Source organism: Grus americana, chromosome 18 (assembly GCF_028858705.1).
Source record: "Grus americana isolate bGruAme1 chromosome 18, bGruAme1.mat, whole genome shotgun sequence".
Taxonomy (NCBI): Eukaryota; Metazoa; Chordata; class Aves; order Gruiformes; family Gruidae; genus Grus; species Grus americana.
The window spans coordinates 3,900,407-4,110,312 of NC_072869.1; the positions used below are offsets into that span (position 1 = coordinate 3,900,407).

General features: G+C 38.3%; 6 protein-coding genes and 1 non-coding gene across 23 annotated transcripts; 4 read left to right on the forward strand and 3 right to left on the reverse strand.

Moving 5' to 3' along the window:
* Positions 1-5,906: 5,906 nt before the first annotated feature.
* On the reverse strand, positions 5,907-15,308 carry PSMD12 (proteasome 26S subunit, non-ATPase 12). Its single transcript, XM_054846720.1, has 11 exons — positions 15,125-15,308; positions 13,338-13,397; positions 12,971-13,099; positions 11,489-11,596; positions 10,383-10,487; positions 9,786-9,935; positions 9,482-9,616; positions 8,813-8,925; positions 8,260-8,434; positions 7,676-7,753; positions 5,907-6,348 (listed from the first exon to the last, which is right to left on the reverse strand). Exons 1-11 carry the CDS (start codon positions 15,230-15,232, stop codon positions 6,139-6,141), a joined length of 1,371 nt encoding a protein of 456 aa, XP_054702695.1. The 5' UTR covers positions 15,233-15,308; the 3' UTR covers positions 5,907-6,138.
* An 18,451-nt stretch (positions 15,309-33,759) lies between these two features.
* Positions 33,760-102,410, forward strand: PITPNC1 (phosphatidylinositol transfer protein cytoplasmic 1). Its single transcript, XM_054846470.1, has 10 exons — positions 33,760-33,874; positions 57,776-57,924; positions 61,622-61,710; positions 62,151-62,158; positions 74,101-74,172; positions 85,058-85,153; positions 94,659-94,814; positions 95,558-95,621; positions 99,175-99,293; positions 102,270-102,410. Exons 1-10 carry the CDS (start codon positions 33,821-33,823, stop codon positions 102,273-102,275), a joined length of 813 nt encoding a protein of 270 aa, XP_054702445.1. The 5' UTR covers positions 33,760-33,820; the 3' UTR covers positions 102,276-102,410.
* A 6,058-nt stretch (positions 102,411-108,468) lies between these two features.
* Positions 108,469-121,260, forward strand: NOL11 (nucleolar protein 11). 2 transcript variants are annotated; one of them, XM_054846730.1, is made up of 18 exons: positions 108,469-108,639; positions 109,785-109,898; positions 110,770-110,826; positions 111,464-111,609; positions 111,880-111,937; positions 112,486-112,624; positions 113,008-113,205; positions 113,928-114,004; positions 114,745-114,868; positions 115,546-115,649; positions 115,917-115,994; positions 116,800-116,984; positions 117,233-117,358; positions 118,274-118,495; positions 119,009-119,087; positions 120,159-120,251; positions 120,556-120,663; positions 120,964-121,260. In XM_054846730.1, exons 1-18 carry the CDS (start codon positions 108,490-108,492, stop codon positions 121,075-121,077), a joined length of 2,172 nt encoding a protein of 723 aa, XP_054702705.1. In that variant the 5' UTR covers positions 108,469-108,489; the 3' UTR covers positions 121,078-121,260. The 2 variants fall into 2 exon arrangements, with proteins under 2 accessions (XP_054702705.1, XP_054702706.1); XM_054846731.1 differs by lacking the exon at positions 115,917-115,994 and having other exon boundaries at positions 108,473-108,639.
* Positions 121,261-125,554: 4,294 nt separating this feature from the next.
* Positions 125,555-184,381, forward strand: BPTF (bromodomain PHD finger transcription factor). Of its 16 annotated transcripts, XR_008579706.1 has the most exons (33): positions 125,555-126,418; positions 138,639-139,461; positions 146,628-146,851; positions 147,587-147,787; positions 148,326-148,514; positions 151,349-151,522; positions 151,645-151,820; positions 153,022-153,377; positions 153,673-153,804; positions 154,356-154,485; positions 155,264-155,399; positions 156,579-156,797; positions 157,099-159,499; positions 159,728-159,852; positions 160,099-160,227; positions 160,513-160,663; positions 161,423-161,546; positions 163,015-163,267; positions 163,699-163,860; positions 164,832-164,980; positions 165,343-165,466; positions 165,997-166,220; positions 167,485-167,707; positions 167,941-168,827; positions 169,562-169,644; positions 171,458-171,683; positions 172,116-172,462; positions 175,814-175,987; positions 176,887-177,079; positions 178,083-178,167; positions 180,009-180,195; positions 181,616-182,262; positions 182,364-184,381. XR_008579706.1 is itself a non-coding variant. In XM_054846161.1 (32 exons), exons 1-32 carry the CDS (start codon positions 125,779-125,781, stop codon positions 181,620-181,622), a joined length of 9,654 nt encoding a protein of 3,217 aa, XP_054702136.1. In that variant the 5' UTR covers positions 125,555-125,778; the 3' UTR covers positions 181,623-184,381. The 16 variants fall into 16 exon arrangements, 15 of the variants coding, with proteins under 15 accessions (XP_054702136.1, XP_054702134.1, XP_054702143.1 ...); XM_054846161.1 differs by having other exon boundaries at positions 181,616-184,381; XM_054846159.1 differs by lacking the exon at positions 181,616-182,262.
* Positions 184,382-186,458: 2,077 nt separating this feature from the next.
* Positions 186,459-192,679, reverse strand: C18H17orf58 (chromosome 18 C17orf58 homolog). The gene is made up of 5 exons (XM_054846176.1): positions 192,530-192,679; positions 189,991-190,617; positions 189,789-189,869; positions 188,091-188,282; positions 186,459-187,499 (listed from the first exon to the last, which is right to left on the reverse strand). The coding sequence occupies exons 1-5, from the start codon at positions 192,657-192,659 to the stop codon at positions 187,312-187,314; spliced, it is 1,218 nt and encodes a 405-aa protein (XP_054702151.1). The 5' UTR covers positions 192,660-192,679; the 3' UTR covers positions 186,459-187,311.
* A 2,827-nt stretch (positions 192,680-195,506) lies between these two features.
* On the reverse strand, positions 195,507-195,579 carry TRNAR-CCG (transfer RNA arginine (anticodon CCG)). Its single transcript has one exon. It is a non-coding gene; the product is annotated as a tRNA-Arg (tRNA).
* Positions 195,580-197,644: 2,065 nt separating this feature from the next.
* Positions 197,645-204,081, forward strand: KPNA2 (karyopherin subunit alpha 2). Its single transcript, XM_054846175.1, has 11 exons — positions 197,645-197,728; positions 198,539-198,651; positions 198,749-198,886; positions 199,312-199,400; positions 200,221-200,489; positions 201,641-201,735; positions 201,832-202,095; positions 202,711-202,944; positions 203,032-203,214; positions 203,319-203,468; positions 203,570-204,081. Exons 2-11 carry the CDS (start codon positions 198,577-198,579, stop codon positions 203,660-203,662), a joined length of 1,590 nt encoding a protein of 529 aa, XP_054702150.1. The 5' UTR covers positions 197,645-197,728; positions 198,539-198,576; the 3' UTR covers positions 203,663-204,081.
* The last annotated feature ends 5,825 nt before the right edge of the window (positions 204,082-209,906 follow it).

A 209,906-nucleotide genomic window follows, 5' to 3' on the forward strand; every position in this document is an offset into this window, starting at 1 on the left:
CAATTCTTAATACCTACGCTGTTTTGCAAGCTGGCTTTTTCAAGGCGTTACTGGCTCAGCTGTGCGTGGATGGGTGCCCCTCGCTGTGCTGTAGGGAAATGTTGACAAGAATTTGGGGAAAAGCAGCTTACTGCAAGATCTTAATAAAGTTTATCAACAAAACAGGATTCCAGTGTTTTTTAAAAAGTTTTCCTTCTACTTTAATTAAAATAATTATAAGATCCAGGTCATTTTAGTATTGGATTTTCCTAAATACATTTAAATTTAAATTTACTTTTAACGCCTCCTAACTCTTTGAAGAATAACCACCAGCTACGCCTCTGATGCATTGCCACTGCAAGAAGGTACTTGTGCCCAAGAGTATTTTCAATATTCATCAGTAACGCATTTATAAAGAGAGAGCTCCTTGCAAAAATGTAAATGCAGAAGGAAGTAAATTTAAAGAAATCCTTTGCATTTGCAGCCCCAGACTTAAATCAGTCCACTTTTTAAGCAAGCTGTGACTCCAAAGTATTTTCCAGGGGCACTCTGCAAGGAACGGGGCAGTTACAGTGTTTAGGTTGTAATAACTTCGTGTCTCATTCAGTCCAGGTTGTTGAAGTGGAATTAGGCCTTTTATTTTGGAAGTTGGTTGTGTTTGGTTCCTAGTGAGCTTTTGTATTACTGATAATTTTTTCTGTTACAAAATGCAAGGAAGAAATGGTAATTTAAAAAAAAGCAGTGGAAAATAGAATGAGTTTTGTATGTGTATATATCTAAAAATAGGCATATATCCTGTGGAGTTCAGTTTGGGGTGAGCACAAATTTGCTGGGTTTATTTTTCACATAAACTGTCACTAACTTTTGAGTCCATTTGTTCTGATGGTATTTCTTTATACTGTGTTAGCAAAAAAATTGTGTAGCTAGTAACTGACTTACACGGGGAAGGATTTTTTCAATGACAGACACCATTTTTATTGCTATCTGTCTCCGCTGTTTTAAAGTTCCTAGATTGAAAGTACTGAAGGCAAAGACCGCTGTAAAAAGATGGCAACTCTGCACTGTAGAAACATCCCAGAGAGGGGCTGGGGAACGACTACGGCAGCAGGGAAATCCCCCGTCTTGGAAAAAGTGGTGTGTATAAAACACACTATGGAGCCTGTGCCCTTACACCCACTGCTTTTTATGAACTTCTGACGTAAATTAAACTTCTTAGCCCCCGTAGGAAGTAGGTTTTACTGTATTTTGCAGACTGGTTAATTGTATTGCATAAACCCTAAGTGGACATGCCAGAGGCTGCAGAGAGCGCCAACAGCTCTGAGATGGGGTCGGCTGCCAAGCCCTATTTTGTTCAAGTGCTGCCACTGAGCCTGCAAGATTGGAATTGTTTCCACGTGGAGCCCCCTACAAGCTCTTTCATAGTCATTTTTACCACATAGAAAGATGAGGACTGCTGGTCCAAAACAAATTTGGGCTCCAAGCATGCATTAACCTTGGAAATTCTGCTCAAAGTGCAAATCATACAAGAACTGGCCTCAAGGATGAGATCCCAAAGCCAAAGGTCCTTAATGTAACTAAACGTTAGTTTCAGAGCCACTTCTGTTTTAACAGCATAGAAGGCAGAGTATGCCACTAGCAACCAGTTATACACTACATGGGAAGAAAGAAGTAAAATCCTATGGATTTTACTGACATGTTTCAATACAGTATTAAGGATAATTCAAGGAAATAAGCTTATAATATTAGCTGCTACTGTGGGAGGGACTCCACAAGATGTCTCTTTCTCTCTCCTTGATGTGTATTACCCCAGTGGAAGTTGCAATTTTGCCTTCCAACCTCTGCAATCAAACACATCATTCACAACTCTCCAGGCTGAGTTGACAAGCCAGGTCTTCACTTGGCATTGAGCTAGGCACAGAAACAGATGGGATATGTGCTGACTACTAGCTTACATTTCCAGAATTGTCCAGACTTCCAAAGTTCCTGGAATCCCCATGTGCTGTGCTTATTAATGGGATTTCATGACAAGAGGAGAGCTCACAGTACTAGGTTTCTGCTGAGGAATGTGGGGTTTTGCACTGGTTCCAGCACAGTCTCTTTCTTCTGCCCAAGGAGATCAGGAACAGCTGGTCACATGGAGTTTGGGAGCAGAAGAAAAGCAACAGTGTATGTTGCAAATGTAAGAAATGCTAGAGGCACAATGGGGAAACGTGAGATAGGAACAAAACCAATGACTCGCTGCTCAGCATCATGAGACTTGACTGGACTCAGATCCTCAAAAGCCTAACAGTGGTATTTCTAGGGACTCAGGATAACGCTAAGATTAAAACCAAAAAAACCAAACCAAACCAAAAAACCTCCAACAAATACAGCAATACTAAATTCAGTTCTAGTTTTATATATTTTCAATAAGATTTCAAAATATCTTCAGATCTGAAAATTGCAGTTTCCTGATGGAAACTTGGAAAGCCCAACCTCCCAGGGACCATAACTGCAAGGAAGCACTAACGCATCCAGTCTCCCTACCCTTAAGTCAGGATTCTGTAAATCATGACTGTTCACAGGGCTTCTCCCTATTCTGTGAAGCTAGGAGCCATGCCCAGGTCCTTGGAGAATCTAGGCCCCTTGCCAAAAAACAGGAGTTTGAAAACCTGGGGCCACTCATGGCTGCTAGGCTCCCTGCCATGAAGCTAAGATCTGAGCAGAGGTGTGGCACAGATTCTGGAAGAGTTGGGAACTCAGAAACCCTCACTTGCTTCGGGGCTAACGGAGAGCTGGTAGCCAAAAAGCCCTGGAGTCCTGGCTTGCCCATGAGCTGCACACTTGGAATCACAACTATTGCTTGGTTTCTACATTTTTAAAACAAAACTATTTTAATTATTTCAAACTTACACTGCTGCTTTTTTTCTTTCTCCTCAGACTTTTGCTTTCACAGGCAATTCAGAAAATCCATTTCCATTCTGTGATAAAGTTCACTCCTGTTTCTGGGAACTAGCATTTCTTGAATTCCAGTACAGAAAACCTGATTTTCAATCAGCTTCACTCATGATGTCTTAACTTCAGAATAGAGGAAAAAACAAGTAACATGTAAAAGTAATAAGCACATAGTAGAATACATTCAGCACCGAATTTCCTCCCTGACCCTGCAGCCTAACGTCCCAGCAGGCATCTTGAGCAGTTTCCACCTCTGAGACACAAACCAGCAGGCCTTTCTCAATAGAAGTTCCAGACTGATTGCTGTAAGAGAAGCGATGTTTTTATTGTCTTAGCATACTGGACCTTCATAAATTTTTGAACTCCCTCAGAAGCAGCAATCATGGGAAACTATCAGAAGTTAAGTGGTTTACTCTCTGCCACAAACAAGTCAGTGGCAGACTTGAGGTTAGATAGCAACAGTAAGTCTTACTAAACCATAAAGCAAACTGGTTTTAGGCAGTCATTAATGTCTGATTATGAGGCTGAAAAGTAGCAAGTTTTGATTTTCCAGCATGAAAATTCCCCTGGAATTCCTGCAGAATCCTCTAATGAACAGATGATCTCAACTATAATCTTACTTCACAATTATCCAAGGATAACATTTCTTCAACATGGACTCTTTAAACACATACTATTTCTAGAGCAAGTAATATTCAAACTAATTCAAAATTGTTGAGAAGCCAACAGCGATAAGGGGATGTGGAGGGTACATTAAGGAGACGGGCACTACAAAGGTCAGATTAATGCGATGGTTTGATCCCACATTGTCAAGATCAAAGATCTTCAATCTCAGTGCATTTTTTTAAGAAGCCAGCAGGCCTTTATACTGACCTGTAAATTGCTTGTGGAGTAGTTAGATCTGACATATATCTGCATTCTGGAGATGAACTAGCACCAAAAGTGTACAGCTCATCTTTTTTCCTAGCAACCTGAATGTGGCAACCTTTACCAGAGACTCAAGATACACTCTTTTCTTTTTCATTAATAGTAGTCTGCCCAAAAAAAAAAAAATCTCAACAGTCAATGAATAGATAGATTCTTTCCCACTCACTTGGGTTTACTGTACAGCCTAATAATTCTACAATTTTGTTTTAAAATGCCTCTTTTAACTTTGTGACGTGTGGGGAGGCAAACCTGAGGGATTCTTGCTTCTGGCACCAGGTACTAGGTACTCAACAGGCATACCTCACTCAGAGGACAGAGTTGAGGGAGTTTGCCTTGGGCAGTATGTCGTCAAACCAAGATGAAGGTGTTGTAAGTGAACTCAGTGAAGACAAAAATCTATTTCAGAACAAAAGGCAAAAAGCTTGATCATTGTGAATCTTTGGTGTGAATACAGACCATGAAAGTGAACCTTCATAATCCTTCTGAATTGAGTTTTAAGGAGATACTTGGACTGTTGAAAGAGTGCTTCCATGTTCTTTCCAATGCTGACAGCAAAAGGTAGTTTCAAGGGGAGAGAAACCACCTCCTCTCTCCAACAACTCACGTTCTAAATGCAAACAAAGGCAGCAGACAGGAATATAGCTAGGCCAGAGAGGGAGTAGGATCTGCAAGAACCCCAGAAAGTAGGGCCAGGGAACCACTGAACCATTCCACTCTGGCTGGGGAAACTGGTCCAGTATCTCTCATCTGGCAGAAGTGTCACAGAGTCCATAAGCTTAAATGCTTGGGGTTGAAGATTCCAGACCAGATTTGCAAATGGAGTAAAAGTTTTACGATAAGACGACCAGGGAGAGGCAAGTTCCCACTTCCCCTGATGACCCATTGTTCCCCTTTTGGATACCTCTTGCCTCAGTTTCCGGAAGACTATTTTTTCAATTGACAAGGTCAAAACTGAAGTAAGTTACTTTGTTCATTATCCTAGCAGCAGCCGGTTTTATTTATGCTACTAAGGCTAGCCTCGCAAAAGCGTTCTATGCATTCTGAACAGTCTGCTCCTCTTTCTCCCTTCCCTCACTGCCAGTTCGGCTCTTTTTCTGCTGAGGTGGGCTAGATTAGTGTGGCTTGATAACAGTTACTTGCCTCCAAAATGACATTCCCAAGTTTCCCTTAAGCTATGTCCAAAGCCTACATTTCAAATGCAAATCACTGCTTTGAAGCTTCCATCTTTTCCTGTCCCTTCACCGACTTCCCTCACTCAAAATCACTGTCTAAAGTTTCCTGACTTAGGGTGTATTCATATGATAATTACCTGTGCTAAGAGTGTTAGTTTGAATGAAGTTTGGTGTGCTTTTAAGGAGATAGGATTTATATACATCTCAATACATCACTTGCAATTATAGTCTCTACCTAATTAATTACAAACAGAATAGTTACTTATGGCTAGCATTAAAAATCATTAAAAAACAGAGCAAATTCAATAAAAGTTCCATTGATTCTTACTATACTATTTGTGCTACTATTTTACTTTCTAAAAAAAAAAACAGAACAGGGACATGGCGAAAAATCTACTGCTTCCCTCCATTACAAGTAGGTTAAAGCAAATAATAGGACGGTATCTTGTCTGAATATAACACGTTCAATTATGAGAAGCAGCAGCATTGAAGTACTGTCTTAGTTAATTGCATAATTGCTATTGTAGCGATTTTGTAGAACTACAAAACAGTGAAAATTAGTGACTTGTACCAAGCAGACAAGATTCAGGGAAATTTCTCAGTCAGCACAGAATTAATTAATAAAGCCTATCTGTAGTCCCAAACCACAAGAAATAACATTATTCTTAAGCATGAACATCCATAATTTTGTTCAAACAGTATCTTGACATAATGTTAAAATATTATCATTATAAGTTACCTCAATGCATGCTACTGTAAAACCCTAGGGTTTTATTATTTATAGTATATCGTCTCAATCACAGCCTCAAAAACAGTCCTGTAATGAAATAACCACAGAATTATATGCTAGATAAAGGTATACATGGAAAACGAGAAATCACAAGACTACTGTTATACAGGCAATACGGTTTTATTATGTTCTTTCACCAACTGTAGCAAAAACATTTAACAACTGAATGAATAATCAAGGGAACTTAATTGTCAACAGGAATTTCAGAATTATGTTCTAAATTTTAGACCAGGAAGGCTTGACAAGGAGAAAACAAACCATATACACACTGCAATAATAGTCTCTATTATGAAGATTTAATGCCTTCTTTAAAAGCACTGAGATTACTGAGGCACCTTACTGCAGGTTATGTATCATCTCCTCTTTGGCAATGAGATGTGTGGTTTTGTTAACTAGGGCCATTAGTGAGTTGAGCTTGTGAGACCAGTCATTGAGTATATTGTTTGGGTCCTTAGGCCTCTGAAAATTGATAATTCCTGCCAGCCTGTCTACTTTAGCAAAGATGGTCTTATTAACTACTAGGTTAGACAGAAACTCCTCCGATTCCTGCAAAGACAAACAACACTAAGTCAAGAAAACAGCATCAGTATTCCTCCCAAACAGCATTCAAGCACAGGGAACAAGATTTTCTTTATACTTAACAGAAATACAGCTGTAGTAATATCGTACTTAAAAAAATGCACAATACTTCAACACCACACGTTAGCATTAGAAACTACTAGCACCATCTATTCAAAAACACTTCTTTTTTTCATTTGATCTGTAACTGATTATCTTTCATGAAATTAAAAGTTTAATATACTACACCAACTTACATACTGGAGTACTTGACTACAGAGATACCAGAACAAGCCTTCTGACAAGCAAGGCATAGGAAAATCCATGTAAACTACTGAACACTGTCAAAGAAGGTTTATTCTGAGTTTGTGGAAAAGAGCAGATTTAATTAAAAGACAGTAGGGTAAAGCTTTTCATTAGCACTTGAAATACCAATATGCCATGATGTATGAATTTTTTTGGAAAGCTGTTGAAAACACAAAGGGGTATGACAGGAAGACTACTCCACCCCATGTTCCCAAAGTACAACCACCCATAAACAGGGACATTTAAAGGTGAGAAACCCTGTATCTTCAGTCAATTTTAATCACCCTTTGACAAGAGCTTTTTAACACTGAAACACAAGACAAGAAGCTCCAGCATTAAAAAATTCATTTATATTCAAGGTCTCATTTAAGGGCAGCTTTTGCTTTATGGGCACATGCATCATGACATTGAGTTCTGCCTGAATTACAAAACAGTTTTCTACCTCCCAAAAGGCATGAAAATACACTCAAGTCTTTGTATTGACTAGTAAAGTGACACACACTCAGATTAATACTATTAAACCCAACAGACTTTTACACTACTTCTCATAAAAAGGACCCAATGAAGTAAAGTGCACTTAATGCTCCCTGCCTATCTCTATAGCACACTTTGTTCTTCCTGATAAGAGCTGAAACGCACTGGTAGCACAAACAGGGGAATTACACTAAGGATGAAGCTAGGAGAGCTGCAAGGATAATACAAAGGCAGATATACAGAGATACAGCAACAGATACTATATCCCTGAATATTCATAAACACACAAGTGTAAACTCTGAGAATTTTGTACCAAGCAGTGTATTTCTACAATGCTACATCTTTCTGTATTGTCTGTAAAACAATGCAATGATAATCTATGGCATCACTTACAGAGCTTTTTAAGCTAAAAAGAGAGCTCAAATTCAAATTACAAGACGTTACTCTGCTGAATACTTACATTTTTGCCACAAACACATGCACACATACGCTTCCATGCCCTTTATGAAAAAAGCATAGGCAAAGCAACACTTACATCAACGGACAGATCCAGGAGCTGTGCCATTCTCTTCATTGTAATTCTGGTATAATATTTAGCCATTATTCTAATATTCTGGAATAAAAGTGTTCAGAGTAGAGGGTTATGGGCAAAAAATAATTGAAGCAGGCTGCAAAAATATAAAAGTCAGTGTTAAAAGCAGATTAGGAGCTGTAGTGCTCTAACGGCAGTCCAGCATAAGGTACATGAGAATGTGAACAAACAATTCTTTTCCTTGTAAAAGTCTCTACATGACAAATTATGAAGTAATGAAATCAACTAATTATGAATTTAATACAAAGCAAGACTTTCAAGTTTCTGCTCTATTGAAATGTGAATGCTACATCTCACAATTAGAGCGCAATGTGCTCTTTTTTTCTGGCAACTGTGCCAAATACTTACCTATAATAAAGATATATGAGCAAATAAAATGTTGAAAATGTAACACAATGGAAACGACAACTTACCTGCTCCTTTACTACATACTTTTTTTGTTTCTCTTTGTAACTAAAACATGGCAAGCGAAAAGCATGTTTAGTTGCGGCACTGAATACATAGCTAATGCTTAGAGCCATACTTACATGTTCCACAACTCTATTCTTTAAATCTTTCCATCTCTTTTCACCTTCCTCTGTACAGCCAAAAACATCTGTTGCAGGACTGTCAAGGGACCCTTCTCTCAATTCTTTCCCATATTCCTCAACTAGGGCAGTCCATCGCATCAATTCCATGGTGGTAAATAGTTTTAGGAGGTCTCTAAATGGTTTAGTAAAGTTGATTTACAATCCAGTATTAGTGAGGATCATTTCATACTTAAATAGATCAAAGAAATAATTAAGCATTTTAATTTTATTATCATTAATATTCATTGTTCTTCATGAATATACTCTAATACTTCATGCTATCAGGGGGCAGCTCAACTCAGACTGTGTTTCTGATAAAGACCTTTCTCTTTATAAGACATCTGTTTTAATGTAGAACTTGTACAATCATGAAAATGTTGCAGTATTTTTCATACAGCATTAAATTCTGAGATGCTTACAGCAGACTCAGCGTAAACAGATTTCACTTGGACAGCTAGTTTGAGAGAGACTTTTTTTAACCTAAGAATTGTTTCTTAGAAAGAATACTTACTTATACTTCGGGATTTCTTCTAGCTTTTTGTCACTACTAATTCTGTGTACCAAATCAGATTGTTCATTGTCATAAGGTGAAAGAATAACATAAAGAACAACGCTCTTCAGTGCCTGTTTAAGAGGAAAGAGTGTGGGGTTTTTTCCATAATTAAACAGAGGAATTGAAAATACTGCTCACAGAGCTTAGAGTTTAACATGTAAAAGGCTTAAACCCAGCATACTAAGAAGTTAAGATGAAACTACTATCACCTTGCAGAAATGAATCCTCATTCACAGCAATACATTTAAATTGATTCAGATTAACTAGAATTCTAGTACTTAAAATAAATACATGAAAAAAATCTTTATGTAACATCTGTTCTGCACAGACAACAGTATCATTTAGACCATACTTGCACAGCTGTTTCTACTTCCTGCATTTGTACAAAACAGACAAGACATTCCCAAGATATCAAAGACAATATAATGAAAATGTAAGTTATAACTATTCATTTGAAATCAACTTAATTATATCTATTTTCAACTAACCAATTTGTTAATATAACCATTAAAAAAAAATAAGAACAACAGACCGATCAGCTATTTAATCTGCTGTAAATTGATCTGGTAATGAAATGGGTATTTGCCTCATGAAAATACAGACATTTTGTACGTAATATTTTTCTACCTGCTGCCACTTTTCACTTTCAGCCTGGATACACGGAGTATCATAAATGGCTCTGTAGTGCTTACAGATGGAGAGGTAGGAGCCTTCATGTTGATCCAGCTGGATCATTAAGTTGTAGTATTTCAACTTTAGTTTCTGAAACAGTATCAAACAGTAAAATTAATACAGCTCCATGAATTGTGTAAATGAAATCCACTTGGATCCCAGAAAACAGAGGGATTCAAATACACTGGGACCTGAAGAGAGGCATGCCAGATTAAAATTGGGAAGGGAGGGAAGAGAGAGAAATCCTCCAATGACTTACTTCTGTGTTTTCTTCTTGAAAAAATTTCGTATTAATTTTTTTGCTGATAATTTGAGTCCGAATATAGTCTTTTACAGCTAGACAGAGTCTCATCTGCTCCAAGATAAATTCTACACGTTCTTTCTTTTCCATTGAACCATAGGTTTCCACCTAAAATGAAAATGCAACTATTTAACACTGTCAAAGTCAAATCAAGTAAAGTCTTAACTGTGCAAGAAGAGCGGGAGGTTGTCAGGAGGAGGAAACAAAACAAAACAAAACAGAAAAAAACAGCTATTCCAGAGCAAGTGAAAATGGAGAAAAGGTTATTCAATTTTAAATTATAGCCCCCCCTTACACCAGAAGAACCCACTAACACTGAACTAAATGCACTACCTAGAGAACTGAAATTTGCTTTCCAAATGGGAAATAGTCTATGTAACCTAACCATGAGGCTAACAAAAGCAGTTAAAACTAAATTACATTTTCACTAATAACAATTAATCTCATTCCAGGCATTTCTGCAGATGTACCTGATTAAATTTCTAAACAATAATCTAAGAGCAGTCAGAATTAATTTTTATTGCTGACGCAATTTTGAGTTACAAGGCGTGTTACCTGCAATTCTTGCAGAATAGAGGCAGCCTCTTTCACTTCGCCATTCTGTTCTTTTATTGTTGCAAGTGTCTTTGTCAGGCGGGCACGTTCAATTTCCACATATATCTGAAACCAGAAGTAGCAGTTTAAACACTGGAATTTTCTAAAGAGTAGTGCAAACTCTAAGATCACAACCCCACTAAGACATGTATTTGATGTTTTCATACCACCAATTAATTCCTTGTGTACTCATACACTATACTGACACTATCCACAATATACACAGATAAAATATGATGGACAGTTGACACGCTGGAAGTATTTGGACCAAATTAATCTAAAAATAATGTCTAAATTCATCTACCATTCTTTAAGCAAACATACAAGAATGTGCACTGTGAATAAAATATTAGATATTTTTTCTGCTAAAATATATTGAAACAGATATGAAGTTAAGACTTGGTTAATGTGTACTAAGTACTACCATTTGCAGCATTTCACTCACTCCTAACCATCCAGAAATCAACAATACTTGATTACTAATAATTTAGACTAACTTTGAACAGACAAAAGCCGTAACATTAATATAAATTTGCCTTAATCCAGAATTGTTTATTTTCTTAAAGCAAAAGGAATATCATGTAAATAATTAACTTGGTATAATGCTTTGATATCACCTTCTGGTTACCGTAACTGTACATAACGCCTTGCTAAGTGCTGGAGAAATTAAACTAAACCTGCCCATTTCTATAACAAATTCAAATATGTAACATTTTAAAAAGTGAAAAATAAATGCCATTTTAGAACTCTGAAATGTATTATTAATTATAATTATTATAATGTATTATAATGCATTAATAATATTAATTATATTAATAATACATCCAAATATCTATGTCGTGGAAATATGACCAGTGTTTCAGCAAATTACTTAAATATGAAATCTGGAAAATATTTGCAGTCTTTTGGAAAGAAATACACTACTTGGCTTCTCAGGTTAATTTAAAAATATACTTTTGCTCTTATTTGAACAAGATTAAGTAATAATGTTAAGAAGCTATGCTTTTAAAGAAGGTGAAGATTTTTATTCTACCTTTTAGACATTCAGTCTTAAAACAAAATCTTACTTTTCCTTCTGTAACCATACGCAACGTGTCAATTAAGCGCAGTTTGACTGGTAAGTCTGTGATGTCTTCAACATAAGTGCAGCACTGCTGGACCATTTTAGCAACTGCCTAGTACAACAACAGAAAAGAAAAACATACTGTGGGTTTAGATTTCTCAAATGCATTCGAACTATAACACTCAGAGGTAAGGACTAAATAGTTTCATATCAAACTAGAGAGATTCATTTCAACAAAAAGCATACAAGAAACATCTCAGCACTTTGATTCATAAAAATGGGTAAAATGTTGCTGGCGACTGACACTAGAAGTCAAATATGATGCTGTTCTGTCATTTCTTTCATCCATTTTTCCAATGGTATTCAAAATAATTCATCCCATGAGGTTCTCTCTTAAAAAATAGTACTCCTCTTCCGCCAAATCCACACAACTCTCACATGGACTGACAAAACTTATCTGTTTGCCCTAAGACCTGCATGGCTGAAGGAAGGAACATCTTCTTTCAAGTGTGTGCCCTTCTCTTTAGGACATCTGTAGATTTTTGAGGAAGGGAAGGAGGGGTAATTATTTCTAACTGATATTTTCCATCTCAGTATATTCCCAAGTAGGCACTAATAAGCGAGCATCCTTCAGTGGCAAGGACAGATACTGGAGTATGTTCTTCTGGTAACAACGATGACAAAACTGTTACAATTACTATTAAAATACCTACTTAAAAAAAAAAAAAACCAAAACCAGAATGAAACTTCTAGAATCTTCTTCCTCAAGAAGAAATTCAGCTGAAATTGTTCAAGTCTTACATTAGGAGTTTGTATAAAAATAGAGTACAGTTTAGTTCTCTAAAACTTTACTTTTATACAAACTCCTAATGTTTCTGCACATTAAAAAGTAGGTAGCCTTTTTCTTCCTCAAGCAATGATGCCACTAAAATTACCTGTTGCTGACTTCTAATTAAGTCAAACTAAACAGAGTACAATCAACTTAGTATCTTCTTGAAATGCAAGTGCTTTCAGCTAACCTGATAGCTGATTTCCCAGACAGAACTGAGTTCCAGAGTTTGACAGTTTCAAAAGCAATCATGTAAACCTTATTTGATCACAATAAATTGCAGAAACTGTTTAATATAAACCCCATGTGAACATGAAAAATTAAGAATATGTCTACAATACAGACTGTAAAAAAGTGTAAAGATGAACTACCACCTAAAATCACTGGTATTCATGAAAGCAGTAAAGTCACAGCTGTGTTGCAAAGAATGGCAAGCTGGACCACATGGAGCTCAGGTACAAGGTGAAGACAGACTAATTCCAGACATCAGTTTCATTATTGGCTTTCTTATGTCTACCAAAAAAGTCAGCAGGAGCTAATAATATATTCAGGCAGGTACTACAAAGTCAGGAAAGTCCATACACACAAGGGGGATTCAGATACATAATAAAGCTCCAAATATAATTTTATTTTTTTGCATCAAAGGATAAAATTCACCTGTTTTAACTGACTTCTTCTCTTTGACAGAAGAATAATATTTTCATTAAGAGCATCCCAGTCTTTAGCTTCGTAACACATTTTCACTATAGCAACTAAGATACGGGATGTGGAGACCATGTCAGATGCCTGTAACAAAACAAACAACATATTAGTGATGGGATAAACAAGCTGCAGACCTCTATCGCTTGCACTTCTTTTACATGAAGGGAAAAAAACTGATTATATCTCGCCTCACTGATTTTCTTTTTAAAGAAAAGAACAACAAAAGACTGATACTCCAATTCCCTTCACAACTTTAATGCAGTGGAACCAGGGGGGGTGTAGGACAACCCAGCATAAATGTTGCACACTGTATGCTACTTACTGTTCGTGTTTGTTTTTCCAAGGAGAGAAGGTTTTCAATTACTTCTTGCAATCTTCCTTCCTAATGCAAAAGGCAAAGAATTATCACCATGAGTGAAGAACACAATTCAGTTTGAATTGAGAGTAGCTCATGTAAGTAAAAAACAGACTAGCCTGTACACTCATTTTTTTTTTCCTTAAAAAAGAAACATACATAGCCCTAACTTTAAATTTATGGTTCTACACACAGATTAAACTGGAAAAGTTCCATTTTTGCCCAATACATGCTATAAGTTGTCTGTCTTGAGTGAGAAACCCAGCAAGTTTCAGACAGGTTTAGTTAGCTCATGTTCACTGAGCTAGATGGAAGACTGATTTCTTTCCTAGCCAAAACAAAGCTTTAAGTGAGAACAGATATGCAATTAGATACCTTGGCCAAAAAATTGTTTTACTATTACTTTCATCCACATTCATCATACATTAATAACAATGTTTTATAGACAACATTAACCACATGCTTTACAGTCTAAGCATAGAATTACAATAGTCCTGCTTTTTGGATGCTGAGAACTATATTTGCCTTTGTTTAGAGGAGTTAAAAATACCACAGTGTACTTTTAGTCCTAAGTTTTAATTCCTGGGAAGCAGGAAAAAAATGTTAAAATGGGAAAATTTGTAACAGCCTGTGGCAATTGTGGCGCTGCAAGAAAAGGTTAGAAACCAGGAAATTAATAACAAAAAAATAAAAAAAAAGAAAATTAAATTTGTTTCTAAAACATACCTACCCTACCAAAATCTTTCAAACTATATACAATGGTTTGTCAAAGATGTGCTCTTACTGATGCAAAACGTAGATGTTATGTGGCAATGAAACGTGGTCACAGTGTCCATACCTACACAGAACTGTGCCCATGGGATAAAACACCTCTCCATGCAATACAGTCTTAAGATAGTGTAAGATGCAATTTACTTATCTTAAGGCTACTGCCTTCAGAATCCTACAATATGCTATAGAGTACAACGTGTCTATCACCAGACACAGGGATCGAACAGAGCATTTGCAGCATGTAAAGAATCAGATGCCATCCTACTGGGAAAGAACATAACAGCAAATGCAGTCTATCTGTTCTGAGGTCTGAGATGCGTAACAAGTCCATAAAAGAAACCTTAAGATACACCATACACATGATGACCTCTATGATCCCATCAGCAAGACATCCTGTGGTCGCCTATGGCTGGGTGCATGTACGTGTTTGCTCAGCAGATGCCAGGCACCCATCAGCCTGCCATGGCTCTGGCCCTCCACTCCACTCTTCTGGGGCACGTACCTAACCGAGTTGGAAGGATGCAAAGCGCTGCCTGTCTAATCTGACCCAGGATCAATTACAGGAAGGCGGCTTTAGCGCACAGCACTCCTGGGATGAACAAGCACCTACGTGTCTGCCCAGCCGCGGCAAGTGGCAGCAGGGAAAAGCCACGTCCCTCCTGGTGGACTCGGGCCTTGCTATCCCCCTACCCGCGGGCTGCACCCTGACATCTCCTCTCGTCTCCCTCCCGCCCACCGCCCTCCTGCCCACCCTTCCACACACCGCCCGTGAAATGGCAGAGCAGTCCCCGCTTCTCCCCTTCCCCGACGCGGAACGGGAGGGCCCGAGCCCCGGACCCCTCAGCACCGAATGCGGTGACAAGAAGCGGCCGCACGCCGCGCCGCACGTCCCCCCGCTACCGGGCCGCCTCCCCGAACGCGGCCTAGCGCGCCCCACGCCATGACTCAGCCCATCCGCATCGCCGGCCTTCCTCCCCCTTCACCTGCGCCAGCCGCTCGCACTCGGGCAGCCGCTGATCCACCGTCGCGCTGTAATCCACCTCCATTTTCACGATACGGCCATCGGCCCGCTCCGCGCCGCCCTCCGCCATCTCCCCGGCTCCGCTCCGCGTCCCCCCGCGAACACACACCGGAAGCAGCCAGGCCCTGCGCGCAGGCACTGCCGGGGCAGCCCCGCCGAAGGTCCCCGCACTGCGCCAAACAGGCGCCGCTGGGGCACCCCCGGTCGCCTCAGGACCCCGGGCGGGCCGTGCCGTGAGGGGAGGTGCCATGGCTGAGGGGACCGGCCCCTTCCGCGCTCATCGGGAGCGCCACGGTCCGGTGGCCCTGGGCCTGCGGGTGGGATGTCCCGCCGCCGCTAAGCTCCGGCCTGGCTCGCTCGAAGCCGTGCCCAGGGCTGAGGGGACCTCCCTAGCACCCAGGAAGGAGGAGGGTGGCGCTAGGCGTGGGGCAGTGACTTCCCCATGGAGTGCCGTCACGGCCCTCAGCTGCCTCAGCAGGGCCATGGGGCTTTTGGCACAGGTGCTGGCAGCCACGGTGTTGCTCGCAGCTTGTGTGTCAAGAGCTTGAGACCTTGATACGGCCGTAGGGTGGGGGGTGGTGAGTCAGTAGGATTGTGGTTTTATGCCGTTTCCCCACATTTTGAGAACCGTGCCATGTTGAGATGCCAGGGTGCACCATGCTATGGCCTCAGTGGAGGACTCCACATACAGTAGCTGGTGATTTCACTGTGGTGATGTCAATGTATATCATGTTCCAGCCTTGAGTTAGTCATCCTGCATTGCTGGAGTGGTGGGGAAAAGGTAGGAAACACAATCATTCTGATGTTTAAGAACATAAGGATCTTGATTTTAGGCAGCATTGCACCATCAGCGTGTTTGATGAGTTGTGAGATGGTGCAACACCTGTGGTAGTTGTAGATTGCCATCATCTCCCATTCCAAAGCAGAATTTCATATGCTACAGAAGTTTCATTCACTGGGGAAATTGAAACTCATTCATGTTTGCAAGTAAACAACTTGGAAGGAAATAGTGATCAGGGAATGCCCTATATCTTTGAATGTAATTTAAGAAAAATCCCAGAAAAAATGAGTTACCATGAAATCATATTTTGTGTTGTGTTACTTCATGACTTATGCTGCATACGTAACAACATCTTTCATGTGGTAAAGGGGTATTTGAGATAAGTTTTAAATAATTTACAGAATTAAGACTGAGTTACTACACCTGCTACGCTGGTGTAAATTAAGAGTAATTCAATTAAGTGAATTCGGAGCTATAATGCTGTATTTTGCAATTGTGTCTGGTATCTGCTTTCCAGTCAGCACAGCACAGACCATGGACTTTGAGTTGCTTTCTGTTTGAATTCAAACTTGATTTAAAAGTCCAATAACAGAATTTGTCCATTATCCTTAATCATTTTTAGTTATTAATTGACCTAAGTACTGAAAATAGATGCCGTATCACAGAGTGTATGAGTTGTTTTTTCCTAACTCTGGAAATCTACAAATTTTTACAGAGCTTTGACTATTTATTTTGCATTGTAAAACCTTATTCTTTTACCTTGTTGTAATATTAGTGTGATTTTACAGTCGATGGATGGGGAGTGATGGCTTTCAGGGAAGTTAAAAGTCACATACTAAACTAATTGAACGTATTCCCATACACAGTAATTTTGGTTTAGACAGTGGGTGAAAGCGGAAGAAAATTAATGTATGCTGCAACTATTATCTTCCTTTACCTGCATGGGTATGCTAGGAGACGAGGAGGCAGCTTTTGCTTCCTGAATGGCTCAAAAAATCCTAAACTCTTATTCAAAAGTTCTTAGTAAAATACCTGAAGAAATAGCTTGACTTTTACTGTCTCTTATTAGGAAGCGACATTTTGCTGACACAAGTCCATCTAGAGTTAATGTTCAGCATGATTTAACATATGGGTTTTTTTCCTCCAGGTCAAAAATGAAAGATGAGTGAAAAATGTCTTACTTTTACAACTGATCATAGAGAGCATGTTGCAGAGGTAAGACTAATAGTTTCTGACAATTCACAGAAAACACAGGACCAAAGTTCAGACACACACGCTTGGCAGAAACTTCCTGGCTAGCTGGAGCTGGAAGTTTTCCTTCTCCCAGCATGTCCCCTAGAAAGCATTTTGTGAGCATGCTTTGTAGAGTAGTCCTAGGAGGGAGACACGAGTATTGCTATGATCACGAGGGTTTTTTCCTCCGTGTGTAGGTGCAGACAGCACAACACTGAACTGTGCCTGTGGCAATAAGTATAGAGTGACTGGAGAATGTTTTGCTGTAGGTATGGGAAGTGATTTTGGTTTCCATTTTAAGTAGCTACTGGGTTTGACGCATTAGTTTCCACAGATCTGCATGCTTTGTTTAAACAGAGCTATAAGGTATGGTTTATGTTGAAAGCACATAATAGGTGATAAACTAGTTTAGATTTTTCTTCTGGTTTTATTGAAATCAATGTCTCTGCCTATAATTGAGTAGCATCAAGGCCCTGTGCAAAGTATTTCAATTTTTTTACACTGCTTTTCAGCAGAAATCCAGAGATACTGGTCCTAGTGCATGAAACAACTAGTAAATCACTTAAAATTGAAATAGATGCTTTAGGTGTGAATTTGGATATCTCACTTATATAGGTAATATCACAGGTATTGCCTTGTTCTGTCTATTTTGCATAGAAGTTTCAGGAACATACACTACCAACATTATGAATTATAGCTACAGTTCAGATAAAAGTAACTGTTGTCAGATTTGAGATAGAAGTCTCACTAACCGCATTGTTCATACCTCAGCTGAAAATCTAGACTGTTAACAGAGCTCCCAGATTTTCTATTTCTTTGTGTAGGTGTTTGCACTTCACTGGAAATGCAGGGTGCATGAAATATTGTGCCATTATTGCAGTGGATTGGAAAAGTTATGTTGTTAGCTCCAGGAGATGGCACTGTGTCCTCTCCAGGCTAAAAATTATACACATAGCTTTGAAATGTACATTCAGAACCAATGAAAATCTGAGGGGTTTTTTTCTCTTTCATTATGAAACATACGTTTCATTGTAGATCTAAATTAATCTTTAACTGTCCCAAATCTGATATTTCATCACTTTTGGTTTTGCAAATAATTTATATTTAAATGCAGGTGTATATTTTACTATTATCTGTACAGTGCCTTGTGTTCTCATATTACTGTCACAGTGCTTCTCTGCAATACAGGCTTTATAGCCATTCGGAAGACAGGAGAAACGGTAATGTGAACACTTTATGTTTACCTGAGGTTGTGTAACAGTTCGGGTTTCCTGGCTAGTTTCAAAATTGGGTTTCTGCGCATATCAAGTTGTTATTAATAATGTGTAAATTCCTCGGAAAAACACCGACCCAAGCATATTAAAAAACTATTTAATTAATAAGTTGCCTACTAAGTAGAAAAAAAAAAAAAAAAAAAGCCTCCTAAAACGGTTCTGGCTTCATTGTTCAAGTAGGAAGGAGGCGCTTTTTCACGGAACTTTCTGTGTGGCATTTGAAAGTAAATAGCTGATAGAAAAAAGAGTTTTATTTGTGTTGCAAAATTCGCTGGCTGATAACGAAGGGCTGACCAAAAGGGAAATGGGTGAGGCCTTCGCATCCTGTGTTCTGTCTCCCGTGCACGCTGCCTGCAGCGAGCGTTGCCTGTCGCGGCTCTTGTACTGAGAGACGGGTGAGCAGCCCTGGAGTTGGCTCTCCGGTGGTCTCAGGAGGCTCTCATCTCTTACACCGGGTTGTAAATGTTTTCCAAGGTGCGTTCTCACACCTAGGGCAATAAACTTCCCAAAAATGGAGAAGTCTTCGCAGCAGAATTCAGTTAAACTGCGGTTTCTCCTGCCTCAGTGCTGCCGGCGCCCCCTTCCTGGGAAGCAACGCCGGGCCAAACCCGCCGGGGTCCCCGAGCCGCCGCCTCCGCGGGCCGGCCACGCCGTTCTGTTTAAGCCCGCCCGAGCGGCGGCGGCTGCCCGCCCTCCCTCCTTCCCTCCCTCCCTCCTTCCTGCCGCCCCGCTGATGTCAGCCGCGCCCCCGCCGGGGCCGCCGCTCCGCGCCCGCGGCTACAGCCCGCCCGCCCGCGGCTGCGCCGGGGAACCCGCGGCCGCCGGATCGCCGCGCTGCCCGCCCCCGAGCACAGCGGGAGCCGCGGCGGCCGCAGCCGCGTTGCGGTGGGGAGGTGGGAGCCGTGTTTGGCAGCCGGGGAAGGAAACGTTATAAAAAGCCTTTGTCTTGGAAATCAGCATCTCATCTTTCCTGCCGCCCGACGTGCTGCAGGCGGTGGTGAAAGCCACATTTTCGGCTCATTTGTTCTTTTCGCCGCCCCAGGCATGTCTTGACATAGCTGGGAGAGACTGCCGTTTTCGTACACTTCCGACGGATGTCTTTGGCTGTAGCGATAGCGTTTGGGGTTTCAGACTTGGTAGCGCATATCGGTGCGAGCGTGTGTGAAGTTCCCATGATCGCAGGCTGAAGGAGGAAGAACTGGAAGAAAGGAGCAGTTGTGTTGGTTTTTCTTCTTGCTGGGTCAGCCTTCCTGGATGGTTGCACTACTCTTTTGTGGACACATTGTCAAGCGCGTACAGGGAAAGAGGCTTGCTTGTTTTTTCCCGTGATTGGTTTTCGTCGTGATCATCGTGCAGAAATAACCACTTTTCTCCCAGTTTGCTGGTCCGCACTGAGGCAGCAGGAATATGCTCATGAAGGAGTACCGGATCTGTATGCCTTTGACAGTTGAAGAGGTAAGCTCCGCCACTGCTAATGGTTAGGCTGCTCCTTACCAAGGCTTTTCTTTCAAGGCGAGTTGAGGTTCTGTTTGTTTTACTATTTTTTCTTCGTGTAATAAACTTAGTCGGGGATGGCTGGTAGAGAGGAATGTTTTACTGGAAAATAAGGGAATCCTACAGGAACGAAGGTAACTTAAGTGTATCAAAAGCATTGTGTCGTCAAAGTAGGGGTTATAAAGATTTTCAACCAGGCTTTTAAGAAGAATCTTGTGCATATTTGCAAGGGAATCCTTTGTGCTGAAATCCTCTACCTGATAAAGCATTTGTCCAAAACCCAGATTCTAAATATATCTTCACCTTTGCTGAAAATACCCTTGCAGATGACGGTGGCCTGAAACTCTAGCACAGGTAGGGTAGATAGGTGATAATTTATTAGTAAAACTTTTTTGTCATTTAAAGAAATGATTGAAAGTCGAACTCCTCTTTGTCGATGTTCTAAACTCCGTGTTGGAAACATTTTGTCTTTATTTATCTGCAAACAATCCTGCCTGTTTGTTGTTTTAGGTAAGATAGTAATACCTACGTGTAATACACGTGCTATAGGGTTACTTGTGCGTATAAATAGTGCTCGTTTGTAGGTGCAATAGATACCTGAAGGTCTGATGGCATATGTAAATGAGATGGTGCTCGCTGGTTTATAGACTCTCGCACGTACAGAAAAGGTAGATGTTGTGTTAGCTAGCCAGTTATGCTATAGAAGTGGACACTGCAGAGGGGGAACGAGCGCATGCCCTACGCGCGCCGGCTCCGCCGGGCGTCTGAACCCGCGGACCGGACCGCGCATCTTGCGCCGGGCGCGGCTCAAAGTTTCTCTTCTCCTGCGGGCGGCGCCGCGGCCGCCAGGGGGCGCCCTCGCTGCGGCCGCCAGGGGGCGCGCTGCCCGATGCCGCGCGCTGCCCGATGCCGCTCGCTGCCCCGCGGGGCGGCCGTGGGCAGAGGGTCCGGTCTGAGGGGCCGTGGCGGGGGTTTGTCCGCCCGGCCCGGCCCGGGGCCTCTCCTGCAGCTGTGATACACCGCGGACTGCCTGCAGCCGGTGGTCGTAGAGGGACTCGTGCTCCAAGGCAGAGCCCTCTCCCCCAGGGTTGTGACAAAATGCATTTACTTTGCAAATTAATGTTCGCGGGTTTTTGTTTAAATACATCCAGGTGAGTGTTTTGCTACGCGATTTTTTGCAGTACATGTAGAGCAGTCCTCACGAGTATGATAGAGTAGTCATTTCAATAGTCTTTTTGTCTGTACTGTCAGATTTGGCAAATTAACAGCGTTCGAAAACTGAGAATTCAAACTGCCAAACATTTACTGCTCAGGAAATTCCTTCTTCTGGGAGCAGGACCTAAAACCACCACATACGTGTAGGTAAATAGGCATAGTTTTGAATTCTAGGTTTTTTCCAACCAAGTTATGTAGTATGCTGTGCTATTGGATGGCATTATTCTTTTAATACATAATTTTATTTGTTTATTGTATTATCCTAATGTAGACAACGTTTTATCCAAGCCAGTTCCTGATGTCCTCAGACTACCACACTTAGTTAATAACAGTTCATTATGTCATCAGAGGGGAGCCGATCTAATTTCTTTTTAAAAATATTGTTAAACAAGATTTCCAGATACAGAAAACTTCAAAAATCTCCCAAACCAGGAATGGTTGATGCATGATGAGGCAACAGACAATGTTGGAAGTCTTTTGTTCTCTAGAATGTTAACAGAATTAGTAAAGATGCTCGTGCGTCTTGTAGTTTCTCTTACGTTGAATCATCCATTATTTAATCCAAGAGCTGCAGCTGAGATGCGTTAATGAAGAACCTAGAACATGTCTGATATTTAGCATGAATTTCATTATTTATTATAAAATGAACTAGGACAAAATTGTGAAATTAGCAGATACCTTATTTTTGTTACAGTATTTACATACAAAAAAAAAAAGTCCGACATTGTATCTCTCATAGTGGTTCATCTTTGTGATGTTTCCTACAGTCTATGAAGGTGTTACTATCTTATTTTACCCTTAGTTGCACATTAACTACCAATAACACATGATATTTTTGGCATCTGTGTAGAATAAGGTGATGCGTTATGCAGTCATTAGGAGAACCTCATGGGGCAATGCTCACCCTTCAAAAACCAAGAGCATTTTGGTTCTAGGAGGCCCAAACTGTCTTCTGCAAGGTGCTAACTCACCATGAAATTCAGCGGGCTTTGGCGGAAATGCAGTTTCCAAACAACATGCAATTTCTCCCAGGACTGGGATGTTGGGCCCTGATCTACAATGGCACTTAGGTACCTAACTTGCAATGATGTTACTGGGAGTTAAGCACCTAAGTATTTCTGAGGTTGTAGGTTTCAACAGGTATGTGAAAAATGCAGTTCTTTCTTACTTGTTTTCCTTACTTGGACTTTACAACTCTTTTTTCTGCTGTTTGAAAGTTCTGGCTTTTGGCCTGTACACTTTATGCATACATTCAAAAGATTTTCTTGAGCAATTTTCTTTTTTAGCACTGACTGGCCAGTTATCCCTACATAACAGTCTCACAACACAAATGAGAAAGAATTCCATCTTTAGTCTGTGGTGTTGTGTTGTCACCAGAACCAGAGTGGCTTCCCATGTCATTCCTGTGAAAATAATCAGCCACACAAGGCCAAATGGAGTGTTAACTATGTCAGCCAAGCACCTGGACTCAGTCTTCTGTAGTCAGATTTTGTGTGTAATGTGAAAAAATGTGCGTTAAAATGTTGCATAATGTCCAGTCTCGTAACTAGAAGTCATTACTTCTGTATGTAGATAAAAATGCATACAGCAATATAGTAATTAATACTACACTGCCTGACTATTAGAACCTAAATTAATCTCTGGAGAAGAGTAAAAAATTGATAGATGTCCCCATAACAGCAACGCTATCTCCAGGTTTGAAGAGTTTCTGGCATTGTTGTGGACAGGAGGTTCTGCATAGCTGGTCTTCATTAGCTACTGCAAATCGTGCTCTTGAGGCATTCTTTCATTGATTCCCTTCTTAGATAAGAGACCCAAATATTTATGGGAGTTTTGTTTGTATACCTGTCAGCTTGAAGGCCAAATGCTTTCTTGTAAATAAAACATTTCCTAAGAAATGCTGATTGCTACAGACTTAACTGTTTCTGTGTATTTTGAGCTAGGATACAGGAGTCAGAGGTGCATCTTTGTTCCTTGTCGATAAGCACCAGGGAAGACAGGTTGTTCAAGAGATGCTGTGGCACCACGCTACCGTTCTTATTCAAGGCTAAGGCTAACTCATTAAACTGAGGTTTTATTGACAGTTTTTTAGGACTGTTCATATATATTGTTGAAAGCTGCCCGATCAGCTTTAAAATAATTTGAGAAAGGAAATACCATGTTAACTTCTAAGCAAAATAGTAACAACTGCTGTAAGAACTTTGCAAATTAGGTCAGAATACAGCTGTTGGTGGATGCCAATGCGATTGCCAATTAGAAGTCATTCTGTACCTCATTTGTGGTACTTTTGGGAGGCATGCATGCAAATTCAGTCCTTTTGTTAACACTAAGACTTTATAAATTAGAAAAAGCCATTTCTTTTTGTTAATACATAAAGCAAGTAAAATCCGTTGCAGTAATTGCTTAGGATATGTTACCCCTCTTCATCCCAGCTGCAATTAATAAACAAGCCTGCCTCTTGGTTGTTTTCCCCCTTGCATTTTCATGTGTTAGTTCATTCTTACAAATAGTTTGTTACATCATATGAGAGAGTATTATAATAGGCTGCATTGTGGTTTTTTAAATGTCATCAGTTAAAAAAACACATTCCTAAGCAAGTGAAAAGAACGGAGATGCTAAAAAATTCTCAAACTTAGGTCTCATTGGAAATCATAATTCCACAATTCTTCACAGGAAGGATTACCTGGTTTTGTGCTTTTGAGACGCCTTTATCTGAAAATGTAAAACAAATCCGATAGATTAGCATGTTACTGAACTTTTATTTTGGAAGAGGCAAAGTACAGTGAAGTTTATGATTTGTGTGGTAAGTGAATATTCTTAAAGGGAATAGGTGGAAAGACATTTTTGCTGGATCCTGTTGAAAATGGAATTGTTATTGCTGTAAAATGCTAATAAAGATGTGAAGCTAGGTTGTATATATTTAAAAGCTGAACATCGAATAAAATACAGTAGTCATCATAGGTTTTTTTCCTTGGAAACAGGGATGACCATTAACATTTCTATTAGTTCTGAACTTTATGCGTATGGCCAGTACCTAAAGTCCGAATAGGATTTTCTTTCCTTTGTTCTTTATTTCAACCAAGATTATCTCTGCTGAAGTTGGTGGAATTGCTCCCATTCTATGCTTTAAATAAAAGCTGAGTTTGATCTGTGGGGAGCACTGCCCGCATGAGGTGTGTAGGAACAGCTGTACTGTCATGAATATAAACAAGCAGAGACCTGCAAAATGTCCGTAAATGTAGATCATGATTTTCAACAAAAAATCCTTTCAACATTAACAAATTCAGATTTTAGAGGTGTTGTGCTTGGTCCTTTAGAAAAACATCCAGTGTTTAGCTCTTGTTTCAAATGTTATGAATTCTCACAGTGTGGATTATTTACATAAAATTATTTCAACATATGTGTAAACAGTATTTGTATTCTCTGAGTCTTGTGTACATTTCTTCTTTAAAACATTTCATAGTCTACTGTTTTGTGTACATGGGGTACTTGTTATAACATGTTTTATTCAGACAGATTTAAAGCTCAGTGAAAGCATTTGAGAAAGTGTTTTTATGCCCTGAGAGTTAGCAGGTGTTATGATATTTAGACATTACTATGTGCATGTAGAACAGAAAAGCCTTTAGTAGGGTATAAAGTGTAAAAGACATTTTCTCTAAATTATAGTTATGTACTGCTGGACAAACTACATATACTTGTCCTGCAGTTAATACAGATAGATTATCTGGTCTAGATAATGGTCAGTTATGTATGCTTTTTTAATTTCCCAGCTATAACCACAGAACACATTTTCAGGAATATGTAAATGTATGGAACGTTTGAAAAAGCAGTGTGTTGGCTGTAAGCAAGAGAACTATAAGCAAGCATAAGGTGAAGTCAGCTTTTCAAATTTAATTCAATGCAATTACTTCTAAATAAAATAATAGTTGGACCACGTCATGACCATGATCTCTGCAGAAAAAGTTTATCTGGCAGTTTTGAGCTGAAACTGTCCAGCAAAAATGAAGGTTTATTGTGCAATTTTAATTTAAACTATCAACAGCTATAATGCATCTATAGCCTTACACTGATTCCTTTACAAGATACTGAAGTGCTATGAGAAGTAAAGGACTTGTTACTCTTGTTAATCATTCTTTCTGGATATGCCTTACGAGAATCACCAGCCTTACCTTCTTTTTGCAATTAATACTGTGGAGGCACTGATACATTTGTCTGAGGGGTACTCAGAGTTAATTATTGATCTAGAAAAGATCCTTACACCATTATGAACATCTTTTTACCCTTCAGAAGAACTCATTGTGTAAGACTCTTGTTAGCAAACAGATCCGATCTGGTCTTTTGTGGGCGGTCATGTCTACTCACATCAGAAGTCCTTTGCTACGTACGATGTGACCTTACATTGACCTTAAAGCTTAGGATTGGGAAGAATCATTGTAATGATATAACAGATAAAATAGCTGAGAGAAAGCACCAGAAGTTAACTTTAGTGCCAAATAAGAACAGCTATTTAATTTTCTTTTGATGCACGGTCTAATTGTAAGAATGAACAGATGAAAGTGGGAGCTGTGTTTTACCACGAGAAGAAAATAAGTACCTTGCTTTAACTTCACCTTCCTGTACTGGTTGTAGTCACCTAGAGAGCTATAAAAGCAAAGCAACACAGAGCAGGTGTTAAATCTTTATTGAACTCCACTGCAAATACAAGACCAAAAATACCCAGTTTTCTCCTTTACTCCTGTTTGGACATTTCAATACAACTCTATGAAAGAAACGAGACAACCTTTGTTCTTGAAGTTTCAGTGTAAATCATTAAAAAAATCTTTCAGTGGAGAGGATTAGATATTACCCAAGGAACTCCAGACTCTGACATACATCTCTCTTCATCTCTTTTGCTCTGCATCTCCTTGTCAACACTTGTTTTCTCCAGGGTATATATATAGCAAATAATACTGCACACTTGATTTGAAGTCTTTGTTGGCAAAATATAGGGCCCAGTTTTGCATTTCCCATAAAAGAAAATGCAGCTTGTCAGTGGTTTAGGACATTTACTAGTTAAAGCACTCTAACAGAGCTTTGATGCTATCAAGAACTTACTTAACAAAGTGTGTTTGTCTTTGAAGCATAATGTAGGTTCGGAAACAAAAGAACAAGGAGAGAAAGACCCAGAATATCAATACTGGCTTTTAAAACTTAGTGTTTTCTGTTTTTTTTGTTTTTTAGGATGAACTTTGAGTTGCTCAGAACATGAACCTTTTGTAAGAGTTGATGTGAACACTGAATGATTGGCACTTTTGAAGTTGTGGCCACTTTTGTTTATGTACCCAATGAGTGTAGATGCTTGTATTAGCACCTTGAAGTTTGGTAACTCTGATATGTCAAATACATTTTCCCTTAGTCCAGTCTGTTTAATTTCCTCATCTGTCTAATTGTAAGGTTAGAAATAATATAATTATACCGATTGTCATGTGCTTTTTGCCTGACTGCACCTGTTAAAAATGTAAGGTGATTTATAGCCCTTGAAGTATATAAAGCCCTTCAGATTATGGGAAGAGGAAGATTTCTGCAATAACTAGGAAAGATTAGAAATTATATTTTTCTTCATGAGTATTCAGTTTAGTCTAATAGGCATTTGTATTGTTAAAATCTGTTAGAGATCATGTTCTTTTGTACAAAAGACCACCTAGTCAGGTAATGGAAAACTCATAGTATATAGCAATGTTTCGTTCACGATATTCTTCTTTGTGACTGGTGAGCTGACAGATATGTTCCCCAGGCTGTCCTTACAGAACAGAGTCAGTCGTGGTTGCTGAAATACATGCAGACTTTCCATCCTGACTGTCTAACCTCTAACACACAAGCAACCATTACATACTATAAGGATGGAGATAGATAATATACACATGCAAATTGTTGAAATATACTCAATAACAGTAGGCGAGGGATAATTCTTTGTATCCTTGCCCATGGAAAACTTGTCTTTTAAAATTAATATTTTCAAATAATTATATTTCTCTTTATATTTTATCCTTATCTTCTTTGGTTCATAGAGAATCTATCATGACCAGCAGTGTATTTTATAAGAGTTGATACCAAAATAAAGCAAATAGTGACATTTGATGCAAATTTACTATGATAACCCTTCAGTGCAGCCTGAAGAACTTTGTGTAGGCATATTGTGCACATATTTAAGTGAAATTACCCATGTCTGCATGTGTCAAAAAAGCAAGGAGAAAGGTGCTCCGCAGGATTATTGACTAGGTTGAAAAAGGAGTGAAGAAAAGGTAATTTAGGTTTCAAATTGGGTTAACAGATGGGTTTACAGTCTGTAGGTGGGGGAAACTAGACTTGAACTTAACCTGTGTTTATATATAATGCTTTTAGTCTAGCCTTAGTCTTGTTTATCTCCTTCTCAGTTCATCATTTCTTTCCAATTTTGGTTATAAGTGATCAGTCAATTTTGAATCCTTGGATATGTATTGAAATACTATTTTTATTTTTATAAAGTATAATGCAGGGTGCTAAATTGTAGGAATGACATTTTAATGGCTTTTCTTGGAAAAAAATATGTATCTTCCATATTTTTCCTGCTTGTGGTCAGAAAATGCTGAAGCAGTTTTGGATTCTATTAGTTTTGTACTTTTACAGTTCTAAAGCTGGTTTTACAACGCACACTCCTAGCTTTTGCATATACTTAACTTGCACGCATCCTTAACTTAAAGCACAAGTAGTCACATGTCATGAGTCACATGCATAGATGTTTGTAGACTGGGTTTAGTAAAAGACTTGTTCATACACTGTCCAGAAAAATCATGGTCTTTATTTAGGAGTTTTTACGTGTCTGTTCTAAGATTAGTCTTGCCTAAGTGATTTAGGAATACTTAAGCTCTGTGGGAATTGTTTTCTGTGAGCATGCTGAGTATGCCTTATTTTTCATTTCATCACACTAAATGTCATATTAGGTTTAATGTGTTGCCCAATTAATGACCATGTTTATTTTTTTCCAGTAAAAATATTACTACAATGCATGGCAAAATAATTATGTGATAATGACACTCCAGTATAACACATACTGTTGCTCAATTGCTTGATTAACAATCAGTCACTGATGACAGTCAGAAACACAACTCATTGTTGAATATATTTTCAGCTTTTTGCTCTCATTTTATATAAAAGTTATTAAAAAGTATAAAAATAACCTTTTGTGCTAGCATCACCATGTTACTTGAAAGGTTACCAAAATACTGAAGTCCACTGAACCAAAAAATTGTATATATCATAAAGATAAAGATGATGATAATTCTATTAATAAGCATGAAGTTCTTACGCATGCCAAGCTTGTATTTCTCCTGGTCATACATAGATGTTTTTTTAACTAGTCTCACTTGTTAGGCCCATTGAATATACTGGTCCTAGTGTGTATAATCTTATTTTCTGAAAGATGCTTGACAAATTTATCCAGCTATTTATCTGATTTTGTCAGGTTTTTTTTGAAATTGCAAATGAGCTCACCTTTAAGTAATATTTTCATTGGATAAATTAATTGCATAGCGGCTTGAATTAAGCCAAATGAAACATATGAAACGTACACATGATTACAGTCTTAAGTAACCTGCCCACTTCTTTTACCACATAGACTTGATATAAAATTTATTTAAGTCTTACTTCAGTGGATTAGCTTTTGTTTTCCTTCACTCTGTGTGAAAGGAAAATAATTCAGTGGAATTTAGACCATAGCAATACCAATGAGTTCTGTTGCTGATGTCAGAGAGGCCAAGATTTCACCAAATATGTATGACAAAACACAGCATATTTTTAGAATAGAACTGTTGAGAATTTAAATTCCATTTTAGTTGGATGGTATAAATCTGAAATAATGCTATTGATCTCAGTAGATCCATTCCAGATTTCTATCACTCCAATCAAAAGTAGACTTTAACCAATGGATGTAAACTAAAAGAAAATGTAAATTTCTCAAATCTGTTGTTCTTAATGAGAAAGAAACCAAGCTGACGTCTCTAAATCTTTAGCATTCTTGCCTAACCTAAAAGACGTTTTCACACGGTTAGACTAAGGCCCTGGATTTGTGTCAAACCTATGATAGTGTCTTTGAGCCTACACAGAATTAAATGATTGCTGTCCTCACACCGCAAACCTTGGCAGTAACCTCTTCGCTCTCAATTTTTAGTCCTAACTTTGCAGAAACTCCTGATTCTCTTTTCTTTCTCCCATTTTTGAGCCCTTGGTCATACTCCCAAATAAGGAAGCCTAGCCAACCACAGCAGGCGTCCAGCCAGCTGGCAAAAATCTGCTGCTCAGAACAACAGCCTGCTGCTCTTGCTCTGCCTCAGTCTTGCAGAGAATAAGGAACTATACAGCAGACTAAAACAATTGATAATTCAGCTCCCCTCAGAGTACTAAGCTCAGGCTTGAATCTCGGTATTCCGTCAGTTACCATGGATCTTTGCACCCAGATTGAAGCTAGAGAGAGCACTGAGTTCCGAAATCTCTCAAATGATTTAGAGGGTTGCTAAGTTTATTTGCATTTCCAAAGCGTTTGCTACTCAGTTAAGCCCAAGTTTTTTGGTTTATTTTGCTTCCTCCCCCCAGGAATGATTTAGTACAAAAACATATTTCCATATATTAAGGGGACTGTTATGCATTTGGGATAGATTTTTTTTTTTTTCTTCCCCCTATTAACTTCAATGGAAGCAGAATAAAGCCTACTATGGGGGGTGGTGGTGGTGGTGGTGTTAATTCATTTTCCACTGTTCTGCTATAGTTTATTCTCTCCACTATCTCTGCTTTTTTCATGTCTGAACATGAACTCACTCAGAGTCAAGTGATGTCTAAATCTGTTCTGAGTGGGTTTGAGATAAGGCAAACAACACTTTAGTGGAAATGTTATGTCATAGTAACAAATGCCTATGGATTAGTTAGTTTATTTCCAGGACCTCATGGGCTATACATTGCTATTTATAATTTAACTTTCTCAAGCAGCCACGACTGTGTTTATGTTACCATGGTGTTACTTGCCATACTTGAGGGTGGATAGTAAATGCTATAATTGAAAATAGATACTCCCACTGAAATAAGTGTAACAGGTGGTTATGTTTTTATTTAATCATGCTGCAAGCATAATACAAGTTAAATGCGGATACCTCTAACCCTGCCTTTTTGCTAAGACTTTTTCAGACATGCCAATTTGTCTTTAGTGGCCAGAACTAGAGTAAACAACATGACTGATTTGTCTTGTGACAGTCCAAGGAATGTCACTGGCAATCAATGAGTATCTTCCACTTCTGACAGAGCAAGTGTTCTTCTGCGGGAGGAAAGGAGATGCTCTGGTGCAGGGAGAAGGTCTGTATCTCATCCTTCTTCTGGGGACCATAGTCTGGATAAATCTCTACTTCCTTAAGAGCATTTGAGGAACAGTGATTGCTGTTTCCTTGTGATTTCCTCATATTAGCCCTCTCACCTCGTCTCATTTCCTAATATCCTTCAGTTGTCCACTGTAAGGAACTGCATATTTGTTTTGAGGTCTGCCCTAGATTAACATTATGTGGCTTAGTTTGATGGCAGCTTACACCCACCTTCCTGGTGTTGGCAACACACATCCTATTGGCAAAACTGTTCAAACCATCCCCCCCTCACAAATGTAAGAATAGCTTTTGATTAAATTTTGTCAACTCCCATAAAATCAGTTAAATATTCTATACATAATGTATAAAAATATATAATGCATAGACCATATAATATATTAATATGTATTTATATGTGACTACTTTTTTCATTTTCAGGTAAAAGGACAGAAACGTATGGATATTATCCTAAATTCTCCTAAATACTTAGGCAGGGAAAAAAAAGGACTGTAGATTTTTCTCTCAGAAATATTCTAAGATGTGAAAATTAAATAATTCAAAATAGCAGTATTGTTTCACACTCTCTACTTACTGTGAAAAGTCATATGCCCAAGAGTATTAAGTAACCAAGTATGAACACTTCAGTCAGGATAGTATGGTTATTATCAAAGGCATCTGTAAAATACATTTTAATAGAACCATATAAAAGATACCTAATTGGTGTGATTGTATGAACAGTAAAGTGCAGAGTAGAGATTCTTGCATGAGTTCTGCACAGCAGTCTCCTGTTGAGGATTTTTGTAATTTTTTTAGAAGTAGCTGTCAGACTTCTGTCTTTTCTCAAGTTTTGTATCAACCAAAGGCTAATTGGGTCCTCCAATTTTTCATATAGCTGTAGGATATAAAATTAATTTTCATCAGCAGGACATGTGTGCATACATAGATTTTCTCTTGAACTCAGTTCAAGGTTGTTCCTCAGTTTTTCTTTTGCATTTTGCCCAAAGAATAAAGCAAAGCAAAAAAAAAAAAAATGGTTCAGAAGGCGGTATGATTTGTCATATTTTGGTTTTAAGTTGGTTTACATTGGCTTGAAATGTTGTTATTTAAACCAGTATCACTTCCCGTATACACAAGACCAACAGTCAGTTTACGTCTTAAAGCTTTGCAAGGAGGTCCTTAAAGCCTTTTACAAGCTTCTAGCAATTGCATTCCTTTCCACAGGTTGTTATACTTACCATCTTTGTAGGTCTTTTCCACATGTAAACAATTTTGGAAGTTAGACTTGCAAATTAAGTGAGCTACTTTAGCTTTCTAGGCTTACCTTATAGGTAGGAGTTGATTGACTTTATTGTTACAGAAAAGCTGAGGACATTCCCTAGGGCCACTAACGAACTGCCATGTAACAGTAAGTATGCAGTAAAGCATTAGTCTTTGAAGTATTCATGCATATTTAATGGTAAGGAAAGAAGAAAACTCAGCTAGCCAATCCAAACTTTTGACAAGAATGGTGAGTTCAGAAAAAAAAAGCATTGAGTTTGCAAGATGTTTTTGATCAAATGAAATAAAAAATGCAGTACTGAAGGCAATTAATATAGATTAGTAGATCATGTCTGTTAAGAATTGTGTCATAGATCCTCGCATCCAAACAGAATTTCCCTGTCAAGCTTGGGTTTTTACTGGTCCTGCTGAGTTATCCTTGGCTCTTCGCCTGGTCTTTTTGTAGAGGTAGGACCTCTGCTTTCTTTTGGTGCTGGGACGGAGTCTGAAAGTCACGGAATCCTCGTTAAAACCTGTGGTGCCCTGGAGCTGCCTAAATCTCATCTAAAATAGACTGTTGACTTGGGAAATAACTAGCATTTCTAAGTGTCTTGTGTCAGAATGGTATTTTAACAAAGTCTTCATCAGCTACAGATCAAAATTTTGTCTTGATGTTTATGAAAGATTTGCTATTGTGCTCTACCAGCCTTCATTTTGTTGAGTTTATATCTGGTTATTCCATGCTTTTCTTAAACAGTTATCTATTAATATTCATTCTTAACAGTCACAATTCTCTGCGTGCAATTGTAGCATGAATTTTGATGTGAGCGTTGATAGGTGGTTCCTGATATCCTCTCCCTCCCACCCCAAGTATTCATTTCTCCGGTATCTTGCTGCTTAACTCCAGGTTAGTGCAGTGCAAATGCTCTGTGACTCTTGGTCTAAAACAAGATTTTAACCCATTTTGTCAGCTAAAAGAAAATAAGTGAAAAAGGAACAAGCATGTTTACAGGAGGCATTTTTCAGAGAAAGGAATTTAATAAATAATAAGGTGGTATAGCAATAGACAGAATTCACTTGCTCCATCAGGTGACTGTTAAAAGTATTTTCCATTTTTTTTTCATCTGGAAATATGAGAAAGCTATGTAGGAAAAGAAATAGACTTGCTGCTTAATGAAAGCTTTGCCATTCTTTAAATATTTTGTCCTGTAGTCACTGACATAAAAATAATTACAGAGGTGTTGGGGTACATTTTTGCCTTTCTTATTTTGCAAACTCTTATTGTTCTTTTGCATTTCTGACACCTTCCAATCAAGAGTTTCAAAGAAAAAGGAGTTTCACTCAATTCCGTCTACATAACAGTTCATCACCTTGCTGATTTATGTGTGCAAATTATTTGCATATGTCAGATGTAAACATATACAGTTTTGGAGGCACAGTAAACTTTGCAAGTTGACATGTCAAGTTATCCTCAGTAAGTCAGCTGAAGGTTTGATCCCTTGTGTCCTTTCCATAGCGAATTAGCGTACTTTATCTGCTCATGATATTCTAGAAAACAGGGAAAGAAAAATTATATTATCAAAGTTTTGGAGCATCAGTAGACTTTTTTTTTTTTTTTACCATTTCCTATACCTGCATATTGATACTAGTTTAAAACTATTTTTCTTAGGTTTCAAATATCAAATATTTCTTCATATTTTGCATTTGTACTGATGAGATGAAAGGTTCATAACTGATGAAGTGAAGAGTTACTTGGTTTGTTTCTGTTAAACCTTTAGCATTTTTTTATAAACTCCAAAAATATATAAGCTCTTCTGTGAATCATTTCTTGATGAAAACCAGTGTTTCAGTTTGTCTGTCTAATGGAGTTGCTGAGGAGGCTCACACTGGGGAGTCATGAAAATGCAAAGACTTGTGTGTGACATAAAGCCATTCTAACATACTAAGTATGGGATCCCTTTCAGAGAGACTGTAAACAACTTTACAAATTAATCATTACCTTAAGGTAAGATGGCATTTTCATAAGAATGAGAAATAACTAGCCCATGATTGAAGGCTCATATACTGAATTCCTAAGGAACCATGCACTGGTAATATGGGTAGGTCTTGTTTCCTCTCAGTAGATCTTTTGAGATGTTTCTTTGTAATTTCACACTGTTAAGTCTTGTGTCCCTAGTACATTTACATGTTTTTGTAAGTAGAAGCAGTAACAGTAGCTGCATGATATGGACTAACTAGTGGTAAACTGGGGGCTGTTTGGTTCCTCTGTCTGTAGAAGACCATGGTGAAGCCTAAATTTTCATGCCTGAATTCTTCCATCTGTCATGCGCTGAGGGTGACCCCGTGGCTAAAGAATTCTAAGCTGGTGTTCCAGATGTTCATTGCCACTAAGGTCAAGGAGATAAAGTTACTCAGCTTTTCAGCAAATCAAGAGTTGCTCTGTAAGTGTTACAGGCTACAAGTGCTCATTGTAACTCTGTATCCCCTCTGCTCTATGTTCTCTCCTTTTTTTCTCTTCGTACTCTCTATAATATGCCTCCCACTCCCTCTTTTAAATCCTTTTTGTAGGAGGTTAATTACAAAAATGTAGCTTTCCATCCTTGTTGGGTTCAAGTTATCACTTGTTCTTTTTATATATTGTTCATTGGGGATTTTTTTTTAATAAGTTGTGGATGAGTATGCTACAATCGCTAATGAGTATGTTGAACACTGTAAGACCTGGCACAAATTCCTCTGGGACTTCATTGGTGTCCTCTCGAGTGATAAAAATTACTTGTCTATTTATTTTACTTTTAAAATGTATCTTTTAAACAATTATTTATCCATGTAAGGACCTTTCTTCTTATCTCATGGCAAAGTCATTTCTTTTAGAGCATCTGGGGTGTGACCTTGGCAAAATGGGCTTTTGATATTGAATTGGCCCATATCAGCTAGGTCTCCTTTGTCTGCATACTTGTTGACCCCTGCAGAGACAAAGACACGACTTCTCTTCACTAAAGCTGTGTTAACTTTTCCATCTATATTTATGCATCCAAGCTGTGCTAGTCATGGGTTTTTTTTTTCTAGAGTAATAGGAATCACTCTCCTACACTCTTTGTTTTCTGTTCAATACTTTGAATTGACGACAGCAAATGAAATGCATAAGAAAAGCAAGTTAATACAGCTCCTGTCCTACTTGGTGAAAGTATAGAATTTTAATTTAATGCCAGCACGATATATTGAATTAATTTTAAGTGCAAAGAGACAGAATTCCAATTAGAGTACCAGCTGATTTTTTTGATTTTTTTTTTATTTTTATTTAGCATGGCTGCCTTCTTTACTGCATTTAAGCACAAAACTTTGGTAGAGCATTTTTGATGACCTTTTTTTAATATTTAGTGAAATCATTGACTATCTGGTGACTGCTTCTTAAAGAGAATCAGAGAGGTAGCAATAATGCTAACAATTGGGATTTCAGGGAGTTTATTAATATTTTTGGCAAGAAATATTTGTTAGTGGTGTGCAACAGTATTTCCATATTATATTATAAGTTGTTTTGCCAAGTGCTGGTTGGCAGCATGCCATGTTCCTTAGTTTCCATTTGGAGCCGAGTATTCTTCTGATCGTTTTATCTCTGAAAGGAATTAACATTTGCTTTATTTTAGATACTACCTCTTGTAGGATGCATATCATTTAAACTAATAGGATACTGTGTTATGAGGCATGGTTCTTTTGTTTATCCAGGCTTTGTCATTGCCAGTAGCAAACATTGTTCTGCTGTCTTTTCATCACCACAGTCCTAGTTCATGCCCAATGCACACAGAATTGGCAGTCTTGAAAACAGAGATAAATTTCCATGTCCATGTTTAACTTTGATTTGTTCTTACACTTTTGCTATAACCTCCTCCCACTGACTGTAAATCAGTAAGTGAAAAGCACACCATGTACGCTCTCTGCAGCCAAGCATTTGATATGGTTGTAATTAATTGACAGCATTCCTATAGTATGCTGATAAGCAAGATTAGTGCCCTTCTCAGGTCCACTTCTACTCACAGTGAAGTCAGTGGGAGTTTCCCTTCTTTGACATTAAGAATGCAAAAATACAATCCTAAGAGAGAATTCATTGAATGAAGAGCTGTGTATGAAATACAAGCCAAATTCTGTGCTGAACTGCACTCTGTAGAACTCCATTGGCTTTAGGTAAAGTGGAAGAAAATCTAGTAATTTATCTATCGGTGGGAAATAAGGATATGTCTGCAGGCTTGTGAATTTTGAATTAAAGATTTACCTCAGTTGTGGTGTCTTTGCATTGTAACAATACAATAAATCAGTTTGCAATGTAATCAATGGACAAAGTTAATACCAACTATATTGAAATTGATAATTAAGACAGGTAGTTTTGTAGTAAGAAGATACTAACCTGAAAATAATTTTTCTAAGGTAAGATCTAAAGTAAAAAATGAAGTAGTATTTCTGTGGACTACCAACTGCTGTCATGGCAAGATCTTTTGCCCTTGGAACAGCAAATACATCACTGCAAAACTTTCTCTGACCTATTTCCATCTTTCACACTTGCATAGGAGGTACATCAGTTGGGTATAATGCTCAGAAAGGCAGCAGGATCAGGAAAAATTAAAGCACGTGATCAAATGCTGATGGCAGCATAACAGCTGACCAGCATTTGAACAGAGCATAAGGTTTGCATTAAGAAGGTATACGTTTAGGTTGCATATACTTATATTTTCTTCCCTGTTACTATTTGTGTAACACAATGCCAGAAGAAAATCACACCTGGTTTCATGATTCAATCAAGTGCTCTTTGTCCTACACTCCCACAAAGTACTACAAGTCATTTTTGCATATGTATATGACATTCACATTTATGTGTTCTTTAACTCTGTTCCGTCAAAGGACCAAACTATGTTAGAATTTTCAATCTGTTTCCTAGGGACTTTTAATAAAATTGTGGAACAGATGACTTGATAAATGATATATAATATGGGCAGAATGGCACAAGATGAAGCAAAGTTTTGTCTGCTCAGTAGATTTCTAAGACAGATGAGCCTGGCTTGGTAAGCGCTAATACATTTTTCTTCCCTGGCACTTGTTACTTTACTGCCTCATCTTCTTTAACAAGTGAGTTAATAGTAAAAAAAATTCTTCATGTGGACCTCTGTTCTGGAACTTGGGCGCTTTCATTGTGTTCTGTTGATACAACATCTTAAAACCTGTCCTTTTCAGACGAAAACCTGTTTTCCTCATAAGAAGATTAAAGCATCCCATGACCAGAAGTGCAGGAATCCTAGCAGTCTCAGTTGTGCTCCACATTCAAATAGGAATGACAACAGTAGATGTTGGGACCTTTTTGTTTTGCTGATCATGCTCTCTTGTTGTGGCTGTAGTCCTGAAACTGGTGACCCGTGGAAGCCTTCACTGTCAGTAATGGGGAAAATATGCAAATGTAATAATCTTCTGAATCATCTTTTATAAGGTGTTACTGTAGTCTGAGACAGAATTGCAAGCCACCAAAACATGCAAATCACGTTTGTGTGAGTGACAGAGTGAGGGTGTCCCTGTGTTTAAATAGGGCATTACTCAAAATAGTACTATTGCAGCTTTCCATGGGAAAGTACTTTCTGTTCAGTGAGATGTTTTCTTTCTCTACCTACTCATCAAAAACACCATCAATCCCATTTCCAGTGAGGCAAGCTTCTGTGGAATGTGACGTTTGTTATTTCCCCTACCTGATAAGAGCTGTATACCTAGATTTGTACACAATATAACACATACTTTTTTTTTTTTTTTAATTTCTAATGTGTGAAAAAAGGCTTGTTCAGGAGAACTTAGCCTCCAAAAAATTATTTTTTGGCTAGATAAAGGAAAGGTAAATGCACTTTTTCTATTGTTTTCAAGCACCTTAATGCAGGGAAGGAAACAGAATTGAGTTTGTTGGAGTCATGAAATAGAGTATATGGTTGGAAATAACTCAAAGGTAACCTCCTGATGGTATTTTGCATGTTTTGAAAAAAAAGAACAGTATTACAGCGCACAACTCACAGGTGAAATTTCAGAATTTATATATTACAATAATAGAATATACTATGCATATTATAATAATGCTACAAATTTATTGAACGTTTTTGGTGGTATTAACAACATAAAATTAAAATCTATATAGGCTATAAACATATTCAACCAGCTACCCTCCAGGATCTTCAGGCTTGATCTTCGTTTCTGTGCATGCATGGAATTTGTACAGGCATCAAGAATTTCATACTAATATATAGAACTGACTGTCAAACAAGATCCAGTGAACAGAGGTGATCAAAACTTCCCTCCCCACCTCCAATATTCAAAAGTGTAATTGCATCACAGATAAATCATTGCATATTCAGCTATAAAAAGAAGCTCTAGAATGGTATAGAACACGGGAACTAATGTGTCATTTTTATGTTAATTTACCTGGCTTCAGTTTGTCCTGTAAAATAAAATGTTTTTATTCTTTTTTTTTCTTTTCAGTTTTTATTAGCTTAGACATTTAGGATGATCCACCAATTCAGTTTGAAGTACTAAAGAGGATGTATTCATTGCAAGCATTAGTTTAGTACCAGTGTATATGTCCTTCTGAACATCAAATTAATAGTTTGAGTCATGGAGGTTAAAAGGAATTTTAAGTGCTGCTTTAATGAGGACAGACACGAACATCTTTTGATACCTTGTATCGAATTTAAGTACTATGCCTATCTGATATACTATTATAGTGGTGCCCGCTACTGCTTCCATAATTATGGGCCTGTCAGCATTTCCATTACAAACCCCTATATTACAGCTGAAAATATCACTCCGGGATGAAGTTCTGTACAAAGGCTTTCAGCCTTGAATGAAGAAGCTTTCAAAATGAATTTTGCTGCTTCTCCAGTTTAAAAAATGAAGTTTTGCTGTTGCTTCCTCTGTATTAATGTCTTGTTTTCAGGAAAAAAACCCAGACTCAAAATGCTGATGTTTGTTTCCTGTAGCATGAATATAACACATCCAAAAGATAAGAATTGAAAGTTGGACACTTTTATTTAACCACAAAAAAGAAAAAAATAAAGCTGCACAAGCAGGAAAAAGTACATCTGCAAGTTGCCACTCTTGAGTTCAAATCCACTTTGTCTGCAACCTGTCTACAAAGATTTCAGTAGCCTATACCCTTTTTCATAGATTCCATAACAGCAATGAAATTATAATTTTGCTTTTTATCAACATAGGCTGGCTTAAAAATCATTATTTAAGGGTTCAAGGACAAGCACTTAGAATTAGGAGGTGCCAGAATTAACATTGCCCGTACAGTTTTGGTTTGCCTGGTTTTTGAATATATTTTCCATAAAACTGGTTCCTGGAAAGGCTGGGTGGTGCTCAAGTGAACGTCACTTCTTCATTATATAATTTTTTGTCGTCTTTTTCAGTAACTTATCACCCATCTCCAAAGTTGGAACCAGTATCTATCATGGTTTTAAGTGATGTTTATCATTAAAATGTCTGAATGTTTTACTAAACATTAATCAATTTATTTTCATTACACTTTTGTAAAATGAACAAATTTTTTAATTTTACAGATGACGGACATCTGTATTAGACATGATAGTTGAAAATATTCACTCATTTTGAGTATTAACATTTGGAACCTTATTTTTCAGAATGGAATTATATAGCCCATTTAAAACACAGTACTCATTGACTTTAGCTATCTGGTAAATATTCAGCATTTCTTTGAAGCAGATCTCGTGTTAAGTAGGGTATGTAGATGATGAGGAACAAGGAAATAGCAATTGATTGTGAAGAGTTTGGGTTTAAGCGATTTGCCTTGTGTTACCTAGATTTTTTAATTTCTGTCATTTCTCATCCTTGTGCATCACAACTGAGTACTGTTGTGCTGGTGATGCCCAGAGGATATGAGCTGATGTGGATTCTTCAATTCGTATGACCTTGAGCTGGCACAGTTTTCCTTTCCCAGTATGTTTTTCAGCTCTTCAGCAAATGGAGCTGAAGCCCTATGTACATTAAACCCTATCTACATTAGTATGCGACTACCTTGAATAGGGAGAAAAAATGGCACATGATTATTTAATTGTGCCATAGTGTTTATGTACACAAGTGCATTAATATCCAATAAGCCATCCGTCACTTTTCCATAACTCGTGAGTGCCTGGCTTTACAAGCTTGAGAAGATTTCCTTAAGCATAGCTTTTGTTTGTAATTATTTTGGGGGCTTTTAAAAGGTTCTGAGGAAAAAAAAAAAGCTTGACTATATGGCCTCATGTGAGCAGCTGTCTCTATCTTCAGTGTTGGAACTTTGAGATGCACTGCACAGATTTCCAAGATAATAGAGGGTAATGGATAAAGTAATCATTTAAAATGTACATGATGACATGTGATAGAAGGGAATAAGCAAAGGACAATAAGCAATAGAAGAATATGGGATAATATACAAGGAAGACATATATCCTATATATAGTAGGATCTGAGAGGCTTGAGAGTATGCAGTAATCACATAATATTTTGATAATTCATCTGGAAAGCTCTATAAAGCTTCTGTTGAGAATATGGAACTGTATTTGCAAAGGCTTAAATTTGAAGGTTTATATTTAGCCAAGGTGCTAAATATGAATAGATTTTCATGTGAACAGCATAAGACAGGTATTTTATGCAAATACTATGTCTGTTGAATTTCAAGTCCCTTTCCTAGACCACTCAAGGCATGAGAACCATCCAAAGGAAAAAAATTATGACATTTATTTTTAATACATTGAATCTTTTTTATTTAAGAATTACTATTATTCTTACCAGCAACTGAAACATTCCTGAGCCATTTTGATTGCAGCTTTCTGAGCCTAAACTAGACACAGTAAAACATCCATGCAACTAAAATGTAGCAGTTGTTAGAAACCAGAGAACAATCTCTTTTAATGGGAGTTGTGAGCAAGCTTAATGATAGGTAACCTGTTACTTTCTCTGCTTATACTTTTAGGTATCTCTTCAATATAAGTGGTTCATTTTCATAGTACTATTACTGATGGCATACATTTTAAATACAATTCTGTTAACAGAAAAATACTGCTACTTATTTCCACAATATGCTGCCTATGCCAATGTTAAAATAAATAGTTGATGGTAACATAAACTTGTGTTTTACTTAACTGGCAATGACCTGCTACAGTATCAACATCGTTGCTAGCAGTATAAACAGTACAGCTAGTAAATACACAGCACATTCATTGAAATTATTGTCAGAGCAGTGAAACCGCTAGCTGCTTATGATATTTTAGGCCAAATTCATCAAGACAGTGGCTGTCTTCAAGTCAAATGCAGATCAGTAGGAGCTGAGAATGGTTACTTGGCTTCAGTTATATTTGGCTTTATATTTTGTTCTAAAAAATAATAAAACAAAAGTCAAAGCAAAAGTTAAGAAGGAGCTAAGAGTGTAGGTACACTTCTGAGTGCAATATTTCAGTCCGTTATCTACACCTGGATTAGCTGCAAGTGTTAGCCTGGGGGTGGGAAACAATCGAGCCATGGTAGCACAGTGCACCTCAGCCAAACAAATTAGCCCACACTGAGCTCACACTGCAGTAAATGTCTATATTATTTTTTATTTTCATGTTGTTTCATAGATGAATTATTTCCTAGCCCTTAAATCTCATCTTCTTTCAGCATCCTTTTCATATAACCTCCTAAAAAGACATCTAATCTTTCACTTCAAGAAAATGTAAGGTTGTTCCACTTCTTTGAACTTCTTGCTTAATAGCTATTCATACAGATCTTTAAGCTAATGGTGGTCTCTGAGACGCTAAGAGTAATTTCTTCTATGTTTTAGTGTATTTCTGAAAGGATACAATATAACATTTTTGTTCATGGTTTTGTATTCTTGCAGGGGCAATTGCAATTTTAGGAATTTCTACGAGGTTGTTGTGACATCTAGAAAATTATTTTGAAGCCAATATCCAACAGTAACCTGAGAATTCATTTACTGTCACTTTTTCTTTTTGATGTCACTGGAAGGAGAAAAGTCAGTCAGATGGCTTTAATGAAACATTTGATCTACGGATGAGTGGAGAGGCAAGCACATCTCTGCAAGTTTTCCTTTGGGATTGCTGGCAATTCTATACTTGAGAGAGTGCGTATTGTACTCTGTTGTTGCCTTGAATGCATGTCTTCACGAAGACGAAATAGTAATGCCGCAGTGACATCTTCCAGTTAATCACGTGGTAAATGTACTATGATGTAGAAAACTTTCACATCATACTGACTTCACAAACACCTTAGCTGCAAAGATAAAAGCATCCATTTTGTAAAGGTTGATAGTTTTGTGATATAAATCTTACCAATAGATAGAAAGGGAAAGAAGATAATCTAAAAATAGAATGGCAAAGAATAGTATAGTATTTCAGCCCTGCACAATTACCTTTAATAGTAAGTGGAAAACCAATGCTGGTTTTATCTTCCTGATGTAATGAAATTCTGAATTATCCTTTCATTTCCACAAGTAAAAAAAAAAATAAAATTAGGAAACTTGATTCTTCATAGGCCTTTATTCACATGAATGAATCTTTAATCGTTCTGGCTCTTTTTGTGACAGGGAAGTCATTTGTCAAATAGTTGGGGTTGTCAGGGCTTTGTGGCAGAGTTAAAGGACTGGAATAACAGTGTAAGTAGCAAACCTCAAATTCAAACCTTCTGCTATAGAAGAGTACATCGTGTCTCTTTCTGTAGCGTATGTTATGACTTATAGGAAAAACATAAGGTCTTTTTAAGAAAACAGCCTTACCAAATTAAACCAGTGTACAGAAAGCTTGGTTCCCCAATTTGTGTCAGCTCTGGCACAGAAAATGAAGTGATCTTCAGGGAGTCAGCCGCAATTGGTGGATTCTGAACCTAGTCCTGTTGCCAGTGCAGCTCAGGAATTTTCCTAGATTTTCTTTAGGAGACCACCAAGAGGCCATCAGATCTATAATACTGTGTAGTCATCCTTTTTCTCTCAACCATATTTGGTATGTAAAGAAGTCAAGGAAGGTGGAAGACTGATATGAGAGCTGGATCTGCCAGATTTGTACCAACGGGAGGGAACTGTGTGCCACACATTTACTATATGCAGAATTCTCTGGTGTTCGTTAAGGCAGTATAGCCAGGTAATACAGGAAAAACTAGCAAAGAGGAATCCAAGGCTGAAACTCTGGCTTCATTTCCTCTCTTCCACACATTGTAATTCAGGTGCTGTAGTACAAATCTTCTATTTGTTCTCAGTAAGTCAGAAAGAACTAGGCGATGGGAATCCTCTGAGTTGTAAAAGAGCTCTGACCCTTCACTAAATTAAATTAAGCACACTGCCCTTTTGGCAGGCTTATTTGGTTGTCAGATCTAAGCTTTTGTATTCTATGTTGATGGTCATTACGCATTTGTATGTTAGAAATTATTGAAAGAACAAGAAAATAAAGCAATAATCAGTCATGTTTCCCAGACTCTGTAGTTTTAATATCACTAAGTGCCATGGGAAAATTACATGGAAACACTGTATTGTCATCCAGCAGTCTTGAATGCAGTCTTGCATCTTTCCTTTCCCTAAATGAACTTTGTTTTGCAACACTAACTCCTCTTCTGTGTTCAGGCTTCACTTTAAACGTCTTAAATATTTTTTTAAACAGTATTTACTGATCGTGCAATTTAAAGAAATAAGTCGTGATCAAATTTTTTTTATTTAAAGTTTTCCCCTTTTGGCATTAAATATTATTTTCAAGACACTGCACTATCTATCCTATTTTATTGTAATACCTGGGGTACTTTTTCTTTATAAAGTAACTTCATTTATGGATATTAGCTGTTCATTTAAAGAAGTGAGTTGTTTGGACGTCCAGATTATATCAGGTAGCTATTGAGCTATTCAGAATCATGATAAGAGAACAGGCACATGACAGGTTTAGTATAGTCAACCAGAGCATACGCTTTCAGTATATAAAGCCATAACTGCTTGTACGCATGCATGCATCCCACTGGAAATGCCAGATTTCTTCCCACATATTGCCCTACTTGTCAGCATTTGTGCTCACAGCAAGACGACCATTTGGCTCCAACAGAAGTAACACTGCAAGCTTCCCACAGAGCCAAACTGATAGCTGACTCTCACTGACAGTTGTGACCACTTAAGACAGCGAATTTCTCATTACCAGCCTTTCAATCAGAGAGTAGAATTTTATGCATTAATTTATTTGTTTTTAACTAATTGTATGCAGCCTGGGTAGAAGAAAAGATTCAAGAAGTGCTGTTTAGCCTGGTTGTCTGCGGTGGCAGGGACTGGCTTTGATAATCCAAGATTGGGAAGCAGGTATATCAGATCCTGATGATCAGGGAAGATGCGGCCTGAAGAACCCTGCTGTGACACTGTGTATCTTTAATTTGTCTGTCTGAAGTGCTGGATAGCAGTTCAGCCATGGCAGTGAGGAATTCAGAGTGCGCTGCCTGCCCAGATGGTTATCTGCTTCTCAGGAGGTTTGTGCAGTCCACACCGAGCACAAGGCAAAACAACAACAACAAAAAAAGACAAATAGAGAATTTAGGTTTCAAAGTTGGATAATTAACCATTAACGTTCCTTGTATGTATTCATTCTATGCAGTGAACGTGAGAGAGGGAAGAATGGGATATTATAAAGATTAACGAGTGGCTGGAAAGTGACAGCGTGGATCCTGCAGCAACAGTTTGCCATGAGCTCCCATTAAACCTGTGCTCTGAACTACCTACCTAAAATATTCCTAGACAAGCTCCAGGCCCTGCTTAAAATACCACATTCCAGAGTTTTCCCTGTTTTGGGAACAGCTAGTAGGTAGTTTGACATCCCCTCCCTTCCCACCCCAAAAGTTTTTAAACATGGAAGAGAGTTATGTGAAAACAAATCTGAGAAACGGTGCGCTAGAGCACTTACATTTCTTAGATAGGAAATTGTTCACTATGGTTTTGCCTAGCCTTTGAGCTGTAGAATAAAGCACTGAGTATGCACGTTAAAGTTTAGCATTATCTGGTTAACATAACTGATAGTTCATAAAATGTTTAGAATAAAAAATTCTTTCATAAAAATGCCTCACTGTCACATGCCTGTAGAAATAGTAGAAACCATCTAAAACAGTATAAAAGCAATGTTTGAACTTAACAGTAATACTGTTATGTACTGTTATGAATGTTTGTCTGAACCACATGCATTTAAAAGTATGTTAGACTAAAATTTGATTACTGACCGACCTGTGAGACCAGTTTGGGCATGGACATTTTTAGTGAGATTCATTCATGTTTTAATCTTTTCTTCCATCCTTTTCCTTAATTATACCTTTTTGTGTTTCTTGAGGAATAATTTACAGCCACATAGCATATGTCAAAGAATTCTATAAACTTTTCTGAATTCTTTATTTTTATGAAAAGTACTAAGTTTATCAAACAAGCAGATGACGAACTAGAGGAAGGTCAAGCTATGTTGGCGTGCAACAAGTTTGTGTTCTTGCTGTCTGATCTTTCTGCATGCTATAAAAAATAAAAAATGTATTAGACAAAGAGCGTTCATTGGGTTGCCATTGCTACAGCAACCACTTCCTCCCTGTCAGTTTGAACCAATGACTTGTTGAGAGTTTGTTGTGTGGGTAGTAGAAGGCTGTGGGGTAGCGGGAAAGGAGGCAATGATATCTTTTTAACTGTATTTTTAGACTGTGGTGAGGGTTTTTTTGTTTAGCTTTTGTGAGTGTGTGGTTTTGTTTGTTTTTCCAATTATTGAGGTCTACAGCAGAATGCTCCAGATTAATTCTCTGACTTTTGCACAAAACCAGCTTTTTCTAATGGGTATGCATTTAAAGTCTTTGAGCTCTATGTTTTCCGTTTTAAACGTGTATTTGATAGCAGATTACAGCCCAGAGGACTTGCATAATCTGTAATCGCATGACTTTTGCAGAGCACTGTGCTGTGGTCTGAGGGACCGGCGGAAGAAAACCAGGTTCTCTATAAAGAGATCTTATCTATTTATATATTTTGTTGTTATGGTTTTCAACTTTATTCCCTGGTGCTACTGTACACCATGAACTCTTATACCCAAAGGATACGTTTCAAATGACGCAGCTGGCTCCAACTAATGAGGAAGTGGTTAACTTTGGAGTAGAAAGTGCAGAAAAGCTCTTTGTTCACTTACGTACAAAGCTCTCTGGAGTCAACAGGAGAGTCTTTCCATTGGACTCAACAGGATCTGTTCCAGTCTAAGTGGTCTTTTGGAAATTTCTCTGTAGCAGAAAGATTGAACACCAAAGAAAATTCTTTGTGGTGGAAAGAAAGATATTCCCACTTATAAGTATTGAGAAATTGTTTTATCTGTTACTCATAGTGTGCAAGCTACTTCAGAAGAGTGCACAGCCCGGCACAGAACCAGCAGCCGCTCATTTTTTTGCTGTCACTGGTAGGGCAGGAATATCTGTCCTAGAAGAGTTTTTTAGTTCTCTGGTATGTTGTCAGGGTTCCATTTGTAGCACTGGATTCTCTTACATGCTGCATATTTTCACTTCCACATTGCCAGCTATGACTTACAACTCCTCTATAGCAAGACTGTAGGTATCTCTATGGAATATAGAGATATTTATTTGCTATATAAGCTTGAGAAATTCCATCTCATCTAACCCAAGCATTATCACTTTAACTCTGTTAGTGCAGGTAACTTCCTTAGAGAAAGGTAATTACCTTTCTGTATGTATGCTTATAGTGATGTATTTTGACCACGTGAAATTTTGAGGGATTATGTTTGAACTCTTACAAATGTTTGAGTTTTTCATGAAATTGTTGTAAGTTGGTTTGCAGTCCTTCAATTTACTGGATTCATCAGAATAATTATGTGTTATTATTTATAATATATTATGGCAAACAGTATTCATTATTTTGATATCAGCTTTAAAACTTTCACTGGCATTTTGTAGATATGATAAATGAAAGTGCATGTGAAAGAATATTGCATTTGAGATTTCAGTAGCAGGATTTTTAAAATTCATGCACTATAAAGATACAACATGTTTTAAAAGGTTTTATTTCTCTAATCTTCATAAACAGGATGAACCTGTGTAGTTCTTCTGTATTGGTTAAAATATGCAGTTTTGTTGTTGTAGTTTTCTGTACCTCCCTCTGTACCGTTTCCAAGTTCTGTTCCAGAGGAGATGCTGGTTGTGTTTGTAATGTTCTAGACTTTCCTTACAGGATTTGTTTGGCATCTGACACTGGTCACTAGAAGCAGATAAGCACTGGTAGAATGCTTAATGCTGTGACACCATCTGTCAAAAACATCTGGAAACCATATAGCTTCGCATTTCTGGATTATGATAAAATTGAATTTAGCCTATAGAGTCCCTTGGCAGTAATTCTTTGCCTTCATCCTCCCTTTATTCTGCATGTGGTATTGAAAGAATGTCTGATCGGGAAGCTTTGGAGTCTGTCAGTTAGTCAGGAATGTGGTCCTTCCTGGAAATTTTATTTATGCTTATATAAGAGCTTCCCTTCTCTGTTGTGCTGGAAAGCAGCAATTCTACTCATCTGTATATTGTAAAAGAACTTGCACCTTCAAGGTGGAAAAGTTTTAAATCAAAGGCTGTGTGTTCTGTAATTAGTCTAGACAAAGACATTAGATGGCAGGCACATACTGTCCCCAGCATCCTCGCTTCTCCAGCATGTGCGCTCCACAGATGTCACAGTTGCATTGCGTTCTGCAGCAAACTTCAGGTTTCATGCCCAAGAGTTTATTTGGCTGCAGTTTTGATTTTCCATAAGTCAATAGCAAGCAAACAGATTTCTCCCCTAAATGTACTTACTACATTATTAGAGACTTCATGCATGTAAAAAAGGCATCAGTGCAAAAGTAGTAAGTTGCTACGGTAATGACTTATTTCAACATTGCAGGGGGGGGAGGTCACTTGCAGATTTATAGAGTAGGTACTTAGTTTGCAAATGTTTATTCTAATGAACTGAAATGGAAATATTGTATCTTCTTTTGGTTTTAGTTTTGAGATTTCAGTGTATCTTATAAATCTGGGAACGAGGAGGAAAGTATGTCTTCATTTCCTACTTGTATAATTCAAGACTTGGTTTTATGTACTTCCTTTCATCAGATAACGTCAGATAACCTTAATATCTTCATCACCCTAATCTCTAGGTTAGATGCAGAGATGCAGGAGTGACCTCGACTATTTGCAGACACAGAATTGCATCTATCATTATTTTTATCTTTAGAATGTAAGCATAAAATGAGTGCATTTTAAAAATCAAATTGAAGCCAGTTTTATTTTAGAAGATCAGAAAGTCAGATGAAGTATTTGTGATAACCAAATGAAATATTCTGGACTGTGACTATGTTTTTGTTTCATTGGAAGTAGCAAACAAAATTTCATTTTCTTCTAAATAAGATATCAGAAGGCAGGTTGGATTTGTCTTGTTCAGCTTGTAAATACTAAGCACTAAATTCTGATGCTAATTCTTTTTCATTTTATATTGTGTATCCTAAGAAAGTTCTCCTTTTTTTCATATTTATAAGCAGAATTCTATTGCCTAAAACGCATCATAAGGAACTTGCGAAAAAAATGTATTTGTAGAATTATTCACTTCTGTGATTCTGATAAAGTTTATGGAATCCTTTGTAGTCTCTTCGGTGCTTCTAAACGCAAAGATACAGGCAAAATTTTTTTCTGAAAGCATCAAATTCTCTGTACATGAAAGTTGATGGTTTTGGTATGAGAAAGATTTTTATAAGTCACAAAAATGAGTAATTACTGAAGAAGAGTAATTAGAAAAAAGTAGCCTTAGGGGAAAGAAGTTCTACTTAAACATTAAGCAAATACCATTAGCCATGCAAAAAGAGAAAAATAATTTCTAAAAGTATGAATAGATGCACACGTGTTTGGTCCATGTATAAAGATAAACCTGCCAAGTTCTTTTCTGCACTCTATTGAGTTTTGAAGGGTCAAAGGATGTATGCCACTCTGAATACTCCCAGCTTAAACTGAGCTGAATTAAAATAAATATTTTATTTTAAAATCCTGCACTTCAGAGAAGTTAATCTTTATGTTGAAACTCAGCTTTGTGGCTCAAGCCCTGTGATGCATTGCATTGTCTGGCTGCCCATAGCATTTCCTTTCTCTAGCCAACAACAATGTGTTTGATATGCATGGCACACAAGTTTAGTTTCTTCTCGTCTTTTTGCCCCCCACATCTTGTTTATTTTAATGGAAAAACACATAAGAAGTTTTTTCTGTCTGGTTTAACAAAGCAAGTTTCTCAATCACCATCACTAATCAATGGAGAATGTTACTTTTGACTGCAAGCAGAATAGATCCATGTGTCAGCCTGCACGCAGGACTAGTGCACACTGCTGGAAAGAGATCAGTGACAGTGATCAAGAAGGAAGCCTATGCTTTTCCATTCTGACTTTTCTTGGAATATCTGAAATGGAAATAGTTTTTTCCTAGAATATCAGAAAAAGACTTTGGGTTACTAAAAAAACTTTAGTAACCTCTACAAAAATTATGTTGAAGTTTTACTTCATTTTACTGCCTTCTAAGTTAAAATTTTAAGAGATTTACTAAACAGCTCTTTGAGCTTCAGCCTTCAAGTGAACCACAATCTCATGAATGAACTGTGGTTAACAAATAAAATAGGCTTTTGTATTGACTTAGAAAAAACATCAATAGTATTTGATAGTTATCAAACCAGTTTTGCTCTGTAAGGCAAAGTGAATTGTGCCTGGAAAACAATAAGCTGCAATTAAGGCATGACATATTTGTGGCTTAATCGGAGACAGGTACTTATAAACAGGGAACAGTAGATGTGAAGAGTGTTTCAGTCCGCATTACTGACAGACTGGCTATAAGTGGTTAAGCAACAGAATAAGTCCCTTTTAGCTGTTGTTTCTGGTTTTGTGAACAGATGACATTTTAGACAGCCTCCTGAAAATTTATGTGCATCCTTTGTAGGAAATGTATGTATCTTCATAAATCTAAATAATAGAATATTATGGGTATTTATGTAAAAAGTACATAGTGTAAACAGTTGAAAAATCTAACCAGATGACTCACTGTAAAATATTGTTAATAAAAACTGATTCTTAAAAATTGTATGAGCTTGTACACTCAGGATAAACAGCTGGCTTTTTTCAATAGCACAGCTGGTGTAGAAACATGAAATTACTACCATTTGAACAGGACATGAGCTATATTTGGGAAAACATTTGCATGAATGCTGAAAATTTGCAACTTAATTTTCATTTATTTTAATTTTCATTGTACACCTATTAACCACAGATCTGGACACTGCAAATTTGGAGTAGGCCATGTTTCTTTAGCTGAAAATACTAGAGGAGGATACTGTCTTTCTGAATATCCAATATGTTGTTGCTGAACTGTCATTCATAGGAATTGAAACAGATAAAGTATCTTAAAGATGTAATTTCTCCCTTGAAAAGGCAAAGCAAACATGAAAGCAGTAAGAATTGCATTTCACAGCGTGCAGAAGTCAGCTGATCCTGCTGCAACTGTTTGTTTGTGAGGCTACAAAAGCATGTTCCCATGAATTCGAGCAATGCTAAAGAACACTGCTGATGCAAGCCAGCAGATGTGTAGTGCATTGTGAATCACAGATGCATGCAGGAACTACTTGAAAGAAAAATTTCAAGTTCAACTCTAAACTTTAGCTGGTCAGATTCTTTATATATTACTAGGGTAAATAACATTTATACCACTAAATTAATTGTACGGTTTTCAAGGCCCTCAAATCAAAACAGTGCATCACATTTACATTCAAATTTTAGGTCTTAGATGTTTATAGTTGTTATTATAGCCTTCCTGCTAAAGCTTTCTATAGACCTTGTTTATCTGGCTGGTTTTTTAAATGAAATGACTTTAAACCATTCATTGTACTCTAGTTCAGAAAGTATTGTTGCCTTCCTGACAGCTCATTCTGTGTTTTCCTACTACATTAGCTTTAATGTAGTCTAAGGACTATGAGACAGGCAAATTACTACACAGGCAAGATCGGTTCCCTCGGTTCTGCTGTGATGAAGCAATGGGCATCCTGTAATATGGACAACATTTTTTCAGAAGTTTAATCTTTACTATTCAATTGGTGTAAGAAGTTTGACACAGATTACTGTCCTGAGCAGCGATGGCATTAATCACATAAAATAATCTATAGACAAAATAACCCTTTGACATATTTAATATTAATTGTCTTTCATCTATTATTTCTTCCACTAGTCGTTAGTGAATGCCATCTTGATTTCTCATATGGCTTCTCATTCTTCTGTGCACATTTTCCTTATTGCTGGGTTTTCCTGTGTTGTTCGATTCAGATGCTTCCTACAACTGATTTTCAAGATAAACTATACCTCTAATACGGTTCAGCCCAAACATAATGCTTGGAAATATGGCACTCACTTAGCTGTGGCACCTCACTAATAATCTCTAATTAGATAAGGTCGGTTGTGTAGATTTTTGGTGGTATTCCTTCTTGTAACAAGTCTCCCAGCAGTCAAAACCAGCAGTGTTCTTTTCGTGTGACCCTAGCCCACAATGTAGTTCTTTTACCAGGAAAATCCCTATTTTAGAAATATAAACTGCTACCTTCACACTGCTAAGTTATGCCATGTAAGAGAGACTTCCAAGTTCAAATTTACAGTGAGTTTAGTTTCTTCCTGCACATGGCTATCTAGGCAAAGAGAATGATTATTTCAGTGGCAAAAAGTTTTCTAACTCTGCAATAATTACAAGCCTGACTACTTTTCCCTCTTGCAGTAAAACCTTGAGGTTAATGTATACGATCAGGCAGGAGCGATATTCACTTCTAATATTTGCAAAGTAGTAGTTCTGAAAGCCAGAAGTCAGACTGAAACCAAGCCAAACCAAAAACCTAATTCAAAAGGCAAGCCAAGTAGGGGCCAATGCAAATCCACCAGTACATGAAACTTCAAACACCAGCACATTGTACATTCCTCTATGCTAGTTAAAACCAATCTAGGAATGTTAATAACAAGGAAAACAAATGACCTTGTCAGAACCTGGAGCTCGTGGCATGGAAAAGATCTTCTTAAATTATTCCTAACAGCTATGAACCTGCACGAGTATGGGGACGATCATGGTGCTCTGCCCACCAGTTGCCACATGTGAGGGCTCTGCTTTAACCTCCAGGTGAGCGTGAGGATGCATTAGGCTTCGCCCACCTCAGAAGGCAGACAGAATGATGGCTAATAACAATAATAACATGAAGGATTTGTAGTCAGTGAGTGAGATAAGAGAAACCACTTCTGTTCGAGTAATTACTGTTTAGAATTTTAAAAAAATTACAGGTGTGTCTTGTGGTAAAAGCACTGAGCTGGAAATCGCTAGATTGAGGTTAAATTCCCTGTTCTAGCACAGACATCTTTTTTAAGGTTGAGGTATTAATTTAATTTCTGTTTCAATTAATCAGATATAAAGGAAGGATAATGCTTTCTTTGCCTGTCTTCAATATCTAACTGTAAACTTTTCAAATTTATGGCAGTGTGGGGCTTAGGTCTTGATCAAGATCCGAAAACAATGCTTTCTAACATCAAAACAAAACACACAATAGGAAACTTCAGTGTATCTTCATAAACAAAGATAGTTACTCAAGCAAGTGCATTTTCAAACAAGTTATTCCAGACATAAAATATCTCTGTAAACTTGCTGTTAAGAGATTGCTTGGAGTGACAGGCTATGCATGTTTGGACAAGTAACTTACCTGGGGATGACCATACTTGTCTTGTGGAGGTACTTTGAGGAATAATCAGAACTTGTTTTAAATAATTCTAAACATGTAAAATATTATACAAGTGCTGAATAATATTCCTATTAATCTTGATAGTAAAAAAAATTGATCTGAAATGAACTCTTGTGACACATTCACCAAGGAGCACACAAACAGTCTTCTGAAGACTATGACCTGAAAATAAATCAGAAACATATCTGTCAGTTTTAAGATTGTTTTGTATTAATGAGCATTCTATAAATCAGAATTCCTTAATCAAATTGCTACTGTTTTGCCATAATCAATGTTCTTGGATTCAGTGTAGCTAGGCAGATACAACTGATGATGAAGCTGATTCATTACATTTTCTTGCTAGAAGTAAATCTTTACTAAAATGAGGTCAATGACGTAACATCTATTGCTATCGATGGATTTTGCCCTTGATAGCTGCCTCTGCAAAGGAGCACGTTTGTGCACAAGTACAGATCTGTTTCACTTTGGTTTTCTTCTTTTTTTCTGTTTTACAGGACTAGACCCACTGGCATGTTTTAGTATGAATCACTATGTGAGAAATACTTTCCATTGTCAAAATGCAGTATGCTGAACAACCATTACCTTTAATAGGTATAAAAGACATTCAGCATCTTCTGGATTCCAGCTTCTAACTGCAGGGAGGGATCTCACTACTTAGAACAATAAGTTGCATAAATTGAAATGGCAGCACCATCCCTGATGTCTAGCTATAGAAAAGTAAATGTAGATGAAAGGGTTCAACAACTCTTTTGAATATGACAATTGCCATACAAGATGAAACCAATGATAAATCTGTTACATTTCTGTGAGCATTTGGTTAAGAACTTCAAGGAATGGTATAAAAATTTCAGATTATGGATAGCTTTGGCATAATTTCTGCTTTGAAAGAATGTTACTTTTTGCATTCCACATGAAGTTTGAAAGGTTGTACTCTAAGACTACTATTAGGTCAAAAACTGAGCAATAGTCAGTCAGGCTGAAAAAAAATTCAGACATATTTGTACAAGGATTTCTTGTTCAGCTTCTGCTGAAGACAATGGGAGTTCTATGAGTGGAAGATGCGTAGGGTGGGCTCCCCACCCCGCTTTTTTTCCTCCTGTCTCAAGAACACCAAAAAAGTGATTCGGGTCTCACTTATAATTTTAAACAAAATTAGATTGACCATCATTATGCTGTTGCTAGCGTAAACCTTGTTTCTTGTATGACTAAACTCCCAATAGGCAAACACCATCTGCCTGTGGAAGGAAAAGAGAAGTCACCACTGAGACAATGTCTAACTCATTAGGAGCTGAGAAACGTCAAGTCTACTACAAAAGCTACGTAGCAATATCTTTAGAAATCTCTAACTCCACATTCAGTGCATTTGTTTGTTGAGGTTTTTCCTTTAATACTGAAGACATTTCCCCCATTAAACTGAAGAGTTTTCAAACAAACAGCTTTTTTCCAGAGCCAAATTCGCATCAGGTGCCGGTGCATGACATTTTACTGACTTCCTTGAAACAGTATATGATCTTGGAAAATTGTCTTACAGCTATGAACATGGACATTCAGATTGTGATAGAGCAACATAAATAATAGTGGCACATCCATTTACCCTTGCAGGAATAATGAGTATTTTTACTGCTGTAAAACGTTTTTGATATTTCTCCACAACATCGATAGGAATCTAGAAAAAGCTGTGACACTTTTTTCAGGCATTTAAATTTCAGGAAGTTCTAGAAGACACATCTTTGCTTTGGATTTTATTCATGTAAATATAAACATAAACTTTAAAAAAAGTTGTTTTAGCTGAAATAATAGTTGTGTACTCTCTGCTTTAGTAGAGTACTATAATTTTGGAAGTTAACTTTTTTTTTCTTCCTGCTCTAAAATGATATTAAAATTTTATAAACCAGATAAAAACAAATGAATAGCACACAAAGGACCGAAGTTAGCTACTTAACAGTGTGTATAAAAGTATGTTTCTTTTGCAGAATACAGCTGCTTTCTAGCAGGACTACACAGTCATCTCAATAGTTCTGAAAGGTGGATATTTCCAGTTGACTGATGTCAGATCCGTAGGTATGAAAGAGTTGTTGCATGGGGAGAGGCGAGTAGCAGTAGGATTCCTACAGAAGAGCTGTCCAGCACCAGCTGTGGTGCCTTCTGTTTTCTTCAGCATCTCCCAAGTGAGAAGTGCCGCGCTGAGCTGCCTTGGATACCTTCTGTGAGATCTTAGGTAGAATTGCAGTGTCTGATTTTGAGTCTCATCAGAGAAGTAGAACCTTTCTTTAAGCACTGACTGTGCAACTTCTGTAAAGCAATTTCTACTTGATAACACTGATCATAATCTGAAGAGTGCAGCGGGTATGCAGCTTAGCCGCTCTTAACCATGTACTCAAATTGATGCACGGTCTTTGTCATTTGATATTTTGCTAGCATTTTATGGTAGTATGGGTCCATGAAAGAACAACAATCTTTGTTAGCAAAACGTGGTGTTATTCTAGGTGGATATCTCTGATTCATGATGCTGGAGCAAATGAATGCTTTAGTACAACCCCATTGTTAGGTGTCAGTGTGAATGTACATTCATCTTGATGTTTCTGAGCCAATATTTCCAGCAGAAACCGAGAGGTCTGTATTTAACCATTAAAACTGAGAGCAAAATTGCAAAGGACTACATGGAAGTAGGTCATCAAAGCATGCAATGATATGTGCAATCATGAAACACTTTCCAGAGATGTCCATTGCAACTAAAAGTCATAACTTTATGGGATAACAAAAATGTCAATAGAGATCTCAATAGAAATTGGCTTTATGGCAAATTGTAATTCCTGTCTCCTCTCCTCACTTAGCCTTCTCATGTTCCACAGGCTATAAATTACTGCTCTCTTTCTTTCCATTAGAAGATAAGCACCTTATCACCTCTCCTCTTTTCTAACATCCTTATCACTCCACAGGCAGTAAGCATCTTTACTCCTAGGTGGTCTAATTGATGCATATCTAATTAAAGGCAAAGCATTTTTTCTCAACTTGCATTCAGCTTTGAAGTATGTTGCTTTGATTTCAGACCTGAGGTACAGCTTCATGTACTGGTAATTTCTCCTTTTTCCAACTGTACTAGTTGATCAAATAAAATATGCTACCCCTCTGTCCACAAACTTTGCCTTGCCTGTGTACCAATGCATTCATTTATTGTTAGTGAAAAAGAAAAGACAATTTTTCGTGGGACTAGTTAAAAGGTATATGTGAGGACTGCAGCTCTTTAGAGCCTTAAATATTAGGACAGAATGTTTAAATATGATGAGACAGAGAAGAAGAGACTAAGGTAGATAACTGGATTAGCAAGAAAAATAATTTTAGATTTTATCTCTTAAAAGGGGGCATTTTGTGTGAAAGAGGTACCAGAGATGAGAAAGCTAAATGTATAGACAGGAGATAGCGCCATCATCAAATTGTCTAAAGAGCATTATTCTACTTATCATTGTAGTGAATGTCTTAGAAACATTTGCATATAGTGAGACAGTTGATACTCCAAAGTTATATAGGATATAAAGAGAAAGAATGATCATTCTAATTCAAAAAAAAAAAAAAAGGCCATGAATTCTCGCCAGTTAAGAGGAGAAAGGAGAGGGAGAACCATTATATGTGTAACACTGAAATTTCCAGGCACCTTTCAGTTGCATAGCCAGCCTTTATGCAGAGATTTACTGTTGGTTGTTTTTTAGGGGGTTGGTTTGTTTGGGTTTTTTTTTCCCCCCAAATATTACAAGGGTTCATTTCAAATGTTAGGAGGTGTCCTTCCAGCGCTGGGAGAAGGAACTCACTGTCCCCTAAGCAAATGATCCTGCAAGATGCAAGTTCTAAATTTCTTACCTTCTTGTGGCCTGCCTGCTGCAGGGGAATGAAATGGGGATGTGTGGAATTTAAGAGCTTTCGTAGGGAGCCCTCCAAGATCCTATTCCTTATCATTTTGTTTAGTAAAACTATCTTATTGGCAGTTGTTAATAAGGTCTGTAATGGTTTGGGTTTGGGGGTTTTTTCCCCAGCTAATTGCTCTTTTGATTTGGGCTTTGGGGGCTTTTAAAAGTATGTGATAGGATTGCTGTTTATAATATGTAATAACCACAAGAATCTCACAGAGTTTTTTGAGGTCAGACTGTCACTATGCTTTTGTTTGCTTATGCTGAGCTAGTACTTGGCAGCTTGTGTAGTAGCTCAGCCATTCTCCAAATTAACAGGTTGTTCTTTGTATTTGAAGTGATTGAAGTGATTAGCATGTATATGCCTAAATAAATTACTTTGGGGGAGAGAGGGATCCAAATGGAGAAAACTGGATAGATGCAAAGACAGTTTGTTGTAAGAACCACAATATGTTCAGGAAAGGACTTAAGTGAGAATAAAATCTCTGGCCCAAAACTGTATGGGAAAGTACAAGTTTACTCTAAAATCTTTGCTAGTGAAGGTTCAGGGATGTATATTTTGTCAATATTTCTCTGGAGGCAAAAGCCCTGTTGAGAAATATTCCCACGTTGAGAAAAAAAACCAGTTGCCGGTACAACAATTTATTTTTCTGTGATAGCAACGTTGGGTCAACCCTTCTCGGTTTTGGCTTCCTAAGTAACTCAAGAGCCTATAGGAAAAGGATCATTTAAGTGCTTAATTTTAATAATATTGCCAAGTCACTTGTCTCAAACTTCTTTTTCAAAGGACTTAGAGTCTACATGGGTATTTCTTTAAGAGCTGGCATTCCTATTTCTGTGAATCAGCAATAGTTCTCCTGAATCTTTTTGCAGGGCTTCATTATTTGGCATCGTGTTGTCATGACAAGAGAATCCCGTGTCCCATAGAAATTTTAAGAGTTCACCTGCCTGTTAAGATCCCCTTGAATGTCAGCATGTGGAAGCAGCAGAGCAATTTTTATTTATTCTTAACTTACATACTTACAAAAACAGTCTAAAAATAAAGGACTGGCCTGATTCTTTACATCTCTATACACACGGGTTTTGTTATTTTTTACACAAGTGACACCCTGGACTTAATAAAAGATAATGGGAGGACCCCAACTCATAGGTCTAAATGAAGCTGCAAAATACTGTTTTTCACCCTTGAACTACCTTTTATTTGCACATACCACTATACCGTTGTATGATATTGGCTTTTGAATATACATGTGTTACATAAAGCTAATACATTGCTCTTGATTTTTGCTTTGCAGTACAGAATTGGACAACTGTACATGATAAGCAAGCACAGCCATGAGCAGAGTGACCGAGGTGAAGGTGTGGAAGTGGTGCAGAATGAACCCTATGAAGATCCAAACCATGGCAATGGTCAGCTGACAGAAAAACGGGTCTATCTTAACAGGCAAGTGCAATAAAACTGTTTCTCTCAGCATGGAGAATAAAATAAGTAATAAAAATTTGCAAGGAATATCCCTTCCAGGCAATAGCCTTTCTGTTTTAAGTAGAACATGTTCCCATGAATACATGCTGCTTTGTGGTAGCTGCAGGAAGAGGGAAGGTGGGAAAGATCAGTGGCTTGAAATAAAGGGATTAGTTGTCATTTCTTCTAAAGTATCTTTTCCAAGAGAAAGAATTATAACTTGAAGTTTAGAATGTACTGAAAATCAGAACTTTTGTTTTCTTTTACACCTGTTCATAATTTTGTATTCCAAAATTGGGGGAGGAAGCCAAAGAACTAAAAACCAAACCCAACAAGCACCCCACCCCCAAAAAACCCCCAAACAAACCACTAAAAATGTTTAAGGGCTTCTCACCTCATAATAATGTCACAAGGCCAGTATCCCATTTTTGGTGACAAGAGATTTGCTTCAACAAATTTAAGTGATACTGTGAATGACCATTAGGCTTGTACAGTGATGACTCTGTACCAAAACAATAGGCTTAAAGACATGATGGAAAAAATAGCTTTTGTTTCCCCAAAGTTCCATCATTTCTTAAATGTGTCTCTTCCTATGGTGAAATTATACTGCTGAGGGTCAATGCCTCCACACTCAAAGGCTGGAGATGTTTTAATTTTTGTGTGTGTGTGTCCTATGAAATATATTGCTCAATCTGTTCCCAGTTTTACTACTGCTGATGTAATTGAATATTGCTACTTTTGTTGTGTTCTTCTATTCCCCTGAGCCTGTTTCGTTTTATTAAACTTACGCTCTGCAGCATTTCGTAGCTGGGGCATAGAAACACTATAGCTATTGCTTCTACATTGCAAGTTACTCCTCCGCTGCAATCCTGACATATCTAACCTTCACTCAGGCTAAACTGAATCACCAGCAATGTTGCGCGCACACACACACACGAGTCCAATAATATATATCTTGCTAACATTTAATATTATTGCGATTGTAACTCTGTTCTCTCACAGGCTAGATATAGAACTTGGGAAAAATCAATGTGTTCCTGTTGTAGAGCTCCCAGAAGTTTGGGGTTTTTATGTTTCTGGATATTTCTTTCCTTCACGTTAAAAAGAAATAAGGCTTTAAGCACTGACGAGCGTATTCAGAATTACCACTTCAGGGTAATGGCAATGGAACGTTGACAAAGAATATCTGTGCCTACAAGAAGTTGGGAAGTTTACCTAACGCTGTGGTGGATGTTTGAAGTCAGGCTCATTGCGTATAATGATTATGAATGCACCTTGATAATCACCACCAGATTTGCTCTTTGAATCTGCTTTTGGTGTTACAATACCACCAGATATTGCAGTACTGTTAAAGCTTTGTGGAAAGGATCAGCAGGTTTTCAGGCAACTATGGATTTTGCTGGGAGGCCAGGATCTTCCATGGTCCACCACCCTAATAAGCTTGCTAGCTTTGCTTCACTTTATTTTGCTCTGGAGTGATCTCTCTCCTGAAGAAATTTGAGCTTATAAATTCGGTGATGATTCCTTGGAAAGATTTGTGCATTATTTTCATTTATCTTTTCTTGCCTGATAATAGTTTAATTCTTGCAGAGGATCTTCTTGCTTGCCAGTGGTTTCAGCTGGAATGCCTTTAAGAAATGCTTCCTCCCTATGTGTTGAAAGACTGAGCTTCGTCTCAGGAAGGAAGGAATTTAAAAAAAAAAAGAGAGGGAATGTGTTCCACAGATACCTGTGCTGCTAAAATATAAATATTATTTTTTCTTTCTCTGAATGAACCCTTGGAACAATTCATGTGTCACTATTATTGTAACCTGCTGGAAACTCTGAGGATAATGTGTGTTTTGCTCATAAAATTATTTGTTTTGGAGATGTACTGTACTGGTGAAGATAGGTAGAAAAATACGCTAAAAATAACAATAACCAAAAAAAAGTACAAAATGAGCAGCTGTATGTTAACAAAGACATTACTAATAAAATTTTCTAGTGTCAGTGTAAGCCTTAGTTATATTCAGAATTGCTTACTGCCTCTCCTGCTGGAGCAGTGTTTCAGAAGCTGAAAGTCTGCATCCTCTGGTATTTATTATTTAGGCATTAGAATAAAGTTTAGCAGGGGTAAGGGAGGGAGCAGAGAGAGAGTCATAAAAAGAGACTGGCAGAGGCTGACAAAATAAACAAAAGATCTGATACAGTGAAGTCTATTACGCAGTATGTCAAATGCTGCTTAAAACTGTACACAAGCAAGGTTTATGTAAAGAAAAGAATCTGGTTTTGAGCAACGTCATCAAAGAGCAAAAGTCAATGCACTTGACTTTGAATCTTTAGATAATGTACTGACATCTGCATTTTGCCTCTGGACAAACACAATATTTATGCGTAGCTAGATGATGGTTAAATAAGCCTTAATGATCCAAACTGTATTTTCTTCAGAAATTTGCTAATAGAGAAAGTTAATTTACTTTCTGCACACAGTTATCTAAACATGACTTTTTCAAACATTTACACTTGGAAAATTGAGGTTTGAAAGCTTCTACTTTAGTTCAGTAAAGATTCAGTCTTAGGCTGGATGATCTACTCGAAGCATCACCAGACTAACACGATTTTAACTGAGTCTCTGAAGTACGGTGATATTTGTGGTCTCCAAAGGTCTGCCTACCTTTGAGTGACTTTATTGCATCTTTGGTACCAGCAGCTTCGGTGCTTATAATTGGTGTCATTAAGAAAGGGTTGAAAGATGAATTCTCATGAACTTGACTTCTTTTTAAAATGTGTGTTTGTTCATCACTTCTTTGGTACCCTGAGTGACCAGAGTTCTGGAAATGAGACACCCAAGATCCATGGTAAAGAAAATGCTCCCTTTCTTCCGTACTATTATTTAATTACTCTTTAATGACCTTTCCATGTGCTATATCCGTGTTTTTCATTTCTTATTCTACTGCTGTTGTACCACTGCATTGGTAAGTTCTCTTGACAGATTGAGCTCTGAGCTATGACATCCGTTCCATTAATTCTCTTAACTTTTGTGATTTACTTTTCCCATCAGCTAAATGGGACTAATACTGCCTACCAGCCTTGCAGAGGTGTTTTGAGTGATTTGTTAATTTTAATATAAAAGCTTCCTACTCAAGAGTTGGTTGGTAGCATAGGAAAAACTGTGCACTAGATGAGTTGAACGTAAGGGTTTGTGTGCTGGCAAAGAATATGGAGGAAGAAGAAATAGCCTCTAAGAAGAAGTAATGGCTTCAGGATCGAAGTGGACTGAAATCACGTATTTACTCGTGACCTCTTGTTAGAGAGTGCCTCCCTGTGGTTAAGGATACTGGGACACAGGTACACCTTGTATGGTCTAACCTGCTGAGTTCATCCATGACCAAAGGTCTGAGGCCAAAAATTCTTGAAATCTGCATTGAAACCTCAATTGAAATCTGATCAGAGGTTATTGCAGTGGCACCACGTTGCTCACTTTGAGTGGGGAACAAACAGACTTGGTTTCACATATGCTTGTGTAGAAAGCTGAGACAGAATGCATACTCATGAGGTGAAAATACTGTTGTGAAGTCAAGGTATTGCTGTATCCTGTGAAATCCCTGTCAAATTATGAGCACATTTGGAAGTATCTTCTTTTCCACAATACTCAGAAGTCATAACATATTCTAATTTTATATTTTCTTTTTATTTTCAGCAAACTGCCTAGCTGGGCTAGAGCAGTTGTTCCCAAAATATTTTATGTTACAGAGAAGGCTTGGAATTATTATCCTTACACAATCACAGGTAAGGAATAAAGCAGAAATGATTACTGACTTGTATTTTTTGGATAGTTTAGCTTATTTCCAGAAGCTCCAAGTTACATATTGAGCCACAGATGCCAAGTTACTTTAATAGCTCCTGTTGAACTGCATATATTTCTCCATTGGCTGATAGCAGGAAATAAAGTTTATAGAGTATTGATAGGTAAAAACAGAGTGTTGTATCTATGCAATTTCTTCCTTGCAAAGAAAACATCAGGTGCTTAGATTCTGTGCTTACTTGTAGCTTTTATTGTCCCATAGACTTGAGTAAAATATAGATCAGCAGATTATCTAACACAATTTTTTTTTATTATTAATGTATGTTTACTGTAAGGATCTTGCATCATTGTTTTATTTCACATTTCTTTTTTTTTCTTTTCCCTCATCATTCTTTTTTTTTACAAATGGACAATTGGAAATCAGAATACACAGTAAGTTTTTCTTCCTCTTTTTATTCTAAAAATAGAATAATTATGTGAAATACAGTAGTGGAATCCAAACTCATTCCTTCTTTATATTACTAACACATAATGCATTCAACAGTGGAACTTTATTTTATCTATTTGTTTAAGAAATTTAAGGTTAAACTTGAAGTGTTTCTGTGGGGATCCTATAAATTATTTACCTTATTTTTATCACTTCAAAATAATTTGATATATTTTTAGTCACTGACTGTAACAAAGAGAAGCTTCTATAAAACAGGGCAAGGCTTTTAAGGTTCCAGTTATTACGTGGAGACATGAGAACAGATTTTATTTTATTTATTGTTTTATTAACTTATAAAATGCTCATCTCTGGTATAGTATCTGGGAAACTGTACAATCTGTAGACAAAATTAAACATAATCTGGGCACTGTGCCCAGAAAAATCAACTATTCCCTCTAGTAGAGCTAAGGCAAAATATAGCACATAAATCATGAGAAAAATTGTTTTAAATGTGCTGGCCTCAATAATATACAGTAAGTTTTCAGCAGACTTTGGAAGATGAGGAGGAGACAGTGAGGAAGTTCCAGGTGAAGGGACCTTTCAGAAACTCCTGCCTTGATTTAGTTTGAACTTCTGACTGTAGATAAAACATAATCCACTTGGTTTTCTTAACTCTGTAGAGCTCAAAATGCTAGTGCATTTTTTTTAAAATAGTAGAGAATACAGAGAGGAAAAAGTTTTTAATGTGATAAATGTGAAAGATAAAAAATAAAGGGATGTACAGGCTCAGATCTGAAAGCTGGAGTCTTAGAGTTGAAACTGTGATGACCAGGTTTGAAAATCCAAAGTACCAACCTGTGCTTTTCAATATACACTGTAGATACTTATTACATATTCCGCTTTGTTTCATATTTAAAACTCACTTGATTGTCAGAGGAAACCGAAATGTCCCATAATGGACAGCGGTAAGGAGGATTCTTGCTATTTTTGTCCAAAGGTATCTTCAGTAGGGCCTATCACAGTTTACATTAATTAAGGGTTTACCCTTTGATAGCAGGTTTAATCTTAGGCTGGGAAGATGACGTGCTATGTTGCATTGATGTCTCTTACTTACACTCTGCTGTATATTTTTTCTTTCACTTAAAGTAAATTTGAATTTTTCCATGTGATTTTTTTTTCTTTAACTGAAAGAGACAAGTAGGAATGATTAAAAGGGTGGTAGCAGACAGAAATATATGTCTGCATTTGAAATGCAATACATTATCAAAACCAAATAGCAATGCTGTACTCGGAATTTGATTAGGAGTTGATCGTTATCTAATCTGATGAGACAACACCTGGAACACATTTCATTGAAGGTCTGGAGAATGTATACAGCTACAGACATGTGCAAGAGCATCAGCAAAAATGATTGCAGGGTTGAAGAGACTTGTAAAGAAAAATTAAATCAGTCTATAAATGTAGAAGGTAGGCAAAACAGTCACTAAGTGACAGTAAAATGCCTATGGGAGTTGGGGACTAATTACTCTCCATGGTGCAAGGAAACAGAACTAGAAATATTGGGATGAGATTAAGGAGACAGTACTTCAGACAAAAATCTAAAATATATTTTAATAGAGCTGATAGACTACGAAATTATTGTCAAGGGAAACAGAGAAAGTGCCTTTGCCTCAAAGTGTTGAATCTAGAACAAAAATGTTAAATATACCACTGGGAATGATTCCTATCCTTGTATGGAATATTTCTCTAAATTTTGATCTTCTATATTCATTAGAGAATTCTGAAAGAAAGAATAAACCCACAGACATTGCCCAAAATATGTAAAATAACTTGGAAACTCTTTTCTTAAAGATAGTAAATTCTCTCCAAAGGGTCTGCAGGACATCCTAAGAATTAAGTTGAGCCTCACTTGAAGGAAAACTGATTCTAAAGGCACGCCAATAATTGGATAAAGAAAGCATAATCTTATCGAGTCAAGTACATACTGCTATGTAGTATGTTCACACCTTACTTAAGCTCCTAAATTCCACTCTAATGAAAGAGCAAGGACCTTAAAAGCTCAGTGGTGTTATTTCAGTGTATGTTAGTGATTTGGAAGATGATATGAACAGCAGACTGAATCTTGGTGATAGTCTTAAGGTTTTTCAGTTGTAAAATATGAAGGCTGTTGAGAAATTGAATGCCAGTGTATGTGCTTGAATGCAGAGATTCAATGCACAATAATTTCATCAATCTGTTTTTCCTGTGAAATATTATTAATTTCATAAATATGACCTTCCTAGGACCTGAAATTAGGACATCTTCTAAGGAAAAAAGCTCAGCAGGTGTTGAAGATAATTTCCAGAATATCGTTCTCTGCAATGGTAGTATAAAAAGCCAAGAGTGATTGGATACATGAAATCGGGAATGGAAATTGGAGTGTCATGATGTTATCTGTAATCTGGGTCCAGTTATTATGGCATCTGCTTTAAGGAATGATATTTGTTACACAGCAAACCCCTAAATCTGACAGCAAACAGCAGAAGGTGACTGCTTGGTCTACTACCAAGTCTCGACAACCATATTAATAATATGTAAAGCAAATGACACACTTAAGATAATGAGCTTAAAACAGAACTATTGCACTAGTGATGCTGTTGTGGTGTGTAATATGTGATGTCAGGAGAGCATTTTAAAATGTACACTATGCTGTTTGTGGAGGAGGACCTCATTAAAACTGCAGTACAAAAGACTTCCTGTCAGGAAGATGAGACATGGGTAATGTCCCAAGAAATGCTGTATCAAAGCCTGAGCTAATCCTCTCAAGCTTCCTCCTGACATTGAGAGGGAGAAGGAAGTGGAAAAAATACTTTCAAAGTTGAAGCCAAAGGAAGTCATCCAGATTTGGGGGTACTATTTAGAGAATAAGATATTCCTAGGAAGTTCAAACCCTTCTTTTAGTGGCTGGGGCATTACTTAAGAGCTGTATGTGAGAGAGTCCCTTAAACTTAAAACAGGAGGTGCTTTGGTTTTGATCTTGTAATTAGAAACCTGACAAGATATCTTGCTAACATAAATGTTTAACTTTATCTATAAGTTCATTTAATGTTGTGATTAGGTTGGTGTTAAGCTCATAACTTTGGGATAGTGTATTTGGGATACAGCTGAAAGGGAGCCCTATAGAAGGAACTCCTAGGGACCTGCTCTCTGAGCCATTACAGGACTTGCGTACTGGCGAGTGCCTCCTGTCAAGCTGCACATGCTGTTGGGGAATGGGTGTTGCTAGCTCCTGGCTTTTAGAAAGAGTTCCTCTGCTAGTTACAGGCCTTTTTCATTTGGGGGATGAAGGAAGGATGTCTTGCAGCTCTCAACAAACCATCATGTGCCAGCCTATCACTGCATTTGCAAATATGTATCTTTAGTGTAAAATATTTATGCTATTCTTAGATATGTGGACAAGAATGACTGACCTTCAGAAGGCTTTCTTATTTTTCTTTCTGAGGTTGTCCAGCTAGATTAGAAATAATTAACTAGAAAGCAAACCTGTCTCTATTGCAAACCAAAGGAAAGAAGAATGCGTAGAACTAAATTTCTTTACCTGCATTGGGATATTGTTAGACCATAAGCAGCACAAAGCAAATGTCCATTTCATAGAATCATAGAATCATAGAATGGTTTGGGTTGGAAGGGACCTTAAAGATCATCTAGTTCCAACCCCCCTGGTGCGGGCAGGGACACCCTCCACTAGACCACATTGCCCAAAGCCTCATCCAACCTGGTCTTAAACACTTCCAGGGATGGGGCATCCACAACCTCTCTGGGCAACCTGTTCCAGTACCTCACCACTCTAACAGTAAAGAATTTCTTTCTAACCCGTTCAAGTGACAGTTGAGATTCTGGACAAAAAGACAGGAGCCTCAAGCAAACAAATAATCAGATGATGAACATATGGTGACTCAACCACGATACAAAAAATTCATATGATCAAAGTACACTGAAAATGAGCCTAACAAAGTTTAGCTATCAAGTTTGAGTACAAAGAGGTTAGGAAAAGTACAAACAGAATTTAAGCAAACTCTTCTGACTTTGAAGGTGCAGTTCAGGTGTTTACCAGGGATAATTTCAAATAGTTTTGCTGTATGATCTGAACAGCCCCAGTGTTGTTAGTAATATTTTGATTCTGGGGCTGCAGTTTAAAAGCAGCTGGATAATTTTTTTGATGCGTAATGTATGGCCAATTGTTAGTTTCACAATTATAAGTATCTAAAGCAAAATAAAGATTAAAAATGGCATGTTGTACTCTCTGCAAGGAGGAAGAGCATTCTTTCAACCTGCCAATGTCTCAAATTAACTTAGGAATAGGATATAAATTCAGAATATTTATGAAAAACAGTTACGGAATAGAAAGCAGGAGACAACAATTCCTTTGATGATATATCACAATGACACTAATTCTTCTACAGCAAATGACTGAGGCAAATATAATTATTTCATCTGGTATGTGTCAAGGCCCAGAGTGATAGTTGCTAAGTGTTCCATTATTGACCTGCTGGTTTCTGATTACTTTTGAGAACAGGCATGCTATGTGCTTCACTTAGTCAGCTGCCAGTTTGTCCATGAAGTAAATTATCTGGAAGGAATGTTTTTGTAATTGTTATTTTTATAATCAGATGACTTGAGAAGAAAAAAACCAACTTGTTTCAGATAAACATTGCAAGGCATCTGTAGAGGTTTTTTCCTGTGTTCTCTTTATCTGAGTACCAGTGCTTGAAATTTGGATGTAACCCATCAGTCTGCAGTGCACAAACGTTTCTCCAGCTTGCCTATATGGAGAGTCTGCATCAAAAATGCAACAGAATCTGTACTGCAGGATTAGAGCCTAAAACAAAGTTACTACCGAAATTCCTCCCCTCTCACCCCCAACTTAGAAGACAGGCTAACTGGTGACATTACTCTAGTAAAACACAGATTTGGTTCCATTAGATATTCCAGCAAAAGGAAGGACCTCTAGATTTACAAGAAACAAATAATATATTTTTAGAAAGCTGCAAACCTGTACTCTCATTTAATAGCTTAATCCCTTTGAAACAAGTAAATCAAACAGCTTGGGAGAATTCCCTTTTTCCACCGCTGGCTTATTATAAAGCAATCCAAACCCATCTCTGATTCATGGGATTGTCATTTTCAGTTCTGCACGCCGCTTCTTGCTTCCGTTCTTGCTCACTAAACAGGTTACTGTTCCCGTGTATCAGGGAAGGAGATCCTAAGGGAAGGCAAAACCAGAGATAAGTGCTGAGTTTCATAGTGGTTGGAGGCAACTTGTTAGTTGACGGTTTCATCTTCAAGTTACTGTATGTAATACAAACAAATAGTCATTTTCTTCCTGAGCTTGTTTTTGAGAGTTTAACTCCCTTGCTTATTTTCAATCTCTTTTTTTTTTGCATTGTTCCTGCTCTTTCCGCTCAACAGTGCTTTTTCTGCTCTTTGCCACCTTCCTGTGCTTATCTTGCTTTCCAAATTCTCCTCCCTCTCACTGAGTCACATCTTCCAAGTTCTGCCATCACCCTGCCCAGCCCTTTCCGTCTATTCTCTTCTGACTTTGTCATCCTGATTGACGCTAGCTTGTGTAGTAGCCAACCTGTATCACGTAGCAGCTCTGTGTGCTCACATGCAGTGCTGCCTGGGGTATTCTGAAGGTAGTCAATGAAGTAGTGGCCATTTTCCAAAATAGTTTGAATATTCAATTAAAGAAAAAAACTATCTTAATTCTTTCTGTAAATAGCTGAAGGAAATACTGCAATTTGAAATCTGCTGTAGAGACCTCGCTACATTTTCTTCACATACCTTCTTGCATATAAACTGTAGAGACAGCATATTGTTTGTCCATACTCATGTGTGATTTTGATTTTTCTCCCACATCCAGTCTCTCCATTCTGTCCTCGCCATTGTGCAGAGGCATTGGCAATCTCCCATGTTACATCCCTCCTCCCTTCCATCCATCCTGCTTGATTATAAATGCTCCGGGGCTGGTGTGTGTCTGCCCGTTTTCCCTCCCTGCCCCGTGCTGTTCCGGGCATTCCCTCCTGCCTCACTAAGTCTGGGGACCTTCCCCTACCCTGTAGTCCCCGCTTGCCCTTTGCCTATTAACAAGAAGTCAGAACTCCATTTGTCTCTCCCAGGTTTTTGATCTTCAATAAAGAAATGTTGTTACCCGCTGACTACCCAAACAGCACCCAAACATTCTGAATTCAAAGGATGTGGTATCTAGAAGTTACCCTATTAAAAAAACCTAGTTTTGCTTGGCCAGTCTCACCTCATTGTAGCAGTTACCATGTTCTTTAGCTCTAGGCTCCAGGGAGATTGCTCCGTAAAGGATCCAGTTCCACCTGTGTTGCCAAAATAATGTATGTGACCACATTAAAAAAAAAAAATCAGCCTGAAAAGTGGCGGGAGATCAGGGAGAACACTTACATGAAATGTCTGCCTCTCCAGGCTTTTATGTTAAGATTTAGGGGGATATGCTTCTGCTGCTTAGGAAAAAAAGTGGGATTAATTTTTACCGTACAAAAATAACTCCCAAGGATTGTGGATTAATATTCACGAGGAGCAGGAGAAGTGAAGTGCAATGATGAGGTCTCTAGCAGTTCTTTGAACATATTCTGCAGAAAGAAACCAAACGGAAAATAAAACCAGCTAAAATGGTATTGATGAAATAGCACTCGCTCATACAAAGCAGGTTACGGAAGGTAAAGAAACCTTTCTCAGTTACCTTCTGTCCAACGTATTTACTGGCAATTGTAGTAATTCCTTCGGCCACCTCAAGTGTAACTGCTATGCAAAGGTTATTTGTACAGTCCTCCCCATAAAATGACTGTAAAACACCATATGTGTTTGACTGTCTCTTTAAGACTTTGGCAAGTGTTTTGGCATACTTAAGTTCTACCCTGTTCTTGTAAGTGTTCCTTATTGCTATGGCAACACTAATCAATCATCATGCTAAAAATAGGCCTTTCATTTTTCAAGAGGTTATCTGTAGTGAATTGAAAATGCAACTGCAGTCTGTGTTTTCCGTATGCTGCTCTCATTTAACTTTATTTTAATCTGGAAATACCCATGCTTATGTGTGGTAATTACTATTGCAGACTCTGGTTATTTCGCTGGTTACTCTCCTGAGCTTTAAACCTCTCCCGGTTCCTCCAAAAGGGGTGCCAAATATAGAAAGTTTAAACAAACAAACCCCCCAGAATATTCTCCCTGTTTGTTTTTGAGTCTCATAAGTGTACCGGATTATAACAAATTTTTAAGGAGTTTATAACACATCTAAAAAAATCTGGAGGTGACAATATAAAAGATGCCTCCCTTGAGAGCTTCACACAAAGAAACCTTATCATTGAAGACACTGGGACTCTGAAGGTTTTATCCTATTATGTAGAATTTAAGTCTAATTTTAAGTTAAAGATTCAATTTGCCACTATTTTTTTCAAAGAGGAACCTTGCAAGCTGTAGAGATAGTGAACTGGAAAATTGGAAACAGTGCCCTGTGCATTCCTGTGTGTGCTCAGTGTATGGATGCTGCCAGGTTTGTGCTGGAAGAACACACACCCCGGGGGAGGCAGAGCAGAAAGGGAGTGGTGCTTTGAGAAAAAAAAAAAAAAAAATCTACTAAGAGGTTTATTACCTACCATTCACTCCCAAGCTTGATTCTGACTGTTGCATAACACTCTTAATCTCTGGCTAAGTAAATATGCAGCCACTTTAAGGAGGGGGAAAAAAACCAACAACTTTTTCATGATGAATAATAGTCTTTTGAATGATGCATAAACAGTTTTCTGGTTCTGCCAGAGCCCTCTGCCAATTAGTCAGAGTGCAGCTGATGAATCATGAGACACATTCTGTGAAATGTTCAAAAATTTGGACCCCACTAAGTGTTCCTGAAAGCCAGTGAGACCCCCCACAGCTGCTAGAGCAGTGGTTGCCAGTTGGTTGCGTTCTGGACAGATATATTTGCAATGGAGTACTTTTTGGTAATTTTTAGTTTTCATTTGGGGTAAATTCATGTTACCATTTATAACCTCAAATTAGATTGTTATGGTCCTCTCCTTTATACTAAATACAGGTTGACTTTTGTTAGCTTTGTGCAGAAAATTACTTTCTGCTCTCTAATAAGGTGGCTTGAGGTAAATGGCACTTATAATTATTCTTCTATAATACTCTGAAAATCCTTAGTCTTTTCTTAATATTTCTTTTTTTTTTTTAAATACAAGACTAGAAGTTCTGTTTTTTAAATTAGAGTTTATATTCCGGGTCACAGAAAACAACAACTAGATTCAAGCAATGGCTTGCTGAACTGTTACAGGCAGCTTAGTGCAGCCTCAAGTTCAATACATGAAATGGCTGCATTTCAAAGTATCGTGATCTGACTCATTGCTGGCAGACTCTAGACAGTGGTTGAAAATAGTAGATATTTTCTGATAGCAAGGTAAAAGGGAAATCTGGCATTTGGCTTTATTAAAAATTTCCTCTCAAACTGTAGCTGTGCTTCAGATCAACAGCGCAAAGGTTTTTCATATTTTGGATTTTTATCGTCCGCTGTATCTGGAACTGTGACCTGAAAGGAACTATTTTGGTGAAGAAAAATGTTTTTGAGTATTGAAAACTGTACTCCATCCAACAACTCCTGAATTTTGATACTTAGATCACAAGCAAAGATACTTCAATCAGAACCAGGTATGAAGAACTGCTTTGTTAAGGGTGTTTGCTTTGTATTAGCTGTAAATGTGAACGATGCTGTACTGAAGCTCCGTCAATGGAGTTTTCTGACAATGGGATCACGAGAGCAGCACCAAGTCCTGTGGTGGATCCTGCTACTTCTTAAAAGAGCTGAGAGAACTGCACTGCCCAGAGCTGTTAAGGTCAGCGTAGTCAGAGCAGCTTCCATACCCATTGAGGTTTCCAGTAAACCCCTAGACTTGGACTGTATAACTCAAAAGTTTGCAAAGTCACAAAGCTCTGGCCTAGATACTCAATCTGCTCAAGCATCATAGTCTTGATGACCCTTCCAGTAGTGATAGATCATTGAAGTCATTCTGGTTTTTATCAATTACTAGATTTTATTTCAGGGGTGTTGATTGTGTTTAATTGTGTAGCAAAGAGAATTAAATTTTGGTCCTCAAATCAAGAGGGCAGATACTTAACACACACACGCTAACGTGTAAGTAAAACACGACCTAGAGCAGTAACCTTGAAGTACACAGACAGGATGCTAGTAAACTCTGTTTTCCTAATAACTGTTCTAAACAATTAGTAGATCATAAATAATATGGGATACATCTCTACCATTTTCAGTGACAATGTTTCCAAAAGCTGTTATTCAGACCTAAGTCTTGAGTCTTCAGTAGTGCAGTACCAGTTACTGCATTCACTGAGCAGTACCAGCAACTGCTGATAAAACAAAATAGTCATTGGCAGTCTCCTCTCATTTCCTCCAGGATGCTTTCCCACAGGATGCCCATAGGCAGAGGTCTAGGTTGTTGGCAGCAAGAGCTCTGTACACCTGGACTGTGACCCCTGTAGTTATATACCTTTGTAAAATACACAGCAGCCATATATTACATTTTTGAGATCAATAACCCATGTTTTTACCACCCTAGCACCAATGTAGTTATTTTCCAAATGCTCTAAAAACTGTGCAGTAGAAGATGCCTATCGTTAGGTTATACTTTTTTTTTTTTAAATCTGCTTTTCATAATCCACCTCCAGTAGCAATTTACTTTTCAACCATCCATGTTCTCCTACAAACACGGAGAACAACTAGAATGTTGGTTTATGCCATTTGAAAACAAATCCTCTGAGTGACATCAAACATTGTTTTCGGACAGGCAGGCATCCCTGTGTCTCCTGGGTCATTCCCTGTTTTTTGTAACATCACATTTATAACTTTTCTTACTCTAGAAACATTTGATTATAGAATTCTTTTAATCAAGGCCTTTTATTCACCTCTTCTTCCAGTTAATATAGTTCAAGGATGTTCATTCCACCTTTTGGTTTATTTGGGGATACAAATTAGAACCTTATGACAAACCTTGGCTTTTTTTTTTTTTAAACTTCTTTCCCTGCAGTGCCTGCTGTTGGCTAACACTTTTGTTTGCCTTTGGATGTCTGCCAGAATAGAAGCAACATACTGAGATATATGGTGAAACCTCAATTGGGAGAATATCTGGATTTTTTTGGTGTTAATTTGCGTTACAAGATCCCCAGTTCTGACAGACTGCTTATAAATATTGTATATTTTCAACTGGCACTTCCTGAGATGTATACATAGGAAACGTTTAATTGCCCACAAAATATGGGTAATAGGAGCTAGCAGACTTGTCATGGAACTTGCCCCATCCTGCACTCCACATACGGTGGATTTTTTTTTTTTTTTTTTTTTTGCCTCCCACATATTCACTCAATGACCAAGTTACGTAGCTGAGAGCTAGTCACAGTTCAGATTGGATTGAAACTCGTAAATGTGCTACTCCACAGAAATCTTTAATAAAAGGCAAAACATTTATAAGATGAGAAGAGAAGCCTGTGCAGTCTGGGCATCTGCAGCACCAACATGTTACAGGGCAGTATTTTACTATGTTAAGAAGACAGTTTGACCAGAAGCCTTCCATGGCACCAGAACCTCGTTCTGGCAAAACTCTCTCACTCTTTTTTCAACAAGGATTGATTCTAGATGTGCTCATTGAATACTAGATATCCTGTGATCACAAGAAGATTGAACAGTGACTTGTTGGGTGATATCTGTGGAATCAGGAATATCTTTTCTGTAGTCTCAAAGGACCTGGCTTCTCATGGCAATTTTGTTGTACTACAACTGGCCTTCTGAATCACCTCTTTTCTTAGTCATCAGCCTCTCCCTTAGAAGAACTCTTAAATTTTATCAAGTCCAAACTTGGACCCACAGCAATGTGAACACTGAGGCATCATAATGTCCTCGTTGTATAATCTGTATGTACAGCACATGAGCTAGTCTTTACAAAGACATTTTGCCATCGGGTATTAGTGATGCATCATACAAGGAACTGGCACTTCGGTTTCAGTGGCAGTTAGTGCAAGACCAGACTTGATAACTAATAGTAAAGGTGCTGAACTAGTATCCTTCAGAGGTTGCTAGACATCTACTCTGCCTATCTGAAAAGCTGATTTGAAAGAACAACTGTGAAATGCTAAAGAAAAGATATTTGAAATATTTTTTTCCACTGGAATTAGGTTGCCAAGTATTATAAATTCTAGTCTTGATTAGCCAACTAAACTAACAATCCACAGAAAAATAAATTTATTCCCATGTAAAATACAGAAATATTATCTTTAATAGAAAAACATTTGTGCATTTCTAATTTTCTTGCATTATTATCTAAAGATTGATTTGGGTTTAGTATAAAGGAATTTCCATGGCAGCTCATAATCCATCTTGATTTCGTTAATAGGAAATTGTAATAAGATTCATTTCTCACTGAAAATTAAAAAAAGCGCTCACACATCTAAGTATTGTTGTCTGTTTGGTTAGCACCTGCAGCTAGTGAAGTGTCCTTGGATTATTTTATATGGGGGATAGACTAATCTATGATGATGAGTATCTAGTTGCTCTTGAGATCTTAGTGAAATGAATTTAGAACAAGACATTCAGGACATTTGTACTGTTATGCATAGTTAGCATGAAAACTACTGTATCTAATTATTCCACAGTACTTATCCTAATTTATTCATACCTTCATTAAAGTATTCAGCTTTTAGACAGTATCTCTACATCCCTCCAGAATCATAAAAACCTTTGCTCTTATATTCTGTGTACATTTACTCTTTTTCTTGAAGTAATCTGAAAAAAATAAGAAAGCTAATACCAAGCAGGATGTATTGAACGTCAGCTGATGAAGCAAGGCATGTTTTTTATGTCAAACATATTTTTCTTTTGTTGCAGTGTTCATTTTTGCCTAAATTCTCCATTCATATAGAGACAAAATACGAGGACAACAAAGGAAGCAATGACAGTGTAAGTATGATGGCTTTTGCAAAATTTGATGTAATCCTTTTAGTTAATTGTGTTCTGTATCTGGGGGTTGTAGGTCTTTCAGCCTGGGAAAAAGGCTTCATCAGTCTTGTGTCTGCACCTGCCTGGGTGTCCTGTTCATTAGCAGCTTGTCAGCTTGCAGAGGAGTTACCAGCAAAGCACCATGAGACACAAGATTCATGTACACAACTTCCCTTCTGCATCTCACATCCTACTTGTTACTTCTCTAAACACGGCATAATTTACGTATGTGAATTAGTCCTGATGATCATTGATGGAGAGTAAAGAAAAGATTACTCTTTTTATGTTGGTATAATTGTATTCCACTTTATCTGTTTCACGTTACTCTCTCTGAGTAAAGGAGGTTGAACTCCAAGGAGCTGTTAGGAAGAGCAAACAGGAAACTAAACAATGGTCAGAGATGAGATCTCAGTAAACAAGGGAACAATGGCTGGACTATCGAGGTGATGCTTTTGGCAATCACTTACCAAAAGTTAAAAAGGTCGCAGAGTTAGAGCTTAGAGATGAAAAGGATAATTATGCAAAATCCTCTCTAGGGGAAGGGTGGGAGTGATTAGCCAGCAGCTGCTGGTTGGGAGATGCTCAGGAATAGAAGGGAGAGGGTCAGTGGGACCTGACGGGGAGCAAAGCAGTCATATAACTTGCAAGAAAAGAATAACGTTCGATAAAACCAGGCATGTAAAGATTCAGCCCTTGGATTAATACACAAATATGTTTCTATATGTTTCATTTTGGTATGCTTTAAACAGTCATTTGTTGCAGACTTAAGGGAAGAAGTTTCTCATAGGCGTGAAATGCAGGTTAAAATGGCTGGAAAATATAGAGACCTAATGAAGGAGTGTTTAAACTCATTCTTGAGAAAGAAGACGACAGTAAAACAGATTTTAAAGGGCTCTGAGACACAGAGCCTTTCAGTTTCCAGGGGTGTCCCTCTACCAGCCGTATTAAGGTTAAAGCGTTCTGTTCTCCAGATGGGAGGTACGGTTCCCCAACCGCCTTGGGCCTGCGTGTTAATAAGGCTGACAGCTGTTGCACTGCTTTGGGCAGAATAATTACATGTAAAAGAACAAGGTATAATTTTGAATAATGATTTTGGCATACAGACACTTTCCCAATGGGAACATGACAGAGATCATGTATTAGCCACCAGATACCAACAACTTTCAGTCACTGCTAGTCTAAGCCAGATCCAGATCAGTAAGAGAGGCAAAAAAAGAAGTGTATTTCATTACCAACTATATGAGCACTATGTAATTTATGCACTTTTTAATGTTCACTTCTGCTTTTTGGCAGCAATTCAATTCAGAGCAAGCCCACACCTTTGGTTTGGGAGGGTGCAGACTAGTTTTCTGGTACATTATAATGTCAGCAGTGAGAAGACACTTTCTGTACTGATGCCTAACAGGGGGGAGGAAGAACTGAAGCTATTTAATCTGTGAATTTTCAGTTTTTTTCTATGTGTCAGCTTTGTGGCTAAAATATTGTGAATCAAGCCCTGAATAGTACCCAACCAGTGAATTTAAGATGAAAGTACCACAGAAGTAGGATACTCAGATGATGTAAATCAAAGAAATCTCTACTCTGCTTGAATCCAGCTCTTCAAATGTAATTTTTACCAGAGTGCCAGTGTGGTGATATTATATTACCTTTCTACTGAGGTACCTGAGTCACAGACTAGGCAAGTATTTACCAAGATTAACAGATTTAGTTGACCCTTACTTGAACTGAGGAGGAGAAAGAGGGCTGCATTCCAGCCCTAATTTCCATGATTTTGTAATTCTGAGAGCTATGTTATTCACTAGTGCGAACACAGTAAACCAATGGAAAATCTACATTTTTTTGCTGTTGATCCAGTGACACTGATCTGGTGACACAGATGCCTGGTACAGTGCTGAAATGCTGGTTAGTAAATACAGAGAGACCTCACTGAGCCTGTGAACCAAACACCTCAGAACTAGGACTAAGAGTTGGTCTTGTTTCTATTACTCAACGAGTAGGTTTAAGCCTCACTTAAGAAAACACGAAGCGTATTTCTCCCTTGTATCAGACAAGTTTAGATTAAATGTCACTACATTTGCCCAGTCAGAAAACAACAGGAAACATAGCATCCATTTCTATAGATTTCCACAGACACACTATATTTTCCTTCATTACAGCTAACAACCTTGGCTCGTGAAGAAATAATTAATCCAAAAAATACTTCTGTAAATTTTGCAGTAGTAATGCAAAATATACTGAATGAATATTAATATTACAGTAATGAGGGTAATAATGCACGGCCAATTTTAACTCAACTATTTCTAGATATATTTTTGAAGACCGTACAGGTTTTTTGAAATCTTTGAACTCTGCTCTATTCTTCATTTCCATGCTATCTAATAAAGTAGATATTGATTGTAAAAAGCAATAATTAGATAGAAGGATACTAAAGCTAATTCCATTGATTAGTGGAAGAAAGCAGTATGAATGCTCTTGGGTTCCTGTTGTCATTTAGCAGGCTAGTATATAATTAAAATTATTTTAATTAACGTGCTGCATTGCCTGGTAAAATTCTACCTAATTACTGCAATATATCTTAATGCAAAAATCCTGCTGATTTTTCTTCCCAATTGTCATGATAGAAGAAACGAGTGAAAGATAATGATATCTGCTTTGGAACTTGATTTTTCTATGTCTTAGATTTTGTCATAATTTTAACCTATTTTAAATGTGCTTAAAGCACTACTGTTCCAACCTGCTAAGGTTTGTGCTTGATTTGCACAAACATTGCCAGAAAGATCAATGGACAACAAACCCCTTTATTTAGATAAAACACTACGTAGATGGTAGTAGTGCAGCACCATAAATCCATCCAGTTGTGATTTCTAGTGCTGCAGCGCAGCTGCTTTTGCTGTATCGCATCTACACGTTCGCATGGCAACTCTCTCCTTAGAAAAACAGAATCAGTGTTGGATGAACATGTTAGTACATCAAATATTGTCACTGCTACCTTGCGCTTTATAGCTTCATTAATAGTGTTAGGAACTAGACCAGTGAGTCAGGCCTCTCAGTGTTTCCTCTTATGAGTCTTTTAAAAAGTAAACTTCTTAGTTTAAAGAGAAATGTTATTTTTATTTTACTTTTATTTTAAATTGCAAAATGTAAATGACGCCGTAGGTGGTATCTGTAGAGTACGTGAAAATATTGCTTCCCTATTGCATCTTTAGCTGCTTATGTAAGTCAGGGTTGCAGTGAGAAGTGCAGGTGCCTACAACAGACAGAGTCAGCAAACACAGGCAAGCTATAAACGTGTGTATCAGTCGCTCAGTGCACACATTTTTTTTCCCATAAGAAAAATTAGTAATTAGGGAATTTGAATATAGATACACAAAGTCTCTATTTTGAATATAAAAACCATAAGTTGAATACAAGAGAATTCTTAAGGTTATCTAATTAATGACATGGTCAGCAATCACAGGCAGGAGCGGTATAAGTTACTGCTTGTTTGTGAATAAATTAGTCTGTGGTTTTCAGGAGCAGACTATATTAGCCTCTTTTTTTATTTGGGCAGATATTATTTTCTATTGATTGGTCAGTATTTATGTCACATAAGGCTAATTTTATTCTAAATGGTATATTGCTCTCACTTTCCTCCCATCTCTATCCTTGCTATTTCAGTGTACACTACAGACACACATTCTGTTTATTTTTAATTTTAGTGGGGAAGGCACCAACTCAGACTTTCTGTTGCTTACAAAGAATCCACCACATGGCTCTAGTAGATATTGTAACCAATACATGACGATCTCACGCACGGCAGCGCCGTGCCTGTTCTTGCATGCCACAGTCTAGTCCTGGTGAAAATTTCTAAAACGCTGAAGGTAGAGGAAAGGTAAAGTGAAGGCAGACACTCTTCAGGCAAATCACTGAATCACAGACACATTTCAATTTTCCTATTTGTTGTAGACAGATCATTATGCTTGACTGTTTTTTGTAGTTTTGGTTTGGCTTTTAGTCACAAAATTAATTTCTGCTGATATTTGGGCTGTGAATTTTTACCTTCTGATAGTGTCTGGGGAAAGTAAAAAAGTACAGCTTGTAAAAATAATCCTGTAGTTGTCAATAATGGAAATTAACTGTATTTAAAATTACAGTGCCTTGCTCTTTGTAGCATAACGTTTTGCTCTGGAAAACTCAATGGCTGGATCTTGATTATTAAAGAATAACATGCAAGATCTTAAAATAGCGTAGCCTTTCTTTTTGTTAAAGGGCCATGATATTTGTTAGCAAGAATAACATTATTCTAAAGAGTAATGAAGGTGTGGAGTAAAGATTTTAAGGTAGAATTATGTTTCAGGATGACAAAGTATGGGTATCATTGGGCATGTTTTTGTAAACGTATGTCTCAGTAATGCTGATAAAGTCATCAGAGCTACAGCGCTAATTCTTTGTCAATCAAGATAAAAATATATTATTGACGTGTTTCTTGCCCTTCAAAGATAATACAGCATCGAAAATGCTTGTCTCAGAATGACCATTTGCCAAATGAAAACAAGAGGTAGTTCTGTATTCCATATAGTTGTAAATTAACACCAGTATCATCTGACACGTTAATAGCTTGAGCACACTAAAACCAGCCAGCTAATAGCAGATATTATTTGATAGGCAACCTATGTAAGTTGCAGCGCCATCATTTAAAGTTAGAAAATCCTTACTTGACAGTGAGTTCAAATTCTGCAGCCCTACAAGTGACAGAGTATACAGTATTGGGTCATTCATCATACCTCATCCTTAATGTGTATTTCTGAAGTGTTGCTGTGAAACATTTGGCTAAAGTAAAATAAATTTTAGGTATGGCCAGCTAAGAGGAAAAGCTGTTTCTAGTTTTGCTTTTTTAGGGAGGAGTTTTTTTTTCCCTATTTTTGTCTCCTATCTTAGTAACATGGAACTAGGTTGTAACAAACTTCAATATAGCACATGTAAATTAAATGTAAATTCACTATTTAAGGAAACTGCCATGAAATACTGATTTTAGCTAAAACGGATTCAGCTGTGCCCTGGCTTAGCCTCATTGCGCTACAGGATATCATTCAGTAAATGTCTAAAGGATTGCTAGGCACCACTGCAAAGTATGTCAAAATCAAAGCTAGGTCACTTTTATGGACGATTTTAGTTGCACCTGGACTTTTGCTGTATGATGGTATTGAGTATCTGTCTCCTGTGTAATTTGCAATGGAAAACCTTGATTTTGTGAAGCTTTCCCCCTCAAATAAGTCTCAAAAATACAGGGAAACAAGCGGAGAGGTTGTCCTAAAATGCCTTCTGTGTGAAGAGCTCTCTTTTTGTTGAACATAACTACAAATAGTACGTCCCCAGCACATATGGCTATCGCAGAACATAAGATAAGGCCAATACTGACAGAGAGTGTGAACGAGTAATAACAGTTGTGCCTCTACTTTTTTGATTTCTCTAAATGAACTACTGAAGTTAATTAGTAAATCTAGCATTTGAAATAGATGTGACTTTAAAAAAAACTAATCCCAGTAAATATTATTGATAGTGTATTATGGTCTTGGAAACATGGCTACTTTGACATAATTACACAAAAATACATTTCTCTGTTCAGAAAGTACAAAGCTAAATGAAATATTGTGTAAGAGATGGACTAATAGAGGAGTCGTGACATGAAGATAAAGAGGAGGGAGCAAGGCTGCTGATAAATATGTAACTGCCTTTGTGAGTTCCGCTTTGACAGACAGGGATATTCCCATGCCGTTCAGTGAGCCAAACTTACTGCTCTCAGGGACACATTCAATCTTTTTCCACAGAAGAATTGCTCCCGATTATGTGTGTCCATATAAATAGTTTTAGCCAGTGAACATGTTGAAATTGGTCAATTCCTGTAATCTTTGCCCCAGTAAGTCTCAAAAGCAAATTAACGGACTTTGTGGGTAACTGAGGTTGGAACATGACTTACGGAAAAGTTACGCACTGAATAAAACTCCATAGATCAAGTTCTGAGTAGATTTTTTTTTTAATTTTAGACCAAATTTTCCTTCAGAAAAATGAGAATTAAAGTGGACCAGATGACACAACCTGTGAAAGGATGCTGTGAGAATAAATTGGAGACTAGCCAGTAGTTCTGACGATGGAAATCTAAGGAGATTAGAATTTCAAGTTGGAGAGATGGTTTTGTGCCAGATTTTCCCTTTTTTAATAGGCATAAAAAAAGAGCTTATTCTTGCAGTCCTTACTGCAGTTATACCTCTAACTTTCACATACAATGAAATCTAGATTTAAACCATCCTACAATGATGTATACTTATGTATTCTACTCACAGAAAGTGCTTCTTGTTGTACAAATTGCTCAGTACCTGCAAGTTGCATAGTTAGACTACATTTCAGGGATGAGAGAAAATACAGAGAGAACCTAAAAGCTTCAGTGCAATATCAATATTTGAATTAAAAAGGAGCATATATGTTGCATATATTCATCTAAGCCTGGGACTCTTCTAGCTGCATACCATATTTTTTCCATTTTCTTGATGCTCAATGACAATGAATGAATCACTATAATAGCGAGAAAGGCAGAGATTAAATTTAATTTAATTTCAAATTCTAATATTTCAAGATATTTTTGTCATGCCATGAATGTCATAGCCTGCCTATCCCACTAAGATGTCCTCTTGTGATGTCCAGCTACGGCAAAGCCAAGATTTAAGTTTGTTGAGATGCCTGTTGGCTTTGTTGGCAGGGCAAATGGGAAGGCAGAGAGGAAAGAACAACACTTTCAGGCACAGATATTAACTCAAAGAGGATTTACTAGAAGAGGAAATTTGATTTGTAGTAGAAATTCTCATCTCAATAAATTCCATTTACATGTTGTACATTGAACAATGTAGTCGTTTTGGCTTAAGTTTGTAGATAGGCACAGGTGTCTGATTACTTAGCACATGGGATAATAATCACATTTGCTACAATATTACCTGCCTGTAATTAGGAGTTAATTAAGTTAATTAATTTAGGAGTGCTCTCCTTTTTTGGAAAAAAATCTTTTAGCTCTTTTCTCTTTCATTTCTCTGCCTTAGCTGCATTTCTCACCGATGGCTGACTATCTGGATCTGGTATAACAAGTAAGAAAAACATGGAGATCTTCTCTCCCCCAAAGCCTCAGGGACAGAAAAAATAGCTTCCAGAAACAACTACATCACTTTTCAAACTTGTTTGTTTGTAGTATAGAAATCTCTGTATAGGTTGTCTTATCACTTTCATCTCTAACAACTTGTCTTTATTTCTAAGTTGACCTGTTATTTAACTGTTTCCACAGGAAATTTTATGTCCTGTATATACTAGTGTTTAAAATATGAATTAGCTGCCTTATTACAGCCTTGTGACCTCAGACTCCTTGTATCTAGGTTGGTAAAAAAAAATATTTTGCACTAAAGACAGAGACTTTGCAGCTGGTAATCCCTTGAATACATTCTTTGCTCTTGATGATAGAAAAAAAAAAAAAGAGAATCATATTATGGAACCTAGCCAAGCCAAACAAGCCCAGATCTGACCCTTGGAGTCCTTGCAGTGGAGATGAGAGAGGAGTTTGTGGATGTAATCAATGGATTCAGTAGAGTCTGGCTTTGTCCTGTTTATATCCAAACCAGGTTAGCTGTGGTGACTGGCCATAAAAGTTAAATTTTGGATTAGCTACATCTGAATGAGGCTGAAGCCAGCGACTTAGCCTGGAGATAGAAACAGAAGAAAAATGGGAAAGGAGCTTGTAGAAAAAAGATACCAAATTTGTTGTTGACATACCATCAGCTCATAACCTGACTTTCTGTTCTGGCTTTGGCTACAGGGAAGAGAGGAATCACCAGCAAAGCATGTGCTAGGGCATGTCAGTAGGGCACAAGGAAAAGGAAGGAAAGAAATGTAAATACGGCAGCACATAGATTGTTGCAGTATCCTCTATGAGCTTTCTTTCCTGAGGTACCAGAATCATCTGCCAGGGTTTCTTTTGAAAATTTTCCCCAAAAGAAACTACTGACGATTGTAGAAATGACCCAATTAAAACCTTTCTTCCACTTTTTGTCATTTTGTGGGTGAATTAGTCTAAGTAATGATGAGTTTTAATTCCTCTTAGAAAGTGGAAGTGTATAAGTGTTTCTGTTGTACAAAAACTGTCAACACCCACCCCTCCACCCAAAAAAACCCGAAACCCAAAACCACGACAAAAAGGACACTTCAGCCTGAATATTACTCTCTGTTTTCCATTTGATTGTGTATTTCAATTCAATTAATTACTTGGCTTCCAAATGTAAAGCCTGTCCAGTTCTTTCCAATATAATATTTAATATTCTGCCTTTCTACATCATCTTCTTAAGGATACAGATTGTTCTCACCATTCATTTTCTGCACATTTGCAAATACAGTTGCACAGATTGGGAGCCTTATGCTTCTTTTCGTGGCCTTTAATCTCTTCCTTTAAAACTTTTAAATTTCTCTAGTCTCTTTGATCACAAATGCAATAAACCCATCCTCCCTACAGGTTTTAAGACAATCCCAGATTATGTGGCTAGGAGAGGCAATAAGAGAATTAGAGCTAAGAAAGAAATCAGTCTTGTTCTCTAATGACTTCTTATTTTCTACTGCTGATAGAATGAAAAGATTAAATCTCTATCTGCAAATCTTTTGAGGACAATCTAAGGAGGAGAGGAGCATAAATGATTAGACAACAACTTCTGCCAGCAAAGGGAAGTGAGAATGTCACTCAGCAAACTTTTGGAATGGAGGGCATGGTCGGAGACAGCCTAAGCAGCAAATAAGGCGTAGTTGAAATGGTTGAAAAATTCCTCCTGGTTTTGACAGATTGGCAAAGGCATCTGTCATCCCCACTTCTATCAAAGCATTTTAAAGAGAGAAAAAGAATTTAAAACTCTGTTACTTAGAGGTGCAATATGTGGATCAAGCCTGTGATAGAGCAGGGCACATTTCTTCAGATGAGATATTGGGTAACAGTCCCAATTTAGGTCCTTGCAAACATGCAGAGATAGGCATGTGCTTAAAATTATTAGGCTTGTACTTAAACCATATAGTGATTCAGAGCCTCAGCTGACCTGGTAATGTCCATTTAAGAGAAATCTCCATTATTTTATTTAAAGCTCAGAGATTACGGTGAAATGCATCTTGTTCCAGAAATAGTTCAACTGATTTCATCAAGGGACTGCTCTGGATATCTGAATTTGTTTAGACAAAAAGCGAATGAGGAAGCTTATAAAAAGCGACCTATATTATATACATAAAACATAAGTTACTTAAAAAAATGTACCCAATTCTGAGAAAGAACACTACAGGGGAAGGACCTCAGCTCAAATTAGTTCAAATAATCAACATAATTTTTTGCGAAACAAGGATTAGAGAAGGAAAATAAGCACACAAATAAAAACAGACTGGAGTTTCCCTTTGTTCTGTTCTTCTGCAGTTTCAGACACATTAACATTTTATATCCAGTTCAGTAAGCATTCCGTGTTGCCTATTTTATTCCAGTACTGTTAACTACCAGGACAAGTTAAAATTGTAGAGTCAAACTTCAGCTTTTCATTTATTTGAATTATGATTTCCTGAGCAATGTTGTTCTTACCAGCTGGTGTACTTGTTCACTGTAGTCCACTGCTCACTTTGAATGCTTTAAATGGGCATCCACATTTCTTTCCAAAATAATAAAGTAGCATTCTTGTTACTGAATAGTTACTGGCATTTTGTATTTTTAACTGTTGCTCTAGGATGAAATGAAATTAAATCAACAGAGCGTTCACTACATTTATTTAAAAAAAAAAAAAAAAAGAAAATGAAAATATTGATGCTTCCTGGAAACGTTAGCTATAGAACATTGTGCCCCAAAGGAAAAAACACATCGTTAGCTTGTTACTGATCTTGACACTGTATGCACAACTTCCCTGAATTTTGTGGCACTAATTCATGATAGCCTTTTAACTAGTCACTGTTTCCAAGTCCCAGAATCATGAGTAGAAATTTATTGCAGACATAGCATAAGTCACATGGATCACTAAGATGCCTAAATAATTAAATTATGGGCACAGGCACAGAAGTATACTACGCTGCAGATGCAAATGACCTGCATTTTCAGAATATACCCATCGTTTGCCTTGCATAGAACAAGATTTGCCAGATCCTAAGGGATTAAATGAAAATAAGCTTTGTGTGTGCACAAATGGAGAGTGGAGGTTTCCAGCTTCCACTGAGGGCAGCTCAACCCAAATTTTGATTCTCAGTATAACAGCAGCTTAGCCTGGCTGGTTCACACGACACACCTGCATGTGTCATGCTTGTCCCTAGAGTGAAAAGGTTAGAAACATCCAGAGTCCAGAAAGTCAGGTTTGTTGGACAGTGATGGAATCTAGTTCAAAGATTAGAGAACATGATAAAACCAATCCTAGTTGTTGACTTTACTATTTCTGACCAAAGTCTCCATTCCAAAAAGCACAAGGAAGAACAGTGGTGTGAGCGGTATGTGCCGAACACGATGTGTTATATTCAACAGTCCACTGTCTCTCGATCTGATATAGTGGATTGTTCCCAAAAAGTCTGTGGCATAATTCATTCAAACTGCTGTTAACCTTGCTTAGGAACACCTTACTTATACGTGACCTTGAGAACACCCATTTTCTTCCCTTTGATGTCTGCAGTAGGGGAGAGAATGTGACTGTGTCTCTGCAAAAACTTCAGCATCTTATGTCAGAAGCCTAAAGTGCATTATGTTGAACAAGTCATTGAAATCACTTGTAACTATTATTCCAGGTGGATTGTGTAAGGGTGCTGTTCTGTTACAGTGTTGAATTTCTTTAACTTGCAGATTTTTGACAAAGAAGCTAAAGATCTGGAGCGAGAAGTCTGCTTTATTGATATTGCCAGCGATGAAATTCCTGAGCGCTATTACAAAGAATCAGAGGTAAGAGACAGCTTGATTGTGAAATGGTGAAGAAGAGAATGTAAGAGGCTGCAGGAAAGCCCTGATAGGCATCGAAACAATTTTATTTTTGTATGAAATCTTGCTGGTCAGCAGTATTTAAAAAGCTTTCGATTAGAGGGAAAGCAGATAGCAACCTCTAGATTGCCTGGCATGTTCTTTTGCAGATGATTCCTCCAACCTTTTGAGATGCTTTCATACTCTTATCAGAACATATCCTGTACCAGTCCTTGGATAGCTGAATTAATTCAAAATAGAAAAGGACTATTTCTTTGAATCAGAAGGCTCAGTTAAGTGTTTGCAGGTCCGAGCAGTTTTAAACATTACTGTTGTCCTTATTTGCATCCTGTCCCAACTGAGAAGTCATGCGAAGCGTGTAAGCCCAGGCAAAGGACAGGTATGCTGCAGTGAGAATAGGGTTGATGCGCAGTTGCTCAGGGGCAACCGTGAGACAAGATCAAGAGGGACTGAAGCATTGTGTACTGCAGTGAATCTGCCAAAAAGCATCAATGGCAGCAGACACATTCACTCTCTTAAAATTCCCTTGAAAATTGCTCCCATGTATATTTGATAGTGCATTTCTCTGAAGGGCGTGTTTCTTTTAGGTCAATGCAATTTACTGTTTTGAAATCAGAGCCACCATGCAAATGAAGATGAGGTCTCAATGTTTTAACCTCAGACTTGAAAACTGCTGGTTCACAACGAGTAGCTGGAGAGGAATGATCAGATCTATGCTTGCATTTAATTCTGGAGATACGATTTGCCTCTGGAGCCAAGTATATATTCATAGCTGGCAATGAGTATGGCAGCTGTTTGACTATACAAAACGAGACTACATCATCATTTTTAGCATAGAAAATGAAGACTTGCCAAGGAATATATTTCTATTCCATAGGAGACATGATTTTCAGACTAAAAAAGTCAGGTACTTGTTATCTTCCATTTATAGATCCCATTTCAAATTTTACGTATGGGTCATAAAGCAAAATTGGGTCTACAGTAGAAAGAAAAGTAACTTTATTAGTTTCCTTAAATAATGAAACCCATCTGTTATATACCAAAAATTACATAACACTTCATGAAGCCACTTGTCAGTCCCATCATCTTATCTGAACTCTGTGGTCTTCTGGTTCCCTGGATGACTGCTGCTATTGAACGGGTCAGCATTTGACTGTGTTTTAAAGAAATCATGTAAGATTTTTCATCTCAGTGTGTGCACTTCCAGAAATTGTAAACAGGAAGGTAACATCTAGCTTTTCAGCTTTCCTACCCATTTTTAATAGCCAACTATTAAGTATAATTTCCATATGATTAATCTTGTGATATAGAAAACCAGCCTTATGTTAAGTGACAAAAGAATTTCAGAGTCTTTGTGTTGTTATTTCAAAGACAAATCTAGAGACCTGATTCCAAGCAAAATGGATTTTTATATGGGTTTAAACAACAAAAATAGCCCAGCATCTGTTGTTTTTTCTGTACTGATGGATGATTCGTATGTTGGCTACCAAATTCTGTTTTAGAATTCATACAAAATAGTAAGAATACCTTAGCATTTAACTGTGCACATACTGTAATTGATACTGAATTAATAATATTTGAATTCAGTATCTTCCAGAGTTTACAAACCATGGGGGTTTTATGGTGCCATGTGATGAACGTGAAGCCAAATTCCCATTTCTGACGAGGCCTCTTACATAATTTAGGGACTATAAAAAGATTTTTACATGTTTGTAAATGTAATTTCCGTCTGTTTTCAATCAGAACAGCATAAAAAAGTAACTCAAGTAAATGGGAAACGGTTTGTGTTTTCCAATAAATAACGGTTTCAGAGATAACTAAAAACCATTTACTGTAAGCTTTTGAATGGTATTTTAGTTACACTAATAACAACAATTTGGCTGCTTTTAGATCATTTAATCTGAATTGATACTAAATTTAAAGATTCAAAGTGAAGTACAATCCTCAGGATTTTAGAATTAGATCCCACAGGATAAGTGTTCTGACTCCCATCCAGAAAGACCAATGAGAATGATTTTAACTTCAGGCATGGTAGTAATCTCTTCGTTTCAATGCATCTTTTACATGCTTAAAATTAAGCAAGTTCTGTACCAAGGTCAGCATACTTAGCAGCTGCTAGAAATGAGCTTTAAATTTCTGTTATATCCTGACCGAAGTGCATCCCTATTCAATTAAAAATATACTTCAGTTTTCAACAGCAAATTTCATTATTTAGTCGTATTCCTGTATATTAGAGAGGTAGCTTAAATAATTTAAACCTTTCACACACTACTTCAATTGCTTGCTCTTTGTTAGTTCTTAGGAGTCTGCTTGTAGACGCTGACTTCTGATATGATCAGACAGCACTAATTACTTTGTTGCTATTAAGCTAGTATTTGTGATTGCCGTTATTTATAGCTTTAAAGTGCTCAGTTCTCCTTCAGAAGCCGTTTGGGTCAATATCATAAGTTTTTCAGAGTCCTCTGTATGAAAAGCCCCTTTCTACAATTTGACTGTGACCTTTCTTTGAGTTAGTGCATCAAATAACTCATTGATTATAGCAGAATGAACCCACAGGAGCTTTAGTGTTGTTTTTCTCAGTTATATAAACACAAGGTGAAGGTATGGTTGTGTATGTTGTGCAGTTACCCCAGGAGGGTGCAGGAGATATCCAAGGGACCCACAGCATCAGGCTCAGTACAAACAAATAAAGCAGCCGTTCTCTGCTTCCTAGCACCTACAATCTAAAAAACTGGTTTTCAGTTGCCCTGACGTGAATCTTATAAACAGATCTATGTTCTTCCTTCCATTGTAACTTACATAACCATGATTCAGACATAAAAAGACAAAATGTGTAGAACATCTTCATATGTATAATATTCCATTTGAATTGCATAGCTCGTTTTGACTTGAGCTGGTAGTGACGAGAAAGGAAAAGTGTTCCATGAAAATGTCATGACGGGTGACGGAAAAATTGTCAAATTCAACTTTGTACATATCTGCTTTTTCTCTCCTCCTGTGTATTAACTAGAATTAAAAAAATTAAAAAATACGGTTAGCTGGAGGCTTAAGGAGAGTTGTTGTTTCACTGAGGAACACTTTAAAGGAACCTCTGCCAATAATACTGAGTGATCTCTTGACCAGAACCACCCAAGTGATTTGATTTGAATTCCCTTAAGAATGGAGGCCTTATCTGTCAGTGTATTCACAAAAGGACTCAAATCACCAAGTAAATAGTGAAATCAGAAGACAGTTTTGTTAGCTTTTACAAATGCATATGCAGAGTCCAATTCTATCTTCTGTGGAGGGATACTGATTTCTGCTGTCAAAAGAGTTGCCCTTGCAGAAGACTGGAGGACGTATCACTGCAGCAATTCTGGGTATCTCAAAGCAGATGACTTAATTTTAACTTAATGACCATCTACAAACTTCACTGTGAAGTACCCACCAGAATACTTAGCAGTGCTGCCACATCTTAAAGCTTTTTTTTACAAGCATGGACCTAAAAATCCTTAAACTTTTCAGAAGTTTAAATGTGAGGTTCCAAATTGAGAAAGCTTGAATCTGGATCCAAGCTAGCAGGTTTGCCTCTTTTTCTGTAAGGAGTCACATATGTTTCCAAATCTGAATGTACATGTTACACTGAATACAGAATTTTGTATTTCTGTATACAGAATGTACAAGCCTACAGGTAAGAGTAGTTGTACATTTTGTAAAGTCATTTCCTTGTGACTTTACCATCAATGAATATGTATCACCAGCCATCGTGTATTCCCCATATAGACATATATATTTATCTGAATTACAGAAAAGAATAAAACTGCGCTATGCTGAAGAGCGAGGCCCTCGAGTGAATCATTCACTGAAATGAAACATTTACTGTAGATGTGAGCTACTGAGCAAAATGTTCTTTGCCACCATATTCAAGTTCTCAGAATTAACAGTGTTTCATTTCCTGTTTATAAGAAAGCAGTTGAGAGTTGGACAAATGGAATAAACTTTTTTAAGTTACCTCCAAGCAGAAGGATTTCATGCAGCTGCTGCAGCATTCCTCTTCAATTGCTGGCTTTTTTGACTTTCCCACAGCTGCACTGTAATAAGTCCAGCTTACTACTGTCCAGGTGCTTTCAGAATAACAAAACCTCTGTCACATTACAGAGCCAGAAAATTATGGTCATTGAAATAATACAGCTGCCTCAGCCCCCGTAGTGAATGTGTGCAGCCTGTCAGTACAGCAGTTCAGTACAGGGCAGAGCAAAACCAGATGAAAATTTCCTTTTCCTTACTAGCTTCAGTTGTGAGCTTACATAAAGGCTGGCTGGATTATCATACTGTAACACCTCAGAACTGTCCCAGTATTTACAGTTCTTAAGTATTGAGCTGGCTCTTCCAGAAAATACATTTTAATGGGAAGTCAAAAAGAAGAAAAAAAGTCTTTAAAAAATGACTCCACATAAATGTCTACAGTAGCATCTTTATATCAACAAATCTTTCTAGAGCCCTAGCTATATAAGCTGAAATCCAAAACTGAGCAACTACAGCTGATGGTGAAATGCCAGATCACATGTATTAAAACCATGAAGGATTGGTTCTGAAATTCAAGATCAAACAAAATGGTCTTCAGCTTAAAGGGTAAAAAAAAAATTGACTGCACTTCAAAAGCACGGTGGTGGGATATATTGCAATAGGAGTCTGAAAAACTGAATCCACACATTACGAGGAAGGAAGGAAGGATGGATCTGTTTCTGGGACATCTGAGTACCTTCCAGTAAAAGAGAGGACGTATGGCATAAGCACAATGCACTTTTACCTCTGGAGAGCGTATTTAGCTTGGGGATCTTTTTCCAGGCTAAAATGGCCACACAACCAGCAAGTAATTTTCAAGACAGAATAGTGATGAGGTGAGCAAGATGTTCCCTGCAGGCTTCCAGCATGCAGACAAAGGAGGTGTTGCCAGCTGCAGAATAGTGTGGCATCTTAAAATCATGCCTGATACCATGGCAAAGCTAAGGGAAAGCATGCCCATTCCAATTTTGAAGTTTTCTGTAAATATTATGTAAAATATTTCATTATTTAAGTAAAAAATAACATTTCAGAATTAAATCAGAAAGCGCATCGCAACAACCCAGTGCTATACTGTCGACATGTTGGTGTTTGCCTTCTGGAAAGGAGGTTGCAATTCCACATCCGATGCCCATGACGTCTGCAGTCCACAAGGAAGGTTAAGTAAATAAATGCTAAATGCTAAATAATGGAATCTCCAACAATAAGTGTGTTAAGGCAGTACCTGCCAGACGTGGCCTAAGAAAGAAGCACTGGGAGAGTGCTATGTTTGAAACCACTGTGGGTCTTCTTTTATTTTACTGTAATTTTATATTTTATTCTCAAATAAGCCCAGCTCCTGGGTAATGATGTTTCTGCTATGTTAGCAGAAGTGCTATTTTTAAATCACTCTGCACCTGGCAATAATGTATTGCAAATACAGAGTAGGTTTTGCTCCTCTGTAGCAAAAGGATTTGCCAGATGGGCTTTCCTAATAAATTGTGTCTGATAAAAGGACGATAAGGTTATTTAAACAAAAAGATTTTAGCTATGCCATTACATTTAAAACAGATTGAGGACTTTGCCAGTAGATAAATTAAGGGGAAAATAGTGAATAGACACAGTATTCTTTGGACGATGACTTCTCTAGAAAGGAAGGCATGGGTGGCTAAAAGCAAAAATAAGGCATACATAAAATTAATGATCTAAATAATAACATAAACATGGGGTCAGACCAAAGATCAGCTTGCCCAGTTTCCAGTCACTGACAGAAGTGTTTCAAACTCAGATGTGCCACAATTCCTGCCCAGAGAGCGTGCTGCTTTGCTCTAGCCTGGTGCATCTGGTATATATTTTGCAAATTGCCATACTGTTCACAGGAAGAGCAAAGAACAGCCATGATCCAGTACAGGTGCTCAGCACTTCCTCCTGGGACCTGGAGGGATGTGAGCATGGCACGTGAGTCTGATTTGTTCTGTGTGACTAACCTAACCAGTGAGCTACAGCGTGAAAGTCAGGAGGAGAAACAGTCCTGTGTACCAATATTATTTCTACTTGCAATTAATAGAAAATTATCATCCCTGCTTCTTTTTGGTTTAGAAGGACCTTATGTGCTTAACTGCAGAGAGGTTTCTAGGCTGTGAATCTCAATCTGGCAATTTGAAGCCATGGGTTAGGCACATAAAATTATTCTGGGTTGTGGCTTCCATGTCAAAGGTCTCATTGATTTCAGTGGGTTTTGGATCAAACATTGAAGACAAAAGATTAGCAGTGCTGATCACACCAAAGGAAGGTCCTCCTGGCATGATATGCTCCCTATGGCTGTGGCCAGTAGCTGAGGCCTAGGAAAGGTGTAAATATATGCAAAATATCGAGATAAATATAGTGATTCTTCCCCTAAGTACTTCCTCATGTGAACCATAGCACAAGCAATTGCTGAGCCAGAATTTGTGTCTTTCTAAAATAGTCCAAGACTTTTTTAAACACCTGATATTTTAGCATCCCAGTAAAAAGCCCAGTGACATTAGCTTTACTGATAACCACTCACCTCTGTAAAACACTCACGGCCTTTGAACTGATGGCCCAGAGATTAAACTCTCAAGTTTGCTTTGCTTAATGTTGCTGTGTATCTTACACTCCACTACTCTGCTTATACACAATCTTTACATGCAGGTCCCAGTGAATTGAATCATAGAATCATAGAATACCAGGTTGGAGGGGACCTCAAGGACCATCTGGTCCAACCTTTCTTGGCAGAAGCACAGTCTAGACAAGGTGACCCATCACCCTGTCTGGCCGCATCTTGAAAGTGTCCAACGTTGAGGAATCCACCGCTTCCCTGGGGAGATTATTCCAATGGCTGATTGTTCTCACTGTGAAAAATTTTCCTCGTGTCCAATCGGAATCTCCCCAGGAGTAATTTGCACCCGTTAGCCCCCGTCTTTTCCATGTGACTCCTTGTAAAATGGGAGTCTCCGTCTTCTTTGTTGCCACCCTTTAAATATTGGAACATGGCGATAAGGTTGAGTTTTAGCTTACCTGAGCAAGCACTCAGTAAAATCTTTAATACCTTGATCTTTCATAGAGCAGTGTGGGAATCTATTCCTCTGAATTCTTTCTTCTTCCTGGCTTCATTCATCAGTCTACAGTTTTATAGTACCAATACGTTAATGTTTTCAGAAAGGCAGGAATTTCCATAAAAGCGATTGGATATACGTTGCCCAAACTGTCCATCATTGCCTGGCTCTTTGCTTGAAACTCTCCAGCCAATTTGTGACTCAATGTCATGTCCTTCAAGACAAATGGACACGATTAAGGGAAGCAAAGGTGCCATCTCTGGGTGCTATTAAAGGAATTAGCAACTAGGAGTGATGTCATGGATGAATTGCATTGCAGTAGGGGCATTATTTGTGGGCCACTGATTTAGGAACAATTTCCACTATGGATCCCCTTGTCTGATGGGTTAACTTCACAAAAACTAAAGAAAACAAAGTAAAACAGTGCTTTCACAGCATCCAGAGGGTTCTTGCAGTTTGAATGAGACACAAGTTTTATGCATGACTGGGCAGGGTAGCTGTTCTATTATTTAATTTTTATTTATAAATTCTGAATACTTGATACTGGCTCAAATTCATTACATTAAATCCCTTTGGACTGCATTGAAGTTATTCCATTATAGGTCTGGTTATCACCGAAGGGATATTAAGTATCTCTGCATAATGCTCATTATTATTAAAGCGCATATCTGAAATGCTTAATCAAGACAACGGCTCTATCACGCTAGCACTGTAGGTGTGTGTAAGACATAGCAGACCCTTCCCTACATTAAACTATTTCCCTTTGATTTTCCTTTTTTTCCCTTTCTGAATATTATATCTTAGTTCTTCCTTTTTTAAAATTTATTATTATTATTATTATTATTATTATTATTATTATTATTATTATATTGATTACTTCAGGCAATAATCAGTTATAAACCAACACTTTCAACCACAAAATATCTAGATCAATCTAAGGTCAAGCTTTATTGAGTGAGAAGATTGGCAACAGCATGTGACTATGAGTTGTGATATACAGTGCTATGTTGCTCTGATATATGATGGCTCTAAATAGTTTTTTATGGTGATTTAACATTGAAACCTTATTATACTGAGAGCTTAAAGTTTCTATTTAGAAAAGAATATGTCAGCAATAAAAGCAATGACTTTCACAGAGGAGGAAGGCTGTCACCTCATTAGATCTTTGTAAAGAAGCTTTAATGACAGAGCTTCAGTTTATGGATAAAATCAGAAGCCAAGTCCGGAGATAACGATAAGGATTAGAAAAAAGGAATGCTGAATGATCTATAAGCTCACAATGAATGCAAGAAAATTTCAACCAGAGTAGTCTTATCAATTTGTTAGTTTTTCTCCTGATTGATTGTCTTCCATTTAGCACGTAATTGAAGCACATACTTAAATACATGTTTAAGTGCTTTTATAACAAAGGATGGATATAAGAGATCTTGCCAGATCTCAGCTTTAGGGAAGGCAACACAGATGAGCACTGGTGGATATTCTTGAAGACAGATTTTAGAAGTTCCACTATGAATTTACTGAAACTACATTATTTTCAAATTTTGAAAATCAGTGTTTAACCCTAAATTATTTCTATTTACAAGATGTAATTAGCAGGATTGGATGTAAAGTGAGATGGAATTATACCAATATGGAAAATAACACCTTCATAGATAAAACTGTATCTTTTATGGATAAAAATAAACCTTAAAGATGAACTAATGCCCTTATTGGTTTTTTGGTCTTGCTGTTGAAATTTCAACAACAATTTATTTTATTTTTCCAGTTAGTAAGTTAGTCATTCCATGTTTTGCCCTAAAGGTACCATAACTGAGTTGTAACCAGAGATGGCTGAATTGGAGGAGTTTCATACTTAGCTGCCCACCTGGATATACAAGTTCATTTAAAATGAAAATGGCATTGTCAAGGTGACATCAGTGTTGATGTGTCAAAGCTCATATTGGACATGATTTCAGGAAGACAGGCATGGGTAGAAGGTCTTTGTAAGCACACTGAGGGAGCAGTGGAAAAGCAAGCTCTGAAGAAGCATCTTTCCCCCCCCCGCAAAGGCCATAAATAACACTTGGAGTGCATTGTATTGTAATGACTTGCAATAACATCTTTTCCTATAGCAGAAAATGTCCTACATGATATGATTGTCAAAGCATCTCCAAGAATATGCTGCCATTGATTCACTGGCTGTTGGATAAAAGACAGGATTTGATTTTAGTATATCCTAGTGCTTTTTTAAAGTCAATTTCATATTACTTTTTCATAATGTTTATTAGCATGTTTTCATACTTTATGTTTTATCAAAACAACATTTACTTTAGCAAGCTGACAAACAGAACTTACTCTCCCGCATTTCTCAGTACATTTTCTTTCTTTTGCAGGATCCTAAATATTTCAAGTCACAGAAGACTGGGAGAGGCCAACTAAAAGAAGGCTGGAGAGAGACCCATCAGCCAATTATGTGTTCCTACAAACTTGTGACTGTGAAATTTGAAGTCTGGGGACTTCAAACCAGAGTAGAGCAATTTGTACACAAGGTCAGTGAAACAGGAGCTGTTTCTTATCCTTCACATAAGCAGAACTTGAGTACTACCCTGCACAGGAAGGTAACTATGGCTGTGTAGGAGCTAGGGAGCTCAGCTGAATCTGCTTTCAGACCTCCTTCAAGGTCTGAAAGTTCTGGAGCTGAGCCGAAGAGTTCATCTCAGGGTATAAACTTGACAGAGCCTGGAGCTGCTCCGGTCTAAGGTTGAGAAAAACTATCAATCAGTAACATTTTCAGAACTGTGATAAACAGATGATCTGACATATTTATGAGTATACATGAGTACCGTACACATAGCAATGATGTGAGGAATTTCTTACAAACACGTAGTGGGAAAGTTGTCCCATCAGTCTGCTAAAAAGTTAATTAATGAATGGCATAACAGCCAAATGATAATATTTTTCAGAGTATTGACCTTCCACCTGTTTAAAAAACTAAAAAGCGTTCTAGTCTAATTTCCCAAAGATTAATGGATTCTGTACACATCCCCAGTGGCTTCCCATGCCAGTCAAAGCCACGCTAACGTGATCCAGCATTGGCAATAGCTCCACTTCAAGTGGGAGGTTGGACTACAAGACCTTCAGAGCCAGTACGTCCCACTCTCTAGGGCATGCCTTTTTTGAGATAAAACTATCAGAATATTTTACACTTTAAATCATGTTGAAAGACAACAGTGTTACTTTCCCAAAATGTTTTGTTGCTGCAGAGGTATTTAACCTTTTCCTTGTTTCGCAGGTGGTCAGAGATATACTATTGATTGGTCATCGGCAGGCTTTTGCCTGGGTTGATGAGTGGTACGGTAAGTATTCTCCAAATTTAGCCCATTTAAAAGGGTTGATGGAAAGCTTATGACAATTAACAACAGATTTCTATTTGCTTTCATAGACCATCAGTTCCTGGTGTAAGTTGTTCATGAAAGAGATGGAACTATGTTCTGTTTCTCTGGAACATACGGAGCTCACTTACAGCAGGTTCTTTGTAACAAGAGTAGGCTGTATTTTAGGCAGCCAGTAGGCAGCATACAGGGACGCCTTTACATCCCGTGCATCTCAGAATATATGCATCAGTCCCGTCACCCTGCATTGTAGGCAGATAGGAGCTGCCGCTGCCAAGAGTCATCTATATGGAGAACCGCATGCAGCTTTGAATAAAGCTGCTTATTAAGACTGCATTAACATGCAGTCATTTCCATACTGCAAACTCCTAAGGCCTCTGATCCAACGCTATTTTAGCTATTTAGGAAAGTTTGAAACTGCTAATATGGATTGCAATAAAGAAAAGATGGAGCTCTAATATCCTTTCTGAAAAATGGATATAAATGTAAAACCCACTGGGTCTGATTCAACGGCAGCTGCGTGCAAACACTGTTCTGAATCCATGAACCAGCTGTAGGAATGGGCACTTTCCATAGCACAGAGTAATCCTGAATATCAAAACAGCCACTTATATTTTATAAAATTAGCTCACAGGGTTTGTGCTTTTTACGTATATTTTCAGTAAGATGTATCCGTAATTATAGATACTTGTAGAACAGTTTCTAAGACATAACATATAATAGGAATTTGGGAATATATTTAGAATGTTTATTTAGACCCTATTTAAGCTTCAGGAAACACCGTTTGGTGCATTTCACAGATCAGAATGACACCTGTCTTTGTCAAAACTCAGAAACATTCTCCATTGCTTAAAAATAGTCAATTAGCCCAGCTGGTGCAAACACAGACATGTCCAGTGACTCCATAAACCTGCATAATTTTACACTAGAATCTAACAAGAAACTCGTTGTGCTGATTTTTTTTAAAATATAGAAAAATTTGCTTTTGAAATCACAATGTTTTTATAAATTTAATAGCGCATGAAAATCTCGTGCTGTAATGATCATAAAAATACTGAGATCCAGTAAAAGTATCTATTATTTTGAGATAGCCATAAACTAGTAAGAGAATTTTGTATCCAATGAGAAAGAGTTCTTAAGAGGGTGGTTTTTTTTTCATTTTTCTCCTGAAATATAGTGATCTGTTATTTTCCCTGTACAAAGTCAGGGAAATTGATGACTTTAAATAAAGAAGCCTGACTTCATGCAAAAATTGAGCCCGTAAGTTTACCCCAATTCTACCCAGGATATCTATTACAGCAAGACATAAAGAAATCTTACTGGGAAGCAAAGAGTCATCTGCACTTTAGCAGAGTTATTGATAATGATAACAAGTGAGTAATCATGAAGTTAAATGTATGGAATAGGCTTAGCCCAAAAACATTTACCCACAGATTTTCCCATTTAACTCTGAATGCACCTGTCAAAAATACTCTTTCCACAAATAAAATACTGTGACACATAATCACCTTGTGGATTTTTACTGTCATGGTGAGTCTTTTTACTAAATAATATAGTGTACTTTTAGAATTTAATTGTCAGGCTAAGTACAAAACCTAAAAAAATGTGGGCTTACTAAAATAGATACGAATAAAGGCTAAGTATATAGCAAGATTTAGAAAAGATAAAAAAAAGAAAGTGCAGAAAGTTAGTTTAGGCAACTCTGTGCTGTCTGCAGCCCTTATACCACTGCATTGTCCTGAAGTAGAACAGCCGGTAAGACTTGCTGACTAAAAACCAAGTATTTCATTATCCAAAATGAGAGAGATCCAATTTGTATACATCCAGTTCAATTTAAGATGTATGATCTGTGGTACATACATTGTGGTACTGCTCTTGACGTATTGATGTGTGTAGGGAGAGTTTTTATTTTTAAAGCGTCCGTGTGCCTCCAATGTGTCTGTTACCATCCTTTAAAATAAAAGTTTGAGAAAGGCTTGGAGATGATCAGCTAAGTCAGCTGAGCTGAGTCAAATAATCAGTGTGATAAAATCAATTATTAAACAACATGTTATGTTACGGATATTCCTGACTGATTACTGTTACTGATACTGTAAGTATGAATGTGTCTTGTCATTAAATTTGCTAAACTGTATTTAGCTTTATTATTACTAAAATCTATTTTTACAGTGTTATTTACTAATAAAGAGCATGTTCTCTGCTTGGCAAAATGCATCCTGAGCATGTTACTGACATGGCTTATGAGCTTGTTTTTCATTCCAGATAACAGTAAAAGACTAAAAGACTATGAGTTAGTGGTATTCCATGTTTCCTTTTGATCAAAATTTTAGACTGCATTTCATTTTCACTGATGAAGTATTACCTTGTGCTACTGATATAACAGCTAATGTTATATCTTTCCTTAAAAGCTGTCTCATAAAATGCATCAAGAGCCTCATATCACATAAGGAGTGGTACGATATCAGAATTCGCAAATCCAAGTGGCACATAGTAAACCTGTGAAAAATGATAGCCTCGAGAACAAAAAACCAGTGTACATTACCAAAGGTGGTACACATTTCCAAGTGTATTGTGCTAATAAAATGCTATTTAAGTTTTATGAGTAACAAGTTGATGGCTGTTTTCAGGCAGCTCTCAAGTTATCAAACTGTTGTAAAGAACAGACCAAAATTCCGACAGCCTTCGTGTTCACTTACACCTTACTCTCAAGTAGATTTATTGAAAGCATGGGAATACTCAGAAGAGTAAGGTCACAAGTCAATTAATTGTATTCTTTATGTTTTCATGGGAAGTATGGTTTATGACAAGTGTTTTTAAAATCTGTAATAATTGCTTTGAGTTACATAGCAAGCACCTAACAGATTATGCACTAGTTTGACAACACGCCTAGACAGTGATAAACGATCCTACTGGTAGAATCAACCCAATTTGTAGAATATTTCTAATTCTTACAATTCATTAAATTGCTTGAGGCTACAAAACTGTTAACAAATTCACAATTAATTCACTTACCAGTATAATTAAGTGTTAGTTTCTGGAATCTAAGCTGATATGTGCTCTAACAGCAAGAATGTTTGCTGGTTATGAGGTGTACTATGCAAAGATAACATAAAATCTTTTTGAAAGTTCCTGGAAAGGTAAGTAAATATTTATAATATTTCTGTATCTATCCTTTATTCCAAGGGATCTTCTAAAATCTTTTTAGAAGATCTTGGCCTTTGCCAAGGCCTGCACTTAATACTTTTGACCTACCTTATGTTACACAGATACTCCTAAACAATTTCCACTCCTTCCTGTTCTCTGACTCCCTTTGACTTAACCTTCTTACACCTTCCTTGGCTGATATAACTACCTTTATGAGTGAATTTTCATAAAGCTAGTTGCTCCATGCTTTTTTTTTAAATCCTTTGTTGGCTTCTGCTGAAAGACTATATGTTCCTAGAACCTTCTCCTTAAAAAAAAAATTAAGTTTGCAGTGAATCAATGGAAAATGCCAACAATTTTGAACTTTTTACAGATATGACTATGGATGATGTTCGAGAATATGAGAAAAATATGCATGAAAAAACCAACATTAAAGTTTGCAACCAACATTCATCTACTGTGGATGAAATAGAGAGCCATGCCAAAGCAAGAGTATGTCAATTTTTAAAACATATTGCCCATCCTCAGCTAATACACCTGCACAGATCAGAGAAGAGCAACCGACTGATCTTGCTGACCAGTCAGTGGAATTTTGGGGAGGTTTTGCTTCAGTAGGAACGGAATCCTTCTCCATGAAGTGCAATCCTGCCTTTTGTTTGCACTGTAAACTGCCACTGATGTAAGGAAGGGTGGGGTTGGGCTCATATATACAACTCCTTGTCTTCCAGGAAAACACAGTTCTCAAATTTCACTTGGATGCATAAAGGGGAAGTTAAATATCAGTTTTACCTTCTATTATTTAAATAGTTAAAAAATGTAAGAATTCAGAGTGCTTCAGTCAAAAAGCCAGGAACATGGGGAGTGGAAAATTTCTGTGGGACTGATAAAATTGTTTGCTTCACCTATAAAAAAAAAGCTAATGAATTATTCACTCTTTTCAAACTGATTTTAATGTTGTCCTTGATTAGCTACCAACAGGGTGAGAAGTATTTTCAGAAGTATATAACAGCAGTTTGGGGAGAACGGCAGGTTTCTGTGTAGGTTCCTTGATTCAGATTCTGGAAACTTCATAAAGTATTTAAGTTCCAAATTTGGGCACCTCAAGTAAAGGCCTAAAATTAGAAATTACTACTGTCTGCAAAGAGAAAAGATGCAGTGATATTTGCTTTCAAAGTGTTATTATTGCTTTATTTCTACTAACTGCGCTGTAGAACCCGGTGGTGATTTTACTCATGTAACGTGTGTGGGGCAAGGCCTGAAGGTCTACGTCTTTCCTTTGTTCCTACTCGGTAAAAATTGTCACCAGCCTGAGGTGATGTTGTCTAAGTAATAACCAGGAAGGCGATTCTTGTGTTTGTCATGCTGCAGCTCCATTGACATCACGGTTACTCCGTAGCTGAGCGGTAAATTGAGAATCAGCTCTGACTTTGGCTCTACACTTCCGGATTTGGCTTTGCATGAAGTCTTAGTTTGTTCCCATGTGGCAAAATTGCCATTGAGGTCAGCACAGAACTTGTCATTAATGAAAATAAAAGAGTCTGAGCCATCTTAGCTCAGGGTAAGGACTGGTTTTACTTGAGTGTATATCAGAACAGAAGTTAATTTAAAGCGAGTGTAAGCTAAAAAGCAAAGTCCACTGAACGGACAATAAGTGTTTCATGTCTGAATTTAAAATGGACAGTCTTGGAGGATACCATTAAGAAAGACTTTAATCAGTCTTCACTTAAACAGCCAGTAAATTGAGAAATCTTCCTGTCCTCTTTCACTTTCATTTATCCAAGACAACTTTTGTTTCATGTTGTACAGAAGTTCTCAATCGAAAATAGCTGAAATGAATGCACGAGCTCCCTTTGATGTCGGGGTGCTTTTAAACTCTTTGAGTTCAGAAACACTACACACACTGTTACAGGGTGAAACAAAATGTAAATCAGCAAAACATGTTCAAATGTATTTCCACCACAAGTAGGTACAGTTCCTCTGAGACCATCTGTTTATTTATTTCCACCACTTATCTCTGATTTGAAAATAGCTTGGTCTTCGTTCCTAATAACTGGCACAGCAGCACAGGCTGAAAAGGTGCCTGGCATGTCGTCTGCAGGGAAGAGAGAAGGCAGCTGGCAACATGCCTGCTTTTGTTTATTTCATAAGATGTTGTAATACAACATAAAGATTCTTCAACATTACATTTACAGCCAAGGCTACAGATGCATACAGCTGGGTAATATTATATTAAAAAGTATCAATGTACTGAAAGTATAGGATTTTGTCGGACATATGGTAAGCACCATTGCCAGTCCTGTGTCTCAGATGCCCAAATGTGCAAGAATTTTGAATTGATTAAAATGCTAGTGGTTTTATTTCTGGGGTTTTTTTGAGCTTTCAGAGCTCAAACAATCTAGAAAATGGTTTAATGAAATATTTCAAATTTACAAATTTAACATGATGTTCAGTGAAAACTATAAAATTTATTTCAGTTGGCTCAGTGGACATCTTGCAGGCAATGTAGACATGAAGCAGCTGGTTTCAGAAGAGTCTTGCTGAGTTTTTTTTGCTCAAATTACCAGTTTGTAGCAGATGTCATTTGTTTGGGATTTAATTGAAAAGTTTCGCCTGGCTCAGCTCAGAGCACATTTATGCTGGGATCGCTGTGCCCTCTTGTGGGTTTCTGCAGCACTGTGACACATTTGTCACCTGCCTGAGGAGACTTTTGCTGCTTTAAAAGCTTTCTGTGGACCAAATTTTCCATTGTAAAGTGGCTTTAACCTCTCATCTCGTTTTGCAAGGAATTAAGCAGTGGATTTGTCAGTTGGCCATAAATGTTTATGTACAGATTCTGGATGGAAAAGTTGGAAAGCGTGTTGTGGCTTTATCAAGCGGGAGGGAATTCTTTAGGCTTTATTAGTAGAAAAGCAAAACAGCTTCAGTTATGTGCATGCAGCTGCAACTAGAAGTCAATAGAAGCTGTGCATGAGGGGAGAAAGAATTTTTCATCCCTTGATAATTACAGTAGAGGAACAAACCGGTGACAACCACTTTACCCGTTCATGCTCATAATCTAGATGCAAAAAAACCCCCAACCCCAACCTATCAGTTTGGTTTTAAGTTCTGAAAAATTCTACTTGCTGAGTGTGTGTCTAAATGTATTCTTTAATTGCCTGTGAAATAGCTTGATTTTTCCAGCAATTACAGAGGTAGCAGTCTTTATTCAGTTCAGACCCAGGTAGAATAGGAACCATTAGTATGTGATTAATGTACTTAACTTTGTTTCCTGTACATTGGCTGCTTATTGTACTCCAATCAATGCATTACAATAGGAAGGCATTCATGTGGAGAATCACTTAATGATACACATGATAAGCAATCATTCCTTGATTTAGAAGTTGGATGGAAGTAGTTTAACTCAGTAAATGAAATTATAATTTCAAATTATTCTAATGTGCCTTTATCTTTCTTTCCTTCTCGTTGAAGACATGACAATGGATGAAGTCCGAGAGTTTGAACGAGCAACTCAGGAAGCTACCAACAAGAAGATTGGGATTTTCCCACCTGCAATATCTATCTCTAACATTTCCATGCCTTCTTCAACCCGCAGTGCTCCATCTAGTGCTCCATCAACTCCTCTCTCCACAGATGCTCCTGAATTCCTGACAGTTCCCAAAGACCGGCCTCGGAAAAAGTCTGCTCCAGAAACTCTCACTCTTCCAGATCCAGCAAAAAAACCCCTTTAAATTAACCCAGCATGTTTCCTCCTGATAAGCCATGTCTACCACAGCAAGAGTGACGTAACTCAATTTCTACAAAGGTCATGGTGGTTTGTTGGTTGTTTTTTTGCTTAAAATAATCTTACTGGTGTGGAAAGATTACTTCTTTCCTCAGACTTGATCCTTAAAACCTTCAGAGAAGTGCATGCAAGAGAACATAGTTTATATATTCCTAAAGTAGTGTTTCAAGCCATATGGTGCATCTTACTGACATGCAATGAAATAGTCTGAGGGGAACCCTGTAAAAGAAAACAAATCTTTCTGTAGCAGTATTCTACCTATAAACCCTCATTTAGGTCATAGCATTTATAATTAGGCGTAGGTATTTAGTAAAGCTGCCAAGGACGTCTGAGGCAAATTAGCGCCAAGTAGAATGCAGGGTTAACAGGAAAAAAACCCCTCCCATTTTCTTCTTCTATAGCTGATTTTAAAATCCTTCCGACTCTCAGGCTTCTCCTGTGTATTCATAAACCTTTGACCTGTAACTCATTGCACTCGAACACCAACAGCAATCACTCGGATTCACATTCTGCTAAATATGACTCAGGATTTGGGGCCTAGCTATCAAACACAAAACTTTTCAAACCTAAAGTATCACTGTATTGGTGCCCCAACTGTAATTAATTATACTGACTTTGAGGCCATTGAACTATTTCTATCTTGCACAGAATTTGTAAAAGAAACCACCTATTTCTTGTAGATAATGTATTTTAATAGCTCTCCCCTGTCCTTTTGTGATCTCTAAGTCCATATTGGTGTTCATCAATGGTGTTCCATGTGTAAGATTGAAAAAAAGCAGCTAAATTGAGCCAGTTGAGAAGCAAAACCAATGAATTCTGTCTTGTCCTCACTGGAAGAAGAGTGGTAGTTACGCTGTAAGACCTTGAATGTAAAGGAAAGAAAACATGAGACTCCTTTTTCTTTCCTGCCTCACATCTTTCCTAAACAGCACAATCTCTACTAACAGAAATCTGGTTCCAGGCTTTACCATTGTCTCTAGGGAAGGGGTGAACAAAATCAGTCACTGTAAAAGCAAATGAAACAATCGTGGGGCTACTCAGTCCCATGTAAGGTGACATTAAGGAAACAGAAGTGCTCTTCCTGGTCTGCATGTGAAATCACTCTTCAATCTCAGGAATTAAAATGTAGAAAAGGATGTTTCCCGCTAGGGAAGTGTAGATTGTGGAAGGAGGAGAAAAATAAATGGCAGAAGTGGTCTCTTCCTTCCTTTTCAAAATGTAAGCTCAGTGAGAAACTTTCCCCACTGACCCCTATTTGGGGTACTTTGTTCTCTTTCGTACAAATTGCTACTTCATGAATGCTGTCAGTATCTGTCTCTATTGGTAGCTGTAGTAGACCTTAAATAAGGCACTGCTCAATTCCCAGTGAATGATAGCTATTACCTGAATCATATGATCAAAGTGGGCGATATTTTGTACATGGATAAAGAGAGTCCTCCAGAGCTGAACTATCACTGAATATTGAACAATCGGTTTGCGGATGGCCTTTCACCTGGACGGGACGTTTTTGCCATCGTCTCAGCACAATGCTGTGCTTGGACTGGCTTAAATGCACTGAACTTCTCAATGGCTGTAGATCCAGTAGAAGTTATGTTGAATGTGTGGTATTTATAGGGTAGTTTTAGTAGCAGGAGAGGTAATTCCACTGCCAACCTGCACTGAAAAGAAGTATATATTTGTTTGATAGTTAAAATCCTGTAGCTAGCAAAATCTGGGAGCTCTTTGTAGGTTAGCTGTGGTCTGACTTCATGCATTCTCCCACTTACTGTCCATGTTTTGCTTTGCTGTTCTTCTCAGAGCTAGTAATTCTGTGTGATTAGTAAACTAATGAGTGATGATTTTTTTGTTTAAAAAGAAGCCGCTGTAATGATGCAAACACAACTTTCCTACATTAGTTTATGATCTTAAAGGTCTTTTCCAACCTAAATGATTCTATGATTTAATCTTAAAAGGTGTGCAGATTAAGTATTCATGATTATAACTGGTCTAGTCTTCTTATTATTTATTTAGTAGCAACTTTGGAACAGTGGCAGAGAAGGGAAACCCTTGAAAACATAAAGCATTGTTTGGTTGTGTATTCATTTCCTGAATTTGACCTATACAGAAATGGTTTAGGTCTGCTCCACTTGAAAAATCTATTCTTCAATGAATTTTTTCCTTGTCAAAGAAAAATTTGCTCAGCTGTAGTCATAATGCCCTTGTGCTTACATATTACCATTTCTATATACGTTTTGGCATGTGGGTTTGACGCAGATTATTAGACCAAAGCAGTCATACCATCACTCATGTTCAACTGATTGATTTCCAATGCCATGCGGATACATTGATTATCATATTAAGTAGGTTTGGGGATAAAGCATATATGAAAATTATTAACATACCTGAATAGGACACATCTTAATAACTGCGTGACAGAGAGGTAGGAGAAAGATGCTGATGATGTCATGGAAAAAATGACAGACTGCTTAATGCTGTGTCTCCATCTGCGTGTGTTGCTGCTGCAGTGCCTCCACCCAGCAGTGCTCTTCTCGAGATTACCAGATTTATTGACCGAACAGCCTGAATTCACTGTTGGCCACCACAAGGATCACGATCAGCCCCACTGCCTCCATGTTGCTTCCTAATGAAGGCAAAGAAAAAAAATCTGTAGTGTTTCATTGCTTTGGGTAAGAAATACCCGAGGCTTTTAATTGCCTGTGCCATGTTCTGCTTTGCTTTCCCCACCAGTCATTACCCATTTGGTCAATATGATCTTTAAATATCTTCTTCTGTTTGCTTGGGGTTTGTTTGTTTGTTTGTTTAAGGTAGGATAACTTTTTCTAGGATATTCCCAGCAAACACACAAACCCACACAAAATTAAATGCAAAGGAAGGTCTGAATACTTTGGTTTAACAACCTGAGGCAAAGGGCTTTTCATTACTGATTTTTTAACAGTGCTTTCTGTTGTATTTTCAAATGTGTTTATTGGGAGAAAAATGGAGAGCATTTTCCAAGTGTTCATCACTTCTTTTGCAAAAATAAAAGATGTGATTATTTAGTGAGCACATCTTTAGAGTGTGGTGCCACACAGCAAAGCTGAACAGGCACAACAGCCGCTGTCCTCTTCTCTGCCACGGTGACTGAAAAATTACATGATCCAGCTCTGCTAGGGCTTGACAAGGAATTTCTCATCAAGGGGAATACAGTTCAGAGCAAATAAGGCGATTAGTTTGTTTGGGTTTCTATTAAAACCTCCTCCCAGCTTTGCTCGTACTTTTATGTATTTCATATAGAACAATCATTACAAAGTAACTGGCAAATCACTGCAGTCTTTAGAAGGGTAGATCTCCTAATAAATTAAAAAAGGGAGGTATCCATAAAGACAATGAGGAGCAGCACATTCCTGAAACACCTACTTAATGGGATTTCTTATGAATGTAATGGTTAATTTTGTAAATGACTGGATAAATCCTATGAAAAGAAACTATTTGACCTTCTTCTTTGGCTTTTTTCATTATTCTGGAAGGTGATTTTTGTGACATCTAGTAGCCAATTTGCATTAATTGCTGCTGTAGAGATTTTGAAATGGAAATATTTGTTCCTTGACTTTTAGTTTGTAACAAGACCGCTACATTTTGTTAAAACTGCTTTGAAGCTTGCTGCACTGTAACTTCAAAACAATGTGCTGTCATTTGAAATAGGCCAAATGTCTATGCTTTTTATGAATTAGTGAGTGCAGTAAGAGAGAATTCCTGATCTTGTCAATAGGAGCTTTTCTGTTTCCATTGTTTGGACTTGGGTTTATACGTGTAGGTTAAAATTGCTAAATAAGTCTAACAATGTTTTGCTTTAAATGAATAGCATGGTCATTGAATTACAATCTCCTGTAGTTTTGTGGTGTCACTAAAACAGGTTTCATTGTTTTATTTCATTTCTCTGATAATTCCACGTGACTCTGAATGTCCAGTAATTCATTTATTTTATTTAGAGCAATGATGGCTACATTAGGAAATACATCACCACCATCAAAGAAGGACCAAGTTTTGAAATGCTCTGCACGTTAATGCAAGGCTCAGCAGGAGAATTTGTCATATTTGTCATTCATATCACTTAGTTTCTGATTTTTCCAAGTTATTTATTATTTTAATATTGTATTTTTCCTTGCATTTTGTTGTAAATAAACTACCAACAATTATTCTTTACAATTGTTGCTATTTTCTTTTACTAGGTGTCCTCTAGCAAGGAACATAGCCATTAGCATTTCTGTGCCCAGCTCTGCAAGTCATTTCCTCAGAATTACAAAGCGCAAAGAATTGGCTTTGTAAGGAAAATTTAAACCACTTACAACATCTCCTAGGTTTTGGTGTGCCTCAGCTTTTTAAAGATTTTATCAGGGTGGGTGCCCGTCAGTCTGGTATCAGCCCATTCATTTGTAAATGACCATTTGGGTGACAAGGACTTTTTCAGTGGGGATTCTAATTCTCGATGCAGGGTTTCGCAACCTGATGTTGTAATAAATACCGGAAAAGAAACCTCTCAAAACCTCTCAGAAAGTAAGAATCCTGCAACGCTTGTCTACAAGTCAGTTCATTTTAGTCAACAGAAATTTCACGTGTATGCTGATTCTTTAAGCTTTTAAGCAGAGGCTTACTCAACAGAAATAAAGCGTCCTCTGCACCAGAAGAATGGTCTTCGCTTATTCAGTATAGAAATGCAATGTAGGACAGGACACAAGGAACAAACGTAGGCCCTGAAAATACTTGGTTTTGTTAGTGGGTTGTTTTTTTTTTTTTAATTTAAGGCCTGCGTGGCCTTGGGTCTGTGGTAATGACATCTCGGTGGCTTCAGTGCATAACGACCCTGTTGGGGTAAGTGTGCCGGGGCTGTGCCCTGCTCTCAGCCAAGACTCCGGCTGAGTCTCTGCCACCAAAGTGAGGTTGTGACTGTCCTCTACGAGGTGAAATTACGGCTGGGTTCTCCTGTGAGCAGATATGCCAGCGGCAAGACCCCGAAATTACAGTGCTGGCAACACGCGTTCCCCAACACCAGACAACAGCTGGCATGGTAACGCATCTAATGGTTGGGCCTGACCGGTTTTGTCGCTGGTTTGACTTTATGTTTTTTACAGTTTGGGCTTGTATTGCTAGGGCTTCCTTAAAATTTGCACACAAACAAAATGCTAACACATGAAAATGCATTACAGATTGGTTAAAAACCTGCACCTGATCCTACAGCTACTAAAATTGGTGGAGTTGGGTTGTGCTCTTGCAGAGGGAAAAAATTCCACCCTTTATTCTTTACAAAAATGAGATATCTCATAGGGCAGAAATACATTTAATTAAAGTAGTCTTAAAACCAGCAATGTTTTATTGTGTAGATGCAAAACCACAGAGCCTTTTATTGAATGTCCTGCTGCTAATCTGCATATTAAGGACACCTCCTCCGAGTAGGACCAACTGTGTGAACGGCGGTGGAATGATCTGATTAACGCCATGCACGAAATACATTGGGAACAACTGAATAAAGGGAATTCTGGATGCCCTCGGTTGTCCCGCTTCGTAACGGTGCTCTGAAAAATCAACGGCTCTTCTCGGATTTTGTAATATTGAAGATACTCAGAACGCGTCGTATTTGTATGCCCTTTGCAAACGCCAGGCGGCAAAGCCTCCCCCCAGCCGAGGGGAAGAGGCAGGACCGGCAGTCCCGACTCAGAGCACGCCCACGCGACAGCAGCGCACAAGTCGCGATACGAAGTTCCCTCTCGCGGGTGCCGGAAACTCCCGAACGGCCTCGGCTGTTTCCGTCATCCCCCGCCGCCTCGGGTAGCAGCGCATGCGCGGTGTGCCGCCCCAGCGAGTATGTGTGTGTCCCCCCACGGGGTCACGCTACGCCGTGCCAAGTCTCGCGAGAGGGGGACGCTCGCGAAGATGGCGGCGCTGTGCGAGAGCTTCACGCTGTGCGGGTTGGGTCCCAGCGGCGGCGTCGGGCTCGGCGGTGGCCTCTTGGCGCTGGAACCGGGCCCCGACCCCGACCACGTCCTGCTCACCGACCGCGGCAGGACGGCCACGCTCTTTAAGGTAACCACCCGGCCTAGCTCCGGCCGCTCGGCCTCGGTGCTGCCGCCGGGCAGCCCCGGCCTGTGGGAGGGTCCCCGGACACGGCCTCGGCGGCGCCTCGGGACCGCTTTGCCCCCTGCCCTGTCCGGCCTGTCCGGAGGGCGGCTAGGCCCGGCTGTCACTGCCTTCCCCCCCCCCCCCCCCCCCCCGCCCCCGCCAGCCTTGTCCGCGTGTGGCCGCAGACGGCCCTCCCAGGGCTGCCGCCCTGCCCTGCTCACCTGTCCCTTCCGCTGTCCCCTGGCCTGTCTGCCCGTGGAGCCGGTGTCGGCTTGGTCGGTTGCTTGCGTATTTCTTCTTTTGCTGCTGTTGTCCCTCCATTCCAAGAAGAACTTCCATCCCGAGGTGCACAGCACGTAACGTTTCCTTACAGTAGCCGGGGTGACATGCATTTTGTCCGGCTGTCGGTTTTGTGTCAGCTGCCTTCCTGTGGGCTGGAGGATGAAAGGTTTTAGTTTGCAGCACTTGAAACTAGAGCATGTTCCGGTGTCTTTTGATGTATGCGTATATTTCAGTACACCATAATAAGTAACTATAGGGAAATATTTGGGGCTTTATCTTTAAATGGCTTTCACATTCATGGTGCTAGGGATTGTATATTAGTGGATGCATGATATGACCTCCTGCAGGCTGTTTAGTCCCGCTGCTAAGACTGTGCACGAGAACATAAATATGTTGGTAAACGTGCCCAATGTAGATCTAGACTGAGGAGGGGGGGTGAGTACCCTCAGAGCAGCCAGATATAAATCATAGGTAATGTGAGTTTAGAGAGTAGAATTCATTGCTCTTGATCTCAACGACTTACATTGAAATAGTAAAAGCGTGGTTCTGTGCATGATTGTGTTAGTGAGTAAAAGTAACTTACACTAGTGGTTAAAAGGAGTATCTTTGCTTTGGAAAAGCCATGCCTCATACCTGTGCTTTATGGCATAAGCCCATCTGACTGTTACAGGTCAAAGTTATTTCTTATGTGAGAAGAAGTAATTCTAATTAATATTCTCATTCAAATCAGATGTGGCTACCTTGCATTTCCTTTCTGTCATGAGAAAAATCCCCAAAATGTACCACCTTATATTTTAATTACAATGTCTTTGTTCTGACTCCTCTAGGTTTCAGATCAGAAGCCGCTGGGTTGTTGGTCAGTTAAACATGGACAGATTATCACATGTCCAGTTGTATGCAACTTTGAAACTCACGAATACATAGCTGTTCATGATGACAAGGTGAGATCCTTTATCTTTTCTTACGGGGGGAAAAAAAAGATGTAGTGAGTCTGCTGAGTGAATGTAGATAGGGAAGACATCAGCGATGCTCTGGTTTTGGCTAAATGTAAATGCACAGAGCTCTCAATGCCCTGTTGCATTTCAGGTCATCTCTGCTCTTTGAGAGGACAGGGATGTGCAGTCCTACAGCTACGCAGTGTATTCTTTTTGTAGTGGCATAGTGACATGAAGATCATCTGTGCTGACCGCCAGTTACACAGTGGCCTCTTGAAAACTGAAGCATTGTCAGTGAAAAATGTCTCATGCGTATATGCTCCAAGTATAAGTTACTTCTCTTGTTGCAGACTGGTTGACAGTTAGAACTGCGTGATTATTGTACCAAAATGGTTAAAATAGTTCATATCTGCACCCTTGGTTTTCAGCTCATATTTTGCAGTTAAACATTTCCTGTTTGTGTACACAAAGTGTTTGCTCAGCAAATGCTGAACCTTTGGCTTTTTGTTATTGATGAAATATCTGTCCTGACCTTTCACTATTCTCCTTGAAACATTCTCTTCCAGATAAGGTAATCTGTATCTTAATCTGTCTCCATCACTTTGAGCTATTTTCATTTAGAATCCTACTGTATCTTTTTCCTTAACCTTACTCTTTCCTATCCTTCCTTTCCAATTCAAGATTCCTCAGCTTGGTTTGTATTCCTGGTGTCTCTGCTTCAGCTTCTTCCCGTGCAAACTCACCCTGAGTCAGTTTCCACTACGATTACTGTGAATAATTTCTGTATTTTCCTCCTTTGTTTCAGTGAGATGCAATTGTTAGTATTTTACATGCTGAAAACTCTGTGTGTTACTGTTTTGCTTTGCTTCTCTTGAAGGTTTTAAGAATATGGAAGAACAAAGATATTAACTTGGACAAAGTATTTAAAGCAACAGTAAGTCTCCTATGTATGTTGACTTTTATGTTAATGTTTTGAATGCTGGTGGAGGGAAGATATGCTAATTTTCATGGTACTAGTAATATTACATTTTAGCTGACTGTTGTCTTAATTTGTGCTTCATGATGTTCTGGAATATTACAAGGAATCCACTTGGACTGAGAGACTTGATCATCAAAGTAATACTCTTGAAATTATTCATATCCCAAGTCCAAAATTTCAGAGGACTTTCTTTAAAGGTGGTGAATTATGTTCAAATATAGATTTTCCTGTTCTGGTGGATGTGTTAAACAATGCTGTGGGCCCCTGCTACAAAAACCTTGCCATGCAAACCCAATACAGCTGTATAACAGTTGTTTGAACTCCTTGCCCTCAATTACGGGGTTTTTTAATGTGATTCAGAAATGTGATGCTCATTGGGATGCTTTCCTGGCTTTTTGTTGGGTAGTGATTTGCATTATTCATAGCATTTCAGAAAATCGTCAACTGCTAGGTCTCCATTATTAAGAATCTCACAAGTTCATTGTTCTTCTGTTACTGATTTATTAAAAGAACTTAAAAAAAATAATGGATAAAACACTTGGCATTCAAGGTAATGTATTGAAGAACATAGAAATGTTATTTTTCTGTATAGCTTTCAGCTGATGTATACAGAATACATTCCCTACCCAATGGAGGGCCAGTGGTGCTATTCAAAGGAGGTGGCGTTCGAACTTTAGATGTCCTTTTAGAAGCCCCACAACAAGAAATCGAAAACATCATCACAGATGAAGTCATCAAGTAAGTGATACCACTTTATGAAGCTTGCTTCTTGCCCAGAGGAATTGATGATGATGATGATGATTAAAGCTGTTTGCTTTTCTGAGGGGGTAGGAGAGAAATCTGGAGACCAAGATGTTGGGATTGGGTGTTTTTTTCCAACACATTGCTTTTAAAATCTTAAAGTATATACAGATATTCTAAAAATAAGAGGCTGCGTAAGGAATAGTGATATGACTTTGGGTATGGTCCTAGAATTTACAAGATGTTCATGCAGCTTTCTGGTTTTAGGTGGAGTGAAGCTTTTATGGAAGGTCAACAACCTGTCTTAATTTTCACTACTGAGAAGGTGAGTTGAATACTTTTTAAAAACCTTTCATAGCAGCAAATCTAAGTGCTTTTTCTAAAATCCATCACCTGTTTAATTGGATTTTAAGAGCTTTTAGTGAAATCATTATCCTGATTTAATCAATATCCTGTATATGTATTGTTTCTGATACAACAGTTAAATTGAAGTTGTATTGCTTTAGGGGCTGAGGAGTCTGACTCTTAACTTCAGAGAACAGTTAAGATTAAGTACAGTAGATGATTGTGTGACTCTTCTTTGCCCTCAAATACTTGCTTATTGTGTAGAACTTATTAAATAGGATGTGTGTTTTTTTTTAAAAAAGAATTATATGTGACTCTGTATTTATTCAGATGCTTCTTCCTGTGAATCCATTTGTTGCATCAAATTAGAATTTCCTTTACATGCTTGAGTCTGCAAACGTTTCTGAATGTCCTGTAGAAAACACAAATTCCTAATTTTGCTTACAAAATTAAGGAGTACTAATATCTGAATTACTGTTATCTCTTTGTGTAAATGAAAGGAAAATTTTATTTTCTTTTTTGTTTTAGGATGGGGAGTTTTTTGTCTACGTACGGAAACTTAAGATGAATGGTCTACACAAATATAAGCTTGAACAGCAGGAATTATCTAAGCCACTGAATTTCACAGCACATATAAAGAATCAAACCATCACCCTTCTGTGCTTGTGTAAGTTATATTTTTCTAACAGGATGTGATAATAAAGCAAAGGACATAAAGTTTAGGTAGTTATGAATTACTATTAAATATTTTTAGCTCTCTAAACTTTCTAAAACAGCCAGTGGTAGAAGTAGTAATTAAATCTTCCTGATATCTTAATGGCTGTAAAGACTGACTGTTCCTAAATGTTACGACTTGTACCTTGCGGATCTTGTGCTAGCTACGCTTTTATTTTGCTGCTTTGCATCACAATGTGTCCTTTAAATATCCTGTATTATTTCTTCTTTCAGCACTCGCTGGATTTTGTTCTCTTTGGATGTCCTTTTGCTATATCTTATCAAATAATTTTTCCACAATAACAGATCATAAGTGTCATCGCTTTTCTTTGACAGATTCCAATGACTCTGTGTACAAGTTTCTGATACCTCTGCAGCAAAATACTGAAGAAGAGGAGCAAATTTTATCCAAGTCGCTACTACTAAATCTTTCGGTATCTGGAAGTGTTCTAAAAGGAACTTCTTTCGTTGTTCTTGATAAAGACCACATCGCGGTATTGGGAAGTCTAGCTGCATCTGGTGAAGAATCCAAAGGTAACTTGAAAAATAAGATTAAGATGTTGTAAGGTCCAAAATTTTCTTAGGCAAAGCACTAAGCAGGAAATAGTGTGAATAAAATGTTAGTTGGTGTTTGAAGCTAATACATAGTTGAGCTGTGCCGTTCAGAACACTAGCAAAAAGATAACTTTTACCAGTAAACTGTATACTGGGTAGCAGGATTATACTCGCTGTTGGGTTTCGGTATTTGCTTTCATGCTGTTTGTGAAATAGGTGAGAAGATGCAGCAAGAGGACTTGTGGCTGGAGGGGAATTAAAAGGAGAACTTGGACACTTTTAGAGGGACCTGTGTGGGGAAACAGACCTAATGTCCTATAAGAAATGAGTGTATAAAATAAGTGAAACAAACACTTGAGTCTCATGCCTAAACTCCTGAAGTGTGAGATCAGTTAAATTGAAGCTGCTGAACATAGCATTTTAGAACAAAATGTTGTTCCTGACTGGAAGCCACACTAGCTGCTGTCCCTCTTGCCACAGCTTCTCGTTTAAAGCTCTTCACTGGAAAAGTAACTCATCTTTAAATATTTTTCTTGAGATCTAACCGGATGACTTCATTCCTAATGTTGACTACGTTACTCACTGAGCTATTTTGAAACAGTTATTTTTATTTCCTCAAGTGTTGTTAACTGAAAGCAGCAAAGGCAAAGGTAGCATTTATGTCGCTTTTTGGGGTTGTAACATCTATCTTATTTTCCCAGAGTGCCTAACAATATGGAACACAAAATTTCAGACATTGCAAACTTCAAAGGAGCTGCCCCTGGGAACCAGTGGACAAGTGAGCTCAATCTTTAGTTTGTGGTCCTAAGCATTGTGCGTTTGGCATGATAGCAGCAAAGAGACTGGTGGGCTTCAGATTCTGCTTCTGGCTGGAAGAGCAGTGAATGCCAACTTCTGAAACAAAATGAATATTGATCAGTTGATGAGCTATTTCTGTCAGAATATTTTAATGGGAGGATGGTGGCCTATGGCAATTTCTTTGATAATTCAGTACCTTCTTGCTTCTGATGGTGTTGATTATATGATGAGAATTAAATAGCTAATTAAACAGAAAACTCAGCCAATATCTATTCTGTTCAGAAAACTTGCAATTGATGGCCTAAGTGATCCCTGTGTCTCCCTAAATAGTATTTCAAGATGTTCAAGTGTCAATGATAAGTAAACTGACACCTAAGTAATAAATGCACTAGTGAAATAGAACAGCTGACTGGTTTTTTTGTCATAAAATTGCACAAGAGGGAATTTTAAAAAATAGAATTAGCAAGTGGACTTAAGAGCAGCTGCTGTACTTTAAGACATCCTTGGAAGATACTCGACAGAAGGCTTCTTATTTCTGTATTTAAAATCAGCAGTTAATGAAGGTCTGCTAATAAGTGTTAAACCTACAAAAAATAATTTAAAATAATCTGATTGCTGACTTTTAGTTGAATTTTGTAGTAAGGAGCTAAACATCAGTTTGTGCAGGAACACTCTTCTCTGCTCATCTCCTCATTAACAATATGTTTTAATATTTTGTAGTTGTGGTGTTATGAGGAAAAATTTTTTTTTACTCATGGGAAGGTGCTAACAGTAATTATGTACAAGTGTGAAACGTCATCCTTGGCAGCTGCTGTGGGAAAGCTCAAGGACAGTCAAGCTCCTGGTAAGAATTTTTATAATTACAGTGAAAAGATGTCATAAAAGGAAAACTTCTGAAATGGTACAAAAATTATTTAATGAAGTCATATAAAATCCATTTAATATAAACAACTTGAAGTAACCTAACACTGTATTCTGTTCTTAGCTGTTAAATTTACTGTTGCTGAAAACACCAAAGCACGCAAATGTCTAAATTTATTGTGGCTTCACTTAAACTGGATTGTCATTCAAATACAGGAATTACCGAAAGTACTGGAATGTTGGCTATGAATACTGACAACAAAATGAAGTGCTGCCTGCTATAAGTTGTTTTGAAAGAGTTTATGATTAGATGGGACAATGTCAAACCTTAGTTTGTAAATTTTAGTTTAAAATTGTACTGTCCTGGCATCTTTAATTTTAGCATTGCACTGGTAAAATGTTCTTGCAAGTAACACTCACAATAAATTGTGTAATAGCTTCTGGGAGGAAGAGAAAAAAAGTTAAATGGAAAAACAGTATGTAAAAAAGGGTCATAAAACTACCTACTGCTGAGATAAAACTGGAAACTTTCTTGGCAGAAAATTACTTGGATTATAGTTTAGAAAGTACCTATTAGTATAAAAAGTTCATGTAATATTCATACTCTAATAAATGTGCTTTAAGTGTTACCTTCATATAGTTTCATTTTTGTGTTCACAGAAGTGTCTTCATTTGTAAACTGGAATACCCTTGGAGATGAAGAGCTGGTGGTTTCCTTTCAGTCACAGCAGTCTGTAGCTCTAAAATTTGAATCCAAAATGACTGTAAGTTAGCATCAGGAGCATGTGATGTTTTTGTTGTTTCTCTTGTCCCTTCCCCATGCTGCTACTTTCAGGTGGTGTAGCAGAAGGGAATTTCATTTTGTATTTGTCACTCATTGTTTCTAACACTGTTTCTGGAATTGGACTACCCAGTTACTAATTGTAATCTGTGCAGCAAGTTGACGCATGAAATTCCTAGTTATCTTGATTGAAATCGTTAAATATATACCATCTTTTTGGAGCTGAATAATAACTTTTTCTTTATAATAGTTACGATCAAAAAGGACCACTGTTGCTAAAGCACAGCCAGATACCTTATCAGTTGGGCAGCTCTTACTAAATCTAAAAGTAAGTAAACCAAATATCCTAAAACAGTGTTTTAGACATTCTCGGAATATTCTAGTTGTCTCTTAAGCTGTTACCTTTTTCCATGTCCTCATGCACACATCAAGTTGATGAAGCTGTCTTAAACAGTTGACTTGGAGGATATTATTATTATTACTGTGCTAGAATAGTATTTGGACATGACGAAATTAAAGTTTTGTTATAGGACAAAAGTTCTAGAATTCTACAATACAGGGCTTATAATAGCTGAGTTCTGAAAACTTGCACAAATTTGTTCACTTTTAATGAAAATCTTCTCTTACAGTAAATAAGGTGGGAGGATATTTCACCTGAACTCTGCTTTTTCAAGCTCTTTTAGATTCTTATTTATGGCTTTAATTTTGCTGAAGACATTTTAAATTTATAGGGATGCTAGGAATTCCACTGCAAATATAGCAATAAGCTGTTTAGTTCCTTTCCAAAACTTGCAAGAGTTCTGATACTTCAAGTTGCATCCCTTCCTGTGTGAACGTACCTATAGTTTAGCTATGGCTGGACATCTTGGTAACATTACTGAAGTAACAGGCAAATAATCCCTGAGCAATTATTGAAAGCTACTGCTTACTTGAGTCCAGAGTGAGTAATTACACTCATTTGGCTCTTTCATGATTGAGAGTGACTTACAAAACCGTGGTGAGGGGTTTTTTGTAACTTTTTTTTTAGCTTGCATTCCCAAATAAGTCTTTTTCTACTTGGTCTAATTAGTAACAGTACAGTTCTCAAACCTATGCCCTGGACTTCTGAGTTGCACAGTATTTGTCATTTTCAGGATGCTTCTACAACTGCATTTGAAGATGAATTGAGACAATTGATGTCAAAAGCACAGATGCCAGATTTCCAAGCCACCATTGGATGTGTAATAACTGCCCTTATAAACAGATGTAAAACAAATCCAAAGTACTACCCTCGAAATTTCCTGCTACAGATAGTTCAAACACGAGACTTGTCTTACAGGTGATGATTCTGCTTTTATTTTTTAATTGTAAGGAATAGTCGTTAAAAAAGTAGAAATCCAGTTCTTTATAAAGCACTCTTGAATTATCAAAATTTACTATCAAAGATGCTTATGTTTATTTTCTGATGAAGCTGATGCTTCCCAGATAGATTTTTGTGTAAAATGAGATTAATGCTTCTGCATTAGTCATCAATGTAGTCTTCAGTGGGTGTGAACTATGCAGCCTGTTCTTTTCACGTTCTTACAGTTTGTGTCCAGATTTAATGGCTGTTGCTTTGGAGAAAAAAGATGTGCATCTCTTACAAATCTGCTTACAACGGTTTCCAGATATTCCTGAAGAAATTACTTATGCTTGCTTAAAAGTATTTTTAAGGTAAGTTGGAATCACTCTTTTTTTCCTTCACCAAACCAACCCCCTTAATAAAAGGCTGTGTGTTGTCAAGAATGGCTTTAATTTTATAGATGAGCAATTAATACTGTGCATGAAGCTCTTAATTCTGAGTACAGTATATGTTGCAGTCTTGCAGACTGACAAACTTTTTACAAGGTACCTGTTGCACATGTTAATTCTAAAAACTATGTAAATGGTAATTAAACGAACATGCCTTTTGGTAACACTGCTGGCTTGAATGGTACTCGTGTCCTTCTACATGTGTTGTTACAGCTATCTGCTTACTGTGCAACAGACTTAATTGGGAACTTACTTGGGGTAAGAGGCCCACAAAGAAAGATCAACTCTTGTATGTTCACGACAAAAATGGTTTTCATATCCAAAAAAGGATAAAGTTTTAGGTGGGCACTGTAACCAAAAGAAAAGATTTGTAACTGTTCCTCTTGGCTTCCAGAGCAAAAAGGATTCTTTTTTTAATTAGAAACATCAGATCTTATTAATTTTCATACCTTAGGATTATCAAATACTTTATTTAATAATAGGAAAATCATAACTGTCTTATGGGTTGTAGCAGTCCCACTAATGTCAGAATACAACAACAGTCTTGAATAGGGTATAACCTTTACATTAGCCCATGACAGAATGTCTGATAATACAGTAACTTACACTGTTGGAATAAAAGAGCAGTACATGTATTGTTCAAGGTTAATAATTACAAAATATTAACTGTTCTCTTATGGTCTTTATTCATTCTGCAAGACTCTATTTTAGTATACGTTTTTACTTTTATAGTAAGCTTCAAAGACTTCATAGTGTGTACTGCTGTTGGGTTGGTGGCATTGCTGATTTTAAAGCTAATAATTAAAAGTATTAAATGTCTGGAACTTTCTTCTACAGCATTAGTGAAGCCTATCTTCAAAGAATAGATGTGAATCTAGAATCTGTAATCTGTTACATTGATATTGAATTCAACAATAAAGAAGTTAAGACAGAAATTGTAGAAAATGGTTTCAATGCAGAGCTGGAACAAGACATCTGGGATACTAATACCACAAAAGAAACCCATCTGACGGCTGATGGTGAATTCTGCCCTGTTGGACCGCAGAAGGCAGCATTATTGTATCCTCTGTGCATTTTAATGTAGGAAAGTCAGTGTGTAACATGTGATGTGAATGTTTATATTTAGTATTGCTAATAGACATTTCTTCTGTTATTGTTGAAAATTTCAGTGAAGTTTGGATAAGAGAAGTTTCCTACTCAGTAGAAAGATTGTTTAGAATATAAATAGAAACAATTAACTTTTAGAAAGCATCTACACCAATTTAGACTTATTGCATAAGTGTAATAAAATTTTGTCTATTTAACAGAAAATAGCATCGATCATTTTGATATTTGCCTGTTGAAACACATTAGCCAATTACATACTTGCAGTAAACAGAACTGTTCAAGCTAACTATATTGCGATATTTCAGTTGCTGTATATATTTCATTATAGAAGTAGGAGAGATTCAAAAAGCTGAAATAGGCTCTTTGAGAGAGGTTCTAGAGAAATACTTTAATTGGAATTCACTTCAGTCTGTAGAAACTCGTATTTTTTTCCTGCAATTTTATTTCCTTAATAGTCCTGCACAGAAATGCTGTTCTCCATTCGGCTTACAGTGAAACATTTCTTTTGCCTCATCTGAAAAACCTTCCAGCTCAGCAAGCTGTTGTAAGTATGTTAAAATTAAAAAGTTTAAAAACCCTTATTATTTTGGGGAGAGGGAAAGGGAAAAGAGTTTTCTAATTGTACATCATAAACTTGCCACTCTTACTGGAGCTCAATCACAAAGTAATGCATGAAAATGAAATTAAGATGCCTAATAAGATTTATTGTTAACAAATGTCACGTTTTTCCACATACATATGGAACTTCTACTAATTTTTGCAGTCCTTGCTTATTTTAGAAAATGTAAGAAAGAAACCGTCTTTATGACCCAGTCTACTTGGAAAATGTTGTTCATGTTTTGATAGCAAGTATAGTATCTTTTCTTGATTTGGATGCTTTTTAAGAAAGAAACGAGACATGCTAATTTAGTGAGTTTCATCAGAAAAACAAGTTTAGAAAATATGAGAAACAAACTGTACACTGTAAAATACCAAGTGTAATACAAATCAGACTCAAGTATTCAATCTCAGAACTTCTCAGTTTAGGAAAAAAATAAAACTCCCATGTCCCTCAAAACCTGAAATACAGTACCATAGTGCCTGAGCATGTATGTGGCTTTACAGTGATTGGGAAAAAAACCAACAAAACACACATCAGAACAAAGCTTAGCACTGACCCATCTCCTTGATTTCTTTTTTTGGAGAAAGAGAGAAAGAAATCTTTGACTTGTGCTCAGCACAAGATGGTGTTGACCTGATTCTGACCATTAGCAATTTATTGTTGGCTACTGAAAATGAAACTGGGACTAAAATTTTTAATGTTGATATAGTGTTAGGAAATTTCCTAGAAAAGTCTGTGTCTGAATTAAATTGCACTGACACAATCACAGGAAGAATGATTACCCCTGAATGTAACTTAACAGTGAACATTGCTGAGAATTTTCAAACATTTAGCTATAGATGGTATAGGTGAACCATAAAACTTGTTTTTAATGCAAAGTATACAGGCATCTATGTTGCTTTAAAAAAGAAATTTGAAAAAAAAAATCTTATGAGTATTACTGTGTGCAGGACAAAACTCCTCGGTCTATTTAATGTTTGTTCTTTAAAAGTATTCTGACTTTTCTACTTTTAGCTGTTTCTCAGGTATTTATACTACCTGTATGTGAAATGCAGTGAAAAAATTAATACTACTCTTCCTGGAATATGCTCTCCAACTATAAATCAGGTGAGAAGGTAGTTCTAAGAGTTGTACTTCCTTCGATTTCTGTAGTATGTAATGTAGTGAGTAGTTGTGAATATCTAAAATCAACTTAGATCTAAATTCATTCTGTAAAGTATTGTCTATTAATATAACCTGTATGAAGTCAGATGTAACAGTACTTTTTACTGTCAGAAAATACACTGCCTGAAATTATGAAACCACGCATTTTGCATTAGAAGTTAATGTTTCAGAGTTCAGCTTTTAAAGCAAAATCTCTTATCATTCGCATATCATAAAGTGTAGGTGTACTTTTCTTGTTTGTCTTCAGGTTATGGATTGGATGTGCCTATTACTTGATGCTCACTTCACAGTTATGGTGATGCTACCTGAAGCAAAAGAGTTGCTTTCAAACCTGCATAAGTTTGTGAGAGCTCAAGTAAGTTGCATCTTCTGGGATAATTATTTCATTTTAGTATGGATTTAGAATCTAGGTGTTAAGAATGGGAGGGAGGGCAGACCATAACAAATTATATAGTAAACCAATGTCTGTTCTCCTCTGTATGCTCCTTCCTGAGCAAGTAATGGCAGTTGCCTCTCTTTCTCGTTGTGACTTCAAATGCTGCTGTATTTGTTTGGTTTAAATATCCAAAACTGTAGAACCATAGCTAGTTCCACAGTATAATGATGTATGAAAAGAATTCAAATTTACTGTAAATACCTGTTTTCTTGTTTTTAGGTACGATTTTACTCTGAACTCAACAAGATTGAAGGAAGTTTGCGAGAATTACAAAGACTGCACCACCAGAAAGACTCTCAGACATATTCTATTGAAGTGCTGGAACTTATTTGAATTTGAAATGAATTATAAACAAATTTATTTTTTATTGATTCCTTTTATGACGAGGATGTATTAGCACTCCATATTGGGGATGTGAAAAGTTGTTTTCTACATAGGAGGAGCACGGTTACTCTGTAGCTACATGGGAGTTGTAAGTTTGAAGCTCGTGTATTAAAAGCTCTCTTTTTGACTGGATAAGAAGCTGGATGCTTCCTTATGTTTTCATGTGTAATTTTGATATGCAATCATAAGAACATCTTAAAATGCCACGTGATTCTTGGCAAAGAATTAGGCGAATATTGGCAGTACGGCTTCAATAGATGTTTCATCAAATTAATTAACGTTTATATTCTACTTGCTTCTTTTTACTTAATAGTTGAAATCTCTCTAACTAGATTCTTCAGAGTTCTCTTGTCTACACTCAGGTTATGAACTCTAGATGAACTCATTTGAGTTTTGCTTCTTTGATTTTCTATTTTTAAGTTGTTTTTACTTTGTCCAACTATGCCTTTGACATTTACAGATTTAGCTTAAACAGGGAAGGGAGCTGAAGTGTAGGTATAGGGTTGTTGCCTAACTCGCACTGCTTTCTCTCTGTGTCATGGTATGACAACTTACTAGTGCACCCTTTCATGCTTTCCTTTCCAGTCCAACCAGGTCCTCTATGCTGCTTTTAAAAAAAAAATATAGAAGGGAGGGGGTTGTGTGGTGGTCAGTAGTTAAAATCTTGAATGATAATAATCTAAAGCTGTTTTGGTGCATCTCCTGTCTGATAAGACCACTCGCATCCAGAAACTGCCTACAGCTAGGGAGAAGGAAGAGGTATACTGCAGGAACTAGATTCCTTCCTCAAATGAAGAAGCAAAGAGCGGTTATTTAATAGGATGTCTTGTTACAATCTTTATCTCGGAGATTGCCATCAGCTGAAGACAACTTGTTTTCTCAAGCAGAGTGAGTGCTCCTCTGGAGCATGCTGTCCTGCACAGACTTGCAGAATGGAGTTCCTGGATTTCAGCATAAGTAGCTGTACTCCAGGACTCTTGCTCTAGAAATTTCTGAAGCTTTCTGATGTTGAGAGATTGTATTCAAGACAGTTTCTGCTTTTTAAGTACTCATCTCTTGAAATCTTGCCTATATACATTTGAAGCTTTGAGGTAAGAGGATTGGGGCATAAAACAACATTCAGGTAAAATTTAATGCTGTGGACTTTGGAGTGAGTTTGACATGTTAAGCTGACCATGCAACGGATAACTGCCAGCAATCTTGGAGCAAGAATGGTATCTTGCCTGTTAGATTGGAGCAAAGAACTGACGTAGTTAAAAATAACTTATCTTTTTGGTTAGTGATTTTTCTCTGATAGTGCTGGCTTAAGCATATGTCAGTGGACACAAGAGACATCCAGTTTGATTTGGAGCAGAATGTTGGAAATCATTGTTTGAATAAAAGGCTCCTTAACCTTTGTCAGGTTAAACTTGCCTGAGAATGAACAACAGCATTTTCTTCCTTTCTCTGACTAGAGCTAGAACACAAGGTGGTTATGGCTGAAGTGTGAGGTGCAAAACTTACTGGACTTTGACTGTATAACTTTGAAACAGCTGCATAGAGTTAGAAGCCTTAAGACTCTTTGGCTCTCTGGAAGTTGACATGTTCTAGTTGTATATGCTGTTATCGGAGGTCAGTACCAAATGGATGTAAAGTAAAATTAAAAAAAACCTACACTGGGCAGCTGAAGAATCACATAGAGGGGTACTTCATGGCATGGGAAATAGTTGTTTTTAATTTTCTGAACAAGAAAACTCATCTCCAATTTTAAATAACATTCTTACCTACATCAGTGTCTGTTTTCTCCAAGTACTTTCTCAGAGTGAACACCTCAGCTTAAGTTAACCTCATCTATGCTGCTTAAATACTTAAATTCAATGCCTCATACATGTTATAAAATAATTTGGAGGGAAGTACTGGACAAAAGCAGCTCAATAATTTAAGCAAAAGCATATGCTCACTTTTTAATAATGCCATCCAGCTGTAGGTTCTTAAGTTCTTTCCCTTACCCTTGGAGAAAGGAACCCATGCAGATAACAGCTTGGAACAACTAGGCTATTCATCTTCTCCAAAGTGCCTTTTGAAAGGAGCCTTTCTCTCCATCTGTCTTGAGTATGGAGGCAGTGTAGGGCCTCCTACCTAAAATTCCTCTTCCTGCTGTATTCAATTCACTTATAAATATGCTCATTTAACTATACCAGCAGCCTCAAAATAGGAATTTCAACTTCCTAGTGGAGATACATTTTGTCCTTGGGAGTGGACAGGGTTAGGCGAGTAGGTGAAGGGGTTACGGTTTATTTCTCTGTACTGAGCTAAGCTGCGTGTTGGAAAGAACTAATTTATAGTCCTGACTCTGAAAGTTAATGTACCTCTCTATGCATCCATTTCTTCACCTATAAAATTAAAATTCTTTATGTCCTATTCAGTAAGCACTTCCAAGTCAACAACTGATAAATAAGAGATGGGATTAAGAGACAAGGTATTCTTGTTCACAGCAGTCAAAAGCAAATGATTCTTAGCACCTTTGATCTACTACAGGTACATAAAATCTACAGTATTTTAGAGATGTTAATGCTCTCATAATTAGTGCAGTAGATAGACTAGACCTTTGCTAGATTCTCAGTGTATAGATAGCAGAATTCACAGGGGTCTTTCTAAGATCACAAAGGGAGATGGTGAAATAACCTACCTCAAAACATGTATCAGTATATTCATGTATTTAAAGAGTTACCATAATCCTTTGCAACCTTGTAAGAGGTTGCAAAAATTAGCCTGACAGAAGCAATCTAAAGGTAACTTTGAAAGACTCAGAATACAAATTGATTATAAAGGTGTAACTGGGGTTAGGCAATACTGCTACTGCTGTGTCTAGAACGTGGCTCTGAGCCTGTGCAGCTGCAACACTGAATAGAAAAGAGTGCAACTGAATATAAAAGAGATGCAGATAAAAAGCTGGATATAAGAGTGCAAATTGGGCTAAACCCTGCTGCCTGGTGACATTGTTGCACACTTGACACTGCAGCAGGTTTGTGGGTTTAATGAGGTTCTCAGCCTGAGCAACAAGTTAATGAACAAAAGGCACTTCAAAAATGACTATAGAAGAATGCAAATGAAATTACCCATTGGACATATAGCTGGCATGCTTATGGCATGACCAGTATTGGATTTTGCATCGCACAAAAGCATAAGCAAGGTACTGGAGAGAAAATGAAAATGTGAACGCACTTATTTGATAACAATAAGACTTAACGCTCTCTGGGATCCCAAAGCTGTGTAGATTAGCAATGAAAAGAAGGCTGGTTGTGAGAAATGCAAGATGTTTGTGTGCCTTGGTCTGGCTTTCAATTTGTACTGCTTTTGCTCAGGAAACTGTTACCCTGAATTCAAGTGGTGGCATAGAAACCTAACACTGCAATTGGTTTATGTAGATTTTTAGCCCTTTTGGGGGGCTCTGGCAAATGGGAAAACAAGAGGGAATATAAAATAGATTAAGCCTATCTCTGTTTCATAGTTCTCCAGTGAACTGCAGACACAGCAGTTCAGAGAGAGTAGATGGACAAAAATGCAAATGGCGGGGCTCTATGTGATCTCAGTCTATTTTGCTTTCAACTGACTCTGGCTAGGTAACGGTGAGCTGTAAGAGGGTTTTAATTTCTTTATAATGGGTGAAGATTTAAAGAACGACAAGAGATGAATATGGCAGTGGTCAAGGGGGCCTGCCCGATGCCGGGGCAGGGCAGCCGCTGCCTCAGCGCAGTGAAGGAGGGAAACCTCTCCTGAGGGGAGGGAGACCTGGAGCCTCTGGTTTTGGCGGGCGCTCCGGGGGGATCTGTGCCCCGTGATGAGCCCCTGCCCCGGCAGAGCGGGGGGCAGAGCCCGTCGCCTACCTGCGCTCACAGCCGTCCCCCGCAGCGGTGCGCGGCCGGCTGAAGCCGTGGGACTTGGAGCTGAGGGGTGGCCGCCCGGGGGGCTCCCTTCAGGGCGCGGGTCGAGGACTGGTAACAGGCGTCGTCTCTTCGGGTGTGGGGAGACGGTGAGTCCCAAGGGGGCGTGAGGGGTGGGGGGGTGGCGGTGGCGGCCGCGGGGCAACTTCAGCCGTCGGCAGGGGGGCGCGGCGGGGGGGCGCGGCGAGGCGCCCCGGGAGCGCCCAGTGCCGAGGCTGAGGGGAGCCTCGTGGTGGGCGGCAGTGGTGGGGCAGCGCCTCCTTACAGGTGGCGGTGAGCTGCGGACACACACACCGTGTGCTGGTGGGGGAAGGCGGCAAAGGGTGAGCGGAGGAAGCGGTGGTGGGGCGGGCGGGGGGCGCGGAGCCGCCCCAGCGCGCCGGCTCCAACATGGCTCTCGCGGCCAGGCGGCGGCGCCCCCTGGCGGCGGCTGACGGGCGCGGCAGGTCACGTGAGGCTCTCGGGGCCTGCTGCTGCCGCCGCTTCCCCCAGTCAGAGCGGAGCGAGCCGAGGCAGAGACGAAGAAACAAGATGGCGGCCGGTGGCGATCCGGAGCGGGACGCCGGCAATTCGGATTGAGCCCTCGGCCCTCACAGCTCGGCGGCCCCCCTCCCCGGCCCGGATCCCTCGCAGGGCGGGGAGCTTCCCCGTAGCCGCCTGTCCGGACTCCGAGCGCCCTCCCGAGCCTTCCTTCCCCCTCCCTTCCCCCCTCGGCCAGCGCCCAGAGATGCGGGGCCGGCGAGGCAGGCCGCCCAAGCAGCAGCAGCCGGCGGCGGCCACCGCTCAGGCGAGCTCCCCGGCTCCGCCCGCCCCGGCGGGCCCCATCGGGGGGCTGAGGTCCCGGCAGCGGGGCAGCAGCCGCGGCAGGTGGGCGACCTCGGCCCAGGCGGAGACGGCGGGGCCCAAGCAGAAGGGAGCCGGGGCTGCCCAGGCCTCTTCCCCCGCCACCGCCTCCCCCAGGGGGGGCAGCAAGAGGAAGGGAGGCAGCGGCAGCAGCAGCACCCCTGGTGGGGGAGGCAGCAGCGGTAAGGGTAGGGGCAGGGCTGGGGCTGGAGGAGCAGGGGGAGGAGGCGGAGGAGGCAGCTGCAACAGCCAAGGCAGGGCTGCCTCGTCCAGGAGGAGCATCAGCAAAGTGGTGTACGATGATCATGAGAGTGAAGAGGAGGAGGAGAGCATGGTGTCCGAGGAGGAAGAGGAGGGAGACCCCGAGGATAACCAGGACTCCGAGGAGGAAGAGGAGGAGGAGATAATGGAGGAGGAGGACGACGACGACTCTGACTACCCCGAAGAGATGGAGGATGAAGACGATGCCAGTTATTGCACTGAGAGCAGCTTCAGGAGCCACAGCACCTACAGCAGCACCCCAGGTAGAGAGTCAGTGGGATGAACTAAAACAAGTCGAGGGCACCCCACATGCTCCCTCTAGGTTTGCAAATACAGTCTGCACGCATTCTTCCTCCCGTGTGTGTGTAAGGGATGCCTGCAAACACTCACAGGGAGAGAGGGGTATGCAAATTAACGACTGGCAACCCCACGGATGCTGGGAACATTAGAAGATGCTTACAAACACATGCACTGAGAGGAGGGAGGGAGGGCAGTACATGCTGTAACAAGGGGATGCTTTGCAAATATGCATGGAGATTCTGGTGACTGCAGAAATGCATGATACACCAGAACATTTTAAAAACAATGTCAAAAGTGTATGGAGCATTCACTTAATATTTAAAAACAAGGGAAACGAGATGCATGCCTTGCAAAGAGGTCCTTTCAAATATATACAGGAAAGGATGGCTTGTGCTTGCAAATCTAACTTGATGCTTAAAGGAAAGGAAGCACATGCAACTTGAAGTAGCCTAAAATAAACCCAAAGCATAACCACTGAAAATTTTCAGGCTCTTGAAATCAGAAGTATAACTGGATCCAGCATTTACTGGCTTTAAGACAAAACTAGCTTTCCAGGGAGGGAAATGAGGTTCATTGTTCAAAATGGAGATTGCATTGTTATAGTTTGGGGAAAAGTGCACAGGGCCTCATTGCAAGGGTGTAAACCTACTTTTAGTTAAACACAAAGATTAAAAGGTGGAGGTTGAGTCAAAAGTCTTGGTTTTAAATACGGCATTTATCTTAAGATATGGTAACCTTTAAAACTCATGCTGGGGTTAAAACTCGTTAAACATCATTGTGATCATCATTTTTTTTAACCTCTAGTGGCAAATTTGGGCTTAAATTTTTAAGGCCTACACTTCTGTTTGCCCTTAATTAGTTCATTAACCATGTGGGTTTCAAGCTTCAACAATTCTTTATCTAAACTTAAGCACTTTGGATTTATTTGAATTCATTCTAGAATGGAGTTCAAGCTTAGATTTGGTTTGTTGGGGTTTTTTTAAAGTCTCTGGACCAGGAGAGTAGTTAAACTTAGAGATAACCCAGGAGTGTTTCTGAATTGGGCTACAGGATAACAAACACTGCTGTTGTACAAGTATTTGTCCAGTTTGGAAGGGGGGAGGAACAGGTTGTTGGTGTAAATGCATTGCATCTTAATTAAAAAAAGAGTGTAGTTTTGAGTAGTTAGCTGACTTTTTAAAAGGGGGAAGTACTGGCTACTAAATGTGTAATTTTTTTTATTTTGGTGGGTTAATGGTATCAGCTCATTATGTGACTTCATAATAGTCCTTTAAAAACTCTGTATGTCTGTATTTTTTTTCTTTAAATCTATATCCATATGCTCAGGAACCTAAATGAATCAAAATAAGTACATACATTACCAAATTAATTTAACTTAGAGATTTTAAGATGTGTGTTTACCTGTTGCAGGGATGTCCCGCAAATTGAAATTTTTGAATATTTATTACTTTAAAGATTGAGGTCTGGCTTCACAGAAGGAAAAAACTCTCTAAACTACTCTCTTGACTTTTAACTCTTCATTTTCTGTTTAGCTGTGGTAACTTTAATTTTTATTACTTTTGGGGGGGGTGCTTTTTTCAGGGAAAGAAAATTTTTATTATTTTAATTGGCTAGGTCAAGAAAATATTTTTTACATGAGCATCCAGGTTTAAAATGAGTTCTACAGAGTATGGGTGTATTCAATTTGTGAAATGTACTTAAGTGTTTTGGCAAATAACAAGATACCTCTGTGTGCATTGTTGTGCAAGCGTAGACAGGTTTTATGTGGTATTTAGGTGTATCAGAAACCATTTTGATAATTTATATGTTTATTTCTCACTTGGTCAGGATAACTTCAGTTAACTTTAAGATAAGTTTAAGTGTAAGCGTTTTCATCCTTATGCGCTTTTTTTATATACTGTTTGATAGTTAAAACATCTATGTTGTTATTTTGCAATTTACTGGCAGTTCTCATTAGTTCAGTATTTGCCTAAAGGTCTCCCTCCCTCCTCCTCTCTCTCCCAGACATGCTGTTGCCCTTTTGCAAAGAAAGTGTGAACTTTTTTCATTCGATCAGCTAGGTCTGTGTCTTGTTTTTGCTGAACAAATGTCTACGTTGTGACCACTGCTGTACTGTGGTGGCACTAATTGAACTGGTAGTCTTATCATAATCCAGAAAGAGATACTTGACGTTAGAACAGCATTAATAGGCAAGGAAAAGATTCACCTAACCTCAATATGTCTTTATCTGACAGCGGTCAGTGCTGAGAAGGGTGTTAAGAATAGGGCAAGCACACAGTGATATGTCTTCAGAGTTCCTTCACGGGCTTCAGTGCTCTTTGACTCAGGTGCATGCTGAGCCAGAATTGGTCTTTGGCTATGTTTAGGTACATTTGTGGGGTTTTTCTTTCGCGTATTTCATATATTTCTATTACATACATTATAATATACAGTGACAAAGTTCCTGTGGTTAACTGGAGAGCTTGAAGGAGCGTCTCCTCCATTGTTTTAAACTGGCCCCTGACAGAACTGTGTGGTGCCTGCTAGGGTTTTTTTTGCTAGAAGAGATGATGAACGATCATTCTCTACTTATCTTCCCTCAGTCACGTGCAGCCCGAATTACTACTGCTTTTAGGATGTAGTCTTGGGGGCTGAAGAGTTTATTTTTTAAGAGCAGGGTATTGAAAAATTGCAATCCCAATCAAACTATCCTGCCAAACAAGACTTTACACATAAATCACATCCCACTTAAATGGGTGACAGACTTTTTACAGTTTTTTCAAACTTACATGGAACAATGACTTAAAAGATCACAGTGCAATGTCTCTAGCCAAGAAAGCTCAATTTTTGTGCTCTACTGGGGAGTTTATGATGTATCTTGAACTTGGATGTATGAGTAGTGTTTTACTATATTGTTACTCAAGTATTTAAAGAAGCGAAATCTTAGGAATGGTAAAATGCCTTTGATATAACGCTTAAAAATGGTACAGTGAATGCATATGACACTTATCATTGCTTTTTCTTCTGTTGGAGGGACTTTTGGTAGAGGGATTTGGGGGGTGTGTCCCTTCTCTCTTATCCCTTTGTATCCGCAGAAGGTAGATGTACTTTTAGGATAGGTATCCTATATATCTTATCACTAAACATTTTTGCCATTACCCGTCTACTGTAAGTTCTACTTTAGGTTTGTCACAATTACATTATAGATATCAAGTACTTTCCATATGTTGCAGAATTTTAAAAGAAGGACTTAATCAAGATGCCTAGAAGTCCTTCATTTTTTCTGTTTCTTGTTTGTCAAAAACTTGGAAAACTAGCTTTAGGAAGAGCTATACATTTAGATTTTGGCTGAGATAATAATCATCAGTCTGTCTAACATGCAAATGCACAACAGTGGAGTTGTGAGCCAAAAGATTTGTCTTAAAATACATTAAATAAATTTTTAGGTGGATTTTGCTAGTCTGTGCGCATTTACAGTGATTAACCATCACTTCTGTTAACCAGTTACTTCACCAATGTGCTTTTATTTTCAGAGTGGAAGAATTTAGCTGGAAACAAGGTTCTGCATTTTATGTGTCTATAGTAATTTTATATCTTAACACATTTTCATGCTCTTGAAGAATTGTTGGAGACATTCAGATATGACATTAAGATATGCAGCCTCTTTTGTCTGTCATGTGAGAAGATTTACTAGTCTCCCAAACATCTTACCTAGGGTACTCTGTTCTCTAAATTAAATCTGGCTTGGTCTTATTTTACCATTTAGTAATCTGAACTTTGATTTGTACTCCAGAGGAACTATGGCTAGGTCATCGTGCCAGTCATGAAAAATGTAGAAGATAAGTCCTAGCAAAAAAAATTGTGTAGAAGGCCAAACGAATAAATCTGTGGCTGATTCTGTTGTATTGACTTGCAAATTTGCAGTTTATCTGAAGAGAGCATGTCACTTCAGTCTTCTAAGAAGCTCTGTGCAGCAAATATTGTACCATTATCAAAGTATGTGTGTTGTAAAAGGTAGAACAATTTGATGTACTGCGGATGAGTTTATTGTGCAAATCTTTTTGTAGGTCTGCAGTAGAATTCCATAGCTGACCATTGTATTGCAAAGAACAGGTATAAGGTGAATAAATGTGGATTTTAGTAGATTGGGGCTGACTCTCAGGGCTCACTAACTTATGAAATTAGTTACAACTTATCCTGGGTTCGTCCCAACCAAGAAATTGTCAGAATGTTCCTGAAAATTGTTATATTAGTGCTACTTTTTTCTTTGGCCTGGGTTCTAGGCACAAAAGGGCTGTTACTCTTGAGTAATTCTCAGAATGACAATGTGGGATCTCATCTGCCACTTGTCTTGCATTAGTTATCCAAATGTTAAAATGATGCCTTGGAATATAGGGGGTTTGTATTCCTGGCTCCTACTGAGAGTGCGCTGATGGCCATAATGTTGAGAAATTAAATTCTTAATGTAAAATCAGCAGAGAACCCTAGTTTGATTTAGAAGCATACTACTAACAGATGTACAAACTGAAAAAATAAACACCCAAAAGTTTTAAAGTCCTAAAGTTTTTAAGATCATAAAGATCTAGTTTTGTACAACACAAGGCAGTAGGCAGACTTAAAAGAGCACGTGTTGAGAATTTTTGCAATATGAGCGGTCTCAGGATCTAGTCTAGTAACTGGTTATTTTTTCATTTGTGCTTCAACTTCCAAAGCTTTTGCGGTGCTTGGAATGTCTCATTTTTAGTGTCGGCTTAGATTTTAAGTTTAATCTGGTTTGTGGTTGGGTTGTTTTTTTTTTCTTTTTCAAGGCAAAATAAATAAATTTAGGTTAGGTACGATTATTGCAGAGTGATAGTCAAATTAAGACTGCACTTACAAGTAGTTACATATGCATCTTAGTCTTTTAGAAAATTTTTCTGGAAGAGATTGTTTGACTTGTGAATATTAGAAGCACGTTGATTGTCATGTTGGCATTTTAAAAGGTAAAAAAGTGTTTCATATAAGTCAAAGCCTTTAATTTTGGCCCATCCCAAGAAAAAGATTTAGATTTTTCTATTTTGGTACTGCTTTTCATAATATATCCTTATTTTATGTTAAACTGATTCATTTTACTGCTTTTTCTTCTTTGGTGTAAGCTGAGCAAATGTTCTCCCAAGAGGTTGACTTTTAATTAAGGAACCAGTTTGGATATTGCTGTGACAAACATGTAGCTGTATCCAGTTTATGCATTCTGCTGGCAGGGGGGAGCAAAAGAAAAGGAAAAAAACCCCCCAAAAAATGTTTTCTTACACATTTTCATCAAATGTTTTCAGTTTTTTCAGTGATACCTAACAAGAATTTGTGTGTTGCTGTACATTCTTATTTGAAGCTTGCCTGCTGCAAAGTAGTAATATTAAAACCAAACAAAAATAGAACAGTCTTAGTGAGTTGAGCAGGGTAGTCAAAAGCCAGAATTTCCAGGAGTAATGAAAACATAGGAGAGGGCATCTTCTCTAAGGAGTACTCATGATTCCAGGACATCATATAACTGCCAATTGGTCTTTATGTTGAGAAGTTTCTGTAGTGACTCATGATCTGGAAAACAAAACCAACCCAGTTCTATTTTACTAAAGATGGACTTTTATGTAAGAGTAGTGTCATTTGACTTGACTTGTGGAACTTGAGGCCAAAAATTAATCTCTTATTGGGGGAAAATTGAAAGTATTTTCATTTGCTGGGGGTCAGTTTTGTGGAGAGTGCCTAGGGGAGGGAGGTTATTCTATATTTTTTTCCCTCTCCTGTGACAGATTACTGAAGTATTTGAAACTCCTTGGTCTGTCTTTTCTCTCCCCTATACTCTATCAAGTTTATCCTCTCCACTGCAGCTGTGAACAGGAACTCTTAAGCTGGAGCCTTAGTGCACAAGTGCTGAGAAATTATGAGGAAGGGAATGTTTTTAGAGAAGAGAAATGAGACCGGTTGTGAACTTTCTAATCAAGAAATGTTGGAACCAGTGTTTATGTGTTAGGTCATGCCAGTGTAGCTACCACTCTTTCTGTTTAAACAAGACAGTGGCAGAATATTTGTTATGTGAGACCTCCATCCACCAGCCTAGTACTTGAAATATGTTGGGCTGAAAGGCTATGTTTACTAGTACTGTACATCTGGAGTGAAGGGATAGGTAGCATAAGCTGGACAAGGCAAAACTGGACTTCTGTGATTTTTGTTAGTCTGCATGTGTATGGTAATTGGAATACAGCTAAAGCACAAAGAGCATGAAAGTCATATTTAGTCATGGTACAAGCTTTCTCTATTCTGGACACTTAAGTAAATAGTTCATTCAGATACTCTGTTTTAAAACTGTCTCCATAAACCAGAAGATGTATTAAAGATGGTTAAAGTATTTTTAAGTTCCATATTTTCCTGTGGTGAAGAGTTAAAGAATAGATGCGACTTTCCCTTTTCTTTCAGTCTGTGAACGAAAATGGAGACAAGGTTTTTGGTCCTTTTAAACTCCACTTCTAAATTTTGAAAGGGTCAGCATTTGAATGAAATAGGTTGAATAGATAGAAATTTAAAAAAAAAAAAAAAAAGGCAAGGCTTTGGGTTTTTTAAGTGTTTTCAGTAAATTCTGGTTTTGGGTGCTCAGCCTGTAAACCACTGTTCAGTAACTTCATTTTATTTCAAATATCATTAGTGTGTTTGCTTAAATATTTGTAATATAAATTATTTTAATAGATTATGATAAGTGTAGAGTATAATTATCAATATCTATAATTAAATGTACCATGTAAATGAAATTGTTTACTCTTTAATCTTAATTACAGGCAGCTCTTCAACTAGAGAATTCAAAATAGGGAGAGGCAACCATTGCAGACTACTTCATCACTTTTGGAGACAACTAGTGAAGGAATGCGATTTAAAAGAAGTTTATGCTAGATAGAAGTATAATGCTGAGACATTCAAGATGATCTGGATCCTGTAAATAGTCCAGTCATGGCAGCAGGAGGCTATTGGCAGATCAATTTATCCTTCCAAATAAAACTATGGAATTTGAATGGCATAGAAGCGGACATTTTCTCTCTTTGTACTGGCTCAAACTTGAAGGTGGAATTTGATTCAGAGTTTTGAGTAATATGTAGAAATGATCTTAGAAGTATACAATTTATGTGTAATAAAACTTGAGTCCATTTTGGGAAACTTCAGTGTGAGTAAATTGACTTTCTTTAATTGAGAGTAGATACACGTAGATTCAGTTTGAAGTCTCATCAGTCAGGTGGCGGTGCTTAAGAGAGAAGTAACTTCTGCTAGTACATCTGCTCTGGGATCCTCATGATGTTTTTTGTTTTAGACCAAGTAGTACAGCTTGCATTTTCTACTTAAACCCCTACTGCTATGAGATTTCCACAAATAGGAAATTATTCAGGGCAAATTATAAAAAATATTTATGCAAAGTTATTTAAACTATACCAAGAGAAATTGAAAAATATTAATGGCAGTAAGTGATGTAGTAATACAAAGTTAAGAAAAGAGAGCAACAGTGTAATTCTGTTGCCTGCTCAGTGTGGTCATTGCACTGAATTTGTTATACTGTTTCACTTTCATATGTATTTAAAATAATATATGGATGTAGTACACATATGTAGTTTCTCAAATCAAAATAAATGTTTGTTATTGTGTAATCATAAATTGTATAGTCTACACAAGCTTGCACTTCTCAAATATTTAAATCGAGGTCATTAAATTGATTATTTTAATCAATTTAATTAAACTTCAATTAACACTTTCTGTCACAGATAGTACACAAAATTTCCAGTGGAAGGCAAAATCTGTGACAAATGACAAGTAAAAAAAAAAAAGTTTTTGTCAAATCCTAGAATCTCTAAGGTAATTAAAAGTAAAATAAAATAAACTGAACATACAAATGTTTGAAGAGACCAAAGATATTTTTTTTTTTTTGGGGGGTGGCTTTTTGTTTTGGTTTTTTTTGCCTGCCAGTGAATGTCAAAGTCGAGCATTAGACAGTTTGCCTTGTGGAAAACAGAAGATTTTCCTTGAAAGTGAAGAGCTTGAAAAGTTGGATATGTTTATTGTAGGAAAACTTTTTTTCTAAATTTGAGAGGTTTTTTTGTTTATATGAAGAACAGTTGAGTAAACAAGAACTGTGATCTTCAACAACCTTCACAGAGGTTGCAATTGCTTCTATATGTAGTGTGAGCTGTATGGGTTGTCAGCACACTGCAAATAATTAGCAATGAAGAAATTGTTATCAGAATTGCAAACAAGCCTACAGTCCTTATTTGGAGTTCCAAACTGCCTTTCTTCAGCTGTCTGAGCTCGTGGCAAGGGAGGGGGGCATCCACCCAACCAGTAGAATACAAAAATTTCAGCTCAAAGCAGAGACAAGCACTTTGACATCATTATATCATATTCCATTGGCCTACACTTTTAATTTACGTTCAACAGCCACTTAGAATGCCGCAAGATTTATGAGCACCTTGTCAGAGAATGTCCATCTTTTTCACTGGAGATTAGAATGCTTGTGTTTGGTGGTTTGGGTTTTTTGGTTTTTAAAGGTGTCTGGAGTGTTTCTTGAGATTGCAGATGATACATTGAACAGCAGTACATTTAAACACAAATTCCTTGGAAATTCTGACAAATCACACTTTGTGATTCTCTTCTCGACTTCAAGTTCTGTTCAACCCAGGTACAGCAAATATAACAAAATGAAATCGAAAAGAAAAACAACATAGAAAAATTTGAAATACTATGCCACCAAGCCATTCAAGAAAAGTATGTCTGGGTACCATTTCTTTCTAAAATATTCTGCATCTTTGAATACTTTCCTTTTTTTAGCTCTGGAACCAGATTACGTTCAGTGCAGAACTGTTCAAAGCAGTTCGGTGTCCAAAAAGAGGAATGATTTAAGCTCTTGGTGTATGGTTTACAGTATGGATTGGGAGTGTTGAGTGGTACGATATAGTAACTGTGCTGCCTACTGTGAGGCAGAACACCAACTAGTGGACAAATGAAGTGTGCATTTTATAATGCAGTATGTTTTTTCTTATTGTCTAAACTATTGGGTTTACAATTACTTTTGAAAATTCTGTGCTTTATACGGAAGCAAACATGAAAATATGTAAATTGATTCAAATAGATGATGTAGAGTGGTGTAAATAATGCAACCACGTGGTTACATTGTACTTGCACCAAAGTACAATTCTTTATTATGGTATTGTGACATACTTTGTGTCCTGATAACACATTTATTCTAGACCTCTAATTGTACCAATATGCTTCCTTTGTAAGAGGAAGTGTTGGAGAACTTTTTTAACTTTTTCAGAAAATATTAGGAATGCCTTGTTTTAAGGTTCTTTTTCTGCTTCTCCTGTTAATTTGATGTGACAAACATACCAGTGTTTCTCCTGTGAAAGAGAGGTCAACAAAAATAGTATATGGGGAGTCAGGTTTTTTTCAGTGAAGGATAAAAACAATGCATAGGACAATTGTAATTTTGTTCTCAGAGCAGAAAAATCTCAACAAATGTGAGGAAATAAGGAGTCTTTGCTTCTTTCAGCAGTGTTTCTTCATTCTAGTTTATTTTTGCCTGAAACTATTGGGAGGGATTTGTCACTTCTGATTAATTTAGGTAAACCAGGGTTATCATTCTTGCTGCTTGCTTTCTTGAAGGGCTCTTTCTTTTATGGCTTTACTGTGTGACAGACATGTTTTTCTGCTACAGTTGCAGACACTGAAAAGAATCCTAGTGCATAGCTCTGCCAACTTTCAGTGATATTTGGACTCTGTGAAGACCATTAGTGATTTTAGAATATCTGTTCTGCATTGTTGTTCTCTTGCATGACCACCTACTAGGACTGGTCCTACACCATCCTGTAATATTGAAGGAAGATTCAGGACCCTAAAGTAATTTAATCTGTGAGCATGCACGTGTGTGTGTACTTTCCTTTGGGGTCTTTTAATTAAACCAACTCTAGTTCATGCATATATGATTTTGGATCACAGTGATAGAAAAGTTGGGTTTAATCTAGATATTTCTTGCTGTAAGAACGCTTGCTTTGTGCCTGGCTGTGAAACTCCTGTGTTTTTGTGTGTTTGCCATGATTAAACATTTTCCACTGATTTGTGCAGAAGCATATTGGAAGACAGTCATAGAAGCATTCTTTCATTTTCCACAGTCAGAACTCAAACTTAACTAAACTTGGAAATTTATTTTTATACGCAGATGATGTTGACCCATTACTTCTGTAATGGAAACATCTGGCAGTTCATCTTCTATATTGTTTCAGAGTGTCTAATTTGTTGCATAAGATTTCATTCTTTAAAGTTTGGGAGGGAGAGATGTATCTGGTGTTGTCTTGCCATACTAGCTCAATGGTTGATTTATTTTTTTTCTGGAATTGTTTGGCAAACTGTCTATTATGCATCAACATGTTTCTTAAAGGTAGCTTTTCTTTTTGATAACCTTTTTTTTTCCTTTTCAATGCATTAACCTTTTAATGATGGTGTTTTCAAAATCAGCAGGATCTATCTTTGGGTATCTGCCTGTCTTAGCAGGTCTTTTTTTCCCACTTCCCATTAGACTTATTTCCTTTATTTATGGAAGTATTGGAGAAAGTAGGGTGGGTTGAACAAATGCCACAGAGAACCATTTCCTCTTAATAGTAACATCCAAAATGACTGGAACTTACTTTATCTCTTAGTTTTTGAACCATTTTGGGAAGGTGTCTGTTATTCACAGAATTCGATCAAGAGATTAATATGAAGCTTAGAATTCCAGAATACTGGTTGTGTCACTCTTCAGTCTCAGATCACACGATGTGTAATGTATGTCACTTTAACAAAGTGTGCATATGAAATTGCTGTTATGGACAATTTCATTTTTCCTTTGGATTTTTGTCTGTGAATAAAATGGCATCCTGCCAACCACTTCTCTGTGTAGAATTGATAATTATGAAATTTAGTTGTTGACCAGAATCTTAGTATGCTTACCAGAGGACCTAAAAACCGTTTTCATCTCAGTTCATAGTTTTAAATCAAGATGATGGTTTTATGATTAGTTTATGAGATTGTCTAAACTTGAATCAAGTTTGGTTTGTCTTTAGGTTTTTTGGGGGGGGGGTTGTTTGGTCAGGTTTTTTTTTTTTTTTAAACAAGTAGTTTTAATGAGTGCATCCTAGTACTTTAACTTATAGCTGCAAAATAGTTGCATGGAGCTGGCTACTTTTTTGTTGTTTTGATAGAAAATTGAAATATTTCATCTGTCTAGTAGTGCCATGTACAGAAACTTCCCTCTTTTGATTTTCCTTCTGCTTGGCATCAAGGATGGTGGAATTAATGGAAGAAAGTGTAGCATCTCATCTGAATTAGCATTTGAGACTGAATTAATTATACTCAGTGTCTTTAAGGTAGTGAAACAGCTCTTTAGATTAGCTTTTTGTGTTAGGTTTTGTCTTTCCATAATTCTTCCTCCTTCTTCTGTGGTTCTCTCTCCTGTTTTATTGAAGCATGGGGGTGGTTTGGGTTTTATTTTTTTATTTTTATTTAAATTGGGAGTTCCTGAAGCATTTCCATAAAACATCACATTTAACTTTTGTTTCTGGCTTGTAGATATCCAGGAGAAATATTCCAGTTAGAAAGCAGTGGACAAAGTGATTTAGGTTCTCTTTTATATTTTAATTTGGTTGAAATTGATGCCCTAAAACATCTGCTTGAAATTATCTTTCCTGTATACTATTACTGGATAGGAGAACAGCTTGTAATGTTTTAATACAAAATATCTGTTGTTAGAAGCTTGATTCTTCAAGTTTAAAGTTAAAATTCCAAGAAGAAATAATAAACTGGTCAGCTGAATAAAAATGAGAAAAAATTCTAAATTAATATTTTGGCTGAGGGAAATGTCTTTCTTTTTAGCTAATTTAAACAATTAAAACTCTAGACGTCACTTTAAAGATTCGATAGATATTATATGGGAAATGCAACTGCCCTAACTGTCTAAAGCAAAACTTCAGATATCTTGTGTATTTTATTTTCATACTGTTAATTGAAGTATAAGATTATTAGCTGAATTATCACATTTATGTAACTGTGAAAATGTGACTCCTAAATTTGCAACAGTTTAGAAGGTTTGACACAGTCATTGATTATAGATGTTTAAACATACTGACCCGTGAATGGCAAAATTCTTATTGTTGTTTTTTATTCCAGGTAGGAGAAGACAGAGAGTGCATCGTCCTCGTTCTCCAATATTGGAAGAAAAAGATATCCCACCCTTGGAATTTCCTAAATCCTCAGAGGACTTAATGGTGCCTAGTGAGCATATAATGAATGTTATTGCCATCTATGAGGTACTAAGGAACTTTGGCACTGTTTTACGCCTCTCTCCTTTTCGTTTTGAGGACTTCTGTGCTGCTCTGGTAAGTCAAGAGCAGTGCACACTTATGGCAGAGATGCATATAGTGCTTTTAAAAGCAGTTTTACGTGAAGAAGACACTTCAAATACTACCTTTGGACCTGCTGACCTCAAAGATAGCGTTAATTCCACTTTGTATTTCATAGATGGAATGACGTGGCCAGAGGTTCTGCGGGTATATTGTGAGAGTGACAAGGAATACCATCATGTTCTTCCTTACCAAGAGACAGAGGACTATCCTTATGGACCAGTAGAGAATAAAATCAAAGTTCTGCAGTTCTTAGTGGATCAGTTTCTTACAACAAACATTGCACGTGAAGAGTTAATGTCAGAAGGTGTTATTCAGTATGACGATCATTGTAGGGTTTGTCACAAACTTGGGGATTTGCTTTGCTGTGAAACTTGTTCAGCTGTATACCATTTGGAGTGTGTGAAACCACCTCTTGAAGAGGTACCAGAAGATGAATGGCAGTGTGAAGTCTGCGTAGCACATAAGGTGCCTGGAGTAACTGACTGTGTTGCTGAAATCCAAAAAAATAAACCATACATTCGACATGAACCTATTGGATATGACAGGCATAGACGAAAATACTGGTTCCTGAACAGAAGAATCATTATGTAAGTAATCATTTAGTATTTTCCAAACAATAATATTGTATTGAGTGTATTTTTAATATAACCTGTAAGTCACTGTTGCCATCTTAAAATTGTTCTTTCTTTAGATAAGACCATTGCTTGCTGTTTTGTAAGTAGATTTCTAAAGACTGTGTAATTAATCCATCCATTTTCTCCAAAATAAATATTCTCATAATCTATGTATAAAAAGGGGAGAAAACCTGAGGACCTCCAGCCTAATTTTAATGTACATATAAACCCATGAATGTCAGGAAAAGATAGGGAATTTTAATAAGAACTCTCCAGTTCTTTGTAAAAGTTACTGAAAAGTAGGTTAACTCTCTTTGTCATCACGTGGTGTATAGTACACTAGTTTTGTTATGCTGTCATCTGCTTAGATAATATTTGGCAGTTATATACTGGTACTGTTTGATGGTCTGCTTTTGAAGCTAAGACTTTGAGGCACTTGAAGGTATTCACCGTATCTATTAACTAGAAATGCAGGAAATGTTGTATGTGAACACTTCTATAGGTGTAACCAAAGTCAAAAGAGCAAGAAATGGCTGTCTTCAAGCGATTTACTTTAACACAATTTCCTGTTACTGGTTGGTCTTGAGATACTAATGTGTCTCAAAACATTAATAATAATCAAACTGTTGTTAGTGAGGGCATTGTGCCCTTGTTTTTTTACCTCAAAAGTTGAATCTGAAATTATAAAAATACTTCTACATTTTTCACAGGAAAATAGCTAAGAATTTTTTTTCATATAACAGACTGTTCTTACATAGTTGCTCTCATAATTGAGGAGTAATGTACTTCAGTGAAATCAATGGTATTGTTAATTGAGGAAAAATAAATAAATTTTACTAGATTTCTTGAAATACAATTTTGCATTCAGTATTATGGAGAAAATAATCCACGGCTGGACACCTTAACAGAATTTCATACAGAACAGATTACAGTGAATGTTAAGATATTAGCCAGTGTCTTTAAAAGGGATTGTGAGGCCTGTTGATGGTGTTACCTCTTGCAAACAAGACACTTCTAAGGACTCGTTTTAGTCCTTTACAATACAGTGCCCTTTCTCTAATGTATTGTTAGCTGATGCTTTACTTATTAATTACTGTTGTTCCTTCACACTTGTAAAAAAAAAAAAAAAAAAAAAAAGAAAAAGAGTCCATGTTTGATTATTTTTTATTTCTCTAGGTTATAAATGCTTCAGTAGTGTCAAATAATGTCTTAAAAGATTCAGGGAATCTTTTATACCTTTGTCATTTTTTATTTTTTTTAATACTCTATGTTTATACTCAGTCACATGCTCTATGGTATGTGGCTTATCATTCAGATGGTTCAGCAGGATGTGATTGTCAGCCTCAAGCTGTTGATATCCTAATTCTTCCATTGCCTCATACATAATTTCTACCTTCTGTTTCCAGAAAATGAGTTGAAAGTTTGATTTTCACAATAAGCCTAGTTGTGAAGGACATGTAACTGATACTCTTTTTACTCCTGTCACCCGTGCCTTAATAACTTATTGTCTCCTCTGTGCATGGTTTTTGCATCGTTCCTTTCAAACTTTTGGGGAAAAGGTTGTTCCAAAGATGGGTTTGTCTCACTGCTCTACTGTACTGCCATTAGAGGCCTGGGAATTAACATTAAAAAAAAAATCCAGAGATTCACTCACTCAGGAGGTAATTTTAAGTTAAATAGGCAGGCTTTTTTCCCCCCAATATGTAGGAAGATTGGTAATTATTTTTTGCTAGACGATTTATAAAACAATGTGCTTTTTCCCAATGAAGTGGAATATTTGATGTTCAGAAGGTTTTGGTACAGGCCGTACTTCAATGTATTTTCAACTAAAATAAATCATGTTTCTTGATCCTTTGAAATCGACACGTCACAGTTCTTTTTGTCTAGTACATTGGTAGTAATTGTTGCTGCACTAGAAAAGACATCGTCAAAGGTTAAATGTAGTGGCGTTTTTTAAATTATTTGCATTCCTGTTAGGTGTTCAGTGGGCAAATTATCTGTTTCAGGAGTCATAAATCAAGTTTTATCAATGTAAGTTTTGTATCCTAATTGGGATTTATTTAAAGCGAAAATACATCAGTATTCCATTTAAAATCAAAATAGAGGAGAACTGTAAACAGTACAGCAAAAGGAAAATTTTTATTGGATTTTCCATTTTACTGATTTTTTTGTTAGTGATTAAAATATTTCAAAGCATAAATAGAAAAGTACTTTTATGTTTACAAAGACAAGAAGAAATGCAGTTCATCCATTAATTGCTTCCTGACTTTCATATTCTCATGCGGATGATCTAGGTGGAAAGATTCTTTCCTTGCTAGTTCCTACCCTTCCTGTTGCCGTTAGGTATCGTGCCATCTGCTAGTGTAGATGGACCTGTGCACGCTTCCAGAACAAGTTCTTTCTGAAGTGTGTGGTTTGGATTAAAAATTTTTCAAATCTTCCTGATGGAATCAGAAGTAAAACCAGATAGACAGTTGTTCTGGTAGATCTGCAGCAGCAGGACTCTTTACCACTGTGGTATGGGATGTACAGAATCAACCAATTCCACTAGACTTTTCATAGAACTTTGATATAATTAAATGTATGCATAAATGCCTTAAAACTTTATGATAAAGCTACTTTATAAGGGGACAAAAATATTTACTACCTAACTGAATTCCAGGGAAATACAACTTGAATAATTCACATAGATATTAAACTCTGTACTTTCAATTTTTAATGTCCTTTAGATTCAGTAAGCGTGCTGTATTGCAGAACCAATGATTTTGCATATATATACTGAACAAGATCAAACCACACCTGATATCTTGGATAACTTAAAGGATAACTGCCAAATGCTAAAACCTGAGATTAATGAAATTATATTATCCTATCCACTTTATTAAAATGAATAGAGTGTATTCACCAATGTCATGTGATCAAATACATCAGAGGAAACTAATAGATCTAAAAATAATCTGCACAAACACTGGTTTGAAATCTTGCCCAGGGGGATTAGAGAACTGAAATCCTAAATTCTTGCAATTTTTTTGTTTTTCAAGGGGGGGTTTAGGGATTTTTACTACTTCTCCCCTCTCCCCTTATAAGTCCATCATATCACTGTTTTCCCATCTTTTAAAGGATTTTGTAGACGACATTGTTGTTCACTGATACTTTTATCTCCATGCTTATCACTTGCTATGGGCGATAAACCTTGTTTAAGCCCATCATTCACTGTAGTTTTTTTTTCTCTTTTCCACCTCTTTTGCTTTACAAAGATGGAAAAGTGGACACTGAGGAGGTCTCTTCTCACATATCCCCATGAGCAAATATCAACAAGATTAAAAAAAAAAAAGGGCTGAGGGTTTATTTCAAGCTGTTAACAAATTTAGCATGTTGTCTCTGGGTTAGTTGCATTTGTTTTGCTTGTGAAGTTTATTTCTGCAAGTTAACAAATAAGGAAATTTAGGATTTTGACTTGCAGTAAACTGCAACAAGTTATCTTTCTAGAAATATTGGAGATGCATTGGATTTGTCAAATGTCTATGAAAGAAGATAGTGAAACATCGCTTGGCTTTCATTTTGATAGCAAAAATAAGATGCAAATTGTTATTCCTGAGTTGTATGTATCTTCCTCTACTGTCAAAAACAGCTTCAGCTTTTTTTCCTGCAAGATTTGTTACGCTGTTTGTTCTTAGTGGGTCCTCCTCTATTTTCTCCAATTAATTAAAAAGGCTTTGGATCTTCATTTGAATAAGATTACTTTAAACAATTTACTGAATTCTTCCATTTCTAATTGTATCAGCATGGAATTCAGGAAGGGGTGTATCTGCTTTGTTATTACTTTACTTGGAAGTTTCTAGCGTCTTCTGTGTTGTCATTTTTATCAGTCTTGAAACTTGCCTCTGAAGCCTGCCAGTGAATAGATCCTAGTAGTGAAGGAGGCTGAAAGAGGTAGGAAATATTCGTGTGATTCTTTTCTTCCTTGCTGGCCTCATGTAATGTATGTGACTCAGCTGAGTCCCCTGGAGACTAACAAGACCTGTCCAGCACTAAGCTGGCAAATCTGCCTGGCTTGTCAGAGAAAAACATTGGGAATCTGTCCTTGTATAGATTTGTATCTTTCCATCTTCTTTTTATGATAGCGTCTCTGTTTTCTTTGAAGAGTAAAAGTAGTGTCCCTTTAGCCAATGCAAGAAGGCATTCGGGGAAAGTTAGCTTAAATCTTTTAATTGTTAATTTAAAGCTTAACTAACTTTGCCAAAATGGATCACAAAGAATGCTTTCTGCAGTAGTTCTGTGACTGTTAGTGAGTTGGTAATGAGCACTCCAAGGCTTCCACTGGCATACACCTGAATCTCGAAAAGAAGTCTGACCAAAGATGAGGTTTGTGTAAGCATGCATAACAGCAAGCTTGTGCCATTTCATTTTCTGTCTGTGCTTTTGTCAAGAGAAAACTAATTCCTGAACTTCTGTTACTAAAGTTGTGATAGCCTTTAATTCAAGGGAAATTCTATGCTCCAAACCCTGTATAAATGAAGGGGAAATAAAATACTCTTGGATAACTTTCTTGCCCATTTCTAGAATATTATCTGAACAGTTCTTTAATGGGTGGGACTCCGATCACACACGGACAGATGAGGTCTAGGTGCCTTCTGCAGAGTACTCTCTCTTTGTGGTCCGTGTCTTCATTCTGCACAGTTTCTGGGTTTTATTGGCCTGTAGTACAGCATACCTTTACTGCTAGTAGAGGCTTTTTCTTGAGTTATACAGGGAAATTGAAGGTACCGGCTAATTGCTTTTCAGTCCAATGGAACCTTGTGACACTGGAATACAAAGAACTGATGGGAAAGGAAAAGACAGATGCTTCTTGGGATTTTCAGGTGACATGCGCATCCTATGCATTAGCATAGCTGTAGTAGTTTCAGATTTGCTAAGTGGGGGGGGCAAAAGTGGGGAAAAGAAGAAAACACTTGGATGATCATCAAAATTTAAGCAAGGTGTACAAGCCTCCATGCCTGAGCTGCTTGTCTGGCAAATGGGCACTAGCACAGCCTTGCTTCGTGGAATGATGGGACTATATAAAGCGTTTGTTCGTATTGTTGCATATCTAGGTCATATAAGATGTATAAATGGCATATCTATCTAGCAAATAATCGTGTAATGAGCTAGGGGTTCAAATTGAAAGGTTAAAGTTCCCTTTCTGTTGAGTTAAGAAATAATTAAAGTGTAAACTTAGCAACAGCATTATATTCTGCAGTCACGTCTGTAAGGGGCAGAGCAGCCTTACAATTGCTGCTCTGCCAGTGTCTCACTCTCACCACTTTCATTGAACATTTGCCAGGGAAAATTCAGAAGCCATACTTTCCTCGTCCTTTTGAGCTTCATCCTTTTCTTTTGTCTTGCTGTATAAAGCTGTATTCTTGCATTCTCATCTCCTCTTCCACCTTAGTTTTTGGGTGTTTGCCTTTATCTTCCTTTTCTGTAGCTTTTGTTCACAAACAATAAAAAAGCTACTGCCATCCCTACTACTGTTAGTAAATAACTTTCTTGGTTTAGGGGAAACATGGTTTAAATAATAATTTTTTCTTTAACATGGAAGTCTACAGGCGTAGAATATTCCATAGAGTCAAATGATTGCCAATGTTCAGCTGTTACTTTTTGATGTGTAGTAAGTGGGCAGTCTTCCTGAAATGAGCTGTTTTCTGAGAAAACTTGTCGAACTCAACCATGCTAACCCATTAAAACTAATGGAAAGTTACTGGTAGCCTAGAGGAGTAAATGGGTGAAGTAGAATTAGTTGCTTTTCATGAGCAAAAGCCTTTATAAGATAAATGATATGATAGTATTTCTTTGCAGTATACCAGGTTTTATCATCAAAACCAAAAGTCTCTTTGATAGTAATGGTTGTGACAAATTAGTAGTTGAATTTTGAGTAATATTGCCATTATTAACTTATTTTAGTAATATTCTGATTGAGTTGTATTACAGTTGTTTCATAAATAGAATGTGGAAAACAGTAGATAGATGACGATCAAGTCGCCCTGTGGTTGGTTATTTGGCTTTCTGAATATCTGAGGCCAGTTTTTACTGTCTTAAGTGTATAAGCCACGTGGAGGCAGCCAGCAGAGCGGAACACAGAACAAACTTTACAGGGGTAGTAGATCTTTCAAACTATGGTCAGCTTTCCATTCCTATCAACAGTTTGGTTTAGGATTATTAGCGAGTCATAGGTTTGTAACAGTGCAACAGTTTAGCTCCTCTTCCACATGTGAAGTCCAGGCTGATAAGTCATTGTCACCCTATATGGTGTTCACTGTTCAGGGTGTTCACAGTACTGGGAGCGCTAGGGTGTGTTGCGGAAATGAGTGGTCCTGCCCACAGCCAGCCTGAATCTGGCTGCTGCTGCTGAACAGGACTCAACTAGCCAAGCAGCCTTCTTCAGAGCTGCTTACAGTGTCCTCCTTACGCTTTCCAGCACTTTGGGAGAGCCTGCTACCTGAGATATTTATGGACCTCACCTGGGTCTGGTGGCCCTGTTGAGATGCTTTTGATACTGTCATCCTCCAGGAGTTTTGTCTAAGCTCGTGGCGTCAGGAGTACCTCAAATAAAAAATGTAGAAATCCCTTAACTTTCCAAAGGATTGTGTTGTGATTCTTTTGTCCCTTACTGGTGTTCTCTCAGATGAATGCCGTAGAGATGTAATATAAAATAGTTTATGATTGTGACATTCTATGCTTTGAATTTCCTAACTTTGCTATTTCCTGAATATGCAGTCAGAAACCCTTTATGGATTCTGGACCCATACCCTTTTTCATTGCAAATTGAGACTTAGTAGTAGATTACAGGTTACAGTAATAGTAAATATAATGAGAATAAACCTTGTTGCCAGATTGTCAAACCAGTTTTAAGGAAACTTTTCAAAAGCTTTCCTGAGGAAGCTGTCATGAGAACTTCTGAGGGGATGAAAAAAGAGAGAGAAGTGAGAAAGGAGTATTTGGGTACTAAACTGGGTGCATGTGAGTGTCCTCATGTGATTTGTTTATTCACATTCAGGTATTGACATTTAATAGTTCTCTACAAATAGTAGGCTGATACTCATTTTTGTCATTTATCCAGGTATTTTAAAATTAATTTTTTTTTTCCATAATATTCTTAGAGAGGAAGATTCAGAAAGTGAGAAAGAAAAGAAAATCTGGTACTATAGCACAAAGATACAGCTGGCAGAGTTAATCGAATGCCTGGATAAAGATTACTGGGAAGCTGACCTATGCAAAACTCTGGAAGAAATGCGTGAAGAAATTCATCGGCACATGGATGTGACAGAAGACCTTACTAATAAAGCAAGGGGCAACAACAAGTCTTTCCTTTCTGCAGCAAACGGTAACAATATTTTATTTAATGGGAATAGATGCTGCGCTTTGAATCAAATACTACTTTAGTATAAGAAGTTTACAGAAGTTGATGGAGAAGCGTCATGCAGGTGTACCAGCATGGCTATGTAGCACTGACTCCTTGTAGGACTATGTTTCGTGTACCCAGGATGTCCTGAATGATTCAGACTCTTGATATGCTTAGGGTGTGTCAGATTATGATCATTCCAGCTGTTGGAGCGGAGCTGTGTTAACTGTCAAATGTTTCTTGATGTACTCTCTTTTATTTAATATATTTTTTATATCTCTCTCTCTCTCTCCTCATAAACATTTAACAAACCAATGGGAGTTGGAGTGGCAAAAATATTACAGCTCCAGTATTATGGAAAGTGTGGAAGAATGCACATGTCTGCAGTTCCCCACAACCTTAATTTATCTACCTTGGAGCAATAAATAGCAATATGAATCTGTGAAGGTTTGAACTTTGTTCTAGGAAAGACATGAAGATTAGATATTCAGGTTTAAAAATGGATTTAAGTCATCACTATATAAATGCATAACTCTGAGAAATCAATAATTAAATCTTTGGAGTTCTTTCTTCTAAGTGGGGAAAAAGTCACAAGAAGTTGGATGTTATCTTTTGTCTCATTGAAAAGAAGCAGTATTTATGTCACATTATTTCTGCTCAGTGGCTCTGTAGGTGGTGGTTTGTTGTTTATTGATGACAAAATTTGTTCTATTGTAGATGAAATTTTGGACATTATCAGAGCAAGAAAAGGAGAAATAGTGGAGGATAAAAATACAGCAGACGATGAAGCAGAAAAGGCCAAAAGTGATGTTGATAATGACCAGACAGATGCTGAGAGAGGCAAGGAAGAATCTGGAGACCAGGATAAAACTGAGGAAACACCCACTGAGCAAGAGGCAGAAAAAGTGAAAACAGAAGGTAAAGAAACTCTGACTGTGCTTAAGCAACTTCATTTAAGTAAAGTGAATCTTCAGTTAAGATCCTCACATTTCTTTAAGTGTTAATGTGAATTTTTTTTGTATGATTCTCCAAATTATTTTTTAAATAATAGATGATAATTGACAGTTCCTTTGTGGTTGTAAATTATAATTGCTTTTCTTGTTAAGAAATTTCACCAATTTTCCTACTTTTCAAGTTAAATACAGCTAGTTTGCAGATACGTCGGCTTGAGGTACAGGTGGCACTTACAGGTTGTGATCAACATGTTTGTAGTAAGCAATATTACATCATTTTTAACATTGTTTTCCTCATCAGAATTAGTTTGTGCTTTGATCCTGTGACAACACTATCTCATAGCAAAAAAAGAAAAAAAGGGAAAGGAGAAAGCTCGATGTTTTTCAGCATTATCAAACAGACAAAGCAAGCTGCTGAAGTTGCTTTCTATGGGTGATGCCAAATAACATCCTAAGACATACTAAAGAATATCCCTAAAGTTTTGTTGTGCGTTTTACTGTAGAGGCAACAGTCGTTGGGGATAAAAGTAACTCTGTGACATCAAGCACTGATGACAGCAACACAAATCCTTCTGCAGGAGAGACTAGTTGCTCTGAAGGGAAGAACGCAATGGGGTGTCAGTCAGAAACCCTTGATAGCAACAACGTGGCAGAGAAGAAGGTGGCATCAGAGCTCCCTCAGGAACTCTCAGGTACAGAAGGCACTGTTACCAATGCCTCTGTAATTTGGGGAATCTGTTCAGTTTTTCTATCTGGTTTGTCCACTAAAACCATTCACAGCGTATATCACTCATGCTGTTTGCTTGCAGTGCCATCCTTTACTGCTACGTTGTCATTAACATTTCAAAGTTAATTTTCTTGCAACTAGTGCTTGAAATTTGTGGTCCTTTGTGACATTAGCATTTGTTTCCATGCCTTCCAAAGATGACTATGGCTAAGCTTTTTATGTTCTGTTTTCTGTATATTTTATTTTTCCATAGTGATCCATAATGATTGTTAGCATTCTATCAGTTTATGTCAAATTCTAATTTGCTGCTGGCTTGTTTATTATTTTAACCTCTCATTTACTATATAAATTACTAACAAAGTATTTTCATTCACGTGAGTAAACCATTGCACTGAAATGTCAAGATTAAAATTGTCATGCTAGGAATTTTAAACAGATTTCAGAATTATAAGCACAGAGGTTTTTTTATATTAACGTGGTTTGTTCTGCCATGTCAGTGACTCAAAAGTAGTAATATACACTATTTAATTAAAAAAACAAACTTATTTAGGAATAAATGGGACTTGATTAGGTGTGACATAAATTATCAGTGTACTATTTTAGAAAGATATTCTATTACATTTAGCATTATATTCTATTACAAGCCTTACTACATAACCAAATGTTATTCTAAACATCTGATTCCTATTAAAACTAGCAGAATTTTATTTTCAATTCATAAGTATCTAAAAATACTTTAATGTGCTGTAGCTATACTCGGTGTGTTATGTTTTAAAAAGCAGTAATAAATGCTTTCTCTCCTACAGAAATAATTCTCCATTCAGATACAGATTGCAGTGCTTGAACTCGCAAATGTGAATGCATCCAAGCCTTACAATAAACTTGTTAATAGGAGGAGAAAATGAAAGTTAAGATTAATCTGTAATCTGCAAGCCTCATAATACACTTTTTTAATACAGAAAATGTCATAGAATCATAGAATACCAGGTTGGAGGGGACCTCAAAAACCATCTGGTCCAACCTTTCTTGGCAGAAGCACAGTTTAGACAAGGTGGCCCAGCACCCTGTCCAGCTGCATCTTGGAAGTGTCCAACATTGGGGAATCTGACACTTCCCTGGGGAGGTTATTCCAATGTCCTAGTGCACGGGACAAAAAGCAGACATTTTAGATATTTGACCAAATATTTTTGCCTGTTCTTGTACTTTTTATTCCATTTTAAAGTTAAAATAACTGTGTAGAGGTTTAATGGAAAAGATACATATCCTGTAACTTCTTGTTCCAGACACATTTATGGGTTCATATTTTATTTTAAAGATTCACTTATATATTTATCATAATTTCTTTGTTATACTTTTACAGGTACTTTTCTCCTTCCAAAGCTTCTATCTTATTTTTAAATTAGTGGGCTTTTTTTGTAGGAAAATGTGCGTGTGGAGAGGGTTTTTCCTCAAGTCTAACTTACTATATTCATAGTGATACTTGTGTTCCTATTATGAAATTTAAGTTTGAGACTCATTTCAGAGGGAAGGAGACATACTGAACCAGCATCCCCCAAAGAGGGGGGAAATAAGAGTAAAATGCAATCTAGATGAGAATGTCTGTCACTGTCCTTGTTAAATGCATTTTGGATATGAGTATTTTATTAAGAGTTTAGTTTGAGTGCTTCCACTTTCCTCCCAACAGCAGGCACCACAAATTGTTCCATTTTTCCTCTTAGTAAAAAGGGAAATGGATCAAACAGTGGTGGTCACCTACTTGGCAAAGCCAGAAATCAAGATGCATTCAGGTTAGGGATCTTCTAAGAATCCCAAAATATTTACCTAATCCTCTTTCTGCTCCGAGTGAATATTTCACAAAGAGGAGGATTTGTTCTGTCACCTTAATAACAACAGAATCCCTGATGTTTTGGAAGAATTCTAGAAACAGAAGAATCTTGTATTTTTCAAACAGCTAAGCTGTGTGTCTTTTGCATAAAATTAAGACATAGCTGTTTTGAGGGATGGTAGGTTGTTACCCGGAAGCTGGCATGATTTATTTCTCAGTAGCTGGAATGATTTATTTCTTGGTAGCTGGCATGATTTATTTCTCAGTAGCTGCAATTCACTGGTGCTTTAGTTGAAAGATCATGCTCGGGCAGTATGCCTTAGCAACAAGTGAGGTGGCAATAATGTCAAGCAGACAGTAACAAGGACAGCTGAGGACCGAGAACCCATTTCTCTTACTGAGCTTGAACCAACATCTAGACCCATCAGATTGTAAGGAAGAGGTTGATATTTTAAGTTTGCAGAGGAGGAGTTTAGATAGAGAGTTGTGCCAATTGAACTGAGGTCTGTGGGATTCCTCAGAATTAATGTGCTAAACAAGACACAATCAAAGACTCGGTGGAAAACTGTAGGGGAACTGAAAGGTGCATGCTTTGAGAAACAGCTAAAGCACAAAAAAATCAAGAGGTAAAATCATAGAAACTACAGAAGGACCAAATTTCATGAAATCTGCATTCTAAAAGCAAAACAGAGTCTCAGTAGAGGGTTCCCTGTGTGTGCATCTATAGAAAAAATTGTGTTGAAAATATATTCATGTTTCATCCAAGTATGACTTTCAGTTTTTCAGAGCTGTAAAAGTTGAAACTGCTTGAAACAGAACAAAAAGCACTTTCATGGATACAGTATTCTGGAGAGACTTTCCAGTTCGGCAAAAGATATTCACCTGACTGGTTTTTAAATAAAAATTTAAAACTAGAAAAAATTGCATTGATCCAATTCAAAAGAAAAACTAAAAATGAAGTTGTTCTTTTGTAGAAGAAACTGGTCAAATGATTCCTAGCAACAGTAGCAGTGCGTCTGCTGCATCTCTACACTCAGATGTTGAAAACAGCAACAGCAGTGAGCTGGGCTCTGGGCAGAATGACCCCATTAAGACGCCCGACGATGCTGAAAATGCAGAGAGGGGATCCCAGGCTTCAGAGGACATAGGTAATAATAGTGTCTCTAACTTTCATTTTATGTGTCTTTTCTTTTTACTTTATAACTCACATACAGCAATAGAAAACTTAAAATTATTAAGTTTGTTTTAAAAACCCTTTTTTCCTGGGCAGGAGAGAAATCTAATGGTGAAAGAAGTGATTCTCCAGGCGCCGGAAAAGGCACGCCAGGTTCGACGCGAATGCTCACAAGATTACGAAATCCAGATAGCAAGTTGAGCCAGATGAAAAGCCAGCAGGTTGCTGCTGCAGCGCATGAAGCAAATAAGTTATATAAAGAAGGCAGAGAGGTTTGTGCACATCTTGGAAAATTCAAAGAAATACGAAAACTGTTTTAGATAACTGGTAGTATTTTTTTAAAATAAAAAAGTGATTTTGGCAGACTATGGAGGTACTTTAAAAAGTAGTAAAAATAATTTAGTAAATGATGAAATTGTAATATCACAGGAAGCTTTGTTCTTCCCTCTCCTTTGCTTTTGCTCTCGTAGTTGCTATCTGCAGAGTGCTGCGACAGTGACCCACGGCACCTCCTTTCCTGTAACATGCTGGTCATAAAAGTTAGAGAATTGTTTATTATACAGCCAGAAATAAATTCTATGCATTTTTTCCCACTTTTGTCTTCAACTCTCTCAGAACTGGTGTGCCAAAACTACAACTTTACAGTGGTTTGTGTTTGATTATTGTTTGAGTAGCTAAGTAATAGCCACATCTCCAATTCATAACAGATCTGGCAGAGTATCGTCATTTAAAGACAACCATTGCAAAATTGTAGCACTGCTTGGTGCAGACGAAACTGAAATTGCTCTCAAATGTCTGCCAGTTGGTAGAAATTTTTTGTATGACTACAAGTTGTTTGTTGTTTCTTTGGTGGTTTGGTTTGGGTTTGTTGGGTTTTTATTTAAGTAGCCCAGTTTCTCCAAGAAAGAAGTGTTTGAATGTTAAGAGTTCATTGCAGTTAGTTGTGTGTATATTGTTTGGTGTATCTATTTTTGTTAATTAGTTTTCCCTGTAAGTTAGCATTTAGCATATTTATTCACAAACCTCTCAAACTGGGAACTCAGTTATGAGTAATTAGACCAGTGATGTTATCCATGCCATGTTTTCAAAGATACTTGTTTGTTTAGCTACATGTATGAATTCTTTGATTTATGAAGGAGGGGTGTCACAGAAAGCTTACTTAGGTTTAGTGAAGCTATTTTCCCAAAGCTGTCTCCCTCAATAGGCATAATTCGGAGCAGCAAAATGGGTTCCTGTTTGACTACCTCAGTTAAAGTTGGTCTTTGGGAATATCCTGAGTCTATATACAATCAGTGATGAAGTACATATATTTAGTATATCCGATAAGCAGTTATTTGCTTCTACAAACTGATGCAAGGTATTTTTATTGTTTTGTATATAGAAATATGTAGAGTTGAAGCCTAAATCTTAAGTAATTAAATAGAAATATTTGAAACTTAAGTGAATCTTCAAAATCATTCTCTCTTTCACAAGGTTCTGGTGGTCAACTCTCAAGGTGAAGTCTCCCGAATGAACACAAAGAAGGAAGTTGTGATGAAAGGAAATATCAACAATTATTTCAAATTAGGGCAAGAGGGGAAGTATCGTGTTTATCATAATCAGTATGCCACTAATTCATTCGCATTGAACAAGCACCAGCACAGGGAGGACCACGACAAGAGACGACATCTCTCGCATAAATTCTGTCTGACTCCTGCTGGAGAGTTCAAATGGAATGGGTCTGTGCATGGGTCCAAAGTTCTTACCATATCTACTTTGAGGCTAACTATTATTCAGCTAGAAAACAATATCCCGGCATCGTTCCTTCATCCTAACTGGGCGTCCCACAGGTAAATTAATAAATGAAAATGTATATGTTCTCTTGTTTTACTTGTATTTTTGCTAACAGTATTAACAAGGTATGGTCTTTGTTTTTTCAAATCAGTGATTTCCAAGCACCGTGTTTCAGTATATTAAAACATAAGATAACATGTTTGTGTTTTGTGATGGATGGCTAAAAGGATTGCACATTTGAGTAAAGTATTAAAATATAGGAGGTATTATCCTACCATTAAATCTTATTAACATAGCATGCTGTATTAGTGCATGTGTATGTTTCAGATTTTTATTTTTTTTCCAATTTAGGTCTAACTGGATTAAGGCTGTTCAGATGTGCAGCAAACCTAGAGAATTTGCACTAGCGCTGGCTATATTGGAATGTGCAATTAAACCAGTTGTCATGCTGCCAATCTGGCGGGAATCGTTGGGGCACACTAGGTAAAATAAATAAACATCAAAATCTTTCTGAATATGAGAACTTTACTTTGTTTTACAATTACTAGTTCCTCGAAGCCTGTAAGAATTATGTTTGAATTTAGTCAGTCATTCAGCACTTGAAGTGTTTTTCTCAACCAGAAACACTGAAAATACATGACACGATTCTATAGTGTCATTGCTCCTGCAAAGCAAGTTTGTTTTCTTTATCTGAACCACAGTCTCAAAGTGATAAAACTTTGGGAGACTAGAAGAGCAAATTTCAATACACTCGGTTCCGTGGAGTCTGTCTGTTGTGTCTCATTGTGTCATAGAAGCAGAAGCGAAATGTGTCTGATGTTAGACACAGTTTCAGGCAGCTGTGTTTGCCTTACTGGAATAGCCAAAAAAAGCAGCGTTCCTCTTGCCAGTAATACATATAACCTGATACTGGGCTTTCCTCTAAACTTCAGATATTTTAAATTATTTGAAGGGGTAGTATATGCTGCTGTTTGATGACTTACATTTGCTTACAAGATCCTGTACTTAAATGTACTTAAATCTATATGCATTAGATTACGCAGAATGACAGCAATAGAAAGAGAAGAAAAGGAGAAAGTGAAAAAAAAAGAGAGAAAACAAGAAGAAGAAGAAACAATGCAGCAAGCTACATGGGTGAAATACACATTTCCTGTCAAACATCAGGTAAGGTTTTCTTCTGTGTGAAGAACAAAAAGAAAACAGAAATTGTTAGTTTCTTACTCTTTTTATGTTTTCATTTTAAAATTAAAGTTTTAATGTCATTGTTTTACTACCTGCCACTGGAGTACAACCATGCCCACCTATTCAAGCCCATAATCTCAGTCTGAACTAAATTTGACATGTATTACGCTCTTAGTGACACTGCCTGAGTTGGCAGATGTTTGTCTACAAAATGCAGCCTTTCCTAATGGAAGGGTTCGAGATGGTTAGTGGAATCTTGTCTGTATGTCTGTCCCTGTGCAGTGCTCCCCTCCCATCCCGAGTCCCCTCCCCAAAGTAGTGGCCTAGCTACCTTTACTTTGGAAGGTTTTATTATATGATGGAAACTACTATAGAAACCTCTTTATATGCTCCTACAGTAAATGTTAAATACTTCTGTTGGAGTGGTTCTTAGCTCTAAATTTATTTGTTGTAACAGACATACAGGTTGATTCAAAAACTGGTATAATCTTTCAGCTTTTGTGTAAATAGATTCTCACTGTTACTTGAAATTAAAGTGGTTTTTAGATTTTACTATGATAGAATCAATTTATCAGGTATATCTTTAATTTTAGATAGTATATTATGTCACAAATACTTCAACTCACTTGAAAAAGTCTGTAAGTTAACATTTTTGTTTTGTTTTTTAAAAAACAAATGATCTTAGGTTTTTCAATGGATGTATACATTAATAGTGCAGCAAACAGCACCATAAAATTACTATTTTAAAAATATTTAACAGGTTTGGAAGCAAAAAGGAGAAGAATACAGAGTGACGGGATATGGTGGCTGGAGCTGGATTAGTAAAACACACGTCCACAGGTTTATGCCCAAACTGCCTGGAAATACTAATGCAAATTACAGAAAGTTGCTACCAAGTAAGTGTCTGCATTACTTACATTTTTTTAATTACTAACACATTGTTTTTTATTGCTTATTCAGTTAATTATTTGCATGCGATATTTCTTATGTAGACTTCTTACAAATAGTGTTCCAGAGAAGCTTTTGTGGCTTTATACTAATCTTTGTCAATATAAAAAGTTCAGTTGTCACAGACATTTTTTAGCTACGTTAAATTGTTTCAGTTACGAAGTTGTGTGTAATATTTGTACAACTTTGTATAGCCTTATTTAAATTAAAGTTAGATAAAAATTATGTAGATAACCATGAGCAAAAAGTAACATCTAAAATTTTGGTGTATGTTTATACACCTTCTTCCCCCCCCATGTTGACAGAATACTATTATCCAATTTTACACAGAAACAAGAGTTTTATAAGGGGAAAGAAATTTTTCTCTAAAAATTTCAAAACACACCTTCTTGCTTATTTGTTCCAAGGATTTATATTAAAAAAGAAAAATTTTGCACAGTTGACTTTTAGAATGCATCCTGAACCGCATGAGTCTTATTTATAATAAATTTAATTTAATCTGGAGTTTCCTTTTAAAATTTAGAAAATGGCAGCCCACCCTCTATTACATATCAAAATTATTTCTTTCCTCACATACTGATGTAATGCTTTCCCTGTTGCTTTTAACTGGATCAAACACAAAATGGATGCTGCTGCTTTTAGTGTTGTCTACATGATTGTTAAATTAGATTTATTTCGCTTTCTGTATTGCAAGTAATAGCCACTACAGTGTTAAGCACAAAGTCATTTGAATACTAATGTCCGTTCTGGCTTAACCATGGAAATAAAAAATTATTAAAAATTATTTGTAAGTTTTCAGAGTCTGAATTAATATGCTCTTAATAGGCTGAGCTTTCAGAAGGTGGTATTTAGTTTCCTGGAAAATGGGGAGGTGGGGAGTGGTTTTGTTTTTTAAGAAAAGCTGAACATAGACTCCTGACAAAATAATGTAAATGAAATATTTTTATCTCTGGGCTTTTAGATTTATTTATTTTTTAACTGAATATTGATGTTACCATTGTATACTTAATTCTGTTTCTGAATTTCAGTAATGACGTGAATAATTTGAGAGGTTAACTAACAGACATTAAAATGTAGCAGAATATTAAAAAAATTTGAATAATTGAAACCATTTAATTTATTAATAGCAAAGAGTGAAGATGAAAAATGCAACTTGGATAAACGAAAAGGTCCAATTAAGGTGAAAATAGAGAAAGATAAAACAAAGGATTCTCATGACCTTCAAGCAAAAGACAAAGATGTTTCAGAAACCCTGGAGAAAGTACAAGTGAAAGAAGAAAAGTCTCGTGAGGAAAAAGTAGAAGTTGATACAATTTCTGAAAGTTTAGATCATGCAAAAGACAAAGGTGACAACTTAAGTTATTGTAAAACTAGCTATCCATGACAACAATTGCGTGTGTAAAAGCATAGGACCTCAGAAATAACTTGAATAACCGTGTAACAGGTTTTGTCAAGACATTTGAAGTGTCTCAGTTAAATGATTGCTTATGATCCCTTGTAGGAGTGTCTGAAGTTTTAGTTCCCTTTTTCTTGAAATCTATTAATATGCTAAAAGGTCCATTTGTTTCTTAGTACTTCATGTAAAAATATGGTTTGGTATTCATTGTTAGGAGAGCTTACTGATTCAGAGTTATTTCTTCTTCACAGTGGAAAAAGAAATCGATGGTGAAAATGGTAAAGTCATCAAGGAAGAACCTATGGATGTAGATGATGTGAAAATTGAATCCCCCATAAAAGATGAGGATAGTCATTGTAAGCTGGATATAATCAATGTCAGCGAGGGATTTCATTTAAGGACTTGCTACAAAAGGAAAGTAAAATCATCAAAATTAGATGGACTACTTGAGAGGCGAATAAAACAGTTTACACTGGAAGAAAAACAACGTCTAGAAAGGATGAAGCTGGAGGCTAGTGCTAAAACAGCAGGCATTCGATCTGTAAGCCCCCAGAAAAACATCGATCAGCTACAAATGAGAAAAACAAAAGAAGGAAGCCAATTTGACGTGTCTTCTCAAGATCAAACATTTATTTCAGATAAGACCCAAAACGAAGATGCAGAACAGGACTGCATCTCTTGTACCAAAACTGGTGAGCTAGATGAACCCTCTTTGCCTTTGACAACCAGGCTATCGAAAAGAGAAGGCCAGCTACTGGATGAAGGCTCACCTCAGTCCTCTGAAGGTGAAAGCTCCATTCAGAATGAGAGTAAAGAAAACAACCCTGAACCTATGACTGCTGATAAGTGTCAAGGACATGAGGTTCTTGGAGAGTCTGAGAGTTCCTTTGTGGATGCCTTGAAACAAACAAATGCTGAAGGTAGAATCAAATGGGATGTTTCAGAAACAAGCGAAAAACCTTTGAAACAAAAACTATCTATTACCAGAGTATCTCAGCGTGAACGTGAAAACTTAGAGCCAGTGGTAACTGAAAGCAGCTGTAGAAAAGATGCTCTGGCCACCCTTGAAAAAACAGATTCAGAAAGGAATTCTGAACAGCAGAGCAAAGATCCAGAAAACAATTGTATGATAAAAAGCCATATTGAACCAACGTCTTCTCGAGAAACTGAAATGGAGGAGGAAATTGCCCCAGGAAAGGCTGAAAGTAAATCTGAAAACAAGATTTTAATTCACGAAAAATCAGTTAGTAAAGATCTAGAACCATTTAAACCAGAGCTAATTTCTGAAAGAAACTTTGAAAGTCAAACTCTGGAACACATGGATGAGGTAGAAGTCAATGAGGATTTACTGAGCTCTAAACTAACTGAGGCTAATGGTCAAAAGAAAGGTCAGGAACTGAAAGTGGAGACAAATACCATAAACAAGTATCTTGATCAGACAAATCTAAACAGTGTTACTGACAAGAAGAATAATAAAGAAACTGAGACAGACTTGGAAAAATCAGCATTTCAAATGAACGGAAAAGACAATGACATTAAAGTATTACCAAACGATGACTGCTTAGTTAAAGATACCTGTGAAGCTAAGGCAGGGGGTGATATTGAACCAAAAGTTAATAATATTAATAAATCCATTCCAGAACATGAAATAAAACCATTGACTTTTAAGGAATCTTCAGTAAAACCATTCATGAATGGTGACATCGTGATAGAGGACACAAAGGACAAAAATAATGTGGACCCTAAGTCACATCTGCACGGTTCACCTGCGTTTGAATCTGGAGAGAGTCTTCAGCCACCAGATGAAGTTCCCAAATATGTGCAGAAAACTGAAGAAAAACAGCTTTCTCCTGAGAGACCTGCCTTTGTTGGCACTGCTTCCACACCAGCGCACACTGTCTGTAAAGAAAATAACCTGAATAGTGAAACAGAATCTATGGAAACTGAAGTAATTGAGGATAAGAAAGTTGCTCCATCGCCTGTAACCTCATGTGAGGAATCTAGCTTGAGTAGCGACTTTGCTGATCAGAATGGCGTACAGACATACAAAATGGAAGATATTAATGGAGAAAGTAAAATAAAAACTGTTATTACTGAAGTGACTACCACAACATCAACTGTGTCTACAGAATCCAAAACTGTGTTTAAAGTTGCAGAGACTGTAGCTTCTAATGATGAGAAAACAACAGTGGTATCATCTACAGAAAATTGTGCCATATCCACTGTAACTACCACCACTACTGTAACTAAGCTCACCACTCCAACTACAGACAGTAGTGTCGATGTCATTTCTGTACAAGAGCATAGTAAAACAGTGGTGACAACAACAGTAACTGATTCCCTGACCACCCCAGAAGGCACATTGGTGACTTCCATGACTGTCAGCAAAGAATATTCTACAAAAGACAAAGTGAAGTTAATGAAATTTGCAAGACCCAAAAAAACTCGTTCTGGAACTGCCTTACCATCCTACAGAAAATTTGTTACCAAAAGCAGTAAAAAAAGCATATTTGTTTTACCCAATGATGATTTAAAAAAGCTGGCCAGAAAAGGAGGGATCAGAGAAGTTCCCTATTTCAATTACAATGCAAAGCCTGCCTTGGATATCTGGCCATATCCATCCCCAAGGCCAACTTTTGGGATCACTTGGAGGTACATACTTTACATTTTCAAGGCTAAGTTTAGGATCTGATGAAATTAATTGAATTTTACAAAAGATATACATGTTTGTGCCCAAACATGCAAATTTTGCTGTTTATTATTCAATTATTTTCTATAGTGTTCAATAAAGGTAGAATGGAAAACCTTTGTCCTATTGGTTTGGTTAGGTATTTTAAATACATTTTGATTTTTAAAATATAATTAATACTCTGTTGTTAGGTACCGACTTCAAACAGTAAAATCATTGGCTGGAGTGAGCCTTATGTTGCGATTATTGTGGGCATGTCTCAAATGGGATGATATGGCAGCAAAAGCTCCACCTGGGGGAGGAACTACACGTACAGGTATTATTTCTTTAAATGTCTGGGTTTCTTAATGCAAAAGCTCTTGCTGTTAATTTTAAGAATTACACATTCCAAGCATTTGTAGAAAGGCTTGATGTTAGCTATTGCATTTGATTTTTTTTTTTTTTTTTTTAATCAACAGTTTGTACTTGTTGCTGTTTCTTTACCTGGAGTGTATTGGGTTGACTAGAGATTTAGCTTTTGTTTGTTTTCTGTTATTAATGTATTGGGACTAATTTGTTGTAGAAACATCTGAAACTGAAATTACAACAACAGAAATAATAAAGCGAAGAGATGTTGGTCCTTATGGAATTCGGTCAGAGTACTGTATAAGAAAAATTATTTGTCCCATTGGTGTACCAGAGGCTCCGAAAGGTATGTTTGGTTATACTTTTCTTCCCCTTCCCATAAGCTCCTACAGAAATTAAGGTAACTGGGTCTTTTTGTTAATTCAGACCAACAAGGGAGCAAATACAGCTTGACGTGAACTATTCATTCACCTATTTGAATCAAATGATGCATTTAACAAACTGACGTGATTTATGTGAAGCTGAAGGGCCTTCCTGTTTATAAAATGAGACTGAAAGAGACACTAAGTCTTGGTTAATAATTTTGTTTTATGACTGACCTTAATGTGTGTGTGTTGACTGTTCTCTAAAGAAACTCCAACACCCCAGAGGAAGGGACTGCGATCAAGTGCACTAAGGCCAAAAAGGCCAGAAACACCCAAGCAAACGGGCCCTGTTATAATTGAAAGTTGGGTAGCAGAGGAGGAATTGGAACTATGGGAGATCAGGGCATTTGCTGAAAGGTAAACAACCTCAAATGATCTCTTAAAGAAAGCAGTTTTAATTTGTGTATGTATGTTAAATAAAAGTTCCCACTAAAGAGCACAAACTTGGTAGCTACAATTGGTAAATGTGGGTATGTCTTGCTTTTCTATGGTGTCTTTTGATAATGGTAGTCAAGCTTAAAGTTGTAAAGCTAACCATTTGCTGGTACCAAAACTAATTTATGCAGATCTTACAGATTTGTTAGAATTAATATTATGTTAATTTTTCCATGCTTATGAACTCATCACTGTTGTATGCTAAGAGGCTATTTCTAATGCATGGAAAGGGTTTAGGCTACTTTTGTCATGACTTTAAACAGTAGGTGTTTAAATACTTCTATAATACAAAGAAAATGAATGTGTAAAGTAAAGGTAGATTCAGCCTGAGAATACTCAAGTCATAAAATGCATATTTTCAGTATTGCATGTTTAGAGTCGGAACAACATTTCTGAGTCTCTTGGAAAGAACTGCTTTAAATTAATGGTATTACATAGGGTTTTTGCAGTCTCAGGTGTAATTATAAATTCCAGTTTTGATTAATAGTTTCCTGAAGGGATGTTGCATGTAAGTTCAATAGTTTATTTCAAAATACTTCTAAAGCCATGACCAGTTTTTCAGTGATCTTCAGTCTTGCCATTTGTTCTTATAAGAGCAATAAAACTGGATAAAATGAAATCCAGTTTGATGGTTGGATTTTATGTGGTGGTATAACTTACTTTTGGTTGTGTCTTTGGCAGGGTGGAGAAGGAAAAGGCACAGGCAGTTGAACAACAGGCTAAGGTTAGTGAACAGAAGAAGGCAGAGGAATTCAAGGCCCAATTGGAGGCTCAACTAAAACACCAACGATTGGCTGCCCAGCAGGTGGGGGAGCTATTGGTAGTCCCACCTGTCAGCAACTATGCACTGGTAGTCCACATGCAGTAAAATAAGAGAAACAAAGTTTATCCCTATCTTACGCCCATTTTCAAATAGTTTCCACCTTTCCTGTACAAACTAAGCCATCAAGCAATGCGTGTATGTTCATTATTTTGAAACGGGGTTAAGGCAAAGATTTGTTCTGGATTTCTTTTCTTTTTTTCTCCCCCCCCCCCCCCCCCCCCCCCCCCCCCCCAATTTATAACACTTTAAAACAGTTGTTTCTATTTTAAAAGAAGGCTGAGAAGCACCAGTCTCCAGGTAAGGTCAACAGTGTTCTTGTGATGTAATGGAAAGCTGACTTGGGAATACAATTGTGTTGGTTCTTCATGCTTCAATCAGATTGAATCTTTTGATTTTATCCAATCTTAAGTTGACTGAATGAAGCCCATTGATGATGGTTTTTTTAATATATAGATATGTATGTATAGATGGAAGTATGTATGTATACATAAATGCATGCAATTAACATGGGGAAATACAATGCCGTGTTGGTATTTCACATGCATTATTAAGAATTGTGCTTTTTCCAACTCCTTTTTCATTTCATCTTCCCTGAAGAAAATACATTACTAGTGAATGAGTGTTTCTGATTCGTGGGCATTACTGCAATATAATGCTAACCAAACACTAAAATTTAAATTAATAGATACAGAGATAATTCCAGTAGCATAAGGAAGAATGTTAGATTCATTGGAATTTTGAAAGAGCTTACTTATACTAGCCCTTCACAAAGCGAACCTCTAAATTAAATGTACCTCTTGACAGTTAGAGCACAGAAGGTTGCTGGGTAAGGTAAGAGATTTTGAACCTAATTTTTTTAAGCAAGCTGCAAACTGGATTTACAGTTAAAAGAATATTTTTTTAAAATTGCATTCTTAATGATAAAGCAGAAAGATACAGTCTTTTTTTTTCTTTTTTTTTTTTTTTCCTGTAACTGGCAGGATCTCAGTGCAGGCAGCTCTAAACTTAGGAAGGATAGTAACTAGTAACTCTGTTACTGATGGTGTACCACTTACTGACATAGATGCGAGCTGTATGCACATGGTCAAAGCTAAATATAGATGGATATCTTTCAAAGTTTTTTAACCTTTCAAATTAATCTGAGACTAATTAATGAGCTTTCTTTAACATGTGCACTGAAATTAACATAAGCTGAGGATTTTAAAGATGCTAGAAAGGAAAATTTCTGGTTCTGTACTATCAGCAGAGTTGTAGTTCTGCAGGTGAAGGAGTCTTGTGCTATAGGGTATGCAAGCAGCCTACTCTTCAATCCTTTACAACGTGAACCAAAATCCAACCAGAATCCTTTATTTTTCAATACTGGGAAGAGAGCAAATTTTTTTTTTTTTTTTTTTACAAAATCTGAAAATGCTAATTAGCCCTTTGTTTAATTTTTTCCTCAATCCTGTAGAAACGTCTGGAACAGCAGAAGCAGATACCTGCAGCAGGTGTGGCCCCTGCAGTCACTACAGCCAGCAGCACTGCAACTACTGTCTCAACGCCACAGAAAGTTGTGGTAGGGCCTTTAGCGGGCCCAGTCCCCACTGGAACCAAAGTAGTACTTACTACAAAAGTGGGTTCTCCAGCTACCGTAACATTCCAACAGAACAAGAATTTCCATCAGACTTTTGCTACTTGGGTTAAACAAGGCCAATCTTCAACAGGTAAGTAGCCATTTATCATGGAAAGAACATGTAAATAAGATGAACTCCAGCACAATGCCTACATCTTCTCCAGAATATATAGCATTATTACATTTCTTGTTCTCTTTGCTCTTAACACTCTTGCTAAGTCAGCAGGACACTTCTGAGATAATACCTGTCTATTTTTTCTTTGTTCAGACTTGCTATGGAGTCTTCTTTCTGACCTGTCTCATTTATTACTGACAGTTACTGTACTAGTAATCATTGATAATGAAAGCATTTTATGCTGTAACATACTGTTTCCAAAAAAGAATCTTTACCCAAGGAAGTATGATGCATTCAAAAACTATTGTAAAAAATAATCCTGTAGTTTGCTGTTTCGTACTTGAAAATAGTCATTTCATTGACTAATTACTCTGCTCTAAAACTGACTGTTCTGTGTACCTCAATAGCCACTAGCACAGCTGCCACTTCAGCCACAACCATTGCCAGCACAGGGCAGACCTTCCAGATCTCAGGCAGTCCAGTAACGATGGCAGGGAAAGTGATAACTAAGCTGCCACTCCCTGCAAACAGCAAGATTGTTGCCGTCAATGTGCCATCAACTCAAGGAGGTAGGGGAAAGGGAACTGAATTAAAAATGTATTCCAGCTTGCTGATTAATTCTCCATTGACGCTATTTTCCCAGTGAAGTAAACTGTGACTTGAAGGGGGAAGAAATATTTATATATATATATACAAGTTTCTAGAGCTTGTTCCCCCTGTATTGCATATTTGTGTCTGTAGGGGAAAAAAATGCAAGTTTTTTTGCCTATAAATTAGTCTACATTTCACAGGGCGAAATTAGAAGCTTTATTTTTAAGTGTGGAATGAAGCATGCTTTTTTCATTATCTAAATTACACATCAAGAAAACAACTTTCTTCACAAAAAAAAAAAAGCTGCTGTTCCTAATGCCTGCATCTGCTCTTCACTGATGAGCAGGAGTTTGGCTCCAAACTAAGATTAGTGGTTTTTCTTCTTGTTTCAAGAAAAGAACTTAATACTTTGAGATTTGTGAATGTATATTGAACAGAAAAGCTCAATTCTCTGTCTCCGTTACACTTAGCATCTGAGGAAATCATGAAGGCTGCTAGTTTTGTATTAAAATTTCTTAGGTGACAGGAAAAGCATTACCCGTTTTCTTCAGCACCACAAGTTTGTAGGTGAAAGGTGTTTAAACTGGTCTCCTACATTTTAAATTAATCAGACTATAGCTTTTAATGGTTGTATAATGCTTATTTGTGGCACCGTGTCAATGCAAGGACTTACTTGCAGTTACTATCAAACTGATCTTTGTGAAGATTCGCTCTTTCCTTAATCTTTTCTAAAATACTTGTTTCTTAACTTAAAATGTAGTCGAACTATTGACAACATATAATGCTGCTCTTCTTTTTACAATATGATAAAGCTTCTCCCAAGAAATGTTGAAAGACTCAAAGGTGTTCTAGAAACCTGGAGACTGATTTCTAAATCACCCTGGAGTTGCATTTACTTCTTTCACTGGCACTTACGTCATTAATGAATTCTCAATTTTTCTTTAATTAGGTGTTGTTCAAGTTCAGCAAAAGGTATTGGGTATCATTCCATCAACTACAGGTGCAAGTCAAACATTTACTTCATTCCAGCCAAGGACAGCAACTGTAACCATTAGGCCAAATACCACAGGGACGTTAGGAACAACCAGCACTTCACAAGTAAGATGTTTTTCTGATCATTTAATGAAAAAAAAAAAAGCATATGTCTTTTCAGTTATTGGCAGCTGTTAAAAGTTCTGTCTAGTCACTTTTCAGTGTTTTTGGCTCATCTCAGCAGTAGTGTTTATGAATCCTTTGTTCCAAGGAGGTACAGCAGTTCTCTCCAATTGGAAAAATTAATAGTTTAGAGCTTGGTAAGCCTTAGTGGTGTGGACATAGATGAAAAAATGTTGGCTCTACTTGCATGTTGTCATTTCTTACTATATTAAAAAACCAACGCCACAAAACCAAATAAACTTCAGGGCATATTCCAGCAGCTCACTTCACAAGTTTACATGTGCTCTCCATTTTGGCGTATGTAGGTAGTGCAAGGGACACCGCTCCGCCCTGGTATGACAGTGATACGGACACCACTTCAGCAGTCAACGCTTGGAAAGACCATCATCCGAACACCTCTAGTGGTGCAACAAGGTATTCTTCCAGCCAGTAGGTTCACTTTAATATTTAAATTTCCAGTGTGAAATCCATGGTTTGTTTCTTCATAAATATTTTCTGTATCATATGTCCCAATGCAAAAAATACCTCATTTTGATGCTTGATTTCTAACAGGTGCCTCTTCTGGCTTTTGAATGTGTCAGTTGCAGGTTTTGTCAGTGTTGTTCATCATTGACACTGGGAAATCTAGTACTTATTTTTATAAGTCCATTTGTTTGAAAACAAACAAAAAAGTTTAGAATAATTGTGCATTGAGAAAGCTTGCATTTAAAAAAAAAAAGCTAAGTGTTTGAAGTACTCCGTAAGTATGTGAATTGAATTAAAATACAAAACATTTTGCAGGTGTTTTTCAGTGAACCACACAGACAAATGGTTTGTAAGAAAAATTTATGTGCAAATGGCCGTGTTTGCTTCACTTGTCTGATTATACACTATTGCAAGTTGTTGTGATTCGGAGGTTTGCTGTGCTAATGGTTAAAATGTTGGAAACGTGTTTCTCATCACAAATTATTCTCTTACAGGTCAGACACAGCAAGTGGTGACTCAAATAATCAGGGGTCAGCCTGTCTCAACAGCAGTTACTAGTACCAGCACAGCTTCTTCCAGTGCTGGACAGAAGACAGTCACAAGTCCTGGAACACCACCTCAGCAAATACAGCCACAAACCCCATCGCAGCCCCCTCGCCCTCAGCAGGGACAAGTGAAGCTTACTATGGCCCAACTAACACAACTAACACAAGGACAGGTAAAAGATTTTACAGCCTCTGGGCAGGAAAATGTGCTAATACTTATGATATATCTTAGCCAGAGTTTGGATTTCAGCAGTGTAATGTATCTGCTCATAAGTTTTATGTTTCAGCCTTCATTTAGGGTGACTGATAGCGTAATTACAGACTGAAAGAAGCTTAAATAGTACATGTAAAGTTTTAAATATCTCTTCCTATTGTATTGCCCACTAATGAAAATAGCATCAGGAAAGTTTAGCAGTATGAAAAAAAAGTCTTTGCATTAATAGCAGTAAGGGACATAATTATTTTGTATGGCCTATTTTGTAGACCCTCAGAACATTATGTTCGTTCCTTGTCTTTTGATTTTGTGCAAAGATTTAGTTTTCATTCATGTTATCCAGAGTCTAAGAGGAAAAATTACAGTATCTGGAACTGGAGGAGGAAAAAGTTCTCACAGCTTCTGCTCAGGTCATGAAGGTCTGTTGGCAAAATTTAAATTTAGAGTCAAGCACAGGATAAAAGTAGACTTCTGTGAGTTACCACAATGCCTATTCTTCAAATTATAAATAATATATATAAATGATTGTAATGTACAGGCTGCTTGTTGCCAGATAAGGGGTTTTTTTTTTTTGTAAGTGGAACAAGAATCAGTTCATTTCCACACCAAAAGACTCAGAAGGATTTTTGTAGGGACCTTATTCTGTTCTATGGGTTCACAAAATATGGAGTTCTGCATCTAGGTGTTGGGACAATACCCTACCTGCTCCATCACTGACTTGAGAGTGATGTCACGAGCTGCCTAAGTATTAACTTAAGCCACAGAAATTCACAATACATTACAGACTGAACAATCAGTCATGAAGGCTCACAGTTGGGTAGGATCTGATACACGGTTAGAAAATGTTTTCAGTGCAGAGAACTCTTACACAAACTGTTGGGATTCTTGAGAAAGTAATGAATAGTGCGTCTAAAATTATCCATGCTCTGTATTGCTTGTAAATTCTAGGAACAAAGATGTTCCATTGTAGCTGCTTTCTGGGTAGAGTTCTTGTCAATATTTGGATGAAAATATGTGTAACTAACTCCAGCCCAGTAATATGTTGATGATAGAATTGTTGAAAGAGTTTTTTAATATTTCATAATGCTAGTTTTCAATTTTAGGAATCTGGTATGTGGTAAAAGTATTGAATTCTGAAATCCAAAACCCTAATTCTTCTGATTTTCAGCAAAGTCTATCTAAGAAATATATCACTAATACATCAATATTAACCTTCTTTTTAGGGTGGCAGTCAAGGATTAACTGTGGTAATTCAGGGACAAGGTCAAACTACTGGTCAATTACAATTAATCCCTCAGGGTGTGACTGTAATACCTGGTCCAGGACAACAGCTTATGCAAGCAGCTATGCCAAATGGTACAATTCAGAGATTTCTTTTCACCCCACTACCAGCAGCTGCTACTACAGCTAGCACAACTACAACAACAGTTTCTACTTCAACCTCGGGTAAGCATTGTTCTGTTCAGCAGAATAAAAGCTTCAATTTCCGTTGCAGGGAGTTTTTATGCAGTTGGAGATGGTCTGTTATCACAGTCAGTTTGTTGGAAGCGTATTATAAGCTTAGAAATCTCTTGAATTTCTGCATAGAGCTTTACAGTAGTTCTGGAAAGGTTCAAATTAGTAAGGCTCATAGACGTGTCATCTGGAATGAATGGAATACTTGTTTTTATCCTTCACAGCTACAGGGGAACAGAAGCAAGCTGTACAGGCACAGCCAACATCAGTGCTGCCACCAGTTCAGCCACAGCCTCAGAGTCAGCAGCAAGCCCAGCCTCAAGTGCAGAATCAGAGTACTCAGCCTGCGCCGCTGGCCCAGCCACAGGCACCTCAGCCAGCGCTTCAGCCTGAAACTCAGAGCCAGCCTGAATCTCAGACGCCGGCATCTGTTGACTCTCCGGTCACGCCTGAAGCACAGTCATCTAAATCTCCAGTTCAGTCTCCAGCACAGACCCAGGCTCAAGGGCAGTCTCCAGTGCAAGTCCAGAGTCAGCCGCAGACTGCAATCCTTCCACAAGGCCAGTCCCAAGTCCAGCCTCGGCAACCAGCTCAGGTGCAGACTACAACCCAACAACAGATTCAGACGCAGCCCCATGCTCCCATACAAATTCAAGCTCAGCTGCAGCAATCACAACCTCAGGTTCAGACTTCAGTCTCAACCCTTCCAACTACTCAGAGTTTAAATCAGGTTCCTGTGCAATCCCCAACTCGTCCTCAGCTGCAACTTCAGCAGCCTCCAACAAAAGTTATTACAGTGCCTCAGCTTCAGCAACAAGTCCAAGTTCTCTCTCAGCTTCAGTCACATGTTGTGGCTCAGATACAAGCCCAACAAGGCAGTGTGCCCCAGCAGATCAAGCTTCAGTTACCTATTCAGATCCAACAAACTAGCCCAGTACAGGCTCACCAGATTCAGAATGTGGTAACAGTTCAAGCAGCTAGTGTTCAGGAGCAGCTGCAGAGAGTTCAGCAGCTCAGGGAGCAGCAACAGAAGAAAAAGCAGCAACAGATAGAAATTAAACGTGAGCACACCCTTCAGGCTTCTAATCAAAGTGACATTATCCAGAAACAGGTAAAGTTAACAGAAGGAAATTAAAACTTAATTAATGAAACAAATCTCATTTTAAATGCCTGTTCTTGTTAACAATGTAAATACATTTGATAGGCAGTTAATTTGATTCTTTCAAAGTTAGTGCACGATTGCTTTTGGCAATTTAATTAAATACTCTAAGTTCGTCCAGCACATCAAGTCAGTTGTACCATGTTTGCAGTCTTCTGGCACCTTGATTCGACTTACCACTAGCTGCTGGGACAATATGTCTTTATTCTCAGTTCAGGAAAGATAGGTTACAGGTAGGAGAGCTGATGTTCAGAACACATGAACAGTACTTTCATTGCCTGCTATAGGAAACTGAGGTTTCAAAGAGGTATCTGAAATGTAATGCTGTTGGATGGCTGCGGGGCTTAAAAAAATAGACTCTTACCATTTTTTTTAACTAAAACAACCAGTCACTGAAGAAATACTGTCAATTTACATTTAGTCCCTAGGTTTAAACTCGACATAAGCAAAATATCCTGTTCTGTGGGGGGGTGGAGGTGATATTAGTTTTCAATTTCATTTTCAATTTTCAAATAATTACTTTAAACAAGCACTTGCCCCCCGATAAAATCAGTTTTATTTTGTCACTTAATGAAATAAATAATGCTTTTTCTTTAACTTAGGAAATGTCCTGGTTCTCCCAGTAATACTATGAAATACTGGCTAAAGTTTTCATATTTTATTTTGGATTCTGTATCATCCTGCAGGTGGTTATGAAACAGAATGCTGTCATAGAACACTTGAAACAGAAGAAGACACTGACTCCAGCTGAGAGGGAAGAAAATCAGAGGTGAATATGCATCATAGTGCATCTTTAGTTGTGAAAGTTTTACATTTATAACATCTTTTAATGGTGTTATAGTAAAACACTGGTTTGTAAAAACCTGCGTAAAGAAATTTTTCTGTTTTAAAATTGGTTAAAGTAACACTCCAAAGTAACTTTCATAATATTCTTAACTTTAATTGAATCCTGGATATTTTTGATTTTATTTTGATTATATGTTTTTAAAGTGAAATGTTGTATTGCATGTGTCTGGAGCTGGCCACAGTTCTTAAATTCAAAGTAAAATCCATTCTTAAAGGAGCACAGAATGGAGAATTAATGGTTCTGATGCAGAAAAGCCTGGGTTTTGTTTGTCCTTTATCATGGCAGTTTATTTCCATTCTTGTCCGCTGTACATCCCAGTCTGCAGAAGGAAATGAAGAGTTAGAAGATAGTGCTATTCGACAGACTAGAGTTTATACTTGAAGCTGATAAACACAAATCTGGAGTGTTTGTCATTTGTCTTGGGGTAATTTTGATGACTCCTCACTCATGCAGTTGCTTCAATTGGATAATCACAAGTGTGTTGTCAGATAGGAAAAAAAAGAATAGTGTTTTTTATAAAATTTTGATCATCAAATCGGAGTGCAAGCTTAGTTGATTACAACAGTGTAACTAGGTGCTACTCAATGCTCACAGTTGCATAGAGAATAAGATGTATTGTCTTATACTCTTCATTTAATGGTGTCAGACAGCCAAATTGGTATGTAGACTGACAGAAGTCCAGTTTAATTAAAAAAAAAAAAAAAAAAAAAATTCTAACTAGCTTGATTCATGGTACAGCTGTCTTTCCTTCTCACTGATTTTCTTCTCCAAGAATGTACTTTGGGTATCTTACCCGGTGAAAAAACAGACTAAACCAAGTAGATATAGTGCAGGTAAGAAAAGCAAAGTAAACAAAATCGTATGGCCCCACAAACCAGCTAGCATCTTACATGTGTATCAAAAGACAGTATGTCTGAGCCTAAGTGTACAGAGGTAGCAGCAGCTACTTGTCCTGGCCATTGCCATTTTGTTGTTTGCTTTCAGCTCAGAGTTATTTTTCATGGTCACTCTGGCAACGAGAAGCACTTAGTTTTCTAGTGGATTTGAAATAGAATGAGAAGGGAAAAATAAATTCAGGAGAACCAAAATACAGTCATTTCCTAATTGAAATATAAAGCAAAATGAATGAAAATTGCCAAACAAGACAGCAGGAAAAGAGATTTATAGTTGAGTGTACAACAAGCAGATAAAAAATTAATCCTGAGTTGTCATTAGTGAAGAAATGGGGAACTGTTTTATAGTGAATTCTATACACTGAAAAATATTTGTCAGTCCTTATGCCAACACAAAAACTTAGTAATATTTGGTGGTCACTGGAGGGTGGAAACATATGTTTTGGATGAAGTTACAGGCTTCCAACTTGCTTTCATCCTACATCAGAATAAACAAAATCCAGCTCTTTCAAACATGTTTGTGGAAACGAGTGAAAATATCTCTCATCGTACTAAAGCCTAAGCTTTGTTAGGAGTTTGTAGGGGAAGGGCAGGAATGATTGGTACTCAGATCAGTTAAAGGAAATTGGGACTGGCCCTCTTGAGCCTAAGTAGGGGCTTGATCTCTCCCAGTGGTGTTCTAGTAAATAAGTATGAGTGGGAGCAATGTGCATTACATCTTAAGAAATGTAATAATTTAGCTGGCAACTTGCAGAGACTGGAGAATTAAATGATTCTGCATTCTCAACTGGGGATAAATAGGCAACTCAGCACAATGTACTCTTCCTTTATTTCTTCCCCAGAATGATTGTGTGCAACCAAGTGATGAAATATATTCTGGATAAGATAGACAAAGAAGAAAAACAGGCAGCTAAGAAACGAAAGCGAGAAGAGAGTGTAGAACAGAAGCGTAGTAAACAGAATGCTACTAAGCTCTCAGCTCTGCTTTTCAAGCATAAAGAGCAGCTGAAAGCTGAAATATTGAAAAAAAGAGCACTTCTGGACAAAGATCTACAAATTGAAGTGCAGGTAAGGACAGTTATTCTCAAAGACTAATGTGATTTTAAGCTGAGGAGAGCATTTCTGTGTTAATCTTTAATTTATCTGTTTGCTCAGTGAGATTTTAAGGAAACATACGGGAAAGAAGTTCTGGTTGTGGACGCGTGGATCTCTGCGAAGCTAGTATATGTCCTTTTTATGCTTCTTGTTTTTATCTGGACTGAAATTACCTTGTTTCCTGAAACAGCTTCTGATAAATTACAGCCAATGGGTCACAGTAGGCCAAGTGTGTCATCTTTTATGTGAATTGTAGGTTAAGCATATTTTTAAAATTGCATATTTAAATGGCTTTAATTATTTCCTTTTGGTTAAGCATGGGGTTTTATGTCTAGATTTTAATCCTGTCCTGGAATAATCAGATGAGGTGCCTCCCTCTCTATTTATTCATTTAATATACTTCAGGAGGAGCTAAAGAAAGACTTGACTAAAATTAAGAAAGAAAAAGAAAAAGCCCAGGCAGCTGCTGCGGCAGCAGCAGCCGCGGCAGCTGCAGCCGCAGCTGCTGCGCCGCCGCCGCCGCCGCCACCATTGCCGCCGCCACCACCACAGCAACATGCAGCCAGTGTCACCTCCTCCTCCTCCACCACGGTCCCAATGCCAGTATCCTCCCAGAAGAGAAAGCGAGATGAGGAGAAAGATTCATCAGCTTCCAAGTCTAAGAAAAAGAAAATGATTTCTACTACCTCAAAGGAAACAAAGAAGGACACAAAGCTTTACTGCATCTGTAAAACGCCTTATGATGAGTCTAAGTGAGTAGTGAGCACCACTTTTACTGTGTATTCTTAGCTGTAGGTTTAGTATGTAGCTGTTAGTGCAAGGTAGTTCTAGAATTGGAGATAGAGTATCAGGTGTTATTGCAGTGATCACTAAGGTATAAAGAATAAAGTCTGTTTTCCACTAGCAGTTACAAAAGTATTAACATACTTGATTTATACTATTAATGTACGCAGTTTATATTTTTACTTGTTTGCATGTTTCCATTGTATGACCTTTCTGTCTCACATGCACATACTCTTTTTTTCTTTTTTCCTCCGCTCTGTTATTCTTTCTTTTGCCGTTTTGCCTCTGCCTCGGAAGCAAGTGACAAGTTGGTTTGAGCAATTTCTTATGAACAAGTAGCTGATGTTCCTTTAGAAATAGCTTTGGTACCGTCTTCCAATAAATGACCTTTTTTTTTTTTTTTTTTTTTGTAAGTCAATAGCCAATAGAGGGGGTTCCAAGTTACCGGACTGCAGTTCACTTTGGACAATGTTTCCACTAGAAACGGTTTCCATGTGTTATAATTTATATCCCAGGGTGAATAAAAAATGAATATGTAAGCATTTGACAAAGTGAAAACTGCAGTTCTCTGTAGTTTGATTCTGACTGTGAATGAGGAGAAATATTTATGCTACGTACAAAGTTTGTGAAGAAATTTAGTAAGTGGTGGAGCAGAAGCGGATTGCAAGGGGATAGCATTACGCATTCCTGCTTAAGCTAGAAGCGACTAACATCAGTAGTTAGTAATGGTTAACATCTGATGGCTGTGTAGAGATGGGTGTAAAATAAATTTGGCTTCAGAGCAATTCCAAGTGAGTATGTATCTGTTCAACAAGTGACAATACCAAAAAGTATTAATTGGTGCTATTTGGTGGTGGTTTAAATGCTGGTAACAGAAAGAAACCGTAGAGGTGGAGTAGTGCTTTCGCTGCAGTAATGGTCTTTCATTCCAAATTTAGGGCCAGGACTAGAGGGTCGCTTGAGGTTCCTTCTAGCCTTTTTGGTTTTTAACTACTGGGGTTTTTTAAATGAATTTGAGGTCTTTGGTGTTTTCTCACCTTGATTGTCCAGTAGCTCTGACCATTACATCAGTGTGGGAAATTGGACTGCGCTCTCTGCCATCCCTGTAGAAATAGCGGGCTTGTGATGCCCTGGTTGTTAATTCACTATTGCTTCCAAGGGATGTCCCCTATCTCACTTCAAGTAAGAATGTTGCATCAGGCTTTCTGTTATCCAGTAAACTTAGGAGGATACCCTGATCTCATTTTGTTGTGATACCAACCAACGGTCTGTGTATTACTGCTTCTATTGTTAGTAAGCAATAGAACTGTCACAAAAATGAGACAAGATGAACAAATTCTGTGAGCAAAAGAATTTGATTGTCAGACTAACTCTTTCTGTTGGCTCCAGTGGGCATTTGAGTAAGGCGATGAAAAATGTGGTCATAGAGTGAATTTTGTAGCCCGAATCAAGAACTGTGCTTAAACGCATGGCATAAAATGTCAAGAAAATGAATAAATAACTTAGTAGTCTCCTTAGCAATATGATTCAATTCTGCTGCTTTTCTTTTTTGTGAATTCTGAATTTTATGTTCTTACAAATGATGACTCTACTGTTGAAGTACACTATCCTTTCACTATTTGGAAAGAGATTAGTCAAGTTTTAAAACAGTGTTCTGGTAAGCATTTTATTTTCAGATATATATAGGCATCAGGTACTCCTCTTTATGCTGGTGTCTCTTTTCTACTTCCGAAAAAATAGATGTGCTGCTTGAAAAGCTAATTTGTGGTATATTATGAATACCCTATGCATTTTTTAGGATGTAGTAAATCCTCAAAGGTCATTCAGTGCTGCGTATTTTACTGCAAATCTCTTATGTTTAGTTCTCATTTGTGACACCCCAGGGTTGTAGGGATTTGCTCATACTGTTTTCGAGGACGGTCAGTAAGGGTATCCTTCTAAGATTCCTACTTAGATTTCAACTTACTTGTTAAAGCATCATGTGACACCTGTTCCACATTCCAGCAGCAAGGTTTAGCATCTATGCCTAGACATAAATGTGCGTTCAGATCGCCAGGAGCAGGCAGACACAGTCCCTCTTGGGGAGAGGATACAGGCTGCATCATTGTTGATAGTTGTCAGAAGGAGCTATAGCTGCCCATTCTTTACAGAAGCTTGGGGTGTGTGATACTTTTTTTTTAAGATTTTTCTAACTGAAAATCAAGAGAAAAGGCAGGATCTGAGTATCCGGGATGTATGCAGAGGCCCAGGAAAATAGAGATGCTTGTTCTGTGGAACACCTGCTAGCTACTGTCCTGTTGCAAGTGTGTTCTGTCGGGTGCGTGGTGCTTGCAGACTGACAAACGAGGATGGCAGAATTCATACAGCAGCACGTGGCAGGTGGTTGGCCGTCTTGGAAATCTAGGAAGATCGAGGTTCTGAGTCAGCTTGCTTTTGCTTAGGCAGAGAGAATGGATGTGTAACTTCGCCCATCTGGTTGATTGTCACTAGTCATAGGTATGTTTTGAGATATCCATACACAAAATGTCAAACATCCTTGCATAATATTTTACAGTTTTGTCACATCATTCTGTGCAAGGTCCCATTCACATGATTCTGTACCTGGTTCCCTTCACTTCGTGTCATACCATATCTGGTTCCGTCACATAGCCGTGTCTGAGAGTAGACATTGTTCTCTGAAAAATGGTCCACATTCCAATTTGTTGCAATTTTGAGTAGTTTAATATCTGTTTTTCAGTGCCCCCACTTCCCCCTCCCCCAAAAATAAAATTGACGACCATGTCCTGACCCGATTTTCTTTCATATCATGTTATACCAATATGTATTCTACACATGGCTGGTATGCATGTTCTTCGTAGTATACTTGTAACTCCTAGTTGGTGTTTGCGCTTTGCTTTTGTTTTTTTAAATTAACTGAGACCTACATTTTCAAATCTTAAAGAAATGTTTCAGTGGCTTATGAGCTACGGTTTTGAAAATGTAAATCTTTTTCTTTGGCCTTGTCTTTTTGTGCCTTTTACAGTTTTTCACACACACATTGGAGACATACATTTTTAGCCCAGTTTTGTCAAAGTCTGGTTACATATTGATGTGCATTTTAATGAACTGTCAATTTAAGATTGACCCAAATGACCTTACTGACAGTATAGCCACAGCATGAGATAGTCTGTAAGGCTAGAATGCTAGGAAGCAGGGAAACTCAGACAGAAAACTGAAGAAAGTAGGCCAGCGAGAAAGTGCATCAGAGAGAAATGCAGGGAAAAGTGCCATGCCATTTGAAATGACAATTACATTGTCATTTTCATTGTGAATGCTTTTAGGTTCTATATTGGCTGTGATCTTTGTACTAACTGGTATCATGGAGAATGTGTTGGCATCACAGAAAAGGAGGCTAAGAAAATGGATGTGTACATCTGTAATGATTGTAAACGGGCACAAGAGGGCAGCAGTGAGGAATTGTACTGTATCTGCAGAACACCTTATGATGAGTCACAGTGAGTTCTGATAAGAGCCTCTTATTTAATGTTTAGGTAGCAAACTGCTCTGACTGTGGTTACCTGTTCCTTGCAAAGAAAAAAAAGAAGTTATTCTGCATATGTTGTATTCATTCGTAATACAAATTGCTTTTCAGTAATTGTCTTCCTCTCCAAAAATGTTTCTGTACAGTAAATGTTTAGGAAAAGTGAAGTTTTCAGGGTGGTCAAACTGTGTTGGGGTTGTTTTGTTTAAAAAAAAAAAAAAAGACACCATGTACTTTAAATTGGGATTAATTTTATTATTTTTCCTTTTTTTTTTTTTTTAAACAAAGGAGAATTAGAAGGCTTAAAGACAAACATAGTATTTAGTGGATTTTTTTTGTGCTTTAGTCTGATCTGGATAGAAAGCATAACTTGAGTATGGGGGTATATGGTTGGTATGTCTTTCTGTAAGGCTTTGTGTCATAGAATACCCCTTCTGTATTCAAGTACAAGACTGAAGCTCCCATATGAAAAATGTTTGTACAGAGTGAAACAAGAGCCCTAGCTGTAGTCCAGTTTGTGCAAAATGTATCTTGAATTGTTTTGGAATACTGGTTGGGTGAGACTTCTGGCATTATACTGTTGCTTTCAACTCTAAAGCAGAGGAATGATTTTTGAAATCTTGATTGCTTGAAAGTGCCTAGTATCAAATTTAGAGACTAATTTTGAAATGGTCTGTAATTTAGCCTGTTTGTAAATACAAAAGCAGTTTGAATAGTGTAATTAGAATTTGTCAGTCTGAAATATCACGTTACACTGTTGTATTTAATCACGTCAAGTATCTGCTTGTGTGCAGGGGATTGCAGGTTTATGTATTTAAATGTAACCTTTAAATTAAATAGATCAAGTCACTAACATTTTTTTGGATCTTGCAGATTTTACATTGGCTGCGACCGATGTCAGAACTGGTATCATGGGCGCTGTGTTGGCATTTTACAAAGTGAGGCAGATCTCATTGATGAATATGTATGTCCACAATGTCAGTCCACAGAAGATGCCATGACTGTACTCAGTCCACTAACTGATAAAGATTATGAAGGTTTAAGAAGAGTACTACGTTCCTTACAGGTGAGAATAAGGATTGCAGCAAAGTGCTTTAATGTATAGGACATACCATGTGAGTCTTGGAGTAGGTTTTTATTTCTCTTCCAGTTGTTTGAGACTTTTAAAAAAGGAAATAGCAAAGTGCTTTTTTTTTTTTTTATTGGTGAGAAATGCCACTTTGTCGTGATCAAACTTGACTGGCATTTACAATAATTTGACATTTACAATAATTAGGATATCACTGCTTCTGAGTTAGTGAAACTAAACAATCTGTTCCATGGCAGGCTTTTAAAGGAAGCAGGTTTACTTGGAATACCCAAAGGCAGAGTAGTCGCCTAACTGCACAGGATGTAGAAATTGCCATGTTCTGTTCTCGGATTAGTTGTATGTGATTGCTGATCTACGCGTCTGTACTTTAATCTCAGAGTTACTAATTTCAATAGTGTTCTCAGCAAGTCGTTACCAGCATGTGAACGATGGCATCCTGATAATAAGAATCACATCACAGTCTGTTACAGTATAATTCTAGTTTATCTGTCACTCCCAAATATCATTTCTGCTCTAACTGTAAAGAATTTTCAAGAATTTTGATAAAATAATTGTGTGGTAGCAGAGATCCTCAGCGAGTAATATTGTTCTACATTTTACAGACATTTATGAAAACAAATTAATTTTAGAGTACTTGAACGTGAAAGCAGTGGCCCATTTCTAGGTGAAATTGCCACGCGCTCTCAGTAAATTCATGATGTACTTTCCTAGGCAGCCTGTTTAGCACAGAATCCCCTTATGTCTGAATTTCACATGGTTTCCTGTTTTGTAGACCAACTACTCAGTCATTGACATTGAGCTTTAAAACTTTACCCAGTCGCCAGATGAGAACTAGTTACCTTTTCATACAGTGCTGCACTTCTTCCTTAAATTCAACTCTAGACCCCAACAGATAAAAGTATAATGAAAACATTTACCTACTAAATGGTGCTAATTTCACTTAATTGTGTTTTGTAATTATGTTGTGTTTTCCTGACAGGCTCACAAGATGGCATGGCCATTCCTAGAACCAGTAGACCCCAACGATGCACCAGATTATTATGGTGTTATTAAAGAACCAATGGGTAAGTGTTTCTGAGCAATAGCATGAGTGAGTGGACTTGGGTCTTTGTATAGCAAATTAATTACCTGCTGACCATTTCCATCTAGGGATCTGTAAAGCTGTGTTTTCCAGAATACAGGGCTTTTGCAGTTAGGCACACAAGACAATGTGATTTTTCATTGATATATTTAGAAGTTCATGAGAGTTAATATATCTACTTCTAGGCTGAGTCCTTAACACTAAACACTGTCAGTCTAACATATAAAATGTGAAATTCAGTGCAGCAGTAGGACAGAATTCTTGGGGTTTAATTACTTTATTTCAAGAGGACAGTTTTGCTGTGTTTTGCTTTGCTCGGGTTTTTTTCTGGCTCAGTTCCTCCTACAAAGCATGGGGTATGTACTCTAGAGCTTGAGGAGGAAGTGGTGCTAATACAGTTACGTGTGACATGCGGCTTAAAATGGAGTTGGAAATTATCTGATCTGAGAGTGTACTAAATTTCTTATTATATGTAATTTGTCTTTAAAGCTCTAGGAACAAGAATTATCTCATGTTGTGTATGTGGGGCAAGGTGGAAGAGGAGATGCTGCAGCTTTACTGTTTTACTCTGGTCTTATTAGACTTTACCAGTCAGCTAGGAATAAGTTTAGATCTACACTGAGTGTGAAACCTCTCGGGAAAATCCACCTCCTGCAAGACATGGTTATTCCTTTCCTTCCAGTTACTGAAGCAATACCTTTTCATATGTCTAAATGAGAGTTAGTCTATCGTTTGAGCTTTCCCACCTGCTCCTCACTGACCCTAGAAATAGGAAAGTTAAATTTAGTATCTTGGCAAAATTGCAGTATGTTGACTGTAAATAATACTTCGCTTAGAAATCATGTCCTTTTTTGTTCCGAAGTTTTGGATTGTGCTGTTATGAAAATACTAAACAACTACTATTATATAATTGATGGGTTAAAGTTTATAAGGAAAGCTCAAATAATAATAGAATAATTAAGCATATGATTGAATGAAGTAAAAAAAAAAAGTGCATTTAGCCCATTCTGACTTAACTAGCAGGAAAACACACTTGTAAGTATACAAGTAAATATGTGTAAAATACACTGGGTAATCCAGCCCCATCTATGTTTGTTTTCACACATTCTGGCATTACTGACATTTCAAAGTAAGCACTTTAAGGGCATTTTCCAAGGGCAGGTCATTGCTTTTCCAGCTAAAAGTGCCACTATACATTTAGACAGCTATATTTATAATCGGCAGTTCTCATTCCTCTCCCTCTCTTTAATTTACATTTGCATTACAATAGGACAATTACTGCTTACTTCACCATTCCAGTCTCATTAATGTGTCTAGTCAGTACGAATGAGAGCCACGAGCATTTTGCATGGTCCTGCACTTGAAATCTTTCATCTGTGCCATGTGGTAGTGTGCACATGCCTGTGCAAATTGATGATTCATTCAAAGCAAGTCATGAATTCAAATAAAAAATGATCAGAAGGTTTAGATAGCTGTTACATGTACACATATGACTGTTTCAGTGGGGGCTGTAAAAAAATAAAATACAAGTAACTGAATCCCAATTGTCTGACATTTTTTTCCATAATTTCCTCAGAAAAAGCAAATAGTTTCCTGCAAAGACCCAAGTTTTCTAAGGTCATTTTGATACTCGTGTTTTAATTTAGCTGCGCATGACATACTCATGCATAAGTGTTTATTCTGAAGGAGACCTGCTGGTGTCACCACCTCAACAACCAGCATTCCTGGAAAAGCAGCTAACCTAGATAGGCTTTGTTTCCCACAATGTGAACTTCTGCTGGGGATGAAAATGTCTCATTTTAATAATCTTTGGTTTCTTTAAAGACCTTGCCACCATGGAAGAAAGAATACTGAAACGTTACTACAAAAAGGTCACGGAGTTTGTGGCAGATATGACCAAAATTTTTGATAACTGTCGTTACTACAATCCAAGTGACTCCCCTTTTTACCAATGTGCAGAAGTTCTTGAATCATTCTTTGTACAGAAACTAAAAGGATTTAAGGCAAGCAGGTAAGCTAAAGTCTTCCTAATCATAGATGTTCTGTTGTCCTCTAAAATCTCCTTACTGCTTTAAAAGCTTACCTTGCGTTCATACAGGGATTTGCCTCTCCGTGCACTTTCCTGGGCAACTGCTGTTCTTTTAAAGGAAAACCAAATCTGTTCTATAATAGCCAGCTGTCATTTCCTGTCAAAATTAAGGCTTAAGTATGATTTTGTGGAGGTTACTTTGTAATGTTTGTTCAAAATGAGCTGTTAGATGCAAATTTGGGCAGCATCATAAGTGTAGAAAATTTGAGTGACACTTCAAGTCATTGCTGCAGAGAACTTAATGAGAGTAATTTCTGATCAGGACAAATAGTGTTCTGAGTTCTGATAATGCTCTACTGCACAGTAAATACTTTTCAGATGCTAAAAAGAGACAGTCCTTCTGTGAAGCTTATAATCCAGTGAAAGAAATTAAAATGCTTTAGTTTTTACTACTTCTCTCATCTTTTTGTAACTTACCATATTTGAAACAGAGGGAATAAGTAAGGTTTAAAGTAGGGTGTGGAAAACTAAACAGCATTCAAAATTTACTATTTAAAAATCAAACTTTCTTTTTTAATGTTTTTCTGTAGAAGGATCAATGTAGAGTATTTCCCTAACACAGACGTTCCTGAAAAAAAATACTACAGTTTTTTCTGTTGTTGATTCTGCCTAGTAACATGTGCATGGGAGTTCTGTGGCACTAGTCAAATTATCACCTGGTATTTCCTACAGCTGCTCCTAAACCCAGCTTACTCAAAACACTAACGGAATATACAGATTTGTCCTCTGTCACTGCTGTACTCCAACATGAGCCAACTGTAACCAAGTTACAAATGTTGGATGCCTTTCAGCGTTACTCAGAAATTGTCTATGTGTAGTAGTTAACTTTGTCCAGTCAAAACCATAACAGACTGCTAGTCTAAGATATTCATGCAGGATTATATCAATTTGTAATTAACTAAATTGAAAGCTTCACTTTATATCTGTTATTGTGGAAGCTGTCCGATTTTCATAGAATCATAGACTGGTTTGGGTTGGAAGGGACCTCAAAGATCATTTAGTTCCAACCCCCCTGCCATGGGCAGGGACACCCTCCACTAGACCAGGTTGCCCAAAGCCCCATCCAACCTGGCCTTGAACACTGCCAGGGATGGGGCCTTTTCTGTATGCACCAAGAGTAGGACTGATAAGAAGGGATGAGATCAAATGAATTAGTCCAGCATTTTTCTTTCCAGTTTCATACTGTATTGATGATTTTTATCGGGTAGTTTTCAGCTCATGTTTCTGTCATCTTGCTATAGCTGGTTATCCAGCAGTCACTGCTTGCACGCTAATTTCATTGCTGCATCTTATTTGTTATTGTTTTTCATTTATACCATCCATGTTCTTTCTTTTCTTGCAGATTGTGATATCTTTAGTCTGAACTTTTAAACTGGAATCAGAACTGGATGTTGGGGTCACTTTCTTTTATTGTACAATTCGATGACATTAAACTGCCCTAAAAATCCAGATCATTTGTCTAAATGTTGTTGGGTTTTTGGTTTTTGTTACCAGCAGCCATGCTGGTAAACATAACTGTATTAACAAAAAAATTGTCCCATTCCTCGAATACTGTATTGAGAAAAATGAAAAATTCATCTTGGAAACCATGTATTTTATTGTTTTATTTTCGGTCACTAATAAAACTGTGAATGTCAAAGAGGAGTTTTGCTGAACTCTGATTAGCAAAAATGTGATTTTTAACATGCCTGTTCAGTTTTTTCTACTAAGTTAATCCCAAGCCTTCTTGGTAGATTGAAGCAAAGTATACCTTATACATATTCACAATTAAAAATGTCTTTTTGCTTTCCTTTTGATGGACTACTATTATGTAAATATGAGAGTAAAACTGATTTCAGGCATTTTGGAATATTCCATTGACACACTGCATTTTACAAGTACTGAAATATTTGTATACGGTAGGAGAAAATGTGCTTAAAATTGAGAGAGAATTATTTTAAGTGTTCTTTTTTCTGAAGGGGGGAAAAATTAAATGGAAGCAGCATGGTGGTAAGTCCCTCGCTGTGATTTACCCTTGGCAAGACCTTGCAGCAACTGTGTTCTCCAAAACGAAGGGTGCTTAATTCTTCACTTTCTTCTGTATTCTGCAGGTCCCATAACAACAAACTGCAGTCTACAGCTTCTTAGAGTTCAGCGTGTTAACCTAACACACGAGCAAGAATCTGGTTGTCTGAAAATTTTTAATTAAGAAGCCAGATGTTTTTAGTCAGGTTATCCTGACAAGACTTGATGTAAACTGCGTTTTTATTGGTCACAACAGTCAAATTCTATTCTTGGCTTATTTTGTCCAAAGGACAAAGAAATAAAAATCAGCAGCACCACTTTCTTGTCAAGATCAAATTGTTGTACTATTGTGGCAGAAGCAGGAAAACTTTGTTTTGTTGAAGGAGAGAGAAAGAGAGCAAGAAAACAGATACAGTAAATGGGGTCACGTTTAACTCCATGGAAATGCCACGTCTGTTCTTCAGTGAAGAAGCTGGTTTAAAGTCCACACAGAAAACTTTGACTGTATTTATTTATTGTTGCAAAAAAGACGCTTTTTTATTGCTGCCCTCATTTGTCAGCTAATTATTTTTTCTTATAAAATCCAGCCCCGGTTACATGTAATCCATTCTGTATCTTAACATGATTCCTGTAGGTAAAAGTACAAGACCTCTAGATGTCTTTTCTTTCTATGAAAGGAGCTGCTATGTACACATGTGCACACACACAGAACTGGGAATCAACAATGAGTTTATCATTCATGGTAGATAAAAACAATTAAGCTTGCATAAAAGTTGGGCTAAGTGGTCATGGACTACAGACTCTGTTGCCTTGAATATAACAGTACAATTTGTCATTTACTCTGCACCAGACTGAAATGAGTAAAATCTATTTGAAGGTATCTCGTTTGTAAACATTTGTCAGATTCTAATTTTTTTCTTTTGTATTAAAATTCAAAATATGGATGTATATGAAACAAAATAAATGGAGATAATTGTTCTCCCCACAGACGTAGGTGTCTTTGAGTGTGCGCTAATATGTTTGTAACACTTTGGGGATCTGTTTGGATATTCCAGGTAAGAGGGGAGGGAAGTGGCCAAGGAAGATCTGACTTGATTTTGCTCCAAAGGTAGTGTTTACTACGTTTCATTCTTTAGCAGCTGTTATCCCTTTATAAAATTGCTACAATGGTGCCAAAATTGCTGTAATGGATAAGGTGGTAGGAAGGATTTTGTGAAATGTCACTGCCCACCGCTGAACTAAGTGATATTTTGCCAAGTACCCTAGGAATGTAAAGTGTAATTGTATCTGCGAAAGGCGTTCTGGACTGCTTCGTGGTTTCCTGTGTGAGGAGCACTACAGTGAGGGATAAATTGAAGTCGCAAGAAGATGCAAATTGCAGATGACGTTGCCGTTTCTTTCCCATCTATCACTTTTGCGTTGCCTATATAAATGACTTGCTCACGTGACCTGTCTGTAGTTCTCAGCCATGGTTTGTACGCAGCTCTTCAACCAACTTTAGCTTTTGCACTAATTCACAGTTAACTTCTGTTCTACAGCGATCTGGGCTTTACCCGATGTATGGACAAGCTCCTTTTGGGTTTAACCTCACACCTTGCTATGCAAGAACCTCTTCTGTTATTTTTCTTAAAAAGATGTTGCTACTGACCACACTTTCTTACACTTACAGGCTCAGGTGTACAGGTTCTTCTGGGATAATTTTATCTAATAAAACCAGTGGGTTTTTTTGTACATACAAATGTTGTCATTTAACCTATATGTGAAAATTAAAAATAATTGTTCAATGTGAAAACAATAATCCATTTATGCTTTTTAAAGTTAAAGAAGAGTTAGCGTTTAGATTATGTTGTCCTTTGACTTTTAAAAAAAATGCTGCACATTGTATGCATTGTGTTTTTAATGCAAAAAGGAAAAACTTTTAACAGCATTTGAACATATCCTGCATCTCATCAAAACTTCACAGTATTTCTGTACTATTTATTCATCTAAAAATATATATATGACATCGTTTAAAACTTTCCTACCTGTAGGCAATAGATTGCTATGCTTTTAACAAATTGTGGCAAACTGAAGAGTACTTTTTTGTACCTTATAGGACACATCATCCTAGACAAATAAAGTAATGTGTTTGACATTGATTTGGTGGTGTTTCTAATGAAACATGTGACAGTGGTATTGTATGTAGGTCTTGGCTTTGCCAGATCAGATATAATTGCCAGTGAATTGGGTCAATTAGGGAACTAATCCATACATACGTTATAATCTTACTGTGAGAGCCTTTGTTAGGGGTTTCAATTGCCGCTGAGTAGGTTGAGGTACTTTTCTTGATGTATTAGTGGTGATCTTTTATAGTGAAATGGTGTGACTGAAAATACATAGCTCTTGTCATTAATACCCACCTTCCTTAAAAGCAGGGTAAATTCAGAAGATTTGTGATCCCTGTTCACTCCTCCTCCTCTTTGTATTTTTGTGAATTATTCCAACATTTGTTTCAAAATGGTTTTATATGGTAACACAAATTTTTATAATGGGAGCTGTACCAGCTTGACTTTCTTTTTGTCTCCTTGAACAAATCTGAAGCAGTTATCCTTGGTCTAGATTTAGTTCATGCAACAGCTAATGGGTATTTAGAGTAAAAATTGGGGCTTCTCCAAAAGCCTTGAGTAAACCGCTGGCAAGACGGGAAGACAACAGTATTCCTGTACTCCTGGATTTCTGTGTATTGGCTGCAGAATTTTCATGCTTATCCTGCTGGGGAAAAAAATATTTACTGTAAGGTATTGAAATTACCACGGCAGCTATTGCATGTAAGTGCCATCTTCTCTTTAGCATCGTTAATCCTGTGAGGGTTTTGTAATAGCGAGTGCAAGACTGTGGAAATCCACTTGATGTGGGAATTTTTTCTTCAGTATGTTAGTTAGCACGTGATAAGCCTAGTAAGAAGCAAGAGCAGTAGTTCTGCTCCTGCTCCAGCTGTATTTCAGTTGGGCTGTGAAATACAGTGGCATGTTGCTCAGCTCTTGAGGTAACATTGCAAGGAGTGACCTTCCAAGCAAGAAAGGAAAGGTAAAATGATTTTGTAATGCAAAAAGAGAACATAGAATCGACTGCTCTTCAGGCTTGCTTCTAGAGCAATAGCTGTACCCGAGAGCAACGCAGACGTTGTGTCAGTTACTGGCATTGTACTCGGCTTTGGATGTCATTAGCACTGTATACTATTACTTACCTCTTCCGAGAGATAATCAAAATGAGATCTAGCTGTGGATGTTATTCTTGTACCCACGCTTTGTCTGGTTTTGATTACAGTAATGTCTTGGGGGCGGGGAAGGGTGCTTAACTGCTGTTCTGGGCAAATGGGTGACTGTAGGACTTGCTGGTTAGTCCCTGGACTTCAGCTGAAAATAGAAACAAACTTGAGATGCACATGTAACCCTTCCTCCTTCCACCTCCTGTCCTCCCGGTCCACACCAGTGCTTTGATTCACTGCCAGGAACAGTCGTTCTGCCAAAGCAAAAGCCCCCTCACAGTCTCAGGAAAATTCCATCTATACATGCTGCGCTCCATGCGAACTCTTCTTTCACATAACAAAAGTGAGACAGTACATTTTTTAGATAGACATGAGCTACGAGTAAATTTCTGTCCTACAGTAACAGCCTTCTGTGTCCCAAAATATGATGTTGGCTCTTGGTATTTGGTTCCTATTCCATATCAAGAAATACTTCATATGGTGTGACTTATTGCCTGTCCGCTACTCCGCAGCTTCTCAGTGACACTAACTCAAGCTGCAGACATGTACGAGAGGTAGAACTGTGAGAAAACGACCTCTGCTTCAAAACAGAAAATGCTGAGAGAAGCCACTGCCTCCTGTTCCAGGTCACATCATATGTATCACTGTATGTGTATTTTTCTAAGCTAGACTGCATTTTCACTTTTTTTCATATAAATATGTATCTTTAAATCCCTGGCTGACTTGTCAAACAAGGAGATGCTATTGTTTAATATCGTTGCATAATCTCTCTGTGTCTTCCAGAACCCCGTGAACGTTTTCTTAAGTTTCTTTAAAAGACTTACGATTTGTCAATGCTGACTCAGAATAGCAAAAATTAAGATCCCCTTTGCAGAGGTTTCATAGGTTCTTACATCCCACCGCATTAAAGGTACTAAAAGATTCTATCTTTGAATCAAAAAGTAACTTTACTGATGTGCAAGTACAAACTTGGTAATATTTCTCACGGGAAAGCGACATTCAGTACACAGTTCTAGAGCTTTTGAGGAACTGATGGTGTAACCAGGCATATGGAACGTGCGTGCAATTGCGTGCTTATTTTGCATTCCTTGGCATGAACTTGGGCCATTATTTGTAAGCCTAATTGGGCATTTGTGTGGTGCATTACGTGCTTGGCTTTCAGTTAGTGTATTCATACACTCAAATAATTACACAGCTATTTTGTATGCTTCGTGTGAAAATCCAGCTGTTTGAAGAATGATGTAATTTTCTTCAAGTGTTATGGACATGTTTGAGGACATCAAAAACAATACAAATGATACTTAGTTTTGTTGGGTTCTTTTGAATCAAATTGCATGTATATACTTCAGGCAGAATTGTGTGAAAACAAAGGACATCCTCTACAGCTAAAGCTATGGTATCATCTAACGTTTCTTCAGGGTTAAGGGTTTGAAAGTGCAGTTTCTTCTTGTGTGCCTGGAACAACACCTCCAGAATTTTACTTTACAATTACTACAGATTATTAGGGGTACATTACAGCAGAGGGGGCAATAATAACCTGTGGCTCTGAAAGCAGCTGGAGCAAATTCACGACCAGTTAATGTTCCCTTGACTTTGTGCTAAACTTCGTAATACATAGGTGCCTAGTCGAAACACTCTGTTCGCATTTGCTAAAGCGCAAAAGCAAGTGTCCTGTTGTAACCAGTTTCAGAGGCAAGGAGAACTACCTCCTGCTGTTGCTAACCCAGGTTTATTCTGGTAGGTGAATTCTGCTGCTGCCCATGTCCTAGCCAGAGGTTACTGGAGTCTTATCGACACTTAGTGTGAGCCGCTTGCACTTTGTGGTTCCTCTTCCTGTTGAATCTCTTCACATAGCTGCTGCTGCTCCTAAGCAAGCCATCCCCTGGCCTCAGGCGCCCTCGCAGGAACTGCAGCAGGTTTGCAGGGATCTGTCGTCTCTTGTGGTAGATCCAACCCATCACAATGTATCTGCTGCCTGCAAAACAAGCAAGACTTCTGTGCGGTGAAGAAAGCGTGGATTTTTTCACTACACTTGCTCTAAGGGCAACAGATTTCTGAACAGATGTGAAGACATACCCTGCAGAAATATTTCCTGAACGTGTGGCTTAGTACAGTGGCACCCTGAACTTCAGTGGGACTTGTGGGTTCTGTTTGCATGGAAATAATGATTTACTGTGTTGTGTTGCAATTTGAAGCTTTTGGAGGGAAATACTGGTATTTGATAAAATTGCATTTAGGAGAATTGTAGAGCCATCATCTAAGCTCCTGCTTAAATTTTTTTTTTTTTTTTGCAATCTTGAAAACTCTTGCAATCATTTTGGATGATAAGTTAAGAAAGGACTATGCTGCTACCTGACAACTTCACGCAGTTGGTTCTCTTAAAGTTTTTAGAGAAACTGGGAAGGAAAAAGCTCTCTAGTTTAAGAGGGGGTTTTTTTGGTGGGTTTGGGTGGGGTTTTTTTCAAATTTTCATAGCAACCCAGGATAAGCCTATTAAACTAGGGCAGACTAAAATTGCACTGCATGCGGGAGGAATAGTGGAATGGATTTAGCTGAAATTATTTACCAAGTTTAAAGTCTGGACACGGTTTACTGCAGTTTAAAGTATCCACAACTAGAATGTGAACTCGAAAGAAGAAGGCATCAGGAGTGATATACAGGCGACTCATCTTGTATAATCCATCGCTGTTTACCAAAAGCGTAATCAAGTGGACTCCATTCCCCAGTCTCTCCATGTTATAAACAATTCCGTTCACTGCTGTTTTAAGGGAGGGGGGGGAAAAAGCAAGCATCAGATTACATATATTGGTGGCAACTCGGGATATATGTGAAGGCTCGCATTTAAAATGCTGTAAAGTAAGTGTCAGCAGAAATTCTTTGGCTCAGTCTTGAAAATAGGAGTTGCTTCAAATAATCACATTTGATGAGGTCATCACCTTAGTTCTTGCTGAGTTACTAACCTTAGGCTGAGATGTTTCTTAGTGAAGTTTATAAAATGTTTGAAAGGAGAGTGATGATTTTCATAGTTTTCCATCCTGATTTACAAAAAGTGGACACATTTACCTAACAAAGTAAAATTTTCAAATTTAAAACTTCACAATGAAGTCCAAAGCTAACCTGCTAATAAAACATTTCAGCTTTTGAAAGAAAAGGCCCTTGTCATACCAAGAAGCAAGGGCACCAAGTAGGCCATGTACGCTCAATCGCTTCATGCTGTCCACCCAACTTCTGATTTTGACAAGTGCTGAGCTGACCACAGGCATCAGAAAACAACAATGGTGTTAGGGAGGTAAGGCAAAGAGGACTTCTATAACTGGTGTCACGCTGCCTCACTGAGTGAGAACTTTGTCGTTTAGTCTTCAGTCTGCACTATAAATGTGAAGAAATGTAAAGCGCTGTCTGATGACTGCAATGGAACCAGGGCTGGTGTCTTTTTCAATGGAAGAGATGAATGAGACAGCTGTTTGTTAAAGGCTGAAACAAAGGTCAGGTCACTGTAAGGCCTGTGTTTGACAGGAATGCATGAGAGTGGTAAAAATTAAAGAATATAGCATTTGTAGAAAGCACTTCCTGACTTCTCCATTTAGAGAAAACAGATGTCTCGTAACGTGTTTATATTCTACAAATGGAAACATCTGTTACCACTAGGCATGTATTTTGCTTATCTCTTAAAATACTGTGAGAAAAAACTGGTATCTGTTTCACAACTTCATAAATACAAGGCAAGATTTCAGTCAGAAAATGCTTGCTCTTAAACAGTCAGTACAAAAATACCAGGCTATTCGCCATCTTTAGCTACATCACCTTGGACACAAGGACTAAAGACATCGAATCCTAAGCAACTTCAAGGAGAATCCTCTATACAGAGAGGATCACAGTTTTATTTTTGTTTGGTTCTCTGTTTTGGTTTTAATTTGAAACTTCAGCCCCCCAAAATCACAAACTCACTCTAAATAGTAAGAGGTAAGTAACACAACTACAATGTTTAATCTTAGAGTATCTAAACCAATTGACCAGCAGCAAGAAGACTCTCTTCCTCCCAGGAGTGGAAAGTAGAGGAAACAGAAAAAAGAGCAATACTAAACCAAGGTAGGGAAAGGGTAATGTACGACGTCGTACCGTTTGTTGTAGTACATTTATAAAGAGCTGTGATGGGTCCTTTTAGTGTACTTAGTAATTATTTAACACACCCAGTGAAACCATATCTTAAAAGTCAGTAACAGATGATCACAGGTGGCGCCTGCTTTTTCTGTGCGGTTCTTACCGAATTCACTCGTGCAGTAGGCCTCCACTTCGTCTCTCTCTTTCCTGCACTCGGTCAGACATGCCTTCTCCTTATCACCATCTAGAACAGGCACGTAGAATGAGGGACAGGAAGGGGCCCTTTTGGGATATTTCATCTAAATTGGGCCACCCAGCCCTTGGGAAGCTCACCATATCCCTTGCCAGGGCAGTCTATCCCTTACCTTTCTCTAGTGTGCTGAAGTGGTACGGCAAGCTGGATGACTGGCGGTTGGTGACCCAGGAGGGTTTGGTGATCTTTTTCAAGGGATCAGTATGTTTATAGAGGATTATCTTGCCTGGTCGGTTGAAGTGATCCAGTGTGTTAGAATCATCTGACTCCACTGCTCCAGAGTCTAGAAAAGGATAAGCCTCCACTAAGGATGTCATCTTTTGATAGGAAGATGCTGCATGATGGAAGTGAGCTGACACGCTGTTGGCAGCCTCAGCCAGGCGTCTATCCGTGTGCTTTCTGTTTGCGTGGCTGAAGTCAAAGGAGGCAGGAGAAGGCCCCTCAGTCACGCTCTCCAGAGGCAGGGCCCCTCCATACTGCAAGAGGTGTTTCCTCAGCCCTGTGCTGTTTTCTAGAGAAGGCTTGGTGCGTTTCGTTTTGTCTGATGAGAGGGAGATGATTTCAGGAGGGTTTGACTGCTGCAGATCGGCGGGAGACAGAAGCCAGCGTTCCGTGTGGTTCTCTCTGGCACTGCTGGTTCCCCAGGCTGGCAGTTTGACTTGGCCAGGTGCAGCGTCTGCTGAACTATAAGCATCTTTGCCGAGAGCCTGGCTGGGCTTCTCAGCAGAAGGCAGGGATCCTATGTACAAAAGAGGAGAGCAAATTAGCATTTTAATTTTTTTATTCTGCGTGCTTCTGAATGGCAAGTGCCTAGCAGATTTGAGACTCAGGTCCATAAGTGATGCTTTCAACAACATGACAATGTAACTGATAAATTGTTCAACAGATGAAATACAGTAGAGCTCCTCATTCTTCTGCACTCAGACGTAGAAGGTCCAGTACAGAGAGCGCAGCTGTGTGAGCAAAACACAGGAGATTTGCATTTTTACTTTATTATTGTTGCAAATTAAAAACATGACTTATAAACAAACCCTTTTCTCAAAAGCCTGAATCTCCAGGGAGCATCCGAGGAAACAAGGTTCACATTGCCATTTGGGATGCTTGTTTAAAAGACCATGACAACAGAACTATTTGGTTTTCCCATCCATGGGATGCCTTATTGACAATGTCATCTGGACTCTTCAGCGGCTTTGGGCTTTGAACGCTACTGAAAAGATCTTTATCCGCAGTGTTGGATCTCTGACTTTTGCACTACAGAGTTGTATAGTAGTAGTACCACAGTCTGGTAGCTAGGCTATTGCTGCTGAGTAACAGTTATTTCAAGGCTTTTCTGAAGTTGAGAGGACAAGGGTTGAGAAAGAAAGGAAGTGTCTGGGAATCTAGTGAAAAATTGAAAGGCTTAATGACACTGTTCACGCAAGCTGGACAGTCACCTAAGTGTTTATACCTTCACCTTGATCATTTGGACCTCACAAAGCAAAATGACTTTCCATTTAGCCTGGGAAGAGAGAAATTTCCTCTTGCTATTAGTTTTCCCTTTACTTTAGTCCTTCACTGCATGCCTTTAGTTAGCCAGCACAGTTTTAAAACAGTTCACCCACACACAGCCGCTGTCTGGGTGTTCACTGCCTGTGGTTAGCATTGTGTAGGAGGCTGATCCTAACTCCTTATGTGAAAAGAGATATTTGACATACACAGATGAACAACGTCCCGGTTTATCTTCTATAACTGACTCAACTGCTGACCTTGCCACTTCTCCCCCTTTGCTCTCACCAGCTGCTGTCATGGGAAAGATTCCCTGATATTTGGGCTGGCCACACGTAAAGTCAAAAGAATGTCCATGAAGAACGGGGTGGAAGAAGTCCAAGCTAAAGAAAGCAATAGGCAAGGGTATTTTGGAGATATTTCAATATGAAGCTGTGAACTCTGAACAGGTGTTTTGGACTTGGGTTTATAACTATACTTTTCTACCAGTTTATCATGCCTTCTCAGTCATGGGTTGTAACAAGAAATAGTTCATTTTACTCAATCCGTTCAGGACCTTGAGATTCATTTCCCTAAACCAGCATATTCCTGTCTAGCTCTCGCAACCTAAGAAATGCAACTCCAAGATAATCAGCTCCTGAACTTCTCCCTCCCAATGGAACAGACGTATATCTTCTTTCTGTACCATCAGAGAGGTACTAAACAAAAATAAATAAAATCTGCAGGACAGCTTGCTGCAGGTACACATGACAGCACAGAACATGTTGAAATAAATTACAAATCTGGATTTTACAGGTGAGGGGAAAGAGACTGAAAGGGAAAGGTCACATACGAATCAAAAAAATCCCACATGCAGAAGCAAGTCAAACGTTAATTGCTGAATGATGGCTAGCAGGATTCATGGCACCAGCTAGCTGCCTGCTTTTGGCAGGTGCTCTTAATTCTTTCAAATGGTTACAAATCAAATATTGCAATTTACATTCCCATCCCACAAACATGTTGAAATGTTTCTGTCTTGAGCCCTTTTGGGACTACTGCTACCACTTGCTGAAAAGACTACAGCTGAAGAGGGCTGCTCAGGCAAGAATTTGTAGTAATGTGTTCAGCCTCCCCTGATAGCAAAGGCAAATATGCCCCAGCCCCACTTTGAATGTTAACAGACTTACCGGCCACTGAGCTGGAAGATGATCTAATGACAAAGCAGAGGAGCCAGAACACTTTGGTTGTCATTTTGAAGTAAAGTTTTTCCAGACACAAAATGAACTGGAGTCTTTTTATGCCCTTCCCCCGATTCATGCTAATGAGAGGCAGCCTTAGGGGAAACAGGAATCACTCACTGGACAACCCACTGGAGCAAGACCAAGCTGCCGCCGTCCCCGCTAGCCTCCCACTACCCCTGCCTAGGAGGAATGCGCACGGGCACCCCTTTCCCCTATGCACACAGGTCTATACTGCCCGCAGTCACCTGCATTTCTGTGAGTAACATATAGATGCCTGGGTTTAGCAAGATTTTTATTTTGGGGGAGGGTCTTGCTTCCTATGGCATTTTGTAGAGAAAATCATACAGAACAAATATGGGTTTACTGGATATGGAGAACTACATTATAAAGTGCAACTGATAGATGCTGGAACATGCATCACCACTGTAATTTTGCATCTGTAAAGGATGTGCATTGCACTAAAACATGTTTAGGTATTTCTGGCCACCTCCAGTTACACAGCTGGTAATCTCTTTTAGTTTAAGAAGCCCTTTCCAGTGATTCTTTTCAGACTGAAAAATGTTGTAGTTACTGTCCTGTCCAAGGGACATCTCTGCTGACCCTGGATAAAGCTTTATTTTTAAATCTGTATTTGCTAACATGAAGAACTCTGCAAATTTTCACACACCAAGCCAACTCTGATTTGGATTACTGAATTAAGTAGGCTTATCCCTGTGTTCCCAACTGAAATGAGTGACCTTATTGCTAGACAAGATTTCCATTGTGACAGTTTAGCTCACTAGCTGCTACTGGATGTCATGAAAGTTAGTGAACTGGTTTATGCCTTTAAGCTGCTGTCCTGGATTCAGCTGGGATAGAGTTAAATTTTCGTACTAGCAGCTGGTATAGCGCTGTGCTTTGGATTTAGGATGAGAATAATGTTGATAACACACTAATATTTTAGTTGTTGCCAAGCAGTCAAGGACTTTTCAGCTTCTCATCCTGCCCTGCCAATTAGAAGGCAGGAGGGGACATGGCTAGGACAGCTGACCCCAACTGGCCACAGAGATATTCCATACCTTATGACATCATGCTCAGTATATAACTGGGGGGGGGGTCAGCTGGGAGGTGGCACAGCTCAGGAACTTGCTGAGCATTGGCTCCAGGTGGTGAGCAATTGTGCTGTGCATCGCTTGTTTTGTATACTCTATTATTATCACCATCTTCCTTTTCTGTCCTATTAAACTTTTTATCTCAACCCACAAGTCTTACCTTTGTCTTTTTGATTCTCTCCCCATCCCACTGGAGCAGGAGGGAGCGAGCGAACGGCTGTGTGGTTGTTTTAGCTGCCTGCCAGGTTAAACCACGCCAGGTGCAACTAATAACTTAAAGACCTACAAAAGCACTACATCCCAGCTCCTGAAACTCATCCCCAACAGAAAATCTGCCCATCAGTAATGCCTGTGTCACGTGGTCCAGTTATTGACTAGTTTAAACACTGTTTGTTTTGTACTGCCTTAATTAAGCAGATTAATAAAATTCTTCAAAGTATAGAGCTTTATCTCAGGCAGCTATGGGTGAAGATACAGAAAATTAGCCAGAATAGCACACAAAATATATGGAATTTTAACATATCTGTTAGCGTGTTAAGTTTCTACTGCAGCATTTATTAATCTTCATATTCCTTTTTTATTTTAAACATTTTAAATCCAAAAGTATCCCAAGATAGCTATTAGGAAATAAGAATTTAAACTAAGGATGAGGCAGAGGTGAGCTCATATGTTCTTTATGTACCTCATCACCTGCTAGACCAGCATGTGTACCTGCAGCAAGGAAGAGAAGTCACGAGTGTGACAGGCTCGTGCTGTTGATGGTTGTGCTGAGGATGGATGGATGGATGGATGGATGTGTCAGTGTCCTTCCTGCAGATCTTCTGTGCTCCAGGAAGTTTTCTGTTTAAATTAGCTGGTAGTGTAACTCAACCTATATTACCGTATGGCTATGTCTGTATTAATGAGTTTCTCCAGACTCTTTACTTGGACAAGATCTGATTAAAAGGAACTGTCCTTTGCGTTTGGAGTATGTCTACCGTTCAAGAAGCCACAGGTATGCCAGCAGCACTGGAGAGGGGAAAAGCTTTCCGTGCGGGACTCCTGGTCTGAGGAAAACGGGGACCGACAGCGCAATGACCACGTCGTAGTCCAAGAGCCTGCAGAGAGCTGTCCTGGCAGCAGCAGGAGTTACAATTACACGCTCAGGTTCCCCTACACGTTTACCACAACGGCTCTGGAGGACCCACGGTGCGACCCAGAGACGCGACCGTGGCCGAGACACGGCGACGGCCCCCGCTCCCCGGCCAGCACGCCCTCAGGTCCGCAGCGCCTGGAGGAGACCCGCTCTCCCGCGAACCGGCTCCGGCTCGTTTGGGCTCCCGGCAGCCAGGGACACTCACCAGCCACACGCTCGGCCACAAATCTGCGGCGGCCACGGCGACGCTCGCTCCGGCCGCCTCACGCTCCGTCCTCCCGCCAGAGACCGGCACCGGGCGGAGGCGCTGCGCTGCCACAGGATCCCCGCGGGAAGGAGGGAGACGGCGGCGGCGGCACCAGGATCGGTGGCGCCTGGGAAGGGCGGCGGTGACGGCGGGCAGGACAGACGGCGCGGCGCGGGCAGGCGTCCCGCTGACAGGGCGGTGGCTGCCGAGGGCCCTGCTGAGGGAATTTGAGGCCGCGCCTGGGGCCCGCGCCAGCGGCATGCCGAGCTGCTGCCTCTGCTTCGGAACTTCTCCACCGGCCCGGGCCGCTGCGGCAGTGGGTGGCGCGGCTAAAAGTGTTGGGGGCTGCGGGTGGGCGATGTTACCACCGTGCTGTGCTGCGCGCCCTCAGGAGAGGCAACAGGCAGCTTCGCGCTGCATCTCCCGCAGGGCCACAAAACGTGTGCGGTACGACCCAGATGGGACTCGAACCCACAATCCCCAGCTCCGGAGGCTGATGCCTTATCCATTAGGCCACTGGGTCACCCAGCAAAAGCTGCAAGCGCCGCGCAGTAAGAGCCCCGCCCGACGGCGCTGGCTCCGCCCCTAAGCGAGTTTTCACGTTCTCTCGTGACGGTACGGCCCCGCCCGCCTCTTTGCCACGCCCCTTCGTGGCTCCGCCCCGGCTCCTCCCTCCTTGCACACCATTGGGCAGAGCGCTGTCCGCCCCGACGGGCCTCGAGGCCCCGCCCCTCCCAACATCGTGCGAGCACGAGCCCGCCGCTAGCTCTAGGGGTGGGCTCGTGCCCTCGGCCCCTCCCGCTTCGCGCGAGCTCAGAGCCTGTCACCCCCGGCAGCCGTTAGCTTCCTCTGTGTGGCGCGAGGATGTCGTCCTCTGTCCCTTCCGCGCGTGCCCGCCTCAGGCGATCTCTTCGGGCCGTAACCGCCCTTTTCTCGGGACCCCCGACTTTAATGCTTCGCTTCCCCTCACGGGCCTCCTGGCGTCCGGCTTCGCGCCACTGCTCGAACCCTCCTGCTGACTCCGGTGCAGCGCTGCCCTTCGCCCCACTCTGCACCCAGCTGTCTCCCCTCACAGGGCATCTTCCCCTCACGGTGGTTTTTGCCCCTGCTGTCGCCATTGCTTCAGCCCCAGCCTGGCCGCTGTGGGGCCATTCGCTCCAGCTGCCCAGCCTGCCGCTGTCGCTTCCCTGTGTTGGTAAAGGCCCTTCAAGCCATGACACCTCCCGCCTGCCCCAAGGCATGTTTGTCCCGTATTGGCCTGCAGCACGCAGTACTCGGCCTCCCCGAGTTCCCAACTCACCAACAGCCCTCTCCCTGGCCTGGGACACCATCCCTGTGCTCCCCCTGATCCTTTGTCCAGGTTATGCTGCTCCGGACTGTGCACTCACCAGCAATGTATGACCCGGCAGACTTTCTTCACGCTGGCCCTCCCATCCTTCGACGCACCAGGTGTTTTACCTCAATTCCTACTTTTAACCCTCTTTTTCTTCTGCTAAACTACAGTTCTTTTCAACATCTCTGTGACTGATGTGCTTTCCCTTCTCTTGACTTCCCTACTCTTGCTTAAATACTCTTGCTTTTTTAATTTTTTTTTTTTTGCAAAGCTCAGAGCTGTAAGGCCCAAAACAAACTATATAAGATGTCACTGGTAATTCTTCGCCTTCTGCATATGTCTTTTGTCAACTAATATGTGCACCTACAGATCAGTATAAATAGTTTAATGTAATGGTTTAACACGCAGATGTATCAATGTGCGTCTCTGACATTTCTCTAACCTGAATTGTACATTATAGATGTTGAAGTGCCTGCGTTGCTGGCAGAGTCATGTTTTTCCCCCAGGTTTTATGGTTTAAATTACATCTCCTGTGAAACAGGGTGTTCTTTTGTATTATGTCCCTTGTAAACAGGCTAAACCTATCTGGTAAAATCCCAATCTGTTGATTTTCTGGGCGTGCCACAAGGGTGGGCATACTTTTACTGTTATTCTGTACGATTTAATTTTGATTGGTTCTGATTGCTGTTGAATTGCTTTAAATTGCAATCTCACATCCCATTTTCTTTAAATTCCTGTGTGCTACATTTCCAGGAGATGAGAGTCTCAGGAAAAGCCTGTGGTGACCTGACAGTCACTGAGGTAGAAATTAGGTTGTAGGTGAGGAAAGGGCGCGTTACTGCCGAAAACCCCTCAGAGCGTGAAAACCTCCCCGTCCTTATCCCTCCCGGGGGAGCCAAAAGCCCCACGACCCCCCCAGCCCTCTTGGTTCCCTGGGTGGCCCCCAGCAGAGCCAGCCCCCTCCGTGTAAAACTACAAATCCCGGCATGCCGTGCGCTGTCCCTGAGGCAGGAGCACCGCGGTCTGCCCGGCACCGTCCCTGCGCGTTGAATGCCGGGAGTTGTAGTGTTGAGGCGGGGACAAGTATTTGAATACGTGACGTCTAGCCTGTCCTTCTGGGAGTACCGTGGGGATTCGTTCCCCTTTCTCGCGAGATGAGCTGCATTTCAAACGGACCAATCAGAATGTTGCTATGGCTCGAACTGGCCAATAGCAGGGCGAGGGCGCGGGAAATTTAAATCCCGCCTGGAGCGGTCGGGGGTAGTGGTAGCGTGCTCGCAGGCTGGGAGCAGTGCGGTGGCAGCAGGACGGCGACTTGTGCGTGGAGTCTGCGGTGGAGGTGCAGGAAGGGAGAGCGCGGTGGGAGCAGGGAGGGAGAGCGAGTGAGCCTGCCTGCCTGCCTGCCTGCCTGCGGCAGCGAGAAGGCTGGGGTGCAGTCCCTGCGCTGGTCTGTCAGGAGGGACTGGGCGGTAGGGCAGGCCTGCAGTCCCTACGAGGGGCTCCCTCCGGAGCCTTTCGGGTCTCCGCAGACACAGGTCACTACCTGGAGTGGGGCTGACAGGGCTGGCGTGTCCCAGAGCGGGCTGTGAGTTTCGGCTGAGTTGGGGCCGAAATGAAGCCAGCCCTTATGTAGAGGGTCACCTTGGAGGTGGCCAAGGTGCAGGGCTTGCCTCGCTACCAGGGTGGCTGCTACTGTGTGCTGGCTGCACCGGCACAGCAAGTCCCCCCTGGGGGACCTTCCCAGTATGAGATCTCGCTGTTCCCATCAAAGTGGGGGTCGAGGTGGGACTGGATGGGGTGCCTGTGCAATATAGGTATGACACAGTGAAAACAGTATTTAAAAGTGTATATGTGCTGTCTATGGGAAGGAAGACTAATTTTGCTCCTACAAACAATGACTCGGATATTGTTTGTGGCTGGAAGTGTCATAAAATGATGTATGTGTGTCTACTGCTTTTGTGTTAATGCTAGAGCTTGCTGTAACAATTAGGCATTTAAAGAGACTGCTGTAATGTTACCAGTATCTTTGATCAAGTTGGAGGCTGTTATTCTAACTAATATGGACAAGCATCTGTTGTTACCAAGCATTGATCTCAGTTTTTAACTTTTGTGGAGTAAACTTGATGTTTATTATTTGCTGTGTTTTCAGGCTTGTTATTTATCAGTTTCTCTCCAATAATAAGCAAGATGTCTACTAATGAGAATGCCAATGTAGCAGCAGCTCGCTTGAACAGATTCAAGAACAAAGGAAAGGATTCAACAGTGAGTATTTTGATGCCATTAGTATTTTAGTTAGCCATCATCTCCTTAAACATGAGTTGTAAAAGCCAAGAACTTACAATGAATGTATATCCTTCAGGAGATGAGAAGGCGGCGTGTTGAAGTTAATGTAGAGCTGAGGAAAGCTAAGAAAGATGACCAGATGCTTAAAAGAAGAAATGTTAGCACTTTACCAGATGATGCTACTTCTCCCCTTCAGGAAAACAGGAGTAATCAGGTAAGTACGTACTTGGAACAGGCACACTTGGAGGTCTTGCAATATAAGCTCATGCAACCTCACCAGTATGAATTCATTGTAGCGCTGTGTCCAGCATGAGTATGTATATGTTACCAACTTAAGTCTATACTACCAAGTCTGAAGGACAACACTGTTAAACACAACTGCCTAAGCTACATTTTAAGCCAACTGTATCAGTGTAACTAGTGGTGTGAAGCACTCTATTAATAAGCTTTCAGTAGATCAAATAACTGTAGATAAAGCTGTAGCTGATGAGGTTTTGGGGTATGACATAGTGGTATAATCTTTTAATAAAGGAAGTGGTTGTAAACTGAGATCTACTTGTAGTATTGTATAGAAGGCCTCCACGGTCATGAAGACATATGCCTCTCCCAACAAAGTGTTCATGTGACTTTTTTGTACAGGTTTCAGCACACTGGTCAGTTGAAGAAATAGTCAAAGGAGTTAATAGTAATAATATGGAGCTTCAGCTACAGGCTACTCAAGCTGCCAGGTAAGGAGTTTAGAGATAACCAATTCAGCTGTGCAAGCCAATAACTAGGCAAGGTAAAAGAATTAGAATATGACCTTAAGTGTCTGCTTATGGCAGCAGCTATGGCTCTTATCAGACAGTATTTCAACAAACACCTGAGTCAGCTTTATATACAATGTTTATGTACACTTAACTCAGTCATAATTTTATTGAGACTATGTGGCTTTTGAATGTTTAAAGTGCCTGAACATTTTACTAAGAAGTAGTAATTATTTCTAGTGGTTTTGAGGTGGCAAAATAAACAATAGTCTATCTTGTAGGAGTAATAATAAACCATTTGTTACAGCAAAATAAAAAAATCTTTAAACTGTGTTAACACTTGACTGTAATATTTGAGTGCAGTGATCCACCTCAGTCATCTTACTGTTCACATTGTTCTGGGTTTTGAAGTATACCAAATTTCCTTTCTCTTTCCAAATCTAAAATCTCCCTTAGCAAGCTTGTAAATTGCTGCAGTGCTGCTTCTGTCAGTCATTAACCTGTCTGCTGAGAAACCTCTAGCAAGTCAGATGTATTATGACTCTTGAAGGTTTGCTTTATTTCAAGGTCTGAGCAGAAGCTCTCACATAGTGAAGACATGCCAAAACCAATGTTAACAGAGGTTTAGGAATCTAGTGTTCAGCTTGTCTGTATTTCTCCTTCATGTCTTGTGTTGCCTTCTCTGAATGTTAAGGCAATGCTGAACATTTTATTTTTTAAAATGGAATTTTTTAGAATGTTTCATCTGTTTTTCAGATCTCTGCAGGCAAAAATAATGCTTTCTGTTTGTCTTCCTCCTTAGGAAACTCCTCTCAAGAGAAAAGCAGCCCCCAATAGACAACATAATTCGGGCTGGTTTGATTCCAAAGTTTGTCTCCTTCTTGAGTAGAGCAGACTGTAGTCCTATTCAGTTTGAATCTGCCTGGGCACTTACCAACATAGCTTCTGGCACATCAGAACAGACAAAGGCAGTAGTAGATGGAGGGGCTATTCCAGCCTTTATCTCACTACTGGCCTCTCCTCATACTCACATCAGTGAACAGGCTGTGTGGGCTCTAGGAAATATTGCAGGTATGTCAATATGCTATGCAATTCTCTTAAATAAGGGACCAGGCCTGCAATAGAGGAGGATGCTAATACTGACATGTCATGCAGCATGCTGAGTTTCTTGGGAACTCTGCCTTAATGCTCTTCAAGTAAAGACATGCTCCTCAATGTGTAGAGTATGCTGTGAACAATTCTTTATCTTCAGACCTGGTAGAAGATCTCATGCAATACCTGGCAGTCTATGTGTTGTATTACATGGCTTGCTTCCGTATTTCAGTTCAGTATTGATAGAGCTATATAACCATGCTACAACACTGGGCTTTTTCACATATCTCACTGGATGTTTTTATGACTTGTCAACACAGAGCAGAGTTCATTGATTAGAAGGGGAAAGGGAGGAAGCAGATGGCTTGCATAACTGTGTACATGATGGCCAATGTTCCTTGCTTTGAAACAACTATTTACTGATGTGGAAGTATTTAATGCTGAAATTTTTCATGCAACTTTCAGGATTACTTGATCTGCCAGTGTTGGATCCCATTCTTAAAGCTGATCAAAATTAATAATTTAGTTAATACAGCAAAAATATATTTATGCTTTCCAACAGCTATGCCTTAGAGAATACTAAATCTTCACACAGAGAAAATGAGCTCAGTAAAAGCTCATTTGATTGGAGTTTTCTTAAAGTTTGTCCTGAAAGTTTTTTTTTAAACTGAATTATAAGGTATTTTTTGTACCTTGCCATAGAAGAATTCGGTCACACTTTGACATTCCTTTAGCACTATACTATAGAACCCAATTATGCAACCAATGATGATAATGCATTTGAAGTCCCATATTATGGGAAGAGCTCTGTTCTAGTGGTAGGGCTCAGATAAGGTTTCAAAGAAACACGTAAGTCCCTACTTAGTTACGAACTCTAAGAAAAGCTGTGTAGAAAACATATGCTAAAACTACCTCATTTTCCAACAGAAAAAAAAAATTAAGCTCAGTGGCTTGATTAGAAAAACACATGCTTGTCTCATGACTTAACCATGGCAGTAGTCCTGTTGTCCTCTTATTTCATCTAGCCCTTCTTAAGCAGTAGAGGCATTCATCCTCCAGCACATAATGATTCTGGATGCACACATACCTCTATTCTGGTCTTCACCTGACTATTTTCCTTATTTTCTCAGGGGATGGCTCTACCTATAGAGATCTGGTTATTAAATTTGGTGCAATTGAGCCTCTGCTGAGTCTACTAGCTGTTCCTGATCTCTCTTCTCTGGCTGTAAGTGTGCAGTATGATTCAAGTTAGTTACTAGTAAGTGAGCAAAAGAGCTCAAGTAACTAAACAGTTGCTACCCATTTATTTCAACTCTTGCAGTCTGGATATTTACGCAATGTTACCTGGACCCTCTCAAACCTGTGTCGTAATAAGAATCCTGCGCCACCCATAGAAGCTATTGAGCAGATTCTCCCAACTCTTGTTCGGCTCTTGCACCATGATGATCGTGAGGTGTTAGCGGACACATGCTGGGCACTCTCCTATCTAACAGATGGTTCCAATGACAGGATAGAAGTTGTAGTGAAAACTGGGTTGGTGCCACAACTTGTGAAACTCCTGGGATGTAGCGAACTGCCAATAATGGTAAGCTATCAGACATGCAGATTGCTGTTGCTTGATCTGAGTCATAAATAAAACTGCAGTTAGAATAGTGTCCATGTATGAAAAGAACCATTCATTTACACAAATCTGGTGCTTGCTCCAGGTTTTGTGTAGGTAATCCTTGAGCTTCTATCTTGCCTGGACACTGCCCCATGTGAGGCATAGACTATTACTGTTGATGACTATCAAGCTATTCTACACAATCATTGAATTTAACACACATGCCAGGACAACAGTCAACATCCTCTAAAACTTGCTTTTTAACTCTGAACTACTGTTGTAAATCTGAATTCTAGGGACAGTGTTTAGAAGTGGACTCTGCACGCTATCATTACAGTATAATAAAACTGCATTAGTACTTAAGAGATGGTTTTCCTAAGCTCTGTCATAGGTAGTTGTTTGCAGATTGGCCTTGGAAGGTGTGCAGTCCTGGTATGCTTAACACCTGCATATGTAATGCTAGTGAGGAGCTTAAAACTCATCAGGATGTAGCATACCATGCTGTTAACTGGGAAGGCTAGAGCGGAGGGGCTGCATTTGTTAAAACAGATGAGATTATATAAATTTTCCTAGGTACTATTTTGATATTTGTTTCAGACTCCTTCATTAAGAGCCATAGGAAATATCGTTACTGGTACTGATGAGCAGACGCAGATTGTTATTGACTCAGGAGCACTATCTGTCTTCCCAAGTCTCCTTTCTCATCATAAAAACAACATTCAGAAAGAAGCAGCGTGGACAATGTCCAACATCACTGCTGGACGTCAGGATCAGATTCAGCAAGTTGTAGACCATGGTCTTGTACCGTATCTCATCGGTATTCTGAGGAAGGTAAACAAAAACTCTACTTACTGTGTTGAGGCTTTTACTATTACTACAACTGTCTGTGTTTTAAATACCTTGTTTTTGCCTTCATAGGGGGATTTCAAATCTCAAAAGGAAGCTGTGTGGGCTGTGACTAACTACACAAGTGGTGGAACAATTGACCAGATCGTATATCTTGTTCAGGCTGGTGTTGTTGAACCCCTGCTGAATCTCCTCTCAGCTAAAGACAGCAAAACTGTACTAGTTATTCTGGATGCTATTTCTAATATCTTCTTGGTATGTGGATGCAGTGTACTCAATCACTGTTCAAGGTGTTTCTAATAGTTCTCCAGTAGCTAGTGCCATGTATCTTTCCTGAGGTTATTCCATGTTTCCTGCAGGCTGCTGAAAAGATTAATGAGACTGAAAAACTTTGCCTCATGATTGAGGAGTGTGGCGGTCTAGACAAAATTGAAGCTCTTCAGTCACATGAAAATGAACAAGTGTACAAAGCCTCATCCACCCTGATTGAGAAATATTTCTCAGCAGAAGTAAGTGGCTCCAGGACTTTTTCCACTTTTGTTTTCTATTCTAGCACTGACTACTAAGTTGAAATGCTACTGCTCTTTCAAAACTATTCTCTTTCTTCTAGGAGGAAGACGACCAGAATGTTGTACCAGAATCTACTGCTGCCAGCTACACTTTCCAAATTCAGGGCAGTACTCCAGATACTTTCAATTTCTAGGTCTTGCATATACTGCAACCACCTACAAGTCTTTTGGCACACAAATGACTGCTGCCTCTTTGTCTTAATAGTTCCTCTTGGTTTTCTACTGTGTTGTTTGTGACCTGTAGCACTTTGTCCAACTGAAACATACTTGAACAGTTCAAAACTGTACATATTATATGAATTTCTAACTGTAAACTTTGTTCTTTCTGAGAAACTTGTAAATACTTGTTCTCTTTCTGGTTGTTACTGTCCCTGTCAGGTATAAGAATGCAAGTAGGCAATACAGGCTTCTTGCAAAGCTTAAGCCACTACTCTGCAAACCTCTTTGTAACCTATTGCTTTCTACATAACCTGTTGCTGTAATCAACACACTGAGTAGGCTTTTAAAGAGGTTTTATATTTTAAGTTCAATAAAGTGATATCAGTACATCAAATTGAACTGTGTGAATTCTTCTCTTAGAAGGTAACTGATATACTTAATCAAAATGTATAATGGCAAGAATTCAGGTCTAGACCTTGAGAGATTATATTCTGAAGGTGGTGACTTCAAAACAGCTTGATCACCAAGCTCTGACTTCTGTGTCTAGCAGGCTTCTGTTACTGCAGAACAAACAAATTGCTGCTTCTCCATATATCTCTTGCAGACATCCAATTAGTTCTACCCTGTTCACAACTGAGCTAAGCTCTTCTACCTTTTAGAGAAATACTTAAAGATTGTAGTAGCACTAATTAACTGCAAGTAATAGTGTTGAGCAGGGGTAAGTATCAATTGTAAGTATGTTCAGGTAGCTTTAGCATAGAGCACAGGAAATGCTTTGAAGCAGTTGCCTGCTCTGGAGAGCAAAAATGAAGGCCTCATCTTGGAATCTGTTGCCCTTATGTTTTTAAACTGTTACAGTAACCTACTCTGTTTACAAAGGTGGTTGTATGGGGTGGTGTTTTGGGGGAGTAGTGGGTGGAGAGAAAGACCTGCATAGTCCTGTTTTCTGGCTCTTTGGAAAAACTTGGATTGAGCTATTTCATTAACTGGAAACTGACAGGAGTTAATGTGTCTGAATAACTACATTGACTGGGCTCTCTGAGCCTCCAGCTCTTAATATGATGGTGCAGGAGAGGTCAGTTTTTTCATGGCTAGATTTTTTTCATAAGCATAACTTATATTTTAAGCATAGCATGTCACTTCAGTGTTATATGCTAAATATCTCTTCAATTGTTAATAAAAGGTAGGAAAAAATTCTAATGTGTAAGCAATTGTCCTGGAGTTCCCATATACGTTGGTCCTCATTTAAAAAAAAAATAAAATACAGCCCTTGTACTCTGCTAAGCAAACCTGATGAAAGAATCTGGTTTGGTCTTGTGCATTAGTCTGTACTGTGTGCTTTCAAGTCTATTTTGGAGTGCATATGCATATATAGGTGGATTTCAGTGTAATTCTCTTTAAATTCTTCATTAAGAATACCTAATCTTAAAAGGACATTCTTTCTAAGCCTAGATTACCATTCTCATGTACTGCTTCCTAAGACTAAGGACTTATTGCTAATGTAAAAGATACCACTCTCACTGCCTTTATTGTGGTGCTGATCTACTACCACCTATTTCACATTTGCTTGGAAAAATGGTACCTCTTTAACTGGAGGCTGATGATTACATATGCACCCACAGATTTCTCTGCAAGCCACTTGCTTGGATCTTAGGTACTGCTGGATGGTGATAACCTTACAAAAGGTAGCAGATAACTTGTCTGCATATACATTCATATCTTGGCTAATGGTTAGCAGCAGTGATGGTTCCTGCAGGGGAATCACTTGTGAACTCACCAGCATAAGCATACTTCTGCTGGATGATATAAACCATGAGTTCCTTCCTCCAGCTCAGAACATGGTTGAGATACTTGTTACTGTCACTGGTGTATCAATGGGTTTGCAGGTTTTACATGTCACAAAATATTGTCTTGCAAAAATCACAGTATCTCTGAGCTGATTAACGATGACCTCGTACTTTTGACTGTACCACTTTAACTGCTTTTTCTTTGCCCTAAGACAAAGCTGTAGCAAGTAATAAGCTTTATTGTAGGAGTCTTTGAAGACAATCAGCCCAATGGCTATTGTAACCCTATTGCATCTTCTGCTTGAGAAGTTGATGTCAGTGTTACTCACCTGTCCCTGTGCTGCCAAAGGAAGGGTGAGACTGAATTGTGGCTGCAGCATATTCCCAGCCCTGCCTGACTAATGGGAGAGACTGCAGGTGGCACCTAGCACCTGCAGAAGAAGCTGTAGGCAGTACCAGACTGAGGAGCAGAACTCAAGTCTAACACCAACAGATACCAGACTCTGGGCCCAAGGGTGCTGCAGTATCATCTTAGCAGTACCCATGCAGAGTGGGAAGAACCATCTGCCTGGCAATGCCCAAAGCTTTTATTGTTTTGGGGTTTGGGTTTGGGGTTGGTTTTTTTTTTTTTTTGGGGGGGGGGAAACAACCAAATAAGGCTCTTAGCTGCAGTGAAGCCTTGTGTGTCCTTTGCTTTGTTGTTAAACCTCCAACTTTGACCCGAAAACATCAGTTACAAAATCATGGTTTTCTGCATAACTGTAGAGAACAGAAAGAATTAACCTATATAAAAGCAATTATGCAAAGTCAGTTTTCATAAATGAAATAATTGCTTCCACATGCTTTATGCTTGTGTTTATAAAGGCAATGACACAATGACTTGTGAAGCATAATTCAGAATTCTTGAGTAATTTTAATTTTCCAACTCTGTAAAATATCGCATCTTCCGGTAGAGGGTGCTACAGGCAATCGCACAGTCTTTGAAGGGATCGCTGTGGAGTTTCACCCAGCCTGGACCACTCAGGTATTATGTGCTTCATTTTCCTATTAAGAAAATACTGAGAAAAGCCCTCAGGGCACCTCTTGTAGTTACAGAAAACATATATGTGCTAATTCCCAAGTATTTAACCAGATCAGATATCAACTATAAAGTATGATGTTTTAAAAGTGCTATCTAAAGGTACTGTTACTTTAAAACACAACTCATTGCTTTAACTGTTTTTTAGCATCTATGCAGTTAATTTGAGTTTTCTATCTCTGTATAGAAAAGGGGATGGGAATGCAGAAAACTTACTGAATAGTGTTATCTCTACTTTTTTCCTGGAGTACTTGTTTCAGAATTATCTAATATACTGAGTTAATAATAGAACACCTCAAATTCTTCTCTAGATGCCTGACAGCTCAGTGGCTTAATAATTAACTTTCTGGGGACTGAGACTTTGTTTTTATCCAAGAAAAATGTGTTCAGCCTATCCACCAATGAGCCCTGTTCTTGGCAGCATGTATTTCCACAAGCAACAATCTACAGTGATTATGAGTAAGTGACTGGGGTGAGTCACTCCTTATTCTAAGAAAATGCAAACTATTTCTGAGGTTAGGATCATAGTCACCCATTAGGCTGTGTCTCTAGCTTAACAAAGTGGTAGGAGCAAAAAAGGAGAGGAGAATTGTTATTGCTCCTGGGTTTTGGTTTGTTGGTTGGGTGGTTTTTGGGGTGATTTCATGTTGCCCAGCCAGATTTAAGAGCTAGCCTTATTTATTTGGCAAATGCTTAATTCAGGACAAGGGCTGGAATAAATATCTGGTGGCCTGTGTGTCAGCCTGCCAACTCCTCTGTGCTGAGAGCAACAATAACAGACCCCTGCTGACATCAACTGGCTTGAAATGCAGTTGTTGCTAATGCTATTTTATCTGTGGAGTGATGGCAAGATCTCAGTCTAAGATCCCAGCAAACGGAACCATCTCTGAAATTCTGATGCTAGCAGATGCTGCACGCGTGATTGCTTCCACTTGCTGCTTCTGAAGATGCTAGGCTCTGAAAGAAGAACAGGGACTTTGCAGTCCAGTTGTTCAATAGCATGTCTGTTCACTTTCCACTACAGGAGGAACAGTTTAAACTGTGGAAAAGCTAGGAATGGTTAAATTAGGAGAAACTTATTCTTTATTTCCCTGTGTTTTAGACTGAAAGAGTGTCTTAAGCAAAGCTGCTTCCTGCTACTCTATACAGAATGATTTAAATTGCACAGAACTACAGTGGTATATCAAGAAAAAAGAACAGCTGTAAGTTTATAGGAAAAGCCAATAATATTTCACAGATCTTTTCTGTTTCTAAATCTATTTTGCAGCAGAGCAAACTGAGATACAAGACAGTTATCCACGGATGTCCAGAAAGTAGCTGGTAGAATTAACCTGGAGCCTGGGAATCCTGATGTCCATTCCTCTAGTTAACCCATGGTACCTCTAGTAGCAATTATCCTTTTGCAAAATACAGGATTATCCCAGCAGGATTGAATCTCTTTTGCAATAAGGTACAGCATAACTTTTAAGCACAGGTCTAAGCTTTGGGAGTGTGTACAATTTTGGGGAAAAGTACTGTTATTCAAAACAGAAGTAATTGATCAAGGTTAACTGTGGCTGGTGATATTTGGCCTGTAGAGGAAAACATTGAGACTCTCACTTAAGTTTGACTCACCTTCAGGGGAACGTGTTAGGAGAAAAGTCTAAAACGGAATTAGGTGACTCCTCCTAAGGTTGGGAGGGATGTACCCAACCCAACTGCAAAATCCAGGAGGAAAAAAAAAGCATCCAGAAGAACACTCAAGCTACAAACATATGAAGTTGTTGTGTTTGGAAAACACTTCCTTCTTTGTGATCATGGCACTGACAGGAGTCAGGCAGAAACTCCGCGTGTAAACAGCTAGGAAAGAATTGATTTGCCGTGAGTTTCATAGCACTTCATATGGAATAAGGGTCACTGGATTCCAGTCCTGTTTCTGACTGCAGAGCACTGTCTGTCTCAGACTGGCTCCAGGAAATGGACGCTCTTCCGCAGAAGCCAGAAGATTTCGTGGAAGAGCCATGGCCTGTTTCCAGGTTGCAGTTCACCCACTGCCCTAGGGAGTGTCATTAGTGGGAGGGAAGTGAAGTTGGGATTTAAAGGGATGAGGAGAGAAGAGAAAAATTAAAGCAGGAAGGAGAAAAATCCTGATAATTCTTATTAAGCAGAACTTGCTTGACTACATTAAAATGTTGTGCTAATCATTTAAATAAAACAATGGGCCAAATCAAGAAATGATGTATAAATCATACATCAGGAAGGGAGTTTCAATTGACTGACATACTAAAAGCAAAATCAATGGCACTGATTTCACTGTGGAAGAGGTTGGATTACACCTATGAGCTCAACAAAAGAGGCAGTATAATGAAGCGTTCTACTTTATTTTGTATCTTTCTCAATTTGCATTACGATATGAAATGAAAATCATGGGATCATCTTTTGAAGGTGTGATTTTTAGAGATATATTAAAAAACTAGCAGAAAGCTGCCTAATTTGTTATCTGTAACAGATTGCTTTGTGTATAGGTTCACAGTGGTAAAATAGTTATAATACCAGGAGTATGTAACTATGCTTTGTGGGCATGTGGAAGATTGGATGTACAAAGTTATCAGAAAATCTTGAATAATCTCCAAGGCACATTTCCATCATCCAAATCACTTCATTTTTACCCGCTATATGAAACAGATGTAAAAATAGCTCTTTCATCAGTGGATTGCTACACATATTTGGGCTGCAGAGGTTCAATTCTGTTCAAAGCAACGCTGTGAAATCATTTGCAGAATGTTGCTGTTAATCAGAAGCAGCAATTTAGTGTTACGTATCCATCTCTCTTCCCACCCCCAGCTCCCCTTCCCAATTCTGAGCAGGAAACGACACTTGGACAGAGCTCAGCATACTAACTTTCTGGATAGACTCTCTAGGAATGAGGAGGGACTTGAATTCTCTCCATATGTCATTTCCTTTCCCCTAATGGCTAAAAAGAAAAACCATTGCTGCAGTCCATATAACTTAGAACAGAGAGAACATTACCAATATAGGAAAATAAAAGGTGGGGGGGGATGGGACAGACAGGACATCCACATTCCGTTTCTGAAGAACTGCTTTGCAAAATTTGCCTTGAATTAGGCAGGAATCTTTCTTCTGTGTAGAAAGGTTCTTTTATATAGTTCCTAAAATTGAAGCTATTACTCCATCTGTACTTCAGTGTATATCGACACCTGCAGCCTGTGGCCAGACATGGATTAGAAAAGGAAAACATAAGTAGAGGAGGAATGGTAGCAACTGTGCAAGATTTAAATTAAGTCATAAAAGAAAATCAAAGGTGATTAAGGAAGACTGACAATGGGCATCTAATAATTTCTAATAAAAACAATT

Excerpts from the sequence above, each read along its gene's own strand:
- PSMD12 (XM_054846720.1), bottom strand. The coding sequence starts at position 15,232 with ATGGCGGAGGGCGGCGCGGAGCGGGCCGATGGCCGTATCGTGAAAATG. Across the intron at positions 13,398-15,124 it reads AGTGCGAGCGGCTGGCGCAG|GAAGGAAGATTGCAAGAAGT; the intron begins GTGAAGGGGGAG and ends CTTTTGCATTAG. Across the intron at positions 13,100-13,337 it reads TGGAAAAACAAACACGAACA|GCATCTGACATGGTCTCCAC; the intron begins GTAAGTAGCATA and ends GTTTTGTTACAG.
- PITPNC1 (XM_054846470.1), top strand. The coding sequence starts at position 33,821 with ATGATTGAAGGCTCATATACTGAATTCCTAAGGAACCATGCACTGGTA. Across the intron at positions 33,875-57,775 it reads ACCATGCACTGGTAATATGG|TACAGAATTGGACAACTGTA; the intron begins GTAGGTCTTGTT and ends TTTGCTTTGCAG. Across the intron at positions 74,173-85,057 it reads ACAAAGGAAGCAATGACAGT|ATTTTTGACAAAGAAGCTAA; the intron begins GTAAGTATGATG and ends TTTAACTTGCAG.
- NOL11 (XM_054846730.1), top strand. The coding sequence starts at position 108,490 with ATGGCGGCGCTGTGCGAGAGCTTCACGCTGTGCGGGTTGGGTCCCAGC. Across the intron at positions 111,610-111,879 it reads ATCACAGATGAAGTCATCAA|GTGGAGTGAAGCTTTTATGG; the intron begins GTAAGTGATACC and ends TTCTGGTTTTAG. Across the intron at positions 120,664-120,963 it reads ATAAGTTTGTGAGAGCTCAA|GTACGATTTTACTCTGAACT; the intron begins GTAAGTTGCATC and ends TCTTGTTTTTAG.
- BPTF (XM_054846159.1), top strand. The coding sequence starts at position 125,779 with ATGCGGGGCCGGCGAGGCAGGCCGCCCAAGCAGCAGCAGCCGGCGGCG. Across the intron at positions 165,467-165,996 it reads ACAAGGTATTCTTCCAGCCA|GTCAGACACAGCAAGTGGTG; the intron begins GTAGGTTCACTT and ends ATTCTCTTACAG. Across the intron at positions 178,168-180,008 it reads TGTTATTAAAGAACCAATGG|ACCTTGCCACCATGGAAGAA; the intron begins GTAAGTGTTTCT and ends GTTTCTTTAAAG.
- C18H17orf58 (XM_054846176.1), bottom strand. The coding sequence starts at position 192,659 with ATGAATCGGGGGAAGGGCATAAAAAGACTCCAGTTCATTTTGTGTCTG. Across the intron at positions 189,870-189,990 it reads CTTCAGCACACTAGAGAAAG|ATGGTGATAAGGAGAAGGCA; the intron begins GTAAGGGATAGA and ends TGCCTGTTCTAG. Across the intron at positions 187,500-188,090 it reads GTGTCCAGACTTTAAACTTG|GCAGCAGATACATTGTGATG; the intron begins GTAAATAATTTC and ends CTTGTTTTGCAG.
- KPNA2 (XM_054846175.1), top strand. The coding sequence starts at position 198,577 with ATGTCTACTAATGAGAATGCCAATGTAGCAGCAGCTCGCTTGAACAGA. Across the intron at positions 198,887-199,311 it reads AGGAAAACAGGAGTAATCAG|GTTTCAGCACACTGGTCAGT; the intron begins GTAAGTACGTAC and ends TTTTTTGTACAG. Across the intron at positions 202,096-202,710 it reads GTAGCGAACTGCCAATAATG|ACTCCTTCATTAAGAGCCAT; the intron begins GTAAGCTATCAG and ends TATTTGTTTCAG.